The following is a 230,489-nucleotide window of genomic DNA, read 5'->3' as shown; positions in this document are numbered from 1 at the left end:
TAGACTTTCTTTATTTCCCGAAGGTGCAATACTAACATCAATGTGTGTCTTAATCTCACAAATTCCTTTCAGGCAATAACTGTACCGTTATTTCCAGAGTCTTTTTTCCCTCCTTCAAATTGTACAGTTTTTGGGCACCTATCAAAACAAAGCAAACACACCTCCTGCTTTCATGTACGAACTTCCACATCAGTGGTAAGATGTTTCCAACGTGTCCGTGATGTCTTGCGTCGTATGTTTTCTAAAGCATTCCTTCTTAAAGCTAAATTTAACTGATGAGTTGACGGTTTTGAAGAGCTCTCCTGTCCATGTGCTCTTTCCTTTACTTGATGCTTGCAAAAAATCGTTTTCATCTTTTTCTCTGAATAAAGTGGTTCGTGGCGTCGGTAGAATTGGGTTTCGGCACTGTTTTGGGAATTATCACTATAACCACCCATGTGTAATTGCTCCTGAAACAAAATCCATAAACCATCAATCGCTCTTTTTAACCAATTTAATTTTGTTTAAAACACTTTAAAATGATAACAATGTTAGTGTTCTGAAAAGAGTACTTTCCAAAAAATAATAGAATAATTTGACTAATTTTACATATACTTCCACAATCAAATGGTAAGAATGCTCCCAAGGCGCTGTATTGGCTCATAGTCAATATGGTTTCCAATCAGCTCTCCTCTTACAAACTAAATTTAGAACTGATGATGCTGAATTTGAAAGCTCTTTGTCCCTGTGCACTTTTCACCTGATACGGAAAGCTCTAGCCATTTTTATTTCATCAAGTCAAACCTACGTGTCTTACTTACTGACACAGTGTCTTCAACCATGAACATTATCTCTTTTACTTTTTGTGTAACTTGTCGGTTGCCAGATACGTTGCTACCCTCACTGTAACTGCGAGGTGAGGTCCTGTCTACTAGGTGTATATTACGGGGATGTGTGCAAACAAAACATTTTTTTTTTTCCCCTTGCACTTAGGACCGTGTGTACATAAAGTTTATCAAGAATCATTGGAATCGAGAAGAGAATGAATCAGACATGCGCTTGACTGCGGAGTCTATCCCAACTTGTTCTGTTTTTCTTTCATATCCATGCTGCTTTTTATTTTGGGTTTGCATCTCATTGTATTTGTGGTTTTTTATAACGATACATTAATTCAAGGCCAATACAAATACAATGCGTAAAATTGATTTTCACTTAAACCACAGCAAAAGAGATACATTCACAAAAAGTAAACTGCTGGGATAACTCAGCAGTCGAGCAGCATCTGTGGAGGCAACGAATTGGTGCATTTGGGTCCAGACATTGCATAGGAACTGAGTTAGAAGGAAGATAGCTCACTACATTGAGTTAAAGGAGGTGGTGAGACAGAGGTTTGTTTAGTTATAGGTGTACTAGAATTAAGGAGAATATTGGACATGGAGTCCAGGGGCAGAGAGGAGAAAGTGAGTGGGACAGAGTTGTGTGTGTTTATAGTGGAAACTACTGGAAAGGTGGGATACGTAGGAAAGAGAGAGTGAAAGGGAATAGGATGGCGCGATTGAGTGCAGAGGCGAGCCGTGGTATGTGACGTAGAACAGGAAAAGGAGTATGTGTGTGAGGATCTTATCAAATAGGGGAGGCCAGTAGTGTACTAGTCAAAAATATTGTGCTATGTGTTAGATTCCTCAGATATTTCACCTTTCCTCCTTGAAAAGATGAAAGTTGTTACATAGATAGTACATAGTGCACAGATGAAATAATATATATGCTAACTTTCTGGAAAGGAATATTTGTTAACCAGCAATGTGGGCATGCAAATGTTGAAAATAAATATATTGTGAGCAAGAAAAGTTCAAATCCAACTTTCTTTCTGCATTAATCATCTATTATCCATATTGCAATAAACAAGTACCTGGAATCCTCCACACTGAATCAGGGTGAAAGTACTTGCAAGAGAAAAATTGGGATCCCAGCAAGAAGGCATTAGAAAGCACTCCATGAAGAAAAAATCTGTAAGTGCCCAAGGCACTTCACTGGCGAATGCGCCTTTTTATTTCAGTGGTCTGGATTCCAGGTTTGTGCATAGAATAAAACATGCTGAAGTAAAGAGGAAGACAATTATGATTACGGCATCAATTCAACCCTGACGAAAAAGGAAAGAAAACCAAATAAATGGTTGTCTGAGTATATAGAAAACATTTTTAGAAACAATTAGAAAATAGGTGCAGGAGTAGGGCCAGTCGGACTTCCCTGCACGACATTCATATGATCATGGCTGATCATCCAACCCGGTATCCGGTACCTGCCTTCTCTCCATACCCCCTGATCCCTTTAGCCACAAGGGCCACATCTAACTCCCTCTTCAAATATAGCCAATGAACTGGCCTCACTACCTTCTGTGGCAGAGAATTCCAGAGATTCACCACTCTCTGTGTGAACAAATGTTTTTTTCTCATCTCGGTGGTAAAAAAAAATAAAAAACTACAAAAAAACTAAAGATTTCCCCCTTATCCGTAAACTGTGACCCCTTGTCCAGGACTTCCCCAACATCGGGAACAATCTTCCTGCATCTAGCCTGTCCAACCCCTTAAGAATTTTGTAAGTTTCTATAAGATCCCCTCTCAATCTCCTAAATTCTAGAGAGTATAAACCAAGTCTATCCAGTCTTTCTTCATAAGACAGTCCTGACATCCCAGGAATCATTCTGGTGAACCTTCTCTGCACTCCCTCTATCGCAATAATGTCCTTCCTCAGATTAGGAGACATAAACTGCACGCAATACTCCAGGTGTGGTCTCACCAAGACCCTGGACAACTGCAGTAGAACCTCCCTGCTCCTAGACTAAAATCCTTTTACTATGAATGCTAACATAACCATTGCGTTCTATGGTAACTTAATTTCATATAACTTCGTAATAACCTACTCATATAACTTTTTCCATCCCATTTATTGCCTCATATGAATCCAAAACTGGTCAGTGACCTATTCCAGCCTTTTCTTCATAGCCACTTTGTAACTCGTACCCTACCAGCTTTCGGGAAATACTGAATGCTACATATATGCAGTTCTGGCTGCATGTTTATTTTAATAATAAGCAAGGCATCACCATTCAGTTTTAATGACGAAGTTATATTAACACAAAATGAAAAGAAACTGAAAAAAATTAGTCGAACTGGACAAAAGTTATATAGGACAGATGGCCCTCATAGAGGGAAATGTTTCACCTCAGCAGAGGTAAATAAGCCTGTAAGTTGTTCACACATCCTCCATTTTTTTAGATTCTTTATGCAGTCAATTTTCAAATTCATCTATAACTAGAATCAAGATGACAATGTATCATTTCATGGATAAAATGTGCAGATATGGAATTCGGACATGTTTCTTGCTATTGCATGTTCTATTCACATACTGCAACTTTCTTTGGGTTTATTTAAGCACTAGTTGTATCTTTCTTCGCACATTGCCCATTTACCATCACTTGACACATAAATTGTACTGACAGGATACACAGAAACAGCTGTGAAGAAAACTCAGCGTTGGCAGCAGCATCTAGGGAGCGAAGGAAATAGGCAACGTTTCGGGCCGAAACCCTTCTTCAGACTTTGTCTGAAGAAGGGTTTCGGCCCGAAACGTTGCCTATTTCCTTCGCTCCCTAGATGCTGCTGCACCCGCTGAGTTTCTCCAGCTTTTCTGTGTAACCTTCGATTCTCCAGCATCTGCAGTCTTCCTCTTAAATCTTAACATCAATTGTACTGACATTGAGCACCCTCTGAGAACTAGCCAACATACAATTTAGTTGCATTTTAGCTTTTTAAATATATGTTTTGAGCTACATTTTAAGCCTTGACTGGGACACTTACAAAAGTGACCAAACACTCTTCTCGTGGCTGATATCGTTGCACAGAATCTAGCTGTTGTTATACATACAAGAGTTGGGGGAGTCATATGCACCATGTTATAGGAAAGATGTTCTCAGCTGGAAAGGGTACTGGAACCTCAACTCACCCTGCCACTCTAATTATGATGCCCAGGGAAAGAGCAAATGTGAGCACTCTGGATACAGCACAAACTAAAAACATATGCTGGTGTTGTGTAGTTGTGCTCAAAACACTGTCCTCATACCTGCATATAGACACAAAATGCTCAAGTAACTCATTGTGTCAGGCAGCATCTCTGAAGAAAAAGCTGGGCAGCGGTTTGTGTCGGAAGAAAGGTTCCTGACCCAAAATATCATCCCACCGTGTTTCTCCGAAGATTTTGCCTGACCCGCTGTGTTTCCTCAGACACTTTGTCTTTGATATTAGAAACATAGAAACATGAGAAATATGTGCATGAGGAGGCAATCGCCCTTGTGAGCCAGCACCGCCATTCATTGCGATCATATGCTGATCGTCCCCATCAATAAACCTGTTGCCTGCCTTCTCCCATAACCCTCGGCTTTTCCACTATCCCCTAGAGCTCTATCTATCCCCTCTGCTAATCCATCCATGATTGGCCTCCACTGTCCTCTGTGGCGTGGAATTCCACAAATTCACTAACTCTCTGGAGTGCAAAACGTAGTTTTTCTCAACCTCAGTCTTAAATGGCCTCCCTTTTTATATTCTAAGACTGTGGCCCCTGGTTCTGGACTCACCCAACATTGGGGAAAATTTTTCCTGCATCTAGCTTGTCCAGTCCTTTGATATTTTATTGTTTGCTTCTATAAGATACCCCTCCTCCTACTGAACTCCAGTGAATACAAGCCTAGTCTTTTCAATCTTTCCTCATTATGACAGTCTCCGCCCATCCCAGGATCAATCTCGTGAACCCTACGCTGCAACTGCCTCAATCACACAAGGATGTCCTTCCTCAAATTAGGAGACCAAAACTGTACACAAATACTCGAGATGTAGTGCTCACCAGAGCCCAGACGCCTACAACTGCAAGAAGAACCTCTGTACTCCTATACTGAAATTCCTCTTGTTTATGAAGGCCAACATTTCCAAATGCGCCTTCCATTAGCTTTTCTTCTGTCTGCCCATGCTGTACAGTGCACACCAACTTTCAGTGACCGTTGTACAAGTACACCCAGAGGGTCTCGCTGTACCTTCCCCCTTACCTAAACCTAACCCCATCGAGATATAATCTGCCCCCTTTGTTTTTGCCAGCAAAAGTGGATAAACTCACATTTATCATATATATACTGCATCTGCCACGCATCTGCCCACTCACTCAACCTGTCCAGGTCACCCTGCAACATCCTAACATCCTCTTCACAGCTCACTCTGCCACCCAGCTTTGTGTCATCCGCAAACTTGCTAGTGTTGCTCCTAATTCCCTCTTCCAAAATTATTAATATATATGGTAAATAGTTGCAAGCACCAAACCACCGAGCCGTGCGAACAACTCCACTCGCCACTGCCTCCATTCTGAACATGGACCCGTTCCACTCCTACTCCTTGCTTCCTGTCTGCCAACCAATTTTCTATCCATGCAAACACCCGAAAATCAATACCATGCGCTCTAATTTTTTAGTCACCAGCCACCCGTGAGCGGCCGTTATCAAAGGCTTGTCTTAAAGAAGTCTAGATACACTACATGCCACTGGCACCACCCCTTCATCCATTGTACTTGTCCACATCCTCAACAGACGTTAGACAGATGAGTCAAGCATGATTTTCCTTTCATAAATCCATGCTGACTTGGACTAATCTTTTACTTGCTATTCCAATGGCCCATTAATTAACTCTTTAATAATGTGACTCCCAGCATCTTTCCCAAACCCACAACCTTTCCCCAATCCCTTTTTCCAAACCAAAACAAGACAAAAACCCATCCCCCAACAATAACCCAATCAAACACCCACAAAACGACAAATCCCGACCAAAATTCCCAACCCAGAAACCACAACGAAAAACCACCCACAAAAAAATCTTCCGAACCCAAAAAAAATCCCAACATCCCAACAATCTTTCCCGGACAATCCCCAAGAAAACACACAACACGACCCAAGCAAAAGCAATAATTCCCAATTCCCCAATTCCCATCCCGAAAACAAATACGACAAAGCATTCCCAAAACAAAGAACACAAGCACCACAAACATTACCACAGCCAGACAGATTACGACATCCCAAAAACAAGCCAAATTCCCACCAATTGGCAAAAACACACTCTTTTTTCCCATTCCCCCCACACCAAAAATCCCCAACACCAACAACACTGACAAACCACCACCACGAAACAACATTCCCACAGCAACAAATCTTCCCAAAACCACCATTCCCAACACCCCAAAAAAACTATTGCCACTCACCGAAGTCAGGCTAACTGTTACTGTAATTCCGCGTTTTCTCATCCTCTCGTGAAAAGTGGGGAACGCTGGAGCTATCCTCCAATCCACAGAACTGATCCTGATCTATGAACATGTGAAATGCGTATAACTTCGCATCTGAGTTCAGTGTTTCTACTTCTTCACACGTATTAGCTCTTTGTGTGTGAATCTGTTTCTCCACTTGGGATGTACCCCATTAACTAACATTATATTGAACTTACCGGTCAGATGTCTGACATCCTCTGCCATTGATAAACTTGGAACTCTGCCCCTCCCCTCCCCCCACACCCTGCTCATGACATGCAGATAATCTTCCTTTTGCCCTGGTGAGTTTCCTAAAACAGAGGAACCATCTCAGCTCCCACGTAATTTGTATCTGATTTAGTTTGTAGAAGAGTGTATAATTTCAATTTAGAGGATGGACGGGTAGCATTCATGATGGATGTTATGGTGTAACAGATTGGTTATGTGGTTGTGGGGGTTAATATGTTTGGTTAGAGATACAACATTGGAAAAAGCCCATTTACCCTAGTCTATATTATCCCACTTTTGTACCCAGCCCCCACTCCCCATTTATAGGCCAATTCACCTACAAACCCAATATAACCATAATATACCATATAACCCTTACAGCACGAAACAGGCCAGCTCGACCCTTCTAAGTCCGTGCCGAACCACTATTTCTCCCCTCGTCCCATAGACCTGCGCTCAGACCATAACCCTCCTTCCCCTTCCCAATCCCAGATCACTATCCAATTTAATTTTTAGATGAAAAAACAACCTGCCTCCCACACTGCCTCCCCGCCATCTTTGGGATGTAGGAGAAAATGATGGTCGCACGGCCTAAACGTCACCCATCCGGTTTCTGCTAGAGCTGCTGCCTGAACCCGCCTGAGAAACTCAAAATAATACCAGCACTGTCAGCATAGATCTAGTTATACCACTTTCTTATCCAAAACCCTAAACAATAATGGACATTTGCACAGAAGCCAATTATTAACTTGCACACCCACACATCTTTGTGCTGGCGGAAACCGGAACCATCTTGGAAGAAAACCTGCGGGTCACAGGGAGAACCGGGGCAAACGCCATCACAGACAACACGCGAGGTCAGGATTGAACCCGGGCCGCTGGCGTTGTGAGGCCTTGGCTTCTACCAGCTGACGGCCACTGTGGCTGCCCTCTATCCTGTGGTGAGGTGTGGTTCTGGGAATTCCCATTCCCGCAGAACATCAGCGGTGTGGGGTTGGGGGGGGGCTGCCAAGCCCAAGACATTATCTTTTGCCCTGGTGGATTCACTGTCTCCCCTGAAAACAGAAGTCTTAACAACAGTAATTGGTAATTAAAAAAGCGGAGGCTTCAGGTATTTTTGAATAATTACATTAATAGTTTTTTTCAAACTATACATGGTATTATTAGGTGTTGGAAGAAAGTCAGACAGGACAACTTTTCTATGACGTATGAACTGATAGTGGTTCTAATAGGCTTTTTTTTTCGCTATAACAGAGCAGAGATATTTGAGCAGTATTGAGGAGTTATTTTAAATCAATGACTGTGGTATTTGAAGAAATAGATTAGAGTAAATTAAATCCAGAGTACCTGGCATATAGGTTGCATCAGCATATAATAAGTTGGATTATATACAGGAATATGTCTTAAACAAACATCCAACGGTTTTGATGGCCTCACCCATTGATCAACTCACAAGTAACGTATAAGTTAGTTTGGTGCCTTCAAATGGTATTTGGACAAAAGACCGTTTTTTATGTGGGAAAGAGACAAAATGCTGGAAAAACTCAACTGGTCAGGCAGCATCTGTGGACAGGTGACATTTCAGGTTTAGGGGCCCTGTCATCATTTCAGGCCGAACGATTCGGGGAAGGTCGTGACCCTAACTGTCCCCCCCCAACTTATCTATGTGCGCCAGGATCTGCCTGGCCTGCTGAGCAGTTTGTGTCTTTTCTTGGTAAACCAGCATCTGCACTGGCCTTGTTCCTAACATTTTAATTTCTCTATTTTTTGTGTTATAGCTCAGCAAGGTTTAGAAAAATATGAAAGATACTAGCGTGATGTGGTCACTGTGTGCTCCTGGAACTAAGTTTTCATTATTTGAAGAGTAGTGGGATAGGCTTTTTCAAAAGGTTAACCTATGAACTTATGAACAAGTTTTCTATAATAGTTGCATAGTGTGGCTTTACGGGTTCATATGCTTTTAATGTTAATAAAACAAAACACTTTACATTGTTATAGCACTTTCTACATCAAGGATATCCCAAAACTGCCTGTTCACATCCAGTCAATTTAGAACCACTTGGCTGAATGCCGGAGCACTGTAGAAACCATGGCTGACCCACTTACAAACGGGTTAATTTGTGTGCAACAAGGGACACAAATCGAATGAGGTAAAACAACTCGATAGTCCCCTACAGGTGTTGCTTGAAGAGACAACTGTTGGCCAAGACACCAGGAGAGCTCTGCTACTCCACTTCCTCCTTCCTGTAGGCCACCAATATCTTTAATGTCCACCTAAAGTTTCAGCGGATGATGATTTAAAATCTCAGCTGAAAGGAACGGTTTTTCATACAACCTGGCAAAGATTGTACTGGTAGTGCCAGGTCTAATGTAGTTTGCAGACCGACTTGGAGTCTTTACCTCGTCTTATGATCGATTAATCATATATAGGTTTTCTGCCCTGCTAATGAACATTGACTGGACAATCAAAAATCAATCATTACAATATCTCATACCAGGAATCTGCCAATCGAATAGCTTTTGCAGCATTCCGTTTCAATTTGGTCTGCATATCAGAGGAAAGCAAACTCCATTTCTTCCATATTAATTTCAAAAGTATCTTCATTCCAGAGTGGAATTTAGCGATAATAAATCCATAAGTCCAATGGTAGTTAGTATTATCAAGTCTGTTGCTTCCGGTTTGATGGTACTGAATGGGAAGAACAATTACCACATACTTCTCCCTACCTCAGGTATGTCAATAGCAAAACTGAAACTTCTGTGGAGAGCATGCGCAAAAATCCTAATCATTCGACACTGGACCCTCTCCATCCATCTGATGTTGCATGTTTGTTGATACTCCCCCCACGATACTTGACACGAGTCCCAACAACGTAATAGATATTACCCCCATCAGGCAATCAGTAACCTTGATTGTCAAAAAGGGGAGAAACAGATGTCTTTAATATATAAGTTAGTATATTTTGTGCAATATCAATTGAAAACCGTAGGTTTAAAGTGGTGAGTTTTAAAACACGTGGGCATCGGTTACAGTAAAAGCCTTTTTGTTTAGTTAGTTTATTGGTTCACGTACACCAAGGTACAGTAGAAAAGCTTTTGTTGTGTGCTAAGCATTGTGAAAGACCATACCACCTATTAGAATTGAGCCTTCACAGTGCAGAGATACATGATTCAAGAGAACTCAACATGACTACTGTTTAGTACAAGATTAAGGACAAGTGAAGTCCAATCAAAGATAAGTACAAGGGTCCTCCAATTAAGTAGATAGTAGCTACGACTGCTCGCTGTTTGTTGCAGAGATGCGTTCAGCTGTTTTAATAACAGCGGAGGGTCGAAACCGTCCCGCAACTGGACTTATGCCTTTTTCACAACTCTATACGCTCTGCCCCAATGATAGAGGGGGCGCAGAGGTAGTGGTCATGGTGAGACTACTGATCCTTGATTAGCTGTGGCCTTGCAAAAGCAGTGTGAAGAGTAGGATCGGTTCAATGGAAGGGAGGCTGGTTTTTGCATGTATCTTTCGGTTTTTACTTTTGCGATAAAATAAAAGCAATTGTACAATTTTTCACAGTCCCATCAAAGACCTACCAGATACACTTTGAGTTTTAATTAGTGTGCCTGTATTGATACAACACTTTTTTCTTTAGGACTAAGCACAAAAAAAAGTGGCAACTGAAGTTGCTGATTCATTAATTGCTCGTTCGTATATTACTTGAGCTTCCCGGGTAGATAGGGATTGATGAGTCATTGTTTAATAAGATCTATGTTAGAGAACTCTCACATGACAAAAATGGAATGTGACAATTTTTACCTTATGCTCCATTCCTATAATCATACTCTGCCAAGAGTGCTCGAGTCACAAGTAAAATTAAGTCGTCTTAATCCTTTTTATTTCATACATAGCGCTTAAGAATGAAGACCTCGCCGTTATTTAATTTATTGCTGCAAATTCATTTAATTGTCATAAAACTACCAGACATAAATAATAATAAATGCTGTGATCCAAATAACCTTTGCTAACTTTTAGATAAAGTCATAAGTTTGGCCTCAATCCCATATCGCTTTGGAATGAGGCCATTGCCTATCAAGTCTACTTCCACCATTCAATCATGGCTGCTTTATCTCTTCCTAAACCCCTTTCCTCACTGCCTTCCCCCCATATACGCTTTCTCTGACCAAGACAGCCAGATTGATAGTGGGACTTAAAATTAAAAAAATGTGAAGACCAAACCTGTCTTCATATCAACTTTCTTCCCAGAATTGCAACCAGTGAACTTTCTCTGCATTTACTTCATTGTCAATGAATCCAAGAATGTATTTGGTTAAATATGGAGACTGAAAGTGTAGGCAATAAGAAAATCCATACTTTTATTATGTATTCCCTTACACAGACGAGCCAATTCAAATGTACCATCATATTAGTTACTATTTTTGCAGTAGCATGCTAGCATTGTCTTTGATGTACTAGGACTCAACCCCAATCCTTTTGTACAGCACCATCATAATTATGATTCCATTTTTTAACAAAAAAAGTTTATTTCTTAGTGTCGCACGCATGGAACCAAACCACCATTGGGTGACTAAAACGCCTGTACAGACGACCACCATAAATCCCATTTTATTACCCTCTTCATTCTATCAACTTCCCCAGATTCCATCCACATGTCTGAGATGTGAGAGCAACCCACAAATTTATGTGGAAAATATGCGAACTCCCTCAGGCAGTTTTGCACGTCACTATTGAAACTCTAGTTGCGGTGCTGGCATCAATGTGGATGATTTCAGGTTTTTCCTTATCTTTCCTGCCAATGTCCTTCTATAGGTTCTCTGGATGTATAACAATATGTCAATCCACCTGTCTATGATTTGCAACTTAAATGGAGTACACTTCGTCTCTTCATGTAAGTAGTTGTATAGATCTAAAGTCGGGGAATGAAAAGTTTAAAAAAATGTGGGAATCTGAAATCAAAACAGTAAAATGCTGGAAACCCTCTAGTCTGGTAGCAGCTCTGGCATTGTCCTTCATGAGAAACTAGGAAAGCAACAAAATGGTTTCTCAATCTGATAATGACTTTTTTCTAGTTCTTATGGAGAGTTTTTGACCTGAAATGTTCACTCCGTTTATCTTTCAATCGATACTGATTGTTGAGCTTTTTTACATAAGCATTTGGGCCCAGCATTGATTCTTGTAGCTTTTCTAGTTGTCATGCAAGTAGGCTGAGCCTTTATTCTTTGAAAATGGCATGTTGGCCTTCATAGCGAGAGGATTTGAGTATCGTAGCAAGGAGGTCCTACTGCAGTTGTACAGGGCCCTGGTGAGCCCACACCTGGAGTATTGTGTGCAGTTTTGGTGTCCTAATTTGAGGAAGGACATTCTTGCTATTGAGGGAGTGCAGCGTAGTTTTCACCAGGTTAATACCAGGATGGCGGGACTGTCATGTGATGAAAGAATGGATTGACTGGCTTATATTCACTGAAAATTAGAAGGATAATAGGGATTCTTATAGAAACGTACACAATTCTCAAAGGAGTGGACAGGCTAGATGTAGGGATTATTTTTCCTGATGTTGGGGGAATCCAGAACCAGGGATCACAGTTTAAGAATAAGGGGTAGGCCATTTAGGACTGAGATGAGGAAAAACGTTTTCACTCAGAGAGCTTTGAATCTCTGGAATTCTCTGCCAACAGAGGCAGTGGTGGGCCAATTCACTGGATGTGTTCAAGAAAGTGTTGGATATAGCTCTTGGGGCTAATGGAATCAAGGGATATGGGGAGAGAAAGCAGGAACGGGGTACTGATACTGGATGATCAGCCATGAACATATTGAATGGAAGTGCAGGCTCAAAGGGCCGAATGGCCTACTCCTGCCCCTATTTTCTATGTTTCTATGAATTCAGAGGAACAAGTAGTGACCTCATGGCAACATACAAAATCCAGGTTGGCAATGCCAAAACATTTTTAACTGAGGAGTCAAGAACTAGTCTCAAAGTAAAGGTTAGTCCAATTAGGCTTCACATTGTAATTTATTTCACTCTTCCAACAGTTTTAAAATTGCCATCTCAATATATAAACTGTAAAAAAGTGGGCCTTTTCACATGTTTAATCGATAATGTTTTATTATTAATGTTTTATGTGTCATTCCTAACTGTCAATGTGTCGTGTTATCACGTGGGTGGCAAATTCCTTGTATGTGAATATACTGGTCAATAAACTTATTCATTAATTTAAGTTTTCTGCCTATGCAGCCAAACATTTGAGCAAAGCAAATGTTTTCCACCCTGCAAAAATAACACCAAGGAATCTTAATCATTGTCATTCACAGGACCAGAGCCCTGGCACCCAGCTTGCTTTCAGTCGCTCCTTTAGATCTTCTTTAGAAGGTTTAGAGATGATGAAAATATGCTTCACTTTTACAGTACGTGCATTTTAACCATTTTGTGTGCAAACGTAGAATTCCTGGTTTAAAACATGGCCCAAGTATGGAGTCAAACTGGGAGTACACTGAACAAGTTAACTTTCCTTAATGTTTAAATCAGCAAAACCTTTTGGCCGTTCACTGTCAAGACGACCAGTTTATTACCACAGAAATGAAGAAGACATGGAAGAAACATTTGAAGATCTGCTTAGGAAGTACAAGGAGATTCAGCTGGAACTGGAATGCCTTAATAGAGAAGAGAAGATGTCTCAAAATAATAAGGGGGAAAACTTGTTGGAAGAGGAAGCGGGAGTTGTATCTGGGGATGCCAGTATTGATGCAAACAGTATTGACAAGAACAATGAGAACTTGGAATCTTCCACAGAGAAATCTCAGGTGAAAGCTTTTCAATCATTTGAAATAAAACCCATTAGAAATAAACTACCTACTCCAGCTGAAATGGATCAAATCAACATGATTAAAGACAATAACGTGGAGCCTTTTGAGCCCGTAACAGGAAAACAAGGTACATAGAATATCAATATTTTGAAATGAGTTCTGTAAGATAAGCATTATAATTGAAGAATGTTTTTTTGACATTTTCTTTCAGGTGCTAATTGTAAAGATTCAGGTCATTCTTCAAATAATACGTTGTCAATAGAATCTACCTTTAAGGTAACAATATATTTATATTAAAATAATTATAATTGTAACTATTATTGAATAATTTTGCAGACGAGATATAATATGTTCTAAGGAAACTGAGTATAATTTCCACAGGATGCCAAAATGGAGGAAGATGATGAGGAACGGGAGGGGAAGGAGGAAGAAGAGCTGTCAGAGCTTCAGTTGCGGCTACTTGCATTGCAGTCTGCAAGTAAAAAGTGGCAACAAAAGGAACAATGTGTAATGAAGGAGAGCAAGGAAGAAGCTTACTAAACCAAGAATCTCTCAGCAGAAGATTAGGAGCAGCCCAAAAACACATTGCAGTCAAGAAAACTCTTAAATACAGGTAGCATACAAATTTTCAAAATCGTGGAAGACACCAGCAATGTGCCAGAAATTCAAGAGAGTCCGGGCAGCAGAAGTGAATGCAGTCGCTATTACTGAGGAGAGAGGAGCTTGGGAAGCTGAAAGGTCTGAAGGTGGATAAGTCACCTGGACCAGATGGACTGCATCCCAGGGTTCTAAAAGAGGTGGGAGATTGTAAAGGCATTAGTAGTAATCTTTCAAGAATCACTAAAGTCAGCAATGTGTCCAGAGGTCTTGAGAATCTTAAATGTGACTCCACTGGAAGAAGGGAGCAAGGCAAAAGGAAGGAAATTATAGGCCAGTTAGCCTGACTTCTGTGATTGGTAACATTTAGAGTCCATTATTGAGGATTATGTTTCAGGGTACTTGGAAGCAAATGCTGAAATAGGCCAAAGTCTGCATGACCTTGTTAGGGGAGAGTGGATTTTCCTGACAAATCTGGTGGAGTTTACAAGAGGTAACAATCAGGATAGATGGTCAGTAGATGTTGTTTACTACAATATTTTGAAAACCTTTGATAAGATGCCAGATGTGAGGTTGCTAAACCAGATAGTCCATGGTTTTGGAGGCAAGTTACTAGCACAGGTAGTATAGCCCCATACCCGAGGAAGGATGTGCTGGCTTGGGAGAGGTTCCAAGATTCCGAGATTTACGAGAATGATCCTGGGCATGATTGGGTGAATGAGCGTTTGACAGCTCTGGGCCTGTACTCGCTGGAGTTCAGAAGGATGAGTGGGGGATCTCATTGAGCCAAGTCGAGAGAAACCTACTGCATAATGATAAGGCCAAGATGGAAGTGGACGTGGAAAGGATTTTTTCCAGTAATGGGAGAGTCTAGAACCAGCGGGCACAGCATCAGAATAAAAGGATGTTCCGAACAGAGATGAGGAATTTTATTCGCCAGTGGGTGATGAATCTGGAATTTATTGCCCAAACTGCTGTGGAGGCCAAGTTATTGGGTATTTTTAAAGCAGAGATTGATAGATTATTGATTAATGGGGGTGTCAAAAGTTGCAGGAATAAGACAGGAGTATGGGGTTGAGAGTGAAAAATAGATCAACCATGATTGGCTTACATAGAGTGGATGTAGAAAGGATATTTCCACTAGTGGGAGAGTCGAGGATTAAAGGTAGCCTCAGAATTAATTGACTTTTGGGAAAGAGAGGAGGAATTTCTTTGGTCAGAGTGTGGTGAATCTGTGGAATTCGTTGCCACGGAAGGCTGTCGAGGCAATGTCAGTGGATATATTTAAGGTAGAGATAGATATCTTGATTAGTACAAGTGTCAGAGGTTATTGGGAGAAGGCAGGAGAAAATGGGGGTTAGGAGGGAGAGATAGATTAGCCATGATTGAATGGTGGAGTAAAATCGATGAGCTGAATGGCCCAATTCAGCTCCTATATCTTATGGTCTTATTAACTCTAAAGTTGCTGTTTGAGATGGAAAAAAAATGGATTGTCAGTGTTGAGCGCACAAGTTGTTATCATAGCAGAAAGTTTATTTTGATATTTATACAATTTAAACTCGTTGATCACTAGTTGAGATAATAGGTGAGGGATGTAAAAATATTGGGTAAAATAGATTGTATTTGAAAACGCTCGGAAGGGAGGAAATAACTGAAACGCAGTCGTGAAGTGCATTTCAGGATGTGGACGTTTAAAGGCATGGCTGCAGACTGATGTATATGAAACCACAGTTGGAAAAAAATGAGGTGCGTGTGTTTTAGATGGGGCTAGTGATATTAGCATCAAGCTATGCAGAACTTTGAGCGGAATAAAAATTATAAATTATATCCAAGATGCTGGGTGCTATAGGGTAAAGAATAGGATCGTTAGAATAATTCCAATGCGATTGATGGCATTGGAAAAGTTGGACATGACATGGCATGGTTTGGGAGAAGGAGTGGGCAGGCTTGACAAGTGGCGGTGTCAGCAAACAAACGCAATAATAATCCACAGAAGATATCCTGATTACATTTTCTTTGAAAGGATTAATTGGAAACTGAAGCAGTTATATTGGCTGGGACAGTGATGCTTTGGTGGAGGATTTAGTAGTCAACATCAATGGCAGTTCAGAAATACAAGGAATAATGTCACAAAATCAGTAGGGTTTATTGGTGAAATTTAGGAAATTTCAGTATTGTTGCTCGGAGGGCTGAGTAAAGTAATTCTGACATTGTTATAGTAAAAGTGATTGATTTGTAAGAGTGATAATTCTTTCTTGAAAGTTGAAGAGGGAAGTTAATCAAACCTCATTTTAAACCAGAACAGAAAGAAAATAATCATTGAGAATTACATGTTTGGATTAAAATTGAAATTGCACTGTGAGAAAGTGTAGTTTAAAAAATAGGGAAACGGATAATTAGATTTAACCCAATTTGAATCTTGTCAATTTTTAGCAACTGCAACAAAGCAGGTTTTGCGGAGGCAGAAAACGAGAGCTTGGAAAAAGTTACAGCAGCAAAAGGAGCAGGAAAAGCAGCGCAGAGAGGATGAGGAAAGGAGACAGATGGAAGAGGAGGAACGAAAGAAACGCGAGGATGAAATCAGAAAAATTCGCGATCTTTCTAATCAGGAGGAGCAGTACAATCGTTTCATGAAACTTGTTGGAGGAAAACGACGAACCAGTAGCAAGGTAAAAATGATGGTTTGAATTGGGTGAATTTATGTTTGTAGGTTTTTTAGACGTTTATACATCACAATTATTTAACAAACTTTTCAGTGCAGAAATGTGGCTACAATTTAAAAAAAAAAATTTAAATAATTTTTTTATTCCTGCCATTTAAAAATATATACTTCTGTGAATTCCACGGGTTTTTTGCTGTGGAAGATGAAATTTCAACTGCTAATTATCAAGTTGTTGCAGTCTTCCTACTTATTTATCTTAATTCTCCTGTGCCGTGAATCATGAAGCAGCTGTAATAAAAATTAAGCCTAAACGATATTGCTATGGAAATCCATCCTGTCAAATCTCATGTGTAGTGTCAATTTGAATTTTCATTTGTTGACTTGCTACATTTAATAAATATATAATGTTGTAAAATTACTGTGAAGGTATTCCAACTGAGACTTTACTGTTACTTTCAAATATTGGTGCTTTTGGTATCATAGAATGGACATAGACGACTGTTGAAAATTGGGTAAACTCTTAAAAAAAGAAAGAAAAAAAAGAAAAGTATATTATGCAGAGAATTTGTCCATTAACTGATCGGCTGTAAAATATTGGCCCTATTTTAAAACAAACTAGTTGAATTGGTGTGGTCTGTACAGTACAGAACTTATTTTGAATTATTTTGTGAGCGAGTGGTTCAACAATGACCATTTGCATTATATTTCTACAATGTAGGTACAGTTAATCACTAATGACATTGGATATGAAAACTTAAATTGCCCTCATTCTGATGTATTTGAATACAATTGAGCAGCATGGTGTGAATCGGTGAAATACGAATTTTTCAACTAGAAGCTTTGATGCATAACTGGCACTATGGATTAAAATGGCTGTTTTTTGGAAAGACAATGATGACAATACAAACGGGATTCGGCAGCGTTTGAAAGCTCTCCGTCTTGTAAAGAATCAAAACCATTTTCATAATAAACACACCGATCCACAAAGCTAAGGCTTGAAATTGCAGTTAGCTGCAATTCCTCACTAGATTTTCAGTATACTAGTTGTACGGTTCAATGGCAAAATAAATCAACAATCGGTTGGCTAATCTCCACAATGTGATTAGAAGAATCCAAATGCATATTTGCATTTAGGTGTTTTAAAGGCACTAATATATATTGGCTATTCTTAGTCAACAGATACAGATAGTAAAAAATCGCAAGAAAAACCAATAGAAGAGTCTGGCAACTTGTACCAGTATGATAACTATGAAGAGGTTGCGATGGAAACAGACAGTGAACCCAATTCGCCAGGTCAGTATTGTTTGGTTTATAACTAAGTTGCATTTAAGATCTTTGTCACTAAGCTGACACTTGTACTTTATGCTTATGATAGAATGTTTGCTCATCGTAGAGAAAATTGTACAGCTTTGGACATTTACAATGCTCGGTTAAATACCAAAATATAGTATTTTTGTCTTTTTCTACATTCATTCCATTCGTACATGGAATGCACAATAATGGTTTCTGCCTATAGATGAAGTTTATTTTAAATACTGCCCGATATCCAGTGTTGTAATTATAGAAACATAGAAAATAGGTGCAGGAGTAGGCCATTTGGCCCTTCGAGCCTTCACCGCCATTCAATATGATCATGGCTGATCATCTAAATCAATATCCCATACCTGCCTTCTCTCCATACCCTCTGATCCCTTTAGCCACAAGGGCCACATCTAACTCCCTCTTAAATCTAGCCAATGAACTGGCCTCAACTACCTTCTGTGGCAGAGACTTCCACAGATTCACCACTCTCTGTGTAAAAAATGATTTTCTCATCTCGGTCCTAAAAGACTTCCCTCTTATCCTTAAACTGTGACCCCTTGTTCTGGACATCCCCAACATTGGGAATAATCTTCCTGCATCTAGCCTGTCCAACCCCTTAAGAATTTTGTAAGTTTCTATAAGATCCCCCCTCAATCTTCTAAATTCTAGCGTGTACAAGCTGAGTCTATCCAATCTTTCTTCATATGAAAGTCCTGCCATCCCAGGAATCAGTCTGGTGAACCTTCTCTGTACTCCCTCTATGGCAAGAATGTCTTTCCTCAGTTTAGGAGACCAAAACTACGCAATACTCCAGGTGTGGTCTCACCAAGACCCTGTACAACTGCAGTAGAACCTCCCTGCTCTTGTACTCAAATCCTTTTGCTATTAATGCTAACATACCATTCGCTTTCTTCACTGCCTGCTGCACCTGCATGCCAACTTTCAATGTTTAAGAGGGAACTGCAGATGCTGGAGAATCGAAGGTTACACAAAAAAGCTGGAGAAACTCAGCAGGTGCAGCAGCATCTATGGAGCGAAGGAAATAAGGGTTTGAAGAAGGGTTTCGGCCCGAAACGTTGCCTATTTCCTTCGCTCCATAGATGCTGCTGCACCCGCTGAGTTTCTCCAGCTTTTTTGTGTAACCTGCCAACTTTCAATGACTGGTGTACCATGACACCCAGGTCTCGTTGCATCTCCCCTTTTCCTAATTGGCCACCATTCAGATAATAGTCTACTTTCCTGTTTTTGCCACCAAAGTGGATAACCTCACATTTATCCACATTATACTGCATCTGCCATGCATACATGGCATTATGTGCGTGTTCATCTGATAATTTGATATGAATAGGGATTCAGGTTATAAATGTTTGTGCCTATTTCTTAGTGACTGTGATGACATTTTAGGGATGTCAGTTGAACATATTAACAATTAAAGGGCCTGTCCCACTTGACGACTTATTTTTGGCGACTGCCGGCGTCAATATCAGTGTCGCCAAAAGATTTTGAACATTTCAAAATCCAGCGGCGACAAAACAATGTTGCAACACTTGAAAAAACACCACGCATCAAACGTCATCACACCGCGTCACCGCCGCATCACGACTCATCGCGCCGCTAATTTTTCGGTGACCTGATATGTCAGTCAATAGTACCAGCAGTTGCCAAAAAAATCGTCAAGTGCGACAGGCTCTTAACTCATTTGGATAGACTTGTGCTAAATGTTCAAGGTCTTTAAGTCTGTTACTATAAACTATTTTATTTGCCATTCCTGACAGTATCATCTCCAGTGCCACGTCCATTCACCGTGGATTACCAGACAGGGTATTTTATTCCAGTGCCACCAGTGCCAATATCTATCCATCAAGTGAGCTTCATTTTTTCTATTAATTGTGATACAAGGTACTCTATTTTGTTGTATTTGTATGGAAATCTTGCAAAATTATTCCATATTGTTTCGCTTTTTGTTCAACAAGAATGTTGCTTACAAAATATTTTGCATTGAAACTATGGTTCAATTCATGATTTGCAGTGGTTGCTGCAGCAATTAATGACTTCAAGAAAGACTAAATATTAGCCGCAGTCATGGTTTATTTTCATATTTATGGAATGGAGGGAAGTTAATATATTTAATCCAACTGTGTTAAAAAATTATATGGCATTACTTTTGGATTGTTTTGCGAGCTTCAAATAAACCATTTTTGTCCCCTTTTGTAATATACCTAATATTTTTTTCGATGCTAAGCTTTGATAATGTCCAAATAATTTGCAAATCTTGTTCTCCAGAGTCTGGGAGAGTCTTTCTTTCCAAATTATTTGGAGAGTTACTTCCCTTGTCCTTTCGAGCTGCCCCCACCACCGCCACCACCACCACTTCCACCCGAGGAGCCTGAGCAACCGCCTAAGCCACCGTTTGCTGATGAGGAGGAAGAAGAAGAAATGCTGCTTAGAGAAGAATTGTTAAAATCTATAGCAAATCGACGTGCTTTGAAACCTGAGGTAACCGAAACTGATTTAAATCTGTATTTTTAGCCAGCAGAGGGCAATCTATATCAAGCTAGGAAGTTTAGCTGGTAATTTCTATATTGTACTCATTGGTTGAGTCCTGAAAGTTTTGAGTTTTTATTGAGAATAAGGGTTCTTTGTATCCTGCAAGGCAGTTCACTTTTTGCCATGTCCATAAATTAATGATTTTATGGTTTTATTTTTGTTTTGGATGGAATGTGTATCATTGTGTACCTGAAAAGTGGGCCTGTCTCTTGGTAGTTACTCCTGAAGGTATGAAGGTTGACCTATTAATCCATGTGGTGTTTGTTGTCTTATATTCCATAGAAGTCCATGCTCTGCAGAAGATATAATAATGGAGGGTATGAGCCAAATAGAACTCTCCTTGTCACGAACTTTTTAGATTTTCTTTAAAATCGGATTCATTCATTTCAAAGGGAAACTAGTTTGCTTGTTTACCTTCATTGTGTGAGATTTAGGGAACAGATTCAGGCTATAGGTTAAACATTGCAAGAAGTATAAAATAATCAGATTATATATGTCGCTGTTAAGTTATTTTTTTCTCTCAATTTTCTTAAGCAGGATTCGAGTGATGATTGTGATCTTTCTTTGCCACCTCTTCCTATTGAGAATTTGCAATCGGCACCAGTAAATAATTTCTCAACTGCCAGTTTGAATTCTACATTACAGCCACGTCCACAAACCACAAAATTTGTGAGAGCTCCTTCAGCAAATCGGCCGCTGATAATGGTAAGTCTCATGACGATTCACATCACAACTTAGAATGGGATTTCATCTAAAATATACTTATAGCTTATTTTCAAAGTGGGGCATTGGTGCTTCAAAATAAGTTGCCATAATGCTGTAGTTCAGCTCAATATAGTCAGATATTCCCACAAAGTCTTTTTAAAAATCATACAGCTGTATGAAGATTAGTTTCATCTTGTTCAATATGTTGACTCTCAATTGCACCAAACAGAAGTTATATGTGTGCGTGCTAAATTTAAATTAGCGTATGCAAAGCTTCCCTTCAATATTAACCATTGCAAAATATACTTTTGAAAGTTGTTTTTCTTTTTACTTGTGGCACATTTGTTAAAGTAAAATGTACTAATTGTTTAGATTTTTTTTTTGTTTAAAATGTGTCAATTTGATAAATGAAAGATTATCTTCCTGCTTTTGTTAATGTTTTAATTACTCCCGGAAATTGTTAAACAAAGTCACTGTTTTAAGAAAAGATAACCCATTAAATAAATAATATTTTGCTGTTCAGCAAATACCAATAAATTCAAACCCTCAGTAACATGAATAGTAACCCTCAGTAGCATGTTATCTGATGATCTATTGAAAGATCTGAGGGATTCGGAAACAAAATAACCAAGTCCATGCAGGTTGTTATAGAATAGGTCTTTGTGATTTTTAGCGGTCGATTTTTGTGTAATAGTTTTCATATTTTCACTTGAGTCCATCCTGTGAGTATTTATCATCATGTGGGTATATATATATTGTAACTTTCAATGGAATTGTAAGCAGGAAATAGCATAGAATTATATAGAACATGTACAGAACAGGGACATCTGGCAAATCATGTTTCTGCTGGCATTTGTGTATGCTTGAGGCTTTTCCGGTTTTCCCCCTTGGCTTCTTTGTATAACACTCTTCCTTATTTGATTGTCTAGTTTCTCCTTTGTATTTTCTGTATTTCCTCATCTGTATTCCTTCATCTACACACCACAATAGTATTTTGAATTCACGATTTGATTTATTTTTTAATAATTTGTATATTGTGTGTATTTTTTTCATTCAACTCAAATCATGCATGATCTAAATGTGCATCCCGAGAAGGTTTATATAAAAAAACAAATTGAATGCTGCATTAATTTCTCCGTAAGTCAAGTCTATTTTATTGCCATTGGTGCAAGTATGGTCAGGGTCAGGTACAATGAAAATTGTGTTAGAGGTACTATCACATTAATTGCTTTAACATGCATTGTTTGCCTTTTCTTATTGTTCTTGTTAGATTCCAAGGCACAAATCAGTAGTTGTGAGACTGGATGACTCTGATGATAGTGATTCAGATAATGAGCAACCCAGTCTAATGGGTGTCTTTGGAGGTTTGGAATCCATGATTCGAGAAGCAAGAAGAACTGCAGAGGTATGAACAACTGTAACCTCATAACTACGATAGTAAAACAATTCTAATTGTTTGATACTATTGGCTTTTGTGAATATTATGACGTAATATTGCAATCACTTTGTTATTTGGAAGTATAACTAGTGTTGTAATTTAAGTACCACAACAATCAAATTCATTATAGTAAGGTCTCAGAAACATTAAATGGCAATAACCAGGTAATTCATTGCAACTTAGGTTGCAATTTATATGAAATGGACTACTTGGTAGGGCAAATGTAAATTGGATTAATGTCCATTCAAGAAATTATATTTCAAATAATGCAGGATTCCTTATTGCATTTGATTGGCAACCTAAATTGTGTGCTTAAGTATTTAGAGTAGGACTTGAGCCTACAATCTCACAGCTTGGAAGCAAAAATGATGCCACTTAGCCCCAGGTAACATCCTTTCACATCAGTTCTAGTCATAATTGTAGTAACAGGAAAGCCCATTGTACATCTCTGGAATTGCAAATTGTGTGCTTTTCACTTAAGTTATGAGATAATTTGCAATGTTGTGTACTTATCAAGACGAGCGACATTGTCAAATGACGGCTAGGCTGGAGAAAGTTTGATTAGGATGACATTTATGGTACCATTATTTCTGAATGTTACATTTTATATATTCCAAAATCAACGTAACCCCAGGTGATTCGTCTGTTCTGTACTTGAAACTGTTGTAGAATGCAAAATTGTGGCTGCTGCCAAAGAGGAGTATACTGATATTGGAAATTACTCTTTAAAAACCCACAAATAGGCGAGGTCTGTTAGACTGACGAGCATAAGATTGCAAGTCCTCAAACAATGGATAAATTGAAATGTTAGTTCATTTGACATTATTTACAATCTGGAAATAAGCAGTTAGTTGTACATTGGTATAACAGAAAAGGGCCCTTTGGCTTACTGCATCTATGCCAACCATCATGTCCTTCATACTAATTTCACTCTCCTTATTAATTCTGTCCTGCTCATTCAAGCAGTGTCCAGATGCCTTTTAAATGTTGTTACTGTTCCTGCTTCAAATCTCCTTTCAGCTCATTCCAGAAGCCATCTACTCATGGTATGAAAATTTTACTCTTCAGATCCCCTTTAAATCTTTTCCCTCTCACTGGAAAACTATGCCCTTTCAATTTTGAACCTTGCAAAACAGACACGACACATCTACCCCATCTGTCTCTCATCTCTTGTCTATATAACTAAAAGTCTTTGTCTTGTTTGTTTGTGTGTGTGTGTGTCTTGTCTCTCTCTCTCTCTCTCTCTCTCTCCTCTCCCCCCCCCCCCCCCCCCCCCCCCCCCCCCCCCCCCCCCCCCCCCCCCCCCCCACGCATTTGGGAACGGGTTCCACTTGGTCTACTAGTTTTGTCAAGTGTGTCAAGTGACCTCGCTGATTTCTACTTTCTCATAACTCAAGTCCTTCAATCCGGGCAATAGGCGCAGGAGTAGGCCATTTGGCTCTTCAAGCCAGCACCGCCATTCAGTATGATCGTGGCTGTTCATCCACAATCAGTACCCCGTTCTTGCCTTCTCACCATATTCCCTGACTCCACTATCTTTAATAGCGCTAACTATCTCTTTCTTGAAAGCATCCAGAGAATTGGCCACCACTGCCTTCTGATGCAGAGAATTCCACAGATTCACAACCCACTGTGTGAAAAGGTTTTTCCTCATCTCCGTTCTAAATGGCTTACCCCTTATTTTAAAACTGTGGCCCCTGGTTCTGGACTCCCCCAACATCGGCAATATCCTTGTGAATCTTTTCTGCACCTTCCAGCTTAATCGTATCCTATCTATAAACGAAAAACCACAATATTCCAATGCCCAATGCGCAACCAATGTTTTGTCCAACTGTTGCGAGACTTCTCAACTCTAATACTCGATGCCTCGCATACTATATGCCTTCCTCGTCAACCTGCCCACTTTAGGGACCAACAAGGTGCCTCTTCAGGGCCCTGCTATGCCCTGGGCATTCTTCGGGGCCCTGCTATGCACTGTGCATGTCCTGAACTGGTTTAACTTCCCAAAAGGCATCACTATGCATTTGTTCACGTTTACTTGCCTGTTTGTCTATATCCTGCCATAACCTTGGACAAATCACCTTCACTGTTCACCAAACCACCAATTTTGGTGCCATAAGAAAATTTGAAACTGAATGACAGAAGCTGTATATTGTCCAAAGAGTGGAATTTGTAAAACACACCTTCGGGGAAACAGTGAAACAGGGAAGTGGAAAGAACTAATAGAAATTGCATTAATTGCAATGTGTAAAAAGAGTTGAGATACTGTCTTATAATTTTGCTGCATGTCATTGTGGGATATATCATGTCTTGATTGGTGAATGTTTAGTTTGTGACTTTATTTAAAGCAGAAATAATATGTGAATGCTTCATTGAGTATAATTCCGACTGGTAACTACGCGCTTCGTCCGAGCACATTATCACACGTGTCATGCAAGCCATCTGAAATGACCACCTAAACTGTCATTTGGCAACCAAAAAAGCTGCCACGGTTGCCCGGCTGGCAACAGGAAAAAAAATTTAAGCGAGAGCCCTGCGATGGGATTGTCGACTTTTCATTTGCAGTATTATACTGGGAACCCCCTTGTGTGCCACTGTTCACATGCAGTTTTCTGAAGTAACTTAATCGGGCTTTCCACTTTGATTCTGAGCGAATTCTCATGCAGCATGGGAACAGACCCAATTCACCATCAAGTCCCTGTTGAACCTCAGGCATTCAATTACACAATCCCATTTCATTCTCACAGCACTTTCGTCAACTTGTCCTAACAAGGGTCAATCTATTATGTTCAATTAATCTACCGCAAGGTGTGGGAAATGGGGATATAGCATAGGAACGAGGAAAATAAATATGTATTCTCCATATGTTTAAACCCTGCCAATGAGGCAGTAGTTCTATTAGCTGCACCACAGTTCTTGGTACTCAATCTAAAAGTAAACGTGATATGGCTGAGCACTGGAATTTATTGGCTTATTTTCTTTTTTTTTAAATAATATGCACACACAAAATTTGTGTGTAATGGTTAAAATTTGTGTAATGCCTACTATATTCTGTTGTGCTGAAGCAAAGCAAGAATTTCATTGTCCTATCTGGAACACATGACAATAAACTCTCTTGACTTGACTCTTGAAATTTGTCTCTCCATGAAGGCATCAAAACCAAAACCTAGGCTAAAAGCAGAAAAAGAAAATGATCCTGCAGGAACCATAAGTGGATTGCCAGAAGGAGGAAAGAAAGAAAATAGACCTTTGAAGGAAGAAAACATCAGGTGAAATGTCCAATAATGATCTCTGCCTATTTGCTTCTATTCTTGCACGAACAATGTCAATTGCTTTGGTCGAGTTATTAATTATTTAAATCTTTGTCACATTGTGTATGATGGTGAATTAACGGCAATTCTGGAAAAGTTTATAAATGGAGCTGCTCAGGTTGAATTCTTCTTCCATTTCTTGAGATGAGTTAACTTGACCAACTACTTTTTTTTATTTGCTTTGGTATTTAAAAGCTAATAATGACTTTTTAAAAAAAAACCTAAAAGATAATTAACACAGCCTAGATATTTAAATCCGTGGTAATATATGCCTATTTGATTAATATTTGCAAACATCAGTAATTGGGTTCTGTGATTTTTGCCAGTCAGAAGAATGTGTATTAATTTTATTGCTTAATAAAATACTGATTGTTTTGTCTTGGTTTTAAGTCGTGAGAAACAGCGAGTGTTGAAATCAGATTTATCAAAGGGTAGTCCATCACCAGTACACTCTGATGCTGAAGTAAATGCTGTTATCAAGAGAACAATCGTCAATAAACAATTATCAGAGGTTGAAGAGAAATTAAGAAAACACAAGTAAGTTTCAGTTGTGCTTGATTTATTAAGTTGGTATACTTTAGTCAGAACACGGATATTGACAGACAAACTTGCATTAGCAGAAGATATTATTTGTATTGTACTGGTACTGGATTCTAATAGTCAAGCTCTTGTCGAAAAAAAAAAAAATTCCAGGTTATCTTGGAGAACACACTGGGTTCTCTTCAATAGTGCTATAGCATCTATTTTCTTTACCTGAACACAGATCTGGAATCTAATTTGAACATCAGATACAAAAGAGCATACGTTTGACAGCAATGCCTTCCCTGACAGCATAAAACTGCTGGAGGAGCTCTGTGTGTCAGGCAGCATCATGGAACGAAATTTAACTTTTTTTTTTGCTTGAGATTTCGGCATCTGCAGTCTCTTGTGTCAGCATGAATTTACAGTTGGCTATTCTTAATTTGACATTCCACAGTAGAGCTCAGATGTTTTGCTGGCCAACTGTTTGGACTGGTTATGCACTGGTTCAGCATCTTGCTCACTGTGCTTTCCTGAGCTCCCTCCACATTTGTCAGGGTCCTGGTAACCACCCTTCCTCCTAACTTGAGATTCATTGGAAAGTTTGTTTATGTTATCCAACATCTTAAAAATGAATGAAGTGTTTTTGGTATAAATAGAAAAATCTGCCAATAATTTGGAAAATCTGCCTGTTTGGCACCACCATAAATTAGTATGTTCTATGGTATTTAGAAAATACCATTATTTCTATTTTCCAGCTCCAGCTATTTTAACACTGGCATGGCTAAGTTCACTTGGGTCATTTTGAAGGGAAGATACTTTCGTTTTCAGACTTGCAGGAAAGGGGAGAGAAATTAATGGTCTCCACTGACACTAGCTGCATATTCTATCATTGGGCAGCCACGGATTCCTTCTCAGCAAGTTATAAATTCTTCAGTACGTTTATTAATAGGACAAAATAGCCCTGAGGTGTATGTTATCTTCACAGCAGAAGGTAATGAAAGTGTACTAAAATTAGTAAGCGACCAAAGGGAGAAAGAGTGAAGAACGAATAGATCCGGAGGCTTAGAAGTCAGATGTGCTTAAAGTGCATGTATTGGTCATGAAATTATAAAGCTGCCTAGATTAAAGAGCTATCTGATGGATTGAAAATGCAATATTGCTGTTCAAGAATGATGGAAAAGAAGGAAACACTTTCGCAGCTTTCTGGAATATGCGAGAATCCATTACTAAGCAACAATATAAGTGATAATCATAACTCTGAAGTCACGTTTGATAAATTAGGTCTTTAGGATTTAGCAAGGAGGATGGATTAAGACTACCATTGGATATAATGTATTTTAATGTAGGAATTTGGTAAGGTGGCATACAAATAACCACTCCACAAATCTTTGTTGTACAATTAAAGAGCAGGAGTAGAGAATTGGTTAATAGAACCAGAGTAGGGATAATTGCATCATTAAACATTGGTCATTGCTTGGGCATGTCCATTTGCAATCCATTTTAATTTTGGATGAGGGGACAAAGGTTCAAAGGTTATTTTATTGGTCACATACACCTAGGTGTAGTGAAATGCTTCTTGCCATGCAGCACATAAAGAAAGAATACAGACATAACAATAATAAAGAAATTTAAACATAAAAACATCCCCCCACAATTGTTCCCATTATGAGGGAAGGCACAGTGTCCAGTCCCCATCCCATGTCCACCCATAGTCGGGCCTATTGAGGCCACTATGCCTTTAAGGAGGCCCGATGTTCCAAGCCATTCTCGCCAGTTGATTGTACTCTGGCGTCGGGAGAATCCTCTCGGCGGCATGGGAACCCTGGAACGGCCGCTTCCCTCACCGGAGACCGCTGCTTCCGAAGCCAACAAACCCGCGCCGGTTGGAGCTCCACCACTGGCGATCTCATCGAGAGATCCCAGGCTCCCGATGTTTAAGTTCAGCGCCGCAGCTGGCCGCTCCAAAGACCCGCAGCTCCGCGATGTTTATCTCGGCGGTCTTCAGCTCACCGGAGCTCCAGCGCGGCGACCCGGGCAAGGCACCACCCGCTCCACTCCACAATAGCGCTCCAGCGCTGTGCCACCACCGAAGCTGAGGTTCTGGGGGTCCCCGACAGGAAACACCGCTCCAGGCCCACTGGTAGGCCGCGAGGACGGTTCGAAACTGCAGCCCGGAGAAAAGCTGCCTCTCCGACCAGGTAGAGACCCTGAAAGATAGTTCCCCACACCCCCCGCATTAAAAAAAAAAGTCTAGACCTCCAGAACAAAAACACTTTAACTAACTAAAAATTAAAAAAAAGAGATGAAAAGACACAGCTGCTGGCTGGGCAGCCATGCACAGGACAGCGCCCCCTCCTGTGCAACGATATTGTGTGCCAGTTTCCTCGTGTAAAGTAAGAAAGATAGACGACTGCATGAGATAAAAGATGGGCGATAGAATGCGCTGTGACGAAGTGAGACTATTCACTGGTAGGAAGAATGAAAAAGCACAACGATTCGATTCTGCTATTCAAAGATCTAATTGCATTCTGCAACATATATATGAACATGTAGATTATCATTAGGAAGACACATGGAGATGTTTATATTCCTGGGGAGATGGAGTGCAATAATAAGGAGATCTTGGTACCTATCTACAGAATTGAAGTGAAAACACGTCGATGACTACAATTTTTGTTGTCTTATTTAAGGAAGAATATGGTTGTTTTAGGAGTAGTACAGCAAGAGCTTACTAGATTGATTCCTAAGATTAGAGGGTTGTCAAGAGGAAAGATGGACTGGGTTGATCCTCAATTCTGGTGTTTAGAAGAATGAGAGGTATCTCCACTGAGACAAAAATGTAATTTTATAGTATAATAATCTAATTTACATGTATGCAACCTCAAATCTACTTAAATTTAAGTGCAATTTACATCTTTCATTTATTTAGAAGAAAAATTGACTCGCTGTTTCTATTTTAGTCTCCTTCTTACAAAAGATGAATCTCTCTTATCGAACCTACTACAACAAGAAGCAAAAAAGAAGGAGGCACTGCGTCAAGCTGAAGTCAAATACATGAAGCATAAAGAACAGTTGCAGGCAGCTGAGAAGATTGTCAATGCCAATAGAATGCTCCTTAAAAAACTTCAAGAACAGGTAGGCTGAAATTCTTTTAGATTTTTCCTTCCCATTCCCTACATTTACATACATTTGTTTAGTTAGTTTTATTTGCAAGTCAAATTAAGTAGACTGGTTTAATAAATTACTTTCCGGGCACCTTCTTTAATGTAAAAAACAAGTCTGCATCACGTTTGTAATAATAGCAAGTCCTTGATTTTTATATTTGTCATTTGGAATTGGCCTCCAATTTAAGTCATCTTAACATTCTACAATGTTGGAAATCTTTTTGCTCTTTCAGATTCATAAAGTAAAACATCGAATACAGGTTAAGAAAAGCTTGTCAGTCAAATATGAGGAATTTGCACGAGCAAAAGCGCTTGCTAGTCGGGAAGTAGGAAAACGTAAACATGAACAAGGTCCCTTTGTGGTGAGTTGAAACCCAATTAGGATATAAAATGTTTAGTATTTTAATTGCTATCATGTCATTAGACAAATCTGCGAATTACTTCTAACAATTTCTAGCTATTTCTTAGTGTTTGGAGTTTAATAGCGGATGTATGCATTGCTACATGTTGATATAGAGACATAGAAAATAGGTGCAGGAGTAGGCCATTCTGCCCTTCGAGCCTGCACAGCCATTCATTATGATCATGGCTGATCGTCCAACTCTGTAACCTGTACCTGCCTTCTCTCCATACCCCCTTATCTCTTTAGCCACAAGGGCCACATCTAACTCCCTCTTAAAGATAGCCAATGAACTGGCCTCAACTACCTTCTGTGGCAGAGAATTCCACAGATTCACCACTCTCTGTGTGAAAAATGTTTTTCTCATCTCGGTCCTAAAATATTTAACATTTAAGAACTTTTTGGGTTTCAACTTTAATATTGCACAATACAGGCAAACATAACCCATGCAAACATTGACAGCCTCCTTTCTTGACTGCTCAATGTTTACTCAAGTTCTAACTCTCTATTGCCAACTGTCACTTGATTTTTCTTTTCAACACTGGTCACTCTTTGCATTCTGCCCAAAACAAAGACTGATGTTTAAGTATTATTTCGATTGATGTTATTTACATTTTTTTCAGTCTAATAAGAATATCCGATTGGATGGCTCATCTACAAAAACAGTAATTTTAAAGAAGCAATCTGCCGAATATATAGCAATGGAAAAAAAACGCTTGCAACAACTCGAGTATGAATATCGGCTAAAGATTCAAAAATTGAAAGAGGCGCAAGCTTTAAGAAATGCAGGACTATCAGAAAGTATGCCTGGAATTGGGGAAGAGCAGGCATTTGTGGTATCTCAGCCTTCAATGCATGACCTGACTCAGGATAAACTTATCCTTGATACCGAAGAAAATGATGGAGAAGACGAAGTGCAATCTCCTTCTCTAAGGGAACGAAGGAGGTCATTCCGGGAATCAAACTCTTTCACAAAGCCAAATCTGAAGCACACTGACGTAAGTCAAGGAAAAGAAACTTTAAGTAAGCCAACAAAGAAAAGCTTAGATGAGCCTGAACTTTTCCTTGGTCTCAATATTGATGATCTCAAAAAACTTCATGGAGAGGCCGATGACTTTAAAACATTGCTGCAGAAAACTTTAGGTTGCATGACATCAAAGGAGAAGTCTCCATGTGGCCAGGTTAGTAGGACTGTCTATATTGTGATATCCCATGACTGGAACATGAGTTTACTTAATATTAACATTTTCTTTTAACTGTTAACGTGTTTTTATACAGAATTTTTCACAACTTTGAAAAAATTTCACAATAGACTTTTGAGGTTTTTGAAAGGCAAACTTTTGAAATGTTGATTATTCTAATTTGGGAAACTACCAGCATTCTGTCTGCAGTGAGACTCCACAAATAACAATGTCATAATGAACAGAGTGTTTTATGTTATAAATGTTATATAATGTTTTGTTATAAATGTTGCCAGGGTGTAATTTGTGATCTAATTTAGAATAATGCCATGGTATCATGTTCATCTAGTTGAGGAGGCAAAAATGGGACCTGGTTTAATTAATCATCCAAATGTTACCTTGGCGCACTCCTCTTTGATTCTGCTCTAGAATCTGACAGTTTTTTGTAGTGGAATTTCAATCCGCAACCCTTTACTAGAAGGCAAAAATTTTGGTAACTTATCTAATGCATACTTAAGCTGACATTTCTGAAACGCATTGTATATTTAATACTTTCATAGTTTAGTGAAAGATCATTCTGGTTGTAGAATTGCACATCATGGTTTAATTGTCAAATACCAATGCAAATTTTCAGATTTGTATGCTAAGCTTTAAAAGATGCCATTCACCGACTTATAAAGGTGGCCATTGCCCCCTATTTTTTGCAGAATGTCAGTTCAACAAAGGATGCACTAAATTATAAGCAAACTAAAATTGTGTGCATTAAAGGGTGCTATGTAACAAAATTAAATATAAGTGATAATGTTTGAAAATTGCTTGCAAACATCCATTGTACATTAATTCTATTAACATTTTGAGCCTTGCTTTCTAAATCTGAGTATTAATTTTAAGTAGTTGCAAAATTATTTATGAATACCACCTATTATAGACATAATAGCACTTTTAAAACAAACTTGATAAGTGTTGCAAAGTTCCCACTTGCAGAAGCATACAGTTAAACAAAAGTTCACTGATGAAAATAGACTTTGTATCTGTAATGGAGGTGGAAGTCCAATTTATTTTTTAAAGATGATAATTTTAAGATCAATCTCTCATTTTAATGCACAGTTTACTAATCACTTGACCATTTACTTCCTGCTCAAGTTACTATTACTAATAATCGTTCACTGTTTTAATAGTGTCCAAATAATGTGTTCTTTAAACTTACTTGAAAGTTGTACATTTTTATAAAAATACTGTTTTCTTCAGGAGATTCCTGTGGATTTGGATACAGTGCCACAGTCAAGACAAGTTGATCTGAAACCGACTCCATTTGGAACATACAATAGCCCCCTTTTAGTCTTCAAATCTTATAGGTATGAAGTCTTTAATTGTATAGTTTTATTCTGGAATTTATATGGGAAGGGAAATATAATTCATATCAAAATTGTAAACACCAAATTTGCATTTACCATTGTATTGAAGGTCAATTGCGCCCATTAATCTAACACAACTGCAAATTTAAATCATAAATATTTATATTCCTGAATGAAAAAGATAAATAAATAAATGATCTATTGTTTGATTAAGTTCTTAGTGTGTGCTAAGGATTCAATCACATCTTCTCCCTGGCATGGCCAAAAGTGATAGTAAGGCTGGTAAACCAGGTAACTTATCATAGTCACTGATTAGGGCCGTCAAATTATCTTCAGTCAAATTAGCCAAGTATGTCAGCAAAAGGGTTAAGGAAGTGCTGTCAGTACAAAAGACATGCAATGCACTGACTGCCATTTCACCTTATCCCACAAAAAATTGCTAATGGAATTGGCACCAGAAGAGATTCTTATCACAATTTATGTTAACGTGTTTCGGGGACTTGTTTCGTTTTTCAGGAAATTCTTAATTGAATGCAAGGAACATGTCTAAGTTTTATTGTAACATAACCATTTCAGCGAATTTGCTTTGTAAATCGGCACATTCAGAATTGGCAATGGGGTATAATAATTGAAGCATTCTGAAGTATTGTTAAATTGCTTCAAGATTGAAATGTGTAATTTATTTCCATGTGTATTTTTAAAAAATTGTCGGAAGTTCAGTCTGATTTTCTAATCATGTTTTCAATCTTAATGCAGGTTCAGCCCTTATTTTCGTAACAAAGAGAAGCTTCTGATTAGTTCTGCATCCTATAGCAACTTGATTGATCCCAAGCAATGCTTCTGTCGTTTTGATTTAACTGGTACATGCAATGCTGATGATTGCCAATGGTATGTATACTGTCTTTTATAATGCTATGAATGTTATGTTGAACAGATTCTTGATTACTGTCCTGACTTTATAAGATAATAACTTTGATAATGAGTTGTACCACAAACTTCAAGGGACTACACTACAAAACACTCAATTTGTGTTCTTTATATTAGTGCTATTTGAACCAACAAGACTGCTAACATCATTCCAATCATTTGGGCTTAATTACTTTATTATATCTGTCATACGTATTAAAGAGGCAGTGTTTTAGGGTTTGGAAATTTGATTTCCATGTTGTTGACTTAAAGTTTTTATTTTTTAATTTGTAATGACTTATAATTGCAGCAGTAATTTGGTCCTCATTTCGATGTGAAGTTTAGCATCGTACAAATGTCATTTTATGAATCTATTAAAGTCATGATTATTTCTTTTTCTTTTTAGGCAACACATGAGAGACTGCATTTTAAATCAATCCCAGCTGTTCCAAGATCTTCTCTCCTACAATTTATCTCTGATTAAGTGTTCAGATTTTAGTACAGATGAAGAAATCCGGGTTGCAGCAAGTAACTATATATTATGCACTGTTTGTTTCTGCATACTGACGATTTATGATTGTATTATCACCATGATTGAAAATGAATTTTTAGCTCTTAATATTATATCCTATTATTCCTGAAAATATTGTACTTGGAAGCAAAAATGTAAGTGTAGACTTTTTGTTTTTATACATAGATAATCATGTAGATAAACAGTTTGGGAAAAACAAAGATCGGATGACCACGGATGAGATGGCTGTTTTGCTTGTTAGCAAAGTAAATGAAAGTACTGGTCACAGTAAGTAACTATTGCCTTTCAAATTATTATTTGTAGTTCACAAATTAAAAAAAAAAAACTCATCACACTGATTCACAACTTTTGGGATTTGAAGCAGTGTTGGTTATGAAATATTAACACAACATCATTAATCAGAAATGAACCAAGAATTAGGCTTAATTGTGAAGTATGTTAAGTCAACAAACCTGTCATGAAGACATTGGCTCATCATGCAGGATGAACTATTTTAAGTATCATAAGTAGGGCCAGTTAATGTTTACAAAAGAGACATTGGTGGGGTAGGGCGGGGTGAAGCGGAACATTTGCACACTAGGGATAAGAACACATGTCCACATTTGTCAAATGAATAATAATCCTAAATTGATAATTTTAGTAGTGAAGAATGATTTTGACATAAACGTAGCTTGGAGATATATACTGTGGCAACACATATTTGCTTATTAAATCATTAGTATGGTTTCTTCAAACATTGGTTGAGATTTACAAACTTTGATCAATAAAGTTTAATATCCACGCTGCTATTCAAAAATCAAGGAGTAAAAATGCCAAAAGATTTTTTTTTTTAAGTTTAAATAATGATAAAATTATGCATATGCATGTTCTTTATTTCAGCACCTCCTTATACAACATTCAAAGAGAGAAGGAAATGGAAGCCTAAACTTCTGAGAAAACAAGTTTCTGAAAGTAGCAATAGTGATGATGAACAAATTTCTGGACCAGTAAGATATGGTATGATTGCTTTCTGTAGATAAGATTTGAAATTTGTTTTAAAAGGAAAGCCATTCATTTTATTTCTGCAATATTTGGAAAATGTGATCTTTATCTTGTCTAAATACATGGCCACCTGTTCTAACTAATGTGATCGTGGGTTATTGATAAATGAAATGGCTCATCTGTTCAGTATTTTATTCTCAGTGTGATTTTAGTGACGTGGTCTATCCACTCTTTGATAGTAGATTAGCATGATACATGAATTTTAGTTTTTATTGTATAAGTGGAATTTTTCTTATCTGAAAATTTTTTTTTTGTCAGAAAAATATAAGCATCAATACATTTGTCCTTCAAAGGCCACCAGTATTTTCTGAGCAATATCTAACACACCTGGCTTTAACTCTTGAAACTCCATGTGGAAATATGTTCATAAGAGTTTACCTAATAGCTATATTGTTGATTGGAGCAAAGTAGCTAAAGGAAAGCAAGGAACAATCGTGACTTTATGGGGTTTTTTCCAGAATCTCCAGGGGGAATTCCAAAGCAGTTTAAAGCGAAAGGAGTATTTTTGAGATGTAATCACTTTTGTAATGCACTAACTATGTCAATTTTAGGATATGATGTAATTTGTGCAGTAATTGAGCAAATCACACACACACACACAAAATGAAGCTAGAAATTTGTGTTTGGTTGTTATGCTTGACAAAGTTAGGATTTCTGACAAATTGGGTACTGGATTGTCTGAGATTTACTGTATAATAAAGGCAGCTTATTATCGCCGATCAGTTCACATTAAAGTTAGTTAGATATTTACGAATTGAGATCTTGGTAGTTTTCCCAAGTTGATGCTGTTAAAACTATCCAGTGCAATCCTTTTCTATAAAATGTTTTAGTGAGTCCAACTATAAAAATGTTTTTATTTAGCTGAACAATCTGATTCATGTGTACATTAACTTGAAATCTATTTGGATACTTTTAAAAGCTAATGCATCATTTTAAAAGAAAAATGAAACAGTTTGTACTAAATCATATGTAAGGCATTGATGCCCAAATTCTGCATGACGACTAGACTGGCATGCGTTTTAATGACCACTAATGATCACTAGTCCATTTTGTCCCAGAAATGTGAGCATGAAGTGTGTAGTAATTGCTCTGATGATTATAGGGGAACATGGCTGGAGAACTACATTAGTTGAGTAATCTCAGTCAGTGAACAATAGGCAAGTGTGTGGTAACCACTCTATACCTTATAGGCTTTAAGATCCTTATCCTATCAGACTTTGGCACCCTGGTTCACTGCATTTTAACTGATCTGATTTTTATCCTCCTGAATTAAAAATGGCAGTAAATGTACGTAATTATTTCCAGCTGGAAATCTCTAGTAAAACACATAGCAAGGAGAGCTATGCTTGGAATGCTGATGTTTTTTTAAAATGTGGTCACCTCAAATACCTCTATTTTCGATTTCCATCAGATTTGACAAGTAATTTCCTCCAAGCTATTTGCAATTTTGGAAATGTTGGGAGCCATCACTTCCCATGACAATCTCTTAACTGTATCAATGGGCAATATCTCAAGCCTCCAGGATCAATATTCATGGAGACAAACAGTGCCCTCCATAATGATTGGGACAAAGAGCCATCATTTATTTATTTGCCTCTGTACTCCACTATTTGAGATTTGTATTGTCAGATTTTAATAAATGCCATTTTTAACCATTTTGGTTTCACCATGTGGAAATTAGAGCAATGTTTATACATAGTCCCCTCATTTCAGGGCACCATAATGTTTACGACACAGCAATGTCATGTAAATGAAAGTAGTCATGTTTAGTATTTTGTTGCATATCCTTTGCATGCAATGACTGCTTGAAGTCTGTGATCCATGAACATTACCAGTTGCTGGGTGTCTTCTCTGGTGATGTTCAGTCAGGCCTGTATTGCAGCCATCTTTAGCTTATGCTTGTTTAGTGGGCTTGTCCACAGTTTTCTCTATAAGAGGCATGCTCAATTGGGTTCAGATCGGGAAATTGACTTGGCCACTCAAGAATTTACTGTTTTTCTAGCTTTGAAAAACTCCTTTATTGCTTTAGCAGTATGTTTGGGATCATTGTCTTGCTGTAGAATTAACTGCAGGCCAATGAGTTTGTTTGAACTTGAGCAGATAGGGTGTGTCTATACACTTCAAGATTCATTATGCTACTACCATCAGCAGTTGTATCATCAATGACGATAAGTGAGCCAGTACCTTCAGCAGCCATACATGCCCAGGCCATAACACCCCCACCACTGTGTTTCACAGATGAGGTGGTATGCTTTGGATCTTGGGCAGTTCCTTCTCTCCTCTATACTTTGCTCTTGCCATCACTCTGATACAAGTTAATCTTCATCTCATCTGTCCACAAGACCTTTTTCCAGAACTGTGGTTGCTCTTTTAAGTACTTCGTGGCAAACTATAACCCGACCATCCTATTTTAGCGGCTTACCAGTGGTTTGCATCTTGCAGTGTAGCCTCTGTATTTCTGTTCATGAAGTCTTCTGCGGACAGTGGTCATTGACAAATCCACACCTGACTCCTGAAGAGTGTTTCTGATCTGTCGTACAGGTGTTTGGGGATTTTTCTTTATTATAGAGAGAATTCTTCTGTCATCAGTTGTGGAGGTCTTACTTGGCCTGCCAGTCCCTCTGCAATTAGTAAGCTCACCAGTGCTCTCTTTCTTCTTAATGATGTTCCAAGCAGTTGATTTTGGTAAGCCTAAGTTTTGGCTGATGTCTCTAACAGTTATTCTTGGTTCTCAGTCATATAATGGCTTCTTTGACTTTCATTGGCACAACTTTGGTTCTCATGTTGATAAACAGCAATAAAAGTTTCCAAAAGCGATGGAAAGACTGGAGGAAAGACTAGGTGCTGAGAGTTCTCTTATACCTGCATTAAGGAGGCAATTAAACACACCTGAGCAATTACAAACACCTGTGAAGCAATGTGTCCCAAACATTGTACAATATTTTAACCAAACTAATTTGATATCTTGGCATTAATTTTATAAGTCCAGATGCAATGGCTGTGGTTTTGTGCACTGCAGTAAATACATTTGTCGCACTGTGGGTGGATTTGATGTTTGGGTTTGGCTGGAATTTGACTTGACTGGCAGTTGAAAGCTTGTATTGATACAAAATGACATTTCTGAAAGGATGTATTAATATAGATGACAATGCATATCACCAATCAACCATTTTTACAAGTGCGTTTTCCTGAATGAGTTCCTTTAGTTAGAATTGCTATTTTATGTGGATGCAAAAACAGTTCTCTTGCATTTCAGCCAAGCCCGTGGAAGATTCTTGGTCTGGAAATCGAGTATTAGACGCAGTTATCACTCCAGATGATGTTCGGTATTTTACGGCGGAGACTGATGATATTGCCAACCTGGAAACGAGCGTGATGGAAAATCCCCAAGATGTACAGCTTTGGATTAAACTCACCTACAAATACCTGAATCAGAGGGAAGGGTATGTATGTGTGATCTAATCAATATGAACAGATGAGCGAATGAGATGAATTGCCTTGCTCAATTTGCTTCCATGTTAGATGTCAAACAGTTACTACCACACTATTCTACCTATTGAAGTTTGCCTCGCTTGTTGACTTCATAATGCTGGCTTCACCTAAATAGCACTCCATTGACTTCAATAAAATTCCTTTGATATCCTGAGTTTATGAATGCCAAGTTATTCTGGAAATACTCTGCAGGCCAGGCAGCAACTACAGAAACAAATCAGTTGCTTTCAGGTTGAAGGCGCACTTCAGAACTTATTCAACAGATGAAGTGTCTTCAACCTGAAATTAACCCCGTTCCTCTTTCCACAGATGCCGCCTGACCTCGTGTTTTCATCATTTTCTGTTTTTATTTCAGTTTTCCAGCACCCGAATGCAGAGAGGCCTTTATTAAGTAGCTCTTAAATTAACCTTTGAATTATGTGCTGAGTTAGGGGATTGGCCTGAATAAACTTTCAGGTTAATATGTTAAACTATGTGCTAATCAACTTCTCAATGCCTACATTGATTTAATGCATATCAATTAATGTTGGAAATATTTTCCATTTTACTTTCTAATGCTTAATCTCAGCAAATTTACCAAATCATTCACTGCCCAAAATTTTGTAGATTATCAAAATGGGCTTGTAGAAATATCAATTTCTGTGCAAAAATCTAAAATTACATTTTAATGTAAATCCTTTCACAGAAATTCGGCTTAATGTTGCAATGTGGATTTGTTGAATTATATATTTCGTATTTATTTTGAGTTCTTTTCAATCTGTATTGATTTAAAGCTGCTCAGCTGCATAAACACTGAAATTGAAGTGATCAGTTACACCCTAACTGCACAAAGATTTTCTGTTTCAAATGTTTTTAATTTTTAGATGGATTATATAGGCTTAAATCTTGAAGTCTGTTAAAGCAGGAAGACCTGGAGCTATGAATTGTATGAAGTCTACATAAACTGTACTTAAAGAAATTGGACATAGCAAATTTAAAATCAAAATAAATTTGATATAATGTCTGGGCTGAAAATTATATGAAGTGAGCTTAAACAAAATCAAATCATTGGCAGCTATAGTCACCAGTTTTCCATTACTGTCAAAATTTTACATTGAATCTTACAATGTTAACTGTCATACATTTGAAGTTCTGAAATCTGCCCCAAAACATGCTATCGTGCACAAACAAATCTGTTTACTAGCTTGGTGGACATCATGGGAAACTCTGTTCTGAATGAACCCCCAATTTCACAAGTTTTCTAACACCTTGGGTCTAATTTTCAATACAAAATGAGACCCATCATCTTGAAGTTATTTCCAGAACACATCTTCAACTTCCCAATTTCAAATGCCTTTTTTGTGATATTGAAAAACACTGCTTAGAATTTCCACCTGTGAATGTCATTTTTGTTTCCAGGGTCACCTACTTACTGAACACTGTGCTTGACAAAGGCCCATACACCTCCTTGTTGATTTCTTGGTCTGTCCTTGATGCTCATCACTGAGTATTTAACCACAGCCATGTCAAATAATAGTCTTTAGCATTGCTGCTCTTTTCAAATATATGCTAATTTCGTAATTGCTGTGGAATCTTTAGTTTTTTAACTAAAATATTGAACGCCTTAGATCCTTAAGCTTGGTTTTACCTTTAGCAAAGATTCATAACCTCTAAATTGCAGCATAAAGGATTCACAGACCCAAGTGGACCAAGACCTAACAAAATAAACCTTAAATATGAAAAAAAAGGACATATTGGTTACAGCCTTACAATCAAATTTTGGCAAGCAGATTTTCAGGAGTTCAAAGGTGTAGCCAGTCACATGTTACAGATATGACCAAGCACATTACCACCAATGCCTTAATGAGCAAAGCCATTGAGATTTTAGTCTAGAATGAGAACGGCACAATTTCATTTTGAGTTACCAACAATTTAAAGCGGAAGATCAGACTAAAAAACAATCTCAACTCCCACAAAAGAAAATTGTCAGAAATTTTATCTAATATTGCTTATAAATTTAGCTTATATATTTTAAAAATATAAAATCCCTTAATGTTGAATTTTGCACAATGGGAGCTCTTTAGAAACAATGAAGGTCTTACAGTATTACCTATAATCTTGTGATTTGATCTTATGAATCTAAAACAGAATTAAAATCTGTTTAATGCTAACTTCTGTAATTTATGTCTTAATCTTCATTTAAGTGATAGTGTTGTTTTGTCTGTAGGTGGCACTGAGGTACTTTTTAATGAAAACGTCATTGTTATGTTTTGGAGCTGCAGTGTAAAAACACACTTTTATTGGAATATTTTTCTTCCAATACCCAAATTAAATTCTGGATTTCTGTCCCTGAAAAATGCTTTGCCTGTTTTTTTGTTGTTTTTTTTAATACTATTGATCCCAGTCAGCGTGTGTTAATTGAGATTGTATTATTGGACTCTATATAGTTTATATTTGTGACTCGCATTGGGTGGTTTTCCTCATAATTTGATTCCTTTTACCAGGACCCCTGCAGAATGTTTAGATGCGGCATTGAATGCTTTGGCTCGAGCACTTGAAATTAATAGAGCAAATCCTGAAATATGGTGCCATTATCTTAACTTATTTTCAAAGCGTGGTACAAAGGAAGAAGTTCAAGAAATGTGTGAGACAGCAGTCCAGTATGCTTCTACACATGCTGTCTGGTGGACTGTAAGTATCAATTGAAATTTAAAATATTGCAGATATAGTTTCATCAATACAGTAAATAATTTGCTGGGGGGAGGGGGGAGAGGAGCCCAGCTGGGTGTGCAGCACTTTGAGGAAGACAGGGGGGGAAGCGGGGAGGAATTATTAATGTTTGGGGCAATCCTGCATCGGTCCTGTTCCTCAGCAGGTTGCTCTTCTGTCACTATCGTAATTTCATTAGTAACTGGAAAAAGCATTTTTATTAGCCTGGCCTGTTGGGAGCATACGTGCTGTTTGTTTTGGACCCTGGTTTGTTAGACTGAGTCAGTCTTATAGTTCCAGTAAGGCACTTGAGTTATTGGATGAGCTTTGGCTTGCATCTCATTATTTTGGTATTTATAAATGATTCCATAGATGTTAGAAATTCAAGCAAAATTGTCACTGTAGTTAGTTGTTGACCAAAACTTTTAAAACTTAATCTGCTGTGCGCTTGAAAATTACCCCGCCTGTCACTGATGAGGCGTCTAAGGTAACTTGATAACTGTGAAGCACTTAACGGCTGAGGAAAGCTCTTCCTTCAGAGACCTAATTTTTATTGTATTCTCTGCTTGCAGTATTTAACACTCGAGAACTCATTTGAAGGAAAAGACTATGTCTGCAGCCGACTTGTGCAGTTTCTTATGGAAACTATGGAAACGTCAGAAAAATCAGAAATTCTGTCTTTTCAGTTACTTCAATCTCTGCTTTTTTGGGCGCAGTTAAGTCTCCTTACTGGAAGGCAGCAGAATGCACTGGCCATCTTTCAGGTATGTTTTTTAAAATTTGGCATGATAATGCAACTAATGTAATATTTTGAATGTGACAGAAGGTTGAATTTTATTTGTTAAACAAAATTAATGGAACCACTGATTTTATTTTGAACATGGAAAGCAAAAACCAGGAGACCAGCCTAAGATAAACATAGAAAAACAAAGAAAGTAACTCAGCAGGCCAGGCAGCAACCTTTGAACAAGTGTCATTGATATGTCAAGTCCAAGTCCATGATCTGACTTTCAAACTTAATGAACATTCATTGTTTCTCACAAAATGTTACCAACCACGGACTCTTCTCTCAATTTCCATGAAAATTTATTCATCATTAACTTAACTAATCAACTAAAGTATTCAAAAAATACTGTAAAATTTAAACCTGTGTGCAAAAAATAAGTTGGGCGTACATATGCACAGTTTGGAGACTCATGTTGCAGTGCGGAAAATCAGTCGGACCAATGTAATTCTTGGGAGAGGTATTGCATGAAAACATTCACAGGGACGTTTGTGAGACTGGCGGATTTGTTACAAATGAAGACTGGAGAGCCTGGGAGTGTTTTCCCTGATGCAGAAGAGGTTGGGGGCTGACCTTGGGGGCTTCTAGAACCATGAGGGCCGTAGATAGAGATAAAGAAATTCCCAGGATACTGGCGTCTAAAATTAGGATTAAAGTATGAGAGAAAAGATTTAACCGGGACCTTGGGGACAGATTCTTTTCATCCAGACAGTATATGAAATGAACTTCCAGAGAAAATGGTCGACAGACACAATTGTAACATTTAAAAGCAATTTAGACAAGTATGTAAATAGAAAAGGTTAATGGGCCTGTCCTACTTAGGCGACTACAGGAGACTATGCATTCGCGGGTGGTTGCAGGGGAGTCGCCTTCATGGTCGTGAGTAGTTCCCGCATTCTCGGAACTAGTCACGGCTTCATTCCGGTCGCTGCTAATTTAGAGGTGACCAGAATTAAGCCGCCATGGAGAGTAGCGAGTATTCTCGTACCTTAGGTGCAGTGGTAGTGGGTTGCCAGGAGGTTGTAGGTTGTCGGAGGTTGTAGGCTGACCGGAAACGCGGTAAACTCGTAAAGATTTTTCAACATGTGAAAAATTTCCATGAGAGCCCCGAGTACCCATGAACGGCCATTACCCTAGTTCTCCAAGTTCAAATCGGGGGAAACTCGGGGGAACTCTTGAATTACCTCGTACAGTGGGACCAGGGCTTAAGGATTTCATTGTTCTAACTGGGACGTGAGAGAATAAAACGCTCTTGACTCTTGACTTGCGTCGCTAATGTGTGGGATAAAACAAGTGTACGGGTGATCGGTGGTTGGCGTGGACTCGGTGGGCCGAAGGGCCTGATTCCATGCTGTATCTAAATTAAACTAAAAACACTAAAACCAGAGGTAGTCTAAAGAAGGGCCTCGACCCGAAATGTCGCCTAATTTTTTTTTTTTATCCAGGGATGCTGGCTGCTCAATGGAGTTCCCCCACACAATTAAAGCATGGAATAGTCTTCACCCTACCATAGTTACCCAACCAGATGCAACTAAATTTAAGATAGCTCTTTTTTCCCCCAAGAACCCTTTTTTGTTTAAGTCCAAGTCAAGATTCAAGAGTTTTATTGTCATGTGTCCCAGATAGGACAATTAAATTCTTGCTTGTTGCAGCACAACAGAATATGTAAACATAATACAGAATAGGTTCAGTGTGTCTATATATTATACACCATAACACACAAAAAAAAACAGCTGTTTGGTGTCAGAATTTGTGGTAGGATCTCTTTAAATTCTATCGTTCAAATGTAATGTTTGTAAATTGGGAATTTTTATCCATGCTTTTAATGTATATTTTGCAGAATGCCTTGAAAACTTCGGATGGTAACAAAAGTATGGCCGAACATTTAAATGGAAATGAATGCTGCCTGGCTTGGTTAGCGTACATTCACCTCATTGAATTCAACAGTCTTCCTTCCAAATTTTTTGATCCAGCCGTAGCTAATTCTTCTGAACTCGTAACCAAGGAGCCGTTTCTAATTCCTTGGCAAACATCAAAAGATATAAAGACACACCCTGATACGTTGCTTGCATTGTTTGAAGGTGAAGTAGATCGACTTTTGTATCTTTCATTTGTGTCTTAAATTGTCAGTCAAAATTTAATTTTGTTTTTTTTAATCTGTTCAGATGCTGTCCAAGCATGTTCTCGAGACTATTCTGTGGAAGAGAGGATTACAGTCTGCCTCTCGATTTACAGAAATATGATTTCAGCACTGAGACTAATGGGGAGGTATGGCTACTTCATTTCTTAAGTAGCATTGAGGTATAAATGCTAATTATTTCAGCAGCACAAATCTGTGGTATGGTGTAACTTAGGCACAAGTGCCGTTTATGGTCTTGTTTGTGGAATTGTAAACACATTGATCTATTTGGAGTTTGCAGTTTTTAATTATTCAGGTTTTAATATGCTGGATGTGTCTTTCAGGTGGGAAGCTGCTGAGAAACTCTGCAAAACACTGCTACAGTCATGCCCAGCTGCTTACCAACTTTGTGAAGCTCTAGCAGACCTTTATTTGGAGAGAAAACAAATTGATGATGCTGTGAATGCGTGGCTTTGTGCTTTTAGGAGAAGTCCCCATAATGCTCAATTATTCTATTACGCATTCAAATTCTTTATTTCAGTGGTGTGTATATGTAACTTTTTAATTTACATTTTTGAGAAGTTTTGGTCAATACATTCCAAGATTGGATTCCATAAGATGCAATAGAACTTTTACAATTTTTTAACTTGGCTCGGGGAGTTAACATATATTTAATTGCTGTCTTGGTAATCATTTTGTGGCAGGGTTTAACCTTTTGCACACTCTCACATTTAAACATCTCATGTTCAATTAATCATGAAACATTGAGCATTAGAAAATAGAAATAATTGTGAAAAAAACAACTAAGTAAATGTCTAAAAACATTTTGTCAACACCTTTTGTGCTGGTAGTTTTGAGCAATCCACACCATGCAAAGGTTATCTGGAATTTTTGGATAAGCACTGGATTTGTACAGGTCGTTTTGCTGTGACAAGATAGTTGTGTTCGGATGAAACTTCTCCTTGAAGAAAATTGTATTATAAAAATTGTCCATGGGAGAAGGGGTAGGAAGGTGGGTTTTTGGGGCTAGACAATTATGTGATTTTTCCACAGGATTTTCAAATATCTTGCAGTTTAAGTTTATTTTTGTTATCAGAAACTAAAAATACTAAAGGCAGCATGTTACAATTTTTAATTAAAGATTATTGCATCATTGTCAAAGAGCGCTCACGTCGTGACCCTGTTTCCACTAATCTTTCCACCACCATGCACGAGAAGCGCAAGACAGATACCATTGCATGAAGATGCCGAGGAGTGTGTTCAGCACTGGCTGAACAACTTCTAATCTTGTGTGTGGACTCAACAAGAAAAATCATTGTCAAAAGAATTTATCGTTTCTATGGCCACCTGCAGTGAAAATGACAGACTATTTTTAAGAGATGGTGGTGTCTCATTACTGTAGGAAAGTTACACGGAAACACCCTAGACTTTTTTCACCCAAGTTAGCTTTTTTTCTCCTAATGACAATGTCCAAAATAACTTTCAAGTGGTTCTCTTGACCAAAATAGGGTTATAACCAATTCAGCCCGTGTAGTACAAATAGTTTGCCCTAATTCATCAATTGTATCCAATTAGTTTTATGGAAGAGCAGAACTGCCTGTATTGACCCCACGGTGATTAATATGATCTTGTCAGTATTTACCTTACAAAGAATAACTAAACGGGGAAAACTAAAATTAAAATTTAGGGATACACGAAAGATGTACATCAATTGCAGTGTGTCTATTCTTTATATCCCTGTTGACCTGTTCCTGTTTATTTTTTTTAACATCACATTTTCTGAAAAATACTTTTTCTCTAAGTAAGCTAAAGCAATTAAAAAGATAACTGCATGTTGACTGCAACTAGATACATTCTATATTGAATGATAAAGTGTACTTGTATGATATACTAATTCTTTGTCTGAATTAACTTTTGTCATTTTGGAATTTGTTCATTGCAGAAAAACATAGATATCATTCCAGTTTTGTTTCAAGAATTTATCAACTCCTTCTTTGAGGGAGAGGTCCCTGAACATCACCCTGCAGATATTTTGCGGTATGTTTTGAAGCATAATAGAACATCTCATTTATTTTCTGTTTTTTTTTTAATGAATTTCTGTTTAAGCTTTTTAAGAATGGCTTTCACATGTTGCCTATTCAGTAAATCCCTTGCTTAACAGTGAGATTAAATTTACGGTATTTTGCTTTCATATACATGACATGCAAGGCCAAATGCATCAGTAACGCTATCTTTTTTCTGAGATCTATTGATTCATTCCAGCAAACATTTTTTTAATTTTCCTTTGGACATTATCATCAGTCCTAAATACAGAGTTAAAAAACTGAACTTGATGCAGCTAAATAATAATGTGTGCCAGGTAATTGATTTTATTGACTCATTGCATCTAATGTAGAAAAATAAAGAAACTTGCTTTATATAAACACTGGTTAGGCATCGGACTCGGGTTATCATGGGAAGAATGTGAAGCCTATCGAAATGCAGGAAAAAAAAGTACTAAAATGGATTTAGGTATTCTGGATGTCACTTGAAGATAGAATAGAAATTCTGAGCAAATACAGAGCAAAGAGGTTGTTTGGGGATTTGATAGAGGTGGACAAAGTCTGAGGATAAATTGAAGTTGTTTGCACGAGTGGATGGTTTAAGGATTAAGAGGTGTCGTTTTCCAGTTTTAAGGTACCAGTCAGAGGTAACGTGAAGCAAATTTCTTAAAAAAACCTTGTGATCTGGAATGCAATGCATTTAAGTGAATGGTTACAGATTCAGTTGTGGTTTATGGATAGGATTTGCTTAAATACCTGAAGGTTTGGCAGACGCTTGAAGAAACGGCAAGGAAAGGGGACTAATGAATACTTTACAAAGAAGCTGGAAGGCAGGAATTGCAATAAAGATTTTGTAGTTCTAATTTTTTTTTTTAATACTCTCCATTAACTTTTCCCTGATTGTGGACATGGAACATTTCACCAGAGTTCCAATATGTCAACTGAGTGAAGTCATGTTGATGAATCCTTCCTCAGCACATGTTGTTGCAGGCATATCTGAGGAACAGATCAATGTTGCAGGCCCTCCCTTAGGATGTATCAACATGTGTAGCTAGTTTTTAGAATGCTACAGCTTAACATTTTTAAAACAGTTTTCTCATGGGTACCGTGCATGGTTTTTGCCACACTTTTAATAACTAGGCACTATTTTAAATATTTATGTATATGGTTTGAAAACGAGCTGTGTGCATTTAAAGTGAAACTTTTCAGACTTTTTTTGGGAATTGCTAACAAAGTTAAGTTGTCCTTGTAGCCGGGGGAGTTAGACGATGAGTGATAAGGTGGTTGCAGCATTTCAGATATGCAGCATTAGATGCCAGCACCTTGAAACGGTGTCTGTTCAGAGTTGAAAGTGATTATTTTCTCAAATATTTTTGTCTGATTTGTGCCACGATGTGGTGAACTCATTTCACTTTTTTTTTTCTTTTTTGAGCATACTGCAGTATTTATTGCTCCAATGGTTCAGCCACTGAGCGTTACCGAAGCTTATAACTAAGCAAACAACGGGAGGAAGACTTGCTTGGATTAGGCAACAACCTGAAACTTGTTTTGATCAAGTTTTTCACTTTGTGCACTCTTGTTACACTGTTGTTACATGGGTTGTAAAGTTAAAGGAAATGATTCTGAAAATGTAAATTGTTAATGGCTTTTCTTCCTTTCAATAGTCACCTCCTCAATTATCCAATGCCTTATGACTTCAGAGCGCCTTCATGTAAAGAAGTATTGAACGGGGAGCGGCTGAGCACACAAATACCCTATCTATGGCTAATCTTCTGGTAAGAAATCTGCCGCTGTTTTACTCTGAAATAAATCATTCTGCCAAATAATATCAACAGTGTAAACCATTGAAGCTAAGATGTATAAATGCATATAGAATATTAATGAGTAAAATCATTATTGCACAGTCCCATTTGTTATGCTAATCATGTGATTTCCACAATTTTCCTATGTTGTCATGTAACAGCTTATGGCAGTCCATTAATGCAAGCACAAGAGAAGCGGTAGACACATTTGAAGCAGCGCTGAGTACAGTTATGCAGAGTGATGTATTGAAACGGGTCTGGATGGAGTAAGTAAAGTATGCCACTAAGAACATTGCTTCCTAATCAGATAAACACAATCTATCTGTATCTATAACTAATGTCTTCAATTGCTGTTGCTTTCAATATAATGAATGTTTAAATTTTTTTTTCTCCAGTTATCTGTTTTTTACCAATAGCCAACTAGTTGGGACTAACAACAAGATCAGAGACTTCAAACTGTTTACAGACCTTGTTCACAGATGTCTGGTCACTGTCCCGACAAGAATGCCTATCCCATTCAGCTCTGCCAAATATTGGACCAATTACGAATTTCATAATCAGGTAAATCAACATTGCTTATAATGTAAACAAAAATATACAAGAAATCTCTATGTCCCTCATTAATCTATCCATCAGTTGATTTTGTAAACAGTGTAGCATCAAAGCGATGCTGGCCTTACCCAGTCAAATGTATCCCCTTTGTCTTATTCCACTCCCACCCTCATTGCAATTTAAAACTCATGTTTTCTCTTTTTCCCAGCTCTGATGAAGATTGCTTAGTCTGATATTTCTATTTCACTTTTCACAGATGCTACCTGACCTATGTATTTGTAAAATTTTCTGTTAAGTTTATTGTAGCATTGGCCGTTATAGTGAAAACTGCCATCACATTAAGAATTATTATTTACATGTGTGATGGTTAATGATATTTTAATTGGATGAGTCATGCAAACTGGTTTATAGAGTGGGATTAATGTCTCTCTCCTAATAAACTGGGTAATAATAGGTAAATGGTGAGGAACTTTATCCAAAGTCTCCACTGCATTGTTAATCCAAATCTCTTTGAACTTGGTATTTGTTATCGATACAAGCTCAATGTCATTTGCAATGCTTCAAAAATTGGTAGATCCTGACATGCTTGCTATGTAGATCTTTGCATGAAGATTGATTACTTGGATAACTGGTGCTAAAAGAGCAAAGATGTTTGTTAAAATCAACAGGAATAAAATATTAGGTATTCATTATGTCAATACAGTAGTTGACATGGATTTTCTTTTCAAGACTTATTTGGTGTGTGTGTGGGGGGGGTGTCACAGTTTAAAAATACAGGGGTTGCCCATTTGAGAATAAGGTGAAATATCTTGAAGGCTGCGATTTGAGAACTCTTCAAGGATTGTGAAGGTAAACTGAATATTTTTCAGGCAGAGGTAGATGGATAATTGCTAAGCAAAGAGAGAAGATTTACTGCAGATACTCAAGAATGCAGAGCTATTGTTGTCAGGTCAGCATTGATCTTGAATGATGGAACCAGTTTAAAGGCCTGAGCGGCTGCTACAATTTGTCTTGTCTCTTGAATAGAGCTCACATATGCTAGGGATGAATTTACCAATCTTTCAATACATCTTGTTTTTTTCTGCACGTTATTAGTAGCTATAACAGTGTATTCTGCACTCCGTTAACATAGAGCAGAACAGCACCGGAAGCAGTCCTTTGGACCTCCATGTCAAGCACTATGCCAAGTTATGCTAGTCCACTATGCCTGCATATCATCCATAACCCCCCATTCCATGCCTATCCACATGCCTATGTAAAAACCTATTAAATGCCATTATCATATCTGTCTACACCATCACTGCAGCGGTGTGGTCCAGGCACCCACCAATCCATGTTTTATATCTTTAAGCTATACCTTCTCGTGTTTGACATTTCACCCTGGGCAAAGTTTCTGACAGCCTTCCATGTCTCCGCCTCTCAAGATTTTATGTACTTCTATCGGGTCTCCTCTTAGCCTTCAATTCTCCAGAGAAAACAATGCAAGTTTGTCCAATCTCTTGCTATAGCTAATGCCCTTTAATCCAGGCAGCATCCTAGAAAATCTAATAAATCATCTCCAAAGCCTCCTTTCGACCTGTAATGAGGCGACCAGAACGTTGAGTGAGTCATCTTATCATCTGGACAAATGAACCAGATATTGTTATTCGTGCCTTGCAGCTGGGTAATTTAAAACTCCAAATTGGAGTTATCAGTTAATGTAGAATAGAAAATCACTGAATCATCAATTCACAAATGAGGAATTTGATATCGGGTTGCACAGTAATGTGGTTAATTCTTGACTCTCCTCTGAAATTATCCAGCAAGCCATTTTGTCATGAAGTAGATGCCTCACCATCGATTTAAAGGGCAAAATGGTACAGTAAATGTTGGCCTTATGATGTTCATGTGAATGAATAAGAAATTTTATATTAACGGTTTTAGGTGCCTTTTCATGCTAACATTTAGACGGATTTCTTCGGCATCAATGTGAACTGACTTTAAACTATTTTTCAGGTGATTTCCTTTTATCTGAGCTGCCTTCCTCAATCCCAGCATTGCCAAGCCTTGGAGAAATTCCCTTCCATGATGCCAACTAATGTTGAACTGGCATTAAGGTAAATATGTAAAAAGATGAATTGTTCTGATTTTGGAACCAGAAGAAAACCTACGCCCTTTACATTGAAAGGCTTTAATCTTTAGGTGTACAGATTGCTAGGAATTGCTCATATATTTAATTTGGAAATTGGTTTCAACTGCTTGTGTTCTTAATGCAGGATCCTGGAACAGGAGTGGAAGGAGGGTAATATCCAACACCTCAAGTTACAATTGAAAATGTATACACATTCTCTACCAATCTGTTTGCCGATTTGGAAAATGTAATAGCATGTTTTTATTCTTGCTATTTTATTGCTTATTTATAACATTTTATTGGCAACTGCTAACATCTTTTTCTGAATACTGAATTGGAATAGTTGTTTTAAAAACACACCAAGAAGCTTTGCTTACTTTCTCTAAAATTGTCAAATCAATGATTATGTCAGAAGTTAGGCTTTTGGAAAATCAGATTTCAAATTAATATTGTAGTTCTGTAAGGTGAAAACGTGTTTTGCATTTTCACCCGGTATTGGTAAATTTTGCCATGATAAAGTGTAAAGATGTCAATGTACTTCTGCAACAGAAGGATACAGTTGTGGGCTGAATGTGAACATGAGTATACTTTGATGCATTTTATAAACCTTGAAATATAATTAAACTTGTTCTGTTTCTCTCTGCATTAGAGCCATAGTTGTTGAAAGCATGTTAAGGGACCATCAAAATGAGGTACGTCTATGTGTTGTGCATTCTTGGTTCTCTTGTGCAAGAATATAATCTTAAATATATATATATATATTTTTTTTTAAATTCCTTTGGCTTGGCTAATTTTTATTAAAACTATTACCTATACTTTTTGCTGACTTTATTTGCTTATTCTTTTTGATCAACATCTTTTTAAATTTGTTCCGAAGATTTTAATCAAATGCTCCTATTGTTTTGTGTTGCTTTTTATTTATTTTTTGTTTGTTTTTTTGGGGTTTTTTTTGCCCCTGTTCCTCGGTACAGAACTGGGCACACCCTATCAGATTTTGATGTTATCTTATGGCCATTTCCACAGAGAATGTGCTATGTGCATGAATCTTCCATAAATCTAATTGCAGCCAATGTACAGCAGTTCTGTATTCGTGTTTCTCAAATTTCTAGTCCTCACATAAATGCTCCCACTGGCTGTTTGCTGTATTTTCAGGTTCGGCACCTTTACCGACGGGTTCTTCAGAAGCTACCGCTTTGCGCATCACTATGGAAAGATGTAATGTTTCCCACTTATCATTCTTTTAAATGTTCTATTATTGAGATTTTATACAATCGTATAGCTGTTAAAATTGAATTATTAATTAATTTTGTAGTTTGCAAGAGAGATTGTACAGATTTTTGTAAAAGCATCCATTTCCACTGACAAGGTAATATTTAATTGGTGACTTGATCTTACGTAAGTGCTTCCCCTGTCTCTTTCAGCAACTCTTGTTTGAAGCATCAGAAGGAGGTAAAACTGATAATCTCAGAAAACTAGTTGCCAGGTGCCAGGAGATTGGCGTCAGCTTAGATGAGCTCTTAAATTTAAGCCCTTCCCAGAACAGAGGGCAGTGATTACAGAGCATAAAAATCTTGCCACATCCCCCACGTTAAGAGGTGGCTCTTCAAGACCTGGCTCCTCTGTAGCTGATGTCTGCAAATGCAGGTAATAATAAGTGGAGATGCCTTTGTCCACTGACTTTCTACTCTTCGTGGTCAAAAACCATTGGAGTTTGCACACCAGTGACCCAAAGCAAGATCCATGAACTCCTACTTGGCCTCTCGGGGCCCTGTCAGATTCTCGTGACATCACGCCCGTAAGTATGGTACTTCCAAATGATGAATCCTTTTTCTTTCTTAATGTTTGTCTTTAGTCTTGACGCAAACTGATGCATGTAAAATTGGCTACATATAGTGCAGTTTTATGCACTCGGATAGGGCAGATATTTTCTTTTTTATCCCATCCCAAGTTAAACCTTTGTTGAGATTTTTTATTGCAGGTTCAAAAGCAGCAGGTTTCAAAGAAAGTGTTATTGCCATGGTACAGAGTCCAAAGTGACTGTTTACCTGGTGAAGATTCAGGAGGGGTGGCATATTGCCCTTTCTTGTATATTCAGTGTGGTGGACTTGCTGCTGCAGGGACTCTGTTTTATGTATTAACATACTTGAAGACGAGACTACTGCAGTGGAAAAGTTGGAACACTAAAATTTATGCATGCCAGTGCATCAGTAATTGAGGCTGGTCAAAATTTATGTGCAATCTTGGTTTGTGAAGATTTATTTATTTTATGGTTTAAACAAAACTTGAAGAATGACAAGTATTTGACAAATAAACTTTTGTACTAAATAGTTACTTTGTAAGTATTCTTATACAACGTGTTTATATTTGAGTATTTTCAATACATCCTTTATCAAAAAATTGCTTGTTGTCTTTCTTTTAAACTCGAATACGAGAAGCTTTAGCATAGTTGACAAAGTAGTTTTAGTTGCAGTTTGGGATACTAATGGGTTGTTCAAATCCGAAATCGCATAAGAATATCATAATGTGCGGTTCAAAGTGCAGAAAACAAATCAATTTAGTTGCAGTTTTTGATGAAAATATTGGTTGATATCAAAGCATCAAGACAAATCTCGAGCACTTTCACATCTGATGTGCTTTTTATAAAACTTCAGCTACAACAGCCATTTTGCATCCATCATGTCCTACCAAAGTCAGTGAAATGAATGGCAAATTGATCTGATTTTTCTTGATAGTTGATGCATATCGACTAGGACCTCTTAAAATAAAAATTATTTTTTATGCTCAGACACTGTTGCTATACAGGAAACATGGTAGGGACCTGCAAACAGCAGAGTAAAATGGTTGGGTAATCTTTGCTTATAGATATAAAGTGACAAATATCGATCAGACAGGAATATTGGCCCATCTTCAAAATAATCCCAGGAAGATTTTTAGGTCCACCAAAGGGTGGCGCAGCGGTAGAGTTGAGGCCTTGCAGCACCGGAGACCCAGGTTCGATCCTGACTATGGGTGCTGTCTGTACGGAGTTTATGCGTTCTCCCTGTGACTGTGTGGGTTTTCTCCATGTGCTCTGGTTTCCTCCTACACTTCATAGATGTACACGTTTGTAGGTTAATTGGCCTCGGTAAAGTTTTAAACTGTCCCTGGTGTGTTGGATAGTATTAGCATATGGGGTGATCGCTGGTGGGTACTGACTTGGTGCGCCGAAGGGCCTGTTTCCATGCTGTCTCTCAAAAGTCTATAGTAAAGAGGACAGAAAATGTCTCATTTAATGTATTAACTGAAAATACATCTCCAATGATGGAAAGCTCTAATAGATTGCTGGGGTAAGTTTTGTGTTCAGGTTTCTGAACTATATTAGCTGCAGAATAGAACAGTGGCCTTTCACAAATATCCAAAAGGGGTATTAGTTTAATAAACATCTTAGATTGTGTCATATCTGATCTAAGTATTGTGCTGAGCTCAGTTAATCTGTGAGTTGGAGAGGGTCTATCCTAACATTAGGGCTGCTGTAAATGTGCCCAAATGACTGAGCTCCTCTCAGTGAATCCATGTCCAAAATTCACCTATTGAATGGTGAGAACAGGATCAGTAGTAGGAAAGATTCTCAATATCTGCCTGAAGATCAGCCTTATTGCATTTTGGAAAGCAAAAAATGTACAAACTTTGGATGCTGAAAATATAAATAGATATTGCAGGAACAATTCAACAGTTCTGACTGCATTTGTAAAAAGAAAGATAGTATCTCCTCGGTGTATGCCTACTTTGAAGGTTCTTCTCTCCAATGGAAGTTCTGTGGGTCCCTCTTTCACTGCTCCACCTCTGATTCGTGCTGCTGTTGTGCCATGTTCTGACTATGACCCTATGACACGGCCATGTGTCTTTCCTCACTGTGGTCTTGTCCCACATGACTTCCAGCTCTGTTTCCAGGCCCGCCGGTTCATGTGCCAGAACCTTCTGACCCATACTCCTGCTGCTCAGCCATTGCTGGGGCCACTTTCATGCCAGGGAGCATCAATGTTGCAGTTTCCTATAGCTTCTTCGGCTACCCAGGACCATTGACAACTGCTTTCTGGGCCAGGGCCATTACCACAGCACAGGGGTCCCACTATCCTTCCTCTAATCTAACCATGCCACTTACCTTGCCCCTCACTCCTACACCACTTTGCACACTTCTCTCTCCTGAGTCCCCTTCATAGGACCTCCCCTGAACTCCCTTTCCTTCCTGCTCCCTTCAGACCTTTTGACCCCAGCCTTTAAGATTTCATCATCTGCCCCCAATCCTTTCCAATGTTGAATGGTTTTCTCAGCAGAGACCTTTCTCAACCCATCGTGCTGTCATGCTCTCTTGTTGCCACTGTTTCCAGGCCTATTTCTCTATCAAGGAGGCCTCTTCCCATCCCCCCACCCCCAAGCCCCTTCAGAGCGAGGGTGTAGCCATAGGCACTTGGATGGGGCCAAGCTATGGCTGGACTTTTGTGAGTTACATTGAACACCTTGTTCAAAACATACCCCGGCACCACTCCCTAAACACTTTCTCCACTACATCGACTGCATTTGGGCTGCCTTTTGCATCCATATGGAGCTCGTCACTTTCCCACTAATTTCTATTCTGCCCTCAAATTCACACTCGCCTTCTCTCCTTCTTAATAACCAATTTAGTAGTATTTAAAAGCAAAGCTGTTACAGTGGAACTACATAATGCTTGGGACAAAAACCCATCATTTATTTATTTGCCTCCGTACTTCACAATTTGAGATTTGTAATAGAAAAAAAATCACATGTGGTTAAAGTGCACATCATATTTTATTAAAGGGTATTTTTATACATTTTGATTTCACCATGTTGAAATTACAGCTGTGTTTATACATAGTCCCTTCCCCCCCCCCCCCCCCCCCCCCCCCCCACACATTTCAGGGCACCATAATGTTTGGGACACACGGCTTCACAGGTGTTTGTAATTGCTCAGGTGTGTTTAAATGCCTCCTTGACATAGTCTTTCCTCGAGGCTTTCCATCACCTTTGGAAACTTTTATTGCTGTTTATCAACATGAGGATCAAAGTTGTGCCAGGGAGAATCAAGAATGCCATTATGAGACAAAGAAAGAAGAATAAAACTGTTAGACATCAGCCAAACCTTAGGCTTACCAAATCAACTGTTTGGAGGAACATTAAGAAGAAAGAGAGCACTGATGAGCTAACTAATCGCAAAGGGGCTGGCAGGCCAAGGAAGACCTCCACAGCTGATGACAGAAGAATTATCTCTACAATAAAGAAAAACCCCCAAACACCTTTCCGTCCGATCAGAAACACTCCCCAGGAGTCGGGTGTGGATTTGTCAATGACCACTGTTCGCAGAAGACTTCATGAACAGAAATACAGAGGCTACACTGCAAGATGCTACCACTGGTTAGCCGCAAAAATAGAATGGCCGGGTTAGTTTGCCAAGAAATACTTAAAAGAGCAACCACATTCTGGAAAATGGTCTTCTAGACAGATGAGTCAAAGATTCACATATCAGAGTGATGGCAAGAGTAAAGTATGAAGGAGAGAAGGAACTGCCCAAGTGGGCGGTGGGAGCACTGAGAGTTGGCTGCCCTGCCAGCAGTGTGTTTGTTATTTCAACTTTTTTGGGGTTTTTTTTGTTCGTTTATGTGTATTCTGGTATGTCTTGTGTGGGGGGTGGTGGGGAACCGCTTTCGATCGCTACTTGACAGGCGACTTTTTCCATGTCGCCTCCCTCGCGAAATATCCATGGATTGGAGTGGCCTTTCCCGGAGCTGGGCCGGGAGCATCAGCAGCAGGTGCAGCGCGGACTTTTCCATCGTGGAGCGCGGCGAACCCTTGCCCGGGATCGCCAGAGGGGAGTGCCCCGATCTCCCCAGAGGGGAGTGCCCGGTGACTTCGGCATCATGGGACTGTGGTCTGCGGAGCTTCTAGCCGCGGGCGGGGCGTGGACTTGCCATCCGTAGTCCCTTGCCGGGGATCGCCAGAGAAGAGCTCCGACTGCCAGGCTGCAGCCTATAACACCCTGAAGCCGCGGCCTCTGGTAGGAAAGTGCTGATTCGGGGCCTCCAAGCCACGGAGTGTGTTTGACCATCCCGGCGAGAGGGCCTGTACATCTGGCCGTTCGTAGCGGCGACTACAGAGGGTTTATGGCCCCGACCACGGGTGACCAAAGGTGGAGGTCTGGCTGAATTTTGTTGCCTTCCACCACAGTGAAGAATGCTGTGGTGGATGTTTGTGTTAAACCGTATTGTGTATTGTGTGTTCTTTTTAAGTGTATCGCTGCTGGCAAATTCATTTCACTGCACCTTCGGGTGCATGTGACAAATAAAATTGACTTTGACAAGATCTAATGCATACCATCTCAACTGTGAAACACGGTGGTGGGGGTGTAATGTCCTGGGCATGTATGGCTCCTGAAGGTACTGGCTCACTTATCTTCATTGATGATACAACTGCTGATGGTAGTAGCATAATGAATTCTGAAGTGTATAGACACATCCTATCTGTTCAAGTTCAAACAAATGCCTCAAAATTCATTGGCTGGCTGTTCATTCTATAGCAAGAAAATGATCCCAAACATTCTGCTAAAGCAATAAAAGAGTTTTTCAAAGCTAACAAATGGTCAATTCTTGAGTGGCCAAGTCAATCACCCAATCTGAACCCAATTGAGCATGCCTTTTATATGCTGGAGAGAAAACTGAAGGGGTCTACCCCCCAAAATAAGCATAAGTTAAAGATGGCTGCATTGCAGGCCTGGCAGAGCATCACCAGAGAAGACACCCAACAACTGGTGATGTCAATGAATCGCAGTCTTCAAGCAGTCATTGCATCCAAAGGATATGCAACAAAATACTAAACATAACTACTTTCATTTACATAACATTGCTGTGTCCCAAACATTATAGTGCCCTGAATTGGGGGGATTATGTATAAACACTGCTGTAATATCTTCATGGTGAAACCAAAATGTATAAATGTACCCTGTATTAAAATCCGACAATGTGCACTTAAACCACGTGATTTTTTTTTAATATTACAAATCTCAAATTGTGGATTACAGAGGCAAATAAATAAATGATGGGTCTTTATCCCAAACATTATTGCGGGCACTGTATGTGCCAAAATGGAATAACGGAATGAGATAGACCAGCACCTCTGGGGTGGGGGATTGCTTATGCAGGGGGCAGGAACTGAAGGGAATCCACATTAGTCAGGAAATGGAGGGAATCCACATTAGTCAGGAAATGGTGTTAGGTAAACTGTTGGGACTGAAGGCAGATAAATCGCCAGGGCCTGATGGTCTGCATCCCAGGTAGACAAAAGCGCTGGAGAAACTCAGCGGGTGCAGCAGCATCCATGGAGCGAAGGAAATAGGCAATGTTTCGGGCTGAAACCCTTCTTCAGACAGGTCTGCATCCCAGGGTACTCGAGGATAAGGATGCAGACATGGTGGATGCATTGGTGATCATTTTTCAATGTTCTTTCTACTCTGGATCAGTTCCTGTGCACTGGAGGGTAGCCAATGTAACTCCACTTTTTAAGAAAGGAGGGAGAGAGAAAACGGGGAATTATAGACCAGTTAGCCTTACATCGGTAGTGGGGAAGATGCTCGAGTTGATTATTAAAGATGTTATAGCAGCGCATTTGTAAAGCAGTGACAGGATTGGTTGAAGTCAGCATGGATTTATGATGGGGAAGTCATGCTTGACTAATCTGGAGAACCCAGTGGATGTGGTGTGTCTGTACTTTCAAAAAGGACTGGTAGAGAACAGGTTGGCAGACAGGAAGCAAAGAGTAGGAATTAATGGGTCATTTTCAGAATGGCAGGCAGTGACTAGTGGGGTGCCGCAAGGCTCCGTGCTGGGACATCAGTTTACAATATAACGATTTAGACAAGGGCATTAAATGTGACATCTCTAAGTTTTTGAATGACACAATGCAGTGTAAGCTGTGAGGTGACTTGAACAGGTTGGATGAGTGGGTAGATGCATGGCAGATCAGTATAATGTGGATAAACAGTCACACAGAGAGTGGTGAATCTCTGGAATTCTCTGCCACAGGAGGTAGTTGAGGCCAGTTCATTGGCTATATTTAAGATGGAGTTAGATGTGGCCCTTGTGGCTAAAGGGATCAGGGGGTATGGAGAGCAGGCAGGTACAGGATACTGAGTTGGATGATCAGCCATGATCATATTGAAGGCGGTGCAGGCTCGAAGGGCAGAATTGCCTACTCCTGCACCTGTTTTCCATGTTTCTATAAATGTAAGGTTATCCACTTTGGTGGCAAGAACAGGAAGGCAGATTATGATCTGAATGGTGTCAGATTAGAAAAGGGGAGGTGCAAGGAGACCTGGATGTGCTTGTACATCAGTCACTGGAAGTAAGCATGCAAGTACAACAGGCAGTGGAGGTCCTATTGCGAGAGGATTTGAGTTTAGAGCAGTTGTACAGGGCCCTGGTGAAACTACACCTGGAGTGTTGTGTGCAATTTTGATCTCATAATTTGAGGATAGACATTATTGCTTTTGAGGGAGTGCAGCGTAGGTTCATCAGGTTAATTCCTGGGATTGCGGGACTGACATGATGAAATAAGGGATCGACTGGGCTAGTATTGGCTGGAATTTAGAAGGATGAGAGGGACTTATAGAAACATATAAATTTCTTAAAGGATTGGACAGGCTAGATGAGGAAAAATGTTCCCCGATGTTGGGGGAATCCAGAACCAGGAGTTACAGTTTAAGAATAAGAGGTAGCTATTTAGAACTGAGATGAGGAAAAAATTCTTCGCCCAAAGAGTTGTGAATATGTGGAATTCTCTGTCACAGAAGGCAGTGGAGGTCAATTCACTGGATGTTTTCAAGAGCGAGTTAGAGTTAGCTCTTGGGGCTAAAAGAATCGAGGGATATGGGGGAAAAAGCAGGATCAGGGTAGTGATTTTAGATTATCAGCCACGATCTGCTGGCTCGCAGGGTCGAATGGGCTGCTCCTGCACATTTTTTATGTTTCTAGTAGTAATGGTAAAGAAGCTAACAACTCTGGATATCCAAGCTTTCAAGCTCCTCTTTCTCCCAGAAGACAGAAGATATCAAAGGAAATTGCTTAAGTGGCAGTTTTTTAACGATGCTTCCATGTATGGAGGACTGGATGGAAGGAAGTGGCGAGTTCGTGATGGACTGGGCTGTATCCGCAGGTCAAGAGCAGAGCAGTTATCATGCCAGACTAAGATGTAACCCATCAGAATACTTTCCATAGAGCATCTGTAAAAATTCAAGAAGAAGCTTTATAGATATGTTGAGTGGTCTTGAATGCCTGAGCAAGAAAATGCACTTTCTTAATCTCTTTCCATTTTTTCATCATTGCGCTTGATCTGGCTCGCAGCAATGGTATTATTGAAGAACTCAAATATCAAGTTGGTGTTGTACTTAGTCACATAGTCATATGTGTACAAGGGACAGAGCCAAGGACTGAGCCCACAACCCTAAGGGGTACCTGTATGGGAAAAGGTGTAGGAAATTTATATTGCCAATTCTAATCAACTGAAATATAGATGACAAACAGCAGTGGAACCAATTGGTCTCTGCGGCACACCACCGGTCACATCACTCATCTAAATAGCAACTCTGACTCTTGCCATCAAACTGATTTTGTATCGAACTTGTGTAGCTCACCCTGCATTGCATGTGATCTAACCTTCTAGACCACCCTACCATGCTGGATCTTGTCAAATGTCCTGCTGAAGTCTACGTGGACTACATTTACTGCCCTGCTCTCACTAATCATCCTCATCACCTCTTCAAAAAAAAAAATGATTTGATTTCCCACACAAAGCTATGTTGACTATCCGACTATCCTTTTCAAGTGCCGGTAGATCCTCTTCCTCAAAGTTCCACCCCACCACCCCTCTTCTCCCGTCCAGACCAGTACATTTCCCACCACTAATGCGAAGCTCACTGGTCTGCAGATCCTTGGGTTGTCTTTCTAGACCTTATATAAAGGCACAACATTAGCCACCTTCTTATCTTCCAGCACCTCACTTGTGCTAAAGGTGATGTAAATGCCTGTGCCGGGGCTTTTGTACTTTTTTTATTTCATGTTACCATTACCACTCCATTAAGGCTGATGTTGATGTCCTCTGTGTCAGCAAAGCCTTTGGCCATATGTGGGGGGGTGGGGGGGAGAAAGTCTGAAAATCAAAGTCTCAAACTGAGCTCCTGGTCAACTTTGCCCTTCTGGATGTTTCTCAGATGCGGACTTCCTATTGTCGGCACCTCAGGACTGGAGAGGAAACAAAGTTCTCTATAAGATCTTCAAATCCATTTGGAAAGGTAAGTGAACCAATGTGATTTTCCAGGCCACCATCCAAAGCGTTGTGGCACTAATTACACACAATTGGAACTGATGAGCAGGTCATACTGTTTGCCTTCCCAATACTAAACGTCCAAAGCAGACACTCTTGCCTTGACAAGGTCAGAATTGAACCTACTTTGTGGACAGAAATGTTTTGGCATGTTCTCAAAGTCTTCCATCAGTTGCACAATAACCTTGTAGACACCTGGGAACCCCTGACCCTTGGCTGCTCAAAATGAAAGGCATTTGGAATGGCATTGAACACAAGCCCATCTAACACAATTTGCACACCTAGCAAATTTTAGAATAACAGTTCAGAGAGAAAAGTATTGGATAAATCTAACTCTGACCACTGCAAATGACACTAGGAAAGGAAATTCCAGCACACTGGTGAAAATAGTATAGAAAATCACCTTCCATGTATAAATAAAAATTAAAAAATTCAAACATATACTTGCACAGCATAAAAGCAGGCCCTTCTGCCAAACGTGCCCATGCTGACCAAGGTGTCCCATCTACACTAGTCCCACCTTTCTGCATTTGGACCATATTCTTATCAAACTCTCTTGCCCATGGCACTGTCCAAATGTCTTTTCAATGGTGTTCTGGTACCTGCCTCAACTACATCTGCAGCTCGTTCCAAATACCCGCCACGTGTGTGAAAATGTTGCCCGTCAGTTTCCCATCTCATCTTAAAACCTACGTCCCCTGGTTCTTGTTTTCCCCAAACTTGGTAAAAGACTGCATATTCCCCTCGTGATGTTACACATCTCTATAAGATCACTCCTCATCTTCCTGCTCTCCAAGGAATAAAGTCCTAGCCTGGCGAACCTCTGCCGACAGCCTCAAGTCTTGGCAATATCCTTGTAAATCTTTACTGCACTCTTTCCAGCTTAACAACCTTCTTATGGCAGGGTGATCAAAACCGAACGCAATATTCCAAATGTAGCCTCAGCAACGTCTTATACAACTGCAACATAACATCCCAACTTAGTCGAAACTCTACCTGATCAAGGTCAATGTACCAAAAGCCTTCTTGACCATTCTATCTACTGGTGATGCCACTTTCAAGGAACTATATACTTGCACTCCTAGATCCCTCTGCTCTTTGACTCTGGGGGCCGCCCGACATGCACTTTGGAGGTCCTGCCCTGGTTTGACTTCCAAAAATGCAACACCTTGCACTTACTTGCATTAAACTCCATTAACCATTCCTCAGCCCACTTGCCCAACTGATAAAGATCCTGCTGTAATATTGATAACCATGTTTGCTATATACAATACCACCTACTTTAGTGTCATCTGCAAACTTGCTAATCATGCCTTCTACATTCTTAACCAAATAATTCATATAAACCACATACAGCAATGGACTCGGCACCGATCCCTGAGGCACGCCGCTTTCGCACCATAGGCTTTCAGTCTAAAAAACAACCTACCACCACCATCCTCAGCTTCCTTACATGAAGCCAATTTTCTATCCAGTTAGCTAGTTCTCCTTAGATATCACGTGATCTAACCTGACAGAACAGTCTACCATACGGACCCACATCAAATTCCCTGCTGAAGTCCACATAGACATTATCCACAGCTCCACCCTCTCACTTTTTAGGTTACTTCTTTAAAAAAAAAACTCCCATTAGCTTCATGAGATACAATTTCCCATGTACAATACCATGCCTACTCTCCCAAATCAGTCTCTGTTGATCCAAATGCATATGTATGGATTTTCCCTCGAGATCCTCTCAAGTAACTTGCCTACCACAGATGTTAGGCTCATGTCTATAGTCATCATGCTTTTCATTGTTGTCCGTCTTAAATAGCAGCATAACATTGGCCACCCTCCAGTCTTCTGGCACTTCACCTGCACCTGCAATTTTTCATATGATTCATATATCTCAGTCAGGACACCTGCAATTTTTTTCTCTTGCTTCCCGCAGTTCCCTCAGATATATCTGATCAGGTCCAGGAGATAATCTATCTTCATAATTCTTAGGATGTTCAGCAGTTCCTCAAGTGTAATGCAGACTGCTCTGGACATCTTGATTCATTGTCCCAGTTCCCCAGTCTTCATGTCTTTCCCCACGGTAAAACCAGAGGATAAATACTCATTGAGGACCTTGCCCATTACAAGGTTAATTCCCGGGATGGCGGGATTGTCATATGCTGAGAGAATGGAGCGGCTCGGCTTGAACACCTTTTATACATTTTCTATATTCATTTAAGAGGTGCAAATGTTTTTGCTTTCATTGTAAAATAATTGTGTAAAGTTCATTATATAATGGTTGACATTTTGGGTAAATGAAAAATGTGCATTAGACAATAGACAATAGGTGCAGGAGTAGGCCATTCGGCCCTTCAAGCCAGCACTGCCATTCAATGTGATCATGGCTAATCATCCCCAATCAGCACCCCGTTCCTGCCTCCCCATATCTCCTGACTCCACTATCTTTAAGAGCCCTATCTAACTCTCTCTTGAAAGTATCCAGAGAACCTGCCTCCACTGCAGAGAATTGCACAGACTCCCAACTCTCTGTGAGAAAAAATGTTTCCTCATCTCTGTTCTAAATTACCCCTTATTCATAAACCGTGGCCCCTGATTCTGGACCCTCACAACATTGGGAACATGTTTCCTGCCTCTAGCGTGTCCAAACCCTTAATAATCTTATATGTTTCAATAAGAAACCTCTCATCCATCTAAACTCCAGAGTATACAAGCCGAGCCGCTCCATTCTCTCAGCATATGACAATCCCGCCATCCCGGGAATTAACCTTGTAATCCTACGCTGCACTCCCTCAATAGCAAGAATGTCCTTCCTCAAATTAGGGGACCAAAACTGCACACAATACTCCAGGTGTGGTCTCACTAGGGCCTTATACAACTGCAGATGGACCTCTTTGTTCCTATACTCGAGCATGGTTATAAAGGCCAACATGCCATTCACTTTCTTCACTGCCTGCTGTATCTGCACGCTTACTTTCATTGACTGATGAACAAGGACCCCCAGATCCCGTTGTACATCCCCTTTCCCCAACTTGACACCATTTAGATAGTAATCTGCCTTCCTGTTTTTGCCAGCAAAGTGGATAACCTTCTATTTATCCACATTAAACTGCATCTGCCATGCATTTTCAATGGATGAATCGCAGCCTGGCTGGAAACATGAAATTAGATCTGAAGGACATCAATGGTGCAGCAGTGATGATTACCTTCGCTTGTCTGGCATTTACACATGGCGAATGGAACAGTGCAGAGGACTGATATAATAGAGGTCAAAATGGAAGCGGGATGAAGAGACAGAAAATGGGCAGTTCTGTTTGTGCACGGAACAGAGGTGGTCCACAAAGTGATTACTCGGACAGCTTTTATCAACCCCAGCAAATGGCAAGAGTGTATGGGGACCCCTGACTGCGAGAAGAGAAGGAAGTGAAAGGCTGGGTGGTGCATCTCTTAACAATATGGGCAAGAAGTTGCAGTGTTGGTAGTGATGAAGAAGTGATGTTCACACTGTCCTCCAGCTGTGGTCTAACTAATATACACAGACACAAGCAACTGCAGGTGCTGGAATCTTGAGCAAAGCACAAAGTGCTGGAGGCACAATCAGCAGGTCAGACAGCATCTGGGGAGGGAATACACAGGTGACATTTCAGTTTGGGATCATTCAACATCAGTCTGAAACGAAGTCCCAACCTAAAACGTTGCCTGTCCATTCCCTCCCAAATGCTGCCTGACTCACTGAGTTCCTCCAGCTTTTGTATTTTGCCAATACTTTATATATTTGTACTATAACCTTCCTCCTCTACTCAGTGCTTTAACTCTAAGAAGCTCATATGCCTTCTTCCCAACCTAGTTCAGAATGCCTCCTTTAGAGGAGGACTTCAACTCAAATGTGAACTAAAACTATTTATTTGAAAAGATGTGGCAGGATTTAAAAAAAATGCTCAGCAGTTTAAGACTTGGATACTTGACCTGGTTAATCGCCCTTAGGCTAAACATGATGACAGATAAAATGAGCAGAAATCCTATCTGCGGCTATTTCCTTCACAATATTGCTAAAGGGAACTTGTCAAAATAGCAACTGATGAGTGTGTGGAATATTGGCAAACTTGTCCAGTTGGTGTCGCCAAACCAAGTTTTACAAATTATGTCCTACTTAACTATTCTGAAACTGGTGACACTCGTATGTAATTTAAGCTTATGGTGATGTATAGTGAATTGAGTATCATTTAGTCACTGAGGACAGGAAATATTTGCCAATTTAAACGGGTGTATTACCCACGTGTATTTTTTTTTCACACTGCCAGTTTTAAACAGAAAATAGAGAATTATTGTAATGAAGATAATTCTCTTTCTCCCACCTTAAGAACACATCAAATCATTTACATACTTGCTGGCCTGTAAATGTTTTTCAACCAGATCATTAAATAATGTTCATTTTTTCAGCAAAACAGATCTTATGTTCAGTTGCTTTAAACATATAAGCAGCCAACACAATTGCATAGCAGTAGTGTTGTTACCTTACAGCTCCAGAGACCTGGGTTCGGTCCTAACTACGGGTGCTGTGTGTATGGAGTTTGAACGTTCTCCCTGTGACAGCGCGAGTTTTCTCCTGGTGCTCCATTTGTATGATGGCCGTATTTCCGACTTCCGTACATTTTACAAACAGTGCTCGGGTACAGAACCCTGTCATAATCTGGGGATGATCTGTACAGAAATATGGGCAAACCAAGTTCTATTCATTTAACAACTCCTGCTGAAAAGTGTCTAGTTTTGTGCAACCTCAAAGCTTTAAAAATTGTTTGAGTTTTGGTTACTCCACTTTCTCACAGCTCTAGATTCTCAAGCAAAACACAAAGTGCTGGAGGAACTCAGAGGGTCAGGTAGCATCTGTGGACAGAAGGGACACGTAAATTTTTGGGTTGACCCACTTCTTCACTCATTCCCCACTGACTAATCCTTCTCCTGATGCTGCCAGACCTGCTGAGTTCCTCCAATACTTTAGGTTTGCTTAAGATTTCAGCATCTGCCGCTTGCATAGAAATATAACGTGGAAACAGGCCCTTCAACCCACCGAGTCCGCATTGACCAGCGATCCCCACACACTAACACTATCAAACACACACTAGAGACAATTTACATTTATACCAAGTCAATTAACCTACAAACCTGTACGTCTTTGGAGTGTGGGAGAAAAACGAAGATCTCGGTGAAAACCCACGCAGGTCACGGGGAGAATGTACAAACTCCGTACAGACAGCAACCGTAGTCGGGATTGAACCCGGGTCTCCGGCGCTGTACGGCAGAAACTCTACCACTGCGCCGCCATGCTGCCCCTTGTGACTTTACATTCTCCCTGTTCCCAAGGCTTCACCCAGAGGGCTGAGTACCGTGGCATATTATGACCATAAGTAATTGCAAATAAGTTACTAATCCTCCTGGACTTTATAATTACTATTCTTCCACCAATCCATGTGGTGTATCATGTTGTTTAGCACTTTTATTTTGTTAATGACAATGAAAAAGGTGTTTTAGCCCACCCATCCAATGCCACTCCACCACTGAAGTGATTGTCAACAATCCCAATCCCCCACTTATTACCCTGTAACCTCATGACTCGCGCATGCCAACCAACACCCCTGGTTTGCCCACTAACCGCCTACAATACAGAGTGCAGTAGCCAATTAATTTACTCATACAAAGTGACATTGCATCCTTGCATTATATTGTCATACTAGTTTTAATATGGGTAAAAAAAAGTTTGCCTCCACCCTTCGACTTAGTTGCTTGTATTCAGATAGTTTCTGTTAGAAATGATTAAAAATCATTCCCAAAAGGATCTGGACATATAACACAAAACAGTACAGCACAGGAACCGACCCTATGGCCCACAATGTATGTGCCAAACATGATGCCAAGTTAATATCCTCACCCTGCATGTGATCCATATTCCTCCATTCTCCACATACCCACGTGTCCATCTAAAAGCCTTTTAAATGCCCCAATAGTTTTTTTCCAGGACCTGCTTTTGGAATCTCTCCTTCCAAAACCAGTTTCATACTTCTAATTACATAATGAATTAATTTTATCTGTAAGTTTAGTGATTTTTTTAATATCTCTAGTTACCTTTTTCTCACTGACTTTATATATTAAAACAACTGTTGTTTAAATTTTCCATCACCTGGGATTCGCCTCATGTATATAATTCTATAAATAAATTCCGAGGAGGATGAATTTCATGGTTGCCAATCTTCCAGGTGTAGCCTAATGCCCCTGTCCCACTTAGGAAACCTGAACGGCAGCCTCTGGAGACTTTGTGCCCCACCCAAGGTATCCGTGTGGTTCCCGGAGGTTTTTGTCAGCCTCCCTACCTGCTTCCACTACCTGCAACCTCCAGCAACCACCTGCAACCTCCGGGAACCTTGGGTGGGGCGCAAAGTCTACAGAGGTTTCCGTTCAGGTTTCCTAAGTGGGACAGGGGCATTACCGGAGCACTGTAAATTTGAAAATTCTTTTCTCCAACACTTTGTAACCTGTCGTTAAACATTTTATTGATGTCGTGACTTGTTACCTTGTATTACTTCAAGATTGCGAAGAGCCTGGAGTTTCTCCCACTTTCATCATTGGCCATTTACAGATGACTGGAATGTGAAAATACCAGTTACAGGTGACAGGACAGTCAATTACATACAGTATCTCTGGAATAAGCAGTTATGTAATTGATATTCTGGAGATCTGTAAATGATATTGAAACATTCCTGGATGATAGACAACTGAAAGAATATTTTCCTTCCTCCTATTTTGCACCACTCCAGAACATTGGGCACTGAAATTAGATTAACAAAGTAATCTTGGTAGAACATTTGATGGGCTGGTAGGGGTTAAGGAAATGATGGTGGAGATCATGGAACTTTTGTCTTCATCGTATCTATTGACACTCTCAGTGGTTGTCAGTGTCACACTAATCTCACTCAATACTCCGTGATCAAAAACATCTGTGTGGTGCAATTATTTGTTTTGAGTCCATTTACAATGTCTCAGACTTCCAACTCATTTACAGCAAAATGGTTGATTTGACTTGGTATGTTTTGGCTTGAGAACAGAATATTCCTTATGTAGACCCTTCTGATTTCTTTGAGGTAGTGGTTACTTTGGATATTAATTATTTCCAGCTCTTGCTTCGAGTCAAATTAACAGTGGCTGAATGTCAAAGTACTTGTCAATTTTTTTTAGGATGTTCTGAAAATGTTTCAAATTAACTCTCTGGATTCATGTCCAACATTTCTGCAGTAACATTGAAATGCAATTTAAGTATAATTTCTGGATCATTTTACATTGCAGTGGTGCCCATGCCTGTATTGGCAATACAAGATACAAGATACAAGATACATTTAATTGTCATTTGGACCCCTTGAGGTCCAAACGAAATGCCGTTTCTGCAGCCATACATTACAAACAAATAGACCCAAGACACAACACAATTTACATAAACATCCATCACATTGCTGTGATGGAAGGCCAAATAAACTTATCTCTCCACTGCACTCTCCCCCCCCCGATGTCAGAGTCAAAGTCAAAGCCCCCGGCTGGCGATGGCGATTGTCCCGCGGCCATTAAAGCCATGCCGGGTGGTGCGAGGTCACACACCGGGTCTTGGTGTTAGAGCCCCCGGCGTGCGCTCGCCATTCCAAGCTGCGCAGGGCGGTGATGTCAGGCCCCGCTCCAGGAGCTCCTCGACCCCGCAACTCGGGCGGGGGAAGTCGTCGTTGCGAGAGCCCTGAAAAAGCGGTCTCCCCCCAGGGACCCGCGGGCTCCCGGTGCCGCCGTCCACCAGACCTGCAGTGAAGCCTCCGACTCTCCGGTCGGGCCGCAGCAGCAGCAGCGCTCCTCCACCGCTCCACCCGCTCCGGACTCGGCCAGCTCCGCGACGGTGAGGTGAGTCGGCACCAGAGTCCCCGGTCTCTTCCTGTTGGAGGCCGCTCCTCATTGCAGCCCCAACGATAACGGAGACCCGACGAGAAAAGGTCGGGTCTCCCGTGCAGGGAGAGATTTAAAAGTTTCCCCCTCCCTCCCACCCCACCCCCACCCCCCCCACACACACACCCCAACAAAACATAACAAAAACTACATAAAAACATAGACAGAAAATAATAAAACGCGGACGGGCTGCAGAGGCCGCTGCTGACGAGAGTCGCGCCGCCTACCGGTAACATTGAAATGCAATTTAAGTATAATTTCTGGATCATTTTACATTGCAGTGGTGCCCATGCCTGAATTGGCAATACTATTTTTCTGAGTGAAAAGGTTGTGGGTTCATATTCCACTGCGCTGACTTAAGCACTAGTACTACAGGGCAGAATTGAGGGACTGTTGCAATGATGGGGTTGCTGTTTTTCAGGTGAGATGTTGAATCAACGTATGATCCCCTCTCTCAAATAGTGCCTTGGGTTCCTTAAGGATGACCTATTTGATCTGGCCAATATTTATCCAAACTCCACACCTATCTAGTGGTATCAAGTAGTTATCTCTCAATGTATGTGGCTTCAAAGTTGCTGTATATACTGCATTATATCAAATTGGTTATTTTAAGTGCTTTGGGAGATAAATAACATTAAAATACACTACAGTTCTCCTATTTGTGCTCATTCACATTTTTGAAGGGTATTACTATTATTCAGAATCAAGTAGTTTTGGTCTGTTGGTTTACCAACAAAATCGGGAAATGGCAAATCATTTTATTTCTCTTAGACAATTTGTTCTATAATCAGGCTTACTGTGCCCAAACCAGAAGAGTTTTTTTCCGTCTATGACTTTACTCGAGTTACCTTAACTCATTTGCCTTTTTAAAACAATTAATTCATTGGAATTTTCTTCTGAAAATTGGCTCAACAGGTGGTGTTGTTGTATGATGTTGTATTGTTAGGTAGCTTTCTGCGCGGGTGACACTTATGGAGGTATTTGTCACGCATTTGTGATCCCATTGTCCAAAGGACTGTCAAGTACATTTGCCACAGGAATCTCAGAGAGGTTTGGCACATCTTTAAAGGGGGTCACCATGACTTTCATGCACCTCAGATAATTACAAGTCCTTTGATCTCTTCAAATCGATTACTCATGTGAGTGCTTTACTCTGGCAGTGCAACGCATATCTTTTAGTCCTTGAGGGAGAATAATTTAGAAAAGCCTCTAAACAGAAAATGACACAAAAAGGCACGTGTCAAATTGAACCTCAGAAAATCTTTTTTCCCCCATATCAATGCATGGCTTGCATAGGAATTGCAATTAAACAAATAAATAAGTTGAGAAAAGAATAGCAACTATTTAGTATCAGGAAATAGGTTGTCAATCAAAAATCACTTTGTCAAATTGTCCATAACTTAAGACTATTATATTTGAAAGTTACTGCTCTAGTCTTTACATATTGCAGGAAATAACACTCGGATGTCATTGTATTTAACCTCTCATAACTGGGTCTTTGTTAAAAGTAAAGTGTTTAAGCTTGATTGCCAACTGCACACAGGCAGCACTGGAGGTTAGAATTGAAACCAGGTCATTGGAGTAATGAGGCAACAGCACTACCTGCTGAGTCACTGTGGCACCTTCGTATAATTGGAATGGAAAAACAATGCTGTGTTTTAGTATTTAATATTCTGTAAAGCACATTGGCCTGTTTGGCAAGTTAACTTGTAAAAATAATGTTTATTAGGTATTCTGAAGTTGATCTGATATAGAGTTTAAACTTTAAACTGAATATATTATAGTTTCAGGAGAACCTCCAACTAAGATTCCTCATTGTTTAACAGTTTGGAAATTTTCCTACACCAAGCAACTTAAACATTTAAACCTAAATAGGTTTTGCTTCCTCTCCCTTTTCTACTAAAGAAGTGTTTCTGTATCAAGTAGTGTCCTTTGCCTTCATAATCAATGGATGGACCAGAAAGAACATTTATCTCACGGGATAATCAATGCAAGAAATACTGAGCAGGGCAGAGGAAGAAACTGGATTTATTATCAGACCTATACGACAAGAAACAAGTTATTTTAGGCTGCAGTGAGCAGGAGATGTTGAGAGAGGATTGTGGAGACTAATATTGTACAGGTAAATTAGTATTTTTGGAATTAGCCAGTTAATAGATGAATACAATAAGTGGAATTAATGAGACACAATGATAAAATGAAATGTTATGCTGAAACTGTAAGGTGTTGTATGCTGGAAACATTGACCATTTATTAACTGGAAATGTGAGGCAGAACATGTCAGTGGTCAGAAATCTGAAGCAAAAAAAACCCCTCAACAACTCAAAGTATCTGCAGAGAAAAACAAGAATTGATTTTGCATCAAAACTACTGGTTTTGATACAAACAGGAAATTGTTCAATTTAATTTTGAATCCCAAAGTCAGCAAAGTAATCAAGGCAGCAGAAAAGGTGCAGTCCTTTTATGTTGGTTATGGTTGGAACTGTGTACAAGGCCAAGTACCAGGGAGATCAGAGTGGGAATATGATGGGAAATTAAAAAGCCAGGTGATTGGAAACTTGAGATCGACACCTTCTGCACTGAATGGAGATGTTCTGCAAAATAGTCACCCAGTTATGAGATTGGTTTCTCTGATGCAGAGTAGAGTGCACCATGAGCTCTGAATGCATTGCACAAGATTGGAAGAAGAGCAAGTGAATTGCTACCTCATGTGGAAGAATGGATCCATGCATTGTCGGTAAGAACAAGGGTAAAAGGGTGCATGGGAAAGTCTCATTAGCATTCTGGTCAATGGAGATGGAAGAATGAGTCATGTAGTCATGAAGGAAACTGTCCCTTTGAATTCTTAGAGGATGGGATGAGAGAAGAAGTGTCCAGTCTTCAAATCTAGTTGAGGTTGGCAGGAACACTGCCTGACCTGCTGAATATTTCGAAAATGTTCTGCTCCTAATACATATTTCCAATATATGCTATTTTAAAGGATTTCAATTATCTCAAGGAGGTGCCACTTCAATACAGCCTTGCTACTGTCTCAATCTCAACAGTCCTGGGCGTAAAATAATTTAGGATGATTAGAATGAAAATCCGAAACTATACATTTTTGAATTTCTTATCCTGCACAATCCCATCCCCTCGTCTCCGTCCCTTTTCTTTCCCTTATCCTCTCTGTGCCCACCTGGATTTGTCCCATTTCTCCCTTCCCACTTCCCTTGTTCCCTTCCACCTATATTCTGGCTTCACAATTCACACCTCTTCTAAAGTTATCTCACACCTTTTGATTTTTCATCTGTCTGAAGAAGGGTTTCGGCCCGAAACGTTGCCTATTTCCTTCGCTCCATAGATGCTGCTGCACCCGCTGAGTTTCTCCAGCTTTTCTGTGTAACCTTTTGATTTATCATCTCTGGCCTTTGTCCAACCATCTACCTATTGCTGTATCCACCACTGACTTACCAGCCTTTGCCCTGCCTCACCTCTCTTCCAGCTTTCACCCCACCACCACAATCTGTCTGAAGAAAGCTCTCAACGTGAAACGTTATCTATCCATATTCGCCAGAGATGCTGATTGACCCGTTGAGTTGCTCATGTACTTTGTGCCTTCTTCTGCTTAGTACATGTGGACATTTGGTCTGACATATTGACTTTTAAAATTTAATGTATTACTTATTACTGAAGTGGAACTGGTGAAGACTTTAAATTTCATTTAAAAGGATATTATTAATTTAGCAGCACCTCTGACGATAGTTTTCATCTTGTGTGTTTGCAGTCTAGTTAAGTCTGCAGAAGCTTTAACCAATTAGCATGTTTATCCAAAGAACTGATGCTTCATATTCCCCTTCTCTATCCCTCATTCTAACAAGGGCGCCTATTATTTTCAGAAGTTAACATGGAGACCAAGCCATGTCACCTTTTTTGGATTCTGTACCAATGAATTTGGATTTATGAAATGCTTTTCATGTGTTCACTTGGGCATCTCAATCAGCGTCAAACTATCAAAGTGCTTTTGAGGTAGGTACACTTATAATTTATGAAAATATTATAGTCATTATGTACACATATAATGACATTATTTATTTAAATAATGTTGGTTGAATATGTCTGGAGCAATTTGCTCGTTCAAATTTTGATTGGTATATAAATTAGGTGCAAGTTTAAAAACTGAGTGTATAATGGTAGGAGTTTTGATACACTTGTGTATCAGACATTGCTATCCATATAGGGATACTGCCTTCAATAAAGGATATTATATTGATGGCTCCACCTCTCATTTGATTATAGAAGCAACATAAAAAAGCCTGTAGACATTGAAAACAGGATCAAGTGATTTTGGTGGTTATATACAATGAGCTGCCGAATGAGTTAGTTCATACAGTTACAATAACCGCATGTACCTGTAAAAGAAAACTTGGACAGTTACAGGGTTAGGAAAGGTTTGCGGTATATGGATCAAATTTGTGCAAATGGGGCCAGCTTAGATGGGACATCTTGGTCGGCATGGATGAGTTGGGCTGAAGGATCTGTTCCGTACTGTATAACTATTTATTTATAATTGAGAAGAGTCTTGGTATAACAGCCCACCGAGATAATAGGCTAGATGAGATCTTGCAGAACAAGACTTGAATCCCCTTAATGCCTTCTGTTTCAGAAGTGACTCCACTTTGCCAAGTGTGATACCCATCATCTCAGGAAATATTTGACCTGCATTTTGCACATTTAAATAATTTATAAAGAAGAAGATATCCTACATATAACACAATGTTTAGAAAGCAATTAGACAGGAATATGGATAAAACAGGTTTAGAGGGTTATGGGCGAAACGCAATAAGGGGCACTAATGTAGATGGGTCGGTGTGGGTAAGTTGGATCAAGGGCCTGTTTCTAAACTGCATGACTCCATGACTCTTAAGTCCCTGACTTAGCACACGGCGTCAGTCTTCACATGGCAGTTGTGGCTGCTTTCTATTTCACTTTGGTATATTTGCTAAGAAAGGAGAAAAAACACAAGGAAATCCAGTGGCAGCCTATTGTACAAATAATAGAAATAAAAGTCCTTGTTTATTGTATTTATTTTAGTATGTCCTTATTTCCCTCTCAAGTAGAAATTCCAGCAGCCAAACTATTTACAGCTAAAGGTTTACATACATTATATACAACCCAAAAATTAATACACAGTAATATATTTAGACTTGTTATAGGATTTTATAAATGCACAAAGAATCGTACACGCAACAGTTGGGGTCTAATCTATGATTCTGCTCTTCTTGACAAAGATTACATGAGAATATCTTGACTAGATACAAAATTGTTATTGTTCTTATAACAGAAATAAATACATTTTTTATTATCATAAATGTACATATATTTTATAGACATCTGGATTTGTTTTAAAGTCATTGTTTTTGAATATTTAATTATTTATTTCACTGTAGGATTTTGCAAAGGTATCGTATAGCAAGTCTTTCAGGAGTGTGCCATCATTTTGTTTCATTTGGATATTTTGTTATGCAAATGCTTTGTCGTTAACTGTTCCCAAACCACTAAGATTTTAGGTTTGGAAAAGTGCATTTCTCTTCACAAAGTCATCACCAAAAAGAATGACTTAAAATAAACATGGTTTACTGTTAGAATGTGAATATATGTGCAATCTATTCGGAGATTTCCTTACATCATTGAAGGAGGCCATTCAGCCCAATAAATCTATGGTGACGTTCAGAGCAATCCTATTAGTACCATTCCCCCACTTATTTCCATGTAACCCATTATCTCTTCATCGACTCCAGTCCAATCCAGTCCAGCGGTGCTGGCTCAAAGGGCCGAATGGCCTCCTCCTGCACCTATTTTCTATTTTCTATGTAATTCTCATGCCACAGACCTGCAATAAAGGGTAACTTAAAGTAGCCTCTTCTCACCTACTAGCATGTCTATAGTATGGCAGGAAACTGGAGCACAAGGAGAAAACCCATGTGAACACAGGGAGATGTGTCAATTCTACTCAAGGTCTGAATTGAACCCAGGTTGCTGAAGCTGTTCAATAACAGCACCAACAGCTATGTCACTGTGCTAGAAGATACTCTCCATAGAATGTGAATGCTGGAAATAAAACCAAAGCACGTGTTAGATACGGGTGAGGTGCTGGATGACAAGTGTGGCTAATGTGCCTCTATTTAAGAAGGGTTGCAAGGAAAAGCCTAGGAACTACAGACCAGTGAGTCTAACATCTTTGGTCGGTAAATTACTGGAGAGGATTCTGAGGAATAAGATATATATGTATGAATTTTCATGGGTTGATTAAGGATAGTCAGCATGCTTTTATACATGGGAGATCCTGCCTTATGAATTTTGATTACAATTTTTTAAGAACTAACCAAGAAATTTGACAAGAGCAAAGTTGTAGATGTTTTCTATATGAACTTCAGCAGGGCCTTTGATAAGGTTCTGCCTGGTTGCCTGTACTGGATGGTTAAATCACATGGGATCCAGGGAGAGCTAGCTAACCCAATACAGAATTGTGTTCATGGGTGGTTGTGTTGGAAGATTTATCTTTGAACTCTGAAGACCTGTGACTGGGTGTGTGCGCCGGGGTTTGGTGCTGGGCATGTTTGTGGTTTATATAAATGATTTGGATGAGAATATACGGGGCATGATTAGTAAGTTTGCAGATGACACTAAAATAGGTGGTGCCATAGATAGTGAAGATGGATCTTGATCAGCTGAGCAAGTGGGCGGAGGAATTGCTAACGGAGTTTAACACAGATAAATACAAGGTGCTGCGTTTTAGAAAGTCAAACAATGGCAGTACCTTCACAATGAATGGTGGGCCCTGGGGAGCTTTGTAGAGGAGAGGGATCTAGGATAACAGGCAGATAGTTTCCTGAAAGCAGTGTCATATGTTTTTGGCACACTAGCCTTCATCAGTTAGGGAATTGAGAACAGACGTTGGGACAACATGTCACAGTTCTACAAGATGTTGCTGAGGCTCAAGGACCTGAGCTATAGGGAGAGGTTGGGTCGGCTAGCACTTTATTCCTTGGTGCACAGGAGGCTAAAGTTTGATCTCATAGAGATGTATAAAATCATGAGGGGAAGAGATAGAATGAATGTACAGTCTTTTACCGAGGTAGAGGAATACAAAAACAGAGGACATAGGTTTAAGTTGAGAGTAGCAAGATTTAATAGGAATCTGAGGGGCAACGTTTCACTCGGGTGGTGTATAGAACGAGCTGCCAGAGGAGGTATTTGAGGCAGGTACGATAATAACATTTAAAAGACTCTTGGACAGGGACATGGATAGGAAAGAAAAGAGGGATAGGGACCAAACATGGGTAAATGAGACTAGATCAGATAGGCATCATATTGGTATGGATGAGTTAGGCAAAGGGCCCGTTTCTCTGCTGTCTAGCTCTAGGGCTCTAATATATTTAACAAGCAATTAGGGATAAACTTAGTATGTCAAATAATAACTAAAATCTGGGGATTTGTGTGCCCTATCCCATTGGATCACTAAAAGATGCCTGTCCTGCTTGTGGTAATACGATCTATTTACATCATGATTGGTAACTACACTTTGTCTTTCTAACTTTTATGGTGGAGCAGCTGGTAGAGCTGCTGCCTCACAGCACCAAAGACCCGGGTTTGATATTGACCACGGGCGCTGTCTGTGCGGAGTTTGCATGTTCTCCCTGTGACAGCATGGGTTTCCTCCTTGTAATCCATTTTTTTCACACGTCCCAAAGATGTGCAGGTTTGTAGGTTCATCGGCCTCTGTAAAATGTCCCTAGTGCATAGGGATTGGATGGGGTGGGAGATTGCAACCTTCACATGGCCTGCCCTGTTTCGACGAATGAAACCAACCTGTCGTGCACAATCAAGTAAGATCAAATAGACAAGTTGTCCTACAACTTTAGGCTGTTTGCGCCATACGCAAGAAGAAGAAGAAGGGATTGGATGAGAAAATGGGATAACAGGGTGAACAGGTGATCAATGGTCAGTGTGGACTTGTTGTATCTCTAAACTAAACTGAGGACTTGTTTTAAGATATGATTTTGAAGAATTTATGCATGTGAACTTGATTCAACTGACTGCTCTTCCTCGTGGCACCAGAAGGATTATGTGCTTGATGGCAGGGAACAGATGTTGGGTTTGTTCGGGCTATTGTATTAGATTTACTCTGATCTACACCCCCAGCAACCAGTTCCACTGGATTCAATAAAGCCAAATATTTGTCCTGGAGAATTCTGATGAAGCGAATGTATAACTCTGATGAAAGATCATTAGCTTCTGAAACATTAATTTTGCCCCTTTCAACATGGATGCTACCAGCATGCTGAGTATTTTCACCATTTTCTGTTCCAGAACATATAGGACTTCCTCAGCACTAGTGAGCCAAGTTAATTTTTAATTGCCTCTCAAGCTACTTATACATAGAAGGTTGAAGGGGATAGGATTGAGGAAATACCTATCAAACATAATACCATTACTGAATTGCAGATGAAGCTGAGTTTTTTTCCCCATCCCTCTCTCACATAGGGGAAAGGTTGTGTACAGTGCGAGGTCTTCCTGTTTAACAGCTATTTTTGGATGAGATCAAATTATTTAAAAGGTGCAAAACACAAAGTGCTGGAGGAACTCGGTAAGTCAGGCAACATCTGTGGAAGGAAATTGACAGATAACATTTTGGGTTTGAAGAAATGTCCTTCAGTTTGAAGAAAGGTCCTGACCAGAAATGGGGCACATCTATTTCCCTCCACAGATGTTGGCCCCACCTGCTGAGTTCCTCCAGCACTTTCTCTTGCTTCTCTCTTGTTTAAAAGATGATTGGACATCTCAGAAATATGGAATGGCAGTTCTCCTGTTAGATGAATGTGTCACAACTAGACAACAACATTTACATTTAAAAACATGAACTCGGAGAGTGCAGCTTTTGATCGGTGTTTGGTCCATAATCCCTATCCCCAAAATAAAATCACCTATTCAAAGTAATTTTGTACACCTCTTATCTGCAATACACATTGAATGGAGGAATTTACCAGCTAATTTTAGAGACTGTACAGTAGGTTTTGAATCTGCCAAGTAAATGTCGATGAAGTTGTCAAACATTTTTCATTGGCAAACTTGAATTTCAAATCGTATTATAATGTTTTCATTGATTAAATAACCGCAGTGGTCTGTATGCCAACATGCCCATGGGGAAACCTCAGAATAACGAAGAGAAACATTTCTTGGATCTTCTGGCCTTAAAAACAAAAGTTGCTCATATAATTTGTTCCTTCTGCACGAGTATGTGTTTTCTTAAAAAAAAAATGTCTGGAACAGTTTCATCTTGAATGCATTAGTGGCAGTGAGCAAACGTTCCTGATGCTTGTTGACAGGTCTCCATCATCTGGTATGTGGTCTGCACTGGAAAGTTGTTTACTGAGTTACAGGATGTGCCAGAGGCGGTGTGGATGCCGAGACGTGCCACTAGTTCTTGAGTGGAATCACAAGACTGCTTCTCGGCATCTTCTGAGTTTATGGAGGCCAAGCTTCTCTGCTTCGATCTCTTCTGCAAACGCCTATTCTTTCTCAGCAGTCCGAGATCATCTTTGAAGTGCGGGTTAAAAAGAATGTAGAGCAAGGGATTCAGGCATCCAGGCAATGGGAGGATCACGAGAAGTATTGACTTGACTACGTCAGGACTAATAACCATGAGGTTCAGCAAGGAGGAGAATGACAGGAAAGCCACAGGGCAATATAGAATGCAGTTGGTGAACAGCAGCCAGGCAATATGTTTGACCATCGAAGTGTCCCAAAAGCTGTGCAAGTCTCCCTTTTCCAAACCGCAGTAGAGCTTTGTGTAGGTTATCGTCATGACAAGGAAGCAAAGGGAGTTCAACAGGACCAAAGCCACAAGAAAGCCTAAAGTGGAGGATTCTCCAAAGGGTAAAGGAAAGCAAAGTGGAGAAATGCTGTAATCTCCAATGTGGAACAGAGGAAGCATTGCAACGACGCATGCCAGAATCATGCAAAACATTGATGCTACCTTGACACTACCTAGGGTTTTCCCTTGCCTTGTATCGTATTTTGAGGACAGGCTGCGTTCAACAGTTGCAACCGTGAGGAGGTAAATGGACAGCTCGGAAGCAAAGACTGAGAGAAAGCCTGCAACTTGACAGCCAATTCCATTCTCCCATCGCGCTCCGTATTTTGCGAATCTGCCTAATGTTAATAGATCCACAATTGCCAATATACCACTGTAGAGACCCATTAGCGTGTTTGCCACTGACAGCAGACCTATGAGAAGTTTGGGTGGGGAAATAGGTGCTGGAGATCCAAATATGGTTGTGCCAACCAAGCCGTTGCAAACCAGAGAGAGCAAAACAATGGTCCATACACCAAGGCGTATCATCCAGCTGCCAAACAGATGTTCACAAGGCTTGAAGGGTCCTAAAATGAATAACAGTAATTTGTGTTAGTATATTAACAGTTTTACCTTCATATCTAGATAAACCCATACCCATGCTGGTGTCTTAGACTTTGAACAATTATAGTCAACGAACACAAGAGTCAAGGGCGGCACAGTGGCACGGCTGATAGAACTACTGCCTCACAGCACCAGAGACCCAGGTTTGATCCTGGCATCGGCTGCTGTCTTTGTCCGGTGGGCGGCACGACTCTCGTCAGCAGCGGCCTCTGCAGTCTGTCCGCGTTTTATTATTTTCTGTCTATGTTTTTATGTGGGAGGGGGGGGGGGAAACTTTTTAAATCTCTCCCTGCACGGGAGACCCGACCTTTTCTCGTCGGGTTTCCGTTATCGTTGGGGCTGCAACGAGGAGCGGCCTCCAACAGGAAGAGAAAGGGGACTCTGGTGCTGACGACTCACCGTCGCCGTCGCGGAGCTGGCCGAGTCCGGAGCGGGTGGAGCGGTGGAGGAGCGCTGCTGCTGCTGCTGCTGCGGCCCGACCGGAGAGTCGGAGGCTTCAACGGCAGGTCTGTGGACGGCGGCACCGGGAGCCCACGGGTCCCTGGAGGGAGACCGCTTTTCAGGGCTCTCGCAACGGCGACTTCCCCCGCCCAAGTTGCGGGGTTGAAGAGCTCCTGGAGCGGGGCCTACATCACTGCCCCGCGCGGCTTGGAATGGCCGCGGGACTCTGCGGGACTCTTCGTTGACTCTGCGGGACTCTTCGTTGACTCTGCGAGCGCACGCCGGGGGCTCTAACATCAAGAACCCGGTGTGCGACCTCGCACCACCCGGCGTGGCTTTAATGGCCGCGGGACGATCGCCATCGCCAGCCGGGGGCTTTGACTTTGACTCTGACATCGGGGGGGGGGGAGAGTGCAGTGGAGAGATAAGTTTATTTGGCCTTCCATCACAGCAATGTGATGGATGTTTATGTAAATTATGTTGTGTCTTGGGTCTATTTGTTTGTAATGTATGGCTGCAGAAACGGCATTTCGTTTGGACCTCAAGGGGTCCAAATGACAATTAAATGTATCTTGTATCTTGTATCTTGTGTCTGTATGGAGTGTGCACGTTCTCCGTGTGACTGCACGGGTTTCCTCTCACATCTCAAGGATGTGCAGGTTTGTAGGTTAATTGGCTTCTGTAAATTGCTCCTAATGTGTGGTAAAGTGGATGAGAAAGTGGGATAACACAGAAAACTAGTGTGTACAGGTGATCAAAGGTTGGCATGGACCCGGTGGGCTGAAGGGCCTGTTTATATTGCTGTGTCTCTAAAGATTTGAGAAAACTATAAACAAAGCTGACAATTTAATTTCCCAGAAATTCAGTTGTTCCCAGCAGAATACCACAAAGAAAGTGGGCTACAGATGCCCTTTTTGGGAAATGGATTGAGGAATGGACATTTGGACTCTTGGGTTCGAATTCGAATTCGAATTTCAGGTCGAAACCCTTCAGACTGAGAGTCAGGAGAGAGGGAAACTAGAGGTTTGAAATGGTTCAGAACAATTCAGAGCCAGCACCACTGACCAAGGAAAGGTAGAGCCCACAATGGTCCCATGTTGGCTGTGGAAGGGTCTCGACCCAAAGCGTCACCTAATCCTTTTCTTCAGAGTTGCCGCCTGTCCCACTGAGTTACACCAAAGATAGACATAAAATGCTGGAGTAAACCAGCACCTACAGTTCCTTCCTACGCCTTGGAAAATCATTATTCCTTTCAATGTACCTGGTGTTGGAGTGCATTGGACAGAATGGATTTTTGGATCCTCTTCAAATTCCATTAATAAATCATCGAGTTCTTGATCATCTGTATATCACAAAGTTTATAGGTTACACACCCTACTTTGTGTATATAAACATTAGGCAATTGGTAATTATAAAAACAATTGGCAAGACTTATTTTTCTTAATATTTATCACTATTTCAAACAATTTACCTTTATCTTGATCACATTTTCTTGATCCATTCACTAAAACACAATTTTAAATCTTACCATTTGTGCTGTTTATTTCTTCTAAAAGAACAACTAGAGAATACATAAACTAAATGTTTTTGAGTTAAACCAGAGCCGTCCGTTTAGCTCGCATCAATCAAATAACAAGTAAAATAAACGAGAACATTTACCACAAAATCAAAATGCTGCAGATGTTGGAAGTCTGAAATTAATGCAGAAAATGCTGGCACCCCCCAACAGGTCAGACAGCATCTGCATTTAGAGAAATACAGTTAATGTTTTGTGTTGAAGAACCATTATAAGAACTGGGAAATGGATAAAACTAAGTTAGATTTAGCTTGCAGAGAAGGGGAACTCCGTAACCTAAAATAAACTTGTTTTTCTCTCTTTCCATGTTCTGGTGAAGGGTCTTTGACCTGAAGTGCCAACTCTGGCCCTCTATTTACAGATGCTGTCTGACCTGCTGAGTGTTTGCAGCAATTCCTGTTTATGACAACACTGAACCGTTACCTTGTCCTGATAGCATTCCAGCATCCCGTTTATGAGTTTCATCATCACTATTTCTCTCCATCTCCTCCCACTGATGTGCAAGTTTGTAGGAACCTTCACAAGAGCTGTAGGCACAGCATTGGTAAGCATATGGCATCTCCAGCAGCCTGTGAATTAAAATGTTGAAGCATTAAACTAAAGAAACAGCAATAGTTAAAACAAAAAAATAACTATCCTTGTTTTTTGGGGGAAGGTGGGGATTTGCTAAAGGTGATATATGGAAAGTGGATGTGGAGAGGATGCTTGCAGTAGTGGGAGAGTCTAGAACCTGAGGGCATAGTCTCAGAATAAAAGGACAAACCTTTAGCAAGGAGATGAGGAGGAATTTCCTCAGAGGATGAATCTGTGGAATTCATTGCCACAGGTGGTGGTGGAGGCCAAGTCGTTGGGTATTTTTTAAGGCTCAGTAAGGGTATCAAAGATTATGGGGAGAGGGTAAGAAACTCTATTACAATTCAGGCTGGTATGCACCATGTTCACTGTTCAAATGGTAGAGGGTGCTCCCGACCCAAAATGTCGCCCATCATTTTCCTCCAGAGATATTGCCTGACCGCTGAGTTACACCAGCACTTTGTGTCTATCTTTGCCAATTAAATACTTTATCCTGAGTAGTGTCAAGCTGCTTTTGTGTTATTTGAGCTTTGTGTATCGTGGAAAAGGAAAAAGATTTGATCATGGCCCTGATCCATGTCTTGTACATGGTGGAGAGACGTTGGGAAGTCACGGATGGAAATTGACCCTCGTTATTGAAAGGAATGAGGAGTTCCATTATATCTGTTATTGAATTGAGTTATGGGAGTGAAAGGGATACATTTGACATAAGAACGCTCATTTAAACACAAACTACATAAAGGATTACAAAAACGGGAACCTAATTATTAGTTCAGTGAACATACTGCATATCATTGTTGCCAGATCCACTAGAATTTCCGTGATTAGTGAAGCAATTATCAATTTTGAAGAATGTTATGAAATAAAAGTACATTACTGCATTAAAGTTTTGGAAAAATAAATTTATATCATCTGGATGTTTTTGTACACGGGCTTAGATTTTCTTTTCTGTTTTCATTTCAGTGTGCATCCAGGGTCAATGAAACAATCTACAAACTTTGTAATGTACAGGAAGACAAATCAAGTATTAAGTGTCAGATCTGACTGAGAGCCATTAATTTTTACAATGCAACTTCAACAATGGTGAGGAATCCAATAGTTTTGCCTGATGAGGGGTATAACACTTGATTTCATGACACATTTCATACTCCTAGTTGTATACTGTACAACAAAACACATGTATTGAAAGAGGTTTTTTTTTTGCCCCCAATAAACTCAACCTTAATTTAGACGCACGGCAAAGTGTCAAAAGGTAGAATGGAAACAATGATTGTCCTTACCTCAAGTTTTGGAGGGTCTCAACAGGCAGCAAGTCTTGCAGAGCCTGGTTGCCTGTTACTTTCAGGTGTGTTAAGCCACTTAGCCCAGACAGAGGAAGAGATGTCAAGAGGTTGAAGGTGAGATCACTGTATGAAATTAATATCAGTAAGAGAATTAGTTCCAAACGTGTCTTACATTTGGTAAACTGGAATGCTGGCATTTTCCTGCAAATGTCATGACTGAAGAAATTTACTATATTAGCAAAGAGTGCAAAGAAAAATACCAAGTCTCCTGAAACTATGTACAGCTTCCACACGTAAGTAATACTGCTGGGCGATTGATCTTTATAGAGGAAATGTCAAACAAGTTTAGACACGCTGCAGAGAAATGCTGTAAGTTCACCTTCACACTGCTTTTATCTTGTCTTTTCTGAAGTTTAACAAGTGACTGGTATGAATTGAATGGAATGTAAAGGTGCAGCATGGAAACAGGCCCTTCAGCCCATTGTGTCCACTCTGACCCATTCATACTGGTTCTTTGTGAACCTGATTCTGATCCACTCCCTAGGCATGAGGAGTAATTTACACAGGCCAATTAACGTACACACCCACACGTCTTTGGCATGTGGGAGGAAACTGGAGCACCCGACGCAAACCCACGTAGTCATGGGGAGAACATGGAAATGCAACACTGACACAGCTCAAAATCAGGTCTCTGGCCCTGTGAGGCATCAGGTCCACCAGCTGCACCACCCTAAAGTCTGGCAAGCACACATTGTATTTACATAGAACCTCCTCATCCCTTTCAGGATGTCCTGATGCATTTTACAGCTTCTGAAATAGTCCTGAATTTGCACATCCACCATTGCAAGATAGTATGCAGAGCAGCCAAGTAATGTACTGCAAGATCACAGACAGCAAATACAAATACAAATAGTACTATGGAATCTTTGACATCCACCCATAACAGCAGACAGGACCTTGTTATAACATCCTATTTAAAAGCTGGGTTCTTTTGCAGTGCAGCAATCGTTCAGCTCCTAACGTTTTTAATCCAGTCACTGGATTGAGAGGGTGGCACAAATGTTTGCTTGCACTGGTTCATCATCAATTATTGTCCCAACTCACAGTATGTGAGAAATCTTGCTCTGGTGGAAATTCTAGCAAGTATGGCTCACAATTTACCGAATAGTGATTAACAGCCAGAGGGTTGTTTATTTATTTAGCCATAGGGTGGTGAACCTACGGAATTCAATGCCACACATGGTGGTGGAGGCCAAGACATTGGGTACTATTAAAGCACAGATTGTTAGGTTTTTGATTAGTAAGGGTGTCAAAGTTTACAGGGAGAAGGCAGGAGAATGAGGTTGACGGGGAAATATGGATCAGCCATGATCGATTGGTGGAGCAGACTTGATGGGCTAAATGGTCTTACTTCTCCTATGTCTCATGATGTTATGAACCATTCAGCAATGAGCCAGCAGCCTTGCTCTGCTGTTCTAATGTGTAGTGCTCCCTGTAGGTATCTACCTGCTTGTAAAATAATTCCATATTGTCAATAAACCAACAGTTAAGCAATTGAACATGGATGTTTGGACTCAGTCCTAGAATTAATTTATTTTTTGTGATCAAGCCAGTCTAAAAGACTTAACCAAGTACGGTAAAAGATGCGGAAAATAACAGAGAAGGAAAAAGCTAGCTCAGTGTAGGGTAAAGACAGCCTATAGCACATGCAAAAATCAATCTGGATCTAAATGTTTGAGAAAGAACTGCAGATGCTGGAAAAATCGAAGGTAGACAAAAATGCTGGAGAAACGCAGCGGGTAAGGCAGCATCTATGGAGCAAATTCCTATTCCTTCGCTCCACAGATGCTGCCTCACCCGCTGAGTTTCTCCAACATTTTGGTCTACTTAGCATCTAAATATGTAAAATTTGTAAAATTCTCTACCTAGGATCTAAATAGTTTTGATAACGTGCGACAACTTAATTGTTTGGAAACCATCAAACTTTCAATTTATATTAAGCATAAACTATGAGAAAAATGTCATTATATATGAAAAAAATTAAAAATATTTACAATTTGTGATATCCGCAGTCAACACTTACAGTTTGATTAAGGATGGTGAAGAAATAAATGATTCCGGATGAATAAATGCAATCTTGTTCCAGCTGAGGTCACTAAATGGAGATATACACAACGATCATCAGTGAGGTGTGACCATCTCCGTAAACGTACGTTTAGCACATTGCAGTGTTTATGCATTCAGACAGTGAACTCAAACAGGAATTGTTTAGACTATTTTTAATAAATGTGCTTTGGATTAGGGGAGAATTTCACCACACCGCCTTTCTGGTGGGAAATAAAAACACAACTTTTCCTTTATCACACATGACTGATTTTACAAATGTGAAATATGGTGGTTGCTGGAAATCTGAAATTTAAACAAATGTTACTAAAAACACTCAGGAGGGGGGTTAGGCAGCCAGAGAGAAACAGCATGAAAGTTTGGTGTTGATGATCCGTAGATTAATGGTCAGTAACTGAACTGTTAACTCTGTTGCTCTCTTCACCAATGCTTCTTATTTATAGAGTCATGCAGCATTCGACCCAAGTTTGCACCAACCAGCAATCATCCTGTACATTAGCACTATCCTACACACCAGGGACAATTTATAATATTATTGAAGATTATTATCTTTCTTATTGTCTATTGAAGTAATCCAATTATTAATTATCAAACCATGCAGCGTGGAAACAGGCCCTTCGGCCCAAACTGGCCAACATGTCCCATCTACACTAGTCCTACCTGCTTGCGTTTGGCCTATATATCCCTCTAAAACTATCCTATCCATGTACCTATCTAAATGTTTCTTAAATGTTGCAATAGCACCTTCCTCAACTACCTCCTCGGGTGCTCGTTCCATACACCTACCACCTTTTGTGTAAAAATAATTAACCCTCGGGTTCCTATTAAATCTTTCCCACCTCACCTTAAACCTACGGTATGCCCTCTCGTTCTAGATTCCCCAATTCTGGGCATGAGAAACAGTACGTTTACCCAATCTATTCCTCGCAGGAGCTTGTACATTCAACTAAGAAAAAACAAGGAACTACAGACGCTGGTTTACACAAATAAAAACAAAGTGCTGGAGTAACTTAGCGGGTCAGACAGCAGTTCTGGAATACATGGATAGGTAACGCTTTGGATTGAGACTGAAGGATCCCAGCCAGAAACATTGCCTGTCCATGTTCTCCAGAGATATACCTGACCCGCTGACCCAGCACTTTGTGTTCTTTTATTCAACTGAGAAGTTTTGGTTCTTAATCAATAGCACCAAGTGAAATAATTGATTATCTGTTTGGTACTGTTTGTAGAACGCATGCAAAATGGTCAAAGTGACAAGTACAACTGTACAAAATTAGATCATTAAATATGGGACAATTCCAAGATACACAAGACTATCTTCCTTTTTATGCTCATTATCACCCTCATTTGCCATTTTAGAATTTAACTTTCCAAGATCTGATCAGACATTTAACATTTCAGATAAAATAAACCTATTTAGGAGCGGCATAATTTTCAGAACATAAAGCTTCTCATTGCAAATGCTGAACGGAGAGGTCTCGGATGAATACGGCAGGTTGATTTATTTAAGTAAGTCGCTGATGCTTGTTAGATAAATAATCTGATTAGTTGGCCTAAAATGCCAGAGGTTTTCATGACTGTATCAGACTGTGCAGTTGCTTAAAAAGATACATACTTCTATGTTGCTTCTGTAATACCCCATGAATTTCAGGGGAACGGGAAGCATTACTTGGTGAGCCAGATACTGAACCATGGGGATTACTGAGCAGTCGGAAAGCAGATTATTTGAGTTTTTACATTATTGAGTTCAGTACTGTGCACAGTATTTCATGTGAGATGTCCAAAGCTGGGAGAGCAGTCAGGAAATAAGGGGGGGGGGGGGGGGGGGAGGAGGAGGAAGTTAGATACGGAAGGGGATATCTGCAAATGTGCACTTGGGTTTAAAAAAAGACTATTCTTTTGATGATTGTGGTAAGCGCAAGGTATCTGTGATAATCTTAGTCAATAACCAGTCTAAATGTACAAAGGTTTGCAGCTGATTCAACTAAGGGAACATAGTAACAGTTGCGTTGTTGCCACATGTCCACACTTGCAAGCATGAGTCACATAGGCGTGATTAACACCACCATTAGTGACAAAACAATCTCCTATGCTTTCTTGGAACCCAAAGCCAACTCTTATTTTGTGGAGATTTGAGAAGTGACGTTCTCAGGTTGTGGAAGAGAATACCTCACTATTTTTCAAACGCTGGTTTTGTCTTTCAGTATTGTGTAGAGGTTATGGAAAAGTAATTGAGTACCGCACCCACCCAACATCCACTGCCTCTCCGTTGAATCATGGCAACTGCTGTTTACAGTCGGCATTCAACCTAGTATGAAATCAGATCCATATTGATCGCTAAGCTGTGTCACCGTTGCCAATTGAAAAACAATGTTATTACTTTCACAAGTATCAATGTTCCCAATTCTGCCAACAAAGAAATGTTTAATGACAATTGCTTCTCATTATTTGTGATTGATATGGTTTATGTTGGCATGTTCTCTGGAAATGCTATGCCTCAGGAGATGCACTTTTTATATACATTATGCAGTCATGGTCATTAACATTTAAATCTTAGAATAAATTCAACCCACGTCAATTCAGAAACTCAAGAGACTAAAAAAAAAACAATTCTATTTTGGGCTGTTGACCTCTAAAATTTATTGTTTGTTAGTTCTACTTCTTGATGAAATAAACTAACCACAACATAGTTTCCGACATACGGTGCTGTCTGTGTGGAGTTTGTACATTCTTCCTGTGACTTTCCTCTGGGTGCTCTGGTTTTCTCCCACATCCAAAAGATTAGTTGTTAAGTTGTGTAGGAAGGAACACCGAAGATAGACACAAAATGCTGGAGTAATTCAGCGGGTCCGAGTGGTGATGACATCAAGTGTGTCAAGTCAAGTCAAGTTTATTTGTCACATACACATACGAGATGCGCAGTGAAATGAAAAGTGGCAATGCTCGCGGACTTTGTGCAAAAAGACAAACAAACAACCAAACAAACTATAAACACAATCATAAACACACACATATTCTTTTACATATTAAATATTGGAAGGAAAAACGTTCAGTAAAGTTGGTCCCTGGTGAGATTTACAGTCCGAATGGCCTCTGGGAAGAAACGCCTTCTCAACCTCTCCATTCTCACAGCATGGCAACGGAGGCGTTTGCCTGACCGTAGCAGATGGGTTGCATGGGTGGAAGGGGTCTCCCATGATTTTATTGGCTCTGGAGTTGCACCTCCTGATGTATAGTTCCTGCAGAGGGGCGAGTGAAGTTCCCATACTGCGCTCGGCCGAACGCACTACTCTCTGCAGAGCCTTCTTGTCCTGGGCAGAGCAATTCCCAAACCAGATGGTATTATTTCCGGACAAGATGCTTTCCACAGCCGCTGCATTGAAGCACTGGAGGATCCTCGGAGACACTCTGAATTTCCTCAATTGCCTGAGGTGGTAAAGGCGCTGCCTTGCCTTACTCATGAGTGCTGCGGCGTGTGATGTCCATGTCATATCCTCAGAGATGTGGACTCCCAGATATTTAAAACAGTTCACCCTATCCACAAGATCCCCAATTATCCTCAATGGTGTGTACATCCTCGGATGATGTGCCCTCCTAAAGTCCACGATCAGCTCCTTCGGTTTTTTGATGTTCAAGAGGAGGCTGTTATCCTGGCACCAGAATCCTGTGGCAGCCTCGCCTGCAGCTGTTCGTCCTTTCATCATTTAAAACATTTTTAGTCTGTCAAAAAGTTTTGTTTTGGAGGTCTTTTAGTCTTTTTATGTGGGGGGTGGGGAGGGGGAAACTGGTTTTCTCAGTCACTACCTGGTCGAGGATGCGTCTTTCCTCCGAGCCGCATCTTCGCCCCCTCCTCGTGGCCTACCATCTAGATTAGTGTGGCCTTTCCTGCCGGAGACCGGCCAGAGCTTCAGCTTCAGCAGCGGCGTAGCACTGAAGTACCATCGCGAAGCGCTCGATGCCTCACCAGGGTCACCATGTTGGAGCTCCGGAGTGTTGGGACTGCCGACTTTAACATCATGGAGCTGTGGTCTGCAGAGCTTCCAGCGGCGGGCAGCGCTGACTTTAACATCGCGGAGCTGTGGTCTGCGGAGCTTCCAGCCGCGGGCGGCGCTGACTTTAACATCGCGGAGCTGTGGTCTGCGGAGCTTCCAGCGGCGGGCGGCGCTGACTTTAACATCGCGGAGCTTGGGATCTTTCGCCAAGGATCGCCTATGTTGGAGCTCCGCCCAGCTCAGCCTGTGGACCTCAGGAGCCGCGGTCTCTGGTAGGAAGCGGCCGATTCGGAACTCCAGGCTGCTGAGAGTGTTCTTCCGTCACTGGAGTTCCATCTTCCCGGCGAGAGGGCCTGAAACATCGGGCCGCCATTGTGGCGACTGCAGAGGCCTCAATAGGCCCCGACCACGGGTGAGGAAGAGGACTGGACTTTGTTGCCTTCCCTCACAGTGGGAAACGTTGATTCCGCTGTGGGGGGGATGTTTTCATGTTTTATGTTAAATTCTATAGTGTTGTGTCCATCTTATCTGCGTGCTGCATGGTAACTCAAATTTCACTGCACCTATTGGTGTATGTGACAATAAATGTTCTTTGTTGTCCTTTGGGTCAGGTAGCACCTCTGGAGAAAAGGAATAGATGACGTTTCGGGTCAAAACCCTTCTTCAGACCCATATTGTCACCTAATCCTTTTCTCCAAAGATGCTGCCTGTCCTGCTGAGTTACTCCAGCATTTTGTGTTTACCTTCATTGTAAACCAGCATCTGCAGTTCTTTCCCACACATTTTGTCTGCTCCACTGCAAAATCTCCTCAACGTATGCCTACTGTAAAGAAGTTCTCCTCCTCTCTCCAACGGGAGTTCCTCCAGTCTGAAGAAGAGGTTCGATCCAAAATGTCACCTATTTCTTTTCTCCAGAGATGCTGCCTGGCCCGCTGAGTTACTCCAGCATTTTGTGTCTACCTTGGTTGTTAAGTTAATTGGCCACTGTGAATTACTCTGATTTCAGTTGGATAGAACACGAGAAGATTTGCCAAGTTACTATGAAAACTGGATAATTTTATTAACAAGACAAGGTTGGATTGGCTGGAGCTGTTTTCTTTGGCACAGAAGAAATCGAGTGGAGAGACTTACTTGCGCTGTGTACAATTATGAGGGACTTGGACAGAGTAAATACGAAGGATATATTTCCTTTAATAGTGGGCTAAAAGGCCAAAGGGCATAGATTCAATGTAACTGAAATGACGAGGTTTTTATTTTCACCCAAATTATGATGATTGGAATCTGAAACTCACTGCCTGGAAAAGTGATAGTGGGGAAAAATAACCTCTGGAGGCCTGTGGAACAAGCAATGGGATTATGTGCAGGAAAGAACTGCAGATGCTGGTTTAAACTGAAGATAGACACAAAAAGCTGGAGTAACTCAGCAGGACAGGCAGCATCTCTGGGAGAAAAAATGGGATTAGGCTGGGTAGCTCATTTTAAATTTGCTATGATCCCATGTGTTTCTCAGTTCCATGCCACCATGCTCTCTTCATGGATCCAAACTTTATTTCAGAAGTCCGATCAAGTATAGTCCGAGGGGCACCAAAGTGGTAGGTAGCGAGTCCACCGAGTTTGGTGATGTGCTTGGATGGTATAATGGTATTAAAGGCAGGGCTATAGGAGTCTGACGTAGATGTCTCGCTTATCTCGGTATTGTACATCCGGTGGCGCTGGTGCCAGCAGCCTCCACCTCCAGCCCGGTATCTTTTTGTTTTTTTGTTTATTTAGTTATGTAATAGTGTGTTTTTTTTGGTTTTTTTGGTGTTTTTATGTCCAAACGGTTTATTTCCTGGTGAGAAGTCGCGTCCTCGCCCCCCCCCCCTCACAGCGTACCTACCTGGATCGCGGCCTTTCCTGGGGCACCAAAGAGGTAGCGTAGCGACCGGGGGTCCACCCGGAGTTTGGCACTGACATCATGTGCTTTGCGGATGCTGATAAGCGCGGGTCCCGTGACTCTGCCCGGCTCCGCCTGTGGATTCCGGAGGTGCAGAGGCGGGAGGGCTTCAGGAGGTCCGGGCCGCTGATAGGAGGATGCTGACGTAGATGTCGGCGTCGCTTAACCAGGTGTGCGGGTCCAAAGGGAGAGAGGATTGGACTAGCCATCCTACCTTGGTGCCATTTATGTTATGTTGCGTCGTGGACATTCTGTGTTTGTGCTTTTTTTAAATTCAATTTCATTTTAGAAATTTATTTTATGTTTATCATTTTGTTGTCTCAAATTGAGACAATGACAATAAATTTGAATACAATACAATACAATACAATATCCAGGTGTTCCAATGGAGAGAGATTCAGCATTAATGTTTGCAGGTTCACAACCTTTCGTGAGAAATCTGTTTATCACTGGGACAGTTTGTTCTCAGCTGTTATAGGCAACTGAACCATCGTACCAACAACGAGGGAGCAGTCCTGAGCTACTATCTACCTCATTGGAAACCCTTGGACTATCTTTCATCGTACTTTGCTGGAATTTATCTTGCACTAAACGTTATTCTCATCATTCCATTTATCATGTATTTGTACACTGTGGATGGCATGATTGTAACCATGTATTGGCTTTCCGCTGACGGGTTAGCAAGTGGCAAAAGCTTTTCACTGTACCTCGGTGCACGTGACAATAAACTAAATTATCCCCACAGGTGCTATCACGTAGGATGACTAGTTCCAGAATTATCAGGTTTCCAATATCTGCAGTCTTTTGCATTCAAAAACGCTATCTTATTTGATCGCGCTTGTCACCACCATCCTCCACTGTGTGTGGAAACAGTGAAATGTGCATTGTGACCTGCATGCATTACTGTGACAGCTCCTTTCAGAAGACATGCAACATAGTCTAAAGAAAAATAACAGGTTAATGTGCTATGGGAATGGGTTCATACACCTCAATTGTGCACCTCTTTACTTAATCTCCTCTGCGCTAAACCCTAGCCAATTCAGCTTTGCACGTGGCTTTCAAAGCACACCACTGACCCATCCCATTTGTTAGTGGGATGGACTGGTCAGTGGCGAGATGGCAGTGGAAATGAACAAAAAGTAAAATGGAAATAGGCCAGAAACCAAAACGGTTTGCCGTTTACGAGAAGTATATAATGATTTTGCCAACAAAATATTTAAGTTATAGGCCTAACTAATCTATAATTGTTCGGCACTACATGAATTTGGAATTAGTTTTAGAGAAACCTAAAGCAGAAATAGTCAATTTCGTAAATTACAATTGAGCCTGGACATCTATAGACAACCTTTTCAAAAAGCAGGATGCCATAAAAAAAATCTCTTAGCATTATTCGGAATAACACAAAGCCTTATTTTTAGGCAATTTGTGTGTTCGAAGTGTACGTCCCAATTTTTGCATTCAAGAGAGCAAAGAAAACCTGACAGCAATTTCTAGCATTTGTTGTAAATGCACAATTCCAGGGGTAACTGTCAAGAGTTGCCTTGCTACCTCACTGGGTGCATTGCCGAGTTCTCACCAATAGACTCAGAACTAAAATCAAGGCAATGGCAAGAAAGTTGGGACCCTTGCCCACACGTTCACATCTAATGGTTTTTTTGTTTTTTTTTTAATATTTTATTTTATTAGAAGTAAGAACAGTCATATGGCACCAAAGTGCCTAATATATATTTTCATAATACATTTTATGTACAACTTCTTTTTTTTTGTTACATTGAAAAAAGATGAGAATAAGAAAAATAAGTTAGATAGTAAAGGATAGAAAGATGTGAAATATATAGTGTGTGAAGAAAGAAAACGAGTAAATGAAGAAAGTTGAGAGAGAAAATAGTGAAAAGAAAATAAAATAAAAAAGAAAAGGAGATCATTATTTATAATCTTGACCACATCTAATGTTAACAAAAAAATTAAGGAGTGGTACATTAAACATAAGGCAGATATTAAACAATGTGACAAGATATAATATTGATATAGATCAGTGTTGTGGTGAGATGTAAACGTGAAAATGAGTCTCTGTCCTTTGGTTATTAATCCTTCTCTCGTGGGAAAGATTTTCTCTTCATCAACTCCTGTGGTAACCCTTCAGAAATGTCAATAACTCCATCAAAATTCCCCTCCATGCAAAGGAGCTCCATCCAGTCCAACTAAATAACTCAAAAAAAATCTTCTACGATATTATTCTCATAAATATCTTCTGCTTCCTCTATTTCCATAACATGGCACCCAGAATTGGAGGCAATAATCCGATTTGGGCTGAGCTAATGTTTAATTTGGTTGGGACTTAAATTTTTCAGTGAGGTTTGCGTGTGTCGTTCCCATTATGGGCAGTAATTTACAAAATTGACTATTTCTGCTTTAGGTTTCTCTAAAACTAATTCCAAATTCATGTAGTGCCGAACAAAGATTAGTTAGGCCTATAACTTAAATATTTTGTTGGCAAAATCATTATATACTTCTCGTAACTGCAAACCGTTTTGGTTTCTGGCCTATCTCCATTTTACTTTCCGTTCATTTCCACTGCCATCTCGCCACTGACCAGTCCATCCCACTAACAAACGGGATGGGTCAGTGGTGTGCTTTGAAAGCCACTTCCAGCAGTGTTAAAGTTAAGTGAACAAAGATGTAAATTCTCCCCAGACGGCGTTTATTGCCAAGCTCAAGTTCCACTAGCAGAAAACAAATTCCTATTATTTTTCATTATTTATTGGCTAAAAGCAAGGGTAGGCATGATGTGTCAGCTTACGAAGCCAATGACTCCATAATTTTGCTGGAGATATGTCTGCGATTTACTGTGCAGAGGCACTTGCAGGATAGATGAAACAGCTGATCATCAAAGCTCCACCCATTCAAATTGAGTTTTCTCAATTAGTCACTGTGATTTTCCAGAGTCATTTAGAACACTGCAGAGTGCAGAATACAGAACCAGGCAGAGCGGGCACTGAATTGTTTTGCGAATTTCACTGCATTTGATGATAAAGTAACTGTTTTGACAGTCAGAATATATTTTGATTGTCCCTTGCTGGGTATTCTTAAATTAATATTTAATAGATCTCGTGCGTTTTGCAGGAATTGCACCACGATGAAATATAGTTGAAGATGACACGCACCTTCTTGCTCGCCTTTAAAATAGACACAAGGTGCTGGAGTAACTCAACGAGACAAGCAGCATCTCCGGAGTGAAGGGACGGGTCACCCTTGTTCTTGCTGACCCATAATGGCTCCTGGCCTGGTGTAAGTTGACTTTAAAATTCCAACCCCGGCCTTCAAATCACTTCTCAACCTTGTCCCTCTTCATCTCCTTAACTTCCTTCAGCTCTCCATGCTTTCAACACCTGTGCACTCCTCCCATTCTGGTGTCTGGCCTTTTCCCAGTTTCAATCCATTCTCTCCCAGCAGCCGAACTCTCAATGACCTCGGCTTGGGCTCGAAATCTCCTCCCGTACTCTTCCCTCGCTGCTGCATTTCTCTCATCCTACAACAGGCCGCTTAATTACCTATTATGTATTACCTGCCATAATCACCTATTTAGCGATTTATGATTACCTATTAGAGGACTCAAACTACCTCAGGAACTTTAAAATATTTGGTACAGTCACGGTGTCATACAGCTCAGGGACAGGCCTTTCGGCCTTCTCTTTGCATGCAGATCATCAAGTGCACATCAAGTGCACATTTCAGACTACATTCTGTCTCTCCCCTGACATCAGACTGAAGAAGCGTCTCAACCATTCCTTCTCTCCAGAGATGCTGCCTGTCCCGCTGAGTTTTATGTCTGCAGTTACTTTGATTTAAACCAGCATCTGCAGTTCTTTCCTGCACATCTATATTAATCCAATTTACCAGTATTTAGCCTGTGCATTCCATGCCTTGGTGATTTGAATGTTCAACGAGAGCACTTTTATTTTGTTCCTACTGGAATACAAAGTCAAGCTAATTTTATTCATGTTCGTAAAACAAATTGTCCAAGGACCTGAAGCATAAGCTACTCACAGTGATCGCAGGGCGGTGAGCTGCCAGAAAGTGTCCTGCTGGATTTCATTAATCTTATTGTGATGCAGGTCACTGAAAATGGAAATGGTTTGAGAAAAGAATTTTAAAGAGCAGACTTCAAATGTCAGAGGAATCTTTGTTTGCTTAATGGTAAGAGGATTCCAGACGGATCGGAAAAACACTGCACACACAACGAGTGGCATTTTCCTGCAGGCACCCTTAACTCATGCTTACCATAAAGAGGCATAAATTAATTCTCCATCGGAGAAACAGTCAAGCTTACTTAGAAATTCTAGTTCTACTGCAGGTTTGACAAGCAGAAATGTAACCCTGGTACCCCCTCCCCAACAAACACAGCCAGACCCCAGTCTGCAAAGAATGGACCCTTCTGCACCCACTCCTCCCCCATTCACCACTTCCCACCTACTTAAAACAAGATTCCAGTCTGAAAAGACTGGACCCTTTCCCACCCCAACCAACAACTCACATCCACTCACAGCCAGACCCCAGTCTGCAAAGAATGGACCCTTCTACACCCACTCCTCCCCATTCACCACTTGACACATACTTAAAGCAAAACTCCAGTCTGAAAAGACTGGACCCTTTTCCACCCACCCCTCTCCAATCACCACTTCACACCCAATTACCCACACCCTCTGTGCTGTACAACATCATTTCTCCATCCTCAACAATAAAAATAGAGGAGGTGGAGAGGCTTTTCAGAAGACAGAAAAGTCAGAAATCTCCAGGACCGGACAATGTTTCCCCCTCTACTCTCAAACTATGTGCCGAACAACTGGCCCCGGTCGTCACAGATATTTTCAACCAGTCCTTGCAAACCTGCACTGTCCCTGCCTGCTTCAAAGTCTCTACTATTGGCCCTGTACCCAAGCAGGCAAGGATTACTGGTCTTAATGACTACAGGCCTCTCGCACTAACCTCTGTAGTGATTAAGACCCTTGAAAGGCTTGTGCTGGCCAAGCTGAAAAATATCACCCTCTGCAGTTTGCATATCGGGCCAATAGATCTATGGATGATGCAGTCAAACTGGGCCTGCGGTTCATCCTCCAGCACCTAGACCGCCAGGGGACCTATGCGAGGATTTTGTTTGTTGACTTTAGCTCTGCATTCAACACCATTGTGCCAGAGCTACTACACTCCAAACCTTCCGAGTTGACTGTGCCTGAACCCCTCTGTCGGTGGATCACCAGCTTCCTGACAGACAGGAAGCAGCATGTGAGGCTGGGAAAGCACATCTCGGACCCGCAAACCCTCAGCATAGGAGCACCGCAAGGCTGCATACTCTCTCCTCTCCTCTTTCTACACCAATGACTGCACCTCCACTGACTCCTCTGTCAAGCTTCTCAAGTTTGCGGACGACATGACCCTGATTGTACTGATCCACGATGGGGAGGAATCTGCCTACATACAGGAAGTGTCACAGCTGGCATCCTGGTGCCATCGTAACAACCTGGAGCTCAATGCTCTTAAGACAATGGAATTGATTGTAGACTTTAGGAGAGCTTCCCCTCTCCTCACCTCACTCACCATCAACAACACCGCAGTCACATTGGTGGATTCTTTTAAGTTCCTGGGAACTATCATCTCCCAAGGACCTTAAGTGGGGGGCTACCATCGACTCTACAGTCAAAAAGGCACAACAGAGGATGTTCTTCCTCTGGCAGCTGAGGAAGCACAGTCCACCACAGGCAATGATGGTCCAATTCTATACGGCCATCGTAGAGTCAGTCCTCACCTTCTCCACCGTGGTCTGGTTTGGCTCAGCCACCAAGCACAACACCCGGAGGCTGCAGCGAATCGTCCGATCAGCTGAGAAGGTTGTTGGCTGCAACCTTCCCTCCATTGATGAACTGTACACTGCAAGGGCCAGGAAGTGAGCGGGCAAGATCATCCCTCTCACCCTGGCCACAAACTTTTTGACTCATTTCCCTCTGGAAGGCGACTCCGGACTGTCAAAGCTGCCACAGGCAGACATCAAAACAGCTTTTTGATAGTAGCTCTGCTCAACAACCAAAAATCTGTAGCCTCCTTTTGCTCTGGTATTTTATTTAATTCACATGTTTAATCAATAATGTTTTATTATTAATGTGTAATGTTTTATGTATCATTCTTAACTGTCACTGTATGTCATGTTGTCACTTGCGGGTTGTCCATGTTTGTGAATATACTTGGCCAATAAACGTAATCATTCATTTATTCAATCATTCATTCATTCATTCATTCATTCGTTCGTTCATTCAAATGCGAATAATAGAAATGGAGTAAACCATCTCAGTACACCGTAGTCTTTGATCCAACTTACAGCTTCTGAAGCTTTCGGCAGTCGTAGAGACTTGGTAGTTGCTCGATCCAGTTGTAAGACAGATCTCTGTAAAAACATAAGACCATTTAAACCATATAAAGGGTGCAGATACAGGCTGGGAGTGCTATTTTAGATTTTTTTAAACATAAATATCACAATTGAAATTGTGAAGTTAAATAGTCCAGAGGCATTAATATTATGTAAAACATCACATTCAGCTCAATGAAAATTCATTACTGATTTTCGTTGAAATAAACATAAAAATACAATACAGTCAACAAAATCAACAGCTTATCCTCATGCCCATGACTGTATCCACCTACAGTTGGTCCATTTACTAATATGTTAGTTTTTCCTCATATTCTCTGATCCCCTTCGAAGCTATGTGTAAACCAGCACTTAGTCAAACACGTAGAATTCCCTTGAGTGACAATGTGAAATAGGCAACACTGCACAAGCGGATTTTTCTATTTTCCCTCCGATTATTTTTCATGATTTTGTTCACAGCTCCAAAATCAGCAGCGGCCTTGATCTTGCCCAAATCCCCACCCACACTTCCGCGAGCCAAAGTGGACGAGCGAGCAAGCATTGGTTTAAATAAACGGATGCCTGTTTGTTCAGTTTGTTGAATACCAAAATGTCCAGAAGGAATATGTGCCCTCCTTATTAACACAGGGCGAAGGAACAGTAATTCATTTTGCCAAAGTGATCATCTACTTTATAATTCTTGAAATTCTTTAAAATATCAAATATTTGATTCCAGAATTGATTCCAGAAGTCATTTATAGACATTGTCTAGTGAAGAAGTGATAAGGGACTTACAAGACTTGAAGATTTGGTAACTGCTTGCAAATGGTGCTTGGAAGGGATGTAATTTGTGTTCCCGTCAAAGTCCTGACAAAGTAAAAGCTGTTACTCTTGATGCATTAGTTGATCGCGTGTCTCTTACAAATATATTTAGAATAAAATTATTGATGGCAAACTTACAGACTTTCCAGATTTATGGCTCCAATAAGGTCAGGAAATTCTGTTATTTTTGTGGCTCCATTAAGTGAGCTAGGGTGGGAAACAGAATCAATATTTAAGAAACATATCTTGCCCCCTGTAAATGTTGGGGGGGGGGGGGGGGGGGGGGGGGGGGGAACTTCATTTTACAGGTGTACTTACAGTGTGCGTAACTCAGGTAAATGTTGGAAAGCTGACTTGCCAACAAACTGAATGGGGTTGTCGTAGAAGTGGCTGTGGAGGAGAAACACTGTAATCATATCTATGTTTTCAACAGTTTAGGTTTAGAGTTATTATTGTCACATGTATTGAGGTACAATGAAAAGCTTTGTTTTGCATGCTAACCAAACAGATCAGATGTGCCATACATAAATACAATAGTCAAACTCAAGTATAATAGGTAGAGCAAAAGGGTAGATATAGAGGGCAGAATGTAGTTCTCGGTATTGTACGAGAGGGGAGAAGAAGGAACGAGCAAAGCGAGTCGTCTTTGATTATGTTGGCTGCTTTACCAAGGCATGAAGTATAGATGGAGTCACTGGTGGAAAGTCTAGTCTGTGTGGTGAACTTGACTAAGTGGACAACTCTCTGCAATTTCTTGTGGTCGTGGGCAGTGGGAGTCTCAGGAATGGTCATTGGTTCAACAATCTTTCCATTCATGTTTGACCATCTCAAATTAGACACAAATGAGCTAAATGCATGACTAAATAAAGTTTATTCAGTATTGGACCTGGACCTGGACCCTAAGATCCATCTTTACATTCATGTGGTTTCAGGGTCTTTCCTCATGTATTTGACCTTTCAAAGAGCAACATATCACACATGCTTGGATTAAACTCCATCTGCCTTTTCTTTGCCCATATCTGCAACTGATGTAAATACCCCTGAATCCATTGGCAATCATCCAAAAAGTGAATGTTGCAAGAAAACTTACATTGTTACAAGTGACGGATTGCCAGAGAATGCATGATCAGGGATCGACTCTATGTTGTTGCTGTGAAACCCCCTGAAAGATAATAATGACACACAATAATCTTCATGTCAAGACACATTTCTTATTTCAATACATGCTCAGAACTTCCAACTTTTATTTCAAACCATTGGTATTCACTTGCTGATCTCTAAGTAAGGGATCATGTTATTTCAGAATCCTGGCTTTCTAAAATACAGTACAACTCATTTGAGAATTAATGCTCCCTTGCAGTTCAGAAGGAATTCTTGTGTGAAATATTTTGAGATAATCTGATACAAAGTGTTATCTTTACCAATGGCACAACTTTGTTGGTCTTGGCATCATGTTCAACACAGACATTGTGAGCTGAAGGGCCTGTTCCTGTGCTGTACTGTTCTATGAGAAAATGCCACTAACATTAATTGCTAGTTATCAGTCTTGACTGGTTCAAACATCCTAAGGCAGAGATCAGACCAAAGCAGAATCAGGTGAGCTTTAGGAGACAATCAAATGTTAGAAGAGATATGGAAAGCAGAAGGAGTTTGGATGGAGTCTCCATGGCTGTTGGAGCAAGGTAGCTAAAGACTCTGCCCCTTCCAGAGGGGCTGGGGAAAGAGTTAAAGCAGACATAGGCGAACAGTATGATCATCTGGAGGCAGTGTCCAGAAAGGGGGCAAAGTCCCGAGGGATGGAAGAGCTAATGGAGACTGGAAAGGTCAGGGTATTGGTTGCAGGTGTAGGAAGGAACTGCAAATGCTGGTTTACACCTAAGATAGACACAGAATGCTGGAGTAACTCAGTGGGACAGGCAGCATCTCTGGATAGAATCTCTGAAGAAGGGTCTCAATCTGAGAACGTCTCCCATTCCTTCTATCCAGAGACACAACCTGTCCCACTGAGTTACTCCAGTCTACTGGATGCAGATCTGGATGTGTTGGGATTAGATAATGTAGACCCCCAGAGGACAATGAAACGTGCATTGAAATAGTGAAACCATGCATAACTGACAATGGAATTCTTTTTGCTCTGTTGTTTTTGTTGAAGGGTTGGCTTCAAAATTCTCATAATACTGATCCACATGATAATCTAAGTTCCTATTTGAAATGGAAGACCTTCAATTTTCTTCTTAAAAAGGAAGCATTCTTTCTCTTATTTATTCTGTTCATACCTCTGATCTTCCGAAGTTGTGGACCTTCTTTGGACAATCTGCTTCTGCCAACATGACTTCGGACTGCACTCAGGAGCTGCGCCAGGATGTGTTCCACGTTTCTTTATGCCAATTTTTCCTTTGCCTTTCGTGAGAAGAACTTGGCATTTGATCAACACCTCCTCTTGCCCCGCTGTACAGTAATCCTCCAGTAGTTCTTTGTATTACATCAGTTGAAGCATCCCAAGGGCTATAGCAGGCTTCTGATTATTTTTGAGTTCTTTTCAATGGCTTTAGCCAGGCCAGCCATAGTCTTGTAATCCTTAGTAATTACCTTTCTTACAAAAATGCAGCATCTTCCTCTGGATAAACTTCAGCACTAATTGCTCCGCGATTAGTAACATTCTGATGACACAGCACCTGAATGTTCAGCAAGGCCGATAGTTTGTCATTTTGTTCACACATTAGACCCGAGTGGGATCCAAGGGCTGTGAAGGTGGGAAAGATATAGAGCTGGGGTCAGGGTCTTTCTCTGGGCCAGATATGTGACGGTGGTGGGGGTGGGGAGCAGGACCGAGGGTCTGGAACGTCAGTGTGTTTGTGATCAGAGTAAGGGTCCCATGCTTGTAGATTTCACACTCCCTTTAAACCTACTGGGTGCACTGAAAAAGTTATGACACCACTGATCTTATAGAGGTGCATAAAATCATAAGAGACATACAGAGTCTCTTGCCCAGAGCAGGGGAATCAAGAACCAGGGGACATAGGTTTAAGGTGAAGGGGAAAAGGTTTAATAGGAGTCTGAGGGGTCACTTTTTCACGCCACGGGTGGTGGGCGTATGGAATGAGCTGCCAAAGGACGTAGTTGAGGCAGGGACTATCGCAACGTTTAAGAAACAATTAGACAGGTATGTGGATATGACAAGTTTAGAGGGATATGGGCTAAACACAGGCAGGTGGAACTAGTGTAGATGGGACATGTTGGCCGGTGTTGGCAGGTTGGGCAAAAGAGCCTGTTTCCACACTGTATGACTATGACTGTGTAACGTAAAAATAAAACAGATTGGAGTATCACAGGAGTAAAAACCACAAATCCTGGAAATTGTCTAGTCTAGCACCACCATAGGATGACAGATTGTTGGAATTTCACTTTACATATATTTCACTTTACACGGATGGCCAGCAATCTTTCACATGACCAATGGTTTTAGAGACCGCATGATTTGTAGTTTTTTTTCAAAGGAAAAAGCAGTAAAAAGTTGTAAAGACAATGAAGATAACAAAGCAAGTCATAAACGGTTGTTATTAGACCCCATCTGTATTTGCTTGTTTTTTTCTTCTGATTTTGGTTGTCAATTCCAAGATCGGAGTCTGTTTCATCAGATTTTGATGATGGAGCTAAATGTTTGAACTTACTTGAGATAGGAATGTAAATGCCAGTTATACGAGCAGAACTAGTTTGTTGCTTCCTTTAGCAATATTGCAAACGTGTGCAAAAAGAAAGCCCTCACAAAATTGACCTGCCGTAGGTTCCCACATTTTGGGTGGCAATGGGGTGACATCAGGTGTTCCAATGGACTGGAAGTCACACCTCAGGCTCTTTTGTAGATGCTGCCTGCCCCACGTGCTCAGAAAGTTGTGGTGTGGTAGGGAAAAAGCCTGACTGACCAGGTCCCAGACCCGCACACCCATGCACTCTGTGAAGTGAATGGGGCCACCTCGGTAGTACACAAAGGCGTTAACATTATCTGTGTTTACTTGAGTTGTAAAGCTACATCAGCCCGCTGGGCTGCAATGCTAGACAGCAATGGATACTTACAGTTCTTTGAGATTGGCTAAAACCTTCACAGCAACAGGAAATTCATCCAGATTGTTATAGTTCAAGTCTCTGTATCAGGAAATGGGAAAAGGCCATTTGCAGATGTGAGCAGAATGAATGTTGCTAAATTTCACGTGAATCCAAGATAGTCAAGCTATTAATATTTTAAGCATTTCATTACAACCCCACTCTTCAGCACATCTTAAAAGCGTGCACATTTTAGCAGAAACAAAGGAATAAATGAAATTATGTAGTTATTCTATAAATGATAATATACAGTACTTATATCTGTAGTTATTTTATAAACTGTCAGATATTTAAATAGTTGAAGTAGACCATTTAATCTTGATTCATTAAGCTGTGACTGTCTTTAAAAAATATTTACATTTTAAGAAAGAAAGAGATTTATCTGTTTTCTATTAATGTTGTGAATCAGTCATCTGCATCAGCATTCCTGTAGGGTCTGAGATGACTTGCTCCTACACAGGTTCTATGGGTAATTACACAGTTGCGATCAATGTGTGATGCCCATACTCTGGGTAGGACTGATGGTGCATGATGGGGTGTATGGGAGGTTCTGTACCCCTTCTACTGTTTGAGCATGGGGCGGCACGGTGACACAATGGTAGAGTTGCTGTCTTACGGCGCCAGAGACCCGGGTTCCATCCTGACCACTGATGCTGTCTGTACGTACATTCTCCTGTACGTTCTCTTGTGCATTCTCCCCGTGACCATGTGGGTTCCCCCCGGGTGCTCCGATTTCCTCCCACGCTCCAAAGATATACAAGCTAGTAGATTAATTGGTTTCAGTAAAGATTGTAAATTGTCTCTTGTTTGTACAGATATCACTGGTCGGCGCAGACATGGTGGGCGGAATGGCCTGTTTCCGTGCTATATCTCTAAATTAAACTAAACTAAACATAGTCTGCACAACGTCCCTTCGTGAGACCTGAGTTGCTCAGTGCCATCTTGCATAATTCACCTCCATATTGTGCACTTGTGGGTGGATACACCACGCCAGGATTCATGTGCTAAGACCTGATTAGTTGGGGTTGTATATTCCACTGTGGGAGTATTGTTTAGAAATTGTGGTCTGTGAGCTCTAATTTTGATTACCGCACGTTAGCCTGTCACTGAGAAGCCTCTAGGTATGTCAGTGAGCAGGAAATGACATGCTTGTCTTGTGGCCAAGCTAGACTGCGGACGTGCTTAGTGGTCACAATGCACATGATGAGATTCGGTGCCTGAGGCCAAGTTCGGTCCCTCTTCCAAATGGGTCTCAATGTCTCTGAAAGATATCAGTGCGATTAGTTTCCATGGGGATTCTCCTGATCAACAGTGGAAGCCTAGAACTATGACACAAGCTCCATTATTGATGTTTAATGAGTGATATTAATGAACCTCGATGGTAAATCATGCTCTTTCACGCTAGATTCTAGAGAGCCATCATAACCCATACGCCTTGGTGGGTGGTCATACCCATACAACTATGTCATAACCCATAGAATAGGTGTGGGAATAAGTCATCCGAGACACTAGATCCTAGAGGGCAGCATGGTGGTGCAGTGGTTAAAGTTGCTGCCTTACAGCGCCAGAGACCCAGGTTCGATCCTGACTATGGGTGCTATCTGTATGGAGTTTGTAGGTTCTCCCTGTGACCGCGTGGGTTTTCTCCGGGTGCTCCGGGTTCCTCGCACACTCCAAAGACTACAGGTTTGTCTCACGCATGTAGTGTAGCGCTAATGACCGGGGATCGCTGGTCGGCGTGGACTCGGTGGGCCGAAGGGCCCAGTTCCTCGCTGTATCTCTAAAGTCTAAAGTCTAATGTAAATCCTGGATGTTTCCTGCACTCTTTCATTGGTGTCATTTTTATACGGCCCTTTAAGTACCAATGTACCAAACCTGTCTTTTGTGCCGTAATTTAATGTTAATATCATTTCCTTTGTTAATCTTCAGGGCAGAACATTCACCTCATGAACATTTCAATCAGGAGAAGGGGTAGGCTACTTGGCCCCTCAGGCTTGTTCTACCGTTTAATAAAATCATGACTGTTGATTCTAACCACACTCGATAACCTTGGGAATACAGTGTTGAGGTTACAGTCCTGGCTCTACATTGATGCAGGAGACCCTGTCAGCATTGTTCACTCCCAGCCATGAACTGGTTCCAGTTCTCCTTAATTTGAACGTTGAAATTTCCAAACTCAAAGCTTCAGTAATGTAAGCAGCTGTAAATTATTCAGCAAAGGACACTGCTTGCTGGAGTAACGCAATGGGTCAGGCCACGTCTCTGGAGAACATGTCCAAAGGACATAGGCTCAAGGTGAAAGGGAAAAGATTCAATAGGAATCTGAGGGGTTACTTTTTCACACCAAGGGTTGTGGGTGCATGGAACAAGCTGCCAGAGGAGGTAGTTGAGGCTGGGACTATCCCAAAATTTAAGAAACAGTTAGGCAAGTACATGGATAGGACAAGTTTGGAGGGATATGGACCAAACACAGGCAGGTGGGACTAGTGTTGCTGGGGCAAGTTGGGCCGAAGGGCCTGTTTCCACACTGTATCATTCTATGAATCTATAACATAGATCATAATCATACTTTATTAGCCAAGTATGTTTTGTAAGAATACGAGGGATAGTCCCAGACTCTCCGAATTATGTATTGTTGATTTTGTTTCATTTTATTTATTGTTTGTAATTTGCTTGTTTTGACTGTAAAGTGTCCTTGAGTGTCCTGAAAGATGCCCATAAATAAAATGCATTATTATTATTATTATTATTATTATTAATTCGATTTGCCGTTGACGTTTCGGGTCGTGACTCTTTTTTTGTAAATCAGCATCCTTGTTTCTATCGTGAAAATTATTCAGGCCAATCCAACTTCACTGCTGAGATATCTTTGAGTCCCACAGATATGTTCCAAGTTGTCTAACATTTATTGTTCAGTCTGAACAGACACCAGATTTCATTTCTCGTTCGCTCAGCTGATTCTGTTTTCTAATAACCTTCAAAACCAACAGCCAGTGTCAAGTTCATTATTAATCACTCTCATTCGGAGGTGCAGTTCTCGAAAACCACTTTCCATTGAACTTCTGACAAGTACACACGCTCATTGAACAAAGGCTGATGACGGCAGGCCATTTGGTTTCACTCCATATTAGCCAATACAACACTGGTGGTCTCTCATCTTGCTTACATGATACTGTTCCCACAACCATATAACTGGACTCATTTATTTATTGTATCTCAGATGTCCTTTTGAGATGAATTGTTCTTATAAAACGTTGTACAGGCAATGTCTTAAAATGATCTGCCTTGGCTCAGCTATGATTCTTCTGCCTTTGAGCCACAGCTTGCGGGTTTTATATCCACTCCGGAAATTAAGCAGAAAATTTTAGGTTTACACCACATAGGGTCTATTAAATGGTGCATTAAATTCAGGCCTCATTTCCATTCTCAGATGAATGTATAAAAGTTCCAATGAACAATAATTAAAATTGGATTTAGTTTAGTTTAGTTTAATTTAGTTTACATCATGAAAACAAGTCCACGCTGACCAGCGATCACCCCGTACACTAGCACTATCCTACACATTAGGGATAGTTTACAATCTTTACCAAAGCCAATTAACCTACAAAACATAGAAACATAGAAAATATAGGAACAAAGAAAATAGGTGCAGGGGTGGGCCAATCACCCCTTTAGGCCAACGCCACCATTCAATATGTTTATAGCTGCTCATCCAAATTAGTACCCCATTCCTCCTTTCTCCCCATATTCCTTGATTCCGTTAAGAGCTATATCAAACTCTCTCTTGAAAAACATCCAATGAATTGGCCTCCACTGCCTTCAATGGCAGATAATTCAACAGATTCACAGCTCTCTGGGTATAGTTTTTCCTCATTTCAATGTCCTACCCCTTATTCTTATACTGTAACTCTGGTTCTGGACTCCCCCAACATCGGGAGCATTTTTCCTGCTTCAAGCCTGTCCAATCCCTAAAGAATTATATATTTTTCTATAAGATCCCCTTTCATTCTTCTAAATTCCAGTGAATATAAGCCCAGCCGATCCATTCTTTCATCGTTTGTCAGTCCCGCCATCCCTGGAATTAACCTGGTGAACCTACACTGTATTCCCTCAATAGCAAGAATGTCTTTCCTCAAATTTATATACTCCAGGTGTGGTCTCACCAGAGCCCTGTACAACTGCAGTAGGACCTCCTTGCTCCTATACTCAAATCCTCTCGCTATAAGGGCCAACATGCCATTTGGTTTCTTCACTGCCTGTCCTACCTGCATGCTAACTTTCAGTGACTGATGTACAAGGACACCCAGGTCTCGTTGCACGTTCCTTTTTCTTAATCTAACACCATTCAGATAATAATCTGCTTTCTTGTTCTTGCCACCAAAGTGGATACCCTCACATTTATCCACATTATACTGCATCTGCCATGCATCTGCCAACTCACCCAACCTTTCCAAGTCACTCTGCAGCCTCATAGCATCCTCCTCGCAGGTCACACTGCCACCCAGCTTTGTGTCATCCGCAAATTTGGAGATGTTATATTTAATTCCATTGTCTAAATCGTTAATATATATTGTAAATAACTGGGGTCCCAGCACTGAGCCTTGCGGTACCCCACTAGTCACTGCCTGCCATTCTGAAAGGGACCCATTAATTCTCTATCAATGTCAAGTAAGTTCTCTATCAATGTCAATATCCTTCCCCCAATACCATGTGCTCTAATTTTGCATACTAATCTCTTGTGTGGGAACTTGTCAAAGGCTTTTTGAAAGTCCAGATACACCACATCCACTGGTTCTCCCTTATCCATTCTACTTGTTACATCCTCTCAGAATTCCAGAAGATTAGTCAAGCATGCTTTCCCCTTCATAAATCCATGCTGACCGATCCTGTCACTGCTTTCCAAATGCGCTGCTATTTCATCTTTAATAATCGACTCAAGCATCTTCCCCACTACCGATGTATGTCTTGGGAATATGGAAGTAAACCGGAGCATTTGGAGAAAACACATGTGGTCACAGTGAGAACGTACAAACTATGTACAGACAGCACCAGTAGTCAGGATCGAACCCGGGTCTCTGGCGCTGTAAGGCAGCAACTCTACTGCTGCGCCACTGTGCTAATGGTGTGGATTGGGGGATAAATGATGGTCAGACCACTGGCGAATCCGTGCCATATATATTTGTACAAGGTGCCACCCGAGTCAGAGTCCTGACTTGCACTCTCTTCTCTCCTACTGTGGGCTAGATTTTATGCTCAAGTCTCTTGGAATTCAGCCCATAAATTTCTTATTCAGAGATGTGTTGGGTACCTATTGAGCAAGGGCTGCATTTAATTAAGTTGGTGGGATGGTTTTCAAAACAAAGAACATAGTCAACACATAAAAATCTACATAGTTCCTTTTGCACACACATTGCCGAAATAGCTCAAACATCTGAAACATTTAACGTCCGACTTAGAATACAATAAAGCTGTCCAGTTAGTGCTGGCAAATATTTTTATGCTTGCATAGTTACCATTGTAGGACTAATTAAACACTACAAACATATTGCTGTGCAAAAATGTATGCCTTTTATATACATTTTAAATTTATAGATAACTTATCATTGGCTCTTGCTAGCTTTCCATCATTGCTAAAGTATGTGTTAGACGTATATGTTAAAGCAAAATCATTAAAAAAATACAGGAGGTGTTTTCTCACTGCAGTATACTTAAAAATATTTTAATCTTTTGAGTTTTTTCCTCAGAATTTTGGTTTTATATGTTGAAAATTAAATTAAAAAAAAAAAAAAATTAAGACGAGGTTAACTTACAAAGTTTCGAGGCTGTGGAGACCATCAAAGGATTTTTTTCCCAGGGAGCGGATGTGATTGTTATGGAGATGCCTATAGGACAACAGTAAATGTATAGTGAAGGACAGACAATGTGCACAAGCAAGCTGAAGCAAACCTTTCTCCCCAGTGGCTTCACAAGAACCTTGTGCCTCAGCCGTAGACACAAAAAGCTGGAGTAACTCAGCGGGACAGGCAGCTTCTCTGGAGAGAAGGAATGGGTCTCGACCCAAAAGTCACCAATTCCTTCTCTCCAAAGATGCTGCCTGTTACTCCAGCTTTTTGTGTCTATCTTCACTTTAAACCAGCATCTGCAGTTCCTTCTTACACACTTTGTGCCCCAGTCATTGCACACAATCGCTTCATGCAGGTCAGGCAAAGACTATTAGTTGTAATGGAAGCCATAGCTACTACAGCAATGCATGAAAGTCAAAATCAGTTTTAAATAGTTTGAAAATGATGCTAGGTTTATGCTCGACAATTACTTCAGGTCAGGAAAATGCAATTTATAGTGATAATCCCCACATCAATACAGTAGTTCAGTTGCTATTTATAGTCATTACAGTATTGCATTAGCAAGGGGCATATGAGGATTGTTTCCAATCCTTTTGCAATGTGTCAGAAGATTCACATTAGACTTTATGGATTTAAAGCCCAGGTTAAACCAGATGGCAATAAAACCAAGGATTAGACTGTTAATGTATTTTACAAAAAAGGAGAGCTACTGTAAGAACTCTGATCAGAACAGCAAAGGTCAGTGGATTCCAAAGTAAATAGCATTAAAGATTTGAAATCTACGCAAAGAATAGAATCAATATCCAACAGGTGTACTCTGAAGGAGTTTACTAATTGCATTTTCATGCAGTTTAGTGGTGTATAACAGTGTAATATAGGTCATAATACATTGCGCAGCTGGTTGAGCCACTGCCTCACAGTGCCAAAGACCCAGTTTCGATCCGTTCTTTGGGTGCTACCTGTGTGGAGTTTGCATGTTCTCCCTGTGACTGCTTGTGTTTCCTTCGGGTGGTCTTGTTTCCTCCCTCATCCAAAAGATGTGCGGGTCTGTAGGTTAATTGGCCTCTGTAAAATCACCTGCTTGTGTAGGGAGTGGACCAATGTGAATGGAAGATTGACGATCAGATTGTGCTTGGTGGGTCTAAGGGCCTGTTTCCACCCTGTATTTCCAAACCAAATTACTCTTCAACCTTCCAAATAATCACGAAATGGAGGAACACCAACGCATCAGCTCATTCATCATCAGGCAATACAGGAGACAAGTCACAGAAGTAATTGATCTGTGAATGTTTCCAGCTTCCAGTGGGCAAGTATGTCAGAGGGTGAAATGTGCTTGACTTTTCTGCCAAGGAGATGTAGAGACTTGTGGAAGTTCTACCACTGAATATGAATAATATGTCAACTGTCAGGATATTTAAATAAAGCTTCCCCAGCAGATTGTAAATGTCGCAAAGTTCGAGGAGATTAATTAGTTCTCACCACAGGAACCCGAGTAGACCAAGCAGTCCCTTTAGTCTGTTCTAACCTTCAATTACATCACAGCTGATCTCTATTTGCTCCCGTCTGTTGTTAATGTAGTGGTGGGGCTGTGAATCACTCTTCAGATATAGCTCTCCTTTAAGGATCATTTATTTCCTTTACAGCTGTTCTTTCAGGTGGTGAGCCCCACCTGTTAAAGAGGCATCGCAGTTGATTTCACTGTTAATGCATCTATGGGTAAGAACAATCTGCTAGAGAGTATATTTTGGAACATGATAGCTCTCCCTGGAAACTAACTGGCCCATAATCAACACCAGAAGCAACCAGAACAAGTTCTGTGAATTAAGTGCTCCACAGTGAGCAGCGGTAGAGTTGCTGCCATGCAGCGCCAGAGAACTGGGTTCGACCCTGACTCCAGGTGCTGTCTGTACGGAGTTTGTGCCTTCTCCCCGTGACGGTTTGGGCTTTCTCTGAGTGCTCCGGTTTCCTCCCACACTCTAAAGACGTACAGGTTTGTAGGTTAATTGGCTTTGGTAAAATTGTAAATTGTCCCTAATGTGTAGGATAATGTTAGTGAATGGGGTGATCGTGGGCGGCATGGGCTTGTTGGGCAGAGTGGCCTGTTCCCATGTTGGATGTCTAAAGTATGTCTAAAGTACAGTAAAGTCGTATGCCATGACACATAGAAACATAGAAAATAAGTGCAGGAGCAGGCCATTCGGCCCTTCGAGCCAGCACTGCCATCATTGTGATCATGGCTGATCGTCCCCAATCAATAACCCGTGCCTGCCTTCTCCCCATATCCCTCGATTCCACTAGCCCCTAGAGCTCTCTCTAACTCTCTCTTAAATTCATCCAGTGATTTGGTCTCCACTGCCCTCTGTGGCAGCGAATTCCACAAATTCACAACTCTCTGTGTGAAAACCTTTTTTCTCACCTCAGTCTTAAATGGCCTCCCCTTTATTCTAAGAGAATACATCTTCCTTAATATTATCCCATCTGATAATCATCTCAGTGTAGCTGCAGATCTCTTAATAGTGATGGCTGTACTCCTCAAGCTGAATATCCCACTAATGGTTAGAAGTATTACTGATAATTATTATAGAGAAATTGATTCATGAATTGAAGGATACAGCATGGAAACACACCCTTCGGCCCACTGACTCCACATCGGCCAATTAACCTACAAACATGCACATCTTTGGGATGTGGGAGGAAATGAGAGCACTAGGTTTAAAACACGTGGTCACGGGGAGAATGTGCAAACTCCACACACACAAGACCCGAGGTCAGGATTGAACCCAGGTCTCTGGCGCTGTGATGCAGCAGCCCTACCAGCTGTGTCACTTTGCTACCCAAATGAAATGACCTGGTCCCACCAGTTCTGCAGCTAACTTGGTATGTTGGTATTCAAGTGTATGTTAAGCTAGCTGTTTAAATTAACTTTCTCATACCACATGCTGTAATGGAGAATTAATTAAGTGATGTACAGCAGTGGTTGTTATGTCAGGAGAACCATTGTTCATTCATGCCCCAACAATTGTTAAGCATGTTCTGAGGCATTGTGACATTACAGCATAAATTATCCAAAGATTAAACCTTTACAGGTACACTTAATCTTCCTCAACAAAGACCTTATTTAGAATGCATCTTTAAATAAGTGAAGTTTGCACCTGGATAAAGTACAGTTGTGAAAGAGGACCTAATTAGAATTGGCTGCAGCCTAGTTGAATATTAAATGTTAAAATGTTCATGTACACTCTCTGCTGCACACAAGCGTAAAATAAAATACCTCAACTTTACTTTAATGATCAAAATCATGAATGTTTTGACCAATGAGTTAAGAGTGCAGGGAAGATTTACGAGGATGTTGCCAGGACTTGAGGGCGTGAACTACAGGGTAGACTAGGATTTTATGCCTTGTCGTGCAAGAGGATGAGAGGTGATTTTACAGAGATGGATAAAATCGTGAGGGAAATAGAACTGGTCGATGCACCGCATCTTTGACCCACAATAGGGGAGTAATGATTCAGATGGCATAGGTTTAAGGTGAGAAGGGAAAGATTTAATAGGGACCCGAGGGGCAACCTTTTCATATATGGAACATTTAAAAGACATTTGGACAAGTAGGCAGATAGGAAATGCTTCGAGGGATATGGGCGGACTAGTGCTGATGGGGCATTTTTGATCGGTGTGGGAAAGTTAGGCTACACTGTATAACTATGACTATGACTGTAACTAAGAGCCTCAGTTGCTTCAGTAACTTCATTGTGGGCCAAAGGGCCTCTTCCTAGCTGTACTCTTCTGTGTTCTATATCAAGGAACCATCTCTATTACTCCTTAGTCATTAGTGATGAGAGACCAATGTTAAAAATATCTTTGGTCAAATAATTTATTGTTGCTTTTTGATATTTGAGATTTTATGTATTCAATTATATGCAATGGGAAAGGAACAATTGATTTCTTACTCGCCACTGCTTTTTGCAGGCGCAAGAATGCAACGACATGACAAATGAATAATAAATACAATGAACAATCGTGCAATAACATCAGTTATACAGGTAACCAGACTATAACAGTGTAAGTTGAAATATGTCATGCAAAGTTTCTCTAAAGGCGTTTCATAGTTAATTCGTAATTTATTAGTAACGGATGGTTGGCATGGACTTGGGGAGGGGGGACTGAGGGTTTTGTGTCTGTTCTGTACCACTCTATCATTCTATATGGACAATGCATTCAGATGTCTTATTGTTGTCAATCTCATAGAGTCATAGAGTGATACAGTGTGGAAACAGGCCCAACTCACTCACACCGGCCAACATGTCCCAGCTACACTAGTCCCACCTGCCTGCGTTTGGTCCATACACCATACACCATACACCAAACCTGTCCTATCCATGTACATGTCTAACTGTTTCTTCAATGTTGGGATAGTCCCAGCCTCAACTTTGGCAGCTTGTTCCATACACCCACCACCTTTTGTGTGAAAAGTTCCCCCTCAGATTCCTATTAAATCTTTTCTCTGTCACCTTAAACCTATGTCCTCTGATCCTCGATTTACCTTCTCTGGGCGAGAGACTGTATATCTACCCAATCTATTCCTCTCATGATTTTATAAACCTCTATAAGATCACCCCTCATTCTCCTGCGCTCCAGGGAATAGAGGGCCAGCCTACTCAACCTCTCCCTATAGTTCAGACCCTCTCGTCCTGGTGACATCCTCGTAAATCTTCTCTGTAACCTTTCCAGCATGACAACATCTTTCCAATAACATGGTGCCCAGAACTGAACGCAATACTCTAAATGTGGCCTCACCAATCTTAGAATGAAATTCGATTTGGCATTCCAATGTTTACTAATGATGGAGTCATTTTCCGTTTAGCACAAAAATATTTCATTCTTTGTAAGTAAAAGTAAACTTTAACTATCACTGAACTTTTCCTTATAAAATGGTAAGGAATTTCAGTTACATTAACAAATACTTTAATGATTAACAGTCCATAAAGCTAATTGATTAATGTTTGAAAGTGGGGAAAAAAGTGAGGATTGAAGTTGAATGACAGAACCCATTGTTATTTTAGAGGAAACATCTGCCAAGAATATCACATTAACATTTTCATAAATAATTTAAACAAAGTTGAACCTGTCTTGATCCATATGGAACATGGAATCAAAACATTGTTAAGGACCTGCTGATCAGATCTGCCTTCATTTGAACTGTTCAGACTGCCTGCGTGTGCGTGACATGTCAAATGGTTTGTTGTTTTACGGCACTTTCAGAGCAGCTTTGGTCTATGGACTCAAAGTAATGATCGCATCTGTGCAGAAAACATTGTGGAAAAAAAAATCGTCCTATTGTGCATCTTTAAAAGTGAAATAAGATGAATTTACTTACAGAACCACTAAGCTGGAAAGGTTCCCAAATGCATTGTCTGGGATGTGAGTAATTCTGTTCAGTGCCAAGGTCATGGCTTGCAGGAAAGGCAAAGTGCTCAGGGCTTTGACGGGAATATCTGTCAGAGCATTGTCATCCAGCCACAGGTGCCTCAGTGAATCCAGGCCGTCGAAACAGCTTGCTGGCACAATGGAGATGTGATTGGCATCCAGTCGCCTAGGGAATGAAGAGAATTGAGATTTATTTTTACAGGTTTATCCATTTAGTTTAGTTTAGTTTAGTTTGGAGATACAGCACGGAAACAGGCCATTCGGCCCACTGAGTCAGCACCGACCAGCGATCCCCGCACACTGACACCACCCTACACACACACACACACTAGGGACAATTTAACCAAGCCAATTAGCCTACGAATCTATACGTCTTTGCAGTGCGGGCGGAAACTGGAGGACCCGGGGAAAACACACGTAGGTCACGGGGAGAACGTACAAAGAGACAGCACCCGTAGTCAGGATTAAACCCGGGTCTCTGGCACTGTACGGCAGCAACTCATGCTGCGCCACTGTGTTGCCAAAATCTGTCTTTATGTCTAACTCTGTTGTATTTTTTTAATATTACGTTACCTCTCTGCCAGTTTCACTTCAATGGAATTATTTTTAGCTTTTGTGCTGCGTTATATATGGCTCTGAGTTTGTATAGGTGACAGACATAACATACATACATACTGTGATTTGGTCAAGTGGATCTGGAAGTATTAACATTCGTCTCCAGAATAACCCTTACCTGGGTAAATTTTATTTCAACTACAATGTACTGGATTATATACATATGCAAAGCACAATATTCTGCAATTTTTTGTTGGATGCAACAAACTTCATTCAACGGCACAAAATATAAATTGATGGCATTTAAGTTTAAAATAATTCTGCCTTCTTTCTAATCTCTAGATTAATACAAACTGGCACTTTATTGCTATTATCAGAATATCTAGAGATATCTTCAAATACAGTATAAAATCAATTTCATATTACTTAATTCTAACCACAGAGATTCCACTCATTGTTTTCCATATCCTCTATCGTTTCTTTGTTATAATTGTATCTTCAATCAATAAAACCACTCCTCCTCCACCAACAATTTCCCAATCCTTTTCGAAGACTTTGTAACCTGGTACATTTAGCTCTTGTTTTATTTATGATTATAAGTAGCGTGAAACCATGCCTCAATAACAGCCAGCACTTCAGTGCATTTAATTTATTTCTGTGTCCTGTTTATTTCTTATACTCAGAATGTTTTCGATTTCGGGCACCGATCCTTATAATTGATAAAAATGGTCAGAAGAAAAAAAATCTTGGACTATGGTTTAATTGGAATCTTTAACATCCAGCTCAAAAGGTTAAGTTTACCAAACAAGAATAGGTGAACGTTTTCACAGCAAACGGGTTAAGTTTACGACCAACGTTAGCTTTATTGTGTTAACCTTCTGGAGTCATGCAGCATTGATACAGGCTCTTCGGCCCATTGAGTCCACACTTACCACAAAGCAGCCATTGACACTAACCTTCCTCTAACCCCATTTTGTCTCCCTACATTCCCATCAATTCTGCGGTTTAATCAAGATAATGGATGGTTCCAGTGAGAACTTCCAGTTGAGGGAATCAAATTCAAAATACAGCAGGTTCTGGAAATCCAAAATAAAATGTGTTCAGCCATTCAAGTTAGAGATGAGATGAAATTTATTTACTGAAAGTTACTGTGTGTATTCAGACAGGAGGTGACAGATTTTTAGACATGATGCGATTCAATGAATATGGGGTAAGTGCCAGCTATTAGGACTGAGGTAAGATATCAGTTGCGGCCTGATTTAATGGAGGCGCAGACACAGTGGAAGCTAATGACTGACTCCTGCCACTGGTTCATATGTCTTAATATCATGTTCATATGGCCCAAACAACTCTTGAGAACTTGTCTTGGGGCTGACATGATTGACCTCCAACAGGTAGACTGAGCTCACTTTCTATGAGTTGCACCAAGCTGCCAGTTTTCCCCAGTTCCCACATTGGTCACATGATAATAAAATGTTGCACTTTGGTCCGTCCACAAGGCCAAGGCTTTACTGAGGTTAGGGACTGAATGTCCTTGGCAAAGCCCAAGTTGACCAATGTTGAGCCATGGGTGAGCAACATTGTGGGTAATCCCTTCCACCCCCACTGAGTAGACCAGTGGAGTAGTAATTGCAGAGATTAGATTTGTTCTGCAATTTGTGGACTGAATGTATTTGGCAATTTTCCACATGCCGGGTAGATGTTAGTGCCGGAGAAGTACAAGAACGTCTAAGTTAATTTAACAAGTAAGTGTCGCAGGCAGCCTCCTCTCCTTCCCTTCCCCACTGCCACACTGATCTCAGTCGCATGACACCTGTACATAACACGCACCTTCGAGCCAGTGAAACATAATTTGACCTCTCATGGTGTAACATCTCACATTTGCTCGGTTTAATGTCCATCTGCCATTTCTCCACCCATTTCTGAAGCTGATCTATATCCCATTGTACACCTTGACAACCTTCCGTGTGTTCCACGACCACAGCAATTTTATTGTCATCTGCAAACATACCAACCAACCAGTTCACATTATTGTTCATTTATTTATATATATATATCACAAACAACAGGTCCCAGCACAGATCCCTGCAGAACTCCACTAGTCACAGACCTACAGCCTGAATATTGTCCTTCCACCATTTACCCTTTGTCGTGTATCAATAAACCAGTTCTGGATCCATATGACCAAGTCACTGTTAATCCTGTGCATCTTAATTGTTCATATCAGCCGACCATGGGGGATTTTATCAAATGCCAACTGACGTTCCTAATTAGCCCATTCTCTTCCAAATGGGAGTAAATCTTATCCCAAAAAACACTCTCCAATAGCTTCCTCACCACTCGCTGGTCATCGAGACTCACCGACATCATTCCCCGGATTCTCTCTACTTTCCTCCTTAAATAAAGGAACAACATTAGCTACTCTCCAGTCCTCCGGTACTTGCCTGTGGCTCAAAAAGATGCAAAGATCTTCGTCAAGGTATCCTGAATCTCCTTCCTTACCTCTCTCAATAACGTGGGATAAATCCCTTCAGGCTCTGGGGATTTATCCACCTTAATGGTCTTTAAGAGCCCCAACACATCCTCCTTCTTAATCCTTGACTGTCCTTTCATAATAGTATTCTCCACACTCTCACTGAACTGCATGCCCCTCTCCTTGGTGAAAACAGAAGTAGTTATTTAGTACCTCGCCTACATCTCTAAACTCCAAATACAAATTCATTCTTGATTCTTGAGCGGTTCTACCTTCTCCTTGGTTACCCTCATGTTCTTAATATAGGTATAAAACTTTCGCCATTTGCAAAGAAACTACTTTATAGGCACAGCCATCAGTGAGCACTGATCGCAAGCAGGGGTAGAAACTGGGCAAGCACATGCTGCATTTTAAACACTGAAATAGGCGCCCTATAAAGGTACAGCGTTAGAATTGCTGCCTTACAGTGCCAGAGACCCAGGTTCGATCCTGGCTTTGGGCGCTGTCTGTACGGAGTTTGTACATTCTCCCTGTGACCGCATTGGGTTTCCTCCAGGTGTTCCAGTTTCCTCCCACATTCCAAAGACATACAAGTTTATAGGTCAATTTGGTTTGGTAAGATTGCAAAATTGGCCCTAGTGTGTAGGATAATGTTAGTGTACGGGGATCGTTGGTTGGCGTGGACTCGGTGGGTCATATTGCCAGTTTCGTGCTGTATCTCCAAAGTCTAAAGTCTAAAGCCTCAAAGGAGCAGAAGATAAATATTCCAGCCTGTTAGCAACAAACATTGTGAGAATATGAATAATCAGCTCTGAAAATGGAGTCTTTACAGTGTTGCAATGTGGTTTTAGGGTGGAGATCAATTAAGTAATACTTGTCGCATAGGTTATTGTATCAGTTTTCTGGCTCCTTATCACAAGCATGTTTTTCTTTAACATTTTTTGATTATATTTATCAACTCATTGGAAAGCTAATATTCTGGCCTTGGAAAAATCACAGTAAACTTCAGAAATGAATATATATATATATAATATTTGTATATATATATATATATATACAAAAATTGTTTGCAGTTATATATATATATATATATATATATATATATATATATAACTGCAAACAATTTTTTCCTTACAAATTGGACCTATTGTTGCATTTGTTGTAATGTATGGCTGCATAAATGGCATTTCGTTTGGACCTCAAGGGGTCCAAATGACAATTAAATTGACTCTTGTCTTGTCATGTAATTTATACATAAAAGCTATCTAACGTTTGATGGTGCTAGCGTCATTTCCACCTGATTTTACAACCATCTTGATAAGGGCCTGCAAACACAATTCCCCTCAGCGTGGTTGATGTTTGCCCATTGTGAAGGGCGGCAAGGTGGCACAATGGTAGAGTTGCTGCCTTACAGTGCCAGAGAGCTGGGTTCGATCCTGACTACGGGTGCTGTCTGTACAGAGTTTGTACGTTTTCCCTTTGACCACATGGGTTCTCTCCGGGTGCTCCGGTTTCCTCCCACACTCCAAAGACGTGCAGGTTTGTAGGCTAAGTGGCTTCGGTAAAATTGTAAATTGTCCCTTGTGTGTAGGATAGTGCTAGTGTCAGTCTACCCCACGACAGAAGGGGGAGGAGTTGAACAATTTGATAGCCACAGTGAAGAAGGATATCCTGTGGCGTTCTGTCCTGCATCTAGGTGGAACCAGTCTGTTGCTGAAGGTACTCCTCAGGTTGACCAGTGTGTCACAGAGCGGGCGAGCTGTATTATCCAAGATGCTCGGCAGTTTGAGGAGCATCTTCCCCTCCAAGACCACCTCCCATGAAACCAATCCACCCCCAGGATGGAGCCAGCCTTCCTGATGATTTTGTCAATCCTAAGGGCGTCCACACCCTGCTGTCCCAGCACACGGCAGCAAAGAAGATAGCACTGGTTACCACCGATTGGTAGAACATCTGCAGCATCTGACTGCAGCTGGACCTGTCCCTTCTTGTACAGGGCCTCAGCATTCCTGGACCAGTCCAGTTTACTGTCCAGGTACACTCCAAGGTATTTGTACTCCCTGGTAAACTGCACATCCACACCATTGATGGAGACAGGGGACAGGGGTGTTCCTCTTCTCCAAAAAACCACTACTAACTCCCTAGTCTTGTAGGTGCAGGTGAATAAGCCCACAACACTCAAGAAGGTAATCTGAAAACTTCAGCAGGTGGCAGGAGTCTGAGATATCTGAAGTCTTCACTGAGCACAGTCTGATTTTTAAATTTTGGATATCGTGGATGAGGAGAGGATGTTTCCAATAGTTGGGGAATCTTGGACTAGAGGTCATAGCCTCAGAACTAAAGGACATTCCTTTAGGGAGGAGATGAGGAGGAATTTATTTAGTGAATCTTTGGAATTCTTTGCCATTGAAGGCTGTCGAGGCCAAGTCAATGGATATTTTTAAGGCAGAGGTGGATAGATTCTTGATTAGTGCGGGTGTCATGGGTTATGGGGAGAAGGCAGGAGAATGGGGTTATGAGGGGGAGATAGATCAGCCATGAAAATGGCAGAGTAGACTGATAGGCTGAATGGCCTAATTCTTCTCCTATCAATTATGACCTTATGTCCTTGTGGACTGGGTCAGTAATCACAGGTTTACAGTGGTGTAGGGTTACTAATAGCATGGGGGCCCATTGGACCCATTCATTGCTTGGGGGATGGCAAGGGTCTCTGACACATTAGAGAGTTCTGTGTCTCATCTCCCCAGCCTATTCCTCCTTGTCTCCGCCACTGCACTCTGACTGCCATGGAAGCAATTGGCAACGTACTTCACAATGGTCCATGTGGCACTGATGTAATGGCTGTATCCTAATGGGCACAGATCCATCCTGGTTTGGCTCATAAATCCATGGCACCACTTTTAACATTTCCGTCCAACATTGCGGGAGAATTAGTGCCGTATGAAGTGTGTGTTGAGAGCATCAAAGGATGTAAATTGCGATCTTTGGACATGGTGTTTTATTCTCAAAAGACGATTTTAACTGTGGGCAAAAACAAATCTTTCCAGACAATCTAATTAACCAGTGTTTGGTCTATTGGTTGGTTTGTGCAAAACTGATAGCTCAACCTACAAGAACTGAATTAAGTATTAAAGGTGACATGAAAGTCATTCAGGAAATAAGTGCGAGCCTCGGGTAGGTTACAATACAGGACTATATTGTGCAAAATAAATAAAATATCCAATAGCCACAGTCAAGGGATTTCAGGACTAATAGATCAGTTTGACACTCTACTGACCTACTATAATCTGTTAGTGGTGGACAATTACGCAGCGAACAGGAGGAGGAGGCACTATCAACATCCCATCCTCAATGATGGTGGAACCCAACATGAAAGGCTGAGGTATTCATAACCTTGTTCAGCAAAAGTTCGGAAAGAATGTCCTCTGGTCCCCTACTCTGGGCAAAAGACTCTGTGCATCTACCTGATCTATTCCTCTCCTGATTTTGTATACCTCTATAAGATCTCCGCTCATCCTCCTGTGCTCCATGGAATAGAGACCCAGCCTACTCAACCTGTCCATACAGCTCACACCCTCTAGTCCTGGCAACATCCTTGTAAATCTTTTCTGAACCCTTTCAAGCTTGACAATATCTTTCCTATAACATGGTGCCCAGAACTGAACACAATATTCTAAATGCGTTCTCACCAACATCTTATACAACTGCAACATGACCGCCCAACTTCTATGTGGACGTACACAAATGTACACGGGCCGATTGTTTAGCTGAACACCTTCGCTCTGTCCACCTGGACCTACCTGAACTCCCAGTTGCTGAACACTTTAATTCTCCTTCCCATTCCCACACTGACCTTTCCACAATGCCACAAGAGTTCATACAGTCATAAAGCCATGCAGCACAGAAAAAGTCCGTCCAGCACAACGTGCCCATGCCGATCAAAATGTTCCATCTGTGCTAGTCCCATCTAAACCTTTCCAATCCATGTTCCTGTCCAAATGTCTGTTCAATGCTGTTATAGTAGCTGCCTCAACTCCCTCCTCTAACATGTTTTTCTATATAGTCACATGTTCCATATCGTGTGATACCCATCATCCTCAAAGAAAGGCATCATTATTAAAGGTGGCACAAATTCACTAGATTGTCATCAAAGTCCCTTTGATCCTTCAGCGCAAAAGGATTTACCAACCTGATCTTATCAGGCCGATCAATTAATTAACCAGTGCAATCAACAGTGAACATTCCCATATGAGACCTTATGATGCAACTAGTAGTGACTCAGGAGAGGTTATGCATGGACAATAAATGTGGCTTTGGCAACGGTGCCCAGGTTGAATAAACTTAATAAATGTGGATGTCAGAGGTTGGTAGCTTCTCGCCCAACTGAGATCATGACTAACTGTGTTTGAAGTTCCACTGGGAGACCCGATATTGCAGCAAGAGTTTCAACCCTATCTCCAACCCATCCAAGCCATAGGATCATAAGACATAGGAGTAGAATTAGGCCATTCAGCCTATCAAGTCTACTCTGCTAAGTCCATTTGATCATGGCTGATTTATTTTTCCCCCTCGACCGCATTCTCCTGCCTTCTCCCCGTAAATGTTTGACCCCTCCATGTACCCCCAGAAAAAGATTCCCTGTCATGGAGATGAGATCTCTCTTGAGAGTTTTCCACAAAGTCAAATTCACACGGGACTATTTTATCTCTAGAGTTTAACTGCAGAAGAGGGGAAATCTAAAATCAAAGACAGATAATTCTGGAAACACTCAACCAGTCAAGCAGCATCTAGGGAGAGAAGCAGAGTTAACATTTCAGATTGATGATTTTGCATCTGAAGTGCCTGAAAAACAGGCACTGGCCTGATGCATTAACTCAATCTGAACTGTGATGTGTCTCCAGTACTTTCTGCTTTTATTGGCTCAAGTTATTAGTCAAAATATTTAACTCTCTTCTTAAAGCAGCACCAAAAATGGATTTGTTACTTTGCTTTGGCAGAGTGTGTGTGACCTGGGGCTGTTATCTGACTGTTCCCAGGGTAAAGACTGAAGCAAATTGCTTTTCTGGAACAACCCCATTCATATCGTGAAGAAGAACTTTGATAAATTCTAGTCAAAGTATGCAGGACAGTCATTCCTTTTACCAGCGGCAGCTAAGCCATGATGCCGCCTTATCTTTGCAAATTCCTCACACTCACCAACCATGACACCTTGCACTCCATATATACGGATGGCATTTCTGTGCAAATGCCATACAGTCATTGCTGGTAAAGCATGCAGCCAATTTCCTACCTCCACTGCAGGCTCATGCACAGAAATGCAATTGCAGAAATGTAATGTAATATAAGGTGAGAGGGAGATTATATGTAATATTTAAATATAAAATATGGATTAGCCTCGCAGATACAAAGTGGGATTGAAATCATGGCCGACTTGGATGAATGGAATAAGTTCAAAATAATATTTCAAAGAATCAGTGGCTCTTTTGCTGACCTGATCTCCAGCCTTCCCCCATGTGACCCTATTCAGCCATCCATTCATTTGTGGTTCTTTGCTTATTACTGTTGGTTGAGAATTTCTCTGGAACATCGGAGGTTGAGGGGAGACTTGATGGGAGTATATAAAATGATGAGAGGTACAGATAGGGGAGACTCAAAACCAATTCCCCGCACTTCCATGTGCCTAACAGGATGCCAGTTAAAATGATCTCATCTGTCTACACACGATCCAAGCAATTCCCCGCACTTCCATGTGCCTAACAGCCTCTTAAACGCCACTATTATATCTGCCTCCCCCATCACCCATGGCAATATATTCCAGACCTTCACTACTCTCTGTGTAAAAATCTTGCCCCACACATCTCCATTAACCGTTCTCCCTCTCACCTTGTAGATATACCCTCTGGTGTTGGACATTTCCACCCTGGGAATAAGGTTCTGACTGTCTACCCTATCTATGCCTTTTGTAATTTTATATACTTATATCAAGTTTCCCTTCAATGTCCGACTCCAGACAAAACTCTCCAAGTCAATCTGACCTCTCCCTGTAGCTGAAACCCTCTAATCCAGGCAGCATTCTGGCAAAAAGATGCTACGGTGGGATTTGAATTTATTGCCCCTGGATTAATAGTTCATAACTCTAGTTACTATCCCAATAGCTTAACCTGTGCACTATCATTGTTCAGATGGTATATCTGTTAGGCAAAGTGTGTTAATATTCTTACCGATGAAAGTTGGTTCTCAAGACCTGACCCAGGCGTGGTTGATGTAGTGACCTTGCGCTACTACTCTTTGCACAGTCCTATCCTTGATTCCTTTGTACATTAACCTCAGTAAAACTACAATAATAGTGGCAGTGCGTTTTGCACCTGTAGACATCCCTCCCTAGATCTCTGGAACATCTGATCTGCTCCACTGCTTTCAAGAAGTCAAAGAAGCTCACCATGACCAATATTTTATTTACCTGTCCTGACTCCTGCAATTGTTTCTCACCCCCCCTCCCCCACTAGATCTTTGTTAAAGGTGTAATATAAATGTTCAGTACTAAAAGTTGCTCAGCTGAATAACTTTTAATTTATATGATCGAATGAGAAATGGCAATTGGCGAACTGACAAAATATTCTACACCTTGTGATACTACCTACCTCAACTACCTCCCCTGGCAGCTCGTTCCATACACACATCACATTCTGTGTGCAAATAGTTACCCCTCAGATTCCTCTTAAATCCCCCCCCCCCCCCACCTTAAACTTATTTCCCCTGGTTCCCGATTCCCCTACTCTGGGCGAGAGACTCTGTGTGTCTTTCCACTCTCATGATTTTGTACATGACAATATTATTGATTGATTACATTTATTGAAAGATACAACATGAAGGCAGGACCGTTGGCCCACCTAGCCCACACAGAATATCGATCGCCCATTTACACCAATATCTATGTTATCCCATTTTCTCATCCACTCCCGAAGCATGAGGCACAATTTACAAATGCCAAATAACCTACAACCCCACACGTCTTTGGGTTGTAGAAGGAAACTGTAGCACTCTGAAGAAAACCCACGTAGGATGTGCAAACTCCACACAGACAGCACCTGGGGTCAGGTTTGAGACCAGGTCTCTGGCATTGTGATGCAACAGCTCTACAGCATCATATGGAGTCATATGGCTCAACTAGAGTCATATGGCTCCATAAAGAACAAGTGACGGCAGATTAGTTCACCACTAAATATCATGGATGTGGGTTACTCTCTCCTCTTGTTAGCTTATATTGGAATTTATCCTCCACTTACAGATCACTTAAGCCATGGAACATACATTTGAAAAAAGTTGGATGATATAATTAGTCTGAGTATCCCTCTGCCAGTAGGAAGAAATGAAAATCAGTCTGATTACTTGATTCCATCATGAGAAGGTGCATAGGAATACATTAGGCAAAGGAACCCTGGGCTTGTCATCACTTTACACTGTACTCCAACAGTAGATGTGGTAGATAGACAAATGTTTAGAGCAGCTCAGTGGGGCAGGCAGCATCTCTAGAGAAAAGGAATAGGTGATGTTTCGAGTCACGACTCTTCTTCAAACCCGAAATATCACCTATTCTTTTTCCCCAGAGATGCTGCCTGACCCACTGAGTTACTCCAGAAATGTCTGTCTATCTTCGGTAGAAACCAGCAACAGTACAAGTGGTAGCATGGACATGGTACCAGGAGTCTATTGTATTCACATCGAAACGTGGATTCATGCTTTTGAGAGTAAGTACAAATTTCAGCTTAAAAAAAATCCTCCTAATAAACTAATGCAGCAGCTGAAAAATAATTCTATGAATAAAGTCAGCAAAGGTTACAAGGAAAATTAATATTTCCATCAATCTGAAAAAGGGTCTTGACCCGAAACGTCCATTCCTTCTCTCCAGAGATGCTGGCTGTCCCGTTGAGTTACTCCAGTATTTTGTGTCTAGAAGGAAAATTAATTTCTATAAAACTTCAGGAGTACTTTAGTAGTAGACAGGAGTAGAATAGAACGATTCCCTTGTTCATTGAATAACATTACTGTATTGTACTGCTGAACGCACTGTTGATTACACCATTGAAAACTGGTGTATTACACATGGACATTTAATCGGACGTTATTTTATTAAATAAAATATGTTCCAAGAAAACAGGGAACTTTGCTCCTTATTGTTCTGTTCCTATTATTCTGGAGGCCAATTATGTGGATGAAATAAAAACGAGGGTGTGTTACTTGCGATTGTATGTGAAGCAGGAGGTGAGATCGGACTGAACTCCCACCGAGGTTGGATTGGACTTGGTGGTCCGTGGCAGGCCATACAGAAACACCCCACTGCAATTTAAAACTTGGAGTAGATTGAGCAGGAAATTAAATTGTGTGGCTTCAATAATTTACCTTGTCCTCCAACGGCACAATTAAAGTGCTTTATAAGGACACACAAAACATGATTGAAAAGCTGCACTTTTATCTTGCACAGGCCATTATGTTAAGATATATTACAACGAGAAAATGTGTTATTGGACTTGCTTGGCTAGTTCAGTTCAAGGAACATAAATGATGTTGTGGGTTCTTCGAAATGGCTTCTCTTTGTTTCTCTGCCATGCTTTCCAGAACAATAACTTCCCCATTTCCACTGTAGGAGAGATCTGATTTCCATTATTTATTTTGTGCAAAGCTTCTGCACAAGTTTGTTCGATTGGAATTGCAGGCTTTTGATCCCCCTGCCAAACAAATAACAGTCCTTGGCAAACAAATAGCAATCTCTCATTAGTAACTGATAAATATTCTTTGTTGTACCCACGTTTTTTGTCAAGTGGCTAAAGGCACCTTCATGGGATAATTGTCATAGATTTGCAAGGGAGGTTTGGAGAAGTCTATCAGATTAGTCGATAGAATATTGCTAGATTCAAGAGAAGTGGAACATGTTTCCATTTAAAGCATGACACTTAGGATTCTTGCAACATAGTTTAATTTAGTTTAGTTTACAGCGTGGAAACAGGCCCTTCGGCCCACCGGGTCCGTGCCGACCAGTGATTCCCACACATTAACACCATCCTACACACACCAGGGGCATTTTTTACATTTACCAAGCCAATTAACCTACAAACCTGTACGTCTTTGGAGTGTGGGAGGAAACCAAAGATTTCGGAGAAAACCCACGCAGGTCACGTGGAGAACGTACAAACTCTATACAGATAGCACCCGTAGTCGGGATCGAACCGGGGTCTCTGACGCTGCATTCACTGTAAGGCAATAACTCTACCACTGCGCCACCGTGACCGCCGTAGATATAATTATCTTCCCAAGAATGTTAGGGAACAAAGAACCTAGAAAAATGGAGGAAAGAATGGAAATCACCTGAGGCAGTGCTGGGGAAATCAATTGGGCTAAAGGCTGATCAGATTGGCCCAGAGTCTGAGCATCTTCATCCCAGATGTTGACTATCAGGCCGTGGGGAATTGTGAAAGATTATGGAATTTGCACTGGAAATAGTGGATGGAATCGTGGTCATTTTCCAAAAACGTAGTGACTCTGGAGCGGTTCATGCTGATTGCACAGTGGCACGTGCTGCTCTACTAGTTCAAAAAATGAGGAAATGTAGAAACAGGAAATACCAGAACAATGGGAAAGGGTGCAGAGAGGAGTTGCAACGATGTTTCCCAGACTCGATGGCCTGAGGCACAGGGAGAGGTTGGGCAAACAAGGACCTTATTACTTGGAGCACAGAAGCCTAAGGGGTAATCTTACAGAGGTGCATAAAATCATGAAGGGAATTGAGGGGGTGAATGCACAGTCTTTTACCCAGGGTAGGGGAATCAAGAACCAGAGCACATAGGTTTAAGGTGAGAGGGGTAAGATTTAATAGGAACCTGAGGCACCTTTTCACTCAGGGGGTGGTGGGAATATAGATGGAGACACTGGTTGAGGCAGGTGCAACAACAACATTTAAAAGACACTTGGACTGAACATGGATTGGAAAGGATTGGAGGGATGTGGGTCAAATGCAGACATCTGGGACCAGCATAGATGGGGCATCTTGGTCGGCATGGATGAGTTGACCGAAAGGCCTGTTTCCATCTTGAATGACTCTGTGACTCTAATAAGTCTAAGTTCAGTCGGGGAAATGCAATAACAGAACACTGGGAATGTATTGATGGGGAAGGATAAAATCTGCATGGGTTTATGAAAGGGAAATGATGCTTATGAAATCTACTGAAGATTTAGATGATATAGCTCATGAATATGCAAATCAGTGGATGTGGTGCATTTGGACATTCTTTTGATGTGGTCTGACAGAGAATAAGGTGTAAAATTAAAGCACATGGGATCAGGAGGCATAGGGAATGTACTGGCATAGATTGAGAAGTTGGTGACAATCAGAAAACAGAGAGTAGGACCTTTATTTGGATGGCAGGCAGTGGCTAGTCAGGCTTTGTAAGGATCAATGTCCTGCCCCAGCAATTAATCATTAATATCAACATTTTGGATGATGGACCAAATGCAACTTTTCCTCATTTGCAAATGACACACCTGGGGAAGTGGGGGGGGTGCATTTATTCCTGTGCTATGAGAATGATGCTGAGAGACTGCAGTGTGATTTAGAAGTTGGGTCGGCAGATATACACATAGCGTGGAATAATGTGAAGTTATTCATTTTAATTCTGAAAACAGAAAGTCAATTTTTTTAATCAAAAGGTGATAAATTGTAGCTAAGGAAGGCGCAAGACGTCTGTGTGTTTTTGTACATCAGTCTCTGGGAGCAAGTGTTCAGATGCATTGATATTTTTCAGACCAATGTGTTTGAAGGGTTCACTCCAGATGATTTCTACATGTTGTTCGACTGCTAACATCATTTGGGGGACGTTTTGCTCTGCAGCTCACAATACAAAAATCCCATGAAAAGTGAACCACAGTCTTACAGCTTGGTAACAGGCCCTTCGGCCCTCTGAGTCCATGCCCACCATCACCATTCATTGACACTGATCTTCCCATATTCTCATCAATTTCCCCCACATCCTACGCTCACCCCCATATACAAGGGGCAATTTACAGTGACCAATTAACCTGCATATATTTGGGAGGTGGAGGGAAAACTGGAGCGCACGGAGGAAACTCACTCATTCACCGGGAAAATATGCAAACTCCACACAGGCAGCATCCAGAGCCAGATGTGGATTTTGAACCCAGAAAAAGACGAGGGGATGAATTTCCTACAGGCATTATTGGCCCAGAAAGTGTGCAAAATTAATCTGTCCAGGATTTTCATTCGCACAATGACAAATTCTTCGAGAACAAATGGACACATTTTCCGTGTCATTTTCTGTTTTTGTGGGAGATTGTTCAGTGAGAATTGGCTGCCCCATTTCTACATTCTAATGCTGACAACACTTCAAATGTGCTTCATTGATCAGAAAGTGCTTTGTTATGACCTTAGTTGCTGTATAAATGGTTTCCACCTTCCATGTTCATTCCAGTTGCTGAGCTTATGCCCCCGTCCCACTTAGGAAACCTGAACAGAAACTTCTGGAGACTTTGCGCCCCACCCAAGGTTTCCGTACGGTTCCCGGAGGTTTTTGTCAGTCTCCCTACCTGCTTCCACTACCTGCAACCTCCGGCAACCACCTGCAACCTCCGGGAAGTGCACGGAAACCTTGGGTCTCCAGAGGTTTCCGTTCAGGTTTCCTAAGTGGGACAGGGGCATTAAGGTTAACTATCCATCATACATCCTGGTGTAAACATCCGTGCGATGTTAACCTCTGTGCATGGATGATGGGTGAGAGCATGATTAGGCCCTCTTGTAATCTTGCCACCACTTCACTTGGGCGAGGCAACAGATGCTAGTCAACACCCTTGAACAACACACTCTGGAACCCGGGCCTTGTGAAGAACAAGGGGTTTATTTAGAAAGCTAATCAGCAGGCCCAGCTGAAAGAACTCTTTACAAAATATCATAAGGACTTTGGAACCTCGCCTTATTCTAATGCTGGAAAATAACCGAAGCTATCTGGCAATGTTAAACATTGCATTGTGATTTAATCTGCTCTCGTAGCATGCAATTCTGTGTATTTACTTGCGAAGTAACACAATGCTGTGTGGAAATCTGATCAACGAGTACATGTCTTTCATATACAGATTATTCTGGGCGATTGGACACGGCACTTCACGTGCTATTCACGTTAGTATGTCTGATGGTTTTCTAGTATCGGAAAATGGCATCAGTATTTGTGCGTCACCCATTCTTAACCATAATGGCTGAAATTGAAGATTTTGGGTGTGACCCACAGATTTCATTGAATAGTCAAGAGCATATTGTTCTGCTTTGGTGTTTCTCCTCTAACTTAAAGTGACGTACTGCCGATTACACAAGATCTGACTGGGCGGTTTCAGAACTGTCTGCAATCTGGCTAGTGTTCTGCAACTAATGGGAATTCATTGCTCTGATGCTCAGTTGACACTTGCCTTAGTACTTACAGCATTGTGGGGGGGGGGGGGGGGGGGGGGGGGGGGGGGGGGGGGGCATCATTGTGGCAATGACTGGCATCTTGGTGAGTCTCATGGACCTCAAAGAAGGAGGCTCAGTTATCCCCTTCAGTCAAGAGTTTCCTGCCTCATAAGTCTTTAGAGATGCCACATCTCACTTGGGCTTCTCTGGCGAACAATGTGTTGGTCAGCTCATGTTTTCCAAGACTTACGTTTGTGATATGCAGTGGGGTTGGTGAAACCCTCCTATCTGGATGCCTGATTTGAACAGATAAACAAAATTCCATCTTGGTGTGTGTTCCCCCCAACACCCCTCTCCCCCCCCCCCCCCCCCATCCCCCCCCCCCCACATCCCGCTCCCTAACCTGGTGTAGCAACCTCTCTGCTCTTGATTGCCTGAACATGGGGAGAGTGGTGAACACAGCCCAGTCCATCACATGCTAGTCACTTCCTTCCATCCAGTTCATCTTCCTGATGCATTTGCATTAGGATGACTGTAAAGTATCATCAAGAACACCTGCCACCAATCCCTTTTCTCTATTTTTCCTTCTCGGTGAAGATACAGGAGTTTGAAAGTCCACACATTCAGACTTAAGAATAGCCTCTGCTCCATGGCTATCAGGTTTCTGAAGCAGGTACCTCTTTCACATGGAAGAGAGACACAAAATGCTGGAGTAACTCAGCGGGTCTGGCAGCATCTCTGGTGAAAAGGAATAGGTGACGTTTTGGGTCGGAATGTCATAGAAAGTCTGAGGAAGGGTTCCATCCCAAATTTGTCACCTATTATTTTTCTCCAGTGATGCTGCCTGACCTGCTGAGTTACTCCAACATTTTGTGTCCATTTTTAGGTATGAACCAGCATCTGCAGTTCCTTCCTACACCTCTTTCACACCCCTTCCCTAGAAATACTTCCATATATTCTTACTCTCAACTCATTTGATTGTTCTGTTATTGCACCATATTTTTGTTGCAATGCTTCATATGACGCTACAGTATTTGCACTATTTTGCCGTGCGCATCTATTGTTCTGTTTATCATATTCGTCATTACTGACCTGATTGATCAATCTATCTTGTTGATCACTTTACCTTGCATTTATCAATACCATCTTCATCTGGATAAGAAGTTTCATTGCACTCTGGTGTATATGATAGCAAATGATCTGAATCTGACTTTGCCATGGTTCCCAGTTTGAGGCACATTGTTGCATCAGACTGATCACCCAGCCAATATTCTCTGAGATTATTTAATTTACTTAGATTTTGAGTTGAAGCACCTTGGACATAGGACTGGCCCACATTGCTGATTTCCCAAGAGGATACTCATAAGGCTTTTCCCTAAATAATCCAGACCTTTTCCACAACAAAATGGATTTCCACATCCGTCATGTGTTGGTGCTGTGGGATCATTGCATTTGGGGTGAGCTAAATAACCATATAACCATATAACAATTACAGCACGGAAACAGGCCATCTCGGCCCTACAAGTCCATGCTGAACAAATTTTTTTCCCCTTAGTCCCACCTGCCTGCACTCGTACCATAACCCTCCATTCCCTTCTCATCCATATGCCTATCCAATTTATTTTTAAATGATACCAATGAACCTGCCTCCACCACTTCCACTGGGAGCTCATTCCACACCGCCACCACTCTCTGCGTAAAGAAGTTCCCCCTCATATTACCCCTAAACTTCTGTCCCTTAATTCTGAAGTCATGTCCTCTTGTTTGAATCTTCCCTATTCTCAAAGGGAAAAGCTTGTCCACATCAACTCTGTCTATCCCTCTCATCATTTTAAAGACCTCTATCAGGTCCCCCCTTAACCTTCTGCGCTCCAGAGAATAAAGACCTAACTTATTCAACCTATCTCTGTAACTTAGTTGCTGAAACCCAGGCAACATTCTAGTAAATCTCCACTGTACTCTCTCTATTTTGTTGACATCTACAAGGATCTACGAGGATCAACAAGGACATCTACAAGGATCTACATATCACACACATGGAGGCCAAGCCAGCATACATTTTCCAGGTGTGATCAGCCAGAGCACGAGAGTTATATTCTACTTAAAATAGACACAAAATGCTGGAGTAACTCAGCGGGTCAGGAAGCATCTCTGGAGAAACGAAATAGGTAACGTTTCGGGTCGAGACCCTTCATCAGATCAGATCTTCTACTTTGTGGTTGCTAATACCAATTTGCATTTGCATCAGAGCTATAAGACCTTCATAAGTGCTCACATCCATCCGGGGCAGAGGCTGCACCCTGGCATGCTGTACACTGCATAGACATGAAATCCAATGCTGGAGGAAGGAAAGGCTGCTGAGCTGGTGCTTGAGGGACATGGGGCACAGACTGAAAAGCAGGAGAGAGGGAGGACAGTGAAGGCAGGAGGACGCCAACCGTTTTCTCAATCTTCCTTGCTGTGACACCAGGACTCACCTCCAACCAGCTTCCCATTGGGGTGGAGTTAGCCCAAGAGTTAAATAGGAAACTTCAATTTACCTGTGGTCAACCCCACATTTGAACTAAGATAACTCCAACTTCAGACATTGGTCTGCAGTGCCCAGATGATGCTTATGTATGTGTACACTTTGAAGTTGAGCTTCGTCATTGTTGTCTCATCCAGCGAAGCACATGAGGGACTGTGTCGTACAGTAAAAGGTGTGCAAAATAACAAACCCTCCCGTCATACAAAACCACAGCTCCTTGCAACAATGAAGGGCCGCAACGAGACTCAGGAATCCAACTCCACTCCAATGGGAAGCTGGCTGGAGTGAGTAGTGGTATCACAGCAAGGCAAACCTTCCATACCTTGGGAGCTCCCTCTCAATGGAGGCAGACAGTGACGGTGAAGCTCGTCATGGGTTTCTGCACAGAGCAGCAGCTTTTGTTATGGCCGTCTGAGGAAAACAGCGTTTACAGATCAAAATCTCAACAGAACATGTAACAGGATCTCAGCCCATCTTTACCTGATCAGCTCAACCCATTTCCAGATGAACAAAAGATGGCTGCTCATTTTTCTCTCTGTGGGAATCACTCTTGCCAATTGCACACATGCTGTGTGCCTCTTTATCACTCCATCTCCGAGTCTGCTGTCCAGCTGCCGTAAGCTTCTATTGACCAGTGCATTTCCCTCCCTGGTCACTAGATACAATTCTCCCGGCCTGACAGTTTTATTTACATCGCTTCAACGTGGCGAGATTTCAGGTTACAAAAGAATGAGAAGCGATGCTGTCTCGTCACTGAGGACTCGCATCAGGTTTCAAACTTCCCACAATCAACCCTTTGTGTTACTGGACTTATCTTTGAACAGCAGATATCCTGAATAGTTTGACCATGAGCAGCCACAGAGAAGGGAAGATTAGTGCTTTCCTTTGTACAATAAACTTTAACAAGGGACACCCAATAAAGAAAATGCTGGTTTAAGAGTCCAACTTATTTCATCTGAAACCAAACCTTGGCAGGAACAGGAGTGGTTGCACAAACCTAATGGAAAATCAAATGTTTTGAGGGTTTTAAAGCACTCTTTGAATGCTGCCATTTCACCTCTCCTGGAAGGTCTGTCCTCTCTTCAGCATTGGGCCTGTGGGCAAATGTTCTCACCTTCACCCCATGATGGCACAGTGGTGAAGCTGGTAATTTCCTTCTGCTCCCCTCCCCTTCCCAAACTGTCCCTGTCTTCTGTTGACTGTGCAATAGAGATGTTTCAAACCATGAGGGTGATCCAGAACAGAAGAGAGGATGACATGTTAACAGAGATCAGGCCTCCCTTCCCCAGTTAGACCCTGTCAGTTCTGCAGAGGTCACTTTGCAGAGGTTTTGCACCACACACCCATCACTTCTTCCCTTGGGTTGACAATAGCTTCTGTCATTTTTGCTTTGACGCCTTGCACTCACTCGTTCACATTCAAGTCTCTGACGATGAACATCAAGTAGAGAGTTTGCGTCTCTCTGGTGAAGCCATGGACTGACAAGGTGCTGGAGCAAGCCATGTCAGGATGGTACTGAGATGACCCAGTGTTTAGCTGACCAAGATCACCGAGGCCATATGGTTAGCTCCAGGGCATTAATCAGCACAGAACTAGCCACTTGAGAAATGCATTGTGTCAATAAAATTAAATGAGAAAATCATCTATTCTGGAGCATAAGGACATAAAATGCTTGGCCAGATACTGAACTGAGCTTGGATTGATTTTCTAATGGAAACAGATGCCCTTTGTTACAGTCCCATTATATCCCGCTGTACGTTTGCAGATGGTGTTATGTGAATGGCCAATGGTACATTTGAGCACAAGTGTGCACATGCACATGCACACGCGTACACACGTACACACGCCCACACATTATAATGGGGGGGGGGAGGGGGGGGAAACAGTGCCTGGTAAATGGTCTCTGAATTCTACCAACCACCTCTACTTCCATCTGTATGTGGGATGCCATCATGATGCAACTTCTAAGTGACCATCAAATATTTGCCCTTAAAGGACGCAGAGCGCTGAAGTCAGGTTTGTGGGATTACGCAGTGTCCTACTGTATAAACCAGCTTCTGTAGCTCTTTGTTTTTACATTATTATTTCCCTTGTCTCATTTCCCTCAGTGGCAGGTGATGTTGTTTTCTGCCACTATCATTTTAGTTGAATTTTTACACATCGATTTCATCCCAATGAAAATTCCATTCAGTTCACTGCGGGTTCTTCAAGTCACAAATGGAATGTTTTGATTTATTTTGGTGTTTATTGCGGTGTTTACAGAGTACGACATCTACATAGAGCCATAAAAAGTAACTGAGTAATACAGTGTGGAAACTCAACCCTCACCAGTCAATAGTGTCCCAGATACCCATATCTGCTGTGCAGCTTTAAGTAAGAATTTCATTGTTCCGTTTTGGAACATATGACAATAAAACATTCTTGACTCTTGTCTCCTTGTTATTTAAAATCAGAATTTGATTGTGTTCAATATAATCCTTTACATTTCACTGCTCAGTCTCATTGAACTGACAGATGGCAATGATTCATTTAAGCTAGAACACCCCATTTGATTAACTGAAAAGGCAGCTTTAAGGGGATGTGCCTTTAATGTGACCATCAGTGCATATATGTGAAGGGTGGTCACATCATGTGTTGTGTGCTGAACAGGAGTAGCTGCTGAAGAGACTGCCAAACTCGTGACGTCAGTGGGGCTTTGCCAAGAATCATGGACTGTAGCCATTGCCTCCAGGTAATAACTTGATGAATGGTACACAGAAATGCACACACACAAAACATAAACAGAGACAGGCACATGCACACAGATGTGTTGGAAGGAACTGCAGATGCTGGTTAAACCAAAGAGAGACACAAAAAAATGCTGGATTATGTAGAATGGTCTCGACCAAAACGTCACCTATTCCTTTCCAGAGATGCTGCCTGTCCCGCACAGATGTGCAGAGAAACACAACTGCAAGGAGTGACACATACTCCCTTTCACATGCACGCACGCATGCAAATGCTCACACATATGCACCCATGCATGCAAATGCACACACCCATGCACCCACGTACGCAATTGTACACACACGCACGCCCTTGCACACACGCACGCTCTCACACACACACTAACTATTGCAGAAATGTGCAACCAGAACATATGCACAGAAGTACAATGACATATATATAGAGAGAGACATAAAGTGCTGGAGTAACTCAGTGGGTTTGGCTGCATCTCCGGAGAACATAGATAGATGATGTTTCGGGTCAAAACACTTCTTCAGTCTGAAATGTCACTTATCTATGTTCTCCGGAGATGCTACCTGACCCGATGAGTTACTCCAGGACTCTACATCCTTTTGTGTAAACCAGCATCTGCAGTTCGTTGTTTTCTATATATATAGAGAGAGAGAGAGAGACACGTACATGTACAAAACACAGCACGCACAAATGGAAACAAGTTTACACGCATACAGGCATAAAATAATGCATGTAAGGAGACATATACCAATGAACACAGAATACACATAGAGATATGTACATGGACAGATTCACAGACATAAAGATATGTAAATAAAGGAACACACACCTACACATAGGCATGCAGAGATGCACAGAAATGTAAGGTCACAAGCATAGAGTCAGCCAGATGCACACACCCTGTATTCAGGTGTGCAAACAGTGACATGCATACATACACTCTACTATAAATAGATCACGTTTGCTTCTAGCAGTGTACCACAATCATGGTTGCATGGTGGCATTGCGGGTAGAGCTGCCGCCTTACAGCGCCAGAGACCAGGGTTTGATCCTGACCACACGTGCTTGTCTGCACGGAGTTTGTACGGACCTGCGTGGGTTTTCTCCGAGATCTTCGGTTTCCTCCTACACTTCAAAGACGTACAGATTTTGAAAGTTAATTGGCTTGGTATAAATGTAAATTGTCTCAAGTGTGTGTAGGATAGTGTCAATGTGCGGGGATCACTGGTCGGTGTGGACTCGATAGGCCGAAGGGCCTGTTTCCGCACTGCATCTCTAAACTAAACTAAAAATCTGTTCTGGCTCACTCTGATATATATGGATTTAAACAAATATTTTGCAATACGTTGATGGAAAGGATCAACATTTTTCGATCCTTGTAGAGGGAATGAAGCTGCCATTATTGTCACCTGATGGCGATGGAAAGCTGGTGTCACAAATAGGTGCACGTCCCTACTCAGAAATAATCCCAATCCCCTCTACCGCAAGTGGATTAATAAGATGTTCCTTTTAAAACTGCAATAGTATGAAAGAATAATCATATTTCTGTTTCTGAATATCTGCAACAACCAAGTCAAAGTGAACTGAACAATGGAACCTCTGCTGTCCTTATTAATAAGACTAATTAATTTAGTTGAATTAACTTAGACAACTCAATGTGCGGGGATCGCTGGTCAGTGCTGACTTGGTGGGCCGAAGGGCCTGCTTCTGAACTGTATTTCTAAACTAAACTATGGCATTTTAAAATGTCTGCTTCATGCCAAATGTTCCCCACAGAAAGAGGAGACTGAATGCTGACAGTGGGATTTGATGTGATGCGTTGACATTTGAAAAATTTGGTCACAAATTTACTGCCTGGACTTGCATCTGCTATGAAGGTTAAACTAAAGACTAGTCTATCGCCTGAAGTGTAGAAAGGCAAAGACAGCTATTCTGGTTTCTGCGCTAATTTCCGGACAGAGGATTAATGACAAGGCAAACCAGAAATGTTAATATAGGTTAGTTTAGAGATACAGCGCTGAAACAGGCCATTTGGTTCACCGTGTTCGCTGACCAGGGATCACTAGCACTTTCCTACACATTAGGGACAACTTACAATTTTTACCGAAGCCAATTAATCTACAAACCTGCACGCCTTTGGAGTGTGGGAGAAAACTGAAGCACATGGAGAAAACCCATGCAAGTCAAGGGGAAAACATGCAAACTCCATACAGACAGCACCTGTGGTCAGGATTGAACCCGGGTACTGCAAGGCAGCAACTCTACCGCTGCGCCACTGTGCCATCCCAATGTGGAGACCATTTCTGTTCTAGATTTTTATGAATCCCATACTTGCTGCAGGGAATTTGTACTTACAGTGACTGGAGACTCTGCAAATTCTGTAGTGCCTCCTCGGGAACCTTCTGCAACTGATTATTCTGCAACATGCTAATTGTTTGGGAGATAGAAAGGCAACAAGTCAGAACATCAAAATGTAAATATACCACAATTCTGCACTGTCCCGTGACTTTTAACCTTGACCAAGGAATTGTGAAGGGAACAGTCTCTGTTCTATACCGGGGCATCGGCGATGTCCTCACTCTTTAGGAAACGGGGGTTCCCCTCGTCCATTATAGATGAGGTTCTCACTCGGGCCTCCTCGATATCCCGCAGCTCCGCTCTTGCTCCCCCCCCTCCCCATTCATAACAAGGACAGAGTCCCCCTTGTCCTCACCTTCCACCCCATCAGCCGTGGCATACAGCGTATAATCCTCCAACGGGATCCCATTACTGGCCACATCTTCCCATCTCCACCCATTTTGGCTTTCTACAGACTTTTCCCTCTGCACCACCCTGATCAACTTGGCCCTTCCCACTCAAACCACCCCCTCCCCAAGTACTTGCCCCTGCAACTGCCGGGGATACAACACCTGTCCCTGTACCTCCTCCCTCGACTCCATCCAAGGACCCCGATAGTCTTTTCAGGTAAGGCAGAGGTTAACTTGCACCTCCTCCAACCTCATCTGCTGTATCCGATGTTCCAGGTGTCAACTCCTGTACATTGGCGAGACCAAGCGCAGACTCGGCGATCGTTTCGCTGAACACCTCCGCTCAGTCCGCGTTAACCTACCTGATCTCCTGGTTGCTCAGCACTTTAACTCCCCCTCTCATTCTCAATCTGACCTTTCTGTCCTGGACCTCCTTCATTGTCAGAGTGGGGCCCTGGGCAAATTGGAGGAACAGCACCTCATATTTCGCTTGGGGAGCTTACACCCTAGCAGTATGAGCATTGACTTCTCAAACGTTAAATAACCTTTGCTTACCCTCTCTCTTCACCCCCTCCCCTCCCCTCTCCCAGTTCTCCCACCAGTCTTACTGTCTCCAACCACATTCTATCTCTGTCCCGTCCACTCCCCAGACATCGGTCTGAAGAAGTCTCGACCTGAAACATCACCCAAAAATTCCTTCTCTCCAGAGATGCCGCCTGTCCCCCTTGAGTTACTCCAGCATTTTGTGTCTACCTTTGATTTAAACCAGCATCTGCTGTTCTTTCCTACATTCTGACCTTAGTTATTTATCTTGATCCTCTTTTAGTGTTTGAAAATGACTGCTGCAAAACCCCCAATACAGCAGCTTCCACACTTCACAGACAATGTGATGCTTTTGGACACTGAGGTTATAAACAGCTCTGAAAAATCAAAGCTCTTCCTCTTTCTTAGCAAGTATTGTTCTCAAGTCATATCTTTCCCATTTTTCCACTGATATGAACTGAAAACAGACTGATTATCCATCTTAGAAATGCTCCTTTGCACCAATGTAAGCCAATTCTGGCAGCATCACAGCACATTTGGCACAAGCAACACTGTTGGGGGAAAATGTTTCTACAAAAATCTTTAATACTCCAGCTTGGGCAGTTTACCGACATTGTAAGGACTTTAGAATCCTTGACATGCTTTAATTGCTGGCACGGGGGAAAGCCTTAAATTTCACTGCACTTGACCTGGTCTCAATTGCTTGCCTGAGGCAACAGATATCTGGATCTGAAAGTGCTAACCATTCCATTAGTTGTCAAACTTGACTGAAAATAAAATTATTAGCAGCCCATTTTCCAGCATAAATTGATGGAGCAACTCTATACCACAGCATTTCAGAATTTATTGAATAATATGAATTTATTACAGCAAATTATTTGATATTCCTGGAATGTTATCTAAAAAACAATTATTGTCATGCATTCTCTCCCTGATCATAAATAATATTGGGTTTTATTCTGATTAGACAACTAGTAACCCAGGATTAGTAACCCAGACATTTTGTTTCATAAACAATTTTCGGTAGGTTACGATAATAAAGCAGATAATAGTTTCAGCCAACAACATTCCTGCTTCAAATATGGATCTCTATGTGAGGCAACGTTTTTCTTTGATGATCTAAGGCTGATTGTGGCTTGAGGACATTCTAAACTGTGTCACATATAATTCATTGCATTTACAGATGGTGGCACAATAACACCCCAGGGGGTGTAGTTGGCTCAATAGCTTCAGTGGTTTGTTGTTTCATTAGTGACATCGATTCTGACCTTACTTGGTATTATCTGAATGGAGTTTTCACATTCTCATTCACACCAACATGCGTCACTTGGAGAATGGGGTCCGAAATCCGGTCTGAAGAAGGGTCCCAACCCAAAACGTCACCCATCCTTTTTCTCCAGAGATGCTGCCTGACCTGCTGAGTTACTCAGGCACGTTGTGTCTATCCCAAGAACAGAGCTGGTTGTTCGGTTAATTGGTTAGTTTAGTTTAATGTCACATGTACCGAGGTACAGTGATATTGTTGCCTGCTAACTGGTCAGTGGAAAGGCTACACATGATTACAATTGAGCTGTCCATAATGTACAGATACATGATAAAGTAAATCATGTTTAATGCAAGATAACGTCCAATAAAGTCCGATTAAAGATAGTCCAATGGTCTTCAATGAGGTCGATAGCAACTCAGCACCAGTTGTTCAGTTGCCTGATAACTGCTTAGAAACATAGAGAATAGGTGCAGGAGTAGGCCATTCGGCCCTTCGAGCCTACACCGCCATTCAATATGATCATGGCTGATCATCCATCTCAGTATCCAGTACCTGCCTTCTCTCCATACCCCCTGATCCCTTTAGCCACAAGGGCCACATCTAACTCCCTCTTAAATATAGCTAATGAACTGGCCTCATCTACCTTCTGTGGCAGAGAATTCCACAGATTCACCACTCTGTGTATGATTTTCTCATCTTGGTCCTAAAAGACTTCCCTCTTTGTTGTTTGTTGTCTTTGTTGTTGACTGGCCATTGTATAATATTTCTCACGTAGGTGGCCTGTGGCAGAAGCAGAGGAGTTTGGGGGAAGAGAATGACTTAATGGACAGAATAGGTTTGAGTAAAATAGGTGGTAAAAAAGGGATGGGCTGAGAACCTCCTTGTATATATTGTAAGGAAATATTTGGACATGAGACAGGTTGCTGCAGCAAATATTGCCTGCAGAAAGATTCACAAACCAATTGGAGGAGGAATCTTGGTAGGGTCTTTCAGTTACTTAATTATCTTGGTTCATCAAAAGGTAAGTGAGATATTTTTTAAATAATGCTTTAACCCATCTATATAATTAGCGGCAATGGAAAAGTCAACCCCATTAGTTTTAATACAATGTGTTTGAGGGATCAGGAGTATCCTATAATCTGGTACATAAGTCATTACTTTTTTGGGCCAAGGGTGTAAGTAAGACATTTTCTTGAGTTTAGAATCCATTCAGTTATTACTCCATAGGATTTAGTCTAATAAAAAAAAAAAAATTGAAAAGATTTCCAATTAAAAATTATTTACATTGTTCATAAGTACATGTGATAGGAGAAGCATTAGGCCATTCCGCCCATCAAGTCTACTCCGCCGTTCTATCATGGCCGATCTATCCCTCTTAACCCCATTCTCCTGCCTTCTCCCCATAATCCCTGACAGCTGTACTAGAATCTATCTATCTCTGCCTTAAAAATATCCATTGACTTGGCCTCCACAGCCTTCTGTGGCAATGAATTCCATAGATTCACCACCCTCTGACTAAAGACATTCCTCCTTCCTAAAGGAACAGTTTCCGAAAGGAACTGTTTGAGGCATTGAGTCTGAAGAAGGGTCTCGACCCAAAACGTCACCCATTTCTTCTATCCAGGAGATGCTACCTGTCCTGCTGAGTTACTCCAGCATTTTGTGTCTATCTTTGGTTTAAACCAGCATCTGCAGTTCCTTCCTGCAATGTGTCCTTTAAGTAATGTTTAGTAAAATACAAACAGACTTGAAAACCCAGGTATCACTACTAGTTTAATGGAAAATAAAAATAGTCTTCTACCAAACTTAATTTTATCGGACACATTTCTGTAAATCACAACAGATCATCCTCACCCTCGACTTAACCCAAAAATACCTGCATCAAGGATTTTAAATCTGAGTGGTTCCAAACATGAAACTCTCTTCACTACTAAACACCACTATTAAACAATTCTCTTCACACCTTGACCCACTTCCTTTACAGAAACCAAATACATTCTCCGTCATCAACCATTTGCCTGACAAAGACCGTTTATGTATCTCTCTTGGGAGTGTATGTTCTAAATCTTTTTGGCCCAAGGCGATGGTGGATTATTTTTTATTCGGCAGAAACAAACACTTTCCTAATCAGCAGAGTGAAGATGATTAATGAACAATTCTCAAATTACAACCTTTTCGTTTGGCTTCAAATAGGTTCTGTGGAAAAATAATGTACTGCATTACATGCCCTTTCATGTTGGAGCTTCATGGCTAAACAGCAATTTACTGCTTTATTACATAATGTTGTTAGACCCTTTAACTGTTCCAAACACGTACACAGACAATACAAGTGGAGATTTCATGTGCCTGAAATTGTTCTGAGAAATAACACAGGCTCTTTTTTTAAATGGTGCGTGCATTAACTCATGTTCACAAGTTCTAGGAGCGGAATTAGACCGTTCAGCTCATCAAGTCTACTCCACCATTCAATCATGGCTGATCTACCTTTCCCTCTCAACCCCATTCTCCAATCTTCTCCCCATAATCGCTGACATCCGTACTAATCAAGAATTTAAAACAGGCAATTTTTTAGACTGAAAGCAATCATGAATACATTTTCCCAAGGTGATGCTGATTTTGTGACGCTGCCATTCATTTGTGCGAGGTTAAAGTTCACTTCAGATAGACACAACATGCTGGAGTAGCTCAGGAGAAGTAGCTGGAGTAGCATCTCTGGTGAAAATGGATAGGTGACGTCTCGGGTCGGAACCCTTCTTCAGACCCGATCCAAAACATTACCTACAGTATATATTTTCTCCAGAGATGCTGCCTGATCCATTGAGTTACTCCAGCATTTTGTGCCTGTCTTTGGTATAAACCTGCACCTGCAGTTCCTTATTATTACATAATGTTCACTCAAGCCAGATTTAACAGTAGCCATGAATAGAATGTAAAAAATAATACCTTATAATTTAGTCACATTATGAAATATGATAACCACCATATTATAGAGTGGAGATTCAGTCAATGAAATTGTTTATTAGGTCACAGTGCTTCTGTGGAGCTGGGAGAAGCAGCGAGCAGAAACAGAGAGATGAGACTATTGGCTTGAAAGTCCGTGAGAAAGAAGGTGAGTGACAGGGACACTCTGTAGACTGGGCAATGTTCAGGGCTCGGCAATGGACCTGAACAAATATGCCACAGTTGTTACAGACTTCATAAAGAAATGAAAACCTTCCTAACCAGAAGCCTTGGATGAACCATGAGATCCGCACTCTTCTGAAGTCCAAATCCCGGGCATTCACGTCTGGAGATACAGAGGTCTACAAGAAGTCCAGATACGACCTTGGTAAGGCCATCAAAAGGCCAAAAGAGACCTGCTCCAAGCTGGGGGATGATGGATGTTCGGCAACTGTGGCAGGGTTTGAATGGCATCACTTCCTACAAGGCGAAATCAGGAGGCAGCTCAATTGTCTGTCAAGCATCACTCCCTGACGAGCGCAATGCGTTTTACGCACGCTTTGATAGGGAGAACACTGATGTGCCTTCCCGAACCACCTTTCGCCGTGATAGATTTCAGTCACAGTCACAGAGGCCGACGTCAGAAGATACTTCAGGGGGGGTGAACCCTTGGAAAGCACCTGGACCTGATGGTATACCCGGTCGTGTTCTAAAAACCTGTGCGGACCAACGGACATTTTCAACCTCCCACTTCTGAGGTCTGAGGTTCCCACCTGCTTTAAAAGGGCATCAATAATCCCCAAGTAGGGCAAGGTGACATGCCTCCATGACTATCGACTGGTGGCACTAACGTCTGTGGTGATGAAGTGCTTTGAGAGGTTGATTTCAGGCACATATCAACTCCTACTTCGACAAGAACCTCAACCCACTGCAGTTCATTTACCGCCACAACAGCTCAACGGTGGATGCGATCTCACTGGCTCTCCAGTACGCTCTGGACCACTTGGAGAACAAAAACTCATATGTCAGGCTGCTATTCATTGACTACAGCTCAGCATTTAATACAATCATCCCCTCCAAACTGGTTACCAAGCTCTCAGATCTGGGTCTCTGCGCATCCCTCTGCCATTAGTTCCTCAACTTCCTCATCCACAGACCACAGTCTGTCCATGTTGATGGAAATGTGTCAACCTCGATAACAATCAGCACGGGAGCACTTCAAGGCTGCGTGCTCAGCCCCCTGCTGTACTCACTCTATACTCATGATTGTGTAACTGGACATAGTGCAAACTCCATCATCAAGTTCGCCGACGACACCACCGTTGTGGGACGTATCACTGATGGTGATGAGTCAGAGTATAGAAGTGAGATCGACCGATTGATCAAATGGTGCCAGCACAATAACCTGGCTCTCAATACCAGCAAAACCAAGGAACTGATTGTGGATGTTGGAAGGGGTTGAATAGGGACCCACAATCCCGTTTATATCAACGGGACGATGGTGGAAAGGATCAAGAACTTCAAATTCCTGGGCGTGCATATTTCCGAAGATCTTTCCTGGTCCCAGAACCCTGATGCAATCATAAAGAAAGCACATCAGCGCCTCTACTTCCTGAGAAGTTTACGGAGAGTCGGTATGTCAAAGTGGGCTCTCTTGATCTTCTACAGGTGCACAGTAGACAGCATGCTGACTGGTTGCATCGTGGCTTGGTTTGGGAACTTGAGCATCCAGGAGCGGAAAAGAATGCATGTGACCACTGCCCAGTCTGTCACCGGCTCTGACCTCCCCACCATCGAAGGGACCTATCGCAGTCGCTGCCTCAAAAAGGCTGCCAACATCATCAAGACCCACATCATCCTGGCCACACACTCATCTCTCCGTTGCCATCAGGTAGAAGGTGCCTGAAATCTGGTACATCTAGGTTCAGGAACAGCTACTTCCCCACAGCCATCAGGCTATTGAACTCACCATCAAAGAAACTCTGAACTATAACAGTCTATTGCACTTTATCTGTTTATTTATGTGTATATATATGGTCTATGCTATATAGACACACTGAACTGTTCTGTATTTATGCTTACAATAATACTCCGTTGTGCTGCAGCAAGCAAGAATTTCATTGTCCTATCTGGGACATGTGACAATAAATTCTCGAGACTTAACTTGAAGTAGTTAATTAGGTAAGTGTTTAAAAACAAGTGCAGCTGTAACGGAGCGACCTTGCTGAGGTAAAGTGCCTTGGTGAGTTAAGTGTGAGTCTTTGGCTCGAGAGTCTTCGGCTAGGAGACTGAGGCTAGAAGGCTACACTTGATTCAAAACTGTGATTTTATTTTCGTCCGTTGAAGAAATGGCCGGTAAATTGGTGCAGTGTGTTTCCTGCCGGATGTGGGAAGTCAGGGACACTACTGGTACTTCTGGAAACTACACCTGCGGAAATGGTGTCAAGGTGCATCTCCTGAATGAACGTGTCGGGGAACTAGAGCAGCAGTTGGATAACCTCGGGGCCATCGGGGAAAATGAGAATTTCCTGCCCAGGACCTTCAGTGAGGTTGTCACACCAAGGATACAGGAAGAGCGAAGATGGGTGCCTGTGAGAATGAGGAGTAAACGTGGAGTGCGGGAGACTCCGGTCCCTGTGCCTACTGTGAACAAGTACGCCATCTTGGAAGTGGACGACATGACAAGATTGAATGGTAGCCAGGGCTGTGATCCCAACCCTGTTGCTGAAGCTCAATGGGGAAGAGTGACTTCAGGCAGAGCCGTAGTGGTGGGAGACTCCATTGTCAGAGGTGCGGACAGGAGATTCTGCGGCAGCGGGCGATACTCCAGGATGGTGCGTTGCCTCACTGGTGGCTGGGTCCAGGACGTCTCGGAGCGGCTGCACGGCATCCTCAAGAGTGACGGGGAGCAGCCGGAGGTTGTTGTGCCAGTTGGCACGAATGATATAGGTCGGAAGAGGAAGGAGTTTCTGCATTAAATCGTTAAATACGGGAGAGGTGCCGGAAGACTGGAGGGTGACAAATGTTGTAACTCTTTTCAAGAAGGGCTGCAGGGAAATGCTGGGAACTATAGGCTGGTGAGGTTAACATCTTTGGTTGGTAAGCCACTGGAGAGTATTCTGAGGGATAGGATTTATAGGCATTTGGATGGGCAAGGGCTGATTAGGGATAGTCAGCATGGTTTTGTACGTGGGAGGTCGTGTCTCGCAAATCTGATTAATTTTTTTGAAGACGTGATCAAAAAGATTGATGAAGGCAGAGCTGTAGATGTTGTGTACATGGACTTTAGTCAGGTGTTCGACAAGGTTCCGCATGGTAGGCTGCTCTGGAAGGTTAGATTGCATGGGATTCAAGGAGAGATAGCTGAATGGATAGCACATTGGCTCCATGGAAGGAACCAGAGGGTGATGGTGGAAGGTTGCTTCTCGAAATTGAGGCCTGTGTAATGGTGCGTCTCAGGGTTCGGTGCTGGGCCCGTTACTATTTGTCATCTACATCAATGATTTGTATGGGAGCAGACAGGGCAAGATTAGCAAGTTTGCTGATGATACAAAAGTTTGTGGTTTTGCAGATAGTGAAGATGGTGGTGAATGATTACAGCAGGAACTGGATCAATTGGCCAGATGGGCAGAGGAATTGTTGATGGAATTTAATACAGAGAAGTGTGAGGTGTTGCATTTTGGGACGTCGAACAAGGGCAGGACCTACACAGTAAATGGTGGGCCTCTGGGTAATGTTGTAGAGCAGAGGGATCTAGGAGTACAGGTGGCATGATTCCTTGAAGGTCGCGTCGCAGGTAGATAAAGTGGCTTTTGGCACTTTGGCCTTCTTCAGTCAGAGTATTGAGCATAGAAGTTGGTAGGTCATGTTGCAGTTGTATAAGACATTGGTGAGACCGCATTCAGAATATTGTGTTCAGTTCTGGGCATCATGTTATAAGAAATATATTGTCAAGCTTGAAAGGGTTCAGAAAAAATTTACGAAGATGTTGCCTGGACTGGAGGGTGTAAGCTATGGGGAGAGGTTGAGTAGGCTGGGTCTATATTCCATGGAGCGTAGGAGGATGAGGGGAGAACTTATAGAAGTATACAAAAGCATGAGAGAAATAGATCGGGTAGATGCACAGAGTATTTTGCCCAGAGTAGGGCAATCGAGGACCAGAGGACATAGGTTGAAGGTGAAGGGGAAAAGGTTTTATAGGAATCATAGGGGTAACTTTTTGGTGGGTGTATGGAACAAGCTGCCAGAGGAGGGAGATGAGGCTGGGACTATCCCATTGCTTAAGAACCAGTTGGACAGGTACATGGATAGTACAGGTTTGGAGGGATATTGACCAAGTACAGGCAAGTGGGACTAAGGTAGCTGGGACATTGTTGGCCGGTGTGGGCTCTATGACTCTATATTTACTCCTACCCTTTTATATTGAAACTCTGGGCTCAACCTTATGGATTAACATGACCACATTTATAGCCCTGATCTATATATCACCTACACAGCACCGTTTAGTGATAGTCATAAATTACACTTTGGTATATCATTTAATTTGGTGGAAGATAATTTTATAATATGCCACATTTCTAACGCAAAGCAATTGTACCTACAGCAGGATCAACTGCACTGGGTCATACATTTTTTGTCTACCTTCGATTTAAACCAGATTTCGTGTCTATCTGGGTCATAACATGTTTCCAATGACAACATTTAACTTAGCCTCCAAGAACAACTTGGGAATCAGAACACAATGTTTTGCAGGACTTTGCAGAATTTCGGCATTTTTGTTGGTCGACACGTCAACTACAAACCTCATGATCTAAACTACAACAAGAGTTTTCGAGTAAAGATACGGTTTACTTACAGGACTTTAAGGTTGTAAAGACCGTCAAATGCTCCCGTGGGGATGTTTGTCAAGTCATTTCCGGCAAGACGCCTGCAGGGTGGAAGAATAATCAAACACGTCTCTTCATGTGGGATTCATTTAAAAGCTAAGAAATGCAACATAAATATACAAAAATGAAAATGTCCATTAAAACCTCTGGTAACTGCACGGAATATTTAACACACAACTATCTTCGAGTAAACGTTACATTAATTGCTTCTAACGGATAAAGCAAGAAAGGCATTGTGCATTCTGAGAAAACATATTTTATATAAGTAGCATATAGAAGAAATAAATGGCCTTAAATTCATGGAGCTTAAATCTTTTCATTGAACATGAGAGGAATAGATCAGGTAGACGCAAAGAGTCTCTTGCCCAAAGTAGGGGAATCGAGAACCAGAGGTCACACGTTTAAGGTGATGGGGGAAAGATTTAATAGGAATCTGAGCGATAACTTTTCCATACAAAGGGTGATGGGTGGATGGAATGGCCTGCCAGAGGAGATAGTTGAGGCAGGGACTATTACAACTTTTAAGAAACAATTAGACAGGTACATGGATAGGACAGGTTTGGAGGGCCAACTGCAGGCAGGTAGGACTGGTGTAAATGGGACCTGTTGGTCAGTGTGGGCAAGTCGGGCCGAATGGCCTGTTTCCATGCTGTATGTGGAAAAATAGGCAGGTTTAAGAAAAAATTGACATAGGTGTGGTATAATAATGATCAACTAGGCCAGTAAAAATTAATTTAGACCTTAGTATATCAGATTTACATTAGAGTTACACCAGCACTTTGTGTGTACCTTTAGATTTAATTTATTTATTTGTTTAGAGGATGATTAAAGATATTTCTTCCCTGACCAGGGTTTAACTGCTAGTTTTTAAAAAAAAGACACAAGTGCTGGAGTGACTCAGCAGGTCAGGCAGCATCTCTGGAGAACATGGATGTTTCGGGTCGGGATTGAAGAAGGGTCCCGACCCAAAACATGGCCTATTCATGTTCTCCAGAGAAGTTACCTGACCCGCTGAGTTACTCCAGCACTTTCCTCCTTTGTCAAGATGCTAGTTCCATTCACCTAGTGGATGACCAAAGTTAACTCTGACAGCACAACTTCACGAAGACTGCATCTGGGCTCGTGTGTGCATAAACTGGACTCTGCAGTCTGATTTATTCTGCAATAACATTGCGTGGGAAATATATAGGCTACTTTGTTTCCACCTTAATCCAGTTTCTGCAGCATCTGGAAATTTTCTTTCGAGATCTCAAGTCAGCTGGAGGAATGTACCCACTACCCCGCTCCCAGGAATAAACACAAAACCAAATTCATCAACTCTGATCCGAAATGTGAGTGTCTGTGTGCGATAAGGCTTAGACCTTTAAATATTTTTCCCTTTTCTAGATTTATAAATGTTAATTTTTTTCAGTCTCTGTCTTGGATCATTGATTTTGTTATAAATTCCAGTAGCCTGGCCTGAGGGGCTTTAGGTTCTTTTATTTCAGGGCTGAATTCCTGTGGCTTGGGATCCATTACTTAGCCATTAGCCTCAAGACAGATTTGTTGATGTGTCTACTGGTGGGTTGATTTTGTTTAGCTGTTTGTGAATTGACTGCTTGTGAATGTCAATGATCCAGACTTCCTGTGTACAATGAATTTTCTTTAAAAGAACATAAGGAAGAAAGTTATTCCGTGCCTTTGCCCCGCACACTGTGCACCATGTCATTATTGGCTGCTCCTGGAGCCTTAGGATGCAAACAGCCCCGCATCTCTGGAGGGAAGGTATAGGTGACGTTTCAGGTTGAGATTCTTCTTCAGACTGTAATCATCAGACGTCATCAGTCTGAAGAAGGGTCTCGACCCGAAACACCACCCATTCCTTCTCTCCAGAGATGCTGCCTGTCCCGCTGTGTTACTCCAGCATTTTTCTTCTATCTTCGATTTAAACCAGCGTCTGCAGTTCCTTTCTACACAATCTTCGGAGGCGGTCAAGATAGAGGCAGCAGTCTCAGTCAACTGACAAACCCAATTGTGCTAAAGTTTAGAGATACAGCGTGGAAACAGGCCCTCTGGCCCACCATGTAGGTGCCGATGAGCAATCCCCGCACACTACCACTATCCTACACACATTACAATTTTACCAAGACAATTAACCTGCAAACCTGTACGCCTTTGGAGTGTGGGAGGAAACCGGAGTTCCCGAAGAAAACCCATGCAGGTCATGGGGAGAACGCACAAACTCCGTACAGACAGCACTCTTTGTCAGGATCGTACCCGGGTCTCTGATGCAGCAAGGCAACAACTCTACTGCTGCGCCACCGTGCTGCCTCCCTATATTGCCAAAATGTTCTCACAAGCAACATTTTGTGTTGCTTCCGTGTGGAACTGGGCTGCTGAGTCCAGTTATCTCTCACATATCAGTGCTTATAGCATGGAAATCCTCAAACCCAATCACCACACTGTATTAAGTGTGGGACCTGCCCACCACCCATGTATGTGGAGATATTTTGATCTACAATAAATACTCTTTATTCTTCCATTACAACCATGAAGGAATGTGACCATCTGAACTCGCTAACTCTTATTTCCTTCTCACAGAGTTTGTGTTTAAAATCTGCTTCCTTCCCATAAATATCTGGTGGCCAGATTTAAACTGCATTGCAAGAGTGGGAGAGGCAAATATTGCTTGCCAGTACATTGGTGACTTCTTCCAACAATATTCCAAGCCACTTTGTGCTGAAATGTTGAACTCATTCCACCTCTTGTCATCCATTCATTATTGTAATTGTGCACGGCCACAAAAAGCTCGAGTAACTCAGCTTGTTGAAGGGTTTCGTCCCGAAACGTCACCCATTCCTTCTCTCCAGAGAAGCTGCCTGGCCCGCTGAGTTACTCCAGCTTTTTGTGTCTATCTTCAGTTTAAACCAGCATCTGCAGTTCTTTCCTACACATTGTAATTGTGTACTTGTTTCACTTCTGGTACAATCCTGCACACTGTGCATCCACCAAGATGTTCTGCAATGTTGGGTCACTATTTTCTGAAGTGGGAAAAGATCTATAAATTATTGAGCTGCTTGGTCAGAAACGATGGGATCAGATCATCCATCCATTTTACAATCATCTATTTTACCTTTATTAAATTATTTAAATGTAATTGACATTAAACAATGCTCTCATTAAATACATAAACCCAGGAAGTTAAAAACCCATCAGAGTTTAGACAGGTTGTTTTACATGTCGTTACACTAATCGCAACCATTATTTTCTTGCTGCATTTTGTTTTCCGAGATTAAAGAGGAGGAATAGGTTTGTATAAGATATTTTAAGACCTTACGGTATCATAAATCAAAGTTTGCAGCCAATAAAATATTTCTGAAGCTTGGTTACAATAACACCACAGGCATCCTCTTGTTCAAGCTAATGTCCTATACAATTGCAGCATAACTTGCCTAGTTTTGCATGAAACCTTTCTTGTTATAAGCAATAACTTCTGTTAGCTTGTTTAGTTACTTGCTGTACCTGTTCTCTGAGAATCCTCTGAGAATAGTCCTCTGAGAATCAGGCTTTGAGTCTCACAGGTCCCTCAGCATTTTGTCTCTTCAGGGTGGCACGGTGGCGCAGCTTTAGAGTTGCTGCCTTACAGCGAATGCAACGCTGGAGATCAGGGTTCGATCCTGACTATGGGTGCTGTCTGTACAAGTTTGTACGTTCTCCCTGTGACCTGCGTGGGTTTTCTCCGAGATCTTCAGTTTCCTCCCACACTCCAAAGACATACACGTATCTAGGTTAAATGTAAAAATTGTCCCTGGTGTGTGTTGGATAGTTTTAACATGCAGTGATCGCTGGTTGGCACAGACCCGTTGGGCCGAAGGGCCTGTTTCGGCACTGTATCTCTAAAACTAAAACTAAAACTAAAAACAGCAGCGGTAGAGTTGCTGCCTTACAGCGCCAGAGACCCAGGTTCAATCCCGACTACGGGAGCTGTCCGTACAGGGTTTGTACATTCCCCCCATAACCGCGTTGGTTTTCTCTGGGTTCTCCGGTTTCCTCCCACACTCCAAAGACGTACAGGTTTGTAGGTTAATTGGCTTTGGTGAAAAAAAAGTGATCGATGGTCGACGTGGACTCGGTGGACCAAAGGAGAAATATGTAAAACTAATTTTGGTTGCAGCAGGACAATAAATGATATTTACTGAAAGTTTGACTGGTCCGTGACAGAAAAGGTTTGACGATATTTTCCTGAAATTTCACGTTTATAATGCAGCAGGAACAGATCAAAGGAGTGAAATCGACGCAAGGACTAAAAAGAAAATGTAAATTTGAACAAATAAATTAAATATTCAATCAAGGACAGAAAGTGAAATAACAAGAGAGATATATACTTTGGAATCAAATTGGGAGTAAATGTCAAATTAGCAAAATGTTTTTTTTAAAACAAAGTTTAAAGCATATAAGTTATAACTTGCATGAACAACGCTTTATGCCAGAAAGTTTCACTTGAAGTAATTAATGTCCAGTGCAATCTTAATAAAAATGGAGAAATAATCGAGCCTCATGCAAAAATGTAAAAGGATGCTTTAGATAAGGCAGCACGGTGACGCAGCAGTAGAGGTGCTGCCTCACAGCACCAGAAACGGGTTCAAGCCTGACTACAGGAGCTGCCTGTACGGAGTTTTTTACGGTCTCCCTATGACCGCGTGGGTTTACTCCGGGTCCTCCAGTTTTCTCGCACACTCCAAAGACGTACAGGTTTGTAGGTTGATTGGCTTCTGCAAATTGTAAATTGGCCCTAGTGTGTAGGATAGTGCAAGTGTACGGGATGATTGCTGGTTGGCGCAGACTCGTTGTGTCAAAGGGCCTGTTTCCTCACTTTCCTTCAAAAGTCTAAAGTCTAATTAACTTTAGAACACCCTGCGTAGGAAAGAACTGCAGGTGCTCGTTTAAATCGAAAGTAGAAACAAAATGCTGGAGTAACTCAACGGGTCAAGCAGCAACTCTGGAGAGAAGGAATGGTTCTTCAGACTGAAGAAGGGTCTCGACGCAAAACGTCATCCATTCCTTCTCTCCAGAGATGCTGCTTGTGCCGATGAGTTACTCCAGCATTTTGTGTCGACCTTAGAACACCCTGTCCTTTGTTGCGAGTTAGGATCAAACACACAGAAGCCACAACCTCACACTGTTCAAAGCTTTGCAATAAGTCAACTGCTAAGTTCATGGTATAAGGTTAAGGGAGGCAAAGCAGATCCCTGGGACTTGTGAGTTTCATCTGCCTTTGTCCTAAGTGGTATTTGGTTGTGCCATAATTTTGACCTCAATTTATAGCTCTCCAATGTAACCCAAGTTTTTAATATTGGGCGTCTGTTGCTGTGGCTCAGTCTTAATTGAAGTATGAATCACATTACAATTTATGTAAATATCTCACTATTTGGATTATATTGGATATGGGTTTATCAAAATATTTTAGACTTATTATTATCCTGTTCAATTTGTTGTTACATTTCTACAAGTTGCTGATTCTAATTGTGAATTTGCTCTAAATTAATCATACATATTCAAGAAGAAATTATGGCGAGATTCAAACATCAGGATTATTAAAATATGGGCTAAGTGATGAAACTGCTACACCAGTGTCCAGGACAAGTTTGATCTCAAAATTTTAATTCGTAATTACGTTATTCTGGTATTTAAAAAAGTAGCTTAGTATTAGGAAAGTTAACCATGAAACTTCCATATTGTTGTTAAAACAGAGGAAGACATATTTGATACTTACCCAGTCTGGCTCAAACATGACTCCTGAGTTTCCATGCTATGAGGACTTGATCTCAATGGACATGTCAATGTTTGAGGACACAAAGTACTGGAGTAACTCAGCGGGTCAAACAGTATTTCTGGAGAACAGGGATAGGCGACATTTTAATCATGTTCTCCAGAGATGCTGCCTGACCGACTGAGTTGCTCCAGCACTTTGTGGCCTTTTGTGGAAATCAGCATCTGCACTTCCTTGTTCCAACATGTTAATGCTTGATATTGACGAGTTTTGATTCTCTTTAACACCAACACCTGAGTTTTTATAGCAGAGGTACATGATTAAAATGAACTATTTAATGACCGAGCTTGAAGGAGTATAACCTTGCAACAATATACTTTAACATGAACAGTAGGGGAAGCAAATGGTGCTGGACTTTCAGTTCATCTTCCAGTTCAACTTCAATTAAATAGGCCACTTATGGCAACAGGCACTAAGCCGAAGCTGAACATATGATATTGTTTTTGGACCACAAATAAAAGTATTTGACGCTAATCACCTCTGAGTAGCATGGAGTTAGAAATAAAAACTTACAGGTGCTGGTATATTAAAAACTTGCTTGAGCCAGAGAAAGGCTCTTATCCCAATTATCCTTGCTATCAAAGCCAAGATATGGAGCTAAGTAAAATGTGAGGGCTTTCCTGTGGTATAAAGTCAGGCTAAGGAGGCCAGTTCCGGGCACTAATGGTAGGCTCTGAAAGAGCAAAAGAGAATTCTTACAAACATATTTTCAGAATTTTATTTTCTGCAAAAAATGATCGGAGCATGCAAAGGTACACGTTGACCTCAGCTTTCACTCTGATGCAGTAAAACATTTGCTTTTGATGAAACATTGCGTGGTAGCGTAAGGCAGGAGCCAGCAGCTGGAAGGAGAACCAGTAGATGAATTTCAATGGCCTCTGCAAGGTACTAATGGGCAACTTGGTGACAGAACCTCGTTTGGTTTCCCATTCTGCTTCTGGCACAGGTTCCTGCATTTTCTTTGAAGACTTTATCTGGCCAATTGTTAACGTGCGTTGCCAATAAAAGATGAGGTAACCATGAGTGCCGTGCCTTTCGAGGTATGCATGCATGCACCTCTAAACACAATTTGGGTTCATTCTTGGCACTGGATGTGATCCTCTAACAATCCCCACAGCCTCCACCATCACCCTGCCCACTAGGCTGCTCCTGAACTCTGCAAAAACCCAGGGGGATTATGGAAGTGAGATCTCCAGAATATCTCCTCCTTCTTTACTTTAGACATTAGAAATACAGCGCGGAAACAGGCCCTTTGGTCCATAGAGTCCATGCTGATCCGCAATCACCCTGTATACGAGCACTATCCTACACTCCAGGGATAATTCACAATTTGACCAAAGCCAATTAACCTGCAAACCTGTACGTCTTTGAAGTGTGGGAGGAAAACCGGAGCTTCCAGAGAAAATTCACGCAGTCATAAGGAGAGCATACAAAACCTGTGCAAACAGCACCCATAGTCAGAGACGAACCCTGGTCTCTGGCACTGGGCAATCAGCAACATTGTAAAAGTGTACCTTTAATAAAAGACTACCCATGGGAATTTGACTGAGTATTGAAAAATATCGTCAATGATGATATTGACTGGTGTTTTGTGAAATAATTCATAATTGACACGATCTTACAAAGATTAATTGCCACATAACTGGTTAATCCTGCAAGGTGCTCCCTCAGTTCTCCTCGACAGATTTGAAAAAATCAGAACAGCCAACCACACTGATGGTCAGTGTGGACAAGATGGGCCAAAGGGCCAGTCTACTTGCTCTGTCTGGAACAGAACAGTGGCGTGGAGGTAGAGTTGCTGCGTTACAGCGACAGACACCCATGTTCCATCCTGACTACAGGTGCTGTCTGTACGGAGTTTGTACGTTCTTCCTGTGACCACGTGGGTTTTATCCAGGTGCTCTGGTTTCCGCCCACACTCCAAAGACGTACAGATTTGTAGGTTAATTGGCTTCAGTAAGGAGTAAAATTGTCCCTGACGTGCAGAGGTTAGTGTACGGGATGATCACTGGTCGGCGCGGACTCAGTGGGCCGAAGGGCCCGCTTCCGCAATGTATCTCTAAAGACTAATGTAAACTCTCTCTATGACCCTATGACTGAGATATACTGTTTAAGAAGGAACTGCAGATGCTGGAAAATCGAAGGTAGACAAAAATGCTGGAGAAACTCAGCAGGTGAGGCAGCATCTATGGAGCGAAGGAAATAGGCAACGTTTCGGGCCGAAACGTTGCCTATTTCCTTCGCTCCATAGATGCTGCCTCACCCGCTGAGTTTCTCCAGCATTTTTGACTGCTGAAATATACTGTTGTTTTGCAGAGCCACATCATATGAGAACAGTAAGTTTCCATCTCAAAAGGGCATACTTTAACGGCTAACATTTGAAAGGTCTTCAATTGTTCAAACCGATTCTCTGTTTTACTTCGAGCTTTAATTTTGAAATATTTGGTGTTGACAACACTACTTTGGAACACACCCAATATTAGATTAGTTTGAGGCAGGCCTTGTTTTGGAAAAGAAGAGAGCTCAGTAAAACCCAATACAACATCCTGAGGCATTGATATATGAAATGTTCAGGAATAAAGCAAATTGCTATACCTATTCCTCAGCTACACCGGGAATGCAAAGCCACTCCAAGGCAATTCCCCAAAGAGGCAGCCACATACATTTTTTAAATGAATCTGTTGTAACAGTTTATTCACAGTCGCAGAAGCACAATTTCCTTTAATCAAGTTGACGTAATTTGAGTCTGACCCAGCTGTACTGAAATGTTTAAATGGTCAGTACATGATATGAAATCAGCAACAGATTTTAAACTGTACGAGACCAGCTGTCGGCAAAATATTACATGTTATTAATACTCCCATACAGTAACGGGGCGTCAATTCTGAGATAATTTTTCGGACGCTGTTTTCTGTTCTGCTTTAAGTTTCATCAGACTAATTAAAATGAATTAACCATGTCAGTTCAGTCACAGTTGTTTAACTTGCATTTGAGAGAAAACAAATAATGAATTCATGTTCCATTACGAAATCAGGGCACTGCTTCAATTGAAAACCCCAAGTCTTTCCTCCTGAATTCACTGAGACAAAACATACTCCACTGAACTGGCTGTATTATTATTTTGAATCACTCATTCCATGTGTTTGGTCCACACAAAAGTCTCGGCCTGAAGCTTGACTCCTTCGACACCAGGTATTTGATGTTGAACTCCCTTTGTACTATCGGCCTGGTTTTGTATAACTCTCACTATTACGGTAATGCTGAATGCTTCACTGAAAATGCGGAGATAACATGGCCAAGATGCATATCAGCCAAAGCTTTTTTCAGACTGCCTTTGTGAATCTGTAATAAAATGGCCCCATTTAGTGTTTTAACTACTATCTTCATCTCTCTTGTTTGTTTGCACGTTTTGCTGGCTTTAACTTTTCCATATTTGACAATTACTAAGTCAGAGGGTCACAGAGTTATACAGCGTGGAAACAGGCCCTTCGGCCCAATTTGCCCACACTGACCAACATGTCCCATCTACACTAGTCCCACCTGCCAGCGTCTGGCCCATATCCCTCTAAACCTATACCATCATTGCGCCTGTCTAAATGTTTCTTAAACATTGCGATAGTACCTGCCTCAACTACCTCCTCCGGCAGCTTGTTCCATACACCCACTGCCCTTAGTGTGAAAAAGTTACACCTCATGTTCCTATGAAATCTTTCCCCCCTTCAACTTAAATCTATGTCCTCTGGTTCACGATTCCCCTGCTCTGGGCATATACGAGCATCATATTTGACATATTTACTTAATCTTGAGAAAGAATAAGCCATTCTGTGTTATTCGGCAAATTAGTTTTAACATGCATTTGCACAATTGCAATGGTATGCTCCACTTTGTACAAACATCAGATACAATTTTAGTTTAGTTTAGTTTAGTTATACAGCTTGGAGACAGGCACTTTGGCCCACCGAGTCAACGTCGACCAGCGATCCCCGTACATTAGCACTATCTGGCACACTAGGGACAATTTACAATTGTTACCAAAACCAATTAACCTACAAACCTGTACGTCTTTGCAGTGTGGGAGAAAACCGGAGCTCCCAGAGAAAACCCATGCAGTCACGGGGAGACCGCACAAACTCCATAGTCAGGATCGAACCTGCGTCTCTGACGCTGTAAGGCAACAACTCTACCGCTGCACTACTATGCCGCCCTTTAAAATAGGTATAGGACTGGATCTTATTCTGCAGGGTGCGACCCCCTTATAAATAAAGTGTTCTCCCGCAGAGTAAGTGAAACCACCTCTCGCAGATGCCCTCTTGTAAATACCGTTCTAGTTAACTATACGGTATTGTAAAACAAAATGAGCTATTATACTACTGTTCATGCAGGAATCACATTCAGAGAGGGATAAAAATCTGGGCTGAACCCATATCAGTTGTTCTATGAACCATGTCCCAGGGTGAACAGCAAATCATGAATGACTTTTCAACAGGATTGTGAGCAACAATTAAAATCTCAAAGAAAGACTCAAGGTGCTGGAGTAACTCAGTGGGTCAGGCACCATCTCTGGAGGGCAAGAAGAGGCGATGTTTCGCTTTGGGACCTATCATTACTCCACCACTTTGTGTCTTTTTTTGTAAACCAGCATCTGCAGTTCCCTAAATAAAAACTTAATGTTGATTACATTTCTGAGTGCAGGTCTAAAGGTCAAAGTGAAAGTCCATCTCTCCGCACCGAGAATCATCCCATTAGTGTTGGAATCCAAAGCGCAAATACAAATGCATTCCATGCTACAGATGGAGAAAGTGCAGGCACGATGTGGAATGCAGGGCGAGTCCAGGAGGAGAACATCATGTACCATGTATCAGCTCTGTGAAGAATGGATGTAGGAAATAACCGTAGAGGTTAAGAGAATTATTCCTTGGGCAGTTTCCTCCCAGCCCCAATCTCTTCAGGAATGGGACCGCTTCAATTACCAGCCCCAGAACTTGAGCGTGGCCCACTTCCCGGGATCTGGGTAGTGAAAGAGAAGGTAATGCAAGGCTAGGTGGGGTCACCTACACATCTTCTTTGCCACTTGCCATTAACCTTCAGTAAGGGGTAATTGGCGCTAGCTATTTAACCATGCAGCATAACTTTGGGACGAGGGAGGAATCTGATCATACAGGGAAAATCCATGCAGTCACACAGAGAATGTGTAATCTCTATACGGACAGCAGCCAAGGACAGGATCAAAGCCGGGACCCTGTAGCTGTGATACAGCTGGACTAACCACTTGGCGTTGTGTCACAGAGAGGAGAAGGAAATTGCCACAGTTCACTGTAGGAGCATGACCACAATCATTTTAACTTTGAATTTTAAATTTGCCACTTAAACTGATCTAAAAGATCAATCTGCAATAGATTAGACTCGGAATGAACTTTTTACATTCATAATAAATCCAGGAATGTTTTGCCATTTTTTGTGACCGTACGTCCTCAGGCATGAATGTCATCTGGCATCGCTGTGCCTAAACAAACTACTCCCTGAAGATGAGTGCAGGGATCAGGATGCGCAATTAACCCACACTGATTGCAAAGCAAGAAGCTTGCCAACTTTGTGCTGGATGCCTATTATAGCGATTTGTGCGTGCAGTGTTAACACTGACGTTTGGTAACTACACGCATCTGAGGCAGACCAGCATTGTAACCTGCAAGCACAAGTTCAAGCTGAACTTTCAAGTGCAGCCTATACCTCTTAAAGAGGAGGTACACTGGAGATGGTGCCAGTGCTGATAGTTATGGAGATTGTTATAGATAATTATAGAGAACCTGACCTGGTAATACAGTGTAAAAGTGAACAGGCTCCAGTGTATTGTGTGCAGTTTTGGTCCCCTAATTTGAGGAAGGATATTCTTGCTATTGAGGGAGTGGAGGCCTACCGTAAATTGGAGAAACAGCACCTCATATTCCGCTTGGGGAGTCTGCATCCTAGTGGCATGAACATTGAATTCTCACAATTATGTTACCCTTGCTGTCTCCTCCCTTCCTATCTCTCCCTCAGCCCTCGGGCTCCTCCTCCTCCTTTTTCCTTTCTTCTCCCCCCCCCAACTCCCCATCAGTCTGAAGAAGGGTTTCGGCCTGAAACATTGCCTATCTCCTTCGCTCCATAGATGCTGCTGCACCCGCTGAGTTTCTCCAGCATTTTTGTGTACCTTTGCATATCCTACCTCTCTGCGCAAATGGATCAGAAGTGGATTTGGGTGTTGGTGTACTGGGAGGCAGTGCGTGAAGGTGACCCTTTCTAGCAAACAAGAAATTGTGGCCAAATATATTTGCCGAAGCCGACCATAATGCTACATGTTTTGACCAATGTTGACACTATCCTTGCAACATGAGTAGCAGCCACTCAACATCAGTCTGCTGGAGGTCCAGGTCAGCTTAATGCCATGCAAGACCAGAGGGCTGTAGATTGCCATGCTCAAGTACAGGCTCACGTGCAGTTGCTTACTGAGGTTCAGGTGAACCCTTGGAGAATTTGGCCTCCTGTTTCAACCCATTCTCCATTTCTTTTCGATTTTTCTTCGCAGAGAACGGCAGGTGGGGCAGCAGTAGAGTTACTATCTTACAGCGCCAGAGACCCAATCCGATCCTGATTATGGGTGTTGCCTGTACGAAGTTTCTATGTTCTCCCCGTGACCTGCGTAGATTTTCTCCAACATCTTCGAATTCATCCCACACTCCAAAGACGTAATTGGTTTGGTGTAAATGTAAAAATTGTCTCTAATGTGTGTATGGTAATGTTAATGTGCAGGGGTTGCTGGTCGGTGCGGACTTGGTGGGCCAAACAGCCTATTTCTGCGTTGAATCTCTAAACTAAACTAAAGAGCATGACCTCACTGCCCTCAGCTCATTCTGCTGCTCATACCCGACTCGAAGGGCAATGTCTACATATCCATCCCCGTCAGAAAATCAGTAAAGATATAAGCAACAATTGTTCAGGGTTTAAAACATCACTTCCTACTTTCGTAAAAATACAGATATGCCAAATGCCAAACAATTATCAACAGTCACTAGCAACCAAACTGTTAATGGGCTTTAAATCTCAACTTTGCTTAACCCTACATCAGAAAGTCAAAAGATTGCCTGTACTGCATTATCTCATCCAAATGCTGGCATTCAAATCAAGAAATCCAATGTACATGAACGTACAGTTAAACTATCTTAGCTACATTACCTTAGTTTAGATTGTATATTTCAATTAAATGTTACTTTTGGAAAAATAATGGGCAAAGGACAAATCCCTGTTTCTCATACAACTTCTGAACATTCTATAGATTGGAAGATATCACATTAAATTAATAGAACAGTTAATCCTCAAACAATGTTCTATTAAATTCAAGTATTAAAGTTATGATTTTCTTCTTTGTGGCACGATGGCTCATTGTTAAATGAAAGCAAATAAATGATTGACAAGTTCAATTGAACATGATGAATCATTTGTGTGGGAAGGAACTGCAGATACTGATTTAAATCGAAGATAACACAAAATGCTGGAGTAACTCAGCGGGACAGGCAGTATCTCTGGAGAGAAGGAATGGGTGACTTTTCTTCAGACTGGTCACAAGGCAACATCCACCCGGAGAAGAAAGCTGGTAGTTGCTGAGGTCCGTCAGCAAGAGGAGGCAGAGAGATGCGTAAAGGAAGTCTCACCGTCCAAACAGGGCCAGTGGACCACCTGGGAAAACTTGGAGCTTATCTGGAAGGATCTGTGGGAGATGGAAGGAAGCTGTCTTAGCTTCATCATCAGAGCCACCTACCATGTTCTTCCTACACCCAAGAACCTAAACCAGTGGTTTGGAGAAGATCCATCATGTTCTCTCTGCCAAACCCCAGCAACATTAAGGCACATCCTCATGGGCTGCAAAACCAGTCTATCACAAGGCCACGACACCTGGAGGCACAATCAGGACCTGCGACAACTGGTGATTGCCTTGGAAGGAAGGAGAACTACCACCAATGCCCTCCCTCCTCCAACGCCTGGTTTCTCGAACACCACCCCTTTTGTAAAGGCAGGACAACTTCCAGAGAAGCCACTTGCAAGAAAGGAACCGACCCTCCTGGACCCTGCCCGGGACTGGAAAATGCAGGCTAATCTAGACCAGAAGCTCATCTTTCCACCAGAGATCATCACAACTAATCTCAGGCTGGACCTGATCTTGTGGTCAACCTCACAGAAGTCCCTGTGCATCGTGGAGTTAACTGTGCCTTGGGAGGCTGCAGTTGGTGAAGCGCATGAACGCAAATGTCTGAAGTATTCAGAGTTAGCAGCTGAGGCAGAACGACGCGGCTGGTGTACCCAGGTGCTCCCTGTAGGGGTTGGTTGTAGAGGGATTGTAGCCATGTCAACAACCAGACTGCTGCAGGGAATGGGAGTACGAGGACAGGCCTTCCGGCAAGCAATCAGGTCGCTGTCAGAGGTTGGCGAGGAAGCAGCAACTGGCTGTGGCTGAAGATGAAGGACTCCAACTTTCGTTACAGAAGGACTGCAACGCAATTTTGTTCAGACCGAAAGGTCTGAATGACAATAAAGGAATCAAATCAAATTAAATGGGTGTAAAACGGAGGGGAGCGCCCCTGGGACACCAGGTGTTGCTGTTGAGCCCTCTGGAGGTGTCATGGGCCTAACAACGAAACACCAAGGAAGGAGGCTGCCCACCTGATGACCCTAATTACGTTTTTACCCCTACCCCCACTCAAGATAGTAAGAAGGTGCCAGTTATAGTAGGGATTGTAATATCAAGTCCGATAAGCCCAACACAAGAAGGGTCTCAACCCGAAACGTCACCCATTCCTCTCCAGAGATGCTGCCTGTCTCGCTGAGATACTCCAGCATTTTGTGTCTATCTATGATGAATCATTTGTTCTATCGTAAAACCATTCACCTTTCCTTTATAGAGAAATCATTTTTCACGGGTGTTTATATTAGTATTGCGTGGACACCAATGTATTTTCCCATAAAATGCACATATCGTTATTCGAAGGATACAATGAAGTTACACTTAATGAGTCAGAAAATAAATGTGCATTGCTTTTGTGAACTTTATTATTTTTGTTGATTTTTTGGCACAAATGAGCTTCCTGTTCCTGGGAAGTCATTCCTGGCTGGGAGATGTACAACCTATGTGCTCATCTGGGTTAAGCAGCCCCCAAACGTCCAAAGTAAAAACCAGAGGAACTCTGCAGGACAGGCAGAGTCTGGAGGCAGACAGCATTTTTGGTTGGGATCCTGATAGCGTGGAAGTGAGATGAGATGAATGGAAGGAATGGAGAGATGGTTGATGAGTGATAGGTGGTTGCAGGTAAGGACCGGCTTGGCCAATGAGTCAGGTGGGGGGGGGGGGGGGGAAGGGTGAGTGAAGATGGTAACCAAGGCTGGAGGTGGTGTAGTGAAGACAAAAAGGTGCAAATGGTGAAACCTGATAAGAATGTTGTCATTGCTGCAGCCATTACTGTTGATATTTCCACGCTGCATTACCAAAGTCCAAAGTAAGGTAAAGTCAAGAATGTAAAGAGGCTTATGGACAACTGTGGTGAATGGGCAAGAATGTGGCCAAAGGACTTGACATGGACAAAGTTGAGGTCATCCTCTTTGGAGTACAGAACAAAAAAGCAGAGCATTTTTTTTAAATTGTGAGAGGTTAGGTGATGTTAATGCTCAAAGGTGCTTAACTGAAACACTTGTAAACACAGAGGACGTTGAAACTTGCATTCTCTTCCACAGTTGAATATATATATCAGATCAATTGTTAATTTTATGTCTGAGATTTGACAGTTCTTTATTAACCAAATGCATTGATGGATTTGGAAAACAATGGTCGAGGGAGGCTGGTCAGGGACCAGTTACAAGCTTATTAAATGGTGGAAGAGACTATTGGGACAAAATGGCCTACCCCTGTTTCTATTCCTAAAGACCTGAAGGTTCCCCATAGCTTGTACTGTGCTCTTCTCATAGCCACTCTGGATGGGAGGTGGACTGCTAACATTTAGATGAGACCCAGGGGTTTATATCACCATTGCCCTGCATGTGAGAGACCAATTTGTCAGTGCGGTTTCCAAAAGCACCAGCGAGCAGTCGGCTTCCAATCTCCACTCTTTTATCCACTATTAATCACTTGACATTCTAGCAGCCAATATGACCAAGACATAAATACGGACACTTAGAACAGACGGCCATGGGCACATGTAGGTGGAGACTGCAGATGTTGGTTTATACCAAAGATAGACACTTTTATAGCAAAGGGGCTCTTCAATAGTTCAATGGTGCTATAATTGACACATATGCAACTGCACGGTAAAAATATGTTTGCATATTTTACACATGTGTGTACCGCCATGTTTTTGCGCCATTATTCAAAGTGCAAAGTCAGTCGCCCGCACGCTGGATGTACTGGAGCAGATCGCGCAAAACCAACATCTCTCTTTTCTCATCGCCCCGGCCATCTTTGTGACCTAGGGACGTCCCATCCACCGGCCCGCACTCCTCACATCCCACTTCTCTAGCTCCCTCTCGGCTACGCCGGTCGGCAATCCTTCATGTTGGGTCACTCACTTGGTTCCCAGAGAACGGAAAAATTGTTTGAGTTCCTGTGAATCCGAAATTTTAAGCAATTTATGTCACAAACCACCACCACTGCCCTGGTCGGTGTGTGTGTGTCGTTAGTGGATCATGAATTGGGTAACCCAAATCTCTTAGCAGCTCAGAGCTCTGAAATGTCTAGATGCCTCACCTGAACTCCTCACCTCTTTAAACTGGCTATTTCCCCTTCACACTCTCAATTCACAGGAAGAGTTTTGACCTGAAATGTCAACTGTCCATATCCCACTACAGGGACTGTCTCACTTACCGAGTTACTCCAGCAGCTCTGTTTTCTTTCAGATTCCAGCAATGAGAAGACCACAGAATAAACAATGGAATCTGTACCTCCACTATCATTGAGAGTGTCCAGCTTGCTATCCGGCACCCATACCCAGCGAGCAGTGGCCGCGCTGTGTTCAGGCGCAGCAACCTGGACTTTATTCCCCTATTCTAGTTAAGACACACATTATCATTGCAATAGCACCATCGGTAAACTTGAACTGATCTTCAGTCTTACCATTCAGTCACCACTGAAACATGCGAAGGTGCTGGTTTATTTAAACCGCACATTGTATAATGTGATGTGTGACATGTGATATGTAGCAGGAACAGATATGCTCAAAGGTGAGTTACGACTTGGCTAAAAACTTTAGCTACAGATGGAGGCAAAATATGAAAGGACATGTGAAGCATGTGTTCGTTGATCAGAAGCCAGGGTTTATACGAGCCTGTAGCATATAACCAAAAACTGTGAACTAATGGTAAATGTATTCATTGCTGGTTGAGATTCGCTGTACTCTCTGCAATCCAACCTCAATAATCTGACATTCAGAACTGTTTTATAATTTTTCTAAATGGGGAGAGGATTCAGAAATCAGAGGTGCAAAGGGACTTGGGAGCGCAGGTGCAGGATTCCCAAAAGGTTAATTTACAAGTTGAATCTGTAGTAAGGATGGCAAATGTAATGTTAGCATTTACTTTGAGAGGACTAGAGTATAAAAACAGGGATGTAATGCTAAAGGGCCTGTCCCACTGTATGAGCTAATTCAAGAGTTCTCCCCAGTTTCCCCTGATTCGAACTTGGACAATTAATAGCCGCTCGTAGGTACTCAGGGCTCTCGTTGACATTAATTCAACACAAGTTCGCTACATTCATTAACTATTCTGCAAAAAAGAGCAATACGTATTATTCACAATGTCAGGTATCTGGGTCACACTAATCCATTATTCTTACAGTCAAAATGATTAAAATTAGAAGATTTGGTTGCATTTAAAACAGCCCAGATAATGTTTAGGGCCAAAAATAAAAACTTACCTGGAAATACACAAAAATTATTCAATGAGCGAGTGGGGGGATTATAATTTAAGAAGAATATTTAATTTTAAGGTACAAAGAGTCCGCACGACCAGAAAAACTTTTTGTATTTCGGTCTGTGGAGTAGGATTGTGGAACAGTTTGAATGTGGAGTTAAAGCAATGTCCAAATATGAACCAGTTCAAAATGACATACAAAAAAAATTTTTTCACAAGGTACAGGGATGAAGGGGGTGGTTGACAAACGGGTTAATGTTTATTTATTATTTATTTATGTTTTTTGGTTACTTCATACATATAACTTGTACTTGTATGTGTATATCAGTTGTATGTATATATATGTCTGTATGCATCTCTAAAAATTGTCTAGGGTATTATCATTATTAATTAATTAATTAATTATTAAATATGGAAGAAGGGTTTAGGGAGAAGGGGTGAGATTAAATAAGTTATTCTTCTTCTCACTCCTTTTCGAGCTTGTAAAGAAAAAGTGTTGGACATTTAAATTTCGCTTTATGCTTTTCATTCCTTTGCAAATATTGCCTGGAATGTCCAATTGTTTGACTACTTCGATTTTGTTGTTGTTATTTATTCCTATTTATGTCTTTACTTGTTCGGAACAAATAAATAAACAAAAAACCCCCCCCCAAAAAAACAAAAAAAACCAAACACGTTGAAAAATCTTCATGAGCTTACCGCGTTTCCTGAGTACCTGCTGTTAGCGTTTTGAGCCCCTAAGAGGCGTCCCCAGCTCCGACGTACCTGCTACGTACATTCTACGTGCTTACCACGTTTGATTTTTTTTAAACTCCGGAGAGCTCTTGAATTACCTTGTACAGTGGGACAGGCTCTTCAGGCTTTATAAGGCATTGGCCAGACTACATTTGAAGTATTGTGAGCAGTTTTGGGCCCCATATCTGAGGATGTGCTGGCATAAGAGAGGGTCCAGAGAAGGTTTATGAGGATGTTCCCAAGAATGTTCCCGGGGATGATTGGGTTAGCATATGATGAGCATTTGATGGCATTTGGCCTGTACACATTGGAATTTAGAACGATGAGGGGACACCTCATTGAAACTTACCTAATAGTGAAAAGCCTGGATAGAGTGGATGTGGAGAGGATGTTTCCACTAGTGGGAGTCTAGGATCAAGGGGCACAGCCTCAGAATAAAAGGACGCACCTTCAGAAAGGCAATGAGGAGGAATTTCTTCAGTCACAGGGTGGTGAATCTGTGGCATTCATTGCCACAGACGGCTGTGGAGGCTAAGTCAGTGGACATTGTAAAGGTGGAGGTGACAGATTCTTGATTAGTAAAGGTATCAAGGGTTATGGGTAGAAGGCAGGAAAATGAGGTTGAGAGGGAAAGATGGATCAGCCATGATTGAATGGCAGAGTTGACTCAATGAGCCGAATGGCTTACTTCTGCTGCTCTGACTTATGAACTTATGAACTTATAATCCTTTTTCATGCACCATACATATAGATTTACCTTTACTGTACCTGCAGCCCATACTGCCTCAGTATGACTAATTCTTTTTATGTCTAAATGTTATTTTGTGGGGAACAGGTGTTACTTGAAGTTAGTAAGCTGTTTGCTCCAATGTTATTATCCAAGCAAACAAAAGCCACTCATTCTTCTGAATGAATACTTTGCTGGTGTCTGTTTCATTGCTTTCCTTAGAACACCTGTCTTAGGTTTGTGGTAAAAATGCATCAAATGGATTATATTCCATGATACACTAAAGCCACTACTTTGTCTGGAAACGCCGACTTTCCATCTTTAAAAACTGAAATTGGGCTTTCGGTGGAAAACAATCCAAAACCTTGCACTTCTGGCCAGGTTTTCTAATTCAACTGCCAATCATTCCTGCCTCAGTCTTTTGCCAATAACCCAAACTAAACATTTATTTTAAATGTTGCCCTGGACCTGGTATCTTTTGAATGACAGACCGCGCATTAATTAACTGTCTTAATCTGCTAAAAATGTAATGCCAACAGTTCATTGCATTTTCTTTCATCACTTGGGTGCCATTTTGCAAACAGTTGACTGGATGGTGTTCTGATTTTGCTTTCTCAACGCACAATTAGATACCAGCACAGTAAGTGAAACTGACATTTGCCAGAACTGCAAAATATAAAACATGGGACAATGATGAATCCCTCTGAGATGCCAACAGCTCAAAACAGACTCGCAGATATTTGAGCCATTTAAATGGATGTCAACCAGGTCCTTCTGTACATGTGCTGTCAAATGCACAAATAATATTCTTAGATTAATAGTGAAACATGACCAGCATGCCTGTGCTGACCAGTCAAGTACCTGTCCATGCTAACCACATTTATCAACACTTGGTCTGTGGCTTACAATGCACTGAAGATTTAAATGCCTATCCAGATGCTTTTAAAAATCCTTGAGAGTATCTGCTTCCAACACTTTCTCAGGCAGTTGTATAAAAAGCTACTGTGTAATTCTATTTTAACAAAGTTTGTTATGATATTTGGGGGATATGAAGTTCAAACCATTCTGTGAAGTTCAATAAACATTTGGGAAAAATGTTTATCCCGCCCATTTTCAGATCGATCTCCAAATTCTTTCCCCAAGGTAAACTGGATCACGTTATGTAACTGAACGGAAGAGCAGACATCGTCCCTCCAACATTTCTGACTGAAATGGGTTTTTCAAATGTTATACAAATACCAAAGCTGGGCTTTGGGGATTGTCAGGTACCACACCACCTGTGGACAGGCTCCAGCGTTTCATACATCACACTAAACACTTTCATAGCATGTTAAAGGTTGCAAAATGATTTGGGGCTTGCTGAAATAGTAAGAATTGAACTTGCAAATGGATGAAGCGTGATATATGACTCTATTGTTATCTTGGGCTCACTTGTCAGTTTATTTTTCTTTGATTGAGGAGCCTTAAGTGTTTTTGAACAGGTTACTTCCCATGTTATATGGGCTACTTCCCATGGGTGGTGAGGTGGAAGAACAAACTGAAATAGTTTTGCAGAAAGAAAGGAATGCCTTTGTGTCTGAGTATTACCACTTCACCCATTTACATATGCCCAAGACATTCATTTGTGAAAATGAGAACTTTCGGGGCAAGAAGGGTCAAATTTTGGGAGTGATGTATAATTAATTATTAATGAAGAAACACAATCTAATCCTTTTGTTATGTGGCCTTGGCATGGATTTTAACATTAAAAGATAGTGCAATGGACATGGCCATGCTTGTTCCACTGGAAAGGCACATGCAAGAGGAGAATATACAGTAAATGGCATGACTCTTAGGAGCAATGAAGTACAGAGGGATCTTGGGGTGCAATTCCATAGTTCCCAAAATGTGGCAACACAAGTGGATAGGCTGATAAAGAAGGTAGACATCATCTTGTCATCATTGGTCAGAGCATTGAGTTTAATAGTTGAGAAGTCATATTGCAGTTCTATAAAACATTTAGGCCACATTTAGTTGCCACCCCTTAGGTGAGATGTGGAGGGTTTGGAGAAGGTGCAGAAAAGTTTCACCAGGATGTAGCCTGGATTGGAGTGTATTAGCTGTAAGGCGTTGCTGGATAGGGTTGGATTGTTTTTTTCTGAGGCATCAGAGGCTGAGGGGCATCCTGATAGAAGTTTATACATTTATTAGAGATGTCGATATGATGGATAGGCAGAGTCTTATCTCTCAGGGTGGAAATATCGAAAAACCAGTGGATATGGTTTAAGGTGAGAGGGGGGAAATTTAAAGGAGACAAGTGGGTCCATTTTTTTGACACCAAGTGCAGTTGGTGCTGGCAACTCATTGCTGGGGAGTTGGTAGAAGCAGATATGATAGCAACATGTAAGAGGCATGTCGACATACACGTGAACAAGCAGAGAATAGAGGCATATGGACCATGTGCAGACATATGGGGTTAGTTTAGATTGACATTCAGTGGTGGGCAGTAATGGTGACTTTGCCAACCGTGCCAACCGCTGTGGATAAGGTAATAAAGTAAATAAATATAAAGGGAAAAAATCCCAGCAAAGGTCAACCAATAAGACAATGTTTTAATGTTGACGCATATGCTGCAGCAGTAGTTAGTTCAACTCCCAGTGCTCCAATTTATAAACACCAACAATTATCTCGAGCCAAATGGTTTGCAACTTTAAGGACTAATATGTGACACTTATATTCCAACTAAGACAAATGGCTGCATCATCATACTTACAGCTCCTCTAAGAAATGGATGTTGTGGAGACCTTTCTGGGGCAGCTCAGTGATGTTGTTCATGCTGAGGTCTCTAAAGAAGAAGAAAGTGGAGATTGTGAAAATGATGGCAAAATATTCACTATTGGATTTTGACAATGAGTTTACGGTATTAAAATGCCCAACAATTGAGAAAATCCATTTTTTTTTTAAAGCTGATCATTAAAATTTAGTGCAGGAATATCTTAGACAGTGCTGTGGCTTTATACTGTGAAATAAAATTATCTTATACCGAAACAAAAAGGAAGTGAATAATAATATACTTGAAAATCATTTCTGTAAAGAAGCAAATTGTAATATAGTTATTGCAGAAAATTAAAACAGCAATATATACATCAAATTCTGTTCAGTAAGATTAGTTTTAATCTTCAATTTGAGACGGTGAAGGTTAAATCGGAAGTGGCAGTGATACAGTTGAACAAAGGGGATTATGAAGGCATGAGAGAGGAGCTGGCCAAGGTAGACTGGAAAGGGATACTAGCAGGAATGACGGTGGAACAGCAATGGCAGGAATTTCTGGGCATAATCCGGAAGACGCAGGATTATTTCATTCCAAAAAGGAAGAAAGATTCTAAGGGGAGTAGGAGGCAACCGTGGCTGACAAGAGAAGTTAGGGATAGAATAAAACTAAAAGAAAAGATGTATAACACAGCAAAGAGTAGCCGGAAGCCAGAGGATTGGGAAACTTTCATAGGACAACAGAAGGAAACAAAACGGGCAATACAGACTGAAAAGATGAAGTACGGAGGGAAGCTGGAGAGGAATATAACAACAGTAAAAGCTTCTTTAGATATGTTAAGGGAAAAAGAGTAGCAAAGTCAAATGTGGGTCCCTTGAAGGCAGACACGGGTGAAATTATTATGGGGAACAAGGAAATGGCAGAAGAATTGAACAGGTACTTCGGATCTGTCTTCACTAAGGAAGACAAAAACAATCTCCACGATGTACTGGAGGACAGAGGATCTAAGGGGGTCGAGGAACTGAAAGAAATTTTCATTAAGCAAGAAATAGTATTGGGTGTGCTAATGGAACTGAAGGATGATAAATCCCCTGGGCCTGATGGTCTGCATCCCAGGGTCCTCAGGGAGGTGGCTCTAGAAATAGTGGAGCATTGGTGATCATTTTCCAATGTTCAATAGATTCAGGATCAGTTCCTGTGGATTGGAGGATAGCTAATGTTATCCCACTTTTCAAGAAAGGAGAAAATGGGGAATTACAGACCAGTTAGCCTGACTTCGGTGGTGGGAAAGATGCTGGAGTCAATTATTAAAGAGGTAATAATGGGGCATTTGGATAACGGTAAAAGATTAGTCCAAGTCAGCATGGATTTATGAAAGGGAAATCATGCTTGACTAATCTTCTGGAATTTTTTGAGGATGTGACAAGTAAAATGGATGAAGGGGATCCAGTGGACGTAGTGTATCTAGACTTTCAGAAAGCCTTTGACAACGCCCCACGCGGGAGACTGGTGACTATGTGAATTGTGCCTCTGGATAGACAGAATTCACGCCATGATCAGGGAGTAGCTTTTTGGTGGTTGAGGAGGTCCATGGCAGTGACTTTCCCTGTGGAGCAGAGCAAGAAGTTCCCTCTGCAGTTACCACTTGACCTTATTTTCCTTCTTGAAGATAGTCATGATCATGGTGACTCTGAGGACCACTGACGTGCCCATCTGAATGAACGAATGAATGAATGAATGATACTTTATTATCACATGTGACATGTTAAAGTGACATTCTTTGTTTTGCATAGTGTACACAAAGTGGACAAAGAGTCAATCAATCAATCAATCCATTTTATTTGTATAGCACATTTAAAAATAACTCACATTGACCAAAGTGCTGTACATACAGTGCAGATACTAATGTGCTACATACAATGGTACACAGACCTAACAATACATACGTAAACCGTGTACAGTGCCCCCTCAGAGGGCCTCAAAAAATGCTAGGGAGTAGAAATAGGTTTTTAGCCTTGACTTAAAGGATTCGATGGAGGGAGCAGTTCTGACCTGAGGGGCCTGGAGGTAGAATGGTGGGTTAGAAGATTTTTGATTTGGGGGGGGGGGCAAGCCCGTTAAGGGCTTTGTATACGAATAAGAGGAGCTTGAAGTTGATTCTGTACCGTACTGGGAGCCAGTGGAAAGAGGCCAGAATCGGGGTGATGTGGTCCCCTCTACGGGTACCCGTCAGAAGTCTCGCTGAGGCGTTTTGAACCAATTGCAGGCGGGACAGGGATGATTGGCTGATGCCAGTGTATAGGGAGTTGCAGTAGTCAAAGCGGGAGGAGATGAATGCGTGGATGATTTTTTTCAAGGTCGTCGAATTGGCGGAATGGTTTGATTTTAGCTATGGTACGAAGCTGAAAGAAACAGAGTTGACTTGCGGTTTGATGCTTTAATGCCGAGTCAAATATCACGCCAAGGTTTTTGACGTGCGGTTTGACTAAGGACGTTAGGCTTCCAAGGCTGCCTGTTATCATTTTGATGGAATCGGAGGGACCAATAGAGTCACAAAATATTCACTGTCATCCCAATGGTCCCTCTTTGTTCTCAGCAGCCACCCCCTCCTCTCACCCACCCCCCATGCCGGGTCCCTCTTTCTTCTCTTCCCAGATGAAGGAGATGTGAGTTTGCAATTGCTGTTTCTTGCAGCCCTAGTTTAGAACAGGGATACCTGGGTGTGTTTGAATTGATAAATGCCCTTCTCGACTTGTTGACAGCCAGGTTGGACTGGATAGCCTCCTGTGGAATAGAATCACAAGTGCTCACGTCAAGGGCAGAGTTGTGGTCGCGGAGGTCTTTGACGTTTTCTTTCTAAAACCGTCCAGCTATTTCCTGAAGTCTTTTCAAGTTGCATGTGAAAATGACTTCCAGGATTGTTTGCAAAGGTCAAACAGCCCACGGACAATTCCTGCCTAAAAGGATCTTAAACATAAACACTGCTGCTTCCAGTCTCTCTTCGGCAGGTGTAATTAACTGCCTAAATTATTCCCCTGGTTTTGGATCAATGGTCTGAAATACCTCTGTGAAAAAATATAAGAAGTGGTCTTGTCAAGAATCTACGATTTTAAGCAACGTGACTTCACATTTCTTTTATCATTCCCGCTGCAGACAGCTGTTAGGTGTTTTGACTGCACAAGGCAGGAAATCTGAGCCAAAGTTTAACTGGTGAATGTAAAATCCTTGACAATATCATCAACAGATAATAGAAAACAACTTCTGACTGAATGAAACTTTTATGATCTACACCACTGGTCTCTGCCAGGACCCACAATTTTACAAAGGACGGCGTATGCTTTTATTGCTGAGATTTGACCCTTGGAATTCACTATACTGGAATGAGTGGATGTGGTTTTTTTTTTTTTAATATGTTTAGTTATGTCCTCACAAACATTTTTGAAGTTTTCTCAAACAGCCTACAAATTGATTATAGAAAATAAACCTGATTAAATAACTCAAATTTAAAATGCACAGAAAGTAAACATAAGTTTTAATGAAATGCGATGTTTGTCTGATATACTTCCAGTGAGAACCAGTACAGATTGTCATCTCTACCCAGCTGTACTCAATAAAGGGCAAAATTAGTTTACATCATTTGCATGCTTTACAAATAACTAATATGCTTTACGTGTGGCGCAGTGGTAGAGCTGCTGCCACACAGCGCCAGAGACCCAGGTTCGATCCTGACTACGGGTGCGGTCTGTATGGACTTTGTAAATTCTTCCTGTCTTTTCTCCATGCTCCGGTTTCCTCCCACTCTCCAAAGACGTACAGGTTTGTATTATAATTGGCATTGATGTAATTGTAAATTGTCTCTAGTTTGTAGGATAGTGCTAGTGCATGGGGTGATCACTGGTCGACAGGGACTCAGTGGGCCAAAGGGCCTGTTTTCGTGCTGTATCTCTAAAGTCTAAAGTAAAGTCTAAACTCCATCTTTGCTGCATTAGATGTTATTATGCCATTTAGCTTCTTCTTTCGTAGTGCATATCTTTTACAACTTAATAAAGGCGCAACAGTTGACATGGTGAGTATGTACCACACATATGAAATTATTTGCAAGGTGATAAAGTTATTATTAACAAAATACCAACATGCTCAGTACTCTTGGAAGATCTTACAAAATATTACACTAAAACAATACGTAAATGTACAAGTTTCCGAATTAACTATATAGGATTAATAGAAACACCACCTGGGCTTGTTAGTTACACAAATTTACACAACATGTTTCACGAAGATTAGTCACGTTAATCTGTGAAAAAAGAAACTGAATTTAAACCATGATCAATTTCAGGAAAGAACATCAAGAAATATCTTCTCAACTGCTAAAGGTAATCAAGCAGCAACCACAATGAAGTATTTGGGAATTCTCAGTTAATTAAAAAGTTTATGTCTGTGTTCCAATGAGTGACTAATACCATTTGTGGAAACGATGAGCTCGGTGATGGCCAGTTGCTATTATATCAAAGGTCATCACCCTCCCCTGACATTCCGTGGCATTTCCACCATCACATCCCCAGTATTAACATCTTCATGGTCGTCAGTGACCAGAAATTCAATTGAACCAGTCATTGATCAGTAGAATAGGCCAGAGATTGGCATTCTTCCAGCCAACTACAATTACCAGCTTTAAAAAACCCACAAGTGTTGGAATAACTCAGGTCAGGCAGCATCTCTGGAGAACATTGCTCGGTGATGTCTTGAGTAAGGACTCTACTTCAGAAGAGGGTCCAAAGGAGGGTCCCGACCAAAAATGTCACCCTATCCATGTTCTCCAGAGGTGCTGCCTGACCAATTGAGTTACTCCAGCACTTAGTGTCTTTATTTTTGTAAACCAGCATCTGCAGTTCCTTGTATCCTCAGATTAACTGATTGATCGCTACTTGAAAATTACAGTTCGAGGCATGTGGAATTAATGCAGGAAAGTGGTACAGGTTTACATGCTGTAAATATATAACACAGCTAAAGGGCAGTAAGGTGTCAAATACTTTTCTGGGTCACATTTCGGGTTGAGACCCTTCGGCCTGAAGAAGGATTTCGACACGAAACGTCACCCATTCCTTCTATCCAGAGATGCTGCCTGTCCCGCTGAGTTCCTCCAGTATTTGCGTCTATCCTCAGTGTAAACCAGCATCTGCAATTACTTCCTTCACAAATACTTTTCTGGATTTAATTACAGCGGCACTGAAGCATATAAAAAAGGCAATTTTGAAACATAAATTGGTTAAAGCTTTCTAAGCTTATTATGTGTGGATTGAGATATCACAGTCATGAAAAAATATAGAGAGTTGGAATAAAATCTAAGACCAAGTAAAATTTAGTAGGTACCTAAAGAGTGCTTGAAAAGAAAGAGCATAAAGTAATGAAGGGAAATGGCATGGTGTGGTTGCGTCTGAAGTGCCGAAACAGGCAGAGGTGGAATGGGCTAAATAATCTCCATTTAACCTCCAATGATGTGTTATTTATGTAGTTTTGACTGTAAACATATGAAAAATCAGAGGCAAGAGTCAGGTGGTGACCAGATAGACACCGCTGATTTGGTTGAGAATGCAATGAGTGGATGGTTAGTCATTTCAGGAAATAATTCCAGCATTCAATGTGGTGCCGACTCCAGTAGAGGGAGTAGAACAAACAGTTACTGGGAGGGAATAAAGGGATCAAAGATCAATCAGAAAAAAGTATTGTGGAGGCAAGGTGCCAACAGAACTGACAATAACATTTCTGCGTGATTGGAACGGTGCTGTGAATGAGGTCATTGTACAGCAGAGATTTCGTATCAAAATTACTTCAGAACTTGTTTGAGGCCTTGTATCAAGAATGCAGGCAAATAACTTTAGTGTTAACTGCGAGGCACCGCCTTAACTCTCCAATAAGCAGAGCACTGTTGTAAAGCTGACTGCCACTGTGCATTTTAACAATAATTTGTAAAGCATCCATCATTGACTGTCATTAATACCGACGTGATGAAATTATCACACATAATAATAGGACATAAATAGCCCATGAATTTGCCAAGGATCTGTGGAGACATTGCAAGGAGGTGATAATTGAAGATCCAGACCTCAGTTTTGGTATCAATTTGTGAAGCACCTAATTTTCTATTTTGTGTTTTTTTTCTGCAGAATGGCCTACTCCTGCACCTATTGTCTATTGTCCATTGGCATGTGTGGAAATTGTTTAAAGTGAAAGATCTGGCAATGAATTTCACGATTTCACATAAAGTGTCAGCTCCAACATGCAATTCAAACATACAAAGTAAGCATGCAACTGGAGACTGGCCACTTTACTGTGTCTCTTAAAGGCGCTGATTCATTTATTGCCTTGTTTGCAATGATTGTACAATGAATAACTGCACAACCTGTACTTTATATATTTGCCGGTTTTGTCAAAATCTTCTGTTTACTAAGACATGTTTTCTTTGGCGATCCCTTCGAGTACGCAGGTACAGAGAGTGCTGCGATAGATCACATTAGTGTTCGGATTAGCACGAAAACTTATAACATACGTTATCATTGTTTTGTGCAATTGCATGAGGATACCTGTCAGTTAATCCAGTCCAGAGTTTGTTCCTGTACAATGCAGTCATCGAGTCATGCAGCACAGAAACAGGCCCTTCAGCCCATTTGTCATAATCATAGTCACACAGCGTGGAAACAGGTCCTTCAGCCCAATTTGCCCATGCCCCGTCTACACTAGTTGTCCTATCTACCTACCTGTATTTTACTATTTCCATGTGTACAGTTCTGAATTCTACACTGTTCTGAGGTCATCAACCTGGAGTTCAATGCTGTGGAATTGATTGTAGACTTTAGGAGAGCTCGCTCTCCCCTCCCCCCACTCACCAACAGCAACACCACAGTCACATCTGTGGAGACATTTAAGTTCCTTGGAACCATCTCCAGGGACCTTAAATGGGAGGCCACCATCGACTCCACAGTCAAAAAGGCTCAACCGAGGATGTACTTCCTGCGGCAGATGAGAAAACACAATCTGCCACAGGCAATGATGGTCCAGTTTTATACTGCCATCGTAGAGTCTGTTCTCACCTTCTCCATCATGGTCTGGTTTGGCTCAGCCACCAGGCATGACATCCGGAGGCTGCAGCGCATCGTACGATCGGCCGAGAAAGTTGTTGGCTGCAATCTTCCCCCCATCGACGAACTGTACACTGCAAGGGCCAGGAAGCGAGCGGGTATGATCATCTCTGACACCTCTCACCCTGGCCACAAACTCTTTGAAGCATTTCCCTCTGGAAGGTGACTCCGTCCGGACTGTCAAAACCACCACAGCGAGACATAAAAACAGCTTTTTTTCCCCACGAGCAGTAGCTCTACTCAATAACCAAAAGTCTGTAGCCTCCTTTTGCTCTGGTATTTAATTTAATTCTTCACATAATTAAATTATAATATTTTATTTTTAATTGTCTACTGTATATCATGTTGTTACTTGCGAGCAAAGCACCAAGGCAAATTCCTTGTTTGTTTTCATACTTGGCTAATAACATTTATTCAATTTAATTCAATTTATACAAGTGATTTATACAATTCAATCTGTTGCCGGCCCAGATTTGTTCTGGTCTTTTCTTGATCCAGTTTATTTTCCCCCCACCCCACCTCTACATTCAGTCTGAAGAAGAGTTTTGACCTGAAACGTCACCTATGCTTTTTCTCCAGAGATGCTGCCTGACCTGCTGAGTTACTCCAGCATTTTGTGCCTATCTTCAGTACAGCCCAGCATCTGCAGTTCCTTCCGACACATAAAATATCACAAATCTAGCTGTACATAGAAAATATCTTGAAAATATCATCATTATGATGCTAGCATTTTGCAGTTTTAATATCTCATATTCCATTGGCATCTTTGATGAAAACAATGACTTGCATTTATTAGCAAACAACTGCCATTATACAACAGTCACAATCTTAGTTCAAAATGCCATCAGGACCAACCCTTTCTAATATCCTTCTCTTGCTCCTTGTAGCTCCTTCGTTACATCCTCATTATATTTGTGCTCCTCCAATTCTGGCCTCTGGAGCATAAAGTTGGAGATCTTGTCCATCACTGCCAAAGCCTTAAGGCCTTGAATTCTTTCCTCAAATCTATTCACAACTGAGCCTTGCTTTGTCTCATAACATGTGAATTGCATTGGAATGTAAAAACAGTTCCTATTGCGTTTTACTTGTCTGACTAACAGCTCCCCTTTATATCTATTCGGTGAGCTACCCAAATATATAGATTAGGTCACTCAGGTCTCTGGGATGGTAGATAGCAAAGATCTTATAGCTCTGGTAGATAGGTTGTACATTGTCTTCCAGTGTTTTCTGTGCCCCCTGAGATGATGTGTTGGTTCTGGATGGGAGGGAGATGGAACAGCTAAACCAAATTTGTCATTGTTTAGTTTAGTTTAGAGATACAGTGCGGAAACAGGCCCTGCGACCCACCGAGTCCACACCAACCTGAGATCCCTGCACATTAACACTATCCTACACACACTGGGGACAACTTACACTTAAACCAAGCCAATCAACTAACAAATCTGTACATCTTTGGAGTGTGGGAGGAAACCGAAGACCTGGGAGAAAAGCCATGCGGTCACAGGGAGAACATACAAACTCCATGCAGACAGCACCCGTAGTCGGGAATGAACCCGGATCTCCGGCGTTGCAAGGCAGCAACGCTACCACTGCGCCACCCTGCCACCGTGTTGCTTCTTACTTAATCATAATTGCTGTGATGTGTGTATGGAGACCTCATGTGGAAGCCAGAACTGGGCTTCCCTGCAGTGCCCCGCCATGGAGATTGCTATCCCAAAGCACAAATAAGGGTAACTTTGTAGCAACCAATGCCTTTTATTTAGATGAAGGGGAAACTGTTAAGAAATTATGAATGAAGGCAAAGTTGCACAATAATAGCTAGATAAATGTAGATTGGGGCAAATAAAATCTAATCATGGGACAATGTGATTAATGCAAGAACCAGATAATGTGTATTTATAATCAATATTAAAAATGCAATGAAAAACAATAATGGCGTACTACTGTCCAACATTCTCTACAAATATATCATAAGCTGGGTGAATGATTATATGCATTCCTCAACCAACATAACAAAAACAAGTAAAGCAGGTAAATTTCACCCGCAACTAGTCCTGGACCAGTCATATCGACGCAATGACCTAGAAAGCACATCAACGGCTCTACTTCCTTAGAAGGTTTAGGAAGTTTAGCATATCCCCAACAACTCTCACCAACTTCTGCAGATTCGCTATAGAAAGCATTTTATTGGGATGCACCACTGCCTGGGTTGGGAAGAGCTCCAACCAAGACCATAAAAAATTGCAGAGAATTGTGGACGCAGCTCAGACTATCACACAAACCAACCTCCCTTCCATTGACTCCATCTGCACTTCACGCTGCCTCAGCAAGGTCACCAGCATAATCAAGGATGCGTTTCAACCCGGTCACTCCCTCTTCTCCCCTCTCCCATCAGGCAAGAGGTACAGAAGTGTGAAAATGCATACCACCAGACTCGGAGATAGCTGTTATCAGGCAACTGAACCAACAACTAGAGACCGCTCCTAAGTTACTATCTACCTCACTGAAGACATACGGACTATCTTTAATCAGATTTTACTTGACTTTATCTTGCATTAAATTTGATTACTTTTTTCATGTGTCTGTACATTGTGAAATCATTGTGTAAGTTATCTGGTTACTGCCTTGTTTCTGTTTGTTAGTAAGACTTCCAAGTCACTCTCCAAATTGCACTCTCTAGACTATAAACGCTAGAAACACCTTACCCAGCAGTACTTTGGGGGTATTTCACTAGCCATTGAGGAAGGAAACTCACAATCACTTCTTCAAAGGTGAAAGGACACGACCATGCAACAGTGATTCCCTCATCCCCTAAATTAAGGAAACAAAAGCTTGCTGCGCCCACTTTGGTTGCCATGCTCCCTCCATTACATATCAATACTTCACTGGCTGTAAACAATTTGCATCTGTGAAAGGCACAATTCGAATATAAGTATTTTTATTTATCCACAATACACAACATGAACTCACCACAATGCCAAAAAAATGCATAATTGAGAAACACACGATTGATCTCATTGAATAAGTAATAAAAAAAAATCGCACAATTATAAACTATTAGATTTAGGTCAGGGGAAAAAAACATTGGCTCTAAAAGCAGCTTTTTCTGGTTCTTGTTGAATACAGCATTTAACAAAGGTGATGCCTGTGTTCTATTCTGTCAGACTAAACGACCTCGGAGCCTTTTAAAGGCCTACCCACAGTACAGAGGCAATTGTATTCAGTTCTCATGGTTACTGACAAAAGCAGATTGGCATATTCTATTTCATTCAAATGTTTTCAAAGCCGGCCTTACCCTCCCTGCTCCGTGGCCACGCGCTTCACGATTCTTTCTTCTGAAGGGAGGCAATGAATGATGTGCGCAAAAGAAAATAACAGAATCTAACACAGAGATGCCTCCAATGCCTTCTCCTCTTTGGTGGGAGTGTTTACCTTCAGATTTTTTCTGCAATGGCATTTTGAAAGAATAAATGGCATTTGTCAACTGCCTGTAAATCCTTAAAACTGTTTTTTTGCAAATAGCTCCAAAATCTGAGCCTTGGCGTGCTCCATTAATCTGTACATCAAGCAACCAAAAACTTTCTTCTTTGTCAAAACAAAGATAATGCCTTGATTAAAAGCTCTATTCATAAGCAAAGGCTTCACCTTATGTACACAACCATTTCACAAGCAGTATTCATCAGTTATTATTTCAGGCCACATTTGTACCAGGGACAACTCTGGATGCCTGACGAAGGCGTGTTAGGGAATTTTAAAATAAAGTACTTAAATCTAGTCCTACATCAGGGGTAACTTCTATTAGTGAAAATATAATCCCTTTTAGTGACTGAGTTTACTTAAATAACAACTAGCCGAAGCCTTTCTTTGTTGATATTGGTCTTATGAAGTAACATCCAAGTGTATGCAATAGATGATAAGTGTAAATCTAAAACCAGTCTGACTGGTTGCCATGAATGTCTTAGATTTATAACAGCGAACAGCCATAAAGCAACACGCTTTTGTTAAGTAAAGAAACTATGGAAATAGCTTAACTGATTCAACGTTTAAAAGTCAGATCTAGAACTTTGACCTGGTGACAAAACAAGACTGAAAGCTTTTCTATGTTGAGGATTTGCCTTTGGATAGTGTCATTCAGAAGCACCAAAGCTCTTTACAGGCAATGAAGTAATTCTTTAAGGTGTAGTTTCTCCTCTAATGTAAGATAAATAATTTGCAGTCCCAAGTGATAGAGTTAGGACTATCTGTTGTTCTGATGTTGGGTGAGAAATAAACGTAGTCCTGGATATCGGAGATAATCTTACTGCCCTTCATCTAAATGATGCTATGAGACAGTAGACCGACATCAGTTCATATCTTGCCGGAGTGATGGCTTCCGTGCTTATGAATCTTTATTTTGACCATTGCATATTGTGTTCAATGGTGTGAGGTGGGATTAACTCCCTTCTGTCTCACTGTTGTGAGCTGTGCTCAAACAAAGCTACAGCTGAAACCATTCATTTACTAATAACATTTTTAATTCCAAAAGCTGCAAAGTGCCAGGTATTACAAAAAAAATATTGTTGTGAAATGTTGGAGTATGTGGGAGGGTGTGAATAAAATTAATCGATAATGGATATATATTTATTTTGCCAGAGGGTGGCGAATCTGTGACATCCATTGCCACGGATGGCTGCAGAACCCAAACCATTGGGTTGTTTTAAAGCTACGTTCTTGATTAGTAAATGTGGGAGAAATGTGGGGGAGAAGGCATGAAAATGGGGTTGAGATGGAAAAATAGATCAGACATGATCGAATGACGGAGCAGACTTGATGGGCTGAATGGCCTAATATGACTCAGATATCTTATGAACTTATAAGGATGAAAAAGTCAGAAGCTATAAGCTTCTCAGTACAATTTCTTCCGTTACAGAGATGATTAAAGAGAACTGCATGTTTTTGGTAAAATACTGGGAAAGGACAAGGTTATCACAACAACTGATTGGAAATCCAGCTGCAGCTATTTGCTATTCTACTCTAGTAACCTCATGCTCCAAGACTTGCTACAGCTATTTGGTCAGAATCAATTTGCTACTGGAAGTATCTCTATCAGTGCGTCTGCAATTATTATTCTGAAGGATCCTCTACTTTGGGTTATGAAATGATGAATTTTCAAACTTGGATTGTTTTCACTGGAGTGTCAGAGGCTGAATGGAGACTTTATTGAAATTTATGAGTCTATGAGAGACGTAGATAGGGTAGACAGTCAGAACCTTTGACCAGGATGGAAATCTCAATACTATTGTGAAAAGCTTTAAGGAAAGTTATGAAAGTTTAAAGGAGATGTGCAGGGCAGATTTTGTTTTTTAAACAGGGAGTTATAGATGCCTAGAATGCTCTGCCTTGGATGATAGAGCATAGAACAGAACAGCATAAGAACAAGGTCTTAGCCCTACACTGTCCGTGCTGAATATGACGCCAAGATCATCTCTTATCTACCTACGCATAATCCATAGCTCTCCGTTCCCTGCATATCATATGCCTGTTTAAAAGCCTCTTAAATGCCACTATCGTATCTGCCTCCACCACTAATCCTGACAGCCCATTCCAGCCACGCACCACCCACGGTGTAAAAAATGTTGTCCCTTTAAATGTTGTCCCTTTCATCTTAAAGCTATGCCCACTAGTATTTAACTTTTCCATCCTGGGAAAATGGTTTCGACTGTCTTTTGACTGTAATGGTCAAAGCAGGTACATTAGTGGCATTTAAAAGGCTTTTCGAAAGGCAAATGTACATGCAGGAAATGGAAGGATACGGATCACGTGCAGGCATTAGGCATTAGTTTAATTTAGCATCATGTTTGGCACAGGCATCCATGACCAAATAAACTGTTCCTGTGCTGTACACGTCTATGTTTTACATTACTTTAATAGGACGAACATTGATAGAGTGCACAACGGACATGACAATGCTAAACTGTGAATCATTCTCAACCCACTTCACAAAGACCAAGTGCCGAGATTATTATGTACAGTGACAGTCATTGCTCCAAATCAAACAAAAACCTGAAAGCAAAATAATTTGTTTAGTTTAGAGCAGTGGCGGAAACCCCGGGGGGGGGGGCCATAGGGGACACGTTCCCCCCCCCCCCCATGTTTTGAGAGGTGGGGGACATCCCCCCCAAATTTTTTGTAATCCGGATTTTAAAACCCGGAGAAATCTCCGCTTTCCGCGAGACTGGGGGTGGAACTGCTCATCGAGGGTGCGGATTGGACGAGGGAGACTTCGGTCAGCAGGCAATGGGGGCGGGACTTGATGATTCAGCACGATCATTGGAGGAGGGAGGTGTCGGTCAGAGGCGGAAGTAGGGGGGTGGGACTGAGGATATAGCGCGGTGATTGGAGGAGGGAGACGTGCCAAGGTCATAGGCAAAGATCTTATAGCAGAGCAAGATGGCCTACTCCTACGCAAAACACGTACGGTCATGGACAGATTCATGGGTGATTATAGGACCCATTTTAGCAACCAGCCTCCGCTATCTTGTTCCGCCATCTTGCTTCTCCATCTTGCTTCGCCATCTTGCTTCCGGCCAAAGATCAGATCTTTGCTTCCTCCTCCGCTCCCGCATCTTCGCAAGTCTTTGACTTGGGCGGGGAGAGGGGGTGCGTGGCCCGGGACAGCAGGGAGAGAGGAGGGGAGTAGTGCAAGTGGGGGTAGTTCTGGCGCAGGAGGGTTGGGTAGGGCCGGGGGAGGGAGAGAGCAAAGATCTTAGAGCGGAGCTCCGCTATAAGATCTATGGGAGAGAGAGGTGGGGTAGGGGCCGGGGTCCAGAGAGCACGGGGGGGGGGGGGGTAGACTAGACTACAGCATAGGAAGGGGGGGGGACATTGTAGTGTGGGGGGAGGCGAGGGAGTGTGCGGGGGGGGGGGGGGGGATTTGAGGGGTGGGATAGGGCCTAGTGTGTGTGAAGTTGCGGGGAGGTTTACAATGTTTATTATTTTATGCCCCTTGTCTAGTCTGAAATAAAGTTCATCATTGAGGGGGCTGTCTCTGCACTACAGGAACAGTTTCAGCAAACAGACTGGAGTCTGTTTGCCACTCAGGCCACCTTTGACTCCCAAGTGAACATTAACACATACACCTCATCCGTTTTGGACTATATAAAATTCTGCACCGACAACGTCACTACCCATAAACAAATAAAGACCTTCCCTAATCAGAAGCCGTGGATGAGCAGAGAGGTCAGACTCTGGTGAAGGCTCGCGATGCCGCATTTAGATCTGGCGACGCTGAGGGATACAGCTCATCCAGGGCCAACCTGAAAAAGGGAATCAGGAGCGCTAAACCCAAACACAAACGGCAGATCGAGGAGCATTTTCAAAACAACTCCGACCCCAGGCGCATGTGGCAAGGCATCAAGTCCATTGCCGACTACCATAAAGTTAACACCCCCCCCCCCAGACAACGCCTCCCTCCCTGATGAGCTAAACTACTTCTATGCTCATTTTGACCGGGGACAACAAAACACCAGCCATCAAAGCTGCTCCACCCCCGAACAAACAACCCCTCAGTCTCTCCACCTCTGCTGTACAAGATGCACTGAGCAAGGTGAATGAACACAAAGCCGCCGGCCCCGATGGCATCCCCGGGCGGGTGCTCAGGGCATGTGCTGGACAACTATCCCTGGTCTTCACCGACATTTTCAATCTGTCACTGGCCCAGGGTGTCGTCCCTACTTGCCTCAAGACCTCATCCATTGTGCCAGTGCCCAAACAGTCAGCTTCAGGGAGTCTCAACGACAGTGGCACTCACCCCTGTCATTGCGAAGTGCTTTGAGCGGCTGATCTTGGCTCACCTCAAAGCCAGCCTCCCCCCCACACTGGACCCCCATCAGTTTGGCTACCGGACCAACAGGTCTACAGAGGACGCCATATCTGCGGCCCTACACTCTGCCCTGACCCACCTGGACAACAACAACTCCTACATCAGGTTGTTGTTCATTGATTTCAGCTCCGCCTTTAACACTGTCATCCCCGCCAGCTTGATCACCAAACTCAGCGGACTTGGCATCACCACCTCCCTCTGCAATTGGACACTGGATTTCCTCACCAACAGACCACAGTCTGTTAGGGTCAACAACCTCACCTCCTCCACTATAACACTGAACACCGGCGTGCCACAGGGCTGTGTGCTCAGCCCTCTCCTCTACTCCCTCTTCACCCATGACTGCGTCCCTAAGTATGGCTCCAACGCCATCATAACATTTGCCGATGACACCACGGTGGTAGGACTGATCAGCGACAACAACGAATCAGCCTATAGGGAGGAGGTCCAGAACCTGGCAGCCTGGTGTGCCAACAATAACCTCGTCCTCAACTCCAAGAAGACGAAGGAAATCATTGTTGACTTCAGGAAGACCAGAGGTGGCAGACATACCCCCATCCACATAAACGGGACTGAGGTGGAGCGCGTCTCCAACTACAAATTCCTTGGGGTACACATCTCAGAGGATCTGTCCTGGTCCCTCAATACCACCAAATTGATCAAAAAGGCGCAGCAGCGCCTTTACTTTCTGAGGAGGCTCAAGAAAGCTCACCTGTCCCCCCAGATCCTGTCCAACTTTTACCGCTGTACCATCGAATGCATCCTGACCACCTGCTTCACGGTATGGTACAGCAGCTGCACAACAGCTGACAGGAAGGCACTGCAACGGGTGGTGAAAACCGCTCAGCACATCATCGGTGCCCGCTCCCTGCCATGGATGCCCTCCACCGAAAACGGTGTCTGAGACGGGCCGGGAAAATCATCAAGGACCCCTCTCACCCTAACCACGTGGACTGTTTGCCCTCCTCCCATCAGGGAGGCGGTACAGGAGCCTCAGGTCTCACACAAACAGGCTGAGGAACAGCTTTTTCAACAACACCATTACACTGCTGAACTCAGAGTCCCGTCGCTAGCTATCTTTAGACTCTCCCATTTGTATACAGTTATTTGCCTATGTACCAGTTTTAATTCATCCACAATCCACACATTGTTAACCAGTATTTTTTATTTTTATTGTATGCTTATTTTGTATTTTTATTTTTACTTCTACTATCTTGCACTATGACTATGACCAGACGCTAAACTGCATTTTGTTGTACCTATACTCGTATTTGTGCAATGACAATAAAGTTGAATTGAATTGATAAAAATCAGAAGAAATATAATTGTGTGTGTTATATGATTATATACATTTATATCACATTCCTTTAGGTGTGTTTATAAACATTTTATTCTTTAACAAGAATTAACGTATGAACTAACAGAATTATGAATCTAATGCATTTCGTTGTCTCTAATGCATTTCGTTGTCTCTGTACTGTACACTGACAATGACAATTAAAATTGAATCTGAATCTGAATCTGAATCTAACCATATATCACGCACAAAAACTGTTCCCCTGCTATAGGATCTTTGGTCATAGTCACAACGGCAGCCCTGGACAAAGATTATAGAGGAGCTCCTCTATAATCTTTGGCCCTGGACACCAAAGATCTTTGCTGGAAACCCTATAGGATCTTTGCTGGAAACAGACCTGTGCCTCATCCGCAGCCAGGATCGATCCCGGCCGGCTCTCAGGCGCTGCAATTGCTGCCGAACCTCCACTGGTCATCCCTGTCCCCACCTCACTGCCCCCCTTCCCCTCCCCCACGCCCGGGGGTGGCCAGGGACGCCGGGAATCAGACGGGAGTGGTGCCCACAGCCAGCGCAGAGAAGCAGCGGTAAACCCAACTCAACTCTGCCTGTCACTCCCTGCCTGGACTTAAGGGAAATTTGGCCCAGGCTTACAGCCAGTGTGGAGAAGCAGCGCTAGCTCCACGGCTCCGGACTCGTGTCCCGTCAGTCCAGGCAAGGCTGTAGGTTAACCAGGCGAGACAGGCAGAGTTGAGCTGTATTTAGCGCCGGGTTGAGCCCCCGAAGCCTTGCGCGTGTGCGCGTGTGCGCGTGTGCGTGAGTGTGCGCGTGTGCGTGAGTGTGCGCGTGTGCGTGAGTGTGCGCATGCGCGTGCGGCCACCAGGAAATTCTGTCCCCCCTGTCCCCTCCATATTTTGATACCCAGTTCCGTCACTGATGGAAGCAGGCCCTTTGGCCCACTGAGTCCACACTGACCATGATCACCCATACACTTTTCCATTGTAGACACTATGGACATTTTCCAGAACCCATTAACCAACAACTCTGCTTGTCTTTGGAACATGTGAGGAAACAGGAGCACCTGAAGAAAACTCACACAGGCACAGGGGGAACATACAAACTCCATACAGACAGCACCAGTAGTCAGGATCGAACCCGGCTCTCTGGCGTTGGAAGGCCACAGCTCCCCGCTGTTCCACTGTTCTATCCATTTTTTTAATTATCCCCCCTTTCCCAGAAACGGCAACTGCAGGTGAGATGGAGTGATGTCCTGTTGGAACACTGCAAAGCCCCCAAGTGCCGAGGTGTGTCCCTCGATCGCACGTTATCAAATCGCCACCATGTTGAGAAAACCAAGGCAAAGATCAACACCCGGAACAATGTCATCGAAAAATTGGGAAACAGCTGATTTGGAAGTGACGCAACAACAATCGTCACTGCAGCCCTGGCCCTTTGTTTCTCATTGGCAATATGCAATATGCAATCCCCATCTGGAGCTGCTCTAAACATGCACGCAAGGTGGACTCTGCATTGAACACAGTCTGCAGGAAAAACCACAGGATGCCTGAAGCCGACAAAGGTTGAACATCTGTACGAGCTGGCTGGCATCGACGAACCATCTCGAAGACGTGATCGGGCAGAGCAGTAGAACGCTTCAATGCGGACACAGACTCCCGTCACCCCTTGCACAACCAACATGTGAAGAAACGCTTGAAGAGTCGGAACAGCTTCATGGAACTAGAGCCAACTGTACCAGGCACCAAAACCAAACAACAGATGGCACCAGGACACCACCTGCCTTACACTAACTGGAAAGCCCTAAACCGCCTCCACACTGGAATGGGACATTGCAGACTCAACCTGAAGAAGTGGAGCTTCTCGGACTCTGACAAGTGCAACTGTGGAGAGGTACAGACAATGGCCCACCTACTGACTTGTGGTGGAGAGGCATGCACTGCGGACGATCTCCACAGAGGCACAGGTGTGGCACTGGCTGTGGCAAAGCGATGGCAGAATGTCGGCTGGCACACGAGTGAACGAGCGAATGAACAGATACTGCCTGACCCAGAGTTTATTAGTGATGAAATATATAATGTAGTTACTCATGGCCATTGCAATTATTTATCTTCACTCCAAGGCGTTGCTTGTAATCTAAATCTTGAATTCAACATATTACCTTGATCCGGGTTAGTTACCTCTGCATCTCTCCTGCAACACTCTGTCATTCTCCCTCTCCCTCAAACACATTTCATGAAAAGGATGGGGCATCAAACACTGCTGCACCTGTCATCCGTGATCACATTTCAATGTCAGCCAAGATTCAATACATAATCCCTTGACCCAGAGTCAAGAGAGTTTGCAACTGAGCAGCAGTGAACAACCTCAGCTCCACTGACACATATAATCCACACTGCCTTTAGTTCCCCAAATTACCAATAATCTATTGGCCTTCATTTTGTGCACACGTAATGGCTGAGTTTAGGATCGAGAATTCCAAAGATGCACAAATAACTGAGTGAAGAAATCTCTCTGGCTCTCAGTTCTATATGGTCAACCATTTATTTACTGAATCAGACAATGGCCACTAGTTCTAGGCCCTGCAAACAATCTCTCACCACAAGTCTCAGAAGACATGTAGGAAATGTTTCTGCAAGCCCTGTGAAAATGTATTTTCCTAAATGATGCAATGGCGGTGCTGGCTCGAATGGGCCGAATGGCCTCCTGCACCTATTTTCTATGTTTAATAATCACATTTACTCAAACTGGTGAAAAGCAAAATGAATGTGACAGGCATGCTGTATCTCACTGCTGCTCATCATAAATCAATTGTAATCCAGACCAAATCCCACAAACTGTATGAGTTTCACATGCTGGAATTGGCAAATCAATGTGTCTCAAGCCCTTGCCCTTGGTAATACAGGCTACAGGTTTGGGGGGTGTTGTCAACATGGGGGGTGCCGTCCTGAATGGGTATAGCTGCCCAGCCTGGAGCTGTCAGTTTTTTAACCCCATTTTTTTTATTTTTAGTGAGTTAAAGTGTTTTGTTTTTGGAGGTTTAGTCATTTTTATGTGGGGGATAAGGGGGAAGGTGGGAACTGCTTTTCAGGGTCCCTACCTGATCGGAGAGGCAGCTTTCCTCCAAGCAGCACCTTCGACCCGTCCTCACGGCCTACCATCGTTTCCTGAGGGGAGTGGCCAGAACCTCAGCTTCGGCGGCGGCACAGCGTGGAGCGCTATCGCGGAGCGGGCGATGCCTTGCCCGGTTCGCCGCGCTGGAACCGCCGATAAAAACATCGTGGAGCTGCGGGTCTGTGGAGCGGCCCACTGCGGGTGGCGGCGCTGAACTTTACATCGGGAGCCTGGGATCTCTCGCTGAGATCGCCAATGGTGGAGCTCCATCCAGCGCGGCCTGTCGGCTTCGGAAGCCGCGGTCTCGAGTAAGGAAGCGGCCGTTCCAGGTATCCCAAGCCGCTGAGAGGATTCTCCCGACGCCGGAGCACCATCATCTGGCGAGAAGGGCCTGGAACATCGGGCAACCGTAAAGGCGACTGCGGAGGCCTCAATAGGCCCGACTATGGGTGGACATGGGGATGGGGACTGGACTTTGTGCCTTCCCTCATAACGGGGAACCATTGTGGGGGGATGTTTTTATTTTTAAATGTATTTATTATTGTTATGTGTTATTCTTTTTAATGTGCTGCAATGGCAATACGCATTTCACTACACCAATGTGCAAATAAAGAACCTTTGAACCTTTGAACATGGCATAAACAAGGAGATAAACCTCTGCCCTTCCTCCCCCATACCCCCTTATCTTCACCCCTCCCCCCCATGCCCTACCTTGACGCACCTATTTCTCCCTTCCCCATCCACCTACATTCCTTCCTCCAGCTTCACATTTCATAACTCTTCAATACTTTTGTTTCACACCTTGTGTTTTTGATCTCTGGCCTTTGTCCAACCATCTGCCTATTTTTAAAAAATCACCTATGTTCACCTATTGTCTGCCACGCTTTAAGCTACCTCTCCTCTGTTCCAGCTTTCTCCCCTTCCCCTCCCCTACATCAGTCTGAAGAATGGTCCCGACCCGAAAATTCACCTATCCTTGTTCTCCAGGGATGCTTCCTGAGCCGCTGAGTCACTCCAGCAGTATGTGTCTCTTTTCTTAGATAAGGAGCTGCAGTGTGGAGGGAATGGGTTGTCCAGGATGGAGGTTGCAGAATCGTGTTAAGAGTTTCAGTTAAATGGAGAATATTCTATTACACTCCTGACACGGACTCATCGCCCCACACCACAGAGGTGAGAATGGAATTAAACATTGCAAAATCATCCATGAACATCCTCACTTTATTTTAGACTTTAGAGATACGGTGTGGAAACAGGCCCTTCGGCCCACTGTCCGCTCTGACCAGCGATCACCTTGTACTCTAGCGCTATACTGCACACCAGGGATGACTTAACACAGAACAATTAATCTACAAACTTGCACGTCTTTGGAGTGTGGGAGGACCCCAGAGCAACCGGAGAAAACCCATGTGGTCTCAGCGAGAATAGTCTTAAACTCTCTCTGTACAGACAGCACCTGTAGCCAGGATCGAACCTGAGACTCTGGCTCTGTAAGTCAGCGTCTCTACCACTGCGCCACTGTGCCGCCCATCTGATCTTATGATGGAAGCAAGGTTACTGATAGAGCGATTGATGATCCTACCAAGGACACTTTTCTTGGGAACATCTGCCGTGACATCCTCAGGCTGGGATAATTGTCCCCTAATAACCAAAGCCGGCTCTCTTAATGTAAGGTGTGACTATCTGGAGACACAAGAGACAGCAGATGCCTGAATCTTGGCCGAAAGATAAAGTGTTGCAGGAACTTAGCAGGTCAGGCAACATCTGGGGAGGGAAAGGACAGGCAACATAAAGGACAGGATAGGACAGGCAACATCTGGGGAGGGAAAGGACAGGCAACATCTGGGGAGGGATAGGACAGGCAACATCTGGGGAGGGATAGGACAGGCAACATTCGGGTCGGGATCCTTATTCCAACTGAAGCAGGGTCCTAACCATGCACATGTCCATTCCCTCCCCAGATACTGCCTGACCCTCCAACTTTGTCTTTTGATCATGACTCCAATTGGATTCTTTATGCACCAGGGTATTTTGATTCCATATTTAGTCAAATGCTGCCTTAATAATCAGGGCAGTCTCTCTCACGTTACCTTTGCAATTCAGCTCTTTGGTCCCGTTTTGAGTTCATAGGCCTGTTTTGTTTGGAGATACAGCGTGGAATAAGACTCTTCGGCCCACCGAGTCTGTACCGACCAGCGATCCCCGCTCATTAACACTAACCTACACACACTAGGAACAATTTACACTTACACCAAGCCAATCAACCTACAAACCTGTACGCCTTTGGATTGTGGGAGGAAACCGAAGATCATGGAGAAAACCCACGCAGTCATAGGGAGAACGTACAAACTCCATACAGACAGCACCCGTAGACAGGATTGAACCTGGGTCTGCAGTGCTGCAAGGGCTGTAAGGCAGAAACTCTACCTCCACTGTGCCGCCCTGTTCGGAGTCTTTGCCTATTTGACAACCTATTCCCTCCACACTGCAGATCCTTATCTTAGAAAAGAGGCACTAAGTTTTGGAATAACTCAATGGGTTTGGCAGCATCTCTGGAGAAAAAGGATAGGTGACAGTTTGCGACGGGACCCTTCTTTTATTTTGGTTGTGGATTCAATGCAAGAAGACAAGGACAATGATTAAGTTACCATTAATGAGATGAGGAGAACTATATTAACATAAAATGCTGTCAGTACATTAAACAAGGAGTATAGACAATTATTATAACATTTTGTAATTATGATATATATTAGAAAAATAAGTAGGCATTTGAGGCAATGCAGACACGAGCCATGTGATTTTTCCTGTTTGCACTAACGAAAAGCTGGCAAGAAACACAATGGACTGAATTATTTCCCTCTCGACCATAAGCCTCTGGTTCTCTGCATTTTCTTGGTGCAAACACATTCCTTATGCTGCAAAATTACATGGAATTTCAGTGCAGTCAGCAGCTAATTTTTTAGCAGAACGCACATTGAAAGGACTGAACAACTATTGTATGAAACCATAAACCTGACCCTTGCAAACCTTTCCTGGCAACTGAAACCACAACCCCCACTTGTTCCTTAAACACATGGTACTTCAGTTTAGTACGGGCTACAAAGCCACTAATTTATTGACTATTTCATGCATTATGACTGTCAAATTGTGTAATAAATAAATTTCACTTAGAAAATAATATTAATGTTAAACACTTTCTTCATTCTTCCAGCTTCCCACCACTGGGCCCACCGCATAGTGGCGCAGCTGGTAGAGATGCTGCCTCACAGTGCCAGACTCAGATTTGATCCTGACCTCGAGTGCTGTCTGTGTGGAGTTTGCATGTTCTTCCTGTGACTGCATGTGTTTCCCCTGGGTGCTCCGGTTCCCCCATCATCTCCCAAGAATGTGCGGATCTGTAGGTTCATCGGCCTCTGTAAATTGTCCCCAGTGTGCAAAGTGGGATAAGATAGAACTATTGTGAATGGGTGATCGATGGTCAGTGTGGACCCAGTGGGCTGAAGGGCTAGTTTCCGAGCAGTATCTCTAAACTAAACCCTTGATATTCATTCAGTTTTGCACCTCATTCAGATGCCAAGTACCTTGTTCAGTAGTAAGAGATGCGTAAAGTTTAAACAGATTATTTTATGTTTCAGGCAAGAAAATACACATTGATTGCATGGCAAAGGACATAATTAAATCTTCATATATGAATATTGTAAATCCTGATCCACAGCAGGCCAACAAGGTTTAATGCTGACACGGCAGCTGTTACCTGGAACATGGAGGGGTCACTTTTACACACAAAGGGTGGCGGGTGTATGAAATGAGCTGTCAGAGGAGGTAGTTGAGGCAGCTCACATCGCAACATTTAAGAAGCATTTAGTCAGGTACATGGATCGGACAGGTTTTGAGGGATATGGGCCAAACACAGGCTGGTGCATTTAGTGTAGATGGGACATGTTGGTCAGTGAAGGCAAGTTGGGCCACTGGTCCTGTTTCCATGCTGCATGACTCTATGACTGTGAGAAGGTGATACAGGAATATTTTCAATTGTGGTTAAATTGGTCGCATTTGGTTTATGAGACAGAAAGTTTCACAGTATGAAACAAAACAGTGGTATGGTCACCTCACAGCTCCAGCAACCCGAGTTCAACCCTGACCTCTGCCGCTGTCCACGTGGAATTTGCTCCATTTGGATTCCCCTGGGATCTCCAATTTCTTCCCACCACCTTGTTGGTAGGTTAAGGAGTTACTGTAAATTACCTTGAACGTGTCAGTGAAATTTACATGGTTTTAGTGTACGTGAATGCTTAATTTCCAGTGTAGACCAGGTGGGTTGAGACTGTATGTATGACTCCCTATCAATCTGAGGTTCAAATTCCACATGAGTACAAATGTGATACATTATCTCCTCACAGCACTTTGCTAGATTGTGGGTCCTGCTGTGTACAAACCCGCCATCAGATTTTGTGTAGGAAGGAACTGCAGATGCTGGTTTAAACCCAAGATAGACACAAAAAGCTGGAGTAACTCAGCGGGGCAGGCAGCATCTCTGGAGATAGGGAATGGATGATATTTTGGGTCGAGACCCTTCTTCAGACTGACTTTGTATGTTAGGACTACATTTCAAAGTTAAAAAGATTCTGCAACAGTGGTCAATCACTCTTAAGAAATAAAGGTGATATATTGCTACATTATTTAGCTAGCACTGAAGATGCAGACAAAAGTAAATGAAATTAAAGGCTCGATTTTCAAATTGATAACAGAATGTAAGGTCTTTGGGGATTCAAAAATTCAATTGATTCACACACTGAACAATATATACAGGAGTCAATACAAGAGTTAAAACTGATCTGTTATATTAATGAGTATGGCTCTTCTTAAATCCCAATATCAAGCCAATTTAAATATCTTTTTCTGCTATTTTGCACAATTAATTGCAACAACCTTGCTTTTATGCCCTTTTGAGGAAAAAAATCTACTTCGGGTTAAAGTCGAACTCCATTTTGCCAAAACAAAATTTTACTCTGCTAGTTTTTTGCTGTATGGAAAAAAAAGAATGCGATGTATGTACGTTTTAGGGACGGGATAAAGAAAGTCTTTCTTCCAGCAGATATAAATAAATGTCAAAGTGCTAAAGAAAGATTAAGAAGCAAGTTCTCTGCTTTGTATTAAAGCAAGACCTGAAGATTGCCATGTGTTTACGACATGTAATCTAATTACCACAGTTGGTTATTGATGCAACAAAAAACTTTTGGCTAAGCAAACTCCATTTCAGCCAACACTAATATAACTGCTCTTTATTTCACAATTTACCAACCAGGAAAGACTGCACAGTGGATGCCATTGCAATAGTCCTTGCTCCCCCGTTCTGATTTCAAAGCTGTGATGACTGTGGAAGAGTTTAAGAGAAAGGTTGTGCTCCCACCATTACTATTCCTGCCCTCTCTCTATACACCATTCAGCCAACATAAAAGCATTACATAGCTAACTACTTTTGTCCAGCCTATAAGAAAATTAGTTTATCTTGTAGATCAAAGAAAATTAGGCAGACCATGGCTGATTGGAATGCAACAGTAATATAACCACACTTTCTATTCCACCCCTTTTCTCAAAGAAATGAGTCTAGTGTCAGATATGTAGGTATTTCCCACGACCAGACTGGACTCTATTTCTTACCGACACAGCGATCAGGACAATGGTTCTTATACAGTGACCAAAGTTCCTTAGTTCAGCCTTTGTGCAGAAAGAGCTACTAACTTCATTGCTAACATTTCATCAAACATCAACATTTACATCTTGGTTAATTGCATTTTTAAAAATACGAGCAGGCTCCATCTGGTTAAAGTTAAATGCAATCTTTATACCATTGTTAATGGTGCTATGTAAAAGATGTTGACATTTGAGGCAGAAGCTTTTTTTTTTTTAAAAAAAGGCCACAAGCAGTAAACAAAATGTTCGTACAATGAGATAAATAAAGGTCAACTTTGAAATGAATGCACGTTCCTGAAGGTTTTCTTTATAAAAATAGTTAACCACGTAAATTATGATCTAATTTTAAGAACTAACTAGTCACTGAGGGAAAATGAAAGAAAAAGCACACCTTGTTAAATGACTTGGGGTAAATAAAAAAATCTTAAAATGCAGCCTACTTGCATTTTGCAAACTGCTTCATTCTCTCAAGCATAAATAAAGACATTGTTGCTGTTTTTATTTATATGTAATTACTATGAATTAACTGTAAATCTCATATTTAGCTCCACTTAACGAGCAGATTGCAGCTGCCCATTTGAAAGTTTAATCACTGCCTTCTTTCACTTCAGTTGGCACAATACAAAACACCTATTGAAATTTCTTTTAACACCGCTGCCAATGTCCAACCGACTTTTTAGCTAACTGATGAAGCGGAAGAACAATGCAGCTGCAACATTTCATGGCATAGTCATTGGATCTCTCTTTCAGGCCAAAGCTGTTAATTAGGAACCAGAGAATGCGATTCAGCCAGTACTTTTCGTTTGGCAATTACGCATTGGCAATTGCATTTTTAGTAGGAAAATAAATCGTAATAAATGGACAGAATTGTCATTTGTCACAACAGTGCTTGGGCAGCCTTTTGTACGCATTTAATTCTTCTCTGATCAATAGCCACTTGGCAGTGTTGTTAAAAGGAAACATTTTTTGCAATTTTATTCCCCCTGCAATAATGTTTTAGTTTCTCTAGGTCAGGAGATAACTTGTATTTTAAATTTACAGGTTAAAAAGCGACAGGCAAAAAAAAGTTTTGCTGAACAGTTTGGAATATAAATAAATTCCAAATTTAACACAATAGTTTTGATTATATTTTCATTTGTTGCAGCATAGGAGTACTTTACACAGCAATTTTATGTGAGGTTCCCATTTGATGAATATACAATGTTCACAATGCATAATTGTGCAAACTGTCCCATTTACAAAGGCAACAGCATGATGTCATTACCTTTAAACCCTTCAGTCAAACTTAAAAGCACGGAATAAAGTCATGAAGTTAGTGCCGCTGGGAATTAGTCAAGCTTGCTAGCTTTCCCAGCAAGAGGTTGCACTGGTGGATGTACTAACCCTGCCAATATCCATTAATCCCACTAAAGAAAGGAAGAAAGAAGCTCTAATTGTTGATTCAATGTTAATGAATTGAATACACATCCAAGGCTACCAGCAGAGACTATTAAGCTGTAAAACAAACACACAGTTAGGTGAACTACACATCACAGTTTTTCTGTAGTGTTCAATAAAATTCATGAGTTGTAGGAGCAGTGTGCCCAGTGAAGAATTTAAGCTTAAAAATCTGAGCAATGGAATAGAAATGCATCTCATTTCGTATTGATTTAATGCTCAAAATGTCGACTCCTCCCAACATAGACCCTTACTTATAAAGGTAAGGGTCATGTTAGCCACTTGGTATTAATTGTATATTTAAATATAAGTAAAATGTTCTATGCCTAAGTTTATATGGTTCACGTTGTATCCTAATTTTACATAAATAAACCTTCTTCCCTGCAAGATGGAAACAAAATAGGGGAAAAATTAAATCATGTTTAATTGATTTAATTGGGCCAAACAGGCAGGTGGGACTAGTTTAGATGGGACATGTTGGTCGATATGGTCAAGTTAGGCCAAAGGACCTATTTTCATACTGTATGACTCTATGACGATGATCTGAAAGTCAATGCAGAATGTAAACAGCCAATAAAGAGTTTCATAATAACTTGAGGCCAATATTACAGGAAGAGATCTGAGCATGTTTAATGAAAGCACCAATTTGAAGAATTTAGGATGAGAGGGTATCTTATTGAAACAAATAATATTATTAAGAGATAGGCCACTCTAGAGGCAGAATACATGTTCCCGATGTTGGGGGAGTTCAGAACCAGGGGCCACAGTTTAAAAATAAGGGGTAGGCCACTTAGAACATAGATGAGGAAAACCTTTTTCACCCAGAGAATTGTGAATCTATGGAATTCTCTGCCCCAGAAGGCAGTGGAGGATTATCTGGATGCTTTCAAGAGAGAGTTAGATAGAGCTCATAAAGATAGTGGAGTGAAGGGATATGGGGAGAAGGCAGGAACGGGGTTCTGATTGTGAATGATCAGCCATGATCACAGTGCTGGCTCAAATGGTCGAATGGCCTACTCCTGCATCTATTGTCTATTGTCTAAGATGTATCTCCAGTTCCTAACATGTGGGGTCTAAAGCCAACTGTAAAACTCCTAATGCTGTCCCAACTTTGTTAAGGTAAACCTGAGAAATCCCCTATCCTCAGCCTCAGCTCATTGTTGCATAAACCAGCAGCTATTGGAATATTTATGTTTAAATTAAACTATACTAATGATACCAAGTATCTGCTGGGTGTCATGGTTATATGCAAAGGCTCTGGTCTGTGTTAGCTCTCTAGAGTACAGCTCAAACGTGTAATCCTCTGACTCAGTGGTAGTACTTCTGAGCCTAGGTTCACTCCCATAGTACAATCATTAAACATTTCAAAGCAACAGGGTTAATGATGCCACAGAATTGCACACAGCATTGAAACAATAATAATGCCAATGGTGATTTGGTGAATTTATCAGAGTGTTTCCTTAGTGAAATTTTAAAGATGAAAATTGGAAACGCAAGACACTGTCATTTCAAAAGATTCAATGATATTGATTAGTTCAAACAATATTCAGCTTGGAAAAACAGAGCACTGCTATATATAAAGCCTAAATCTGACATGTATACATTAAATCCTTGAACGTACAGTATTTATGTTTGCTGGAAATGGCATTTATGCACTAAAACCTAGTTCAGGTCAGTGGTAGTTTAAACATTTGCACCAATCTGCAGATGAAATCAGTGACCACAGACAGCTTGTTGTATGATTCATTAAGCCGATCACTTGAAACAATAAACCATGTCAACTTTTGAAGATATGCAGTTCCCCATCTTCAACTTACATCCTTCTTTTTTAAAATAATTATAGTTATTCTATTGTCAAAATAGGATTTTAAACATTTCCTGCCCCTCGTCCCTGCCTCCACTACCCCACACTACCTCACTCCTGGACCCGATCTTTGCAAATGCTGAAATTCAATTCTGAACTGACTCGACATCATCTCATACCTAACTCAATCAACATTTTTACTCGCGAGTTGAGACATGAGGAGCAGCAAGCTCTCGGACTTGTGATCACAGCTGAACAGATTATTTTGTGTAAATGGTGAGATGGCACTCGGGGTTTTTAATTGCTGATTTTTTTTTTTTCCATTTCTTTGTTGACACCTTAACTGTTCTCTCGGAAACGCAGACTAACAGCATCAAGCAGAATTTGAAGCTAGGGACTCCTAGGAATTTTCTGCAAACCTCCTACCAGCGCACAATGTTCCCGACCAGAGTCACATTTGTCTACAGTTAGGATCCCTGGGATGGAGTCATAGTGTTATACAGCATGGAAACAGTCGACCTAGGCCTACGCGATCTCTCGGTTGCTAAACACTAACTCCGCCTCCTATTCCCATACTGACCTTTCTGTCCTGGACCTCTTGTGAGGCCAAACACAAATTGGAGGAACAACACCTCATATTTCACTGGGCAGCTTATAACACAGCATTATGAATATTGATGTCTTCATCTTCAGGAAACCCTTACTTTCCCTCCCCCACCCTACTTCTCCTACTAGTTTCACTGTCCTCCTGATTAATTTTACTGTTTTGTATGCCTCGTTGTCAGCTTCCCCTCAGCCACCAATGAACCATTCCACGTTTCCTTGATCATCATCTGTTTTGATCTGTCATTTTCACACACCCTTCCTTATCTCTAGTTTCCCTCTCCCCTGACTCAGTGTGAAGAAGTGTCTCGACCCAAAACATCACCCATTCCTTCTCTCCAGAGATGCTGCCTGGCCCACTGAGTTACTCCAGCATTTTGTGTCTATCTCAATGGAAACAGGCCCTTCGACCGAACTTCCCCATGCCGACCAAAAGGGGCCATCTACACGTCCTACCTGCTTGGGTTTGGTCTATATCCCTCTAAACATTTCCTATCCATGTTCCTGCACAAATAACTTTTAAATGTTGTTATAATATCTCTGCCAGCTGTGTGACAAGGTTGTCTCTCAGGTTCCTATTAAATCTTTCCTTTCTCACCTTAAACCAATGTCCTCTGGTTCTTACTCCCCTACTCTGGGTAAAAAGTCTCTGTGCATCTACCCTATCAATTCCCCTCATGATCTTATAAGATCACTCCTCATCCTCCTGCGCTCCAAGGAATAAAGTCCTAGCCTGCCCAACCTCTCCTTATAGCCCAGGCGCTCAAGTCTTGACAACATCCTTGTAAAATCTCCTGTTCTGGAACAAATTCGCAGATGTAGGTCTGTTACCTGGCTGCTCCGAGCACTGGCAAATGGGGTAGGGAATACAGTATGTTCTGCCATTGGAATGATGCAAAAGAACTTGCCTTAATGTACAGTGACCTCTAACTGATATTTAGAACTGGTCCAACTTTAATCTGTTGTGTGGATTAAAACATTTCTTCATCATTCCTCCACTCCCAAAGACAAAACTCATATTGGCGTTCAACAACTTGCCTTTATATCATAAAACATTCTTTCTGTTTACCTTGTGAAAAATGGAGTTGCAAATGCAAATTACGTAATCCAAAATATTCAATCTTTCATGATTACTATGTCTTATCTATTAATGGCTCGAGAACATAATAATACTGTCTATCAAGCACTATCTTTATTTATGATGATTATTACTGACAATGAAGATTCCATTTAATTGGAAATCATTCTGTTTAACTACAAACGTTATTGTGATTGGCATCAATTGCAGAGTAAAGGAACTTTCACCACGTTCAACATCTCCCAACTCCACAGTATATTTTGTAAGGAAGAACTGCAGATGCTGGTTTAAACCGAATATAAACACAAAAAGCTGGAGTAACTCAGTGGGACAGGCAGCATCTCTGGAGAGAGGAATGGGTGACGTTTCGGGTCGAGACCCTTCTTCACGACCCAAAACATTACCCATTCCTTCTCTCCAGAGATGCTGCCTGTCCCGCTGAGTTACACCAGCTTTTTGTGTCTATCCACAATATATTGGTAGTGGTCCAGCTCAGCTTGGAATGTATCCATTCTTTAGATTCATGTCCAGCAAGGATGCAGATGGCACTGAACTGAACTCTGGCATATAACAGTAAGCTTTAAACATGATCTGTTGAAACAGAAGAACTGCTAGTTGTCCTCTGTCTTCTTTGCAGTTCCGTAATAATTAAATAATCATAATTAGTTATAGTCATAGTCATATAAACATAGTCATAAAGTGTGGAAACAGCTTGCGTACGCCAACCAACATGTCCCATCTACACAAGTCCCACCTGTCTGCGTTTGGCCCATATCCCTGCAACCCTGTCCTGTCCAGGTACCTGTCCAAATGTTTTTTAAATGTTGCGATAGTAACAATAACAACTGTTGCTTTCTATTAGTTTACAACAGATCCAGAAAAAGAGTCTGGTTAAAACTTCATTAGTGACATATTTTCAAGACCAAGTCATCTGTTCAAGTTAAACATAGCCCACTTACCATACTATATAGTTTATCCCAAAATGCCATTTCATGAACACAAAGTATATAACATGCATCAGAATCGATCCATGCTAACTGTCTTAATTGTGAGCCTGGTTCACAGATGTACTACATACTCATAATTTCAAGGATTTGTTTTAAATTTCTCTCTCCAGATGGTGGCCCAGTGCTCTGGAGCTACTGCCCTGGACAAGATAAAATAGCTTGTCATAGTCCACGGGAACTGTTAAAATTTTGCAAACAGTAATCAAATCACCTCCCAATCATCTCCCTTTCACAAGTTATTGGAGTAGAATTAGGCCATTCGGTCCATCGAGTCTACTTTGCCATTCAATCATGGCTGATCTCTGCCTCCTAATCCCATATTCCTGCCTTCTCCCCATAACCCTTGCAACCCGTTTTAATCAAGAATTTGTCTACATCTGCTTTAAAAATATCCACTGACTTGGCCTCCACAGCCCAACGTGGCAATGAGTTCCACAGATGAACTACGCTCTGACTAAAGAAGTTCCTCCTCGCCTCCTTTTTAAAAGAGCGTCCTTTAATTCTGAGGCTCTGACCTCTGGTCCTGGGCTTTCCCACCAGTGGAAACATTATTTCCACATCCACTCTATCATTGAGAACATGCGTCAGAATCGACATGAAGCAGGAGTGGGTAACTTGGCCACTGGAGTCTGTTCCAACATTTAATGAGAACATGGCTGATGTGTGCCTTTGCTCCAAGACCCACCTTCACCCCTACACCTGAACATCCCAGATTATCAAAAAAAGTTTTAAAAATCTTATAATCTAAATTTTAAATTAACAATTGATGTAACATCCATTGGCATTTTAGGGAAAGCACTTCAAATTTCTGTCACCTTTTCTGCATCTCCTAACTTCATCCCTTATAGACTTGGCTCAAATTTTTCATGGACTTCCAAACCAGCAAAAAATATTGTTATCTACCCTTATCAGTTCCCCTAAAATGTTGAAATCTTTTATCAAAATACCACTTAAATCCGACATTAGCCAGACATTGCTCTACAAGGGACCATCTCTGAGCAGAGCCACATGAGATGGGCAAGGTCCTCAATTGGTATTTCACCTGTTTTTACTATAGAGAAAGATATGAAGTCTGGGGAACTTGCGACAGTTAATGGGGATGTCTTGAGGACAGGCCATACTATGGTCGAGGAGGTGCTAGACATCCTAAGGCTTATGAAGTTGGATAGATTTCCTGCACCTGATCAGATATATCTGAGGACACTCAAGAGGAAATTGCAGGTGCCCTGGCTGAGATGAATGATTCATTATTAGAGGTGGGTGAGGTGTTGGGAGAGTGGCTAACGTTGTGCCTCTGTTTAACAAAGGCAACAAGTAAAAGCCTGGCAACTATAGACCAGTGAGCCTAACATCTGTTACTGAGAGGATCCTGAGGTTTAAGATATATATACACATTTGGATAGAGAGGGGTTGATTAGCAATAGACAGCATGGGTTTGTGCATGGGAGATCATGTCTTATAAATCTGAGTTTTTGAGAAGTAACCAAAAAGGTTGACGAGGGAAAAGCTGTATGTTGTCGATATGGACTTCAGCAAGGCCATAGATAAGGTTGTGTGTGGCAAGCTGCTCTGGAAGGGATTAGTTTGGTGCAATGAGCTTAGATGGGGCACAATTTGTTAAGTGCATCCAAGAAAGATTTTTCAGACAATACGTTGTGAATTCTAAAAGAGTAGGGCAATACTTGACCTTACCTTAGGATACAAAACTGGGCAAGTGGTGAAAGTGTTGGTTGTGGAACAATGTGGGAACAATGACCATCATTGTGCAAGTACCAAGGTAGTTATGGAAAAGAATAAGGTTGGTCCTCAAGCTGTTCTTGAATTGGTGGAAGGCTAATTTCAATAGCATAATAGAGGAACTGACAAAAGTAGATTGAGAGCAAATGATTGTGGGCAAAATGACAGTTGATACGTAAACCTTTAAAAGAGAGTTGGTAAGAGTTCAGAGCCCGCATATGGGTGGATGAAAGATGAAGATGACATGATTAGGGAGCCTAATCATGAAAAGGCCAATAAAGTTTTCATCAGGAAAGAAAGGAAACATATAGTAAGTATGGGCAACTGGGATCAAGGGAGTCTTTTGAGGGATGTATAGTGTGAATGTGGGAAATTAGAAAATAAATTAGGAAGACAATACGGGATCATGAAATATCCTGGGTAAGTAAGATTAAGGAGAACCTCAAGACTTTCTATAAGTAGGAGCAAGGAGGTAACCAGGGAAAGGTAACCAGGAATGAAAAGGGTAATCTACATGTGGAAACAGGCAATGTGGCCAATGTCCTAAATGGAACAAAGGATGCTGAGGGGTGACATAGAAACATAGAAAATAGGTGCAGGAGGAGGCCATCCGGCCCTTCGAGCCAGCACCGCCACTCATTGTGATCATGGCTGATCGTCCCCAATCAATAACCCGTGCCTGCCTTCTCCCCATATCCCTCGATTCCACTAGCCCCTGGAGCTCTTTCTAACTCTCTCTTAAATCCATTATATTTGGCCTCCACTGCCCTCTGTGGCAGGGAATTCCACAAATTCACAACTCTCTGGGTGAAAAGGTTTTTCTCACCTCAGTCTTAAATGGCCTCCCCTTTATGACCTGACATAAATATATTAAATTGTAAGAGGCATAGAAGGAGTAAATCATCAGGAATGTTTTCCCGTAGCCAAGGAAGGGCAAAAAAGAGGGCATAAGTTTGAAGTAGGAGGAAAGAATTTTGAATTTAAGTTTTAATGGGATTTAATGGGAATGGAATGATTTTGTTTTACACCGATATCTTGATATTTTGAACTTGCTTTTGGCCCATCAGGCCAGAACCGAGGCGACTTCACGGCTAATTCCAGCCATTAGATCCAGTTTAGGGGAGATTCATACTGATCCTCTTAGAATTAATGAAGCATTTGCTAAATTCTACGCTGAACTATACGTTTCCGATTGTCCTCCCACTGCAGGTGACATGCTCAGTAGTATGACGTTTCCCTGAATTGACGATGAAGCCACGAGAGACTTGGGTGGTCCCATAACTGTTGCTGAGGTCCAAGCAGCCATCACATCGCTGCAAAGCGGAAAGTCACCCAGCCCTGACGGCATCACTGTAGAATATTACAAAGCTTTCTCTGCTCTCCTCGCACCAGTCCTGAGAGATATGTACAATGAGGCGTTTTTACATCGTTGCCTACTGCCCACCTTGTCGTGGGCTACTAACTCCCTAATTCTTAAAAAGGAGAAAGATCCCCTGCTTTGTAGTAGCTATAGACCAATTTCGCTCCTGAATGTGGACTTCAAAATCCACTCTAAAGTTCTTGCGCTCCGTCTTCAACGAGTGATGCCCTTTATTATCTCGTTAGACCAAACAGGGTACATACCAGGCCGACAGTCTTCCCACAATACTAGGCGTCTCCTTAACATCATCCATTCACCGAGTAGTGAGGCCCCGGAGATAGTGGTCTCCCTCGACGCCAAAAAAGCTTTCGACAGGGTCGAGTGGAGGTACCTATATGAGTCGATGGACAGGCTTGGCCTCGGTAACAGTTTTATTCTTTGGGTCAGTCTATTATACTCGTCCCCGGTGGCCTCAGTACAAACAAACGACACACTGTCGCCCCACTTCCCCCTTCAGAGAGGTACCAGACAGGGTTGCCCGTTATCACCACTTCTGTTTGCTGTCGCGATAGAGCCCTTGGCGGTCTGGTTACGCTCAGAGAAGGGCTTTAAAGGTATTACACGGTTCGACACAACTCATAAAGTCTCATTGTATGTGGATGACCTGCTCCTGTACATCTCAAACCCAGTCAGCTCTCTCCCTGTGATTACGAATATTTTAGAACGGTTTGGCGCGTATTCTGGTTATAAACTTAACTACCAAAAGAGTGAGCTATTACCGATTAACTCATTGGCTAAGCAGCTCCCTCGCTCTTTAACCTCATTCAAATGGGCAGAGGACGGGTTTCGCTACCTCGGCGTCTTTATCACAACACCCTTATCTGATATGTTCCGCACAAACTTTCTGCCTCTGGTTGAGAAAGCTGAAAGAGATTTTGACCGCTGGTCAGTTTTACCGCTATCCCTCGTGGGCCGGATAAATCTGGTCAAGATGGTCGTCCTACCCAAATTCCTGTATCTTTTCCAGCACGTCCCTATACTTATCACTAAATCTTTTTTTGATAAATTAGAAAGGACAATATCTAAATTTTTATGGGGTAGCAAACCGGCTAGAATCCGAAAGGCGATACTGCAGTCTCCTAAGAGTGACGGCGGTTTGGCACTTCCTGACTTTAGGCGATACTATCGGGCAGCTAACTTACAAAAACCCCTGTTTTGGATGAATGATGACTGTGACCATCTACCGGCCTGGGTACACATGGAAAAGGCGAGTTCACGTCTCCCGTTGCGGCCTGTCCTATGCTCCCAACTCCCCCTTCTTATAACATCTGCGGGTGCAGGCCCAATTGCGTCCCTCTCGCTCAAGATATGGAGTCAACTCAGGAAAAACTTCAGTTTACAAGGCCCTTCCATCTTGACCCCACTGCTTAAAAACCACATCTTTAAACCTTCAAGTACAGACCACGCATTCAAAACCTGGCATAGCAACGGTATCAGTAGTATCAAAAAGCTATACAAGGATGGCATCTTTTCGTCTTTTGCGGAGCTCTCATCCAACTATAGCCTCCCAAACTCCCACCTTTTTCGTTTTTTCCAGATATGGGATTTTGTGAAGAAGACATTCCCCCATTTCCCAAATCGCCCCCCTGAAACCCTGACCGATACCATCTTATCTCAACCGGAAGAAATGCATCTCTGTTTTGTATAACTTGTTAGGGTCGGTTATATTGAAACCTCATACCTCATTAAAAGCTGCGTGGGAGGGTGAGCTGAATATGAAACTAACAGACCAGCAATGGGACTCTGCCTTGGACTTGACCCATTCTTCCTCCATATGTGCCCATCCTGGCCTAATCCAATGCAAAGTCCTTCACAAAGTCCACTACACAAATGCAAGATTATCTAGAATTTACCCCGCTGTTAGGGACACCTGCAACAGATGTAATCAATCTCCTGCCAACCATAGCCGTATGTTTCGGTCTTGCCCTAAACTAGCAGCCTTTTGGAGGAGTGCTTTCGACTTGATAAGCAGAGCCTATGGCCAAACTATTCCTCCAAACCCACTGTCAGCCATTTTCGGTACCCCTCCCAACACCAACCTCTCTGTTGCGGTGAAACGGGTTCTAGCTTTTACAACCTTGTTAGCCCGGAGACTGGTCTTCCTTAACTGGAGGCTCACCTGTCCCCCGACACACACCCGCTGGATTAAGGAGGTGCTTTACAATTTAAAGCTTGAAAAACTTAGGTTCTCTCTCAAAGGCTCTATCAAGACATTCCTAGATACATGGAACCCTTTCTTGGAACTTGTTAACTCTCTCAACTTGTCCCCGGACTCGGAAGAGGATTTAGTGCTCTCCACCATTGTACTGCTCTACTGCAGCTGCTCTCCCCTTAACCCCCCCCCCCCCCCCCCCCCCCCCCCCCCCACACTTATTTATTTAATTACTTACTTATTTACTGTTATTAGTGAACCCCCTTTTTTTTCTTTCTTTTTTTTTAGTACTTTTTGTTTCGTTTATCTTACCATATTTGTGTGGATGTGTATGTATGTGAGTGGTGTTCGTCCCCGTTTGGTTCCAAACTGGTTCGGGTGGGCTGAAGGTGGGTAAGGGTAAGGGCTTTGAGGGTCGCTTACATACTGTTGCACAATTATGCCTTGACTGTCACTGTCTGTTATCATTGTATGTATGCAAATTGCTGTGAAATTCAAATAAAAAGATTTAATTCGAACTTGCTGCCAAAAAGAGGCAGTGGAAACAGACACAATCATTATACGTAAGAGACATTTAGACAGGCATTTAAATAAGCAAGGCATCGTAAAATACAGAGCTAAAGTAGGCAAGTGAGATTATCTAAGATGGGTAAAAAGTTCAGCATGGATGTAATGAGCTGAAGGGCCTGTTTCGGTGCTGAGCTGTTTGAATCTGCATGACTCTAATAAAAATAGGATTAAGGTGGGATTAGTGTAAAATAGGTGAAATATGGTCAGTGAGGATTTAGTGGGGCATTGGAACTGTCTCTGTGCTGTATGTCTCCATTGCATCCTGTGGGACCAGCCAACAGCAGGAAGGATTTGTTGGTCAACATTAAACAAAAGACTGAATTGCCCATTTATTTCTTGCTCAGTGGGATATTGTGCTTCACTAATCAGTTGCTCACGTTTGCTTAATTTCAACAGCAACCAATTATGTAAATAATTAATCAGCTGTAAAAAAAAGTACTTTGCATTATCTTGTAGTTGGGAAAGGCATTCTACATATTCAAATCCCATTCTTTCATGACAAAATGTGAGTGTAACCTGTGTTAATTAAGAGTAATGTTATGAGGACTGGTGAAACTGAACAAAATTATTTTGCATGATTTTATTTGACTTTGTAAAAGAATTGTTTCTAGATCTATCTATTTAAAGTCGCCTCTCATGTTTTTCTTTCTGTAAATCGGCAATGATTTTCATTCTAAGATAACTCAGTCACAGGTTTTTGTGTAGTGCCATCAGAGATCCACACCCTCTTTTCACTCCTGCCATCGGGAAGAAAGCACAGGAGTCTGAAAACAGAAACGTCCAGGTTCAGGAGCAGCTTCTTCCCATTAAACACTACAAACATCGCCTCCAAACCATGTAGACTTGGGGACATTATTTTTGACTTTGCACTACTGTTGTCTATTTATTTGTTTGTTTGTGTACATATATATCTCTAAAGTCTAAAGTGTAAAATCTAAAAGCCCACGAGGGATCCATGTTAATCGAACCCCAAATCCCGAATTGTCGTGTAACCCTCAACGTATACATCTTAACCAGTGGCAAACATACATCCTTTATTAATTGTTACATGATGTAGAGCATAGATAAGTATAGCATAGAAACAGGCCCTTCGGCCCACTATGTCTGTGCCCAACATGATGCCAAGACATTCTAATCTCCTCTACCTGCACACGATATCGCCTGTATATATTGTATATTATGGGCTTCACAGAGTAATATGTTTACATATCGGTTGTTCTGCTGCAATAAGAATCGCCTTGTTCCGTTTATGAACATCTGACAATAAAACACTTGACTCATGACTTCTAGTTCTCATTGGCCGACGAGTGACAATGTGACTTTTCAAAGTGGCTGGTGCAAGTATCTGAGTCTTTGCGCAGTCCAAGTACAGCGAATGCTGCTTCTTTCTTGCAGCTGCCTGGTGAGTAGCGGGAGGGGAAAGAGTGCTAACTGAGCATGCCAGGTCCTGCTCAGTGTCAGCCACACTTTGTCTGGAATCAGCCTGCCTTTTTGCTGCCCACTTTTCACACGGCGCTCCAAATAACCAGCCAGAACGCCAGCCTTCCCCGACTTGCAGTCTTCCGACCACGGGACCCCATGATTCCCCTGTCCGCCGGTCCATCAGTCTGATGCAGGGGGTTGTGTGTAACATTATTGTGCACCAAATGAAACTACACAGCTCGCTTCTTGCGTGAGACTGCTCGGCGGTTTTCGATCTGAACGAGAAAATAGGACCTTCAAATACCCTTCCCCCGATGGTAAATTCAACGCGTTTCATATTGCGAGACTGATGCAAAGGTCCCACTTTAACATGGATATACATGACACAGCGCAAGTCATGCTATCTTGCCTGGGAGCTAATGAGTTTTATCTTGTACTTGGGGGGGGGGGGGGTCAGACTGCAAGAACACTTTCGTGCGCATCCGTCTAAAATAGAATACTGGAAAATGTTAAGCGATTTATTACACCGCATAAATCGAAGGAAAGAGCAATTGCTAGCTAAATATAAGCGGTTACGTTATTTGGTTCCGTGAGCATGCATTACCTGATCTGATTTAAAACACCGTTTATTTTATATTCGTATAATCTTAACGAGGCGTTCACACAATCTATTCACCACACACACACGCGCACGCGCGAGGATGGAATACATACAAGTCATCTTTCAGATTCCTGGAATACTAACACCTATGTCCAATATTTAAGCATCATGAGAGAATTAACAAGAAGCGAAGTTAGGCTGTTTAAAAATAATTGTAGCCACTGCCTGCCCCTCTCCCAAGGAAAGAGGTAACTCAATAGTGTCCCTACAATTGCTTTACTTAATGAAAAACATCTATTACAAAGGACGGCACAGTGACGCCGTGCAAGAGTTGCTGCCTTGCAGCGCGACAGACTCGGGGTTGATCCCGACTGCGGGTGCTGCCTGTACGGAGTTTGTTTGTACGTTCTCCACGTGATGTTGTGGCGGTTCTCCGGGTGCTCTGGTTTCCAAAGACTTACAGAATTGTAGGTAAAATTGTAAATTGCCCCTAGTGTACGAGGTGATGACTGGTCGGCACGGCCTCATTTTCAGCGCTCTATCTCTAAAGTTTAAAGTCTAAAGGCCCACTCGTTGGTTCAAATAACCCTCGACATGTACGTCGTAGCCAGAGGCAAACATACATCATTTATTCGCTACTCTATTACATAGAACGACAGAAAATGCACAGGAACAGGCCCTCCCCCCCCCACTACATCTGTGCTAAACATGATGCCCAAGTTACACTGATCTCATCCCACATGCACAAGATCCATATCTCACCACCCCGTGCATATCCATGTGTCTATCTAAAAGCCCCATTGACCCCACTATTACATTACAAGTCTCAATCAAATACTTTCCAAACACACTGGAGAACAGTTAACTGTGGCTGCATGGGGAAAGCAGCAAACATAATCAAGGACTTGTCCCATCCCGGTCGTTCCTTCCTCTTCATGCTCCCGTCTGCAGAAGTAACAGAAGGTTGAAAGCGCTCGCCAGCAGACTCAAGAAGCTTCTTCACCTCCATTATCAGGTTTATGAACCTTCCATAAGCTAAAGTATTGTCCGATTCATCTCTACTCCCATTGAAGTCATTGGACACAGTCTAAGGAATGCGCTACAATATTGAGAACTATATTGTGCACTCTGTATCTTTCCCTCGGCTCTGTCTATTGTACTTGAGTTTGTGCTGATTATATCTATGTATGGTATGTTTGATTTGTATAGATGGCATGTAAAACAAATCATGCTACCTTCGTGCATTAGCGGAAATCGCTATCAAAACATGGGGGGAACCACAATTTTGAGGAGGGGGGGGGGGGGCACAATTCCTTGGTGGCCGCGCGCACGTGCATGCGCGGGCACGCACACACACACGCGCGCGAAGCTTCGGAGGCTTCGGCCGTGGGCCCTGTGGACGGTAACATCGGGAGCTGACCTAGTTAGTGCCCGACACCGAACTCCAGCAACAGCAACTTCGTCCGCCCCGAATTGTGGGGCTTGAATCGGCCCGTTCGCGGGGCCTTTCATCGCCCGGCGCGGCCGCATCGAGAGCCTCGATCGCCTCGACGCAACAGTTTGATTTTAAGCCACGCCAGGCGATGAAAGGCCCCGCGAATGGGCCGAATCAGCCCTTAGAAAGCGTCTGATACCTGCTTGAATCTTTCAAAAGTTACAATGTGATAAATAACACTTAATCAAATAAAACTGAAGCAAATAAAGGCTAACAGAAGAACCAACCTTGGAGGGGGAGAGAGAGAGCGAGAGAAAGATGGGGAAAAATACTAAATAACGTGAGTGACCGTGAATTGGGCGCTTACCTGCAAGCCAGCCAGGAAACCCGTTCGACCGGAGCCCATAATGACCTGACCCGTTTAAATCCGATACCCGTTTAAATCTTTCCGTTTAAATGGTAATTGTACCCGCATCAGAGAGCTGTAGGAAATTCTCCGTGGATACCTTCAGTAATTCTTGAAGGTTAAAACACAATTAGTGACACATCGTGATAATACGATGTTAATAGAGACATTTAACAAACGCGTGACAGTGACACCCCCACTGTCTCGCGGAAAGCGGAGATTTTAATAGATTGTTTTCACCGAAATTCAAAATCCGGATTACAAAACATGGCAAAGCATGAGGGGGACGTGTCCCCCCCCCCCCCCCCCCCCCCCCCCCCCTCGAATTTGCGCCCATGTGCGGGCTCTGTGCACGTGGCAATAACAAGCATAAACCTCGGGTGTCGGAAGGAGCTGCAGATGCTAGTTTATACTTAAACTGCTGGAATAACTCAACGGGACAGGCAACGTCTCTGGAGAGAAGGGATGGGTGACGTTTCGGGTGGGAAGAAGGGTCTCGACCCGAAGTGGAGCCCATTCCTTCTCTCATGAGATGCTGCCTGACCGGCTGAATTGCTTCTGAATTTGTTCCATCGTAGTAGACGAGGTCTGTATTAAAAAAAAACCTGTCGCCTTTAATACAGCCGCGGGCAATGGGCTTTTCCACAACTCCTTGACTTTTCTAATATTTAACATCACAATTCTTAAGCTTATGTTACGTTAAGTCGCCACTGGTCGTTGTCTTTCAATTAATTGGCGAAGGGTTTGTTTCAGAAAGCGTTCCGCTGCAGAGCCACGTTTCTGGTTTTGTATGGTGCTGAATTCTGAAGGACGCGTTTGAATGTCTCCAGTGAAGCGTGAAAGATGATTATTGCGAGCCTCGTTTCATTTCTGCTCAGGGCGCCCGTTTTCTCGCTCATTCCTATTGGTATTAGTTTGTTATTGTCCAGTGCAGTGAAACATTTTGTGTTGCCAACTCCCCGTGCAAATTGCACCGTGCAACAGGTAGTGCGATAGAGAAAGTGAACTGAGTGCAGAATATAGCAGGAAGGAACGGCAGCGGCTGAATTACACCGACGATAGACACAAAATGCTGGGGTAACTCAGCGAGACAGGCAGCATCTCTCGAGAGAAGGAAATGGTGACGTTTCAGACGTCTGGAGAAGGGTCTCGACCCGAAACGTCACCCTTTCCTTCTCTCCAGAGATGCTGCCTGTCCTGCTGAGTTACTCCAGCTTTTTGTGTCTATCTTCGGTTAAAACCAGCATCTGCAGTTCCTTCTTTTACACGTTTGTGGTTCGGGTCTGAAGAAGGGTCTCGTCACGAAAAGTCACCCATTCCTTCATCCAGAGACACTGCCTGGCCCGCTGAGTTACTCCGGCATGTTGTGTCTATCTGCAGATTATAGTATATACTCCATGAAAGTGATTCGTGAAGATCGGGAAGATACGGGAAGAACCTTTCTGTACAAACTGGAGAACAGTTTGTCTGTTAACTTTGGCTGCCTCTGAAAAGCAGCCAACATAACCAAAGGCTTGTCCCAGTCCGGACACACAACAGGCTGGCTGTGTACCATCCCTGCTGCACAGTGGAAACAGTATTTAGGGGGAAATCGCTTTTAGCCATAAAATATATCCCGTCTATTGAAAACACGATATACCCCGTCTATTGAAAACAAATGTTGCTATCCTGAGATCTGAATGTCTGAGTCTATGTGTCTGTGATTCTGCTGAAATGACGGTGTGCATTGTACCTGAGCTTCACCCTACTGCTCATAGCACTAGATCTCTTCAGAGGTGGCCCGACCCAAAACGTCACCTATCCATGATCTCCGTGGATGCTGCCTCTCCCGCTGAGTTACTCCGGCACTTTGTGCCTTTTTTGTTGTTGTAAACCAACACCTGCAGTTCCTTCTTCAGACTAGTCTCGACCCGAAACGTCACCCATTCCTTCTCTCCAGAGAAGCTGCCTCTCCCGCTGAGTTACTCCAGCATCTTGTGTCTATCTTCGGTTTAAACCAGCATCTTCCTTCCGACACCCGCAGTTCCTTGTTTCGACAATGCACTTGAATTGACTTGAAACATAAACTGCTTTCAGTTTAACGAGGTGGCGAAAATGCAAATATTAATTATTTCCAACTTGCTAAATAGATGACTTTAATTTACGATTTTTATCGACGCTAGTGCTGATACGAGATATAAATCACCGAGTACGTTAACTGAATGATAAGCAGTAAAGTAACGAACTCTGACAAGATTCACGTTAGCACCACTGTTTCGCACAATTTCTGCCTCTGTTTGATTTCGCCTCCTCCTCTCTTCGGTTAACTCAGTTAAATAATTTGCGGTTAATAGAGTAACTGGTAACAGGTTGAGACTCGGCGGCTGGGCAAAGTCTCAAGGCAGAAAGTATCCGCGCGAATTTAGAGACCATTCCGAATGCGACCCGCATACATTGCCCCGTAAGCTCAGGGTTTGACGCTGTGCCTGTGAACGCGAAACAGGTCAACATGAAGAGGCGCCTGTAGCAGGCTGTCCGGGGGGAAACGGGCAAGCGCAGTGCATTCCTTAAGAAAGAATTGTCTTAAGAAGGGTCTCGACCCGAAACACCACCCATTCCCTTTCTCCAGAGATGCCGCCTGTCCCGCTGAGTTATTCCAGCATTTTGTATCTATCTTCGGTGTATTTTGTCTATATCTCCGTACCCCGATGGTCAACACCGCGGCGGGCGGCTTGACCGAACAATTCAGGGGATCATATCGCGTTATATATATATATATATATATGTCTGCCCCAACTCTTCAACAGAAACATTCAACTCCAGTAGCCCTGGACCGCCTTCATTCTCTGCCACCTTTAGTTTTTCTTCAAGGTGTTCGCGTGGGGGAAAGTTACTATTCCCGTCTGCTTTTATTTTTAATCTATTTTTGTACAAAATTATGAGAGGAACAGATCGGGTAAACGCACAGTCTGTGCGCAGAGCAGGGGAATCAAGAACCAGAGAACCGGGGGGGAGAGATTTAATAGGAGCCTGAGGGATAACTTGTTCATACAAAGGGTGGTGGGAGTATGGAACGAGCTGCCGGACGAGGTAGTTGAGGCAGGCACTATCGCTACGTTTAAGAAATGCTTAGACATGTAGATGGATACGACTGGGTTAGAGTGATATGGGGCAAACGAAGGCAGGTGGGACTGGCGTAGATGGGACGTGTTGGTCGGTGTGGGCACGTTGGGCAGAAGAGTCTGGTTCCACGCTGTATGGCTCGCTGTTACTGTCGCATTAGGTTATGGAAATAAGTACAGATAACATGGAATGGCAAAAAAAAAACCCCAGTTCATAATCTCACAGCCAGGCATCCCTCGCCACTATCAACAAATATTGGTGCCGGAGAGCACATTTATTGTGGAAAGCAGGTGTTGATTTGATCCAACACGTACGCGTCGCTACATCGCTATCAACTCGCCGAGTTAAAACAAAGAAGGGTGCAAAGTGCTGGAGTAACTCAACAGGTTATGAAAAAGGGTATCGACTGGATAGTCACATATCCATGTTCTCCAGAGATGCTGCCTGACCTCCGCATCTCTAAAACTATCTCCAATATCGTATCTCTAAAACGACACTAACATTTCTGCAACTCGCCGGGTTACACGCCGGGCAGAGCGAATGACTGGCGAGAGGTGAGCGGGTGGGCGGGTGCCTATGGCCGGGCCTAAGCTTGTACTTTGTCCCCGGCTGGTGTTTTCCCGCGGTTCATCAGCGAACTTCTCAGTAAATCTAACATCAGCAAATCAGAGAGCAGTCCCATGCATCCCTCAAGCCCCCTACATTTGCTTACAGGTGTCACCAGTTTCACGTCCCCACGTTGCTGCTTTTGACCACGGGTCAAGCTTGTTTCTACGCGGTGAATGGGGTGGCTGCAAATAATTTCGAGTTCGTTTACGAATTCCAAGTTACCTTTATTCCAGAGAGTTATCTACAAACTAGAACTCTCAGGCGGCGCTGAGTTAATGCTTAATTCATTCAATCAATGTCTAGCGCACTGCACTGTAAACCCCAGGCCCAGCCCAATGCACTTACAGGTAGGAGGTGAGGCTGCTGAGATTTGCAGGGATGGTGGTCAACCCTCGGTCCGAGCAGTCCACTCGCACCAACACACCATCGTCCTCGCACAGGCAGGGGGCCGGACAGTCGCCTCTCCTGGTCTGCAAGGAGGGGTAGCAGAGCAGCAGAGCCAGCAGCAAGGGTAGGTGCGGTAGCCGCGTCCGCCACATGTCTCTAAGGGCAGTCGCAATTGGGCTCCTCACTGTCAATTCCCTGACTCCAGCGAGGCTGCCACATGCCGCGCCGGACCCCAGCTCCAAGTCTCAGAGCCGATGTTCCAGCGGCCCCTTTAAGTAAGCGGCCCGCCCCGCCGCTGACATCACGGTGGTGTGGCGCCTACTCTTCCCCAGAACCACGACCACTGCTCTATCCCCCCCCCTCCCCAGTCCCCTTCCCCGACACACGTCCTCCTGGCAAAGGACAGCAGCTTACACGCGCCTCGGTGTCACCTCCCCTCCTCACCGGTCTCCGCCACCAACACTTTGTCACCCACCTACTCCAACCGGTTTAAGTTTTGCAAACTCCATCCCAGTCCGAATCACAAGTCAAACATCTCCCAACGCAAACCCCTCCACGCAAGGAAACAAAACAAAACTCGTTAAGAAAACCTGAACGATTCTTGAGCACCAACTTAAAGGAGATGCAACGTTGTAATGCGTGCAAGAAATCCCGCGCACGCACAGAAAAAAACCATATCGCCCAGTTAATTCAATACACGAATGCGGAAAAAAAACTCCGCGGGTCAGTGGGTCGCTGAGCAGCTCCTGCACTTTGTGTTTCAATAAAGGTTCCAGCGTTTGCAGTTTCTTGCGTCTTCGTTCAACGAACATATGCCCTGGAACGCTCGATGAAAGCGTGAATGATTCTATCAGCACTTCGCCTACATTTATATAGTAAGTATAGGCAGTTTATATAGGCGGCGAGGGAATGGACGTTAGCGAAGGAAGGAGGACTGGAGACTGATAGAGGAACTCAAAGACATAATGGGCCAAAGAGTGGGCACAAAATGCCGGAGTAACTCAACGGGACAAGCAGCATCTCTGGGGAGAAGGAATGGGTGTCGTTTCGGGTCGGGTCTGAAGAAACTTCACCTCTCCAGAGACGCTGCCGGGCCCGCTGAGTTACTCCAGCATTTTGTGTGTACCTTCGATTTAAACCAACATCTGCAGTTCTTTCCTACAGATTATGAGCTAACGAGGGGCATGCAGACGGAGAATGGTTGCAATGTTGAGGCCTTTTGAGGAAGCGGCCCCAAAGGTCAGTGAAAAACCTACATTCCTCGTGTCTAAGCAGGGCGAGATGGCCCAAGATAGACACACAAAGCTGGAGTAACTCAGTGGGTCAGGCAGCATCTCTGGAGAAAGGGAACAGGTGAAGTTCCAAATCGAGACCCTTCTTCGGGAGCCCAATCTATCCCCAAAGAACAGGTTAATGCGGTACCAATTATCTGGAAATTCACGACTCCCTCAAGCAAACCTTCATCAACAACCTGCCTCTCCAAAACTCTAAGAAAAAGATGAGATGCACACACAAAGCATACCGTATGCAGCAAGGACTAGTAGCGACCCCCCCCCCCCCCCCCCGTCGTCTTCCCGCTACGCCCCCTCCATGAACAAACAGAGCCACCTTTGTCACGTTACTGCAAATTCCCAATATCCTCGCTGTTGATATTCACGTTAAATTTGCGAAACCCATTTCAGTCGGACTCGGAAATATTGGAGGAATAATGTCTGCTGTTCCATTCAGTTACAAACGTGGTCCAGTTTACTCGAGAGAAAGGATTTGAAGATCGATCTCAAATTTTATTGAATTTCATTGAATGGTTTGGACTTCGTATCCTCCAAAATCATAACGCAATTAGTTAAAAATAAAATGATCGTTTTTGTATACAATGCTATTACAATACGTTAAATGTATACTATTAACGATAGACAGATCTTTATCTTTCAGTCTGAAGAAGGGTTCCGACCCAAATTGTCACCTATTCCATTTCTCCAGGGATGCTGCCTGACCCGCTGAGTTACTCCGGCATTTTGTGTCTATCTTCGGTATAAACCAGCATCTGCAGTTCCTTCCTACACATTATACCATTAACTTCATAATGTTCAAATGCATTGGAGATGAAATGTAGCAATAGAAAGGGAAATGCATTTATCCATTGCTAATTTATATCCACCACTATACCTGTCGTAATAACTGGATGGTAGGCACAAAATACTGGAGTAACTCAACGGGACAGGCAGCATCCCTGGATAAAAGGAATGGGTGGAGAATAATAACTGAATTCTGGACTTCAGTGAGAAGAACACGTTGCACCCATTATGCTAGAAGTTCAGAGGCCACATGAGTCCTTATTTTTTTTTTAACTCATTTGCACGCAGTTAAAAACATGGATCTTGGGTTGGAGCCGTGAAGAGAAGAGGCGCTGGAATAATTCTGACCATTTGGGATTTGGGATAGACTGGGGGAATGAGGGGCGGAGCTCATGGGGGTGAAATTGAGCGAATTGAGTGAAAAGGATGATGTGCGTCAGGAATGGAGAAAGAAAGAGGCATCTTTTAAAAAGCAAAATAAAATTTATTCAAAATAAAAAATATATACAAAACAAAAATGTGCAAAGCCCCTCCGATGTTCTCAGCGGCTGTACATACATTAGTTAGCGTAGTGTTCATGGAACTATCATTGTACCAGGCATCTTGCCATTGATGTGGCCCCTGTGCTGATATCCATTCCCTTGTTTGAGGGGCGTCTCTACCAGACCCTGCTTCCCCACCCCATGTTCAGCAGCTGAAGAACTCTAGACTGTGGCCCTCCCCCACATAGACTTGGCGTTGGCTGCACCAAGCTTCAGTGCCTCCCTCAGCACGTACTCCTGCAGTCTGGAGCGGGCCAGTGGACAACATTCCCCGACGGCCAACTCACTCTGATGGGAGGTCAACAAGGTTCGGGCAGACCAAAGAGCTTCTTTCACCGAGTTGATGACCTTCCATTAGCACTTGATGTCCATCTCCACGGAACAGTCTTTAAATCAGTGTGTCCTCCTTTACGGAACTGATGAAAAAGAGTAATCTTAAGGGGTTCTCCAAAACACCCAAATGAGCGAGAAGGTGAGATGTGAAGGGGGGAAGTGGTTTGTTGGGTAAGACATAGCCAGCTGCCTGGGGGTCGGGGAGAGCGAATCTCAGTGAACCAAGGCGGACACAAATCATTCTATCAAACGCAATGGGGAAAATCCCCAGAAAACCAAAACCAGCAATATCGATTTTCACAACATGAAATAAAGCATTGCGGGGCAAAAACGCACAAATTAAAGCAATGCGCTGGACTGCGGGACACAGAGAATTATCCCGGAATTGGACTTGATAATGTGGACTTTCCTGATTCCATATTCAGGTGTTACTTTAACAATTTAATAACTTGATAACGAATTCCAATGTTTAGACGAGGATTTGATAATCTGAATATCGATTGTATAAAGTAAATTATATTTTAACGACTCTATTACGTAATAATGTTATTGGTATTTTTTTAAACTTAAAAAATATCTTATTACGCGGTCCCAGTGCGCACCCATCGTTTAATATATTACAAGCGTACCCATCCCATCCTACCCCATCCATTACACGCATACCCCTCCCATCCTACCCCATCCATTACACGCATACCCCTCCCATCGCAGTTACCCAATACACACTCATTACAATGCCTTTGTTGTAACAATCTGCCTTTCTCCCCCAACTCGCCTACGTGGACCAATTACCTGCAATGCTTTATCCTGTTGCGTCCCTTTTCTAACTTTCTTATCACTCCTCCTACAAATAGTCTCGAACCGAAACGTCCCCTATCATGTGCAGGAAGGAACTGCAGCGTTTGGTTTACATCGAAGATCGACGCAAAATGCTTGAGTAACTTCTATCATGTTCTGCCCAAATGCTGCCTGAACCGCTGAGTTACTCCAGCACTTTGTGTTGTCCCATAGTGGATTTAATCCCAGTGTATAACGGTCCCTGTGTAGATCAGATCAACTGTACTTCCATTATAATAATTTCTATAAGAGTGAATAGGCATTCCTGTTGAAAATCATTATCTATCCCAATGCATGTCCATCCACGTGTATACCCAAAATGTTGGTCATAAAGTGTTGGAGTAACTCGGCGGGTCAGGCAGTATCTCTGGAGAAAGTGGGAAAAAGTGAAAAGGAAAGAAAAATGAATATTCCTTCTTTCCAGAGATGCTGCCTGGCCCGCTGAGTTACTCCAGCATTTTGTGTCTACCTTCGGTGTAAATCGGCATCTGCAGTTCCTTCCTACACTGTGTAGGCCAGGCTGTGCAGCGGTTCTAGTGCACATTGGTCATCTTACATTGATAGCTGTATCAATGTATATTCGATCCCCTGCTGTGCGCGCCATCGCAGTGTGCATAAGTTATATTATATAGACACAAAATGCTGGAGTAACTCAGCGGGCCAGGCAGCATCTCTGGATAGAAGGAATGAGTGACGTTTCGGGTCGAGGCCCTTCTGTTCTCGATCCAAAACGTCACCCATTCCTTCTCTCCAGAGATGTTGCCAATGCCGTTGAGTTACTCCAGCATTTTGTGTCTATCTTCGGTTTAAACCAGCATCTGCAGTTCCATCCGACAACAGTTCTATTATATATGTATGATAGAGGGCATATTCCCTTCGGTACCTATACATCGCCTCTTAAAAGCCGTCTGCAGTTTTGAAACGTTGCGTTTTAAGTTTCCTTATCGGTGTGGGAAGCAGAGTCCTATAATTTAAATGTAAACATCAGCGGTCCTGTTTGCTTAGAACTGTCAGCGGCTTTAAAAAAAATGTGAATGCAGAGTATTTAAAATTCCCAAAGCCACAGTAATTATTTTCTGGGATATATACACAAAAGAAGCTGTTCCACTCCAAATGGGAACGTCTGCTTAAAATCTTCCAGAAGGACCGAATCAGCGTGAACCCCCAAAGAGAAAAGAAGAGAAAAGAAATTTAATTTTCAATAAACAGCTTAGATTAATTAGGCTCCCACGGAGGGAAGGGGTTTCAGAAAAAAAAGAACAATTAAAAAATATATATCACAGATAAAAAATATTTAATTCTGAAATAGAGTTTCTGTTTAATAGACCCACTGAGAGTGTTCCGTGCATGGGAGTCTTCTATAAGTATGTAACAGCCAAGGAATTACACGGCTGGTTGCCTTTCGGCTCATCTTGCCTTTGTCTACCTGTTAGAGTTACATTCATATCCAGAGTTTTATCCAAAGCTCCTTCACGTTTCCTTCATGTTGAGACACGAAGAACTGCAGATGCTGGTTAATACACTAAAGGAGTAACTCGGTGGGTCAGGTAGCATGCCTGGAGAAAATGGATAGGCGACGTTTCGGGTCGAAAGCCTTCTTCCGACCTTGAAGATGGACCTCGACCCGAAACTTCACCTCTCCATGTTCTCCGGGAATGGTGCCTGACCGCTGAGTCATTCCAGAACGCTGTGTCCGTTTCTTTCCTATATTAGACAACGGTTAGAGATGTTGTCTGACCCGCTGAGTCACTCCAGCTTTTTGTGTCTATCTACGGTCATTTGTATTTTCGTTGATGCTTTGACAAGGTATATGCTTAAATCTTTAGAATTTCTGATAGGTAAAATGAATATTTATTCATACATGGGATGAAACCAAACGTCGCTAAAAACAATTAACTTGCAAGGTTCCCTATCGTTTGGGAAGTTGTTATTGAGGTCGTGTCTACATTTCGAGACGGTGGAAGATATTCCGGGGTTTATAGATCTTTGGACTCGGACATGATACTTGTAAACTATCAGTGTCAGAGGAAGATTGGGTAAACGGTTAGAAACTCCAAAAACAAAAATCAAAAAGTAATGTAACAGTGAGAACATCTTGTCTGCCTCAATAGACGAAATTAACAACCAACCATTTTTAAAAGATAAGACTTTAAAAAAAATCCCAATTAAAATCACATTGGGTAATAATTTAAGATTATGACAATAGATTTGATTTGTGTCATTAATATTGTTTCCTACTGTATAACACGCGTGCTCGCGACACGACTATTTCCATTGGTTCTATCTTAAAACAAGTCACGGCAGTACACGTACATTTGCTCCGTCACAGGAGCCTTTTCAAATACATACGCCGGAAGTGTACACTGTATAGAATTGCGTTATTCCGAAGATTTGATTCAGACTATAACACATAGGACAAAAGGTGGACACAAAGTGCTGGAGTAACTCAGCGGGTCAGGAGAAAATGGATAGGTGACGTTTCTTCAGAAGAGGGTCTGAAGAAGGGTCTCGATCCGAAGTGTCACCTATCCATGTTCTCTAGACTGAGATACTGCCTGAACCATCCAGTTACTTCAGCGCGTTGTGTCTTTATTTTGTTAACCGGCATCTAGAGTTCCTTGTATCCTCAGAAAATTGCAGTTCGAAGCATATGGGATCAATGCAGGAAAGTGGCACTCTGGTAAAACTAACAGTCATTAAAACATCAGCCATGATCGGACTGAATGGCGGAATTGGGACGAGTGGCTGATTGGATTATTCCAGCCTCTTTACAACCCTGCTACTTTCATCAGAGATGCTGCCCCTGACGCGTTGAGTTACTGAAGCACGTTGTGTCCATCTGCGGTACCGCATCTACGGTTCATTTTTATTGCACATAGTTCACAGTTCATAAGTTATAGGAACATAATTGGGCCATTCTGTACATCAAGTCTACTCCGCCATTGAATCGTGGCTGATCTAGCGTTCCGTCTCAACCCCATTCTCCTGCTTTCTCCCCATAACCCCTGCCGCCCTTACTAAAAAATACCCTTTATATTCGATCTTTTCCAGACTGAGCCGGGGGCTGGAGAGAGGGTGGAGGTGCCGGGGTGGGCGGGGGGTGGGTGGTTGGGTGGAGGGCGGGTGGGGGTGGGATGGTGACAACCCACACTCATGTATCAATCTGTCATTCGAACCGCATAAATGCAACAATGTAGTTCAGAAAATAATGTCTTGAATGCTAAATGAAGTTTACATTTTCTTTCTAGCTCTGTTCGTGGGAATGTGACAACATCCAGGTGCTGGGCACTATACAATGCAGCCTGCAGCCGCCCACTGCTACAAGATATTGTCCGCAGCTTACCACTTATGAGGTGGAAGACGGAGCCCATTCTCTGTCGGTTGACTGATGCCCGGAGCTCTCACTGATCTTTTCAGCTAATTATAAGGCTCTTCGGAGACAAAGACCTCGCACCTGCCGTAATGTTTCCAGGATTGGTCATTATTTCTCTTTCTTAAAAAAAAGAAAGAAAAAAAAGTCTGTAATTTGTGCCTCGTACCGGAGATGACTGTACAACGGCGGGGCGATGAGTCAGTGGATAGACCGTGAGCAAGCAGACAGGAGGGAAAGTGCCGCAATTCTGGCGGAATGTGTTTCTGGGACCGAGATAATGGGAAGGTTTTGTAGCATTGTGGATTTTTTGCTTCTTTATACAATGCCCGCTCCTTTGTCAGGAGTCCATTCAGATTGTCAAAGAACTCCTCTGGTTTCACACGACGTGAAATTATTTAAAAAATCACCCGATGGGACCCATTAAATACTAATGTTGGAAATGTAACCTCAACTGACGCCTTCAAAGGCGAACATATGAACGTGGTCTCCTTCAATTAGAACCTTTATTACTCCAAATAGGATTGCTTTCAAGCTAAAGGGGTAACGAGATATTTAACCATAACTTCGCCATAACTTCAAAAACGTAACCATGATTTGAATTCGGTAGAGAGCATATTGACTGGTGGGATCACAGCCTGGATCGGCAGCATGAACGCCCAGGAGCAAAATGTGGTGAACATTGCCCAGTCCATCATGGGTACTGACATCCCCACCATCGAAGGGATTTACAGCAGTTGTTGCCTCAAAAGGGCAGCCAGCATCATCAGAGATGCACACCACCCTGGCGATGCTCTCATTTCATTCCTGCCACCCAGAAGAATATACAGGAGCCTGTAACTAAACGTCCAGGTTCAGGAACAGCTTCTTCTCTACCGCCATCAGGCTATTAAACACTACAACATTCAAATAAGCTCTGAACTACACAGACTTGAATTCCGACACTGGGTTTGTCTTTTTGCACTATTATTGTTTGTTTGTTTTATGTGTGTTTATGTACAGATGTATATACTGAACTTCTTTCGTTTATTTTATTGTTTACAAAGTACGATGTTTACATATTCTGTTGGGACAGATGACAATAACATGCACTTGACTCTTGACTGTAATACACAACACACAAAGTGCTGGAAGAACTCAGCAGGCCAGGCTGCATCTGTGGAGAAAAATGGACAGACGACGTAAGAAAGTCTGAAGGTCCCGACCGAAACATTGTCTGTCCATTCAGCCTGAGGAAGGGGTCCCGACCCCACAAAGTCGCCTGTCCATTCTCTCCACAGATGCTGCCAAACCTGCAGAGTTCTTCCAGCACTTTGTGTTTGGCTCCAGATTCCAACAGCTGCAGTCTCTCGTGTCTCTTGAGCTCTCACATGCGTCTTCAATAACATTCCAACTATATCCCAGATTACAATTTCAAACCATTGGGCAGGTGAACGGTATTTTGTATAAAATACCAAACCGACCTAGAGCCAATAGATGCAAGAAGAATTGAAAACATTTTATTTCACACAGCTGTATTTTTCATTTTTTCCACCCACTCCCTCAATGTTTTAAGCGATACAACGTGGAAACAGGCCATTTGGCCCACTGAATCCGTGCCGCACAGTTGCATTCTCCTATAAACACTAGGGACAATTTACAATTTCATCTAGCTAATTACACTACAGACCTGTACGTCTTTGGCGTATGGGAGGTAACTGGAGCACCTGGAGAAAACCCACGCAGGTCATGGGGAGAATGAACAAATTACATACAGACAGCACCCGTGGTCAGGATCCAACTCGGGTCTCTGGCACTGTAGGGCAGCAACTCTACCACTGCGCCACCATGCCGCTCCTAATGCTTGGTAGGTAATTTTTTTTCAGCATGCAAAGTTGACAATAATTGGTGCAAAGTATACCGATTTCTTTTCCCGATAATAACATTTCGAGTATTAAAAATGGCCGTAAACACCCAGCAACATAAATGAAAAGAGAAACAGTTATTGAATCTGGTCCTAAACCCTTCATCAGCAATGAGTAGGAGAGAAAATAAGTTAAGGTTCAGTGGCGTGGAAGAGGTGGGGGTGTGTGGGGGGGGGGGGGGGGGGGGGGGGGGGTGGGGGGGGGGGGGGGGGGGGGGGGAGGTAGATCAAAGGGAATATCTCTGATTGAGTGCAATAAAAATGGGTTACGTTGAGGTTAGATTGGAATTAATGCAAGTGCTTCACCTGGAAGGTCTGCGTGGGTCCTTGAATTAACAGTTTAGATAAATTAGGCTCCCAAGGAGAAATTGGAAGACGTGAAAGAACAAAAGTCGTGTGTCCTGCAGTTGCATGGGAAAGATCTTGAGACATGGAGTGGTAGTGTGAACACTAAGAATGGGCCAGGGAGCAAAATTGAGAAAGATGTTCCATTGGAATATCGAGTGTAGCGCGGTATAAGGTGGAGAGAATGTTTCCACTTGTGGGGGAGTCCAGGATTAGAAGTCATAGCCTCAGAATTAAATGACGTTCTTTTAGGAAGGAGATGAAGAGAAATGTCTTTAGTCAGAGAGTAGTGAATCTGTGGAATTCTTTGCACAGAAGGCTGTGGAGGGCGAGTCAGTGAATATATTAAGGCAGAGATAGACAGATTCTTGATTAGTTCAGGTGTCAGAGGTTATGAGCAGAAAAAAGAATGGGGTTATGAGGGTGAGTTAGATCAGCCATGATTTAATGGCGGAGTAGACTTGATGGGCTGAATGGCCTAATTCTACTCCAATTTATTATGACCTCATGACCTTTTGACAAAGTGAAGACCAGGTTAAGTCTGTCCTTATCTTTCCAGAAGGAGAGCTCATGAGAGGAGTGGTGCAGAATGCAAAGATACAAAGTTAGAGATTATTTTTTGTCTGCAATGGTGGAGGGGAAGCAATAGTTTAGGAGAAAGGAACATGCACAATGTCTCACCATTAGAGAAGTTAGAGGCATAGAGTCACTATGTATTACAGTGTGGAAACGGGCCCTTTGGCCCAACTTGCCCATAACGGCCAATATGTCCCATCTACACTAGTCCCACCCACCTGCGTTTGGCTCATATCTCTCTAAGTCTGTAAGAAGGAACTGCAGATGCTGGTTTAAACCAAGGATAGACACAAAAAGCTGGAGTAACTCAGTGGGACAGGCAGCATCTCTGGAGAGAAGGAATGGGTGACGTTTCGGGTCAATATCCTTCTTCAGATGTTAGTGCAACTTGGGTGGGGGTGGGATAGAAAGAGACAAAATGCTGGGGCAACCTGGTGTGAAAAATCAATATTCATACCCATTCCTACACAGACCTTTCTGTCCTAGGTCTCCTCCATTGCCAGAGTGAGGTTAAACGGAAATTGGAGGAACAGAATCTCATATTTTGCTTGGATAGCTGCCCAAGTGATATTTGAGATACTGTTCCTCCAATTTTCCAATGGAGGAATCCTAGGACAGAAAGGTCTGTGTAGGAATGGGAAGGAGAATTAAAGTGTACAGCAACCAGAAGATCAGGTAGGTTCAGACGGGCTGAGCGAAGGTGTTCCGTGAAATGATCACCCAATCATCATTCGGTCTCACCAATGTATAAGTCCACATCTTGAACAATGGATACAGTAGATGAGGTTGGAGGAGGTGCAAGCGAACCTCAGCCTATCGCTTATACCCCCTTCCTTGACTCTGTTCAGGGACCCCGACATTCCTTTCAGGTTAAGCAGCTGTTCACTTGCACCTCCTCAAACCTCATCTACTGCCGTTCAACCGATCTGAACTAAACTTGGTGCAATCGCAGCATAGGAGAACGGTGAGTGAACTGGCGAAAAATCATAGTGCGAAACATTTTTGCGCAAATAGAAATCATGCACAGACCGGAAGATAACAAGAACAGATAGACGGAAGATAACAAGACAGACAGACAGACAGATAGATAGATAGATAGATAGATAGATAGATAGATAGATAGACAGACATGGATGGTGAAAATGAACCAGTTAAGACCAGGAAATTTAAGACCGTCAAAGTGATGGGGAACAATCAAAGTTTATTTTAATTTTTATTTGATTTTCAATAACATTTCAAGATTAGAGCATTTGTGTCATTTGAGATATAATGTAGTATGTGTTGTATGCCTCGGAATAACACATCACTTTTCACCCACATTTCCCAAACTCTCCAGCACTGGGATATCCCGCCTTATTTCAGAACGTGCTGTAAACTAAATAATGGAGAGCTCCATATCATTGCACTAGTTGGATGGGCCTGGGCCTACTTTGAATCTTCTTGGATTTCCATTATTTTAGTAAAATACTAATCAAAATGATCATAGGAAGAAAGTTCAATACCCTCTTCTACACTTCTTCTCCCCTCTCCCATCAGACAAAGGGTACAGAAGTTTGAAAACGCATACCTCCAGATTCAGGGATAGTTAGGGCCCGGATAGCTCAGTCGCCAGAGCATCAGACTTTTAACCTGAGGGTCCAGGGTTCAAGTCCCTGTTCGGGCAGTTACGTTCTGTGCGGTTACTTTTTGGGTGGTCACGGTGGCGCAGCGGTAGAGTTGCTGCCTTACAGTGAATGCAGCACCAGAGATCCAGGTTCGATCCCGACTACGGGTGCTGTCTGTACGGAGTTTGTACATTCTGCCCATGACCTGCATGGGTTTTCTCCGAGATCTTCGGTTTCCTCCCACACTCCAAAGACATACCGGTTTGTAGGTTAATTGGCTTGGTAAATGTAAAAATTTGTCTCTCGTGGGTGTAGGATAGTGTTAATGTGCTGGGATCGCCAATCGGCGCAGATCTGTTGGGCCGAAGGGCTTGTTTCCACGCTGTATCTCTAAATTAAACTAAAGTAAGTTTCTTCCCAGCTGTTATCAGGCAACTGAACCATCCTATCACCAAGTAGAGAGCATTCCTGACCTCCCATCTACCTCATTGGAGATCCTCTGACCTTTAATTTTTAATCGGATTTTAATGGACCTTATTTTGCGCTAAACGTTATCATGTATCTGTACACTGTGGATGGCTTGATTGTAATCATGTACTGTCTTTCTGCTGACTGGAATAGCATGCAACAAAAAGCTTTTCACTGTACCTCAGACCATGTGACAATAAACTAAACTAAACTAAACCTAAACTAAACTAAACGACACTAAAATATACCCATGGCTGAAGAATAGTTGTTCATCCTGCACAACTACCCTGCCTTTCATTCCGTTTCTTCAACTGGAGATCACAACAATTCTCTTGAATTAATATATATTGCTTCTTTTGCTACTTGCTTCTTTTGCAGGTGATTACTTTTCCTTTTTTTTTTAGCATTGTTAGTTCATTCTTTTGCTTTTGACTTTCCTATCATTATTTCAGTTTCCTTATATATTGTTTTGTTTCCTATGTGAAAGAGAAAACACATTAGAAACTATAAGAACAATTCAGGTCCAAAGAAATGTAAAGAACATGCACATGGTTCAGTAAAATGTCACAAGCAGATACAGAAAGTAACCAAAATTATTAATGTAACAATAGGTTTAATACATAGGGAATGAGAACACAAAGAGATAGAAGTTGTCCCACACCTGTACAAGGTGTGGTTATAGCACATCTGACATTTCAATGGTTCTAGTTGCCTTGCACATAGCAGTGTTTGGGGGCTAGAAGGATTACTTTACAGATATCAAAATAGTTCAGCTTTTACGGCTGCTAAAATTGGTACAGCGGCTGGTTTTAACTTGTCGCAAGTGATATTTATGGGGTTGATAGCCTTATTTTACCAGCTGGCAAAATTTGACATGGACACAAAATGAACGAAGGAAAACAGAAATGGTGCATAACTACAGCAATACAAATATACATTAGGTAGAAAATATTGACATTGAAGTCTGAGGGACAGAAAATGATAGTTTTCGCAGCCACTGCAGAATTCTTTGGTTTTTAGAAGGTGCTGAAGAAGATGGATGGTATGCTTGCCTTCACCAGTTGGCGCATTGAGTATAAGAGTTAAGAAACCATGTTGCAGCTTTATAGGGCTTTGGTTAGGTCCCATATGGAGTAGTGTGTGTAGTTTGGGTTGCCTCTTTAAAGGAAGGATTTGAAAACTTTGGTGAGGAGACAGAAAAGGTTTATCAGAATGTTACCTGGATTAGAGGGTGTTAGCTAGAAGGAGAAATGAATTGTTTTCTCTGGAGCTTGGAGCTTGGAGGCTGAAGGGAGACCTGGTACAAGTATACACAATTATGATAGGTATAGATAGGGTAGATAGTAAGAACCTTTCTCAGAGGGTGGAAATATCAAAGATTGGAGGGCATAGCTTCAAGGTGAGAGGGGCAAAGTTTAAAGGAGATGTGCAGGGCAAGTCTTTTACACAGAGGGCAGTCGGTGCCTGGAATGCACTGCCAGGGGTGGTGGTGGAGGCAGATACGATAGTGGCGCTAAAAGAGGCTTTTGGATAGGCACGTGGATATGTAGGGAATGGAGGCATATGGATCATGTATAGGCAGATAAGATTAGGTGACCTTGGCATCATGTTCAGCATGGACATCATGGGCTGAAGAGTGTTCCTGCGCTGTGCTGTTCTCCGTTCTAAAGATGAAGGATGGTGATTCAAGTGTACAATCTATTGAAAACATCTAATGGGACATAGAAAGACTGCAACAGAATGCAAAAAAACAGACATTTTTCTATAATTCTTGTTATCATTGACATTAATGGCAGTCTATAAATTAGCAATAGGCATTGCAAGAATACATTTTGGTAACTATTCTACATTCCAAGATCAAAATTGATGCTCTCTCTGCCAACGACAATTGATGGTAAGAAAAGAGTTAATTCTAATTATTTCCATGAACTGTATTAAAGGAATACTACGACTGATGCCGTGATTTATCACAGATTCATTTAATTAATTGAATTTAAATTTCCCAACTGACATGGTGGGATTCAAACGCAACAATCCAGGTTTCTGGATTCCAGGCCAGTAAGAGTGTGGTTTGTTGTAAGGAATAATTGAGACAGGATGCTCTTGTGCAATTGCGTTTTCTTTTGAACGTAAAATAATCTGCAGATGCTGAAATTGCTTTAGTAAATCCACGCTTGACATTTATAATAAAAATGTAATGCAGTAAAATATCCTTCATTCTGATGAGAAGTTGTAATTGCAACATCTGAAGTTTACTTAGGTAGTTTCCACTATAATCCCAGAGATGGGGATTTATGTTGGAAGCATGGTAAATGCATCCAAATGTATGCCTTATGTGTGGCACACAAATACATATTCTTATCGGCTCCCAATCTTATTCTAAAAACATTTAGTGCACTGTGAACATTACTTATGATTCAAGACAGGTTTTGGCATGATAATTGAATAAAAGTGTTGCGAAACCTTTGAAGTTTGAAGGAAGAACATGTAAAAAATAATTGTGTGGTACAGCAGACAAGGATGTTTCTAATGTGGTGAAGAATCATTTTACCAGCACAAGTTTTGTTAGGTTTTTTTCTTTGTAGATTTCCTGATGGAAGCATAATAATGGTGTGAACATTTGGAGCAAGAGGCAGAATGAGAGAAATAGATTATATTTGTGGCCTAATTTAAAATAGGAAGATGCACAAAATTGACGAAGAGATATAAAAACAGCCAGCGGCTGTAGTAATGAGAAGGCACTATACCAGGAGAGATGGGGCAGCACAGTGGCACAGCAGGTAGAGCCGCTGCCTCAGAGTGCCGGAGTCCCGGGTTCGATCCCGACCTCGTGCACTGTCTGTATGGCGTTTGCACGTTCTCCCTGTGACTGCGTAGGTTTCCTCCGGATGCTCTTGACGAAGAAATATAAAATCCTCCCACATCCCATAGACATGGGATCTGTAGGTTAATTGGCCTCTGTAACCCTGGTGTGCAGGGAGTGGACACTAAAGTAGGATAACATAGAACTAGTGTGAATAGAAAATCGATGGTCGGCATGGATTTGATGGGCCAAAGGGTCTGTTTCCATGCTGTGTCTCTAAACAAAACTGAACTAAACTAAACTAAACTAAACCAAGCTAAGCTAAGCTGAACTAAATTAAACTAAACTGTACTAAACTAAGCTAAACTGTGGCATATTGGATTTATAGGGTATATTAGCCATAAAGGTTAATAATTTGGGGCATGACCAGCAAAATGAGTCAACATGTTTAGAGATCCTTTAAAGTTTATGCCAAAAAGTATTAATGTCATTGAGGGTATAATTTAATCTGGTATCTATCCAAAAGTTTCACGTTGAACATGAAAAGCAACAACTTAAACGTGGTCTTTGCTGGTTATTGTAAAGGAATGGTTGTCAGGTGAAATTCTGCACCTTGTTAGTGAATGTTTACGTGTTAACCAATTGAAACTTGAATTAGTCCGTGTAGAATCATGTTGAGCGAACAGGGGGGTTTGCATTAGACAAGAGTAAAAGTAAGATACATATATATAGAAGAACTGATATACTAAGTGATTACTTTCTACTATTAGTTATGAGGTCAGGAATAGAAACACAAAATTACCTAACAAACTTAATGTGGTATATTTGGAACATGACTAAAATATGCATGGTTGATTACTGGTAAACGTTGATTGAAATTATATTTTGGTGAGGTGCCTGGTTTTACAGTAAAATATATTCTGCTTTTACTGCAAAAATTATTACTAAAATGTAATCTCAAAGATAGTAATTAATAACTACAGGCCCACCACTAAGGTGTCCCCCAATGGCAAACTTGCTTTCTTTTGCATGAAAAGTTAAACCATAGCCTTCAAATCCCTCGGCTGCCTGTGAAACCTTTCACAGCATTATGAGAAGAACCCCTGAGAAGTTCTTCCTGGAATAAGGATTAATATAGGGTTAGGTGACACCAGGCGCAGAGGTAGAATTGCTGCCGGACAGCGCCAGAGATCTGGGTTCGATCCTGACAATGGGTGACGTCTGTTTAGCCAGAAACAGTTCCAACTCCATCTTTGTGGAGGTTGTACGTTCTCCCTATGACCTGCGTGGGTTTTCTCCGGGAGCTCTGGTTTCCTCTCACACGCCTAAGACGTACAGGTTTGGAGGCCAACTGTCTCTGTAATATTGTAAATTGTCCTTAGTGTGTGTAGGGTAGTGTTAACATTCGGGGATCGCTGGTCAGCTTGGCCTCGGTGGGCCAAAGGGCATGTTTCCACGCTATATCTCTAAACAACTAAACTAGCTCCCAAAAGCTTTTTTTCTGGTCATTAGTTCATTGTTTTTTTGTGGAACATGACTGTGTGTAAAATAGGTTAAACAGTGCTTGTGTTTTATAAAATAAACATCATCGACATAATACATTTAATATCCAATGTTCCAATGAGGTGTGAGTTAGTTTCTTCACATACATTGTTCCAGAGGGATTTTGTTTGCATCTTTGTGAAATTAGCAAACAAAACAATCTGAAAATAATGGGCCATAAGACATAGTAGCAGAATTTGATCATTTGGCTCATCAAGTCTGCTCTGCCATTCGATGTT

At 41.9% G+C, this 230,489-nt stretch overlaps 2 protein-coding genes and 1 non-coding gene across 4 annotated transcripts in view; 2 read left to right on the top strand and 1 right to left on the bottom strand.

Moving 5' to 3' along the window:
• The window catches only part of LOC129706565 (zinc finger C3H1 domain-containing protein-like), a 90,472-nt gene extending 37,651 nt beyond the window's left edge, over window positions 1–52,821 (top strand). The window contains exons 14-47 of the mRNA XM_055650927.1: window positions 13,077–13,481; window positions 13,566–13,630; window positions 13,736–13,874; window positions 16,385–16,620; window positions 17,786–17,906; window positions 19,691–19,779; window positions 20,199–20,411; window positions 20,997–21,167; window positions 22,438–22,572; window positions 25,756–25,874; window positions 26,307–26,453; window positions 29,399–29,573; window positions 29,836–29,964; window positions 30,626–31,183; window positions 32,432–32,538; window positions 33,295–33,426; window positions 33,851–33,972; window positions 34,142–34,243; window positions 34,856–34,972; window positions 38,274–38,460; window positions 40,993–41,179; window positions 41,770–41,961; window positions 43,822–44,062; window positions 44,147–44,249; window positions 44,445–44,643; window positions 46,043–46,137; window positions 47,807–47,917; window positions 48,106–48,210; window positions 48,340–48,505; window positions 50,492–50,592; window positions 50,752–50,853; window positions 51,256–51,298; window positions 51,759–51,821; window positions 52,028–52,821. Coding sequence (XP_055506902.1) covers window positions 13,077–13,481; window positions 13,566–13,630; window positions 13,736–13,874; window positions 16,385–16,620; window positions 17,786–17,906; window positions 19,691–19,779; window positions 20,199–20,411; window positions 20,997–21,167; window positions 22,438–22,572; window positions 25,756–25,874; window positions 26,307–26,453; window positions 29,399–29,573; window positions 29,836–29,964; window positions 30,626–31,183; window positions 32,432–32,538; window positions 33,295–33,426; window positions 33,851–33,972; window positions 34,142–34,243; window positions 34,856–34,972; window positions 38,274–38,460; window positions 40,993–41,179; window positions 41,770–41,961; window positions 43,822–44,062; window positions 44,147–44,249; window positions 44,445–44,643; window positions 46,043–46,137; window positions 47,807–47,917; window positions 48,106–48,210; window positions 48,340–48,505; window positions 50,492–50,592; window positions 50,752–50,853; window positions 51,256–51,298; window positions 51,759–51,821; window positions 52,028–52,159 — 5,309 coding nt within the window. The 3' untranslated portion in view covers window positions 52,160–52,821. The remainder of the gene's footprint in view (window positions 1–13,076; window positions 13,482–13,565; window positions 13,631–13,735; window positions 13,875–16,384; window positions 16,621–17,785; window positions 17,907–19,690; window positions 19,780–20,198; window positions 20,412–20,996; window positions 21,168–22,437; window positions 22,573–25,755; window positions 25,875–26,306; window positions 26,454–29,398; window positions 29,574–29,835; window positions 29,965–30,625; window positions 31,184–32,431; window positions 32,539–33,294; window positions 33,427–33,850; window positions 33,973–34,141; window positions 34,244–34,855; window positions 34,973–38,273; window positions 38,461–40,992; window positions 41,180–41,769; window positions 41,962–43,821; window positions 44,063–44,146; window positions 44,250–44,444; window positions 44,644–46,042; window positions 46,138–47,806; window positions 47,918–48,105; window positions 48,211–48,339; window positions 48,506–50,491; window positions 50,593–50,751; window positions 50,854–51,255; window positions 51,299–51,758; window positions 51,822–52,027) is intronic.
• A 25,403-nt stretch (window positions 52,822–78,224) lies between these two features.
• On the bottom strand, window positions 78,225–214,140 carry LOC129706433 (leucine-rich repeat-containing G-protein coupled receptor 5-like). Of its 2 annotated transcripts, XM_055650737.1 has the most exons (18): window positions 213,811–214,138; window positions 168,975–169,046; window positions 146,999–147,070; window positions 137,002–137,073; window positions 113,855–114,070; window positions 108,448–108,519; window positions 102,611–102,679; window positions 99,627–99,698; window positions 98,855–98,926; window positions 98,675–98,743; window positions 98,510–98,581; window positions 97,688–97,753; window positions 95,365–95,436; window positions 85,349–85,420; window positions 83,263–83,388; window positions 81,833–81,978; window positions 81,095–81,175; window positions 78,225–79,355 (listed from the first exon to the last, which is right to left on the bottom strand). In XM_055650737.1, the coding sequence occupies exons 1-18, from the start codon at window positions 214,002–214,004 to the stop codon at window positions 78,262–78,264; spliced, it is 2,709 nt and encodes a 902-aa protein (XP_055506712.1). In that variant the 5' UTR covers window positions 214,005–214,138; the 3' UTR covers window positions 78,225–78,261. The 2 variants fall into 2 exon arrangements, with proteins under 2 accessions (XP_055506712.1, XP_055506713.1); XM_055650738.1 differs by lacking the exon at window positions 95,365–95,436 and having other exon boundaries at window positions 213,811–214,140.
• Window positions 214,141–225,423: 11,283 nt separating this feature from the next.
• Window positions 225,424–225,496, top strand: trnak-uuu (transfer RNA lysine (anticodon UUU)). Its single transcript has one exon. It is a non-coding gene; the product is annotated as a tRNA-Lys (tRNA).
• The last annotated feature ends 4,993 nt before the right edge of the window (window positions 225,497–230,489 follow it).

The sequence above is a fragment of the Leucoraja erinacea genome, chromosome 19, assembly GCF_028641065.1.
Source record: "Leucoraja erinacea ecotype New England chromosome 19, Leri_hhj_1, whole genome shotgun sequence".
Taxonomy (NCBI): Eukaryota; Metazoa; Chordata; class Chondrichthyes; order Rajiformes; family Rajidae; genus Leucoraja; species Leucoraja erinaceus.
The sequence above is the reverse complement of the archived record's forward strand: the minus strand, read 5'-3'. Positions and strand labels throughout refer to the sequence as shown.

Bases quoted from the DNA above. Each gene is read 5' to 3' on its own strand.
- LOC129706433 (XM_055650737.1), bottom strand. From the start codon at position 214,004: ATGTGGCGGACGCGGCTACCGCACCTACCCTTGCTGCTGGCTCTGCTG. The intron at 102,680-108,447 runs GTAAGTTAACCT...TTCCTGATACAG, and splicing joins CTCCACAGCCTCGAAACTTT to AGACTTGAACTATAACAATC. The intron at 98,582-98,674 runs GTAAGTTTGCCA...TTACTTTGTCAG, and splicing joins GCCATAAATCTGGAAAGTCT to GACTTTGACGGGAACACAAA.